General features: G+C 38.6%; 14 protein-coding genes and 2 long non-coding RNA genes across 24 annotated transcripts; 7 read left to right on the plus strand and 9 right to left on the minus strand.

The window, feature by feature from the left end:
• Window positions 1-24,213: 24,213 nt before the first annotated feature.
• On the minus strand, window positions 24,214-34,931 carry LOC117293898 (4-hydroxybenzoate polyprenyltransferase, mitochondrial-like). 3 transcript variants are annotated; one of them, XM_033776377.1, is made up of 8 exons: window positions 34,908-34,931; window positions 31,061-31,836; window positions 29,992-30,158; window positions 28,417-28,538; window positions 27,675-27,760; window positions 26,652-26,785; window positions 25,260-25,448; window positions 24,214-24,455 (listed from the first exon to the last, which is right to left on the minus strand). In XM_033776377.1, the coding sequence occupies exons 2-8, from the start codon at window positions 31,779-31,781 to the stop codon at window positions 24,282-24,284; spliced, it is 1,593 nt and encodes a 530-aa protein (XP_033632268.1). In that variant the 5' UTR covers window positions 31,782-31,836; window positions 34,908-34,931; the 3' UTR covers window positions 24,214-24,281. The 3 variants fall into 3 exon arrangements, with proteins under 3 accessions (XP_033632268.1, XP_033632266.1, XP_033632267.1); XM_033776375.1 differs by lacking the exon at window positions 34,908-34,931 and adding an exon at window positions 33,318-33,431; XM_033776376.1 differs by lacking the exon at window positions 34,908-34,931 and adding an exon at window positions 32,287-32,386.
• On the plus strand, window positions 33,707-36,710 carry LOC117293899 (glutaredoxin-like). Its single transcript, XM_033776378.1, has 3 exons — window positions 33,707-33,727; window positions 34,942-35,098; window positions 35,714-36,710. Exons 1-3 carry the CDS (start codon window positions 33,708-33,710, stop codon window positions 35,873-35,875), a joined length of 339 nt encoding a protein of 112 aa, XP_033632269.1. The 5' UTR covers window position 33,707; the 3' UTR covers window positions 35,876-36,710.
• Window positions 36,711-39,463: 2,753 nt separating this feature from the next.
• Window positions 39,464-40,587, minus strand: LOC117293649. Its single transcript, XR_004519448.1, has 2 exons — window positions 40,103-40,587; window positions 39,464-39,930 (listed from the first exon to the last, which is right to left on the minus strand). It is a non-coding gene; the product is annotated as an uncharacterized LOC117293649 (long non-coding RNA).
• A 2,524-nt stretch (window positions 40,588-43,111) lies between these two features.
• Window positions 43,112-84,399, minus strand: LOC117293826 (GRB2-associated-binding protein 1-like). Its single transcript, XM_033776280.1, has 7 exons — window positions 84,148-84,399; window positions 55,667-55,958; window positions 50,706-51,833; window positions 49,212-49,727; window positions 47,336-47,453; window positions 45,323-45,515; window positions 43,112-43,630 (listed from the first exon to the last, which is right to left on the minus strand). The coding sequence occupies exons 1-7, from the start codon at window positions 84,211-84,213 to the stop codon at window positions 43,358-43,360; spliced, it is 2,586 nt and encodes an 861-aa protein (XP_033632171.1). The 5' UTR covers window positions 84,214-84,399; the 3' UTR covers window positions 43,112-43,357.
• A 469-nt stretch (window positions 84,400-84,868) lies between these two features.
• LOC117293586 (calpain-15-like) lies at window positions 84,869-96,526 on the plus strand. The gene is made up of 13 exons (XM_033775945.1): window positions 84,869-84,875; window positions 86,091-87,670; window positions 88,272-88,486; window positions 88,961-89,144; window positions 89,461-89,605; window positions 90,269-90,344; window positions 90,707-90,832; window positions 91,395-91,547; window positions 92,472-92,630; window positions 93,423-93,634; window positions 94,440-94,594; window positions 95,467-95,645; window positions 96,332-96,526. The coding sequence occupies exons 1-13, from the start codon at window positions 84,869-84,871 to the stop codon at window positions 96,504-96,506; spliced, it is 3,366 nt and encodes a 1,121-aa protein (XP_033631836.1). The 3' UTR covers window positions 96,507-96,526.
• A 6,805-nt stretch (window positions 96,527-103,331) lies between these two features.
• Window positions 103,332-113,788, minus strand: LOC117294059 (leucine-rich repeat-containing protein 59-like). Its single transcript, XM_033776573.1, has 8 exons — window positions 113,598-113,788; window positions 112,527-112,586; window positions 111,284-111,398; window positions 110,653-110,804; window positions 109,857-109,929; window positions 106,361-106,528; window positions 105,570-105,623; window positions 103,332-104,648 (listed from the first exon to the last, which is right to left on the minus strand). Exons 1-8 carry the CDS (start codon window positions 113,685-113,687, stop codon window positions 104,461-104,463), a joined length of 900 nt encoding a protein of 299 aa, XP_033632464.1. The 5' UTR covers window positions 113,688-113,788; the 3' UTR covers window positions 103,332-104,460.
• A 420-nt stretch (window positions 113,789-114,208) lies between these two features.
• On the plus strand, window positions 114,209-116,954 carry LOC117294060 (mitochondrial import inner membrane translocase subunit TIM16-like). Its single transcript, XM_033776575.1, has 4 exons — window positions 114,209-114,370; window positions 115,397-115,484; window positions 115,904-116,112; window positions 116,534-116,954. Exons 1-4 carry the CDS (start codon window positions 114,368-114,370, stop codon window positions 116,639-116,641), a joined length of 408 nt encoding a protein of 135 aa, XP_033632466.1. The 5' UTR covers window positions 114,209-114,367; the 3' UTR covers window positions 116,642-116,954.
• Window positions 116,955-121,203: 4,249 nt separating this feature from the next.
• LOC117294058 (zinc finger protein GLIS2-like) lies at window positions 121,204-145,302 on the minus strand. Of its 3 annotated transcripts, none has more exons than XM_033776570.1 (6): window positions 144,595-145,302; window positions 133,107-133,305; window positions 126,596-126,816; window positions 125,921-126,234; window positions 124,192-124,310; window positions 121,204-122,634 (listed from the first exon to the last, which is right to left on the minus strand). In XM_033776570.1, exons 2-6 carry the CDS (start codon window positions 133,144-133,146, stop codon window positions 122,036-122,038), a joined length of 1,293 nt encoding a protein of 430 aa, XP_033632461.1. In that variant the 5' UTR covers window positions 133,147-133,305; window positions 144,595-145,302; the 3' UTR covers window positions 121,204-122,035. The 3 variants fall into 3 exon arrangements, with proteins under 3 accessions (XP_033632461.1, XP_033632462.1, XP_033632463.1); XM_033776571.1 differs by lacking the exon at window positions 144,595-145,302 and adding an exon at window positions 135,705-135,733; XM_033776572.1 differs by lacking the exons at window positions 133,107-133,305; window positions 144,595-145,302 and adding an exon at window positions 127,400-127,523.
• A 3,495-nt stretch (window positions 145,303-148,797) lies between these two features.
• On the minus strand, window positions 148,798-156,400 carry LOC117293755 (histone deacetylase complex subunit SAP30L-like). Of its 3 annotated transcripts, none has more exons than XM_033776184.1 (5): window positions 156,091-156,400; window positions 153,342-153,536; window positions 152,313-152,438; window positions 150,954-151,052; window positions 148,798-149,983 (listed from the first exon to the last, which is right to left on the minus strand). In XM_033776184.1, exons 2-5 carry the CDS (start codon window positions 153,516-153,518, stop codon window positions 149,870-149,872), a joined length of 516 nt encoding a protein of 171 aa, XP_033632075.1. In that variant the 5' UTR covers window positions 153,519-153,536; window positions 156,091-156,400; the 3' UTR covers window positions 148,798-149,869. The 3 variants fall into 3 exon arrangements, with proteins under 3 accessions (XP_033632075.1, XP_033632074.1, XP_033632073.1); XM_033776183.1 differs by having other exon boundaries at window positions 152,292-152,438; window positions 153,342-153,542; XM_033776182.1 differs by having other exon boundaries at window positions 152,292-152,438; window positions 156,091-156,399.
• Window positions 156,401-156,859: 459 nt separating this feature from the next.
• On the plus strand, window positions 156,860-170,312 carry LOC117293277 (high mobility group protein 1 homolog). 2 transcript variants are annotated; one of them, XM_033775513.1, is made up of 5 exons: window positions 156,860-157,011; window positions 165,568-165,734; window positions 166,964-167,118; window positions 168,502-168,676; window positions 169,252-170,312. In XM_033775513.1, exons 2-5 carry the CDS (start codon window positions 165,585-165,587, stop codon window positions 169,366-169,368), a joined length of 597 nt encoding a protein of 198 aa, XP_033631404.1. In that variant the 5' UTR covers window positions 156,860-157,011; window positions 165,568-165,584; the 3' UTR covers window positions 169,369-170,312. The 2 variants fall into 2 exon arrangements, with proteins under 2 accessions (XP_033631404.1, XP_033631405.1); XM_033775514.1 differs by lacking the exons at window positions 165,568-165,734; window positions 166,964-167,118; window positions 168,502-168,676; window positions 169,252-170,312 and adding exons at window positions 159,818-159,987; window positions 160,432-160,583; window positions 161,039-161,213; window positions 161,790-163,944 and having other exon boundaries at window positions 156,872-157,011.
• A 901-nt stretch (window positions 170,313-171,213) lies between these two features.
• Window positions 171,214-172,800, minus strand: LOC117293278. The gene is made up of 2 exons (XR_004519411.1): window positions 172,108-172,800; window positions 171,214-172,046 (listed from the first exon to the last, which is right to left on the minus strand). It is a non-coding gene; the product is annotated as an uncharacterized LOC117293278 (long non-coding RNA).
• A 1,926-nt stretch (window positions 172,801-174,726) lies between these two features.
• On the minus strand, window positions 174,727-183,561 carry LOC117293932 (exosome complex component RRP45-like). The gene is made up of 12 exons (XM_033776423.1): window positions 183,362-183,561; window positions 182,477-182,571; window positions 181,923-182,042; window positions 181,461-181,563; window positions 180,188-180,325; window positions 179,627-179,709; window positions 179,060-179,192; window positions 178,517-178,605; window positions 177,687-177,833; window positions 176,899-177,083; window positions 176,144-176,228; window positions 174,727-175,817 (listed from the first exon to the last, which is right to left on the minus strand). Exons 1-12 carry the CDS (start codon window positions 183,425-183,427, stop codon window positions 175,688-175,690), a joined length of 1,374 nt encoding a protein of 457 aa, XP_033632314.1. The 5' UTR covers window positions 183,428-183,561; the 3' UTR covers window positions 174,727-175,687.
• A 2,323-nt stretch (window positions 183,562-185,884) lies between these two features.
• Window positions 185,885-204,791, plus strand: LOC117293308 (transcription factor AP-4-like). Of its 2 annotated transcripts, none has more exons than XM_033775564.1 (5): window positions 185,885-186,297; window positions 196,627-196,762; window positions 197,255-197,461; window positions 199,600-199,740; window positions 201,353-204,791. In XM_033775564.1, exons 1-5 carry the CDS (start codon window positions 186,212-186,214, stop codon window positions 201,800-201,802), a joined length of 1,020 nt encoding a protein of 339 aa, XP_033631455.1. In that variant the 5' UTR covers window positions 185,885-186,211; the 3' UTR covers window positions 201,803-204,791. The 2 variants fall into 2 exon arrangements, with proteins under 2 accessions (XP_033631455.1, XP_033631456.1); XM_033775565.1 differs by lacking the exon at window positions 185,885-186,297 and adding an exon at window positions 188,175-188,422.
• Window positions 204,792-213,263: 8,472 nt separating this feature from the next.
• On the plus strand, window positions 213,264-247,316 carry LOC117293587 (histone-lysine N-methyltransferase PRDM9-like). Its single transcript, XM_033775946.1, has 8 exons — window positions 213,264-213,396; window positions 214,342-214,473; window positions 216,611-216,690; window positions 217,585-217,756; window positions 218,463-218,561; window positions 218,864-219,129; window positions 220,147-220,402; window positions 247,249-247,316. The coding sequence occupies exons 1-8, from the start codon at window positions 213,264-213,266 to the stop codon at window positions 247,314-247,316; spliced, it is 1,206 nt and encodes a 401-aa protein (XP_033631837.1).
• A 6,854-nt stretch (window positions 247,317-254,170) lies between these two features.
• On the minus strand, window positions 254,171-255,133 carry LOC117293589 (transcriptional regulatory protein AlgP-like). Its single transcript, XM_033775947.1, has 3 exons — window positions 255,015-255,133; window positions 254,433-254,830; window positions 254,171-254,394 (listed from the first exon to the last, which is right to left on the minus strand). Exons 1-3 carry the CDS (start codon window positions 255,131-255,133, stop codon window positions 254,171-254,173), a joined length of 741 nt encoding a protein of 246 aa, XP_033631838.1.
• A 6,574-nt stretch (window positions 255,134-261,707) lies between these two features.
• Window positions 261,708-263,588, plus strand: LOC117293222 (pyrokinin-1 receptor-like). The gene has a single exon (XM_033775444.1). It carries the CDS (start codon window positions 261,773-261,775, stop codon window positions 262,955-262,957), a length of 1,185 nt encoding a protein of 394 aa, XP_033631335.1. The 5' UTR covers window positions 261,708-261,772; the 3' UTR covers window positions 262,958-263,588.
• The last annotated feature ends 24,770 nt before the right edge of the window (window positions 263,589-288,358 follow it).

Consider the following 288,358-nt stretch of genomic DNA (forward strand, 5'->3'; position numbering starts at 1 on the left):
TTGGCCCCTGTTCCTTTTCAGACTTATCAGCTCCAAGTGAGGATGATAAGCCTTGCTTGCCTCTGAAAGTATTATTACACAATTTTGAACACATTCGTAACATTGAAAACAATAAACCTTTTCTAAGATAAAAGAGCTATGATGTGATTGTCAAATTTTTTGGGAAAAAACAAGGGAACAGTTTTGAAGTATGACATAAACTTTGGCTGGTAACTTGTTTGTACTCTGCACAAATGAATTTATTTCAACAAATGAATTTATTTCAAAACAATGTTTTGTTTGTTGTGTCTTTAATCGATCCTTACAATCGATTGCTTCTGTTGTTTGTGGAAGACATGATGAATGCTACTCCTTTTGCAATGAATTGCTTTATTCAAAATTTGTAATAAATTACAACATTATTAGTCAATTGATATTTGGTTGAAAAGATTTGTCTTTATGTGTAACATTTACTACCAAAAAATAAAGACAATGAACACTATTGGTAATTGTCAAGACTAGTCTTCACAGTTGGTCTCAATCTGTCGTCGAAGTTGCGAGATATTAATGAAAGAAAAAAGCACCCTTGTCGCACCATGGTCACACAAAGTTGTGTGCTTTTAGATGCTTGATTTCGAGACCTCAAATTCTAAATCTGAGGTCTCAAAATCAAATTCGTGGAAAATTACTTCTTTCTCAAAAACTTTGTCAATTCAGAAGGAGCTGTTTCTCACTATGTTTTATATAATCAACCTCTCCCCATAACTCGTAAAAATAATTATTATCTGAAAACCTGCCTTGAATACTATTCAAGAAAGGTTTTATGACAATAATATTTTTATTAATTACCAATAGTGTCCACTGCCTTTAAAATATTTTATTATAGCAGCCGTGAGCCCCGGGATTTCCATTTAAAACAAAACCAAGTTTATTATCACCAATCTAAATTTATAATAATTATTGGAACCCATATTCAAGTTATTTGAAACTTTACATCAGCAATTAATGGATTAACAAACACAACTCTCCCCAGTTGGTTATTCATGGCATTTTTGTAGCACCCCAGAGAAAAATGGAAGGGGGGCATTCTAGTTATATCACGGGACTCTATAGGTGTACTTTTCACTCTTTGTAAAGTTGTGTTGTTTGGACAATTTACTGAAATGCACTTTGTTTGTATGGTTTTTCTTGGAAACAAAGTCAAAGTCCGAAAACATAAACCTCGAAATTGAGGCCTAAAAGTTCCTTTACTAGAAAAATTCGTATGTAATTTTTTTAGAACAAGAGGGCGCTGTCTTAAAAAAAATTCGAACCAAGAGGGCGCTGTGTTCATTTATGCGCGTTTTTTGTAATCGGTGTTCCCCGGTTTTGCCTGCCCACGTTGGTTTTTAAATTTCGTCAGAAACAACGGTAAGTAAGAATTTATTCGCTAGGTTTAATGATAAGTAAGACTAAACATAGGTTGTAGATCACTTAGGTGTTGATCTGGATGTAGTGGGGCACAGTTTTAATACTCAAAATTGTAAATTAAAAACCTATTTTTGTTGTCACTATCATTCAACTCGTACCCAAAAAGTGAACTCGTACCCATTAAATTAATCTCGTACCCAAGTCAACTCGTATCGTGCGCGATGTAAACAGTCGAGTCTCTAGTAGTACGTAGTAGATAAAATGTTTGTGGTTTGACTTGCCAAGCAAAGAGTCTCCTCTCCCTTGTAAAACTAAGAAACACGTAAGGCTCCACTGGTTTGTTATTAATATTATTTTATTATTATTTAGTTGCAGTTGCACTTGACTTGTTGTATAAAATGCAAAAAGTTTGGTATTTTATTTAGGCATTTCTAGTTCTACAATACTATCAAATAGTAACAATACAATACTACTAGTCCTAGGCAATTAATTTGAATATCCGGTTAATGGCGAATAGGTTTCCTATTCGTAACCGCGAATGCCTTTTTTTTCTTAACCGGATATCCACAAAGGGCGCGAATACCTATTTATAAACCGGATAGTCCTGTAATATACAACCAAGTAACCGGATATTCTTTGATATCCAAATAAATGTCCGTGAACGTCGTGCGACAACTGATAGGAATGTTTTGTTTGAATCCTTATGAAACTTCTATTATTATTAAGACAGCATAAAACAGCATAAATTAAGTATAAACTATGCTCACCTCCGTGAAGAGTTTAAACAATGACATTTCTGACATAATTTGTTCAAAGATTATGAACGTTTTCCTTCATGTAGAGTCAATCACGATCAAAAGAAAAAGCAAATCGCCATCTTTAAATTAGATTCGGTTATTTTTATGAATGAACCGAGTGACACTCGTCTAAAACTAATATCAATCCGCCCATAAGATCTCATTCACAAACGAACAGCGTCCTCTAGCGGCAAAAAATATATATATTTAGAAAGCGCCCTCTAGCGGCAAAAAAAAAACTATTCAAATATACGGTTAATTTCGGATAGTTGGCCAGCAGTAACCGAATACCAAAATTTCACTATTAGCCCAGCACTATACAATACAAGGTACAAAAATGTGTCATAATGTAAATGTTAGGGCCATATTTTTATTAAGGGAATCAATGTGTGGTCAAGGGGTTTTCAACTAGTGCCACGTGGTTTAATCCCATCGAGGCCTGGTTCTTGATAATTTTACCGAGACAAAGTCGAGGTAAATTATCAAGAACCAGGCCTTGGCAGGTTTAAACCACTAGTTGAAAACCGATTCAACACACTTTGATTCCCATTCGTAAATACCTTTTCGGTCAAAAACATCAACACTTTTTGGTCAAAAGTGAAATTAATGCAAAAATTATAATTGTTCAATAATTTCTTTCAACGCAACACCCCTCCAGCTATGAAATTGTAAAGCCCTCCGCCGCCCTTGGGTTAACAACTCCTTATAAGGGAATGCTGTGCGCATCACGCGTATCGCCTTACGTGGCACAACTGTTTCAGCCGTTGCTCTTGACCAATAGGAATGAAGAAACTGTCTTATAAGAACAGGTGCAAGCTCGTGTGTCACGCCCATGTTTCAACACTTTTTACTGATCATAAACAAAGGTTTATACACACCCACGTGACGCGCTCTCCACCAATAGGAATAGCAAAACTGTCTGAGGTATTTATGAATATAGGTTTAGTTAGTATAATACTAGCCCTTGCGGCCTTATACTTTCGTATTATACTACAGTGACGTCCTGGATATCAGGGTCCATTTCAAGGGCAGAAAATGTTACCCGCAAGAAGCCAATAATTTCAACAGATTCACATTCCATGGCAGCATATATTTTTCTGCGGGGGGTTTTGGTCTACATATATTCTTTACAAATTCGTCATTTTCATGAAATAATGCAGCTCCCATCGTTAAGAAACTCCCATTTTTGTTTGTATTCTCTCAGTCTGCCGTGGGTACGCAAGACGCATGACGTAGGATGCGCAAATCTTGCGTTGCGTTTGCTTGTTAGCGCTGTGCAGTCTCTTGCACGCGAATGTAAACGCGTATGCACGGCAGCAGACAACACTGTGAGAAAACCAAAAAAAACGGATTTGTTTTAACGTTCAGAGCTGCATTATTTCACGAAAATTACGAATTTGTGAAGAATATATGACGACCAAAACCCACCGCAGAAAAATAGATGCCACCATGGAATGTGAATCTGTTGAAATTAGTGGCTTGTTGCAGGTAAGATTTGAGTTATGAAGCTTTGGAAATTTCCCGCCCCAGAAACGGGCCTTAATAGTTAGGACTCTGTATCTGTGTACAGAGAAAGAGTCCTATATAGGGCTAGAATAATACAAACATTTGTCCACCGGATAAGTTTCATCAAACATGTGACTGAACATTCTGTTGCGCATTCTAGAGAAAAAAAAACAGAGGTTTAAAGAAGCCCTGCCATGTGCATATTTATACCATTTTCTAATAACATTTTTTTTAAATATATTTGGATAATTTTTTTTTAACCCAATAAATAATAATATATTAATCAATATTATTATAAATATTAAAATTAAAACATTGGCTTGGTGATTCAATTACCAACGTTTATTGATACGCTTCATTATAAATGTTAAAGCCATTGGACACTTTATGAGCAGAACAAAAATTTAAAGTTCACAGATTTACAAATAACTTTACTTACAGGGTTTACAGAAGATAATGGTGTAAGACTTGAAATATTATTCCATGTAATGCTTTACTTTTTGAGAAAGCATTAGAACAATTATCAAGAAGAACAGATTTATGTTAAACACATGTCATGATACGGCGAAACGTGCGGAAACAAGGGTGGGTTTTCCCGTGATTTTTTCACGACTCCGATGACTAATTGAGCCTAAATTTTCAGAGGTGTGTTATTTTATGTATAAGTTGTGATACACGAAGTGTGGACGTTGGACAATACTGTTTATCGAAAGTGTCCAATGGCTTTGACCGAATACCAAATTTCACTATTCGCCCAGCTCTATAATATAGCATCATTATTTGTTTTCCTATTCAAAGAAAACGCCATGATACGTTGAAAACTGGACAGTGGAGGAACTCTACTCCAATTCTAGAACTTTGAGGTTTTGTTCCGCTATGGTATCCTGTAACCTCATAGACGAACATCTCTAACGGCAATAATGTTTCTGCTTTTTATGGTTCTTTTAATTTTGTTTGCGCAAATCCTTCTTCTTTTTTTTTTCTTTTTTTACGTGCCAAAATTAGGCTCTATGTGTCCTTTGAACTCTCAATGACCAAGGGGGCGACAGAAAATCCACTCTGCAATCTCAAAAATTGTAAACAAATAATTCTTACCCTAATTCAGTCCCCAACTACTCAGCTTTACCACTACACTACAAATGACGGTTGTCCCCGACTCGACGCGTCGCAAGGTCAGGACACGTGACAAATGTGCGCGTTTATTTTCCCCCAGGACAAACGTGGAGAATTATCTGCACACAGTCGTCCCGGACAGAAACAATACCCGATCCATGCTTTGTGTACAAAAACATATGTCCACGCGTCTGGGAACCACGTCTGGAAACCCCTCGCATTTTCAACCAATAATTTGACAAAATTAATTTCAGGTTAAAGAAATACACTTTCGGAACGGAAAAAAAATGAAAGTTCACAGATATACGAATAACTTACAGGGTTTACAGAAGGTAATAGTGAAAAACTTCTCTTGAAATATTATTGTAGAAATGCTTTACTTTTTGAGAAAACATTAAAACAATTATCAATTCTCGACATCGCGAATTACGGATTTATTTTTAACACATGCCATGACACAGCAAAACGCGCGGAAACAAGGGTGGGTTTTCCCGTTATTTTCTCCCTACTCCGATGACCAATTGAGCCTAAATTTGCACAGGATTGTTATTTTATAAAGTTGTGATACACGAAGTGTGGGCCTTTGGACAATATGTTTACCGAAAGTGTCCTATGGCTTTAAAAGATATTTCTTGTGTATTTTTTAATGAATAATTTCAGGTTTGTTCTGTTACTGCTGACGCATTAACTAGGAAGATCATGGAGTTTGCTGAAGAGAACAACCTTGACCTAAAGAACCAGCTTGCAGGATTCGGAAATGATGGGGCAGCCAATATGTTTGGTTGTAGAAATGGTGTGCGGCCATCACACCCTAAACAGGTAAGTTAATAACATTTTCAACTGTCGTGACTGAGAGGGTCTGTGTTGAAGCAACTGACCTCATTACGAAGAGTTCCCACGGTCAGCTCATTACCATAATGCCCGCAAAAGACGAGACATGTTTACATCACACACCACCACCACGGGGTCGGGACGCTCATTGAGCATGATAGGGTCCAAAGGTCGTGATAAGGGAAGTGCGTGATTGGACGTCAAAATTCATTTGCCTCACATCCTGTGTTGTCTGATAGGTCTGACGAAAGATATACAAATTCATGAGCTGCATACTAGCATATCCGAGAGCCCCCCCATTTTTTTCCACTAGTGGAATTTTTTTTCATGAAACACATTAAACCCGGAAGTTACAGACCCGACGAGGCTGTCGGCCTGACGGCCTCCGCATGCGGCTAGTGGTACGAGTGTGGACGACTTGTGTGCACAGTAGTCGTACGATGTGACAGTGTGTATATGGGTGGGTCATGCGGAGTGATTACACGCACCACGCACAGGGTATACGGGTGGGTTTACAGCGGCGTCTTTTCGGAGCGAATAATGCGACTGCCTTGAGCAAGGCTACTAAACAGACTATTTATTGGTTTAAATTCAGCTGCTCACAAATCGGACAGGAAATGTTTATAACATTGCTTGTATAAAGACTAGTATAAAAATTTAATCAGTGGCTCTTAGAATTCATACCATTCTTTATTCTTTGATATCTGTTTACAGGTTCATTAAGATGCTGAGAAGCAGCTGTTTCATGCACCACTGCTGTGATGAGATCACTGGCTTGCAGCCTCATCATGACTTAACACACTTCAGCATCTCTCTACTACAAGCCTCATACCTCAACTCTGTAAACTATTAAAAACTAGGATATTAAGGTAGGTTTCTTGTTCTGTTTATGAGTTGTATAAAAAAGGCCGGTTTACATACACTTTGACTTCATCATCACAACACTTAAAGGGCCAATTGTCACTCAAGCCAATTTGTCGCCAACTTTGAGGCAACTGCTGACAGTGCACACAAACAAAACACTTTGATTAAGCAAAGGGCTCTTCAAAAACATGGTCTCACTACCCCTAAGAAATTAATGTAAAAAATTAATCAGCTTTTTCTAAGCATTTTCAATAAAAAATTAATTGCTGAGAACTTTCTGCCGAGCGGGCGTACTTCTGCTGGAGGGCCAAAGCCAAAAGTGGTCATCCTGAGCTCTAAGTTTTCAAGTCTTTCTTTTGGGTGAAATAAGTATGTAGCTATGTAGAGTAATATCTAAAGTTTCAGGATTATAAAAAGAAAATGCGATATAGTCTCCTAAAATGCTAATTATGAAGTGATTTAAACGAGAAACGAGCGCTTAGAGTGCGACAGGACGGAATGATTAATTAAAACTATAATAACTTAATTAACAGATTTGTCAGTTTTGTTATTTTTGTATATAGACTAGCTGGTCATGGAGCACATGTATCTAAACCAAATACTTAAAATAACTTTTTTAATTTATGCGAATATGCAAATCTAAAGGTATCAATTCCGCCCTGTCGCATTTTTTAATCTATTAATTAATATTCAAATGCTTAACTTTGTATTTATTTGTATGAATTCTTCCAAACTATCAATGACAAGTGTGTTTGACACTTTAGGCATATTTGCTTTCAATTAATTCCTCCAATTAACTTAATGAGGCAATCCGTAGTGTTCAAAACAGGACAAAAACAAGTGCGACAGGACGGAAATAGGTGCGACAGGACGGAAAACAAGTGCGACAGGACAGAATTATTTAGTCAGTTTCCCATTTTATATTAAGTTTTTATATGGTTATTTATACACTGGCTTAAAATGGATTAAAAACATTTAATTAGACCCATTTTTATTTTGGTTATAGTTGATTAAAACCATGTGAACAAAATTCCGTCCTGTCACATTTCCGTCCTGTCGCATGTATACCATAATTAATCCTCCAGTAATTGAAAGAAAGAAACATGCAAAAATTATTCTTTTTCTGTAGGTTAGAGTATATGAGGATATACTTGATTATGCAATAAAACAATGTATTTAGTTGCATTCAATTTGATAAAAATTTAAAAGATAATTTGAATGTTTCAAACACATGTTTCTATCGATCCGTCCTGTCGCGCGAATAAATTTGTGTTACTATGGCAACAAACTAAATACTAATATTCAATTTTTTTGGGGAGCTTGCTTGGGTGATGGGTCAGTTGGTTTCTTGTCTACACACCATAAATTAATTTGTGTTTAATGGTTCTATTGTTAAATGCACTGAAAATACTACATAAAATTCTGTCCTGTCACACAAACGATAGTTTTGGCTTTGGCCCTGAAGTCCTTCTGCCAGCACATAACTGTACAATTATTAGTACGTGTTTTATATATATACAATCATGAATACTGTGATGCTTAAGTCACACACAGGTATAGGGGTGTCGGCATAGCTGTGTCAAAGATCACATCGAGTTTGTCTTGATTAGGTTTACACACCAGCCCACTCAATTGTTTAAATGCCAAACAATTAGTAGACATTGACTACATGTATTTTTAGTTCTAAGATTTTGTACCAGTGTAACTGCTCTTGAACCAGAAAGAAGAAGTTGAATGTGGAAACAATGGTATAAATTGGTGGTATCAAGTTTTCATTTTAGATTCTAACGTTTAGTAAACCACAAGGGAAACTGAGAGTGTAATAAATTGTAAATATTTGGTGTTGAACAATCAAAAATTGACTAGAGCAGGGTTTCAACCAAGCTGAGTTATCCATTGTTATGTTGGTGGTCTCCACATGTTGTCAATGTGTTTGCTCGGGGCGCCAGTTCTTGTTTCAACCCAAACTTATTTAGAATTATAAGACAATCAGCCATTTTGAACACCAGTAAGCGTGTACCTACAAAAGCAGAGACTGTGAATGTATTATTTAGAAATCATATAAACATTTTATGTTCACCAATGTCAAGTTGTTGTAACAAAAATGGTTCTGTTCAGAGTTTTCTTTTTTATAAGAGTTTTATTCCTGACAATTACAACTTGATATTTTGTGAAATCAGTATTATTCACATCGATGTGAATAATACTGATCCTCCTTCTTCAGTAAACACATCAAATAACCAACTTTGAAAATGATCTAAAATAGGTCGTTCAATTTGAATGTCAGACCTAAAAACGCTTTCATATCGGCTGATATTGATTGCGACAATCAACACACAAGCAAGAATGATTTGTAGGGTCTTCAGCCAATATTTCAGAGAGAATTAACTATCTCGAAGCTTAGTACTCTGTGAGCTTTCAGAAAGCGTGATACTATTGCTCTGCGAGAGACCACTCTCTCATGATTACTGCTCAATGAAAAATGTATTTTTATAACTGTTCCAAGGCGATTATGGTTGCCAATAAATGATCCTTACTTTTGTTTAAATACTTGTTGAGAAAACACCATAAACTGTCACAGAGAGTGTCACTGTATTTTTATCAAGATGTGATGCATCCTGTGATCTATGTTAAGCGAGGTGACTCATGAGTACCAACAGCTTCTCTATTTGTTATTTTCCTCTAGATATGGCAATGCAACTTGGAAAATGAGAAGTCTAATCCATTTCATTCTGAGCTAGAAGGACACATCAAAATTCTCACTGAGCAGCTTCAGAATGCTCTTAAAGATCATCAAGATGTCAGAGTATCAGGCAAAGGTAAGAAAACATTATTAAGTAGGATTTGAAATTTTGCATGGTGGAAATACGATATGGAAAGGTTTGCGGTAACACCATGTAATGATAATCTCTAAATGAGTTGGGGTGGTTCTGAAAAGAACCGTTGGTTTCAACTTGATGTTTCGATCCACATAGATGTTGCGGTTGTGACAGTAGTGTACTGTCATCTATGGAAAACTCACGCCACTGCACGCTCATCCAATGATATCACTGGATCTAAATAGCAAGTACATGTACCTGTCAGGGGCCAGTCTACTGCTATATTAACCGCCATCACCCCTAGAACCAGTACTCGCCACCAGAGGGCACTATCACTTACTTAACCGCTATCGCACCTTGAACCCCTATCACAGTAGCCTGAACATCTTCTGTATTTTTTTTCACTTAGAGGCTCGTGGCATCTGCTTTTGAGCCCACATACATAATCGCTTTTGACCTCGCATCGTTTCACATGGCTTTCATGGTTCTGGAGATTCGCAGTTAAATTTTATGTACATGTGTACACAAAGCCAAAAGCTGTGGAAAGGACAGGGCACCAGTCTACTCTCACAGCAGCTCCTGTGATAGCAATTACAGGAATGATGTAATGGCTTGGCACTCAGTTTAATAATAATAATAATAATAATAATAATAAGACTTGTAATGCGCACATATCCACCCTGCTGGGTGTTCAAGGCGCAACCCAAACAACAAAAACAAAGAAAAACAGACACAACAAAATTAGTCCTTGAAAACCTGTGACATAAGTAGAGATTCGAATTTTGTGGTACAAAGACAAGATCGAAGATTAAGTGGTAGAGAGTTCCAGATGCGTGGCGCAGCTGAAGAAAAAGACCTGTCACCCCATGAGTGTCTAGACTTGGTTTCAATGAGGAGAAGCATGGAACTTGATCGAAGATTCCTTGATGGAGTGTAAACTTGAAGTAGTTTGTGAGGTGATAGCAGTTTAGATAGCTGTTAATTTTTCGTGACTACACAACATGAGGGATTTACAACAATATGTTTTTTAGGGGTCAGAATGTTCAAGTCTTTTGCGTACTTGATCTTCTGGGACCAAGTTGGTCAAAACCATACTGAGTTTTATCTGTGCTCCGTTCTGTTCTTCACGTATGTTATTGATGTTTAAATCTTATATATGAAAGTAAGATTTTTGCAAAATGTGGTCTTCATTCGAGTTTTAGCAAAAATGTGGTCTTCATTCGAGTTTTCTCAGTTTCGATACATGCGAGATTTGCAGAGTCTGTTTAATTTGTCTGTTGTGGTTCCCACTATATAAACTCATTCCCAGTTTTGAACACAGATGTACGCCTTTAAATATTATGGTATGCCACACCACTGCACTTTGGATATCCCTACCCGATCGGCAGCAAGTTGCGCCACAGCACCTTGTAAAGCATTTACATGGTGCTATCAGAATTAGGTCTCATAATTCAACGTAGTCCCACATCTTGCAAGAAATACTGTATGTTATCGCGTCAGGAGCGTCACTGAGTGACGGACATGTGCGCTATATAAGAAGCCACAATTATTATTATCTTGTTTTCCACCAAATATTAAGAGGAATGTCAAAAGATGTTGAAATCCTCTTACTTAAGATTTGTTCTTATTTTCCTTGTAGCCCTCACCCTGAATGGCATTTTCGCCTTGTTTTGGCAATTTGTCATAAATTGAAACTAAAGGGACTTTAATTCATGTATTGAACATCATCTTTTAGGGTGGCACGTTTGGCTTGTACGTAAGCGCTCGCCTCTCACCAAGGTGACCCCGGTTCGATCCGGGTCGGGGCCGTTATGTGAGTTGAATTGTGCGTCGGTTCTCTGCTGTGCCACGAGGGTTTTCCAGGCTATCCGGTTTTCCTCCCTCAGGAAAAAATCAAACAGTTTCAATCTTGGCTGTGCTCCGTGGTCATAATGGGTTGATGTGGCTGGCAGCTGAATGCGCCCTTGCATGCCTGCTTCTTGAACACGTTGTAGCCACGTCCTTCGCAATTTAGCTCTAGCTAAGAGTAAGGACGATTAGCCCCCCCACCACCCAATTTATTATTATTTGAATGTTGTTGCAACCAATCCAGAAATTGTTGCAGCTGCACATGTTGATGAGGTGTTGTAAACTCTTCTTTGTATTGAGGTACAGTTAACCCACCCAACTCAACACAAAATGCCTTCTGCCCATGTAACGTCGGCATCATGCATCTTGTAGCATTTGTCTTGCCACTGGCTCCAAGTAGGGGGGAATGGCTTCCAACATGGCCCATTTACAGCAGCGTAGTCTGCCATCATAAATATACCAACAACGCCCAGCAGTTTGCTCGCCAACATTTTTTGCAGACCATCTCTTAACAAATTTCAATTTCTGCCTGGTATTATAACCAAGAAGGCTCAACCTTCACAGATGTTGGCAATTTAAAAACTGTCAATAAAACACGGCTCATTGAGTAAAAAAAAAAAGACGCAACATGGAGTTCTCCAATAACGGCGATAATTCAATCAAATATATTATAATATACATGGTTTGAAGACGAAAAAACTAAGCTTTTTAAAATTTTGAGTTTTGCACAATAAGTTATTTAGACGAGATGAAAAATTAAATTTTCATGGACATTTTCTTGCAAAGATAATAATGGAAGAAAATAAAACACCCTTGTCGCACAAGTTGTGTGCTTTCTGATGCTGATTCTGAGGTCTCAAGATCAAATTCAAATATTTAAGCGAGAAATTACTTTGTTCCCCAAAATATGTTAATTCAGAGGGAGCTGTTTTTCACAATGTTTTATATTATATAACTGATGAGAAAATAGAATTAGCTGTTGCAAACAACTTACCAACCAAATGGACCGAGAGTATAAATGCAAAAAATAGTTAATGGCCTGACGTTTCGACCCTAGCAGAGTCTTTCTCTTATATAACTGACATACAGATCCTTGTCATTTGATTGGTGGAACTTACTTCACGCAACATTCACTATTATTCCCATCCGCACCGGCGATCAAAAAGACCTATTCACCCGTGGGGAATAGCATTTCCCATACGACAGTTAGGATCATCCTTGTTCCCAATGTTTTTGAGCAGTACAGCGCCATCGCGCGCGCCCGCCGTGCCGCTGCTAAAACAAAGGAGTGCCTGTGCAAAAGGTTGTGATCCGATTGTTGCATTGTCAGTAATTTGTGTGATTCCATAATGTTATACAGATCTATATGTCAGTTATATAAAACAAATATTGAGTGGATTTAATTCGTGGAATGGAAGGAATATTATCGCTCGGTAAAATTTGGACTGTTCCATTTCACTCGGCTTCGCCTCGTGAAATGGAACAGTCCAAATTTTACCTTGCGATAATATTGCTCCCATTCCACTCTAGCCTGAGCCACTCAATATTTGTATACTATCATCAGCTCCCCATCACTCGTTACCAAGTAAGTTTTGATGCTTATAATTCTTTTGAGTAATTACCAATACTGTCCGGTACCTTCGAGGATTATAGGAAAATGCTTTTATGAATCATTTTGCATGTCTTAATAAATGGTGATTGCTATCTTTATCTTTTTCTTGTTAATTTGTTTCCATCTTCTGCAGATGCCTCATCACTGATGCCTCATCACCGATGCCTCATCACGGATGCCTAAACACCGATGCCTCATCACCGATGCCTCATCACCGATGCCTCATCGCCAATGCCTCATCACCGATGCCTCATCACCGATGCCTCATCACGGATGCCTAAACACCGATGCCTCATCACCGATGCCTCATCACCGATGCCTCATATCACCGATGCCTCATCACCGATGCCTCATCACCAATGCCTCATCACCGATGCCTCATCACCGATGCCTCATCATCGATGTCTCATCATGGATGCCTAAATACCGATGCCTCAACGATGCCTCAACGATGCCTCTACCTTTTTTGTAGTTTGTATATAGTTGTAGATTTTAGGTTATTAATTGTGTTGTAAATTGGTCACACTTTCCCTTGTGTGTAGATTTGCTCAGACTTTCCCTTGTGTTGAAAGTTTTTTGCACTTCCTCCGTGTAGTGATTTTCTAGCACTTCCAACTTGTGGTGGAACTTCCCCTTGTGTTGTGAACCAACAAGTTTACAAACTGAAACGTTGTCAAAGGCTAAGTTGGAAGAATGTTTCTCTTCTAGCACATTCATTTAGGTCATTCAATTTAGATGTGCTGATGTATGGAGTTGACAAACTTGGTTGCCATATAGTGGAGCCGGATGGGAATTTTTCCCCAGAGGGTATTAGATAGGCGGGGTTTTGCCCATCTCATACATCAGCAACAGGCATGCAATATCTGATTTGTATGGTTTTGGTTTTCTCAGCCATAGAAAAGTTTTAAAAAAACAGCCCAAAATCTTGCTGTGCCTTGATTTCTGGAAATGTCAAATCTTTTATCAAAATACAGAGTTGCATGACTGAAATAGTAGACACTTTAGTGTCTAAATTCTTAAGAGTCAATCAAAATTTGACTAAGTATTTCCTGTTGATTTAGTTAAATATTTTGTTTAGATTAGTCAACGTTTCAGGATGTGCCAGGGTGTGTCACACTTCCTTTGTGAGTTGCTAACACTTAACCTTGTGTTACTCTGAGTTGCTCACATTTCCTTTGTTTGTTGAGTAAGTTACAGACACCTCCCCTTGTGTACTCTGAGTTGCTCACACTTTCTTTGTGTAATGATAAACTGACACTTTCCCTTGTGTTACTCTGAGTTGCTCACACTTCCTTTGTGTGGCAAGAAACTGACACTTTCCCCTGTGTTACTCCCAGTTGCTCTCACTTCCCCTGTGTTACTCTGAGTTATCTTCACACTTCCTTTGTGTAGTGAGTATTTGACATTTTCCCTTGTGTTACTCTGAGTTGCTCACACTTCGTTTGTGTAGCGAGTTGACACTTTCCCTTGTGTAACTCTGAGTTGCTCACACTTCCTTTGTGTAGCAAATATCTGACACTTTTCTTTTACGTTACTATGAGTTGCTCACACTTCCTTTGTGTAATGAGTAGCTGACACTTTCCCTTGTGTTACTCTGAGTTGCTCATACTTCCTGTGTGTAGCAAGTAACTGACACTTTCCCTTGTGTTACTCTGAGTTGCTCACACTTCCTTTGTGTAATGAGTAGCTGACACTTTTCCTTGTGTTACTCTGAGTTGCTCATACTTCCTGTGTGTAGCAAGTAACTGACACTTTCCCTTGTGTTACTCTGAGTTGCTGACACTTCCTTTGTGTAGCGAGTATCTGACACTTTCCCTTACGTTACTCTGAGTTGCTCACACTTCCTTTGTGTAATGAGTAGCTGACACTTTTCCTTGTGTTACTCTGAGTTTCTCACACTTCCTCCGTTAGTGAATAACTGACACTTTCTGTTGTATTGTCATACACTTTCGCCTACTCTGATTGTTGTTTAGGCTAACACACACTTCCCCCTGTGTGCTAAGTTACTTAATTTTCCACTTTAGTTTTAAAAGATCCATCCTTTTCACACTCATAGACATATAATTCAGAAACTTACATGTCAAATTCACCATAGAAAAACCTTCCCTTGCAGATAATCAGGGCACTCTGATTGTCTTCTTGGGAAACAGTTTTACTAGTCAGAGAGCACTCTGATTGAAACTGTTTAAAGGCATTTTAAACAATTTTGTTAGCATAACTTTTGGATGAATATAATTGATACCTTCCCTTGCAAGATAATCAGGGCACTCTGATTGTTTTCTTGGGAAACAGTTTTACCAATCGGAGGCACTCTAGATTGAAACTGTTAAAAGAATTGTTTAACAAACATTTTCAGCACTTAACAGTCCGAATATTCCTTTGCAGATAATCAGGGCACTCTGGTTGTCTTCTTTGGAAAGAGTTTTACTAGTCAGAGAGCACTCTGATTGAAACTGTTCAAAGACACTTTAAATAAAACTTTGCAAAACTTTTAGATCTTGATTTGAAGAAAAAAAATACTAAAAAATCAAATCTGAATTATATGTCTTTGTGTTATTTAAGTTAAATGTACGAGTTGCTCCTACCAAAAAATGAGACAATTTAAAAGAGTGAAGCTAACAAAAAGAAATGACTTTTATTGCAAGTGAAGCCATTAACTTTGTTTCATTGACCAAACATTAAAACAAAACTGTGGAAAAATCAGTAACATTTTCAAAAAGTAATGACTTTTCTTGCAAGCAAAGCCATTAACTTTGTTTCATTGACCAAACATGAAAATGGAAAATTCAGTATCTTGCAGAGGTATGGACATTTCTATCAAAAACAACTGCATTTTGTCAGGTCTTAAGGGAAAACAACAGTGGGTTTTTTTTTTTTGGGGGGGGGGGGTCAGGTTTTTTTCAATGAAATTTTCAAGATTTAAAACATGAACTCATTGTGTAGGAGCAACTCATTCTGATGAGTTTTGTTAATGTATGTTAGGGCCTCATCCAAACCCTCTGAAAAACTCGCAGAGTTGTGCAAACACCTGTGCTTGTTGGTGGACCCCCTCGGCTGCCTGGAACAAGTGTTGGTCCTGGGGGCTTGGGTGCAATGGAAGGTATGTTCTCCGTTCAGTGAAATTCAATTTGATGTACAACTAGTGTTCTCCTTCTCTGGTGTAATGCCTTACAAAATTTCACAAGCTGGAGCGAGCATTTTTGGAAGCATGCATTCATACTAGGGCCTGAGCTGGAAGGTAGTGGTTGGTCCCTAAAACGTTCTGGTCGGCAAGATCTCTCAAGACGTCGGGATGAGGGCCCCTTATTATTTAGCCTTTTGTTGGTCACGTCATTCTTTTGTTTTTGAGTAAACAGGTTTGTACTGGGGATCTATTGAGATCATGAAAGGTGACTTGAGATGTCTTCATTTGAGCCAATGGAATCTGGACCCGGTGGGTTGATGAGGACTTCTATCCAGTTGATGATGTGAGGGCTGGAGAAACAATTTCTGCTTGGTCATGCCACTTCACACAAAAATATCTAGTAAGAACACCAATTTGATTGCCTTTTGATACCAAAGATGACATTGGATTCCTATAAATTGTAGTTGCTTTGAATTGGTTGGTTTTAGAAGTGGTCAAGGGTCAGTTTTATGTCAAGGTTCTAAGGGTCTGGGGGTGTTGCACTACACTTTCACATGTGTTTTGAATTACCCATACTTCCCCTGGTCTTATTTGCGTATTCTCTACACTTTCACCTGTTTTTTGAATTACCCATACTTCCCCTGGTGTTGCGTATTCTCTACACTTTCACATGTGTTTTGAATTACCCATACTTCCCCTGGTGTTGCGTATTCTCTACACTTTCACATGTGTTTTGAATTACCCATACTTCCCCTGGTGTGGTTTATTCTCCACACTTTCACATGTGTTTTGAATTCCCCATAAATCCCCATGTGTGGTTTATTCTTTACTTTTTCACATGTGTTTGAATAACCCATACTTCCCCTGTTGTGGGTTATTCTCAACACTTTCACATGTGTTTTGAATTACCCACACTTCCCCTGGTGTGGTTTATTATCTACACTTCACGTGTGTTTTGAATTACCCATACTTCCCCTGGTGTTGCGTATTCTCTACACTTTCACATGTGTTTTGAATTACCCATACTTCCCCTGGTGTTGCGTATTCTCTACACTTTCACATGTGTTTTGAATTACCCATACTTCCCATGGTGTGGTCTAATTATCAACATTTTCACATTTGCGACAAATTACCCATACTTCCCCTGGTGTGGTTTATTCTCTACACTTTCACATGTGTTTTGAATTACCCATAAATCCCCATGTGTGGTTTATTCTTTACTTTTTCACATGTGTTTGAATAACCCATACTTCCCCTGTTGGTGGTTATTCTCAACACTTTCACATGTGTTTTGAATTACCCACACTTCTCCTGGTGTTGCGTATTCTCTACACTTTCACATGTGTTTTGAATTACCCATACTTCCCCTGGTGTTGCGTATTCTCTACACTTTCACATGTGTTTTGAATAACCCATACTTCCCCTGGTGTGGTTTATTCTCCACACTTTCACATGTGTTTTGAATTACCCATAAATCCCCATGTGTGGTTTATTCTTTACTTTTTCACATGTGTTTGAATAACCCATACTTCCCCTGTTGTGGGTTATTCTCAACACTTTCACATGTGTTTTGAATTACCCACACTTCTCCTGGTGTTGCGTATTCTCTACACTTTCACATGTGTTTTGAATTACCCATACTTCCCCTGGTGTGGTTTATTCTCCACACTTTCACATGTGTTTTGAATTACCCATAAATCCCCTGGTGTGGTTTATTCTTTACTTTTTCACATGTGTTTGAATAACCCATACTTCCCCTGTTGTGGGTTATTCTCAACACTTTCACATGTGTTTTGAATTACCCATACTTCCCCTGGTCTTATTTGCGTATTCTCTACACTTTCACCTGTTTTTTGAATTACCCATACTTCCCCTGGTGTTGCGTATTCTCTACACTTTCACATGTGTTTTGAATTACCCATACTTCCCCTGGTGTTGCGTATTCTCTACACTTTCACATGTGTTTTGAATTACCCATACTTCCCCTGGTGTGGTTTATTCTCCACACTTTCACATGTGTTTTGAATTACCCATAAATCCCCATGTGTGGTTTATTCTTTACTTTTTCACATGTGTTTGAATAACCCATACTTCCCCTGTTGTGGGTTATTCTCAACACTTTCACATGTGTTTTGAATTACCCACACTTCCCCTGGTGTGGTTTATTATCTACACTTCACGTGTGTTTTGAATTACCCATACTTCCCCTGGTGTTGCGTATTCTCTACACTTTCACATGTGTTTTGAATTACCCATACTTCCCCTGGTGTTGCGTATTCTCTACACTTTCACGTCTTTTGAATTACCCATACTTCCCCTGGTGTTGCGTATTCTCTACACTTTCACATGTGTTTTGAATTACCCATACTTCCCCTGGTGTTGCGTATTCTCTACACTTTCACATGTCTTTTGAATTACCCATACTTCCCCTGGTGTTGCGTATTCTCTACACTTTCACATGTCTTTTGAATTACCCATACTTCCCCTGGTGTGGTTTATTCTCTACACTTTCACATGTGTTTTGAATTACCCATACTTCCCCTGGTGTGGTTTATTCTCTACACTTTCACATGTGTTTTGAATTACCCATACTTCCCATGGTGTGGTCTAATTATCTACATTTTCACATTTGCGACAAATTACCCATACTTCCCCTGGTGTGGTTTATTCTCTACACTTTCACATGTGTTTTGAATTACCCACAATTCCCCTGGTGTGGTTTATTCTCTGCACTTTCACATGTGTTTTGAATTACCCATACTTCCCCTGGTGTGGTTTATTCTCCACACTTTCACATGTGTTTTGAATTACCCATAAATCCCCATGTGTGGTTTATTCTTTACTTTTTCACATGTGTTTGAATAACCCATACTTCCCCTGTTGTGGGTTATTCTCAACACTTTCACATGTGTTTTGAATTACCCACACTTCTCCTGGTGTTGCGTATTCTCTACACTTTCACATGTGTTTTGAATAACCCATACTTCCCCTGTTGTGGGTTATTCTCAACACTTTCACATGTGTTTTGAATTACCCACACTTCTCCTGGTGTTGCGTATTCTCTACACTTTCACATGTGTTTTGAATTACCCATACTTCCCCTGGTGTTGCGTATTCTCTACACTTTCACATGTGTTTTGAATTACCCATACTTCCCCTGGTGTGGTTTATTCTCTGCACTTTCACATGTGTTTTGAATTACCCATACTTCCCCTGGTGTGGCTTATTCTCTTATTTCACATGTGTTTTGAATTACCCATACTTCCCCTGGTGTGGTTTATTCTCTGCACTTTCACATGTGTTTTGAATTACCCATACTTCCCCTGGTGTGGCTTATTCTCTTATTTCACATGTGTTTTGAATTACCCATACTTCCCCTGGTGTGGTTTATTCTCTGCACTTTCACATGTGTTTTGAATTACCCATACTTCCCCTGGTGTTGCGTATTCTCTACATTTTCACATGTGTTTTGAATTACCCATACTTCCCCTGGTGTGGTTTATTCTCTGCACTTTCACATGTGTTTTGAATTACCCATACTTCCCCTGGTGTGGTTTATTCTCTTCATTTTCACATGTGTTTTGTATTACCCATACTTCCCCTGGTGTGGTTTATTCTCTGCACTTTCACATGTGTTTTGAATTACCCATACTTCCCCTGGTGTGGTTTATTCTCTGCACTTTCACATGTGTTTTGAATTACCCATACTTCCCCTGGTGTGGTTTATTCTCTGCACTTTCACATGTGTTTTGAATTACCCATACTTCCCCTGGTGTGGCTTATTCTCTACACTTTCACATGTGTTTTGAATTACCCATACTTCTCCTGGTGTGGCTAATTCTCTTATTTCACATGTGTTTTGAATTACCCATACTTCCCCTGGTGTGGTTTATTCTCTACATTTTCACATGTGTTTTGAATTACCCATACTTCCCCTGGTGTGGTCTAATTCTCTACATTTTCACATGTGTTCTGAATTACCCATAGTTCCCCTGGTGTGGTCTAATTCTCTACATTTTCACATGTGTTTTGAATTACCAATAAATCCCAAATGTGGTTTATTCTCTAGATACTTTCACTTGTGTTTTGTATTACCCATACTTCCCCTGGTGTGGCTTATTCTCTACACTTTCACACGTGTTTTGAATTACCCATAGTTCCCCTGGTGAGGTGTAATTCTCTACATTTTCACATGTGTTTTGAATTACCCATACTTCCCCTGGTGTGGCTTATTTTCTGCTTTTTCACAAGGCTTTTAGGAAGGTACATGTTATATAAATCCAAAGTCATCTTTGTTATCATTTATTTGCAATCATGTAGGGAGAAAATTACACTATTCAGCTTACTGAAACTGTTAAATAAAATTGCGATGGTTGCGTCAATATGTCAAGCATTTTCCTCAAAGTTTCTGGTACATGCCATGTGTTTTAAACACTTGCCAACTTTGTATTCAATCAAAGTTGGCCCAAAACAAGTTCATTTGTAGTAATTTTGTTAGTTTACTACATCCGAACGTCAAATTGCAGCCCCATGAAAAGCAAGGGGGAAATTAGTGGCCATTGCAGAACTTGTTTCTCCGACCAGCACATCATCATCTGGATGGGAGTCGTCATCATCCGTCGAGTTAGGATCCCATCGGAACAAGCGTAGACATCTCTTGGCACCACCAGTGCAGCTTGGTTGCAAGACAACAATCGGTGAAATCTTTGGCCCTTGGGGGCACCAGTTCATTTAAGCAAGCAACAACTACCTTCTGCCAAGTGTTTGCGTTAAAAACACAGCGCAAAATTGCGTCTAGCTTGTGTATATTTTGTGAGACGTTACAACATTGAAGTAGACACTAGGAGTACATCTAATTGAACTTCACTGAACAGAGAACATATCAACCATTGCACTTGGGCCTTAGGTCATCACGAGTTCCAGGTGGCCGAGGTGTTTGCACAACTCTGCTTTTTTTTTGGCCAAATTTTTGAATAAAAAAAATTGAACAGAACTCTCCTTGTAACTTGTGTTTTATTTGCATCAAACCTACCGCCCCCCCCCCCCCCCCCCCAATTACAATATGGAAGGCCCACCTTATCCCGATGGAACCCAACCCCACACTATAAGGACCAATGTTAGCCCCCCTACAGTGTGGGGGTGGGTTCCATCGGGTTAAGATGGACCCTCAGGCCACCATGTTTAAATACAGTGCAATTGGGTATGTATAAAAACGCTTTTAGCTAAGTATTTTTGCGCATATGAAATTAGGTGTCAAAATAATACACACCCATTGCTGCACTGTGTTCCAATATGGCAGCCAAGTAGACAACTCAAGTAATAATGAGATATTAGTCTTTGACTTTAGGGCAACCAAAACTTAAATTGATTCACCCCTAAAAATAAGCCTTTATTTTAGTACATACAAAACAGAAATTTATAAAAAACGCAAGGCCCACCTTGTACACATTTTAAAGCAAAATTTGATAAAACCATAAGGCTAAATAATACCTTGTACACATTTTATAGCAAAATTTGATAAAGCCACATTTTCAGGCAAAATTTGATAAAACCATAAGGCTACAGCCTTGTACACATTTTCAAGTAAAATTTGATAAAACCACAAGGCTATAGCCTTGTACACATTTTCAAGCAAAATTTGATAAAACCACAAGGCCTTGTACGCATTTTCAGGCAAAATTTGATATAACCACATTTTCAGGCAAAATTTGATAAAACCACATTTTCAGGCAAAATTTGATAAAACCACAAGGCTACAGCCTTGTACACATTTTCAAGCAAAATTTGATAAAACCACAAGGCTATAGCCTTGTACACATTTTCAAGCAAAATTTGATAAAACCACAAGGCTATACAGCCTTGTACACATTTTCAGACAAAATTTGATAAAACCACAAGGCTATAGCCTTGTACACATTTTCAAGCAAAATTTGATAAAACCACAAGGCTATATAGCCTTGTACACATTTTCAGACAAAATTTGATAAAACCACATTTTCAGGCAAAATTTGATATAACCACAATAAAGCCACATTTTCAGGCAAAATTTGATAAAACCACAAGGCTATAGCCTTGTACACATTTTCAAGCAAAATTTGATAAAACCACAAGGCCTTGTACGCATTTTCAGGCAAAATTTGATATAACCACATTTTCAGGCAAAATTTGATAAAACTACAAGGCTATATAGCCTTGTACGCATTTTCAGGCAAAATTTGATAAAACCACATTTTCAGGCAAAATTTGATAAAACCACAAGGCTACATATAGCCTTGTACACATTTTCAAGCAAAATTTGATAAAACCACAAGGCTATATAAGCCTTGTACACATTTTCGAGCAAAATTTGATAAAACCACAAGGCTATATAGCCTTGTACACATTTTCAGACAAAATTTGATAAAACCACATTTTCAGGCAAAATTTGATGAAACCACAATAACGCCACATTTTCAGGCAAATTGTGATAAAACCACAAGGCTATGCCTTGTTCACATTTCCAAGCAAAATTATATAAAGGCCACATGTTCAGGCAAATTGTTATAAAACCACAAGGCTATGCCTTGTTCACATTTTCAAGCAAAATTATATAAAGCCACATTTTTAGGAAAATTTTGATAAAACCACATTTTGTGATAAAGCCACATTTTCAGGCAAAATTTGATAAAACCACAAGGCTAAAGCCACTTTATGTCACTTGGGCAGAGATAGGAGCTATGTTTTAGGAAATATTGAAATTTGAAAAATGGGGGAAAAATTGAAGAAAAAACACTATCAAGGCATGCAAGGGGTATAAAGTCCATAATTTTTATCAATTTTGGGCCATTTTTAAAGTTAAGATTTTATGCTCTAAAATGATGCAGTAAGCTCTACTTATTCCATTGCATCTTTTGGGAAATATAGTAATACAAAAAATAGGCCCCAACATATTTAAGGCTCTAAAACGATAATTTTTCTTGACGTCACAAAAAAATTGACTTTCTCATATTTATATTTAAATGAAAAACAGAAAACCACAGAAAAAAAATCACAAGGTGGTTGAGATGTCAATCACACTGGTCACTCAGCATTTTAATAGTTTTTAGTCAAAAGCCTTATGATAAAACAAGTTCTGTCTATTATTTTCGATTGTTTATCCATGATCTACTGTACATATATAATCTAACATATAATCAATCATGTACAGTTCCTATTGCCAGACATGATATTGGGTTATGTAAAACCATGAAGGAAGGAAGAGAAGGAGCTCGAACGACCCGCAAAACTGCAGAGTAACAAAAGAATACCCTGACATTGCCCGTTTGACCAGTGGAAAAAGATAGGAGACCTCCAGCTGGACGGCCGATTAACGAGCAGGATTAGATCTCTTTGTACAGAACGTGCGGTACCGCCGCTCTGCACCGTTGCCTTCGTGTTAAGTTGAATCATTGGAGACAAGAATTGTGAATATACACGTTTTCATTTACCGCTTGCGGTGTTTCACTGAAACATCATGGCATATTTTTAACATTTTTTGTGACTTTCCGGTCACTAGCGGTGGTTCAAAATTTTGGTATTAGCACACGAGGGTGGTTGGTATTCAATTGTGTTTTTCGATTTGGTGGGCACAAGTGTAAACAATTTTTATCAGGTCTCAAAAAAGTTGTTTTTTCTGTATTATATCCATGCAACATACGACACCATGGTTGAGTGCAGAACCAAGTCACACGCACAAACTCACATACGCCAGGTCGCCCATTGTCTGTTTAAGGTGTGTGGGTGATAACGAGGTGTCGTTAAACGACCGCGGTACCGCAGGTTCGACTTTTGAAGTCCCTTCGTTCGAGATCCTTCTCTTCCTTCCTCCATGGTGAAACCAAGTAGGAATGAGGGCAGGACTACTAGGCCTGACCAACATGTACATATATGGTCTTGGCTTATAGAATTTTCAGGCTAATTTATACCAATTTTAAAGATTTGTGCATGGCAAAAACAATTGGAAATCAGACTTAAAGGCACTGGACACCTTTGGTTATTGTTCAAGACCAGACTTCCCACGTGGTGTATCTCAACATAATGCATAAAACATTAAACCTGTGGACACTCGAATTTGATTTGTCATCGAAGTTGCCATGACACCCTTGACACACAAGTTGTGTGCTTTCAGATGACTTGAATTCTATCCCTTGAGGTCTCGAATTCAACTCAAATAATTTAGTGAGAAATTACATGAACTTCTTTCTTAAAAAATTACGTTACTTCAGAGGGAGCCGTTTTTTACAATGTTAATACTATCAACAGCACTCCATTGCTCGTTACCAAGTAAGTTTTTATAATGCTAAAATTATTTTGAGTAATTACCAAAAGTCTCCAGTGCCGCAAAATGAATATCATGAGTATCATGCCTGTATTTTACTGCTATTGTCTGTCTTCGTTTTACCATCGGCTGATTCAGATGCAGCTTTAGCCAAGGTGCCTGCAACAATACCTGCAAAGATGATTGCACCCAGCCTGCGATTGGAGTAGAACTTGTTCCAGCAGTCGTCAGGATTGTGAATGTCCACAGTCCACACCTGGTAGTGGAAGAAACAAACAAAAAATACTCATTCAGTAAGGACACGAAGAAAGAGGAAGTTTTGTCTGGAAGCTAATACCAGATTGACAATGAAAAAATATGGAAATTGGATGACAACTGTTCCAGGTTTACGGACTTTCTAAATCACTTTAAATAGATATCTGAGGGTCTGAGGCCAATCTCATAGAGCTGCTCAAACAGAAAATACTGCTTAAAAATGTATGCTTAGCAATAACAAGCAGGATACCAGTCAAAAATTGTTTTGGCTGGTAATCTTATTCTGGTTAGCATAACTTTTGTTGTGCTTTGCTAGTTTTTGTGCTTAAAGGCACTGTACATGTTTGGTAATTGTCATAGACCAGTGTTCTCACTTGATGTATCCCATCATAAGCATAAAATAACAAGCCTGTAAAAATATTTGCTCAATCGATCATCGAAGTTGCGAGAAAATGATGAGAGAAAAAACACCCTTGTTGGACGAATTTGTGTGCTTTCAGATAGGAATAACAGACTTCTAGCTAGAAGTCTTTTATTATTTTAGTGAGAAATTACCTCATTCTCAAAAACTATGTTACTTCAGAGGGAGTCGTTTCCCACAATGTTTTATACTATCAACAGCTCTCCAACGCTTGTTACCAAGTCAGTTTTTAAGTTCCATAGCTTTATATTAACAAGGTTCTACATAATAGGGTCTCAGAATTCATCACTGCAATAACCTATCTTTCTGAAAGTTTGTATACTCAGCGCCTTGAGTACCTTGTTTGGTAGATACGTGCGCTATATATGACTTATTATTATTTACCTGGTTGCCAATGTGAGCTGCAGTGAGCGCTACTGCTAGGTAGTAAGGCAACGTTTGTTCTGCCATGATGCCAGCTGTCGTCAGACCAGACAACATAACGGCACCAAATCCTGTCAACCAATACTTGGTGTTCTCACCCATCTTGATGGATGTAGATCTAAGACCCAATGCCATGTCGTCTCTCTTATCCTAATGGAATAGAAATGGGATCAAGATAGATGGTGAATAGTAAACAAATAGTAAGGGAATAAAAGGGTAGCAACGAGTTCTTAAACGGGCCTGTATCGCACGGCCTAGACCCTACAAGGTGCTTTTTGTTAAAAAACTTTTAAAAATACTATTAAAGAGACTTCGACAATCGAAAATTAGAGGTTTGAACACATTTTTTCAAAAACTTTGTGAAAAATCTTGTAAGTGCACGTGGGTTGTGTGTACGCGGGTTTAGAATTAGATTACACGCTGTTACTACTAGCTATTAATTGCGTTCCGCGCAATAACATGGACATACATGAGCTTGCCTGCCTGACACGTGGAAGCCAGCCAGTTACAAACAGCTCCAGCTGGTCATTATCAACCGTTTAACCCCCCCCCCCCCATACGTGACGGGCTCTCCACCATTAGGAATAGCGAAATTGCCTGGGGTATTTATGAATGAAAGTTTTTGAGTGCAATGGTGTGATTATTTTCATGAGTTGCACGAATGAAAAACACTCAATATTTGTTTTATACATGTATAACATCCAAGTAGATCTTTGTACACTCATTTTGATTGGATGGTGAAACTTTCTTGCAAAAGAACAAATTGGATGGAATTTAAAAAAATGCACGGTGAATGACGTAGCGGCCAATGGTCCCTTTATTTGCTATCATGTGATGGACAATCCTCCAGTCAATGGCAAGGATCTTCTTGGGTGTTATATAAAGACAAATCAAGTCAGAGGTGAGAGTCATTGCCGACAACAACAATCTGAAACTAGGGCAACAATTTTAAGAGGTAAGTTAAAAAGATGGCATTTCCAGCTTTTGGCAACCCCTGGGGTTTAGATTTCACAATGCTTTTAGGAACAGTGTCCTCAACACTAGAGAAGTAGATCAAAGAACAGGATTTTATTTAGACACAATAACACTGATTTTCTTCACCAGGCTGACTTAAAAAGTCATACATCAAGCTTATTTCACAGTTTAGCAGGGAGTTTTTGCTTGTGCACATGTGTACTCTATATTACTGACACTAGCCATTCTACGCTTACACAGCTAGCGCCGAAATTTGGTGCTTTATCAGAGTAAGCGGAGAATGGTGATCATAAGCGTAGAATTCGGCAGTGAGCAGAGCCATGAAGTTGGGCATAGATGAGTCCAAATGTTAGACAAGAAATATTGAGTGGTACATACCTGATGTCCATAGATGGTATCATAGACCAAAGTCCACGCCATACACGACATGTAGAGAGGCAGTACAATGCTCCAATCACATGACCCATGTACTGCTGAATAGCCAATCAGAGCTCCAAAGTTGATCGTCAAGCCTGTATCAAAACAAATTCAACAATAATTAAAGTTAGTTGTTTTCAATCAAGGAACACTTTACTTGCATCAGAGTCCAAATTGGTTTAATCGGACGACCCAACTTGACCAGGGGTGGATTTCACAAAGAGTTAAGACTAGTCTTATCTTGAGATGGGACGTGTTGCCTAACTTAGGACATGAATGACTAGCGTTATGTTTTTAATAAGGGAATAAAAGGGTAGCGACGACTTCTTAAACTGCCGTTTAAAACCGGCAGGGTCGTGGCCGTGCGATAAAGGCCCGAGCCTATAAAGGAATAGCGAAACTGTCAGAGGTATTTATGAATAACTCTTAAAGAGTCCTTAAGTTAGGACTATCTTTGTGAAATTGACCCATGCCACTTGGAGTTATGCTATATCAGAAATGGCGGCTACAAATGGCTCTAACGGCTGTTAAAGACAGTGGACACTATTGGTAATTGTCAAAGATCAGTCTTCTCAGTTGGTGTATCTCAACATATAAAATAACAAACCTGTGAAAATTTGAGCTCAATCGGTTATAGAAGTTGCGAGATAATAATGAAAGAAAAAAACACCCTTGTCACACGAAGTTGTGTGCTTTCAGATGCTTGATTTCGAGATCTCAAACATGTCAAATTCTAAATCCGAGGTCTCGAAATTGAAATTTGTGGAAAATTACCTTTCTCGAAAACTACGTTACTTCAGAGGGAGCCGTTTCTCACAATGTTTTTTACTATCAACCTCTCCCCATTACTCATAACCAAGTGAGGTTTTGTGCTAATAATTATTTGGAGTAATTACCAATAGTGTTTAAGCAATTTTTTTCTGCTTGAGCAGCTCTATGAAATTTGGCCTTGATCAACAACATGAAATATTGAAAATATCTTACCTAGAAAAGCCTGTGGCCAGTAAGTAATCCTCTTCATCAGTGGGTAGATGACGATTGGTAGAACAGCAACAAATCCAAGAGCTATACTGTATACAAAGACAGGACGATAACACATCATTTACCCCATCTCTGCCTTCAAAGTCCAAGTCAAGCAAGTGCTCCTGCCTTCCCCACACTCATCTTGCCACCCTAGTGATAAGTCCAATAATTGCCAATTTTTGGTCTTTCATGTTTCCTGTCTGTCCTTATTAGGGTTTTTCCCCTGATGCCATATGTTTTGCTTACTTCCTTACAATTATTTTTTTACATTTTACTGTTTTTATAATGTTTAATGTCAATATTTGTATTGGTCCTGTAATTAGCGCTTGCGTTGTTGGATGTTGAATAAAACAAAATTTAAATCAAATAAATAAATAATTCTATAAGCAAGTATTGATCAGAGACCGACTCTTCCAGGAACAAAATGTTTTATACGACTTGATAAATATTGCGGTGCTTAACCAGAAAAAGACTTGTAGGTCAGCAAGAGACTCTAGTATACAATACGTTCATTGATGACCAGCAAGTGTAATTCTTCAAGTAAAGATAGATTGCAGTATGCGTCATCAACCGCCATATTTGATGTATAAACAAGGGAAAAGTGCATGCATGTACGCAATGTGCGTGCACTTTTCCCTTGTTAATACATCAAAGATTTTGGTTGATGACGCATACTGCGAGAGAATGACATACATAGGCCTACCTGTATGGATTAAGAGTCAGCAATATCCCCAAGGCAACGCTGAGCTGAGCTGCTAGGAAGACTAGGGCCTGTCTAGGGCTGATGTCACCTGCAGCTATGGGTCTTGAGCGTGTCCGTTCAACCTGTAATAATAATATTGAAGTCTTATATATCGCACGTATCTACCAATCAAGGTACTCAAGGCACTGAGTACATATACAAACTTTCAGAAAAATAGGTTACTACAGTGATGTATTCTGAGACCCAACTACTTAGCACCTTGGCGCATACACTGGGATCTTTTACATGCGTTACAAAACACATGTGACCACCGGCTTTACGTCTCATTCGAAGGATGAAGCAATGGTTAGGTGTCTTGCTTAAGGACACACAAGTGTTACGGCTGGGGATTCAAACCCACACTCTGCTGATCAGAAACACCAGAGTTTTAGTTCGGTGCTGTTAACTGCTCGGCCAAAATATAATCATTTCAATAACTGTAAACTGCTATGTGTCTAAATAAAGTGGATCATTGACTAATTGGTTCGTTTACCATCGGGCCTCGAATTAACGAACGGTACCCACAAATTGCTGTGGTGCATTTTGCAAAGTTCCAATACAAATGTATATTTTTCTTCATAGAGCCGGTGCCCCTTATACCAGGTAAATTTCTGTGCCCATTCAAGGGTGGAAAGTTCAAGGTCTGTAACATAGGTATAACTGCTTCATCCTTCAGATGGAACGTCAAGCTATTGAGCCTGAGTGTTGTGGAATGTATGTAAAAGAATCCCCGTACACTTATCACTCAGCTGAAGGAGCTCGCCCGAGCGCTTTCTGGTAGGGTTGACTACAGGTTGCTCCACAGCACCTTTGTAGAAACAATTACCTCTTTGAGAAACCCTCAAGTAAGTATGATTTATTATACAGTTGTTACACACCGTGACGGGGTCCATGGCGTTTTCGTACACCCGAAGGGTGCCATTTTCTCCGAGGGTGTACAAAACCCATGGACCCTAATCACAGAGTGCAACAGTTGTTTTGTTATACCTTGGTAACATGATTATTCCTCTTCTCAAAGTTCTGCTGCAACTTCAAACATTATTTACAACGAGTATGCAGAGTTTAAAAGTTTCATAACAGACGAACAGTTGTTCAAATAAGAAACCATTCTTCACTGTTCCCTCGAGTCGGCAGATGTTTAGCTGGAAATCGACCAATGGTCTGAACGATCAAGGTAATGTACACCGGTTAACAAAACACATGTTACCCGACACGCTGTGCAGCCATGGTATGCGTTTTTGTTGCACGTCACATGATTGGTTCTCGACAAACCAAACTTCACAGTTTGTTACCAGGGTATAACAAATTTGATTGTGGGCTAACACTGGTCCCAATTTCATAGAGCTGCTAAGGCAGACAATAGCGCTTAACAATTTTCTGCAAACATAAGCAGGATACCAGTCACAGATGGTACATGTGACATATGGAACTTGGGTTGGTAACCTTATGCTGGTACAAGCACATTTTTGGTTGTGCATAGCAACTTTGTGTGCTTTAAGCAGCTCTATGAAATTGCTCCCGGGTCACAATACTTACAGATTTATCAAAGTCCTTGTCCCACAAGTCATTGACGGTACAACCCGCTCCTCTTACTACAAGGGCTCCTAGTCCGCAGAGACTAAGCATGTATAAACTAGGAAAGTGACCAGGCGCTGTAGCCAATGCAATACTCCACGCACAAGGCCAATAGCACAACCACGTCCCTGTATCGGGGGAAAAGGAAACAACCAAATTAAATTGACAATCTATTCAACGGGTTCAAAAACTGTTGCAATCATATTTGTTAATTTGTGTGTCTAGACCACAAATACAACCCAACCAAGGGCCTATTTTCCATTAACATCATGCTTTAAAGACACTTAATTAAAGGCAGTGGACACTATTGGTAATTACTCATTATAATTATTAGCATAAAACCTTACTTGGTGCAGGTAATGGGGAGAGGTTGATGGTATAAAACATTGTGAGAAACGGCTCCCTCTGAAGTGACATAGTTTTCAAGAAAAAAGTAATTTTCCACGAATTTGATTTTGAGACCTCGAGATTTAGAATTTGAGGTCTCAAAATCAAATCTCAACGCACATAACTTCGTGTGACAAGGGTGTTTTTTCTTTCATTATTATCTCGCAACTACGACGACCAATTGAGCTCAAATTTTCACAGGTTTGTTATTTTATGCATATGTTGAGATACACTAAGTGAGAAGACTGGTCTTTGACAACTACATGTACCAACAGTGTCCTGTGTCTTTAACACTACTGGTTATTACTCAAAATAATTGTTAGCATGAAAAATTACTTGGTAGCGAGCAATGGAGAGTTGTCGTTAGTGGCTCCCTCTGAAGTAACATACTTTTTGAGGGAAATCATTTCTCACTCAAATAGTATAAGACTTCAGCTAAAGCCTTTTATTATGCATCTGAAAGCACACAAAGTAATGCAACATGGGTGTTTTTTTCTTTCATTATTCTCTAGCAAACTCCATGACCAGTTGAGCAACAATTTTCACAGGTTTGTTATACTATGCATGCATGTTGGGATATACACTACATGTAAGTGAGTATACTGGTCTTTGACAATTACCAATTGCACAACACACTGCTCACCAATTGGCTTGTCGATTCTCATAAGCTTCATGTAGGGTTGGATCTTACTCGGTGCTGCATTCACCACAGATGTCATCAGGCTCATACTCCGCCTACTGCTGCGTCCCAAGATCTGACCACGCCCAATCTGACCACGCCCAAAGAGCTCGGCACATCCTTCCTGTCTCCATCCCACCACCTGACCAAAATTGTGTGGTTCCCTACGTCGAAACTGTGCTCTACAAAACTGGGCGCAGTGGTGAACACGCCGGAGTTGCTGACTTGGTCGTAGAAGAACGTTCTGAAAATGTTGGCACGACTGAGTTCTTTGAAAGTCTGAGAACGAGTCTTGAGAATATTGAGCGGGAACTGGCTTGTGATGGCAGTGTCTTGGATGTCTTGGAAGTTTTACGCTTTTATTGTCACACTCTTGAAACGGCACAAGGCTTTGACCGTCGTGCGTATGCGAGTTTGTTGGATGACATTGTCCGAAATGATGCAGGGCGGAGGGGACCTTTAAACATCTTCCCTGCTCTGTAAAACCACTCCATATATTGTTTTTTGTCACACCATGCAGTGTCTTGCTAGATGATAAAGAACGGTTCATGCATGCAAAGGAACACCACCTTTGATCGATAACCAGGTAGTTTGATTTGGATACCGTGGAAAGCACAGGGTACCTGCTGAATGATGAGAGATGCATACAACGCCCAATAACTTTTGTACAGCTGAGTAACACCATGTTGTCATCAATTGTTACTCGCGGAACAATGCTTTGTGATGAATTATTCTACTATCTGAAATAAAAAATAAACAAATTTAATCCATCATTTGATTCACATTTGTAAAATTACGAAAGGGATCATTTTTCGCACGTCGCCACCGATTTATTCGCCCTTAATTAACTCCAATTCCACTGAATTTTTTTCTTACCTGAGAAGAAGGGTTACAGCATACCAGAGAAAAAAGAGAGATTAAATTAGTACACTGGGGGAAAACGGCCCATTTTTAGCCAAAAATGCTAGCTCCTCTGTTTACAAATGGCTTAAAAGATTATCTCAAAATGAGCTCAAAAAGACTGGCTTTTTAGTCAAAATTACACCACATTGAGCCACTGGCTCAATTTTGACAAGCCAATCTTGGCTTCAACGGTGACCCAATCAGCATTTTTTATCATGGCTCATTTTGAGCCAATCTTTTGAGCCATTTGTGAACAACGGGCCATGGAGGAAGGCTTAGGGACTTACACTGCACAGCAGAGGAGCCGGTATTTATCGATCCTACTACTTGCTGTCAACTCGCCATCAACTCGCCGTTGACTCGCTTGTGCCGTCTATTCGCAGTCAACTCAACCACTACGCAGATGGCAGGTATGAATTAGTCTTGACCCAAGATGTCAGCGATCAATTAACATGACGCGCAGTACATAACACTATGCGGTACCAATTATTGACATCTTGGGCAAAGACTAATCCATATGCAGGAAAGTGCCCTCTGTTGTCAATGTAGTGCAAGCTCTGTGGAAAAGCAAGATGGCGGCCGACAGTTATGCTGCTTCAAGATATTTTTTAATGAGGAAAAAAACCTCAATTTTCACACCGAAATGTAACCTAACTTACGAAAATTCTCCTTTATTAATAATAATAGTAGGCCTAATACTTTACAGTTCTATGCCTCTTTAATAGTGGATTTTAAGTGTATATTGGAGGAGTTGACAGCGAGTTGACAGCGAGTTGACGGCACCAAGTGAGTTGACGGCACCAAGTGAGTTGACGGTAGGACAGCGATTTGACGGCAGATAGTAGGACCCATATTTATGGCTAAATAACTGGCCCAGGCAGGGTGTTTCACGTGTAATAATTATTATATTAACATACCCTAAATACCTTGGTTTGAATAACAAATGGTACGAAAAAAGTAAGAAAAAAATTTCACAAATTAACATTTACAAAAGTTTCTGGTCTCACACAAAAACAAAAACAATTTTTTTGCACCTTCAATCAATTCAATCGTCAGAGCCAAGATAGCAGTAGCATACTTCTAGAAACTGTATAAAAGGCTCCCCTGAGTAGCAGTAACACTGCATGCAGGATGAGGATGAAAACTGCCGTCAGTGCATTATGCAAGTTGCAGTTCTGCAAGCTGCAGTTGCACTGCACTCTTGCACTTTTTAGGGAAAAGTTTCCGTATGGCGCCACCACTTTTTCATTCGAGTGAAAATGAGTGAAAAAGTGGTGGCGCCATACGGAAAGTTATCCTTTTTAACTGGTGAAATTACCTTCTCGTCACCATCAGTCAGTTGGTGTTATTTAGTCCCAGAAAACCTGTCCACTTTGTCTCACTTGATCGTGGATTTTGCCGCAGTGTTTTATCTCCGGCAGCGGCTCTCCTGTCCTGCTGCATTCACACATGTTTCATGTGGCCCAATTACGGATTCCTAATTCGCCAAACTTACTTTAAAAACAAACTGCATTGCTGGCGGCGGACGCTGTATTTTGAAGGCTTAAACAAGTCAATTAACTTGTTAAAGTGCAAATTCTAGCCCGTAGTTTATTATTAAAATGTTAATAATGTTATCGAATTAAAACATGCAATCAATGCATTCTTATCTGGGCACTGTTTCTTGAACCATACTTAGAATTGTTCCCACAATGCATCGTAAAACAATATGTCAGCGCCCGTGAGAACGTAGGTGGTACATGGGGTTTGTTTGTAAACACTGACTAAAGGGGGCGGGGATGGTTGTTGTGTTGTTTATTTTAATCATAACATGGAGGGCATTTTAGTGTCCAAGAATGACTGTGAACAGAGTACTTATTCACATTGTCTTGTGTCAAGTCTGAGTGAAATTTAGGCCTACCTACCTACATTTTAATTTGATTTAAATTTACTAATTGCTTTGCATGCACATTATTATTAGTCTTGGCCCAAGACTATAGTGCTTGATATTGGAAAGTGTACTACGCACAGTTGTAAATCGCTAAAGCGCGTCCTCTACGGTATGATTTAATTTACTGGCGAGCTTGAAATCTAGACTATACTGGCAAGCTATAGTAACTTGCCAGTTGACCCATTGCCTGCGCATCACACGCTCACCATGTTGGTGGGCAATAGGTTTACGTGTAAACGCCGCATCAATTGACATGCGCACTTCAATGAATAACACGTTGACATTGACCACCAAAATGGCGCATCCAAGAGTATTCTGATGATGACGTCAGGTGAATTGGCTCGCCAGTAAATTAAATCATACCGTACGTAGAAGGCGCGCTTTAGCGATTTACAACTGCGCATAGTACACTATCCAATATCGAGCACTATAGTCTTGGGCCAAGACTAGCAGATTTGGAATCCTTGGTTGAATGTGATTGTGATGCAATGTTATAATTTGTTTTTTTGCAAAAATTTTTTTTTCTGTTTTAATAATGGCAACAAAAACTCACGTTGTAAGAAGTACAGCAGCTGTGGAAAGAACTATAAATGCTAATTATTGCATTTTGTTTTTGAGAAATGTTTTTCTTCTAAAATTTAAAAGTACTTGGCCTACTAGCAATTTCCTAATCGAGCTACGGTATTATGAAACAACTTGGCACTTTTTATCCCCACATATTTCAATTCAAGAAGTGTTGCCGCGGGAACAGTTTTGCTGCGGATCTTCGGCTTCATCCAAAAAACGCAACCACATTTGAAATGAGATTTCTACAGGTTAATTTTATTGTATTACAACTTCATTTTTATAAGATTAAAACAATTGAACGGTTCCCAAAACCAAAGGTAACATACGATGCCTTTTAAAAATCACACATGATATTGGTAGCACCTCATCCAACAAAAGTGTTTCAAGAAAACATCAAAAGAGGTCACACACCTAAATTACTCAGATTTCTTTCCCTTTTTTGTAGCTTGGTGAGAGGACTGATTGAAAGTCATCGAGTTATGATGTTCTCCAAGTCGACTTGTCCGTTCTGTCTACTAGCCAAAGACACACTGAGGGAAGCTGGCGTCAAAGACTTCAATGTGCTTGAGATTGAGTTGAGGCCTGACGCTCCTGATATACAGGTAGGTTTAAAGTACTCTTGAGCTCTTTTCGCACTGGACTTAATTTGGGTAAGGTAACCGAGCCAGTTGGTTACTTACCCATTTCAAATCCAGTGCGAACAGTCCAGGTAACTTTCCTCACAGGTAGCTATACCACGCCGCGTGGGTAGTTTAGCCTAGCAAAAGGTGCCCAGTAAGATTGACCAGGTCAGTTTAACCGAGCCGGAAAATCCAGTGACCTTTCACCATTCTGGATATGCGTCAATTATGCGTCAATTAAATCCAAATTTGTCACCAATTGAAACTTTGAAAGCTTGGAAACACTAGGTCTTTTACCAACAAGGAGTGCCTTCTGGCTGTAGGGGTAGGCACTGGAAAACAATGCAGCTGTAATGTTGATTACCCATCAAACATTCAAAGATATTGACAAATAGGTAGACTGCCAACTTAGGTTTCCGGCTGCGGCGTGTTAATCCGGAGATCATTGGGTCAAACTGCTATAGTTACATTTGTCCTTGTTCAACCACATATCTAGTTCCTCCATTTGTTTGTGTAAGACTATTACCATTCTATGACTGTTGTGTAACACTTAGATTTGATTTACCATTCATTTAATTTATTCTTTCCACATTACAGAAAGTGTTGTACAACATGACGGGGGCGTCGACAGTACCCAGTGTCTTCATCGACCAGATGCATATAGGAGGTGGATCAGACATACACAGCAAGTATGAGTCTGGAGAATTGGTGAAGTTACTACGAGAGAAAGGGTTGATCAATGGAGAGACAATGTCGTGATGTTAGGGAGAAAAACGCAAAATCGCACAACTGCCACGAAAAAGGATTTTAAAATGATTGAATACGGGTTTACAGAGCTCCTTTTAACTTGTTATCATAGTTACCATCTTTGTTAGATTTCTGTACATGTACATTGTAAGGATTAGTTCTTATGTCTGACAGAGACTAGACTATTTTTATTCAACCTCTTTTAAGTTGTATGGATTTGAATGACGAATATGTTTTCCATAACTCACCCGTCATGCCCTGGTGATTATAATAATGCACAGACTAATATCCAGTTTAGATCCATTTCATGTACCGGTTGTTTTCTACTGTTCCTGTGGATGCATTTATAATCACGTACACCCAAATCAGATGTCACTAGGCCCAAGGCATTGTGCCACCTACTCTTGGGGCTGAAACAGGGTAAACCCCTTTAAAGTCTGTAAGGATGTAGGCTTGTGTATCTTTCACTATAGGAGCCGGGCTGGTAGAGCAGAATGCAATGGTAGTCAGTGTTGCTTCGACTCAGATTTCACCCAGATACCTCTGTGCAGAGCAGACATTTCTGACTTGCCCTTCTGTGAGCAGACATGGAATTCACTTTCTGTTCAGATTTCATAATTTATACCAAAATGCAAAAGATATACTACACAGCGACTCGTGGTTTAAAATAGTCCATAGCTATCTCTTTAATCCTGCAATTATTATTCACTCAAATAATATCCATTTAATTATTTAATACAGTAAAAACCAAATTGCATGAGTTGGAAAGTACAGTGTCAGATACAGGTAAAAATCAGGGTATGTAAAATAAATTGCAATAAAAACAAAATGGCAATTTTAAATTGTACAAACTTTGCAGAATGTTATTATTTTAATATCGACAGTTATTTCTGGCAGGAAAGTGGTAGAATATATCAGCCAAGTTAGAATTATTGCCAAGTATGTCGGCAGCCAAGTCATGCTAACAACATTTATCATGTCACTATGATCAAGTGGTTAGACAACAGGACCCAATTTCAAAAAGCCTGTAAGAATAAAAACTTGCTAAGCACGGCCAAATCTTGCTCAACAGAAACTGGTTACCAGCCAACATTCAAAACGGGTTTGTATTGTTGCAACTGGTGCCCAAGTAATTTTTTTTTACCAAAGAAATTTACTAAGCAGTATTTTCTGCTTAAAGGCAGTGGACACTATTGGTAATTACTCAAAATAATTATTGGCATAAAACCTTTCTTGGTGGCGAGTAATGGGGAGAGGTTGATGGTATAAAACATTGTGAGAAACGGCTCCCTCTGAAGTGCCATAGTTTTTGAGAAAGAAGTAATTTTCCACGAATTTGATTTTCGTGACCTCAGATTTAGAACTTGAGGTCTCAAAATCAACCATCTAAACGCACACAACTTCGTTTGACAAGTGTTATTTTTCTTTCATTATTATCTCGCAACTTCGATGACCGATGGAGCTCAAATTTTCACAGGTTTGTTATTTTATGCATATGTTGAGATACACCAACTGTGAAGGCTAGTCTTTGACAATTACCAATAGTGTCCACTGCCTTTAACAGCTTTACAAATTAGGCCCAGGACTTGCAATCAAAAGGTTGTGGTTTTGAATCCTACCAAGGAAACCGTTGATTTCACAATGACTAGAATAAATAATTGTCTAGTTTTTTACTGGATCACGACAATTTCTTGATTGGGTGTTTGCAAGTAGGTGCTTATACCCCCTTGTGAGAGTTTGCTGCATTGGGAAGATCATCTTAACACACAGACAACCACAACAAAACAAGCTTATAGCTTCTACTAAGATTGGAAATTTTGAGGAAGAAAATACTTTTATTTGAGGAAGAAAATACTTTTCTACTCGAACAGCAGCAAACAAATTAGTAACACATGGTGATTTTCCCCTTTCGCATCCCTTTTTATGGTATATTTTTGTACTGATAGGCCATTGTGATGTTTAAAATTATCTGAGAATAAAATGTGTGTACTGATGAGCAAACATTCGTTGAGCAAAATATTTTGAATTGAGCTCGGGCAGCTAGAGGCAGTCACTCAGCGAGATATTCGAGTGTGAATCATTTCCATTTGCAAAAGAGGGTCTGATAATTTAAAACTAGGTGCATGACTGTCAAAAGAGACAATTCTACAATTTTATATTGGTGCAGAGTTGAGTCAGAACTGCCCACACATTTAAATAAGTTTTAGTGACTTGTTGTTAACCTCCCTCCTACCACACACACACCCACAATCACTGGTACAAACACAGACCATGGTCCAATTTATGCGCTTACGATCACCATTCTCCACTTCAAGAGCCAAATTTCTGCACTAGCTATAAAAGCGAAGAATGCTTAGTAACATGGAGTTTGCATGCACACAAGCCAAAATTTCCCGCAAACCCTCAAATTCGCTTGATGTGAGCGCAGAACTCCCTACTTCCGCAAGCGTCGATTTGCTTACGATAAGCAGAGCCACGAAATTGGGCCAAGATGACACAATTTCCTGACAACAACCCGAGCCTCTGTTCACCACACATTCATTCAATTATCAAACTTATATTATGCATTAATTTAATATTAAGGTTTGGCTTAAACGCTGGTCTCTTTTCAAAGAGACTACTGCAAGATTTAAAGCTCAGATTAGATGGATAAGATGTTTAAGACCTGGGCACAATTTCATGGAGCTGCTTAAGCACGAAAGGTAGCTCAGGACAGCAAAAACTTTGCTTACCAAAATAAGGTAACCAGCCAAAAAGCCATTTTACATGTACAATCTGTGACTGGTCTGCTAAAGTTTGCTTTGTTTAGCAGAAACTTTTTAAAGGCAGTGGACACTATTGGAAACTACTCCAAATAATTATTCGCATAAAACCTCATCTGGTAACGAGTAATGGGGAGAGGTTGATAGTATAAAACATTCTGAGAAGCGGCTCCCTCTGAAGTGACGTAGTTTTCGAGAAAGAAGTAATTTTCCACGGATTTGATTTTGAGACCTCAGATTTAGAACTTGAGGTCTCGGATCAAGCATCTGATAACAAACAACTATGTGTGACAAGGGTGTTTTTTTCTTTCTAGTTATAATCTCGCAACTCCGATGACCAATCGAACTCAAATTTCCACAGGTTTGTTATTTTATGCATATGTTGAGATACACCAAGTGAGAAGACTGGTCTTTGACAACTACCAATAGTGTCCACTGTCTTTAAGCTCTATGAAATTGGCCCTGATGCTTATAAGGAGAAGCAGTCACAATACATTAATTTCCTCTGAAGTATGAAGGTTGCCTCCTCGTTCTATCTCTATGATTAAACCCTACCACAATAGCTTAAGAAATTGTTCCATTTGAAAATTACAAGCAGATAACTGCAGATTATCAAAAAAACAAAAGAAAGGATACATTTTTTTTACATTCAAAATTAATATCAAATAATAGTACTGTACAATATACAAATTCATAAAATATATACGGATTTATGCAAAGGATTATTTATTAACATAAGTCGGTAAAACCAGCAAATAAGCAAGGTACATGTGTACATACAAATATTTATTGCTCTGATTTAGATCGTTTGCATCCAAAAAGTACATTTAATTTTTCATTTTTTTCCGTTCAAATCAAACTCTTTTTTTTTTTGACGTCGGGCAGTTTTGTTTTTTTAAGTACTGCAAAAATTTGGAGCGTTGCAGAATTAATTCAATTGGTAAATAACTTAATTCATTGTTATCAAACCGTTGATCCATATTTGATACTAGTTTTCAGTTTCTCACAGCGCTGTTTTTTTTTTTTTTTTTAATACAAAGGAAATCATCTGATCACCTTTTTAAGTTGCATGCCTGAGATAAGCTCATCCAAGTGCACATACAGGTTTCCCATCCCACTCCAACCCCAACCTGGGCCAAATTGTATCTACCCTGTAAGCACAAAAATCTGCTTAGCTCAAATAAACCTTGCTAAGCAGACACAGATAACCTGCTGCTTCACTCATCTTTTGCTTAGAAAAGAAATTCGCTGAGCAGTATTTTCAGCTTAACAACTCATTGAAAACAAGTATTAAGCACAAAACACCTGCTTAGCACTGACAACTCTTGCTTAGTGGAAACAGGTGAGCAGCAAAAATTCCATAAAGTTAACACAGTTGCATCTGCTGCCTCACTCATCTTTTGCTAAGCAGAGAAATTCGCTGAGCAGTACTTTCAGCTAAACATCTCTATGAAAACAAGAATTAAGCACAAAACACATTGGCTTAGCACTGACAACTCTTGCTTAGTATAAACAGGTTACCAGCCAAAATTCCATAAAGTTAACACAGTTGCGACAAGTGCCTCACTCATATTTTGCTTAATTAAGATATTTGCTAAGAGATTTATGAAACTCAGCCCTGAATATTCCAAGGGTAGTAAGCTTTGGAGAATAATATCCTAAAATCGCATCAGACACTTCTATAACAGATTTTCTACACATACATAGTAAAGAAACCAATTTGGATACAAAATTAGAGGCAAATATGAAAAAATAACCCGAATTGGAAAGAACATTTGTGCATAGATGGGTTTCAAACAATCTTGTTGCATTTTCTACCTCAGTGCACTGACCTTTAACATGTCACCCTGTTTAAGAACGAAATCTCGTTTGTATTAAGTTTGACCTAACAGATGTTAAAGGCAGTGGACACTATTGGTGATTACTCATAGTAATTATTAGCATAAAACCCTACTTGGTAACGAGTAATGGGGAGATGTTGATAGTAAAAACCATTGTGAGAATCGGCTCCTTCTGAAGTGACGTAGTTTTAGATTTAGAAGTAATTTTCTATGAATTTGATTTCGAGACCTCAGAATTAGATTTTGAGGTCTCGTAATCAAGCATCTGAAAGCACACAACTTTGTGTGACAAGGGTGTTTTTTCTTTCATAGTTATCTCGCAACTTCGACGACCAATTGAGCTAAAATGTTCACAGGTTTGTTATTTTATGCATCTGTTGAGATACCAATAGTGTCCGATGTCTTTAAAGCCATTGGACCCTTTCGGTACAGAAAAAAAAAAAAGTTCACAGATTTACAAATAACTTACAGGGTTTACAGAAGGTAGTGGTGAAATACTTCTCTTGAAATATTATTCCATGAAATGCTTTACTTTTTTGAGAAAACAGTAAAACAATATCAATTCTCGTTAACGAGAATTACAGATTTATTTTAAACCCATGTCATGACACGCGCGGATACAAGGGTGGGTTTTCCCGTTATTTTCTCCCAACTCCGATGACCGATTAAGCCCAAATTTTCACAGGTTTGTTATTTGATATAGAAGTTGTGATACACGAAGTGTGGGCCTTGGACAATACTGTTTACCGAAAGGCTCCAATGGCTTTAAGTGAGACCTCATTCCACTGAAAGGCACGCCCACTTCACACACACTGGCTCCAGAGACTACAAGAAAAATTCCATAATAGTTTAATTTAGCTAGTTTTTCTTTGACATTCTATCCAAGGAAAGTTCATTAATTGGACTTGACTTTTACAAAGGTATTTTTAAGATTCAATGTTTCTATCAAATCAAATAATGCTTTTGAATGATTATTTGCTTCTGAACAAAAAAATGCTTGTTTTTTGGTAAAACTGCACACAGAAACTTACGCTATTTTTGGAGCACTGTAAAACACACCATTATTCTGAGTCCATCAATAATGAATGAACAGTTGAAACTAATTTGAATACCTATTTCAAAGGCACCTACTCCCCTGTACCAGCTGGGACACAATTGCTTCAAAGAAAATAAAACCATTTGGTCAAAAGTTAGAGCAACATGTACACCAAACCATTGAGGTAGAACAGACCGACCCATTAAGCTCTGACCAATCACAACCCATTGCGCCACCAAAAGTCCTACACAATAAAGTCTGACATGGGCGTGCGCGTATGCTTGGCGCGCGCAGCAAAGTTGTGCAGAATGGCATTGGAGAGGCTCACGTGTTCTTGCTCAGACGTGCGCCATGGTGGGAGCCTAATGGATCGGCCTATTGACCAAACTGTCGTAGTAATAGGTACAGTATGCATCAACCACCCGATACATGTGTCCACTTGAGTGCACTAATTTTCACAAAAGCAATTACTGATTATCCCTAAGTAATAAAGCCGTCCATACGGCAACATTTATAATCAGTTGAAGAGCATAGAAAAAGTCACCACTAGATATTCTTTCCTGAAGTTTGTTAGCACCCACTGTAATACTTTTTTTCACACGCTACACATGTAGTTAAAACACTTTCTTTTTTTTCCTGTAAACTTTAATTTGCTTTACTCTACTCTTCCAGAAACCCTTTGGTAAGTCTCCCTACATTACGCAGTGTTTGGTCACAACAGTTCATTCACTTCTCATATCAGCCAAGATTGAAAATATACATATAGGAACATTATGAATATTTGGATGATAAAAACCAAATATCTTTTGAAGCAGTGTGTAACAAACACCAGAAGCAACACGTTTAGAATTCTGTAGTACTATACATTTAAATTCAATGCACAATGCATCACTCATACATTAATATTATAATATATCACAGTCAATTTAAAATATTATTTACAAATACTTCCTTTTTTATAATATCTATTACAATTACCCTTGATCCATCATATGTAAAACACTTACAAGATTATATTATTTTTAAAATGTTACAAGAAACTCTCAACAACTGATTATTTTGTTCCTATTTCCCGTAGAGGGTTAAAAAGTAGGATTTGAAACTTTGAATGGGGGACTATGATTAGGTGAGGTTTGCGGTAGCACCACAGCCAAGCCCAACTACCAGTTAATCTCCAAGGCAGTATTAGCAGCATCGGGTCCAGCATCCTCCTGAAGATGATCAGAGCATACTGATTGAAACATTAAGTTGACAATCATCGGCTCTACTTAAAGGCAGTGGACACTATTGGTAATTACTCAAAATAATTATTACCATAAAATCTTGCTTGGTAACGAGTAATGGGGGAAGGTTGATAGTATAAATCATTGTTAGAAACGGCTCCCTCTGAAGTAATGTAGTTTTTGAGAAAGAAGTAATTTTCCACGAATTTGATTTCGAGACCTCAGATTTAGAATTTGAGGTCTCGAAATCAAGCATCTGAAAGCACACAACTTCGTGTGACAAGGGTGTTTTTTCTTTCATTAATATCTCGCAACTTCGCAACCGATTGAGCTCAAATTTTCACAGGTTTGTTATTTTATGCATATGTTGAGATAAACTACCTGCGAAGACTAGTCTTTGACAATAACCAATTAGTGTCCAGAGTATTTAAAAGAAATTAACACATGGTGCTACCACAAGCCCCCTTATAAATCTCTTTTAGTGAGGGTACCCCGCCCCGCGATGTTTGGATCTTGAAGCTCTTCCTCCCTCTGAACGGTGACCTTCTCAGCTCCCTGGGGAGTTTACAGCCTTGGGGTAGATACAATGTAACCTTTGGTGAGTGGAGGATGACGCCCCCCCCCCCCCCCCCTTATAATTCTCTCTTAAGGGTACCCCGCCCCGTGATGCTTGGATCTTGGAGCTCCTCTTCCCTCTGATCCGTGACCTTCTTAAGGGCCATCATCCTCTGGTGGTCCAGGTCGATGTAGTCCACCTTGGGGGAGCTCGGCTTGGGAGGCCTTGGAGGAGGTTGACGAGGCTCTTCATTCTCGTGGGATAGCTCCAGGTACTCGATGTCATCACTCTGCTGGGAGAGAAGCGAGGCTGGGATTGGTGAACTGGATAAACCCTCACCCAATGGGCGCTGTGGCAAGAAGACAACAAAAATAAATATATATATTGAATTTGGTTTTCCCCTTACACCGATGTGTGTAAGCACTGTATACTCAGTACTTTCCCCTTACACCGATGTGTATTAGCACTGTATACTCAGTACTTTCCCCTTACACCGATGTGTGTTAGCACTGTATACTCAGTACTTTCCCCTTACACCGATGTGTATTAGCACTGTATACTCAGTACTTTCCCCTTACACCGATGTGTGTTAGCACTGTATACTCAGTACTTTCCCCTTACACCGATGTGTGTAAGCACTGTATACTCAGTACTTTCCCCTTACACCGATGTGTGTTAGCACTGTATACTCAGTACTTTCCCCTTACACCGATGTGTGTTAGCACTGTATACTCAGTACTTTCCCCTTACACCGATGTGTGTTAGCACTGTATACTCAGTACTTTCCCCTTACACCGATGTGTGTTAGCACTGTATACTCAGTACTTTCCCCTTACACCGATGTGTGTTAGCACTGTATACTCAGTACTTTCCCCTTACACCGATGTGTGTTAGCACTGTATACTCAGTACTTTCCCCTTACACCGATGTGTGTTAGCACTGTATACTCAGTACTTTCCCCTTACACCGATGTGTGTTAGCACTGTATACTCAGTACTTTCCCCTTACACCGATGTGTATTAGCACTGTATACTCAGTACTTTCCCCGAGTCCTGTCAAATACATTTATTGACCCCTAGTAAATGCCTCATCGCCAAAAGTGCATACTACAGCTTGGGACTGTTACTCCCAAAATGGCGCCAAAACGTTTTGTGATGCTGACGTCAGGTGAATTGGTTCAGCAATACTTTTATAATGTTTATCATTACAAATCAAATGTAACCAGAAAGCATTTAAACAAAATTAACAAAAAATTTATTTTCCCAAACGGCAAAATAAACACTTCGGTGAAAAGTTGGGACTGTCCCGACACAAAAGAAAACATGTCCTAAACAAAAAAATATTATATATATATATAGACAAGGAAATGACTAGGAATTTAAAAACATCAAACTAAATAAAGATTAAAGATAGCACTGTGTAACATTGGTTATTCCTTGGTGAGTTTTGTTGTTTATTTGATCACACAACCAACAGCCAGTTTGTGCCAATAACAGGAAGAACAAGTAGAAATGCTCAGTTTTTAGAGAAGGGTAATCAGGGCCAATTTTCATAGCTCTGCTTTACTTACTTTAATCAAAGAATCGGCACTTGCGGAAGCAGGGAATTCTGCGCATACAAATATACACTTGCACTGCTAGTGCAGAAATTTTGTAATTACACAGCAAGCGGAGAATGGTGATTGTAAGCGCAGATTTTGACGGTAAACAGAGCCATGAAATTGGGCCCGATCAGGTAAACCCAATCCACACACAAAAGTCTGTATTCTGCTCAAAGTCCAACAGTTCTCAATCAATGGACAAAACCTATGGCCATGACGTTGCAAAAGAAAGACCGTATTAAGCCGGGTTCATAGTTCATGTGAATGCAAAGCGAATTTGACGTTAATTTGTCGTCACAACTCTCCTTTTGCAGTGATATTTGCAAGCGAGTGGAGCACAGTTAAACTGCTCTGAATTTGTGACGTCAACATTCGCTTCGCATTCGCAGGAAGTATGAACCGGGCTTTATTTGCCAAACAATTGAAACACTTATCACATACTTCGAGTATAGACCCCATTGGAGTTAGATCCTTGTAGATATACGTGTCCTCATCCGGTACAGGGACTGGACGAGTTAATTGAAAATGGTCTCCTTCGGCGCTGTACATGTCATCATCGGAGGATGAGGTAGCGCTTTCACCGGTGTTGGTGCGCCCTCGGAAGGGATCCGAATCGTGGTCTAACCTGTGGTTCCTGAGAGTTGGCAAGAAGAAAGAGGGGCAAAGTTAGGTTTGAGAACAGTTTCCTTTAGCAAGACACTTAACTATTACTTTGTCCTTCGGATGGGACGTAAAACCGTTGGTCCCATGTGTTGTGTAACGCATGTAAAAGAACCCAGTGCATTTATCAAAAAGAGAAGAGGTTCGCACCGGTGTTTCTGGCTGTGGCTGCTAAATGCGCCGTAGCACCATGTAAACCCTTAAAAGGTGCTACATAATTGGGTCTCAGAATTCATCACTTTCAATAACCTCTCTTTCTGTAAAGCACCTTGAGTATCTTGTTTGTAGATCGTGCGCTTTATACATAGTTTTTGTAAGACTCCGATATTATTATTATTATTATTATTTATTTAATCCTGATAAATGAGCCAGAACTGGGTAGCGATGGAATAGTAGATTGGTTATTATGGATAAAAAGAATTAGCTCTGAAAAAAAATGAAGAAAACAAAGTTACTACTAGCATTATCTGGTTGTTTTCAGGATGTACATGAAGTTAACCTTACAGAGAACCAAAGGGATGGAAAGCAGCTAGTACCCAAAAAGGCCTTTATCAGCCATAAAATGACTGCAAGATTCAATCGACTTCTAATCAACCAAACTGTCCAAGCAAATGTCTTGCCTTGATTTCACGTCTGAGAACTGCCAGACAATTTGTTTCCACTGAACTGACCAATTCAAGAACTTTGCGGTAGTGCAGTTAATTACGATCCTATAAGCTAAAGTAGTAGTTTCAGCCAATTTTCTATACCAGGTAGTAATTAAAAAGCAGGACAGTTCTTTTCTGAACTGAGAAGTCTCACGAACATCCGATAAATCTACTCCGCGGTAGTAGAATAAAGCAATGACAGTTCTCTAAGAACAAACTCTACCTGGTAAGTAGATCCAGACATTGTGTTACCGCAAACCAAATATATATTGATACCCGCAGCATTTGAATGACAGGCTGTGGAGGGAGCGGTGCCAGTGATTCCAGTGGGGTACAATTTAAAGACAGTGGACACTATTGGTAATTGTCAAATACTAGTCTTCGCAGTTGGTGTATCTCGACACATGCATAAAATAACAAACCTGTGAAAATTTGAGCTCAATCGGTCGTCGAATTTGCGAGATAATCATGAAAGAAAAAAAACACCCTTGTCACACGAAGTTGTGTGCTTTCTGATGCTTGATTTCGAGACCTCAAATTCTATTGAGGTCTTGAAATCAAATTAGTGGAAAATTACTTCTTTCTCAAAAACTATGTCACTTCAGAGGGAGCTGTTTCTCACAATGTTTTATACCATCCATCTCTACCCATTACTCGTAATAAAGAGAGATTTTAAGATGATAAATATTTAGCGGAAATTACCAATAGTGTCCACTGCCTTTAAAGCCATTGGACCCTTTCGGTACAGGAAAAAAGTTCACAGATTTACAAATAACTTACAGGGTTTACAGAAGGTAATGGTAAAAGACTTCTCTTGAAATATTATTCCATGAAATGCTTTACTTTTTGAGAAAACATTAAAACAATTTTCAATTCTCGACAACGCGAATTATGGATTATAGTAAACACATGTCATGACATGGCGAAACGTGCGGACACAAGGGTGGGTTTTCCCGTTATTTTCTCCCGACTCCGATGACCGATTAAGCCCAAATTTTCACCGGTTTGTTATTTGATATAGAAGTTGTGATACACGAAGTGTGGGCCTTGGACAATACTGTTTACCGAAAGGGTCCAATGGCTTTAAGGAGGAGACTACAGGCAAACGCCAATGTCTAATAATGAAATACAATTTCTAGCAACTTACTCGTACTGGACCGGTCTTCTGCTGAAGCTTTTCGTTCTGGGTGATTGGACTGGTACTAGGCCCATGTCATCTGTGGTAGTGGTGGTTGCGTAGAAACTGCCTGCCATTCCGATGTTGTCTGTAGAAAGAATTAAGCAATGTCTTAGTCACTGATTAGAGATAATTCTTCAGAAACCCATGATTTATTACACTATGTACAAATACAGAAAACTTCAAATCTTTACTGTTATATTGTGGTTCATCTGTTTGTTTGTTTTTGTATTTGGTTGTGTGTATTTAATGGATGTGTATTTTTCCCCCTTTTAATTTCTTCGTCCTATTTAAAAACGTTTTTTTGTAGTTTTCAAAATGTATGTGTGCTTGGATCCAGTACTTTTTTTAAACGAATGTGCAATGTTTTTCTGTGTAAATTTGTAATATTTTTATCTTAAGTTCACTTCTGTAGTTTGTTATTAGTTGGGACCCATGGGAGATCAGTGAGTTTTTCTTACTGAATGGATTTCCCAGGATAAACAAGAAATAAATAAAATAAATAAAATAAAATGTATCCCTGTGGAGATTTGAAGAATAACTTTCCGTATCCTGCCACCACTCTTTCACTCATTTTTTACAAAAAGGGATATTATATCTCATTGAGGTAAATAATAATAATAAAAGGACATATTGTAAATCAATTAATGCAAACGCCTCAAAGCGCATACAACAGGTAGATTATTTCATATAGAAAGAAAAAGTGGTGGTGTAACACAGAAAACTTTTCCTATTTGAATTTTACTTTCCTTGGTCCCAAGTACAAATGATCCTTACCTAGACTTTGCACAACAAAATCCTAGTAGGCCATCCCTCTATTAAGAATTCCCCTTTTGAGAAGATTTGTCAACCCTGGCTTCACAACCGTGACCTAAACCTTAAGGCCTACTCTGACAACACCAGAACTTGACTTCCACTCATCTCAAACTTGCCACGGCACGTACCATCAGTCTCGACACTCCATTAGAAGAGGAAGTGATTGCTTAGTGAAATTTTAACAAACTTTCTTTAAAGGATGATGTTTGACTGCACTCCTTGGTTGGATTGGGTATTATCCAAAACGGGGTTCTCCTTTAAAGCCATTTGACACTTTCGGTAAACAGTGTCCAAAGGCCCACACTTCGTGCATCACAACTGATATAAACAAATAACAAACCTGTGAAAATTTAAGCTCAATCGGGCATCGGAGTCGGGAGAAAATAATGGGGAAAACCGACCCTTGTTTCCGCATGTTTCGCCGTGTCATGACATGTGTTTAAAATAAATCCGTAATTCTCGACAACGAGAATTGATAATTGTTTTAATGTTTTCTCGAAATGTAAAGCATTTCATGGAATAATATGTCAAGAGAAGTCGTTCACCATTACCTTCTGTAAACCCTGTAAGTTATTTGTAAATCTGTGAACTTTTTTTCTTTTTTTTCTGTGCCGAAGTATATAATGGCTTTAACAGTGATCCGCTGGCCAGTTACTTAAAACACCCAATGACCAGCCAAATTCACCACAACTGGTCAGGCTTGCTTCTTCCGTGTTGAAAAGCATCACTATTTCATATGAATTTGGACTGGTGAAGAAAGTGGCTGACCAGTGAAATGACAAATTAACTGGTCCTGCTGCGGGCCTGGAATACACAAAGACCACAGAGGCCATGGCGTCCATTGCCCCTGGTCTTGGCCTTTGTGCCCTTTCATAAGTTTCCAATAAGATTTTCCAATGGAGGTGCCCTCTGCAAAATGAAAAGTGCCTTGCCCTTTCAAGATGAAATTCCAGGCCTGCTGCTGGCTAGTTATTAACAAATTTAAGAGCAAACCCTGGTGAACTTGGACCCGAGGTGAAATTCTACTTACTCACTCCTCCTGCTCCTTCACTTAGCTTCCTATCTGGCTTTAAGCTTCTGTCTATTGGAGGTGGCCGCCCACCCGAGATCGTCTGCCGATGGAAATCACTCGGCAGCGCCCTCTTCTGTATCGGGAAATCCTTCAAATCACCCACGGCACTGCTCATTAAGGCGTAGGGTTCATTCTGGGCATCTGACGGAAGACGTCCCTCCGGCCTCAGGCCCTCGTTGGCAGACTCCATCGGCATGTAGAGGGAGTTGTCCGGGTATTGGAACACATTGGAAGAACTGCTGCTGCCACTCATCGGCATGTAGCTTGTCTGCTGCTGCTGCTGCTGCTGTTGCTGTTGCTGCTGTTGCTGATGTACAATCTGCGCGTGGCTATCCCGACTGTCATACTCTATTGTGCTGGCCCTCTGTGGCATGCCCCCTCTCATGTTGCGGTAACCGGCAGATTTGGGTGGGACAGACGAGGACGGCATGGCGACGGACGGCTTGATGGGGGACTGCTTGGTGTTGACGTACCCTGCAGAAGAACATCAGAGATATTCACAACAAATGAACTAATGACGACCTATCTTTCAGCTTTATAGCTTTAATGCAAAGTGCTCATTGCAAATAGTGTAAGACAATTAGTTTATTGTTTTATAACCAGTTAAGTCTTTTTCAATTTTCAAATGATTTGGACAGTTTACTTTTTAGGTCCTTGCTAACTCTTTTGAAGGGCCAAATTCCATGGCTATGCTTACTGCCAAATTTTGCACTGACAATCACCATTCCCTGCTAACTGTGCAAGCACAGAATTTCTACGCAAAACTGAGTAACAAGGAGTACACACGCGCACAAGCAAAAATTCCCGCTAAGCCATAAAACACACTTAGCGTAAGCACGGAATTCCCTGCTTCTGTAAGGCCAATTCTTTGTTTACGGTAAGCAGAGCCATGAAGCATAATCAGGATGTTTATGTAAAGGATGATCATCCACCTACACCCGGTTGAACAGAAAGCATCCCAGAAGGAGATGAAATGTATCATGACAATGCAGTTTAATCTGTCATTACGATATTGGCTGGTATGGGGCATGTTCAAGCCACAAGGGTGCATTTGGAAGCCAGCCACATCAACCCATATTTAATAGACCACAGCCAGAGATTGATAGTGTTCAATTTTTCTAGAATGATTTGGGACAGTAAGGGTTGGCAGGAACATGAATGTGTTTAACCATTACAGATAAAACAGATGTTAAATTTGCAGTAGCTGTAGCTACTGGGCAATCTCGGTAGTCTAGTTGGTAAGACACTGCTCTAGAATTGCAAGGGTCATGGGTTCGAATCCCACCTGAGTAATATACATGTGATGGTTTTTCACAGAACTCGGGAAAGTACTGAGTATACAGGGCTAACACACATCGGTAAAAACCAAAATTAAAATACAGATAAATAAAACATCTGGACCAAGACCAGTAACTGTTGTCGAAATCAAAGTTACCGAACAGCAAACCTTACCTATAGGAATCTTGCTATCCAGCCACTGATGTCCAGAAGGCGGCGTCGTCTTTACATCGTTCCAGTTCGTGATGGCAACTGGGGGTGTGTCATACACCGGAGCAACATGTTGGAGCCTGCTCTCCAGATCAACAGGCGAGAGTACCTTAGAAGATTGGGGCGGGAGTTGATTATACAAAGAGTCATCAAAACTTGGAGGCGGTGTTACTGGCATGGTCTTTAAGTGATTGGGCTTGTGCGGTCGGGGAGGCGTGGCCACGGGTTGGGACTCGGTCACTGATTGTCTCTTCGGGGGTCTCGGCGGAGGTGCGGCTGTTTTCTGAGCAGATCCATTTACTGGAGAACTATAAAGATCTGTGGCGCTCCGAACACTTGACGATGGCGAGGGAAGTACATCGTACAGGTCCGGAGCGGCATCAGTTGCCCCGACTGAGTTGCGGAACGAGATTTTCTGGAAGTCCTGGGCGAGTCTGTCTGTGGATTGGCTCATCTCCTTGTCCTGGTTCCTGATGAGTTTATGCATCCCTGGTGGGATGTCGTACAGACCACCAGATTCATGCGGGGGCGGTGTATCATACAAATCTTGCGGGGTCTCGTTCAACCGATACGCTTCATCTGGGGAGAAGCTTCTGTTCAATTCCATACTCTGCTGTCCGGGAACAGGCTTGAAAATATCCTCCTGGTTCTTTAAGGACGACTCTCTACGCATTAGAGCTGGGGGTATGTCATATGTGGGTTGCATGTTCGTCGAGGAATTATTCCTCCGTAACACTGGTGGGACATCGTAGTTCTCCGAAGGATCACAATCCCGCTGGGAGGGCGGCAAGGGGGCCATCTCACTTGGAATGCTACTGCCATTGCTGCCCGAGCTCTCCGGCCTGCCCGTCGGGATATCAATCTGAAATAGCTCCTGGCTCTTTCTGTCATTATCCCAGCCACCATTTGCAGGGACACTCTGTGAGTGGAAATGGCCATCTCCAGTGCTACATTCATCTAGAGGAATGTAGGATTCACCCGTCTCTGTGGTGTTGATGGGAGCAGACGCAGGGACACCATTGGGGTATCTGTTACTTGTTGAGTTCTGGGTAACATTGACAGGCTGGCTGGGCTGATAAGGTGTGTTCTCTTCTGAGAATTGAGGACAAAGCGAAAGGGATATCAACAAATCATTTTTTAATGTTCAATTGTAAGGGGACTACAGAGAAGTTGATCAACTCCTTTAAGGAGGAATGTCATTATCAAAGCATGCCTGGGGTTGTTCATGTACATAGAATGAACTCTAACCACATTACTGCACCATCATGTACAGTAAGCATTTCCATCACATCAAAACACAATGGTGGTGGCGCTGTTCTTGATGTGACCACCAGTGCTTTTGTGTGCAGTAACTGGGTGAGAGTTCATCATTTCATGTACACACAGCCACAGGCTTGCATCTGACTGATATTTAAGTAAGTTGTTTATGTGCACATCATCACATAAGCTGGCCTATAAAATCCACATTAGGATGTCCATACCCCTTGGGGGTGGGGGGGGGCACAGATTTTTTTTTTTTTAATACCTACGTGAAATAGTCAATAAGTCAAAGATGATTATGTTCAATGTGCTGTAGCCCATAAATCCATAATGACCATGCATTTCTTTAAAGTAGCCTTAAATATAAAATTGGGTCTTTTTTGTGAAAAATATGTTGTTTTTGAATGAGTTTCTGCCTTATTTACAACCAAAAAAGCCTCTGTCTAACCACAACCTTGACACTTTGTTTTTGTTTTGAACTGCAGTGAATTTTGGCCCGAAGTAAACCTTCGTTGTCAACATCCTTAGCCAGCTTGTCCTAGTCATCGCTGGCGTACTCTGCAAGTGAAATAGTTCCCACAGGAAGGGACCATCATTTCCTGGACCAATGTCAAAACAACTGCATCCCAGGATCAAGCAAAAGCAGAGATTAAAAACAATTACTGTGACAAACAAGTTTTGTCTACATGTATGTGTCAGGAGTTCCGCGCATGTACAATGGTATTTGTGATAGTGTCAAAACAATTTTGTTTCATAACCAGTTACTTGAATGTGATGACCTTAATACTCTCGGACGGCTACTCAGATCAATCTGACAATCCTTTTGTTTCATACTTTGTCAAGATGGTCTTGGGGTCGTCCGAGAGTGTCAGGGTTATCCTGTTTCTTTATATTACGTGTTTATGTCCCTTATACTGTATATTTTATCAATTTTTTTATCTTCTCCATTTTTGGAGGATTTGAGGAAATAAAATAAATGCACATGACATTTTAGTTCAAAGCATTACTTTGTTTTCAATAGCCTTTCTAAGCAGTCGACCTACATAAGTAGAGTTCTCCTTCGACAGTTGGTCCACTGGCCAAATGCCAGTTAAAACACCGGCTGACCAGTCAAACTTCACTCCGAGTGGTCCAACTGGCCATTTCAGTGTTGAAAAGCATCCATATTTAATATAAAGTATGGACAACTCGTGAAAAAGGTTGTGGACAAGTGAAATGACAAGCTAAATGGTCCTGCTGGCCAGTCACTAAAAAAGTTAAGGGGAGATCCTGACTAGCCGAGTAAGAAGAAATGATATTTGGTTTGCGATAACACCATGTGTGTATCTACTTGCCAGGTAGAGTTTGTTCTTAGAGAACTGTCTTGCTTTATTCTACTGCCGCGGAGTAGATAATCGGAGGTTCGGGAGACTTCTCAGTTCTGAAAAGAACTGTCCTGCTTTTTAACTATTACCAGGGCGGATGGTATAGAACAAAGCAAGACAGTTCTCTAAGAACAAACTCTACCTGGCAAGTAGATACACACATGGTGTTACCGCAAACCAAATATACATTGATACCTCACAATGCAATGCCTCAAATCCTATATAAGAAGAAGTAGCTTTCTAGAGTGCAATAAACACCTGAGTGATGGAAAATGGATGTTGTGTAACCATGGAGGAAGAACTTCCTCCACGGTGTAACCAAGCTGTACAAAGTTGCACTCCTTGATGGAAGCTACTCAAGCAAATCTTCAGAGGTGTATTACGTAGCAGGGCGGGCCTGTATGCTTCGTTTTTGAAAGGGCAAGGGCACCAAGGCATTTTGTTCTTGGTAAAGGGCACCCTATGATGAAATTGCAAATTTGTACTGGAGCATTTTAATGGCGCCAACGCAATGACCAGGGGTCACGGAGGCAATCGTCTTCGTTGCCTCTGTGAAGTATCAGGCCTGCAGGCACCAAGGCATTTTATTCTTGGTGAAGGACACCCTATGATGAATTGAAATTGCAAATTTGTACTGGAGCATTTTAAGGGCACCAAGGCAATGACACGGAGGCAATCGCCTTCGTTGCCTCTGTGAAGTATCAGGCCTGCAAGGGGTGGGGGTGGAAGACAATCAATGTCTCATCTAAATATGATGTAAAGACATCCCATCCTCCACTTCCACCCCCAACACAGTCACAGTAAAACACAGGGATGTGACAGGCTGTTGAGAAAAAAACCTGAAATCTGAGAGTAAAGCACGGAAACATGCAAGCTTGAAAACATGCTAGCATGAAGCCAAATATTATCATTTATCTTTGTGGTTTTAAAAAGCCCTACTCTGCAATCTGGGGCGTTATTATATGGTTTTATCTTCAATTTTTTTATGAGTTTGATCTTTTAAAACATATTTGTTTGTTTTTTTTTAGGGAAAAAATAAAGGGGAATTCCAGGTGATAACAGAGAAATCACATCCCCGAAAACAATAACTCTCTGTATTTCCTCTTTTACAGGGTTGTAAGTTTATACATTTTTGTTTTCAATAAAAATTGAACTTTGATTTTCAATTATTTCTATTGACCAATCAACACCCAATTAAATTTTTTGTTTTAAATGTTTAACCTTTGTGTTCTGAATGGTCCCTTACATGCACATGGTAATAAAGTGACAAAAATGACAATGTAGTAAAGTATCAGAGGAGTGTATGAAATTAATAAATTACCATCAGACTGGAATTCAAAACCACTTTAATTAAGTAGATGACAACATGTAGTGTTCACAAGTTATAAATTACTTCCTCAAACTTCGCAATCACGAAAAACAAGCTGACAAAGGTTTAATGGATATAATCAATTAAAGGAATTGATGCACGAACGTTTAATTTATTTTCAAATAATACCAATTAATTTCATGTTTAAAAAGAAAAATAAGAGCTCTCGACAATTGGTTAAGATGAATAAGAAAGTAGGGCTGGGGTGGGGAAGGGGTGGTGGATGGGGCTACGGAAGGGGGGGGGGGAGATGTTTTCAACCAATGAAAATTGAATTAGTGTCATGGCCGTGGTTAAGTCCTCAGGGTTTGGGTTTGGGTTTGATAGCTATACTATATTTATAAAACCCCTTACCAATATTCTGCCTTTTCATTGGTTTAGAGCGCGTCACATGATATGTGTTAGTTTTACTAGACGACGGCTGTGTGATAGTGCATCGGTTTGCTGTGCGCTAGTCCGAAGACTATCACACGGCGTGCAGTACCCAGATGTCCGTTGCATGTGCGAGGATGATAAATTGATAGTCTGTAACCATTTCGAATTATATGACACTACATGCAGCACAAGAACAGTTTCCGCAATCTACATTCGCGTCGTCCGTCGATTGTAGCATTCAGGTATAACTTAAGAGTACCATGTTTAGAAATGTTTGGGGTATTATAAATTCGCCTCAGGAAAATAGAATGCTGCTGGGATCACCTCGGGAGTTATAGTTTTAACCATTGCATGAGTAAAAGCAGTCAATATTTGTATAATAGCTTCTCTTCACCCAGAGGTATAAATGGGTACCTGTACCTGCGAGAGGTTGATATTGTGTTTGATAAACCCTTTGGGCCCCAGAATCAATGGTACGTTAAATTTTACACTTAATATTGTACATTCTGGAATCCAAATCCAACATACATTCTGGAATCCAAATTCATTGTACATACCTTGTCCCTCCAACTGGAAGCCACAGGCCACGCAGATCTCCCTCACCCAACGAATCATCTCCACCTCTGTGTTGGTAACGAGGAAGTACTTTCTCTTGGGGGTCACGATGTCGAAGATGAAGTTCTTGGCCAGCGACCTCCTAGATTCAAAGGTCAAGCCCTGGTCCACCTGTTCACAGGAATTCAGGTCAATGGTCCCCTTGGGCTTGGCCGAGTTCTGGTCTTTGTAGTACTGTAGGTAGACAGCGTTGGGTGGGCTGCGCTTTAGGACAAACCACCTCCTCTGCCATCTCTGTAAAAAAAAAATTCACAAAATTGACTTAAAGAAGTTATCTGGTTGGGATCACTCTAAACCTAATGGCAACAACCATCTTTGGTTAGGAGACTACAGCAGCGGTGGGTGGCTGCGGTTCAGGACAAACCAGCCTTTATGCCATCTCTGTAAAGTGGGTTAACAATAAAAATTCAGACTTAAAAGGGAAGGTATATGTTTGGTAATCACTCTAGAAATTAGTGTTTGATAGTATTTTGAAAAACATTTCACTTGTATTAGAGAAATTATAGGCCCTATGGTTATTTTAAAAGATAACAGCTTTAATGCCCCAAAATTTGAATCTGAGAACCACGTAATGCTTCTCAGATTGTTTATTTCTACTTCTAGGGATTATTCTTCCTGCGTGGTCATCTTCGTTCTGAATTTTGGCGTGACAACCTTTTGAAATGAAATGTACGTGTACATGTACATGTATGAACAATCGAACGGTTCCAAAAAACAAAGGATTTGCCTTTAAAGCCATTGGACACTTTCGGTTAACAGTTATGTCCAAGGCCCACACTTTGTGTATCACAACTTCTATATATAAAATAACAAACCTGTGAAAATTTAGGCTCAATCGGTCATCGGAGTCGGGAGAATATAAAGGGAAAACTCACCCTTGTTTCCGCACATTTCGCCGTGTCATGACATGTGTTTAAAATAAATCTATAATTCTCGATATCGAGAGTTGATATTGTTTTTTTGTTTCCTCAAGAAGTAAAGCATTTCTTGGAATAATATTTCAAGAGAAGTCTGTCACCATTACCTTCTGTAAACCCTGTAAGTTATTTGTAGATCTGTGAACTTTTTTTTTTTTTTCTGTACCAAAAGTGTCCAATGGCTTTAAAAACAAAACGTGAAACAAAATACAGCCGGAGGTGAGAATGTGAGCTCAACATCAACCTCTGTTCCCATGTGAGTCGGCTGGCTTGAGTAGAGTAGGTTTTTACAGAATATTTAATACATGGTACGTGACAAAGGTGTAGATTTAGCGACTTGTAAGGGACACACAGTATTGAACATACATAAGGAGGCGGATTGTTGATGGAAACCACAGCCTGCTTGCTGAAGTCACTGTCAAAACAAAAGTGCAGACTAACACAAAATGCAGATTTATGCACGACCTGTAGTATGTTCCACTGAGAGAAAGTCTGTCTGCCAAGGATAAATCACACACCAGAAAAGCTGAGACAGGTCTGCCTCATTGTTCTTACAATTGCCCGATTGTTCAGACAGTAATTCCTTTATGTGTTAGAACATTCTTTAGAAGCTTGGCTTTCCATTAACATTGATTTAACAAGAGGAAATTAAAAAAATTCTACAAAATTCTTGGAAATATAAATACCCATAGAAAATTGTTTAAAAATTATAGTTAATTTTTTTATTTCATTTTTTTATTTTTACATTAAATAAGAATGTCAGTTGAGCAAAATTCACAACTGTTTATCAGTAACTGGAAGCACAGGTCAAGTCTGGTTTTTACTGTTAATTTATTGAATACTTTACTTCATAGGCCTATAGGATGTAACCTACTATATATTAAAGGCAGTGGTAACTGTTTTAATGACTCAAAATAACTATTAAGCATAAAACTTTACTTGGTAATGAGTAATGGGGAGCTGTTACATTGTGAGAAACGGCTCCCACTGAAGTAAGGTAGTTTTCGAGAAACAAGTAATTTTCCACGAATTTGATTTCGAGACCATGGAATTACATTTTGAGGTCTCGAAATCAAGCATCTGAAAGCACACAACTTCATCTGACAATTTTTTTTTTTTTTTCACTATTATCTCGCAACTTAGACGATGTTGAGATACACCAAGTGAGAAGACTGGTCTTTGGCAATTACCAATAGTGTCAAGTGTCTTTAATGGAAAATTTCTACTTTTTAACAGTACAATTTTTGTAGCCATGAAACATGTTAAACTAAAGTTTTTGAAGAAACAGAATGGAGCACACGTTCAAGTCAATATTACTGAAATGTTCAGTGCATGTAAAACATAATAAAAGAAAACTGTGGTGGTAACAGGAAAACCACAACCACCTTTGCAAAACTCATTTTCTATGGCAAAACCAACTACACACAAATCAGATTTACAATAGCCTGGTGTTTACACTATCAATTTAAATAATGTTGTACTACTTTCGATAACCATCCGTGGTTAAAACGAAAGGTCTTGCCACTACATTGTAGGCACTGGATGGTACAGGTACAACTGGTAAAACCATTGACATGATTGAAGTACTCCCTGAAATTGAATTTGCAGGCCTCAAAATTGTAAAATTTTCTTTTTTGATTGAGTTTTTTAGAGAACTTTCCTACGCACTGACCACTATTTTCATTAGTAATGAGCTGGCATTTACAATAGAACGCCTAATTCCCCATGTGTTTTTTTTTTACCATGTGAATGCATGTGGAAAAAATTACGTGGTAATATTGTTAATATTATTTATTTGGCCATTGATATTTGAAATAAAGAAAACCACACACAGACAGTCAAATTAAGATTCTGTGAGTGTGAGTGTCTTAACTCTATAGTGTGAGACAAGGAACATCATCTGTTAAAAGTGCACTCACAGGGTAAAAAGGACAGCCAATTAAACTACACTGCTGATAAATCTCCCTTTAAAGCAGTGATAACAATCTTCCACTGAAGAGCGCTAAGTGAAACAGAAACCATGATCCATTGTCTCGATTGACAATATTTCTCAATACACAACTTGGCAGCTGCTATCAAAATAAATAGGAACCTGCTCAGTATACAAAACTTTTTTTGTTATAAGTTTTTCAATTTCTTATGGCGGTTTCAAAAAGGACCACCCCAAAAAGAGGAAATCAGTGATGAAGCAGCAGAGGGGTCAAACTAAGAGGATGCAACTTTTGTTTCACATATCTAGTGTAAGAGCACCGAACGCAAGCTCTGATGCTTCTGTTCAGCAGAGTGTGGGTTCGAATCCCAGTCGTGACACTTGTGTCCCTGAGCAAGACACTTTACTATAATTGCTTCTCTCCACCCAGGGGTAAATGGGTACCTGTGAGGGCAGAGATGGTTCTTGTGATTGGTTTAGCCGAGAAGCGCATACATTGCGCACAGGCTGTATACTCCCAAGGGAGCTGAGATGGTTTAAGGATGATTTAAGGCCCAGTGACCAGGGGTAATAGTGTCGGAAGCGCTTTGAGACACCCCTCGGCCATGAAAAGCGCTATATAAAAACGGTAAATTATTATTATCATTATTGCTTGAGACCGCAAACATTAGCCTACAGGCTATACATAGCTCAGTTGGTAGAGCGTTGGTGCGTTAATCCCGAGGTTGCAGGCTCAAGTTCTGCTCTGGTCAGCTTTTCTCTGTTTAAAACACTAAATGTCAGTTTTACCCAGTCAATTTCCCTTAAAAATGTTGACAACTTTGGACAACCCTTTAAACTTCATCTAAAGGAAAACAGTACAATCGTCACAGTACAACTTGCAATGGTTAATGTTGACACTGTCTACAGACAATATGATTTACAAATGGAGTCATTTGTCTTTTTTATCAAAGAACACATCTTCAAAACAGCTGTGAATATGTACAAAGCACTTTCAAACACACACTCAAAACACATTTACAGACTCACTTGATCTCAGCATGCCCAACCAAAGTGGCCACTGCTGGGAGTCAAAGCATTTAATAATACTTTAAAATAATCGCACATGTGCAAGTGACAAGGGTTTCTTAGTAGCTGGACCCAGAATGCTGGACTTCACTACATGTACCTCCCAACATTCAGACTTTCAACTCTACAGTCAAAAATGTCTCTTATAAAATAGCAGAGCAAAGTGTTACCAATGTCAGTTTCTACTAAAAACAAGTCATGATTTGTTATATTCAATAGACCGTATTGAATAACCCTACTTTGCAATGAAAAGTCGCCATCTTGTAGGGCAAACCATATGCGACTCCAAACGCGGACATCATTGAAGCACGCAGCACGCAACATTCCCGGTTTGATTTCTACGGCACATGCACGCACACACGCATGCACAGACGCCATCTTGTAGGTCAGATATTTGAACATTGACGTCATATCAAATATGATATATATTGGCATTCAGTTGGTAAGCAGTTTGCAACGGCTGATTCTATTTTCTCAAAATATGTTCAGTCTAAATTTTGCTTGCCGAAAATCGTTACCTATATTTTCATTTTGAGGCTCCTGATCAATACATTGTTCCTCTCTGGGACTACTGCACTTTATAAATACTTCAAGTATTATTATTATTTTAAGAGTGACTGTACTGTACATTGTGGTTCTTAGAAAGAAACAGAAATTGTCAATGGGTGCTGCAGTGGGCCTACATGTAGTTCAACACCCAGGCTTTAGTTACAGATACACACATTACACACATTTTGGGAGCCCTGCGCCTTCATTCATGGACAGGGTTTCAACTTACAGGTTGTATACAAAAAATGTATTAGTAGTTTAGTACATCCAGACAGTATTTATGGAAACTCAAGACAGAAGCCTTATTTTCCCCAAAACAACCCTCGAAACAGTAAGAGGAAATGCAAACAGGTACTGTCAACCTTTAACCAGACCATCATGAGCTTGGAGTATTTTTATTTGTTTGCAACACGTATTTTCAGCAATGACAGGATACAGAAACCAGCCAAAATTGCTTAGTCATGATAATAAGGATTGAATTTAGTTAAATCTACACAACACTGGGCCACATCTCAGGCTGCAAGACCAAATGTTTTTTCCCCTGCTTTCAATATATTTGCCTGACTTTTAGGTGGCAGTTTGAAGTAATCTCTAAAATAGAATGTAAAGCCTGTAAGCATACAGTTAAGAAAATTAACACAAAATATGTCCTGTGTTTGTTCTGTGTAATGCCAAATTTGATAATTTCTGTAAAAAGTTGTTGTTTGTGAAAAAGAATTCTCATTCAGTGCCTATGCCCTGTCTGGACTTGACGCCAACAACATTTGAAAACAGAATTCATGATGTGCAGAGAACGTTCACAATGAAAAGGTTAAATATACAGTCACATAAAAACCTTAGATGTGACTTTCACTTTTCTAATCATATCAAGAATCTTGCCCTGATCTTGAGGGAACTACAGTTTTTAATGGGGAATCCCAGAATAATGTGCAATACCAGAGATGGAAATTGTAGCACACGCTCTGAATCAACTTTCACAGGCTGGCTGGCATTGCAGGAATTATTTCCTTGCAATTAATTGCTCAGCAAGTTTAGCTGCCCAAAAAAACCTGCTGATTAAAGGTAGCAGGGAACTAGTTTAGTATGAAGTATGACATGGGCATATTAAATAAAGCTGTTTCATGCAAGAAGAAAATACTGATTAGCAAATTTCTTTGCTAAGCAAGAAATGGTAAATGTTTTGGTAATTTGGCTGATAACCTAATTTTGCTAAGCAAGAGTATTCTTTTCTTAGCAATTTTGCTTTGTGCTTGCAGGCTAAATGAAATTTGGCCGTGTTCATTTATGTATGCACATTGTACTGTTTAATGTACACAGCTGCACATTATATGTACACATGTACATGTACCTTACCTTGAAACTCTTGGTTCTGGTTTTGTTCTACCTCCATGGTTTTACCAAACACAGTATGAATACAGCATGCCATAGATCCATGTTAAATATTATCAAACATAGAACTGAACTCTGTGTACTCCTATACACCATGTGAACCACAGAAGAAAGGACAAGAGATGTTCCCTCTTAAAACGGATAGCTAGCTTGATGAACTCATAGCTTGATGAATTGATGGCAGGGTGGATCCACTTCACTGAAGGCACAGATTCCTCCGGAGTATCATACAGTGTACAAATGAATAGTAGAGGATCCACGATGACAGTAGAGCAGGAAATTGAGTCATTTGTTGACAGGGCCCATCTCTCCCTAATCAGGCAGCCCATAATGGAGACAAACTCATCATTTACAAACTGTGCTGTTTTACGGATAAACAACTTAGGCTAGGCTTGGGAGCTGAACCTGTTAGTGTTAGCCCACTATGGATTTACCTGACAACAAACTTTCCTTTCTTGAAAATGTTATTCACAGAAGCTTTCCAAGATGAATGATTTACATCCAAGGGGGTTGAACTTTCCAGCTGTCAATTTCACAAAGAGTAAGGACTTGTCTTATCTCGAGTAGGATTAATCTTAAGGTCTGCATGCTACAGTGCAGGGTTGGGACTCTTCCTAAGTCCTAAGACTAGTCTTAAGTCAGGAAGAGTTTTGTGAAATCGACGGCATGATCTTAATCCCCCCACAAAAGGCAATTATTATTTTCAATCCCCAACAATTAGTTTAACATTTTTGCTTCTTTTCTGGAAAGTTGCTGACTTTTGCTTCTTTTACAGAATAAAAAATTACCCAACAAAATCACATTCAGATTAACCATGTACAACTCTATGATAGGGTCATGTTTTCAGGCCTGATACTTCACGGAGGCAATTGCCTCCGTTGCCCCTTGCCATTGCCTTGGTGCCCTTAAAATGCTCCATTTTACAATTTCCTCATAAGGTGCCCTCTGCCAAAGAGAAAATGCCTTGGTGCACTCGCCCTTTCAAAAAAGAAGCATACAGCCCTGTGTTTTAAGCTAGCACGAAACCCATAGACCATTTACAGCAAGCAGGCTGGCCAAATCCCAATGTAAGAAGAATCTGTGAAGATGTAAACAGTGTACGATTGTACATGCAAATGTAGGACGATTCAATTTCGAACGACACAACCAGACCGCGATAGGAAAGCAAAATACAAGCAAGATTATCACTGCCAGAGACCTAGGAGCTGAGGAAGCACTGGATTCCAGGAGAAAATGAAAGATAAAGAAGGTGGCGATCAGGTCCTAATGCAACAAACATTGACATGTGTAACAGCCAGTTCTTTTCAGAATCACCACAACTCAGTATTGCGTCCAAGGTACAGTGTAACACCACAGAAACCCTAACCAGACAGTCACAACAACCTCAAGAAATTACCACAGCTCACTTGTCAACCCGAAATTGATGATTCCAAGAAAACAAAAAGGCCAATCAAATTTCATTTCAACAAGAAGACAACCTTGAGGGAAATGGTAAAAGTCTTTTAATGAGCTTGTCAAATCTTGTGTGCACCTGCCAGCCCATCTTTCATCTACCATCTCCATAATCTGGTACATTAGATATCATGTGGAATAGCTATGAGCCAATTGTCACTCACATTTATTGCCTGGCGTCATCTCTTGCCAACATTGTTTGATTTGATATTTCGACAAGCTTAAAGGGACAAAGCCAACATTTGAACATAATTGTTTTTTTAGTTAAATAAAAATTTAAATTGCACTGCCATCGTGACGCTCTGCTTGTGGCTGGACATGGAAACATTAAAGGGAAGATACACGTTTGGTAATTACTCAAAACAAATATTAACTTTAAAATTTACTTGGTAACGAGCATTGGAGAGCTGTTGATAGTATAAAACATTGTGGGAAAGGACTCCCTCTGAAGTATTGCAGTTTTTTTAAAAAGAGGTAATTTCCCACTAAAATAATAAAAGACTATTCCTATCCAAAACCACACAAATTCGTCCAAGCAAGGGTGTTATTTCTTTCATCATTTTCTCGCAACTTCGATGACCAATTGCGCCCAAATTTGCACAGGCTTGTTATTTTATGATAAATTACACCAAGTGAGAACACTGGCCTTTGACAATTACCAAACGAGTACAGTGCCTTTAACTCTCAACCAGTTTCCACACTTGTGTCCGTTTTAAAATCTACCTACATGTCAAAAACAGAATGGGCACCCTCATTGTTAGTGCAGCAGTGAAGTGCTGTAACTCGGTGAATGTTCAGAGTTTATCATCTGGCCACAGACTCATTTGTGCTCACAATGATAGTGCTCGTCCAGTGTAAAATTTGAACCCTAAAAGCGCACATTTTGTTGCGCAGGCTGTATACTCCCCAGGGAGCTGAGATAGTTTAAGGAATTTCATATATAAAGACCCAGTGACCAGGGGTTGGAAGCGCTTTGAGACACCCTTGGGTGTGAAAAGCGCTATATAAAAACTGGTTGTTAATATTATTTACAAGTTTCTGACAGACTTAAGTATTTTCAAATGAAGGTATACATGTACATGTACTATAATAATTCAAAATGAAAGTGCTCTTTGCAAAGACAAATGACCTTCTCCTGTCATTGATGAAATTCCAGGCCTGGTAGATCACAGTATTACTTCTACACCCTCTGCAAAGGTCTGTGAAAACATGACAGCAACCATTTCTAATATGCAACATGAAGTTCTGCTTACAGTTACACAGCCTAAACTCATTTCCCCATTTCCTCAAATTATGGCCAATCCAATTGGAAGCATTGCATTATTATCATTATAGTAACTTGGGAATGATACAATAGACCTTTTCGCAAATACTGGGGCGCGCGCGTAAAGCTTGGAATGAGGTGCATTGTGGTCTAGCTGGTATCCAAATTTGATCCATATCTATCCCACAATGCACCTCATTCAACAGTCTGCGCTTGCGCATTGGTATTTGCGATAAGGTCTATGTACATGTACTTTTAGAGTAAGGCAGATTTATTTTCTTAGTAAAGGGCACCTAAAGAGAGAAAATATACTTTGATTTCTGATGAACAATTTTATCGGCACCAAGGCAATTAGAAGCAGATGCCTCCTCCATGATATAACCATATAAACCATGTTCAAAATGTTTGTTCGGTTATTTGATTACATCCTATTATTTTCTTAAAAATACCTCATAACCCGGGCCGAATTTCAGAGAGCTTCTGAAATAAAGCACAAAAAGCTGCTACTTGTGTATAATGTAGCAGAACTAAATAATACTGAAATAAGGCTACCAGCCAAAATATCATCACATGCACAATATTCGACTGATATCCTGCTTATTTCATAGAGCTGTAAAAAGGGAGCTCCATGTTTCTACTCAGCAAAAACATTTTAAGAAAAATTGTCTGAGCAGATTCAGCAGAAGCTCTACACAAAAGTTGTGAACTTGAAGTATTAGTAACCAGTCAGTGTGCACTACACAAGGAAAACCTTTGTGGATATAATAAACATGACACGTTCAACAGTCTAGTCTGACCATCTGACACAGAACGTGATGTAAATGTTCAAGCAGGAAAGTTGTTAGCCCTGATATAGGACGTCTGTGCCTATGCAGTGGAGTAGTCCTTATCATCGACTAGAAAGTTCACTTGATAATGTAGTATTTTTCGATGAGTTCCCTAAGTGGATAAACAGCAGGTTGGAATTCTTCATGTATAGCTTCCCCATGGGACTAGGTAATGGCAAATGATATCACAAGGCCATGGACATAACCAGATTAACGCATTCTAGAAAGAAAGAAAAAAGGCTTGTATATGTTTTAAGATAATCTCAATCATCATAAAAATCAGGAATCAAGCTCTTGAGCAGTTAAAAATAAAAATTTATGAATAGTTACAATTGCATTTATGGACAAATATTACGGCTTAGTTAGTGAGAAACTTCATTTTGGAGGAACCAGTAATTGGTACAATTATACATTTTACATACCAGTCAACTGCACCTGAAGCTATCTGTCTAAGATTGACGACGAAACTTCTAAATCCATTCCCAACGACATTCACAGGAAAAATCCACGTCCATCTACCAGATCAAAAAATGATTGGCAAGAATACAGCGTCCAACAAAAGCGTTTCCATACATGGTTGTGAGAGTCACTGCAATGCTGCAACGATCACTAAGTCACCGTAAAAACAAACTACAAGACTAACACATTCAGATTTACAATGTAGTCAGAAAAACAACTGGAAACGGAGCTTGGCAGTTCATCATACAGATCCAGATCACACTTCCCTGGATGGCACGCTAAAAACGAAACCTGGCCGAGCTATCACTATCAGCGCCGTTTCACTACAAACACATGCTCAGAGCACAATGTACACTACATGTGTGTGTGAATCTGTCCTATCCTACATGTGGACTTGTAGCCAAATGTGTGGAGTGGTCTGCGCTGAGCAGAGTATAAACGATCTGTAAACATCACTTGTTTTGATTGCACGCTGCTGACCTACTTGGAACCTTTTTCTTGTATTAGTTCCCTCATGGCTTAATAACTCATCACCCACTGCCTGCAGTCAACAGCAAGCCTGCCCTCTTGTGGTGTGAGGAACATCAATCATTGTTAAATGACGTCTTTACTTTTTTTAAAGAGTGCACACAGCTTCTCAACTACTCAAAATATTTGTTCTGATTCTACATTCAGACTTGAGCCTCCTTAAACACAGGGAAGGATTAACGTATTAGTAATCACTCTTAAATTAATGGCAATCAAAACTTTCGGTTAGATGCCTTGGTACAGCAGCTTTTCGATGGTAGTAATAATCGTTCTTCATTTCTGTTTAGTGAGCATATTATACGAAATGTGTACTTGAAAAGACAATGTGATCTACATGTATGAAGGAAGAATGTTGCTGGTGACTTTCTCTTTGGCAAAATTTCTAGTTGAAATAAAGAGTCTCAGAGGCAAAGCACAAGGGCCAGTTTGAAGAAACTGCTTACAGAAATTTACTAAGCACAAAAAGAAGCTTCCAACTGAAAAGCGAATACCTACTGTTTTTGATTGGTTACCAGCCAACAGCACCAATCATGTGACAATAATGCTCTAAAAATACTGTCCTTTGCTTCTCAGATGAGACCAATTAAAACAAAAAAATCATAATATAAATGCCACATTAACATCAAGTAAACTTGATCGACACCATTCCAAGGTTCTCGTTTTTATTTTAATTCAGTGGTTTCGGGAAACCTTGCAAAACTTGAGTCTGTAATGCCCCACAGGGAGAAACACTGCTGGCTCTGAATTTGATCCAAACAAACATACTGCACTAATGCATCTTTAATGAAGCAACTGCTGACCCAGATTAATCTGCTGGGATAAACAATTCTAGGAAGAAATCTTCATTCCCGAGGGACCTCCATATTTAGTAAAAAGTTTGGGGAAACCAACAAGACCGATTAAAACACACGCTGACAATTTTTCCAAGAAAATTAATTCCGTTTCAAACACTAGACCGAAGATTGTAATATGATCAATTAAATCTATAAATGCAGTGTGAAGAAATTTAAAGCTGTTTTCTAGTAGTTGAGTTAAGGATTATTACAGATAGGTTCCAGGAAGACCAATTCTTGATCTTCCCAAACTGCGAACAAAAATATATAAAATAAAGAGTTCTGAAGAACAAATTACTAGAGTTGTGTCTAAAAGTTCTGATTGTTTCTCATGTAACAAACTTCCAGAGAAGTGGGTACTTTTATGGTTGTATTTTTATTTCCAAGAAGAGAATGAAATTTATAGGGTGCATGCTGAACAGTTCAACTACTACTAGTAAATGCAATTAACATGGTCTGAATGTCCGCGACAAACAGAATTCCTGCGCCTTGAACACCCAGCAGGGTGGAAACATGCGCATTACAAGTCTTATTATTATTATTATTATTATTATATTATTATTATTAGATTGTCTCACAACTTTCGCCTATTGACCTGATATGCTAGCTTGTGTGTCCAGAGAAATCTACCCTTTAAAAAGTCGCTGGACACATTTGGTGATTTTCAATGACCAGTATTCTCACTTGGTGTATCCCAAAATGTTTGCATAAAATTAAAATCTGTGAAAATTTTGACGTAATTGTTTATCGAAGTTGCATGAGAATAATGAAAGAAAAAACACCCTTGTTGCACAAAATTCCAAGTAACAACCAACACTGTCGTCCAGTGCCTTAAAGGTGTTTATAAACATTTTGACAACCGCCTTCATTTCTTTGCCGCAAGGAAAGGTTACACATGTATGTCTGCGGCCTGTATAGATTATCAAGACATTACCAGACATGTGTACAATAGGAGACTTTCCAACACTAGGCGGCAGCAGACATACCGGGTAAATTTCCATTGTTTACGTAGTTCTGAACATGCGCATAATTCTGAGAACAATGGATTTACCCGGTAAGTCTGCTGCCCTCTATCGTCCCAGAAAGTCTCCCATTGTTGTTTGGTGTACATGTTATTAGTTGGCAGTCAGGCCAGACCATGATAGTGAAACAGTTAAATGTTTAGCACATCTGTGCATTACATTACATAAGAAATGTATAATGCCTACAAAGTCTCTGGTTATCTCATGCAAGCATTGTTGACCCCAAATTCAACTGTCTTTGCAATCTGTTTGTGCCAGGCATTCAAATGACGGTTGAAAAAAAAATGGAAGCATGTTCTGGAAAATTTGTGTTGTAATCTGAACTTTGCAAACATCATTCCACAAATTTCTGTGTTTATTAGTGAGAGAGCAAAGGTTAGCTACATGTACATTGTGAGCGACTTTGATAACAAGTAATGCAACTATAATTTGTTTTCTTCCTTTAGGTTTTTCATCAGAATCCAGTCCTAAGTTTACTGGCCCGATGCTAAAATGCGTTTCAGGGCAGTGTTAACTTCCAGCCCTGCCCACATTAGGTGTCTCCATTGATTTCACTATTTTCAAGAAGAGCATCATTTTGCCACAAGTTGTCAACTTTGACAACATGTGTGCATCTGCAATATGCAAATTATGCAGAGCTGCATATTTGCGACCTTTTAAAAAAAAAAGGAACATTACAGATTTGGTTTTGTTTACAAAACAGCTGCTAGCAGGGTAAGCACTTTATGTAATCCACCATACATACACAAACTGACAAACCTGTAGTGACAAACCATCGGCCATCTGGGTCATGAGAAAATAGTGAAAACCGAGAAAATAGTGAAAAACCGAATACACATTTGGCATGACAGTGGTGCAAACAAAAACATGAATAAAACGCAAAGTTATATCATTTATCATCAAGTATGACATTTCAGGCAGAAATATTTCAAGGGAGGTTTTCTACTATCATCATCATTAGGCCGTGTAAGTTTGATGTAAATCTTTGATCTTCACAATTTTGTTTCCTCACCAATTCTGAAACGTTCCTTTAAAAGAAATTGCTCCTTACATACAACTTCTTTAAATAGGATTCTGTGAAACTTAGTACATGCTTGCCATTTTTTTCCCACACGCACCCTTGGCTTTGATTGCAGTCTTAAAATGTGACGTGTGAACACGTTACCTAACCCTGACGAAAAATGTGCCAAGCATGTGCCAACAGCGCGTGTGTGCGTGTTGTAAATATTGTGCATTGGAAAAAAGTACATGCATGCTGAAACCAGTGTTGACTTATGGTATTTGAATGGCTGACTCCACTACACATATGCAGATGCTCATTCCAATGAGCTACCATGGGGGACAACTTAATGCAGAGCAAAATAATGTACAATGTAGGTGTTGTATTTTTAAAAGACACTGGACATAATTTGGTAAATTTGTCAAAGACCAGTCTTCTCACCTTGTGTGCATGAAGGAACTCAACATTCGTATGCATAAAATAACAAACCTGCGAAAATTGGTCATTGAAGTTGCGAGATAATAATGAAAGAAAAAACACCCTTGTCACTTGAAGCTGTGTGCCTTTCAGAGGTTTGATTTCGAGACCTCACAATCTAATTCTGAGGTCTCAAAATCAAATTCAAATATTTTAGTGGAAAATTACCTCTTTCTCCAAAACTACATTACTTCCGAAGGTGGACACTGTTGGTAATTGTCAAAGACTAGCCTTCACAGTTGGTGTATCTCAACATATGCCTAAAATAACAAACCTGTGAAAATTTGAGCTCAATTGGTAATCAAACTTGCAAGATACAAGTATTCAGAGGAAGCTGTTTCTCACAATTTTGTATACTATCAACAGCTCCCCATTACTGGTTACCAAGTATTGGTTTTATGCTAATAATAAATTAGAGTAATTACCAATAGTGTCCACTGCCTTTAATACTTTACCTGCCAACTCAACTGTAACACCAGTTGATCATCCAAGCAGGCATAATATTTAAAGGCAGTGGACACTGTTGGTAATTGTCAAAGACTAGCCTTCACAGTTGGTGTATCTCAACATTATATGCATAAAATAACAAACCTGTGAAAATTTGAGCTCAATCGGTCAGCGAACTTGCGAGATAACAATGAAAGAAAAAAACACCTTTAATCCTTGTGAAAAAAAATTAGGAACATTTGATACAGGTACAAGGGCTGATCTGCATGTGGTGTAGACTCTAAAAGTTTTTTTACATTAAAGGCACTGGACACTATTGGTAATTACTCAAAATAATTATTGGCATAAAACCTTACTTGGTTACAAGTAATGGGGAGAGGTTGATGGTATAAAACATTGTGAGACACGGCTCCCTCTGAAGTGCCATAGTTTTAGAGAAAGACGTAATATTCCACGAATTTGATTTCAAGACCTCAGATTTAGAACTTGAGGTCTCGAAATCAACCATCTAAACGCACACAACTTCGTGTGACAAGGGTGTTTTTTCTTTCATTATTATCTCGCAAGTTCGATGACCGATTGAGCTAAAATTTTCACAGGTTTGTTATTTTATTGCTTATGTTGAGATACACCAACTGTGAAGGCTAGTCTTTGACAAATTACCAATAGTGTCCACTGCCTTTAAAGGTAATTACTCAAAATAATTGTTAGCATAAAACCTTACTTGCCAGTAATGTTTTTGTGCTCACAGCTAGGCTTTATGAATTTGGGCCCTGACCATGTCCCAGCTTTGGTGGGAGGAAACATCACATGATACTTTCATTGTTTTACTGCAAGACGCATGACTCACACTGTTTCCTAGTGTTATTATTGTTCGTCTCCTAATAGTTTGAAGTTTGTCACTATTTCCTCAATGTGTTTATTTCTACAGACTATTATTGGACAACTTTACATTACAATGCAAAAAACTACATGCACCCATTAGTAAGTACACTGTAGTGGGTCTGTCTACACTATTGGGTACAACTGATAACTTTATACGGGTAAGGTTCACCAAGGGATACATGGGAAAGATAGCTAAAAACAAGTGCCTCATCTCAGTTTTCTGGTAAATACATAGTACAATCCATCTTATATCGTTTTGGGTTTTCTTCGAAGAAAAAAAAAAAAACCCAAAGCAAACAAAATCAAAAATAATATAACAGAGTTTAAACTTGTTTAACTTACGTTCCTAGCCCCAAAAATTCCTCTTGGTTCAAATCTATTAAAAACTTTGATGAAGAAATAGATAGCAGGGAAAGGCGTTTTGTAACAGAAAACTGTCCCCGGATAAAACATTCTGACCATGTTCCCGTTATGCCAACCATGGTCCAAATTAATTGGGATGTTTTTAAAGCAGAAAATATTGCTTTCAAATGATTCTCCTAAGCAAAACTAAGCAGGATACCAGTCATAGATGGTAAATGTGACATAGGAGTTTGGCTGGTAACCTTATTCTGGTTAACATTATTTTGTTGTGCTGTAACTCATTATGTACTTAAAACAACTCTATGAAGTTTGCTGCCCTACCAAATACTTCTATTCTCTTTGCCGCAATGAAGGATTCAAAAGGACTGAGACAAAAATTTGCTTTTCACTGGGTCAGGTAGTCCAATCTTATCCGAGTGTAAGTTCGAACGTGTTGATGTGTGGTGACATAAAACATCTATAGGAGAGGAGAATATTATTAGAGGTGTGAGGTCAATAGGAGACTTTCCAACGCTAGGCGGCAGCAGACATACCGGGTAAATTTCCATTGTTTACGTAGTTCTGAACATGCGCATAATTCTGAGAACAATGGATTTACCCGGTAAGTCTGCTGCCCTCTATCGTCCCAGAAAGTCTCCCATTGTGTACGCTCCATGGTACTTGGCAGCTTTATAAAACTGAGCTCAGGTAGATAAGCCTTATTGATCAAGTTACATGCTGCCCTCTATTGTCTTAATATAGTTAGTAAATGACTCATTTTTCATTTTCCATTGTACACGGTATTAAAACAAACCCAAGCTACTGTTTGTAGTCTGTAGGCAAAATACACAGACAGTAGAAACAATAATATATTGTGAAAAAGTTAAGTACCCTTGAAGTGAACGGAAATTGAAAACTACAGGAAGTGGACTAGAGACTGAAAAAACCCACAAATTTTCTCTGTGCAGAGTGAACTTCAACTGTCAAATGAATGGATTAGTACTACTTAAATCTGACTTTGAAAATTCTTTTTATTTTGGGGAAGGGCGGAAGGGGGGGGGGGCAAGAGAGGGGGATGAATGAGAATGAAAACTAGCGTCATAGTGTACACTGAATGCTTACTTTATTTTCTTATTGGAAGAGAAAAAAGAACCATTGTTCTGCTTCATTTTAAAAATGTGTCTAACACTCTTTAAACTCTGAAAAAAATGCAATAGAAAGTGAATATAACGGAACACAACTACTTGGTATTTTTCTATCGTTTTTCAGAAGTGCATCGTACTATTTATTGTTTTGTCAAACTTTTCGCTAACCTTACCTACACTTACATTATTCTTTGAAGTGTAGGCCTATCACTGACAAAGTAAATCTATAAATAGCTACCAGGCCTGTATGCTTCGTTTTTGAAAAGGCAAGGGCACCAAGGCATTTTCTCTTTGGCAAAGGGCACCCTATGAGGAAATTGTAAATTTCTACTGGAGCATTTCAAGGGCACCAAGGCAATGGCAAGGGGCAATGGAGGCAATCGCCTCCGTTGCCTCCGTTAAGTATCAGGCCTGAGCTACTTGTGTAGTCTTTACAAAACATTTTATTGTAGCTTTAAAATAGGGTCAGGTCATCGAACAGCAAATATTGTCAGCTGATTCACAAACCGGTAAACATTAAACCAGGAAGTCAAAGTTAGCCTACATTGATGATATTAGGGTGCAAGTCTGGTCCTTTCCTTTGCCTGAGCTATAATAAAAATGATTACATCTACCAAAACCTCCAGGGGTTTCCCAATTAAATCCCACTTAGTGTCTGGGATCCATGGGACCATTTAAGTATGTAACCAACCACTGGACATCAATTTGCGGTAAATCCGATCAGGGAGTTGCTATGTCCTGGAACATGTTTGTGTTGGTACAAAGTACAAAAACAATTGCCATTGTTTGGGCTCATTGTTGAGTGGCATTATTTAGATTGATGTCATGGGGGCCGTTTTAATCTCTCCTACTTCCTTTCCTTTCCTTCCTTTTTTATGAAATTATTTTACACCCCCATAATATTGGACAGAGAACCATAATTTAAACTTGAAGTTTGTTTTGCAAAAACATTCTAAAAAAAATAGAAACATTAAAAAAAGTAAGAAAAGCCACATGCTTTTTGCAAAAATGTATTCAACAAATGGAGTGGATTAGTGAGTTGGGCAACTTCTTTTTGTTTTCCAAATCAAAGTTTAAAAACATTGGTCAAGTTTCTGAATGGCAACCAACAAAGAACGCTTCGTTTACACATTTCGTTTTGTGGGGGGGAAAAAACTTGTTCATACTTCTTCAAAATTAACTTTGTTACTAACTTTACTTCCATTTTCTATTTTCATTGTGTAGGAAGGTGAAGTAGGCTACATGTAAGGTTGTGAGGTATTTTTGCTATTTTATCAGGAATCTTTCTCACATTACACTTCAACAGTTTGCTCTTTGGTGATACTGTATGGTAAAAACAAATTCTTTTGTTGTTGTTTCACATTTTGTATTGTCTGGGCTTAACAAATAGGGGATTTTTTCCCTACATAATGCCTATTGCCTATGACATGAGTAATAATGTATTTTCAGTTACTTTTAAACAATTTATTCACAATAAATTTTGGTTGAGATTGGGAGTTAGTTTGGGGTATATAGGCCTACCGTGTCGGCTGTAGTTTACTCTGCAAAGTCTGACTTGTTTACATACTCACCATATCTTACATGCAATTTGACTATCAAATGGCAACCATATCAGTACAAGGGTAAATTATTGTGCAGGTATGGTATTACACAACTATACAATTAATTACTTCACAGTGTTCAGCTTCCCTAAGCTGTGGTCCTCTGGCCAAATGCTAATTAAAATGCCTGTGGACAAGTCAAAGGTGACTGTACAATTAGTGGTCTGTCTGGCTAGTTCAGTGTTGAAAAGTATATTATATCTATTTCCTTATGGACAAGTGAAAAAGCTGATGACTGCGGCAGTTAAACTTGGTCCTGCTGGGAAGTCATTGAAAAAGTTAAGGGAAAACTGGGCACTTCAGACAAAATCATTTCCAAGGAAGCCAAACTACCAAGTAGTAGGCTTTCGGATAAAAATATTTTGTATTGACCCAATTCACCCGACGTCATCATCAGAATAATCTTGGATGCGCCATTTTGGTGGTCAATGTCAATGTGTGTTATTCAGAGAAGTGCCCATTTTAGACGATGCGGCGTAAACCTATTGACCACCAACATGGTGAGCACGGGATCAGTCGCCGCGTGTGATGCGTGCAAGGGGTCAATAGTACTGCTTCATGTACACATACTATACAAAATGTATAGTAGGTGTCATGATATGAAAATACCCATCAACTTATATAGTCCAGTAATTTAGCTCTGGGTTTGACCAGGTAATTTTTATACACATTTTTTTGAAGATGCAATACTGTAAACACGAGCCCAAATAATTCAGCAACGAGGTCTTGTATTTCTAGTAAAATAGAAAGTGCTGCACTGCAAGACCTGATGTTCCACTTCAAAAGTAATACAATTTCCTCGGCGCCCTCATCCCTTCAAGGGCATTCATCCCTTTCAAGAATGAAGCATTCGAAGCAGAGATTTCATTTTAATATTCAAGACGGGTCTCCACACAGATGACAATAAAAAAGATGTGCACCATTACATCCTCAGTCCCTAGTGTGCACTTAATGCAAGATGCAAGAGAGTGTCATTGAACCTCTCCACTGATTTGCATGCATGATTTTATGAGTCACATCATCTCAATATGTAAGAAATTACCTTTATTGCCTCCATACTGCACACGTAAAGTGCTATTCTCTGCTTGCTCTGTGCTACAAAAAGTCGCAATTAACAGTGGAACACACTGTACAGCTTGAAAGTTGAATACTTCAGGCCAAAAGAAATTTGAACACTAACCTTGTATTTTTTTTTTTTTAAATAAACAAAGGTATGGCTTGTCAGGTTAAGCCTGAAATAATTTGTATAGTCGATTAATTTTGTCTTAACATCTATAGACCTACATGTTCATGTACATGTAGGTACTTACAAACCTTAAATCCTGTGTTTTGCCTGGGCGGTTGGCTTGTCATTTTTCTCATGTATCAACTAAATGGTCTACATTTGGGCGGGTGTGGGGGGCGGGGTGGCGCTAATGTATAGATCTTTCAATTCATATTTTTTAAATCCAATATTTGGGATGTAAATTTTGTGGTTTAAGCTGAAGGGCAGAGACTATGTAGGGTGTGTAATTTCCTCCATTTGTCCTTCATACATGATCATATCATATTCTTTATACATTGTAGACCCTATAGCATACACATACACATAATTATCCATTTTTTTAAGGAATACAAAATTTTGTTTCCATTTTATCTGTTTGTGAAATGAAGTGCACACAAAAAAGTGATTACCAGAAACACGCTAAAATTTAATTTTGGTTTTTTTTCTCTCGATTATTATCCAATAACTATTTATTTAGAATTATCATAATGCTAATAATAATATACGGTAAATCACTGGTAAAAATAAAAACTAAGGTAAATCATTTGTAAAAACTACAAATAGTAATTTTATCACTTAAATTGTCTTGCAGTGTGAAGATTTAGTTGTCATTTTTGAGAAAAAGTAATAAATCTTGCATGTGTGTGTAGATTTTAGTCAGCATTTTTTAGAAAAACTAATCAATTACAATGAACTTCATATAGAGACACCTGTCATCGATGAGTACACAGTGGTGTCCCACGTGTCGTGTTTGACAAGCATTGATCATGGCAAAATGCCAAACTCATTATCATAATGTGACTGGCTACGAGGCAGCGTGGCTTATTACACGCTTATTCTAGACATGTGCGGTTTTACTCGAGTTTAATTGATGCAAATTAATGGCACTGTCATGACTGCGTTTACCGGTTACTGAATGCTAACTGCCAACACGCAGTTAGGATGTCATGTGTTCAGTTCATGTACGTACACCCCCACCCACCTACACATTGTGTACATTCATCAGTTCAAGATAACAACATGGCACTGTACCCGGATGCACTTGTATTTCTAGTAAAATAGAAAGTGCTGCACTGCAAGACCTGATGTTCCACAAAAAGGGTGCAATTCTCCCAAGCTGTTATTACATTTAAACCAGCAGCCAATAATCTTTAGGTGCACCATTGACAATTTCTATGATTATCCAGTATGGGCAAAGTGTATCCCCACTCCCAATGTTCCCATGGTTACTTTAACTATGCTTAATATACACACTACATGTATTAGTTTCCTTTAGTTCAGAAGACATGCATACCCCCCCCCCCCAAATGTTCCCCTATGGGTACTTTAACCATGCTTAATATACACACTAGTTTAATACAAAAGACGTTACCCCCCTCCCCCCCCAAAAAAAAAATAATAATAATAATAATAATACAAAAAATAATCATAAAAATGTTTCCATGGATACTTTTGTTGTGCTTATTATAGTATACACACTAGTTTCCTTTAGTTCAGTAGACATGCGTACCCCCCCCCCCCCCAAATGTTACCAGGTATACTTTAACCATGCTTAAAAAACACACTAGTTTCCTTTAGTTCAGAAGACATGCATACCCCCCCTAATGTTTCCATGGATGTTTTTGTTGTGCTTATTATAGTATACACACTAGTTTCCTTTAGTTCAGTAGACATGCGTACCCCCCCCCAAATGTTCCCATATGTATACTTTAACCATGCTTAAAAAACGCACTAGTTTCCTTTAGTTCAGAAGACATGCATACCCCCCACCCTAATGTTTCCATGGATACTTTAACCATGCTTAATATGTACGCACTAGTTTCCTTTAGTATACAGAAGACATGCACCTCCACCTCCTCCTCAACCCCCCCCCCCTTTAAAGGATTGCTGAGATTCCAAGCACAGGATGAGGACATATTTTAGGGGGTTGGGTTGTACATCATGCTCAATATCGAGCAATACAAAACACATTAAAACAAGACCTGAAATTTTAGAGAAAAAAAACTACCTACACATGTAAAAACCTAACAACAATTGAGCTGCTTTAACTTGAAGAAAAAAACTAAGAAAATATTTATATTATATGGGTCAAGTATTCTTCAATAAAATCAGTGGCCTCAGGCCTGCAGTGTAAATTTTGCTACACATGATACGTGTAAATACAATACTTTGATAAGAAGATAAAGCGGAGTAACTAATATTAATAAAATACAAAAATAGTTAACAAAATTTCTTGAGGCTGCATACATCCTACACTTTCCACAAAAAAAGGTCCAAAGTTGTATTTTTTACACAATCTGTCAGAAATTAGTCCTACATAATAGCTACATACACTATCCACAAGAAATTAGTATTTCTAACATTATTTCTTACCCTATCCACCCATATTTACCCATTTAATGGGTAACTCATCCTATCCACCCATGTCAACATAAAATTAGTCCCCTCGAGAAATTATCCTATAGAAATTAGCTGCAAGTGGTGGCGGACAAGTATGATTTTGTTCAACAAAAATAATCAAGCAAAACTATAATGCTACAGATTGTAGGACTTTTAAAACCAAGAAAAACGCCCAGTAGAAAACATTTTAAAGACCTTGTTTCAAAATTCAATTCAGCCTGCTCCGGCCAAACATCCAAAACAGTTTGTCCAAAATGCAGTTTTGAAAATCCTGCAGAGAACCCTGTAATATGCTGTCCCATGGATGGCCATGTACAAGTTGTACTCCTGTGCATTTAAATACACAGTACAGGCAGGCCTTGACCTCTGTTTATAAAGGAGGCTAAACAGCTTCCCCTCCTGAACTTATCTTGATGCAGAAAATGTACTCTCTCATTGAGCCTCAGGTCACCCATTAACCCATTAGCAAATGATCAAGCAGTCTGCTGGTGATCAAACTATGGTTAGTGTCCATGTAAACAAACAATACCTCAATCATTGGAGTTGATTCCTGGTCAAGATGTGTCCTAAGGCAAGGCATTTAACCATAATTGCTTCCCTTCACCCAGGCGTACAAATGGAAACTTGCATGGGCTTGGATAGTATTGTGTTGGAGTTAAAGGAACAAGTTGCCTTGGATCGGTCGACTTGGTCCTTGAAAAGCGTCCTGTCACAGTTTATTATAAAATCGGTATGGTTACAAAGGTAAAAGTAGAATACAATGATCTACACAAATGTCCCTCGAAATAGCGTGGTTTTCTTTTTACCTCGTCCAGTAACACGGTCGGCCATTTATGGGAGTCAAATTTTTGACTCCCACAAATGTCCGACCGTGTTAGTTCACGACATATAATGAAAACCGTGCAATTTTGAGTGATACTTGTGTGGATAATTATATTCTACTTTGTAAACATCTTTCTAAACAATATGCATTTCATAACAAACGGTTTCAAACGCTTTTTATAGACCAACTCGTCCGATCCAAGGCAACGTGTTCCTTTAAATGTAAAGTTGCTTGAGGTTGTGTGTTTCCCAGGGAGATTGGATAGTTGGAGGAATGGCCTCAGCATAGAGAATGAGTCTCAGTAAGTGTACAATCAGCCCTGTTGGTCGGGTGTGTTCTGTACTCGTAAAATAACTCAGTGCACTTATCGTAAAGGGAAGGAGTTCCTGGCTTGAACCGCATCATATTTGCGCCACTACACCTTGTAAACTATTACATGGTGCTATAAAAGAATGTCTACTTCAAACCATAGCTCTACATTTCATGCAGTACAAAACATTGAGCGATTTGATTCGCCCCTAGGGGTGTGATAAAGTGATATCAAAATAACCCATATTTATTATTGTCAATAATTGGCTGTCTGACTGCCTTTTCAACCTGGTACAAACCAAGATGTATAATTACGAAGTGAAGTTTCATTACATACATGTAGCAAGTCATACTTAATTCTCTGAATACAAGCTGTTTCTAGAGTCATGCCAGTGTGTCACGTGTTTGTGTAATATGAAAGTTCCCACAGTAGAGCTGTCTGGCTGTCATTGACTGACCATGAATGACTATGTGATTGTGATAGGAAATGAATTAACAAGCTCAATTACATGGAACTGCAGAACAATTACAGTCAAATCAACTTTGATTGCTTTCGTTCCAACTATTGTACCACGGAGGTAGATTGTACACATTAATGACACATCAGTTTAAAAAAACACAGCCGTTAGGAATTCAATGATACTTTAGGAAACTCAGGAAGGGGGGGGGGCAGATCTTGGGTAGTCAGAGGTTGAGGAGAGATATGATTCAATCATGTCTGGAACTTGGCTTTCATCGCCCTTGTGTTTTGTATAGGCCTATAATTTTTATAATTTACACAATTCATATTTCTGTGGTTTTAATAAAATTGTTTTTTTTTTTTAACAAGAAGGGATGCCTTGCACCCTAGTTCCACCAAATCAAACAGAATAATCATACTTGGTTTTTCCATTACAGAGAATGTAAGTTTTGTTTTTATGAATATTCATAAGACCCATTTCGATTGCGCAATACAAGCAGATCATGATTTGTAGTATATGAAACTTTGCATGGTGGAAGTATGATTAGGTGAGGTTTGCAAAGTTACTGGTATGTTTAAAGGCAGTGGACACTATTGATAATTACTCAAAATAATTATTAGCATAAAACCTTTCTTGGTGACGAGTAATGAGGAGAGGTTGATGGTATAAAATATTGTGAGAAACGGCTCCCTCTGAAGTGCCATAGTTTTCAAGAAAGAAGTAATTTTCTACAAATTTGATTTCAATACCTCAAGTTTAGAACTTGAGGTCTCGAAATCAACCATCTAAACGCACACAACTTCATGTGACAAGGGTGTTTTTTCTTTCATTATTATCTCACAAGTTCGATGACCGACTGAGCTCAAATTTTCACAGGTTTGTTATTTTATGCATATGTTGAGATACCACCAACTGTGAAGGCTAGTCTTTGAAAACTACCAATAGTGTCCACTGCCTTTAAAAGCATGAATTTTAACCCGAAACCCAATAGCAGTGTCGACACCCTATGTTTGTCATCCCTATGTGCCAACACAGCTATTGTATTTTCCTATCCTAACCCTAACCTCCAGCCCTAAACTCTAACCCCAACTTTAACCCCTGATGTGTGTACAGTAGATCACGAGGTGTTTTCGGGATATAAGGTTGTTAACTTAAACTGTCAAAACAAAGAGCAGTCACTGATACCTATTATTTTTAAAACACCGATGAAAATGAATGTGTTTTTACAAAAATAAAAACATCACAAGTAATCTATACAGTAAACTCTCTTACCAAAAGTGATCAAATTTTTGTTTAAGTTATTTTCAAAACTCACCCAAAACTATGCAAAATCCTAAACACACAAAAAAACAAGCGGTTTCAACAATTGCAGTTACAGGGAGTGCATTTTGGGGGAAACCCTACAAGACCAATGGGGCAAAAAATGTCAGACCAGAAATCTTTTTACGAGACAAGATCCAAAATGAGGGAAAATTCCTACACACATTTAGGTTAATCCTTTTTTTATTTCAAAAAGTGCGAAGACATAAAAAGAGAAGATTGATTGCATTTGTCTTTATGATGGGTTAAAGTACATCATTATGTCACAATTACAGAGTAGAATTGAAACAGAAGGCCTATCAGACTCAAAGTCAACATTTGAACAAACTTGTTGAGGTATTTTGCTTCAATGGTAATTAATTGTTTTATTTTTTTTTAACAAGACCGCTGGACTTGTCTTGTCAAAGGTTTAATGGCTGCTCCACACCAAAACTACTGACCTCGGGCCTGTGGTCCAGTGTTCATCTGTTGATCAGAAGCAAGCCTGTGGCTGTACATTGTGTGTTTATAAAACCTGTTTTTAAAACCTTTTAGCTACTTTTTAAAGAAACTTTTATATTGGATCATGTATACATGTACATACCAGTGCAATTCAACCCATCGGCTGTCATACTGTACATTCCTTTTTTAGGTGTTCGGGCCAACAGCTCGGAACACCTCTTACTTTTGTTTGTTTTTAAATATTTTTTATTGATACTTCTTCTTCTTCTTCTTCTTCTTCTGTACGCCCCTTGTCCCCAAACAGAAACATCTTTCCAAAGATCGTATGAACTTGAAACTTCACACATAGTTAGATATGTACTAGGACAAGAAACCGTTGAAGTTAGGTCATGATGACGTCATCCGTTCTTGAGTTATGAAAATTCAAAGTTTATTATTTCAAAAAATCATAACTCTTGATCTACATAATGGATTCTTGCGCCTCACAGACATGACCCCATTTTGACCTTGTCTTCCGGTTCAAAATTGAGGTTGAAATATTCCACCATTGGTCGTGCGTAAGATTTTACACGTACAACACGTGTTGAGTCACGCTTCAGTGCTCATCCATAGAGCGCAATGCTTCGCGTATAATAGTCTTCGTTCAAGGCAATTTCAACATACAGTTCCCTTACGATTACTTAGTCTGTTCTGTACAGTTGTCAATATTTCATAAGTTCATATTTCCTCAACCACAGAAGCTATTTTGACAATCTATACGTCATATTGAAGGGCTTTACGTACTTTACAAAAACGGATATGCTGGTGACCTTCTCGTGACCTTTTGACCTGTCTAAACCGGCACTACCTGTAATATACTTTGAAAAGGCGTCATGTAATGGCTTTTGGGTTGATACATACACCTTTTGATGCTTTACCATTACAGAATACAACTCTGGCAAAGGTCTGGTTTTAAAAAATAATACCGATTATGTCACCACATGTAAGAGCGCCCTCTAGCGGCAGATTAAAAACATCTCAACATATACTTCTACTATGTCTGTGGTAGAGTTTTTGATAATTGTTTCAAAATTGGTATGATACGTCATCTCCCTCACAATAGCAACTTATATGTGGAGTCTTAGCTTGATGACGTCAAGATGCGGGGTGTTCTCACTGTTGTGAAATAACACCTGCACCAACCTTAGTAGGATGGCAATCCTCGATGTATGCAATGAAGAAGATGTAATTGTAAAGGGCCAGTCACACTGCACATCGATAACGAAAAAAACGATTTTAACGATCACGTTGACAAAGCACGCCCTCGATTGGTTGTAGTGCTGGGCGAATAGTGAAATTTTGTTATTCGGATACCGCTGGCCAACTATCCAAATTTAACCGGATATTCGAATAATTTTTTCGCCCCTAGAGGGCGCTATTAAAAAAAACATTTTTTGTTTGCCGTTAGAGGGCGCTGTTCATTTGTGAATGAGATCTTATGGGCGGATTGATATTAGTTTTAGACACTGTCGCTCGGTTCATTCATAAAAATGACCAGTTCTAATTTAAAGATGGCGATTTGCTTTTACTTTTGATCGTGATTGACTCTACGTGAAGGAAAACTTTTGTAATCTTTAAACAAATTACGTCAGAAATTTCATTGTTTTAACTCTTCACGTAGGTGAGCATAGTTAAATATTTAATTTATGCTGTTTTATGCTGTCTTAATAGAAGTTTCATCAGGATTCAGACAAAACATTCATATCAGTTGTCGCCCGACGTCCGCGGATATTCGGATATTAAAGAATATCCGGTTACTTGGTTGTAATTACAGAACTATCCGGTTAATAAATAGGTATTCGCACCCATTGCGGATATCCGGTTAAGAAAAAAAAGGCATTCGCGGTTACGGATAGGAAAACCTATTCGCCATTAACCGGATATTCGAATAATTCGCCCAGGCCTAATTGGTGTGGATCAATTCAACCAGTAGAATGCGTTCTCTTTGCGTCAAGATTCGTTATCGTTTTCGTTATCGCTGCAGTGTGACTGGCCCTTAACCCTGGAGTCAAATAGTACAAGTGAGACTCTTCCGTTGCACTATGCACCGGCCGACTGACGTTCTACCATGGCTAGAATAAGGCTATAATTTTGAAAGAGATTTTGTTTGCTTGGCAGTACCAATAAAAATGTGCTTCAGTGAAGTTATTATGAGTCGTTTAAATCTATCTTTCACTTTCAATTCAAAGTTGGCAGTGACGACGGAACTTTAAGTTTTTTCATTCTTGTTGATCCTCCCAGTGGCCAGTACCTCCCATCCCTCGCTCCCAAATCCCAAGGGCCTTGCCTCAGCCCGTCTCACTTAAAACCAGCAGGCCTAGAATTAATAACACAGAGGCCACATAGGCCATTGCTTCTGTTGCCCTGGTCTTTGCCTTGGTGCCCCTTCTACCAGTTAGGCCATAGACTTTTTAATGGAAGTGCTGTTTACAAAATGAAAATGGCCTTGCCCCCTCAAAAGATGAAATTCCAGGCCTGGACTACTTTCCTACAATTACAAATCCATGCTCAATTAGTACAAAAATACAACACAGTAATTTGTAATAGACCTTATGCACATGACGTCATTTCAGTACGGCGCCCCCGCATTGAGGTCAAAAGGAGGTTGTTCATTGGCCAATCTATGTGCGTTTCAATTGTTTAGTCACCGTTTGACCTCAAAGATGGCAACTGGATAACGTCAATGCATAAGGTCTATTAATTTAAACAACAAAATTCACAGTCACACACACAAGTTCAACGTTGCTTAAAATGAAGCCATTTGTTCTCGAATTCAATCAGGAGAGTAGGTCTTCACTTCAACTTTCAAAGTTCAGGTGGCCGGGGGATACTTCTAGAAACTTTTAGTTGCGATAACGTAACCCTCCTCCCGACGGCCGCCAACCCTCCTAGCTCCCGACGGCCGCCAACCCTCCTCCCGAGGAGGGTTACGTTATCGCAACTAAGAAACTATACTAAGGCTCACGGGGAGCCTTATTATTAATATTATAGTTTCTAGAAGTAGCCAGGGAGATTCAAGAAGAGAAAGGATGGGTAAAATAAAAACATCGATAAAAGTGAAAGTATCCGGGGAAAAAAAACAATAACCGGAAGTACACATCTTTCCTCTGGCGCACTGAGTGGATGCATTGATTATTTTTTTTTTTGCAATTAGATTTTTGGTACCAACGGAATGCGAGGAAAATCCCAAGAGAATAGGAATGACAGTGTTTTTTTTTTAACTTTACTTACCGCACGATTTATTTTCCTTTCGGGTGGAGATTTCGTCAGGAATCCTGTGAATATCACTTCCTCCATGATCACAACACTTGTTCCTTGTGATAGACTACAGAGCAGTGTATTCAAAACTGGAAGTATAAATCACGCTCTAACACACGGAAATCATTTTGGCTCAAAGGTGATTTTAATGTGATTGCCGACCAAAACGCACGCATACAAGTTTACTAGCACAATCTTTCCGCATCCCACTACACCAGCGGTCATCCTTATGTCATTGGTATCCGGTATTTGCAGTACAATAGAGCGGGAACTTAGTGGTTACCAGCCATCACGGATGACAGTGGAAATGATCCGTGTTTATGAGGAAATCGCATCAACACACGTTTTGTATTATCTACGGTGGCCTCAAGAGAACAACGTCCATTGTCAGATTTGTTGAGACAATTAAGTATATTTAATTAGTATTAGCTATGATTTATGCATCATACTTGTTTTCAGCTCATTATTTGAAAAATAATAACAAAAACCTAAGAAAAAAATGGCGATAGCCCATATTTGGAATGTAATTATGTTTGCATTACTAATGGGCAATCCCCTTTAAAAGTTACCCAACACGGGCGTTCCCCTTTAAGAACTTGACCCATTTAATAATTACGAACGTTGGTGGCGCTAGGCAGTTGTTGATGTTTCATCAACACAATACCGATCTGTGCATGTCATGTGTGTGATCGCCATGGATGGTACGATTTCACTGCTGAAAAACGATCAATGGTAAGTTTTTATAGTTTTCTAATAAATGGTCATATACCGTATACAGTGGTAATTGATACATCAGGAAGTAGGCTGTAGGGAAAAGTTTCCGTATGGCGCCACCACTTTTTCATTCGAAATAAAATAATATAGTATCTAATTTACCTGATTGATATATCCCTTTTTGTAAAAATTAGTGAAAAAGTGGTGGCGCCATACGGAAAGTTATCCGGCTGTAGATCTAAATGTTCATCAAGGCAAGTTTATAATTAAAAAGTAGATCTCTCTTATATTTATAAATTCGTTATTTTTTATTGTGAAATCATTATTTAATTTATGCGGTGATGGGTGCGGGATGCTTGAATTTGAAATCCGGGTTGAATCATACATAGACCTCCATTAATATTTGAACACACAGAGGTTGACATTTCCATGATCTGGGTTGTTCTGTCTGATTCTGAGGTGAAGGGAAGTGATTCTCGGGCTTGGGGGTCTTTATTTTTAACAAAGAATTTGATATACTAAAAGCGCCTTCACCCATGCCCAATTCCAAGGGCAGGGTAAACTTAAAAGTGCATACAAACATGACAAGCAATACAAGCTACATGTAAGAAGGAATGCAGGGATGAAAGGTAGTTTTTACTTTTAGTTTTAGTTATTTCTTTCTGAAAATTCAAAAATGGACATAAGTTCCTCAGAGGTTGTTTTAGATTGTTCCTAAAAAATGTTGGCTATGGTAAAACTTAGTATGTGCCGGCAATATCCGCTAATCTGTGTCGAGAAAGTTGCAAAAAACACATTTTTTTTATGGTCAACACCTTGTATTTTTTTAAAGGCTAACTTAAATAGCCAACATTTGTTTTGAATCAAATTAATATTTGAAGTTCAGATTCTATTCACTTCCTGATATAAATTTATATTCACAAATTATTCTTCTTATTCATTAGTCCAGCCATCTTGTGGAGGATATTGTGTGCGCGATGTGAAGCAATTAGAGAAAGATGTCTTGCTCAAGAATAAAATCTGTCATGACAGGGATGAGAACCCACACCCGGAACTTGAGTTTGGTGCGCTAAGCCCCTTGGCTAGGCCATACTACTTAAATTAAACTAAAATAAAATGTTGTCATTACTCATAGATCATCATTTTCAATGTTTTGTTGTAGATTCCACTGCATCATCTGCACAGGAGCCTTTGATGCTAAGTACTCAAGATGGCCACCAATGAAAATCCCTCCCAGGCTGAAGGTATCGTCATCGACAACGACTCTACCTCGTCTCCAGGCTCTAGTCCGGATATCATTGACTTGGATTCACCAGGATCCTCAACGGATTCCTTCTCAGCAAGTGACGCTTCACTGTGGGCCTGCAAACGTTGCACCCTCCTTAACCCTCCAGAAGCTCCCGTGTGTGCTGCTTGTGATGCACGCCGCTTTGCGTCCTCCCCATCAGCAGCAGTTGAGTTAATGGAGACGGACAAAAGTGTCACTCCAAAGATTTCCCAGAGGGAGCGGAGCAGCACCCCTGTAGAAACAGCCGTCCAGAATCAAGATGCTGAGCAAGAAAGTCCAAAACCACAAGCATCCAACAGAAACTCTTTTATTGACTCAGCAAAGCAAGGTATCGGACAATTCTTATCTAATGTAATGTCTGTTATGAAACCAACCTCTCCAGAGCCTATTACTCACTCAGCAGATGAAGTAAAGGCTGCTGTCAAAGAACCCAAAAATAAGCCCATTACAGAGATTCCTCAACCGTCTAATCAAGAAGATATATGGTCCTGCAAGCTCTGTACCTATCTTAATCCAGATGAGTTTGAGATATGCCAGATGTGTCAGTGCCCAAGCGGAAATGAACGAGTTGTACGAAAGAAAACTTCAAATACTGACGCTGACTATTTTCAGTTTCCACAATCAGCACATGATCTCTCAGGTGAGCCCAGCAAGACTCCATCATCCAGCAACACAGTGGTGTCTGGTCAGGGTGCCAGACAAGGAAGCCTAAAGGCTTCAAATTCAAAGGATGGAGACAGTACAGATTCTCCTAGTTCTGCTGCAGAGCCCATGGAACAGGAGGCAATTGATCTGACTGACTCTAAAAGATTGAACTCAGAAATGTGTACATCATGTGGGATTAAGTCTAAAAAATCTTCAGGCCTATGTGAACAATGTGGAAACTATCTGGGTAGCCAAAGTGGATCAGCTGATGCATCTGTAAGTGTAAAAGCAAAAGGGCCAGCAAGTGGACCGTCCAAGGCTTCAGACTCGGGTAAGCTATCGCCTAAAATGCCTGGTAAGGAGCGATCAACACGTGTTGCTCTCAGACGCAAACGCTGGACCTGTGCGAAATGCACCCTGGTTAACGATGACGTCCATGACCAATGCAAGGCGTGTGGAGAGGCTAAGGTTGCGGCGATGACACTACACAGAGAGAACATTCTCAGCCAGTTCATTCCTCGGGAGAACGAGTGGGCCTGTCCGCAGTGCACCTTTGCAAACCCGGTCGTCCTCAAGTCCTGCTCGATCTGCGGGACGTGGCGACTGAAGGAACCTGGAACGCAGAGTGAACACTGGCTGTGTCCCCAGTGCACCCTGGAGAACTCGTTGCAGTTAACCCATTGCAGTGTTTGTGGCGAAAAGAAAACGGAAGTAGAGAAAGGGGCAGTGGAGGTGATTAGGGACGGCCGGATGAAGCGACAAAAGAGTGTGATGTCGGCTTCCAGAAGGAAGGAAGATGAAGAGAATGCAAGGGAACAGTTTCAAAGAATCAGCCTTTTTTGTAAACATGTAAGTGAGAAAAAATGCTAATTTGGGGAAGAACATAGACAAATTGACTAGAGGGAGATTTCAACCATCGAACTACATTCTATGGATTAATGTGCCCACGCTCTAACAATCAAAACTTCTACCACCTGACCTCGGAAGATTTCGAATAAAAAATTGGTTATAACTTTACAACAAAATCGATTTGTGTAAAGCAATGTATACTTAGTACATTCCTGAGTCCGGTGTAGAAAACAAGTACATGCATATCACTTGGGTGGGATTTGAACCCAATAGTTCTAGTGATAGTTCAAATCCAAAATATTAGCAGTGGGCACCTCGGCATTCTTTCACTAAATTTGCGTCAAGGATAAACATTATGAAATGGGTAAAACACAAATGGTGTTAAATTATCCCCAATGCAAATTGAGCATCTATTAATAAAATTAGTTTGACAAAATTGAACATATTAACAAAATTTGTTTGACAAAATTGAACATAAATGTTAATAACAATTGTTTTAAGACAAAATTGAACATCTAATATTTAAATTTGTTTGACCACAATTGTTTATTTACTTTTGTGTTGGGTTTGAACTTGTATTTCTTTTTTATTTTCTTACCAGAACACTATGCAGTTTGTTGACGATTCCTTCCCACCGGCGCAGAGATCTCTCTCCTTTAAGCCCAGTGAGCCCGGACTCCACACCAAAGCCTCTCAGTGGCTCAGACCAGACCGCATCACATTCTCAAGCTCGGAGACGGTAGATTCGGTCAAGTGGGAGGTTTTCCGCACCCCACTTCCATCTGACATCTCACAGGGTGTCTTGGGAAACTGCTGGTAAGTTCACAAAATGGGAAAAGTCTGGAGGCAGGTCGAAACGTGTCAGCCCTGTATAAACCACTACTTTGCCAGAATGCATGTGGCGTGTCATGGCCAAGTGATTAAGAGCACCGAACTAAAAGTCTGGTGTTTCTGATCAGCAGAGTGTGGGTGTGAGACCCGGTCGTTACACTGTCCCTTTTAAAACAAGAAATACAATTGATTAGAACACAGTTATCCTAAACACAAAGTCTTGAGCATGAAATCCAAGGTTTTAAGAATAGTAACTTCCAAGTCAGAATCTTAAAAATGCAACTTTAGAAATGAAATTCACAAGAAAAACAGGATTATTACGATTGTCAAAGTATTCTACTAATTAAACAAGATCCATTATAAAGGTGACGCAGGCAAAATTTAGAACATCAAGTATAAATGTAATAAAAACTTGTGATGGGAGAACAAAAAATGTAAGTTTTTTTTGCTCTTGACTAGGTTTCTAAGTGCTTTAGCTGTCATTGTTGAGCGACCCGAGATCTTGGAGCATATCATGATTTCCAAGACGGTGAACAACGAGGGCGCTTATCAGATCCGACTGTGCCGAGATGGACTATGGGAAACAGTTCTTATTGATGACTTGTTTCCATGCGATGAAAGGGGCAGACTCGTCTTCTCAAAGGTAACAAACATTCATAAATTTACAACCCCAGGTTTGCCTGTAAACGTGGCAGGAGCCAAAAGTAATTCCAGATCCCTTTTTGAAATAAAACCAGTTAGAGATATGGAGATTGTAGAGTGTTATGGTCGAGTGGTTTAAAGCATCAAAATTCAAGTTCTGGTGGTTAAGTCATTGGAGTGTCGGTTTGGGTCCTGGTCGTGGCACTTGTAATACTTTACTATAATTGCTTCTCTCCACCCAGGGGTATAAATGAGTACCTGTCAGGGTAGAGGTTGATATTATGTATAAAGCTTTTCTTTTGTTCTTTTTCTTCCAGGCTAAAAGGAAACAGCTTTGGGTTCCATTGATTGAGAAAGCCCTTGCCAAGATGAGTGGGTGCTACGAGGCACTTGTAGCTGGTAGGTGCTTAGAGGGACTGGCCACACTGACTGGTGCACCCTGTGAGAGTCTACAACTACACGGTAGTGTACCTCGATTATTATACCTGTTTTATTATTCTATATTTTTGGTAATGTTACCAAAGATGCCTCATGAGTGAACAAACCTGTAAACTAGGGTGCTTGTTATGTGAACCAGAAACACCAGGGTTAACCCCTACTCTTACAAGTTAAGAGAGTTATTTTACGTTCACTAACAGTTCTTGTAATCTAGACCTACAACAAAATGTCACAGCGGAAGACATAGCAATTCTTTCAAAATGTCTTGTTCAAGGACACAAGTGCCTTGACCGACTGACTCGAACCCAAACTCTGCTGAACAGAATACAAGCTTGAGTCTGGTATGCTTAATCACACAGCCACTACATACCTTTAGGACTCGTCCAAAGTTTCAACATTTTTAGAACCCCAACCATAGTAATATTTAATCAACCTTGTTTTATGTACAAGTTTTTTATTTTCATTTATTTTTATTAATTCATAACCATCGTTATTGAGGGTAACCCATACAGGTCAGCTGATCATTCAGGGCCTAATATAACAATTCAAAATATCACAAGGTATAAAAAACAAAAGGGGAAATTGCTATCACAGCTCTGATATGTATAACACTTTTTGTTCAACTTTATGATCTACATTCAGTATTGTGTTTTGATGAACTGTTTTTTAAATACATTTTGTTGACAGCCAGCAGTGCAGTACGGGGTGAAGTCATAGACAAGGACCTGGTTTGGGCCAAGCTGCTTAGCTCTAAAGAGGCTGGGTAAGTCTCCATTATAGACCCCGATATATATACCCCTTGCATAGCGCACTCACGCATCTACCCTGTCGGCCATTTTGGGAGTAAAAAATGTACAAAGACTTGCACAACAGGTTTGACTCCCTAAGTGATGGAAGCTGCTCAGCTCTAAGGAGGCTGGGTGAGTCTCAATACGAGATGGTGGAGCTGAGAAGAAATGTGTTCAATACACATTGTTATACCTCAGTAACAAAATGTGAAGTTCGATTGGTCGAGAACCAATCATGTGCCGTACTTACTTGTTAGCAGCTAGTTAGTATTAGTAATAACAAACAAAGCAGTTAGCGCCGTCTCTTGATTAATACTTTTGTGCTGATTATCTTTAGGTTCTTGATGGGTGCCTCGTGTGGTGGCGGAAACATGAAGGTTGATTCTGAGCTGTACCAGAATGTTGGACTCAGACCCCGCCATTCCTACTCGGTTCTGGATGTTCAAGACATCTGTAGTAACAGGTGGGTAAAAAGGGAATAATTTTTTTTAAAGTCCATCGTTGATAAGCCTTTGCGACCAGTGTGACTAGTTTCAAAATCCCGACTATTGATTGCTTAGTTGAGTCGTGACTGCCGTTAACCAACTACTCGAGTATACTCGGTTAATCTTGCCGCCACGACTACTACAAAATAAATAGTCACAACTTCCTGCTCGGTGAACCAATTGTGTCGCTCATGACTGTTTATGAAAACATAAGTAACTTACGAAACACAATCAGACTTCACTGACACAATCCTTCAATCTTTTCAGTGTGAATTTTACTATATTGCGCCTGGGCCACAGTATGCCACATCTTGGGAATACAAAATTAGACACCGCCAAGTCAAAGTTGCAACTATTTGAAGAGTGACTAGTCAAGTAGTACATTTCACTAGTTGCCCAGGCTTATTCGTTAATACATTTTTTTGTCCCTATACGTCTGGAAAGCACTGATTATACAGGGCCACACATCGGCTGAGGGTAAAAAAACGCACAAAATAAATTCCTACATTGTTTAATCGCTGGTGTTTTTTCATTCAACAGATTAATTCGTCTTCGCAACCCGTGGGGGCGCTATTCATGGCGTGGGGACTGGTCAGATGATTGGCCCAAGTGGCCTCCGGACATGAGGGAGGCATTAATGGCCCATGGTGCCGGGGAAGGTGTATTCTGGATGTCACTCAAAGATATGATGAGGTAAGTTTTATTGACGGCCAGCAGGGGCATTAGCATGAGTTTAAAGGAACACGTTGCCTTGGATCGGTCGAGTTGAAAAGCATTTGTAACCGTTTTTTATAAAATGCATATGGGTAGAAAGATGTTGTAAAAGTAGAATACGACGATCCACACAAACATGCCTCGAAATTGCGTGGTTTTCCTTTTACCTCGTCAACTAACACGGTCGGCCATTTATGGGAGTCAAATTTTTGACTCTCATAAATGGCCGACCGTGTTAGTTCGCACAGTAGAAGGAAAACCACCCAATTTCAAGGCAAACTTGTGTGGATCATTGTATTCTACTTATAAAACATCTTTCCATCCATATGCATTTTATAAAAAATGGTTTCAAACGCTTTTTGTTTTACTGCCAACTCGTCCGATCCTAGGCAACTCGTCCGATCCTGTGGTTTTCACTACAGTTCCTAGACGGGCCTGTAATTGACAAGCTCAGGGACCAATTTAATAGAGCTGCTTAAGCACACACAAAAATTGCTAAGCATAATAAAATTTTGCTTATCAGAGTAAGGTTACCAGCAAAATTACCATATCACATGTACAATTTATGACTGGTATGCTGCTCGCTTCTGCCTTTGGTAAGCAATATTGTCTGCTAAAGCAGCTCTATGAAATAGTGCCCTGGTTTTTATGGGCTCTCTACACTTCCATTTTAGAGTGCTTTTTCGTTTGTTGTTTTGTTTTGCTTTGTATTGTATAAATAGATTTACTTATTGTTTCCTTGTAGTCGTTATCTCTATGTTTATGTTTTATGAGTTTGGAATGGAAAGTGAATTGAATCGAACTGAATCAAAATTGAATTGAAGTGGCCGTCCACGGCCTTGTGATGTAAGGTGATATCCCATACAAAATACCAAAACATTTAAACACTAACTTTCTGCTTAGATTCTTTGACTGTGTGGATATTTGCAAACTCCACTCCAACTGGGCAGAGGTCCGGGTCGAGGGAGTTTTACCCAACTATGCCGGGGGTCCAATGAAGGTGACAATGCTGACGGTTGACAAGCCGACAGAGATTGACTTCACTCTCAATCAGACATGGAGGTAATAATAATAATAGTTATTTTTTTTAATGCAAGTCGCCAGACACACAAGGCCTGAAGGCCATTTCAAGGTGTGGGCTACATAATGTTCTTTATACATGTGTATTTGTTTATTTATTGTTCTGTGTATTGGTTTTCTACAGGGCCCCCAGGGAGAACAGTGTTTTTACACTATAAGGGCTACCCTGTATAAATAATACTTAATAATAATAATAATAATAATAATAATAATACAAAGTATTGTTAATAATAATAATAATACCCAACTTAAGGGTGCTAAAGGTGCACAAAAGAGAACCCTCACAGAGAGAAGAAAGAGGAAAGTAAGACAGAAAACAATTACAAAAAGACCATAATGTTTAAGTAAGTTTGCAAACTAATCTTAAAAGTTTCAACATCATCCTAATAAAAGGCGCTCATGGTGAATTACCTGCCAATATTGAGGCTTATACATATGAATATACTCTGGTCACTCGACCATTTGTTTCATTCATTAAACCATCTCAGCTCCCTGGAGACTATACAACCTGTGCTGCCAAGTATGCAGCGCACCAAGCTAAGTCAATCACTTGAAACATCTCTACCCATTTACTCCTGAAGGATGACAAGAAATGATACGAAAGTATCTTGCTCATGGACACAAGTGTCATGACCGGGATTCGAACCCACACCCTGTTGACTTGGCCACCAGAACTTGAGTCTACTGGGCTGCTGACAACGACACCACTTCTTTTTTCACCAAAAATGATTCATTCAAACTTTTGTTTAACAATATTTTGTATGTCATTCACAGGAGATTAGAGAAGTCCTCCCGAAACCCCCTTGACCTCACAATTGTCGTCCTGAGAGCATGCGGTATGACGACCTCTGGCATGTCAAAGGTCGTGACTTACTGCAAGAGGCAGCTGAGGGCGTTTGTCGGCTGTAGTGCATTCTTTGAGCCTGGTTTGTACGTAGTGGTGTGTATGGCGTTCAATCACTGGAGTACGGGTGTGAATATGAGTGGTACGTTATGCTTCATTGTTTTGCAAGTTAATGTCGTTCATAATTCTGCTGCTGTCCAACTTGTCAATATTGTGGCATCCATCCTTGATTATAATACTCATTGTTAGTCTTCAACTGTATGCTTAATTGTCATTGTCGACATGACAATAAATGTCCATTGTTTTTCTGCTTGTTGTCATGTGGTGAATGCATCTAAATAGTGCACAGTCAACCATACTACTGTGTGACCGATCAGAATCAACATGTGTGGTTTTGAATGGTAGATTTACTTTGCCTGCCTGAAATGTGAAATCATGTTGTGAGTGCATCTACACAGTCACAGTCAACCCTCTTACTGTCTGACCATTCAGAATCATTCACTTTGGTTATAGAATGAACTATGCCAGCCTGCAATATGATATCATGTTGTGGCATTCACAGTACACAGTCAACCCTTCTACTGTCTGACCATTCAGAATCATTCACTTTGGTTATAGAATGAACTATGCCAGCCTGCAATATGATATCATGTTGTGGCATTCACAGTACACAGTCAACCCTTCTACTGTCCGACCATTCAGAATCATTCACTTTGGTTATAGAATGAACTATGCCAGCCTGCAATATGATATGTTGTGGCATTCACAGTACACAGTCAACCCTTCCACTGTCTGACCATTCAATATCACAATCCACTGTTGTTTTAAATGATAGATATACTATGCCAGCCTGCAATGATATCATGTGGTGCACTCTTAACACAGACCCTCATCCAAACACTCATTTGACCTATTAAACAATGTTTGATAACTTTTATTTGGACTAGGTCTACGGAGTCCCACAGGAGCCAAAGACCATCCTCCCTATGCCCTGACTCTACACAGCTCCCATCCAGTCAGTGTCAGTCAGATCAAACCAACCCAGCACGCCATTGCAGATGCTCTCATCATGCTGGCTGTACAAAAAGGCAAACGACATGAGGTACTAGACTTATTTTGTTTTGGGGGTTGTTGTTTTGTTCGTTTATTTGTTTGTTAGTTAGTTTGTTTGTCTTTTGTTTCTTGGGGAATTCCCCAAACAAAAAAGCTAAATTCACTAGCTTCTGGCCCGGTATCCAGTGTCCAATTTTAGCCCTGTTTAGGGTGTTAAAAGAGTATGTAATGTTGACCTCTGAACTCGTGCATGCTGGTGTTTAAAAGTGTGTCTTACACTTGAGTGGTCAAACAAATGGTAAAAAGCGGTAGTTATCGTTTGGTGCTCGATATATAGTGGTCTTGGATGAGATCGATGGGGCAGAGCAACTTCTCAGATAGCCAAAGGATAAATTCACAATATTTCCTTATGAAATAAAGAATAGCTCTTTATCAGCATGGTAAAGGGCTATTCTATGGAATAACAATATTGAATGCTAATAATCATTTTGCAAATAGGAACCAGGCTATGTTGTTCTTCCAGCCCATAGAGTTATACATAAGAACTAGAGGGCGCACGAGTGATGCTTCGTGCACAAACGCCATGGGACCGCAAGATGACAAGCGCGTCATTCTGCACACGCGTTGAATATGAAATACACGTTTGAGGTTTTTTTTATTGAACGCTCACGCGATGCTGTTTGTTCAACTTACAAAATGGCTGCACAAACACACGCTGTGAGATGCCAGTTTTGTCAACTTAGAAAATGGCCGCCTGCGCGCATGCCGGAGTGCGTATATAGGCCAATGCGCCCTCTAGTTCTTATATATAACTCTATGTTCCAGCCTCAGTTGGGTAACATTGATATTATCGGGGGAAAAAAACAAGATGGCTGCACCATGATAAAGGTCTGTAAACTGACATTTGATAATCCTTTGCAGGGTCGGGAAGGTGTGACGTGTTACAACCTAGACCATGGATGGTCAGGTTTCATCATCGTGGTAGAGAACAGACACTCTGACTACAGTCTGCATATGAAGTGTGACTGTAATGGGAGCTTTAATGTAGTGTCTACTAGAGGTAGTCTGATAACTGTAGACTGTATACCACCGCTACACAGGTCAGTTTCAGCAAATACTAACTAGTTCCTATATAGCGCATTCCACAATAGCGTCTCAATGCACTTTATTACATCAATGTCTACAAGGCATTTATATATCATCAATAAATCAAGAACGCAGGAGGTAAGATTTGGTTTTAATAATTGTCAGTGTTTTGACGATGGCTATAGAAATCTACTCTGATGCAGTAGAGAAGTCTCTACTCCGGGGTAGTAGAATATATACGTGTAGCAAGACAAGTTCTCAAAAGAACTACTCAACAAGTAGATATACAGATGGTGTTACTGCAAACCAAATATCCATTCATAAATACAGTTTCTCCATTCTGATTGGTCGAGAGGGCATCACGAGGGGTTGTTCACCACACATTGATTCCCTTATTGATACCTCACCATGCAATGCCTCACATCCATACATTTATTTAGTGCCACTAGATCAAGAAGACTCCAATCTAATGATTGGGTATAAATAATTGTTGATACCCTTGTTGATCAGATTCTCTGATCGGGAAAGTGAGTGAAATCCAGGTATTGGGAGCAAAATGAGAAAAGGTGTGAGTTGATGCAGACTTGAGAAGCTTGACAGAGTTGGGTTTCATGAGGCAAGTCAGATGCTGAGCAAGGATTGCGCAAAAAGGTCAATGCTTCTTATTAAAATCATTCATGGATCCTTCTTTATCTTTCAGACAAGTTTTGACCGTCCTGACCCAAGTGGTGGAGTCCAGCTATACCATCTGCCATCTGACGACCCACCGTCTGTCCCTGAAGAAAGACCTCCAGGACTGGGGCCCTCGTAGGGCGAGTCATGTCCCAGAAATCACACCAGACATCATGGGACTGCACCAGCCGCGTCCCATTTAGAGTCTGTGCGTCCGATTGAAGATGGTCAGTCTATAGGACTGCAGAAAGACCTCCAGGACTGGGGCCCTCGTAGAGCGAGTCATGTCCCAGAAATCACACCAGACATTATGGGACTGCACCAGCCGCGTCCCATTTAGAGTCTGTGCGTCCCGGTATGTACTACCGTCCCGGTATGTACTACCGTCCCGGTATGTACTACCGTCCCGGTATGTACTACCGTCCCGGTATGTACTACCGTCCCGGTATGTACTACCGTCCCGGTATGTACTACCGTCCCGGTATGTACTACCGTCCCGGTATGTACTACCGTCCCGGTATGTACTACCGTCCCGGTATGTACTACCGTCCCGGTATGTACTACCGTCCCGGTATGTACTACCGTCCCGGTATGTACTACCGTCCCGGTATGTACTACCGTCCCGGTATGTACTACCGTCCCGGTATGTACTACCGTCCCGGTATGTACTACCGTCCCGGTATGTACTACCGTCCCGGTATGTACTACCGTCCCGGTATGTACTACCGTCCCGGTATGTACTACCGTCCCGGTATGTACTACCGTCCCGGTATGTACTACCGTCCCGGTATGTACTACCGTCCCGGTATGTACTACCGTCCCGGTATGTACTACCGTCCCGGTATGTACTACCGTCCCGGTATGTACTACCATCCCGGTATGTATGTAGTTTTAGGTTAGTGCAGGCTACTAACCCCAGTTGTTGTTAAAGGTAATTGTACAATGTACATTGGTTTGAGTTTTGGTTTCCAGTTACATAACATTACTGACTCTAGTTTATGGTTTACAGGAACGTTACAGAATTGGTATAAAAACAAAAATCGTGAAGATCACAGATTTACATAAAACTTACACGGTCTAATGATGATGATAGTAGAAAACATCCCTTGAAATATTTCTGTCTGAAATGTCATATTTGATGAGAAATAAATAATCAAATTTCGCGTTTGGGGTTTATCGCTCATAGGTAGCGTTTTATTCATTTTTGTTTTGGCATCGATGCAATGCAAAGTTTGTAATTGGTTTTTCACTATTTTCTCGTGACCCAGATGGCCGATCGATCTCAAACTTCTACAGGTTTGTCAGTTTATGTATATTGTGGATTACATAGAGTGCTTACACTGCCAGCAACTTTTTTGCTAGCAAAACCAATTCTGTAATGTTCCTTTAAAAAACATGAACATTAGTGACCCTAGTTGTGGTTTAAGAATACATTTCTTTTACTGACCCTCTATAGTTGTGGTTTAAGTTACATACACCCTAGTTGCGGTTTAAGCTGTGGTTCAAGTTTCATGTATGTTACAGACCCCAGTTGCAGTTTAAATTCTTTGTATACTGATGCTCATGTAGTGTTTGAATGTTATGTAGTGTGTTGTGGTGTGGTGTGGTGTGGTGTGGTGTGTAATGATTGTAGTGATGTGTATAATGTGTCCATATCTTTTCACATTGTGTTGTGTGCCCTCCTCATTGTGACACTGTGTATATTTCTTGCAATAAAGCTGCCGTTTTCACTGCACATAAATAATTTGTTCAGTGAGAAGATAAGTTTCATAAAATTAACATTTACTCAAGGAGATAACTTTATAAATAACAAAATTATATTCTGCTATTCTATTCAAAGCCTTTTTTATATTAAAAGTTTAAGCTATGTATTTCCAATACCCGGGGCTGGGCCCAATGCGCCTTATTTTTGACTGCATGAGGGCACTATAAATAGTATTCTTATCACTTCTGGGGGTATACACGTTTCGCCCTGTACAGATTAATAGGTGTTCTGTCACTTTTGTTTTGCCGTAGTTTCAATTTGCTTCAGAGGTAGATTATAACGGCTCCTTTAAAAGTCTTATTGTCCATGATGGATTAGATGTCTGTGGTGGTAATGTGTTCCAATCTTTAATAACTGTTTTGGGTATGATTGAATATACAATGTAACCCCGGAAGTGATTGAGAGCGCCCTCACGCAGTCAAAAATATGGCCCATTTCATAGAGCTATTTAAGCAGACATTGTTGCTTATTGTTTACTTGGCAGAAATGAGCAGGAGCCCAGTCACAAATTGTACATGTGACTTGGTAACTTGGCTGGTAACCTTAAAGGGAGTTCTATCAAATTCCTTGCATGATTGGTTGATGAACCACTTGGTTTCAAAGTTCAAACTTGTTGAAACATCGAAGTTGAAACACAAGATGCACATAGGGCATGGCTGCTATTGCGAACTGAACTATGGGAGATTACTCGATAGAAATAGGCAGTTTTTGATCAGCTTATCATGTTGCAACACAAGTAGTGAGCACTTTCATACATCCCTAGAGTACGAGTGTTATGTCCGTAGGGGCTACATAAGAACCCAGTAGTTATAGGTTTAACGATAATTTTAGGGGGCTAATCATCCTTACTCGCAGCTAAGAGCTGAATTGCGAAGGACGCGGCTACAACGTGTTCGAGAAGCAGGCATGCAAGGGCGCCTTTGGCTGCCAGCCACATCAACCCAATATGACCACCGATCACAGCCAAGATCGAAAGTGTTTGATTTTTCCCGAGGGAGGAAAACCGGATAGTCTGGAAAACCCTCGTGGCACAGCAGAGAACCAACGCACAACTCAACTCACATGGCCCTGGCAAGGAATCGAAGCCAACTATGCCACCCTTAATGATAACGTAACACCAGTTGGGCAAAATTTTATAAATTATAAGTGACCGAAAAAGAAGGTGTTAAAGTCTTTCTCAGGTTTTCTTTGTTGATTTAATTAATATAATTTACTTACATGTATGTCCTGCATACATTTCTTGATAATTGTTACAGATATAAACCGTTAAACTGAAGTAGTTAAATAAGTAGAAATGCACGCGCATACAACTCAATAAAATTATGGTTGGGACCAACTTGATTTTGGGAGTGCAAATTCCTGCAAGACTTGCAGTCCAGTCCAAAATGATTAACATTGCACAATCCTGTAAGTTTTGTTTAAATGGAACCAGTAAAATAAGAATTACTGAATACTGAATCATGATTGAACAGGGTAGGTTAATCACTTTGTGGTCAACCTTCTTTACAGCAGCTGAGCAGTTACACGTCTTGGAAATATTTTTGTATCCTGCCACCACTTCACTCATTTTTACTGAAAAGCAATATCTTATTTGAGTAAATTAGATACCAATCTATTTCACAAAGAATGAAAAAGTTATGGCATGATACAGAAATGTTTCCCAATTGTCTCAACTCCCTTAATAGCAACTGCTTAATAGTGCCTTAGTGTTAACATGTGTCGTGTTTGTATATAATTTTGCCACACAAAAGTGAATTTTCTCACCTAGTAATATTAACTTCTAAATTCCACATTTTGTTATAATTAATCAGAAAGTATTTTATAATACTTACTTATCCAGGGCTTGAAGCAGCAAAAGTTGAAATTTTTTTGTTTATCCCTCCATGAGTTTTGAGTGGCTGGTCTTCAGGGATCCCACTGGTTCTCAGGTAATTTACAGGGTTGTAGATGCATCATCTCTGTGCACCAGTGAGGTGTACACCAGTGAATAGTAGTCCAAAATAATGTGCTTTTGTCATATACAAAGTACCAGGAGAAGGTTGTACATGTATTATGTAATTGTACCATAGAAATACAACCCAGATAATGCTGTGTGTGAAGTTATGTGTGCAAAACTATTTTTTTAGTCAATTCAAGCATGCCGCCATTTTATGTAGGCATTTTATGTAGGCTACAATTGTAGATGTTTGGTAAATTTCAGCTTTATTCCCATTGGTTGAGCTGGTTTAATTTTGCCATAAAGCCTTGTCACATAGTATATATCTATACTCCATGTCCACAAACTCGCTGTTCGATCTCAAATCTATCTCAAATTTAATTGTTATATTTAATTGATTTGTTTTATCCTTTTCTAAATGAAGAAGGCATTTTTTAACATTGGTTTAAAAGGTATTTTGTTGTTTTGCACGAACATTTAATTTAAAGGTTTTTTGGTGAATAGTGTATGCAAACTAATCAACTAAAGAAATTATAATTAAGAATTTGTTTCATTGTATCAGGCTAACCTTGTTCCCAGGGATGATCAATCTCGCTGTGTCATGTTTTCCCAAACATTGGTATTGGTTTATTAAAATATGCCAATATATGGCACATTTTATTTAGGCATTTGGTTGCTCCACTTAATGGCATGCCCCAGTATGCTAGCCCACAATAGAGACATCAAGTCATTGTCCCCTCCCATTCTTTTTTGATCTTGCGACATGTCTAAATGTATGCAGTTTAGGGTGACCGTGTAACAAAAAATACAACTCACTTGAAGTGAAATTGCGCCAGAAGACTTGCTTTTGAAATGCCAGTAAATGTCCTACAAGGGGTTAAAAGAGATTTTATGAGCGTGTGCGCAGAGCAGTCACTTAGGAGTAAATCTGAGCTTTTTTTCAGCACCCCTACCAGGGGTTAGTGACGAGAGACATCAATACAGTGCGCTGCCCATGGTAGCGAGGCTGTGGTCAAACAAATGTAAACATGTAGCTTTATTAAAGAAATATTGGACAGTTTTTCATATATATTTATACGATTTATATAAATTTTTGTTAAAATTTCTAACTATAACAGGTGTTTTGGGAAATATTTTTTTTGGTGAATTATGGATTAATCAAAACGCTATTAAACAGCGTTCAATTTTTTTATCACGGTGAAATACAAGAGGAGTATTTATTGTCAGAATCATTTTAAATTGTCGCATCAAAGTGCAAATGTTGTATCATAAAATAAAGTCCACTGTGATGTATATGAGACCAAGAGGGCAAAGAAACCCATTGTTCTCGTTAGCAAAATGGTGCTGATCTAGACCTTTCAATTGCAACGTCACAGCCCGAGCTTTTAACAACCGAGGTTGGAAGACTATGGAAAGCCATAAACAAAACAATTGAATAAGTGTTGAGTAAGTGTTGAACTTGTTGGAAACAAAGCAACCAATCATGTGAGGTGTACTCATGTGCCAGGTATGACCTTTTTCTATTCATTGTGGAAGTATGGCCTTAATATACTGCACACTATTGGTAATTGTCAAAGACCAGTATTCTCACTTGGTGTAGCTCAACATATGCATCAAATAACAAACCTGTGAACATTTCAGCTCAATTGGTCGTCGAAGTTGCGAGATAATAATTAACGAAAAAAACACCCTTGTCACACGAAGTTGTGTGCTCCCAGATGCTTGATTTCGAGACCTCAAAATCTAATTCTGAGATCTCGAAATCAAGTTTCTTGAAATCTACGTTACTTCAGAGGGAGCCGTTTCTCACAATGTTTTTATACTATCAACGGCTCCCCATTACTGGTTACAAAGTAAGGCTTTATGCTAATCATTATTTTGTTTTGAATAACTACTAATAGTGTCCACTGCCTTTAAGTTGTGACCATATTCAAATCCAACAGCTTGACCTTGGGCTAAGGCTAACAGGCCTGTATGCTTCGTTTTTGAAAGGGGCAAGGGCACCGGGGCATTTTCTCCTCGGTAAAGGGCACCCTATGAGGAATTTGTAAATTTCTACTATACATGTAGCATGTCAGGGGCAACAAGGCAATGACCAGGTGGCATGGAGGCAATCGCCGTTGATGCCTATGTGAAGTATTAGGCCTGGGCGCTAAGGCTTCGAAAAACTGTGATGGTATGACCTTTTGACAAGTCTTTTTTAGCTGTGACCATTTTCAAAACCACGGCTTGAGCTTAGACTTTAGGCTAAAGCTTTGTCAGTTTAAGTTCAGGACTTCAGACATGTAGGATGGAATAAGAGTTATGACATTTAGCACTGAAGAGACAAGAACACGTATATATTATATATATATAAGCTATGGATATTTTTCCAGAAATAATTGCAAATTAATTGTGAAAAACAGCAACGTTTAACATTTTAAAAGGATGCAATGGGTGTATTAAATATATAAATTTACAACTGTTGATCTTTGTGAACGTCTGTTTGTTTCTTTCTACACCATTGAGTGTCGAGTCCTCCAGTTTAACAACAAAAATTGATGATTGAGGCCAAGCATGACGTTCTTCTTTGATATTTACAGATATTGTTTTATTTACCCTCAGAAGCTTCAGCCAAATTCACAGAGTTGCTCATGTCAGTTGATTTTGGAGGATTGAAGCTTTTCCCATAATGGATTGTCTGAGATCAAGGGTTTACGTTCATGAAATAAAACAATCAACACACATTTTTTGATTTATAAAATATATTCTTCTTTCTTCTGAAAACATCTCAAAATTATCGACACATTCACACAATAATAGTCCTTGGTAAATAATGGAAGATTTCCTTATCCTGCCACCACTTTTTCCACTCATTTGCACTTAAAGGAATATCTCCATTGAGTCAATGGGAGACTTTTGGGACGCTTGGTGGCAGCAGACTTACCAGGTAAAATCCATTATTCTCAGTCATGTGTGCACGCTCAGAACTACGTAAACAATGGAAATTTACCTGGTAAGTCTGCTGCCACCTAGCGTCCAAAAGTCTCCCATTAGATAATAATTTATTATCTGAAAAAAAGTCGCATCCCCTTAAGGTGATCCCCTGGCTGCCGCTTCCCAGGTTGTATCACAATTTGGAAGTGACCCCTGGCTACACGGCAGTTAACGGTTGTATGGTTCAGACTGGCACCCCTGAACAAAGATATTGACAAAATAGGGAGACCGCCAAGGTGCCAATATATGGCTAGATAGCTCAGTTGGTAGAGCGCAGGCACGTTAATCCGGAGGTCGTTGGTTTGAAATCCCACTATAGTCAATTCTTTGTTCAACCCCACAAATCAAACTAATTTAATTTCTTACAAACAAAATCCTGGTGGCAGGATACGGACATTTCTGTCAATAATATACTGCCTTTAAGTCCGACTACAAATCCTTGATATTATGTACCAATTGGAAGAGACAATTTTGGTGGTAGGGAAGAGACAAATCTATTTTGTTTTTAACAGTAATTCTTTGGGCAGTTTATGGCTGCAGTAAATCATTGCCAGTTGGGGAAATGAAATGAAATTTTTGGTTTTTGTACATGAAATTGTTATCAATTTAATGCAGTTAATTTTACCCAAATTTAACAAGAATTAATAACCAAATTATGAAAAGTGAGAAATTACTTTGCTCCTGAGAAAAAAAAAATCAAGAAAAAAAATGTTCCTTCACAAGAAAAGCTAGTCAATGTTAACAACCTGAACTGAAGAAAATTACTTGAAGCAATGCACAGCAGCGGAGTTGAACAGAAAATCTTTCCTTTAAATACATCAATTTGAGAAGCATCATCTTTCCTTTAAAAGGAATTTGAGATCATGTGCTTGAGGCAATCAATCCTCAGTAAACAAATCTGTATCTTATTTTTACTGTTTTTTTTATAATTCTTTTCATTTCATGCTATTAAGTCTGGTTGTGAAGACCAGGAAAATAAACTTAGCCAAGAACCCCACTGAGAGAAGACAAGGACGGAAGTTAAAGTTTTAGATGTGGGAGAGTAAACCCTCACCATTCGATTTTGCCAAGTAATTTGTTGGTGCTTCGAAGTTGCTTCCCCCTCATTTTTTTCACGAAAAGAAAAACAACAATTTTAAAGATGATGCTTACTCGAAACGAATAAGCGTAAACATTTCTGAACAAAATTGTTACATGCAATAGTTTGTAATTGGCTGCTTATTATGGTTCAGAGTATCAAATGAAATTTGATAACTTCCTCGGCTAAAAGAAAAGGACACACTTTCAATATTTTCAAAAAGTCAGGTGATGCAAAATTGAAATCAAATTCAACTTTGCCTTTTGATGAAGAGCAGATATTTTGTAAATTTGCAGCAAGAACCTGAATAAAGTTACACCCACTTAATTGTCCGATTTAACCCTGATTGTTGTGACAATTGGTGTCAAATTGCAGAGATGTTTTAAAACGAGAAATGAAGTCTTAACTTGTGATTCTTGCTCTTAACTGTTGCGTCCATTCAGTGGCTGTGCCGACAGCTTCTCTTAACCCCCTGTGAATGTCAATGCAATGCTGGTTGGACTTGTCACTCTCGCAGTAGAAGTAGACTCCGAGACAGACGGCAATGAGGGTGATAAACAGAGTGAGAAGGACCACAAGGCAAGAAGATCCTGTGGGTCGGCGATGGAAAATAGATTTTAAATGTGGAATGCAGAAAGATTCATAGCGCTGCTTAAAGCCATTATACACTTTCAGAACAGAAAAAAAAAAAAATAATTCACAGATTTACAAATAACTTACAGGGTTTACAGAAGGTAATGGTGCAAGACTTCTCTTGAAATATTTTTCCACGAAATGCTTTACTTTTTGAGAAAAGATTAAAACAATTATCAATTCTCGATAGCGAGAATTAAGGATTTATTTTAAACACTTGTCATGACACGGCGAAAAGTGCGGAAACAAGGGTGGGTTTTTTTCCCTTTTATTTTCTCCGGACTCCGATGACCGATTGAGCCTAAATTTTCACAGGTTTGTTATTTTATATATAAGTTGTGATACACGAAGTGTGGGCCTTTTGACAATACTGTTTACCGAAAGTGTCCAATGGCTTTAAGCAGAATATTGCCTAACAATTTGCTGCAAGTAAATGGGTTTTATCCAACCACCCACTCAAAATTTCGGTTAAAATGGGTTCATAATATAATCTATACACTGAAGGACAAGGTAGTGCCTCAAATGAACCAGATATTTGACATCAAAGGTCCCCAACATCAGCAGTTTTCAATGGCTTTTCCTGCATCAGGAATGAAATTCATCTTGGCTGGCCAGCTGGGTGCATTTTCTACTCTTTTTCATTTATTAATATATTTATAATTGTTCAAAACAAAACACCTGAATTTCGACTTTCAGTTATTTCCTTTGAACCACCCACCCACAAACAAAAAATAAGAACTCTATGAAGTTGGACCCAGGTTACAAGAGGGTAAAAAAAATGATACTATTTTACTTCCTGATTTTATTATTTCCCCAGAATCAAACAAAATCAATGCTGATGATGCATATTAAATCTCCAAATGTCAACTTTAACTTACCTGATTTAGTTTGAGCTGGTTTGTGTTGCACACCATTGGCCTTTTGTTGGGAAGCTGTCACAAAAAGAATAGAGAATATTAAATCTTTATTGACATGGTTCTGACCTTAACCAATAGCAGACAACGCCATCAAACACAAGCTTGTAACAGTATCATTCATTTGAAAAGAGAGGCAGAATGTTTTCACTAATTTAAGACACTGGACACTATTGGTAATTGTCAAAGACCAGTCTTCTCCCTTGGTGTATCTCAACATATGCATCAAATAACAACCCTGTGAAAACTTGAGCTCAATTGGTCCTCGAAGTTGCGAGATAATAATGAAAGAAAAAACAGCCCGGTCACACAAAGTTGTGTGCTTTCGGATGCTTCATTTCGTGACCCCAAATTCTAAATCTGAGGTCTGGAAATTAAATTCGTGGAAAATTACTTCTTTCTCGAAAACTACGTCACTTCAGAGGGAGCCGTTTCTCACAATGCTTTATACTATCAACCTCTCCCCATTACTCGATACCAAGTGAGGTTTTATGCTAATAACTATTTCCAGGAATTACCAATAGTGTCCACTGTCTATAAAGAGATCGCACTCCTTTCACAAAACATAATGGCCTGACGTTTGGACCCTAGCAAAACCTTTCTGGAAGGCTAATAAAGAAAAAGACTCTGCAAGGGTCAATTAACTATGTTTTGTTAATATAATGGGTATAAATGGCAGAAAGGTAAGTACCAATATCATTATGGTGTCACAAAGTAATTAAAACGCATTTGGTGAGTAAATTTTTGCAACCAACCCTTTGCCATCTTCCTTTCTTTCTTCTCTTCCCTCCTCTTACTGGCCGCCATGGCTGCCTCGTACTCTTCCGTCTTCTGTTGTCTCTCAAGTTGTTTCTGGAGTTGTTTCTCTTTCCTCAGAGCTTCTAACTTCTTCTCTCGGTCTGCTTGTTTGGCTGCAGCTCTCTCTTTATAAACAAATAAAAAGGCAAGAGTGAAATATGGAAAAAACGTAGCACTTTCAGGGCTAAAATTTATGGCATGGGTATTGGTGTTCCAATCATCAATTCAACTCAACTCAATATTTTATTAGTCATGTTTAAAAGTACATGAAATTCCTTTTCCTGGTGTGAAAAGTATATATAAAAATACTTGAACCACAAGGCACACAACTCTAAATATTTACAATGAAAAAAAAAAGGATTACCAGGCCTTCATTTTAATAAATCCGAGGAGAGCTGTAAATTGCTCTCCTTAATTCAAGAAAATGAATTGAGGAGAGCGTTTTGCTCTCGCTAACAAAACCCAAGTTTAATGAACACGTACTCAAGAAAATGAACACAAAGTTCACCAGTTGTTTAACTTTTTCTTACTCAATTTAATGAGTTTACTTTAATCATGAAACAACTTTTTTGCAATCAAAATGAATGTTTCGATAAATTAAATAGACCCCACAATTATGTATATCCCCCAGGCACCCCCCCCCCCCTAAAAATAAAAAGTTTGGTTATCCGCTGTTAATGTTGCCACCCTTTGAGAAAAAAAAGAATAGGCCTAAGTACAAAATATGGCAGAGAATGAAATTGTCTTAACTTTATAGTAACTGCTTTTGTGAATTTGCCTAAAGATAACAGAAAAACTGTCAAAAAAAAAATTGTGTCCGCTATTTTTCAATTATTTTGTTATTTCTTGGGGCTTGTTTAATACTGTAGTTGTCTGTAGCTCTCTCCAGAGCAAAGAAACATTCTTGTCTGTGGCTGTGCACATCGGCACCGTAGTGTGTACATGTACGTCAGCGTAATCCGTATTGGTATTATGAAGCAGTGTGGGGAACCACCGACTGCTGCCGATCGTCGATCGCGCCACAAAACGACCGCGACTGATTAGCCTGCCTTGGTACGGCCAGCTTCACATACTGCACACAGGGCCGACCACGGGCCATACTTTTGTACACTTGTACTGGACATGCAGTACATAATTATTATACACAGTGCAAACTTATCCATATGCATGAGCTACAACACCATGTGTGCTTGTGATTGGTCTGGAAAAATATCTGCATACAATGGGTAGTACGTGGGATCTTCCATATGCATCAGTACGCGATTATGTGACTTGTGATTGGACCGGCGTTGCAAGCGCCAAGAATGAAGGACGCGCGCTGGCAGTAGTTGTTGCAATGGCGCTATTTAAAATGTACGAGGGGTTTGAGGGCTGGGCTCGAGAGCTGGGCGGGCGGGACTTGAATTGGAGCCAAAAATATCCTTTGGGTTGGGGGGGGGGGCATACAATTACTTGCGGGTGCGTTCGATTAGATTTCCCGGGTCGACCCAGATCTGACCATCCCCAGTGCGTATGATTAGCTTTGACGTCAAAGCTGTGTGGGCCCGAGTGAGACCCAAGTTCATGACGTAACGGCGAAAACTTTCTCAATGGCCACCATTTTGTGTGTAATTCAGCGGGACATTTTTTATGAAGTTTGACACACATTTTCGCCATTAAAACAGCGTTTTTGTGAGCAACAAGTATTTATTATTCGAATCAGTGTACCTTTTTATCACTGTGGGGGTTGTAAAAGTGTTTAAAGTTGCAGGTATATCTTGAGATTAATTATTTGACGATGTTTTCATGAATCCACGAAAAGTATCGGACGAAATGCACAAAATGGGAGTAGTTCCGGTCGGCTGTCCCTTGGCGTTCTATCTAGTGCTTGTCCACGAATTCTTTTATCCTGCTTGATTTTGTCGATATATGTCCGACAAACCTTACACCAAATTTTGGTTACCATGACCCGGTCATTTATTGGTGCCGTCTCGTAACCATAACTTTCCAAATTCCACCTCAAGAATGTTGATAATTGAACACTTGACATCTTGATGTCATAATCCAGCATAAGCAAACAAAATTTTCACGTCGAGCAGCATGGGGCTCTTACTGTAGTTTACTGTGCATGATCCCAGTTCCTTTCAATTGTTTTTACTCCAAAATGCGTTTGTCCAGCCAGGTGGCCGGAGATCCCCCCCCCCCCTTTACAGCATACTTTTATCATGACAAAATACTTAACCAATCATGAGCGTGTATTTGCGGTACCACTCTTTAGTGTAAGAGCCCGCCCACCAGTGTGGAATTCTATAGGCCCCACACAGATACGTCTGTGTGACCGGCTGCGGTAAACATCAAGCACGTGCGCGCAAAACACAACCAGTGTGGAATCGCTCACATTCGTCTGTGTGACCGGCTGCGGTAATCATCAAGCACGCGCGCACGCAAACACAGTCAGAGCAGACTATAATAGGACTCGTTTGCCACTGCCAACTCGCAACATTCAAGTGGCAGCAGGCTTATAAACTCCGAGATTCAAGCGGCTTATTTTAATCAACAATTAGGGTATTGAAAAAACATGCTCTTGTTAAATTTGTAAGGAGCGCTTTTTTTTGCTCTCCTTGGAAAACATTAAGGAGCGCGAGCGCGATCGCGCTCCTTTAAAATTATGGTCTGGATTACAAAATTACAATCAGAGAGAGAAGGCTGATAGCGGTCATGTGAAAGCTTTACAGTTACAAAATTGATGGGGAACATTTGCGGTAAAGCTTCGCTCGGCCCCAGCGGGCAGTCTATCCAGGACCGCCGGGATGGGCTAATCGCTTGCACAGATTCTTGTTCAGGAAGCACATCACGCGTACAGTGCATAGAAATATGGTGCAGTGTGAGTGTGATGCATGATGGGACTGCGCATTATTAAACCAATGTGCGTGCATGATACGTTTGCCCATCCCAGCGCCTTTGGTTAAAGCAAGGCGCTGGGGACGAGTGAACGTTAAAGCTTGCCGTTTGTTGGTAACCACAGGGGTTGGTACCAGCTGTTACCTCACTAAACAAGGATGGACTCAATGTTTCTTATAAAAATACTGACTCAGTAAGTTCTTTTTTCTTTATTGATAATTTGGCCTACAAATTGAGAAAATGGCCTATAAATTTGGCCTATAAATTGAATTTGTTTATTTCTTTTCTTAAACAGTTACTACATGTGTGTAATATAAATTCTGCAGAGGGTCCATTGATGAGTTTTAAAGTCTGTGTGGCACCAAAGAGCAAGTTCGAGCGAGGGACTATCGTTGACTATTTTTGACCATTGAGTGATTTTGCCTGGTACCCAGGATGTATTGCCTGCATAGGTCACCATGGAAACTTGACTAGTGGTTGACAAATGGTCACTGCTCGAATTTGCCCAAGGCTAAGACCAGGGAAACTAACGCAATGGCCTCTTGGCATTCCAAGTCTGCAGACCAAACTTACTTTTATCTTTTTCAACTTTCTTCTGTTTCTGGAGTTCAATGTCTCTCTGTATGGCACTCATATAAGCCACCACCTGTGAAAGGATCAAGATAAATTACTTATAAATGATCTACCAAAAGCCGTTTTGTGTGAGGGGTTACAAGACAAAAGCATTCAAGATGAAAATAACTCAGGGGAGCTGAAAGTAGGAACTGATATTCCTCTTGACCTATCCCTTAGGCACAGCTTTAACATAAGTCATTTACTCACTGAATGAGGCAGGGAAATATCACTGCATGAATGTAGAACCTAGAAATCATTATATAACTTTTGATGTAATTATTTTCTGGAGGGCAAAATTATCTTTAGATTGATGCACACATGCTTTTATTTCCTTTACCTGCATCATGGAAGCTTTCATAATGCAAATGACAGGCAGCCTCAAACTGTCAAGTGAGTAAATGGTTGCCCAGTGAGCAGAGGGCTGGGCGATTATTATTATTATTTATTTATTTTATTTTTTTTTTTGGGGGGGGGTCCAGTGTATTACTTGCCATCTAGTGAGCAAATGGCAGGGAGTCTTTGGGCGATCAAGTGAGTAAATGTCCAGACAGTTTTGGGTGGTCCAGTGAGTTAAAGGCAGGGCGGTTTTGGACAGCCCAGTAAATAAATAACCGGGCAGACTTCGGCGGTCCAGTGAGTCAATGGTCGCCCAGTGACCAAATGGCCAAGTGGTTTTATTTGGTCCAGTGAGTAAATGGCAATCCTGCAAGTAAGTGGCCTCAAATCGGTTGGATTGATATTCTTGTTAACATACCCTTTTGGCACATTCTTTGCACTGTTTATCATCTAAGCAGTCCCCAGCAATCTTCTTAAGTCCGCTGTCGAGATTCTCATTATCCTTAAGGTCCAGCCATTTCAGATTCCGAAGATTGGCAAAGCTGACTGGGAGATGCTCTAACTGGTTACCTAGACAATTGAAACAAAAATAGAATAAGGGGAAATTTAAACAAACTCATCCTACTTGGCAGTTTTACCAGGAGTTAATCTCAATGAATCCAAGTGAATTGGTTTATATGGAAAGGTTTGCAGTGACACCATGTAATGACTATCTCTAATGAGTTGGGGTGGTTCTGAAAAGAACCGTTCGTTTTAGTCCTAGTCGTTTCAACTCGACACTTCGATCAGTATGCTCTGATCGTCTTCTGGAGAAAGCTGGACTCTGATGGTGCATGCTGCTTTGTCCTTGCGGCATCAGGTTGGAGTCTCGGCAACGTTTAAACAAGGTATAATTAAAAAATACATACCTGAAGATTACCCAAATTCAAAGTTTGATATTTCATCCCCCAAAACGCGGAAGCAGGATTAGCTGTTGCAAACTGCTTACCAACCAAAAAGCTCTAGTAAAAACTGAACCAAAGATAAAGTTTAAAAAAACTCCTTCTTACCAAGAAGATCGAGGCGCTGAAGGTTGCGAAAGTCACCAAAGTTCTCAGGGAGGGAAGTCAGGTGATTTTTACTCAGGTCAAGCTTCACTATGCGAGTCAGCGTAGAAAAATTGTCCTGTGGCAATGCAACAGGGATAAATAGGTCAATGCATGATAAAGAAAAAATGTGTGAAATTTGAAATTTGTTGTGAAATCACGGATATGTGAGAGTTGGGTAAAAACCTGAACTTCTCCACATCAAGCACAAGATGTAACAACCATGATAAGGTCAAATTGACCCTCAGGAACCAATCAGAGTCGTTCATATCATAATGAAAATAATTTTACTTTTTTCCATGTTGGTAAACATTTGTATACAAGTATAATTACTGTACTTTATGTAATGGCTGAATAAATAATAATAACAATTGTCTGTATATTCTAATGGAATAAGAAACTGTCACTTTATTTTCATGACAAATACTCAAATCTCACTTAATGCAAATTACTATTATTGTTATCATGTACTAATGGTTTATTTTCTTTTGAATAAAAAAAACCTTACAAATTTAAGAAAATAGAAATTAACAATAAATGGGTTAAATCAATACACACACACACACACACAAAAGCTTTTTTAAGAAAATAAAATTATGCATAATCTGGTAAAAGCAAGCATCAAATACAAACACACAAAAGCATAGTTAAGAGAATAGAGATTATCAATAAACAGGCAAAGGCATACAGGCAAAGGCAAATTGAGTCAAAAGTTCAGGGTTGTGCCATGAGAGCCAGTCACATCACACAATGTTATTTCGTCATGTTTGTGCCTCGAATTGTGGACACTTTAAACCGTGAACCGCTTGGTAGGTAGGCCTAAAGGGCAGACAATTTCACCCAACCTTTAAGGCGTTGTGTACAGTAAGCCTCTGTGCAACTTCAGGGGTACGGGTGGATTTCACAAAACTCTTCCTAACTTAAGACTAATCTTAGGACTTAGGACGAGTCCCAATCCTGCACTGTAGCATGCAGACCTTAAGATTAATCCTAAGTTAGGACAAGTCACTCGTCCTAACTCGAGATAAGACGAGTCCTAACTCTTTGTGAAATCGACCAACCTGTAGTCTAATCTTAGTTTAGGACTGATAACCGGTCCTAAAGTACTAGCCTAGTACTCCTAGGAATATATCTGTGAAAACGTCCCCTTGCCTACTTTAATTTTGACCACCATCTATTGTCATTGATCAACACGACTATTACTTACTGGGAGACTTGTAAGCTGGTTGCATGAGAGGTCCAAACATGTTGCCTTCGGTAATGCTGCCTGCAAGAAAGATGGTTTAGAAATGTTGGCGACAGTTATTTCTTGTGATTGGGGTTGTAGCATTTAATAGAAGTGGAGTAAAAGTCAAAATCCTCTTTCCAATCTTAAGGATTTGTTAACGTGTTCCATTCTGCATCTTTTTTTTTTGAAAAAAGTACTTGACAAACACAAGACCATTTCAGAAATTTCTAAACTTTGTCAAATTTTGTCAAATTACATTTACAACAAAACGAGCACACAGATTTTCAAAATAATGTCTCTCTACACTTGCGGAAAAAAAAAAAGGCAAACAAAAAATATAGCATCCCCGCCCGCTTCCTTTTTAGAGGTTACTTTTTTTCTTGTTTTCATAACGCCAAGATACATTTTATTTCACCAAGGACAGGTTCTCAATCTCAGATTAAAAAGAATATTTTTTTTAAATATCCCAGCCGGTTGTCTTTAAAAAATATAATGGACGACCATTTTTGCATTTAAAGGCAAAGCTATTTCTTATAAAATCAATTTTTTTTCATTTTGACAACTTATTGTTTTATTATTTTTTTTATTGTAAAGCAGAAATGCTGCTTAGCAAATATTTTTGATAATTGACCCCCAAAATCAGTGGGGCAGGTATTACCTCAGTCTCTAAGTTGCAATGCAACATAAACATTAGACCCAGTAACTGGGGCGCTGTATTCCTTTTTCAAAATTTTGACATTTTCTGTCGTTACTGGGTCTACGTAAACATTCCATTGGCTTTTATTTTAGCAGGGACCCGTTCAGAACGGCGTTCTGTCTGTACTTTTTTATCAAGTTTGTGCGCTTAGTTACACCATGCTTACAGTCAAATTCAAAGTAACTTTTTAATTAGTTAACAGACACTAAGCCTTAATGACATTATGATACAATCAACATGATCAATTAAAAATTACAAAACAATAAAACAAACAATTTAACAAAAATACAAAATACAATCAATACAAGAAAATTGTATTTATAATTATATTTTTACTTATTCAAAAAACATACCAAGTCCTTAACAGGTACTTTAGTAAGGTCACTCAGGCTCAAGTCCAGCTCGTTGCCATCTAAATGGTCTCTCAGTGAGTCTTTCTTCATGTTTTCCAGAAAAGTTAACGCAAATTTAAGGCGGATGAATAAAAAGTTAGCACACACAGCTGTGTTTTGATGATACGGGGAAATTTTATCAACGTTGCACCTCTCTAGAGAGTCGGTACTCTATTTATCTGAAGGGTTTAATATGCGTTTGGAAAGACTAGGTACCAGACATTAAGTAGACCGTACCATTGTTTCTTAAACTATGGGGAAGGAAATAATAAATAAAAAAAGGATTATGCGCTTACAATTAAAATTTGATTTTAAATCATATTCAACTTTTGTTTAAAAATATTACGTTTTTTGATATTTTATTTATATTTTTTTATACTTGTATAACTACGCTTTTTTTTAGGAGTTGATGTAAATATTTTTACCTTTTAATAAAATGAACCCTTCTTTCAATTCTTTGTGAAAGTGAGCGTTTCATTGGTTAAAACTTAACACAATTCTTACAATTACCCAATAAAAAGTATTGTACCAAAAAGGCACCGGCAGCTGATGATGTAATTGTATAGTTAGGTTTCCAGCATGACGATATAGAGAGACAACGTGAACAAAATGCTTATACCTCAAATTAACAATTATTTCTAATCTGGAGTTGATTTTGTAGTTATAGTCATGCTGTGAGGATGTGCATAGGTGTTTGTTAGTGAAAAAGTATCAATTATTAATAATAAACCATGGTAAGTATGACAACATTGCATTTCTTTTTTTTGAGTGTTAAGTGAATTGTTAATAGAGAAATGTGCAGCATCTTATTCGTGATAAAACAAAAATTACGCTGCCACAGTCAAAATGATAGTCCATGAATTTGAATAGTCACAGTCAAAACGGACACTGTGTAACACAATTTCTTGTCACACGAAAATCGACACCTCATATGACCAACTTTAACTTAGATTTTAAGTTAAAATTAAATATAATTTGTAGACATTTTGTTGGGTGTGACTGATTGATAGTGATTGGTCGATCTAGCAATAGCATTCTGCTCTTCTCTGTCTGGCTGGGCGATCTATTATATTTTTTATTTCTATCTCGCTGTGCTATGCTATTTTGGCATGTTTGTTTGGACTTGGTCTTGGACTTGAAGTATCTTAATCTTCTATTTCTAAAAACTCAAATTTCTAATGACTTGTTTGTTGTATTTGTAAATGTAATTGTATAAATTATAATAATAATGTATTGTTCGCATAGCTATCAATCGAAGTTGTTTGTGCAGCGGGGTTGACTAAAAAAGTAGTGCAGGAATGGTTGTGTGCGATTGTTTGATCGGTGCGTACGTGCAGGAATTCTATCCCTTATATAGCTGCTCACTCCATGGACCATAGCCTGCGTGTGTGCTCAGAACAAAAAGTTGCTTACTTAATACTACTACACAGTTGGTTGATTGCTCAAACATTCGTGTCAATCGGTCGCCCAGACCATGCCCAGACTGACCAATTACACCCAACACGAACAGATGGTTTATGAAAATTAACTGTCCTTATTTTAAATGAATACATGGAAATACAGTTCCAGTGATGGCTTAGCAAGTTCAGAGTTGACTACTGACCTGAGGCGGTAATCACATGACTTTAGTATTGAGGCATAATTCAATAGTTCAATAGATTTACTGAGTGCCTAAGTAATGTTTTTAAGTGAATGGAGGAAATATAACTGTCGCTGACATGACAATGAACGTTCATCACACACTCCTGTTCTCTCCACAGGCTGCCAGGTACCTCGCACAGATCATAGTCCTAGGTGGACAGGTAGTGGGTAGAGCCTTCACAAGGGCCCTCCGTCAAGAATTCCAAGGTAGAGTATTTCAATATCGGACTTCTTAGAGTAGACAAAGCAAACTTACATGGTATAAAAATGGTTATGACAGACCTGATACTTCAGGGAGGCACCAAAGGCAATTGCCTCCTGATCCCCTGGCCATCCCTTGGTGCCCTTGAAAAGCTCCAGTAGAAATTAAAAATAGCCGCATAGGGTGCCTTTTACCTATTAAAAGAAAATGCCTTGGTGCCCTTGCCCTTCCAAAAACGAAGCATACAACAGACATGGATGGTTGGAAAACTTTCTTCAAAACAACTTTTGCTTGAAACGCTTTAGGTTTTGAGAAATTAGTCAAACAATTAGTTTGTGTCAAATATTGAACCAATATGAAAATTGTTATAGCTCAACAAATGATATCACAATTATTTTACTCGTCCATTTTTCTCTGTTTTCAGCGAGTCAACAAGCAGCGAAGCGCGCTGGAGGAGGCAAGGAGGGCGCAAAGTCTGCAGCCAAGGACAACCTCTCCGGGATCACCTTACAAGAATCTATGCAGATACTCAACATCTCCAAGTTAGACGCTCCGACTGTTGAGAAAAACTTTGAGCATTTATTCAAAGTGAACGACAAGAGTAAAGGGGGCTCGTTCTACCTGCAATCAAAGGTACATACTGTCTTGATTATATGTCTAAGGTTTTAGCCAGGGGTTGGTAGAAGGGTGTCAAAATTGTGCTAGAAATTGTTTACTTGTGTAAACGACAGCTAAAACAGGGTGTCCAAATTTAAAACAGGGTATTCAAAAAACACCCAGACACCCCTCTGGTAAACACTATGGGTGTGTCTGTGCGGCAGTTGGAATCATTGGCGTAACCGATGCTAAGGATTCTAACTGCTTCTAGCCATTTTGCTAGCTCGGTGGTCTAGTGGTAAGACACCTACTCTAGCAATGCCCTGAGGAATTTGCCTGTGGATGTTTTTTACAGAACTCGGGGAAAGTACCGAGTATACAGTGCTTATTACACTTCGCTTTATGAATAAAAAAACAAATTATAAATTTGCATTCCTTTGTTTTTTTAATTGTTCAGGTGATTCGAGCAAAGGAGAGACTCGACCAAGAATTAGCACCAAAGAAGAACATTGACAGTGGTGCAGCGCAACAAGACACAAAAGAAGCACCGCCACCGCCCACGTGACACGCCGCATCACTCCAGACATTTTTTATCTGTACAAATAAACTGTTAATCGCAAATGGTCTTGACTTCACTGGTAGATTTGTGGCTGGAATGGAGACTAATTGAGTAGAATGGATTTCTTGGCTCTATAGTGGGTATTTGGAAGTCTGGATTGGAGCAACCGGAGTTGTACCAGCACAAAGCTTCAAGAGCTAATTATTAGTGAATGATTTAGTCTTGAAAGTTAACACCTACCCTCCTTTGTTAAAGGCAGTGGACACTATTGGTAATTACTCAAAATAATTATTAGCATAAAACCTTTCTTGGTGACAAGTAATGGGGAGAGGTTGGTGGTATAAAACATTGTTAGAAACAGCTCCCTCTGAAGTGCCATAGTTTTGGAGAAAGAAGTAATTTTCCACGAATTTGATTTAGAGACCTCAAGTTTAGAACTTGAGGTATCGAAATCAACCATCTAAACGCACACAACTTCTGGTGACAAGGGTGTTTTTTTCTTTCATTATTATCTCGCAAGTTCGATGACCGATAGAGCTCAAATTTTCACAGGTTTGTTATTTTATGCATATGTTGAGATACACCAACTGTGAAGGCTAGTCTTTGACAATTACCAATAGTGTCCACTGCCTTTAATACTAAAAACTGGTTTTGAATTAGTTGGCAGGCTTGATGCTTTGTTCTTGAGAGGGCAAGGCAGTGTTTCTTAGTAACAGTTATCTCTTTTAGGGTAAATTAAATTTAATCACTTCAAGGGGAATAGAGGCGATTGCCTCCATTCCTAGTGCCTGGATTTGTAATAAGCCTAATGACATGAAAGTTTGTACCCCACCTTGGGAAAGTTTTGTCACAATTTTCCCCACAAGAGGGCGCTAGCATCAACGATCCGCTTTCACCACATGTGGCTTCTTTTGGAGTGGTTCAGGTAGTGAGAGCAGATCGTGAATGATGGCTCCCTCTCGTTGGGGAGAAGGAAACATGAGCAAACTTGAAAGTACAAAACCAAAATGCAATATACTAATAGTGTGAAAGTATCAAGAGTTTTGCATGTGTTCTTTTTTTTTTGACATTCTATCTGCTGTAATTTCACAAGGCAATATGTAATTTTACCGAACAAAATGGTTTGTTTGAAATAAAGGGGTACAAATGAGATACACATAATTTGAAATGTTTTGTATCTTTGTTTTGCTTCGGAAATTGGGGTGGCTGTATAAGAAAAATTTATCATTTAACCTATGTTTTACCGCATTAAGAAATGTCTACATCATAATTACAGTTTAATCTTATTTTAATTGCCTGTATTGTATGTAGTTTTCGTGCATCAATGATGAAATACATAAACATAATAACAACAAAAAGGAAAAAACACCAACATTTGTTTACTTGTTTTTCATCCCATGAAATTGGTCCACATTTGCCCTTGTGCGATCTAAAACACGGTGAATTAACAGTTTCATTTTTAAGTCAAATCACAAATCAGTTTTCTTGATAAAATTTAATCATCTTTATTTGATCTACAATATAAATAGTTGAAATACAACACAAAGTAAAAATATGTACGTTGAAACAAAAACTCCACTCTCGGAACTTTGGTTCATTCAATTTTGAACTTTAACTAGCTGGTTGTCGCATCCAAAGTTTTCATGGGTCGGCCCTCTGATGTGACGGCAGGTGCACGCACACAGTAAGTGGGTTGGAGTTCATAATTCCACGTACAGCCCTGTGGCTAGCCTTGTCCAAGGGTCTTTACGCAAGCACCGACGCAATATATGAAGTAAAATCTTGTTTAAAGTTGAAGACACATCTGGTTTATCAAGAATAGAGTACTAGTATTTAACAATTTTAATTCATGTATAAAAAAAATACCACTTGGAAAAAACAAATGTATGTACAAGGAAACCCATGAAATTCCCCTTTTAAAAAATGGTGCCCGTCAGTCTTATTATTAGCTTGCAAAACACCCTCATCCAGCAGTTGTAAACAAACCCATACTATTCAAAGGAAGAAAGGTATATGTTTGTCTCTCACACAATTACACAATAATTACCAATCATCACTTACAAGTCATACAATAAATAACATTCATGTTTCATAAGAGTGTACACTAACTGGCAAGTAGTGGTGATAAAATATAAAAAATTAACCTACAATTGGAGCTCTGTATCAGATCCAAGTCTATAATCATTTTTATAATCGTATAAAGAAACAATAAACAAAGGGAACTAACCAGGTATATTATTTCAAATAGTTTTAGGTTGCAAGGAAACAAATCTTACTAGAGCAGGAAGTGTCGTGGCCGAGCGGTTAAGAGCACCGAAATCAAACTCTGGTGTTTCTGATCAGCTGAGTGTGGGTTCGAATCCCCAGCCATGACATTTGTGTCCTTAAGCAAGACACTAAGCCGTTGGTCCCATGTGTTGTGTAACGCTTGTAAAAGAACCCAGTGCATGCACTTAGCGAAAAGAGAAGGGGTCGGCCCCGGTGTTCCTGGCTGTGGCTGCTGTATGCCCCGTAGCATCTTGTAAACCATTACATGGTGTAAGGATTAGGTCTCAAAATCTTCGTCCCCCTCGATCCCCTTGCAGTAAAAAAAAATAACCAGTGCTTTGTATCCTTTGGAAAAAGGCGTGTTAAAAAAACATTTATTATAATTATTGATATTATTAATTTTAACCTGCAAGTATAGACTTGACAACCTGAGTCATCTACAGGCATAATATTCGGTCCCTAGGAACATACTTTGGCTGACCTAAATAATAATTTAGGAGGCTAATCATCCTTACTCGCAGCTAAGAGCTGCGAAGGGCGCGACTCCAACAAGTTCAGGAAGCAGGCATGCAAGGGCGCCCTTTGACTTGCCCTTTTTGGGTTCTAACAAAGATTAATTGAATTGAATTGAAATGAATTTAATTGAAAACCACGGAGCACTGCCAGAGATCGAAGGTGTTTGATTTTTCCCGAGGGAGGGAAAACGGATGGTCTGGAGAACCCTGGTGGCACAGCAGAGAACCAACGCACAACTCAACTCACATACAGCCCTGGTGGGGTATCGAACCAGGGTCACCTTGGGTGAGAGGCGAGTGCTTTACGCACAAGCCGACCAGGCCAACCAAATGAATGCAAACATCTGAAAACGGACTAAAGTGGGAAGAGCATCATACATGCATCTAGCCATCATGTTGGCAGTCTCCCTATTTTGTCATTTCATAATGTAAGTAGGATTTCAAACTTTGCATGGTGGAAAAACGATATTTCGTTATTGCGTTACCGCAAACCTTTCTATTTCATAAATGTTCATAGATCCAGACAGATTTGCATAACATTGGTAAGATTGAACAAATAAAAGTTCATAGACTTAGACTTACAAAGATAGTCATGGTAGAACAATTCCCTTGATACTTGTTTGCCTAAAATGTGACAGCTCGAGCTGCCCCCCCCCCTCCCCCACCCACCCCAACCTCTGATCAAGTAACTGCATGAACCGGTACCTGACTACCTAAGTATCTTCAAGACGATTGTGACAATTGCATAGAAAAGTGTATCAATGCAGTGTTTCAACTACAATAATCACATAAAAAGAACTGGTCTTCGTACTAGTGAATGGGTGCGTTCGATTAGCTTCCCTGGGTCGACCTCGGTCTGCCCCCGGTATGTTCGAATAGCTTTGACGTCATTCCAGGGGCTCACCCGGGTCAGCCCCAGGTGAGCACCGCAGGGTCGACCCAGTGAAGCTAATCGAACGCACCCAGTATCTTTGTTCGAGGGTGCCAGTCGCTAGCCATATAACCGTTAGTTATCATGTAGCCAGACGTCTCACCCAAGTTTATGATACAACCTGGGAAGCGGCAGCCAGGGGATCAGTTTAAGGGGGTGCAACTTTTTCATATAAATATCCATTCAATTCAATTTCCAAAGTGGTTTATTACTTAATTTTAAACAAAAGTGGGAAAACCCAGTCACAATCTGCGTACCTCTGTACGAGACATTTTATCCCTTGTACATCTACACAATAACAATTAATATTTCTCTGATTTGTGAAAGTGTACTATGATTACATAAAAACTATAAAATTTAAGACAAATTCTAATAAATAACAGTACTCAAGTTTGTTTCTATATACATGAGAAAAATACATTATGTTTTGTCTTCAAATACAAAAATGTCCATGTGGTGAAAAAGAAAATTTTTCCCAATTTAACGGAACACTAAATACAATATCTGTACAAACTTACAGAATCAAAATGTTTACTTTTTATTTATTTAAAGACACTGGATATTATTGGTAATTGCTCATAATAGTTGTTAGCATACAAACTTAGTTGTAAGCAATCAATGGAGAGATGTTGATGGTATAAAACATTGTGAGAAACGGCTCCCTCTGAAGTACTGTCATTTTCGAGAAAGAAGTTATTTTCACTAAAATATTTGAATTTGACTTCAAGACCTCAGAAATTGATTTTGAGGTCTCGAAACCAAGCATCTGAAAGCACACAACTTCGTGTGACAAGGGTGTTTTTTCTTCCATTATTACCTTAGCAACTTCGACGACCAATCGAGTTCAAATTTTCACAGATTTGTTGCTTTATGTTGAGATACACCAAGTGAGAAGACTGGTTTATGACAATTACCAAAGGTGTCCAGTGAGTTAAATGGTATAAGAAGTCTGCAATACAACTAATCCCATCAATTGCTGTTTTTCCTCTGGAATACGGGCGCAAGAACTCAAAATGCAAAGATCAAACTTTAAAAAGGTCAAAGGTCAAATTTGAGAATCAAAGTTTCAAATTTCAAGTCAACAATTTCACTGACCAGACAGAAACTGAATCTATTCTTGAGGCAAAGTGCAAACAATAACGATTGCTCGTATGTTTATAAATGAGTGATGCTTTCTGCTTTGCATGCAGTGGATAAGAACAAAACGACGTACACTGGGTACACCACCGGACCCAAGCTCTGGTCTTATCAGCAGCTGAATGTGGGTTCAAATCCCAGTCATCAAACTTGTGCCCTTGAGCAAGGCACTTATTAACCATAATTGCTCTGTCAAAAGTTGGGATGCTACGTCCTTGGTGACTGTGAAAGGGGTAGCCTTGTTTCAGCCCCCGGAGCAGGTGGCAACGTGCCCTTGGTGTCATTTGATTAGGGTGGCAGCCCTCACCTTGGAGTGGCCGTCCTGCCTCGTGAAGTCAGGCATTTTTTCATAAAATGACTTAAAGTGTGTTTTATAAATACGAGTAGTATTATGACAAGAAAATGGTGATCTACATACATTACCACCACATTTATAAGGATTTTGAAAATAGGGACCTAAACAAAGCTGGTCCCATCAGAGGAAGACTCAATATCATACATTTTTCTTAGTTTCTAAAAGAATTCGCAAGAAAAGTACCAATTTCACATCTAACTGCTTTCACTTTTGCATTCCATCGACACATCATGTATCGACAGCCCGTCTTGATTCAAGCCAAACCTCTGCGACCTTTCCCCGTCCTTGGTGGTCTCATTGTTATGCAAACTGGCCATGGAGAATGTCGCCGAGGTATTCCCGGAAAAGTCCGACAGGTGTCCCGGGAGCGTGACATAGCTGTAGTGAGGTTGCAGCGACGGGGAGTGTACAAGGATCGGGTAAACGATCACCCCCTCAGGTAGCCCTGATACGTTACTCGTTGGGGGCGACTGTGTCAGACCTGGGATGATCGGGATGGGGGAGGGCGAGGGCTTCGACGGTGAGATGCGTGGGCTGGGCCTGGCTGGCGGTGGGGATGTCGTGGATGGCTTCTGCGATATGTAATGATTAAGGTGGTCACGGTTGGCGTAATGCCCAAACGTCTTGACGTGCTTCCGTAGGGAGCTGGGGTCTGTGTAACGCTTATCGCAGCCGGCGACTTTACAGAAGTAGGGCTTCTCCTCTAGGTGGGTGCGTGTGTGCTTGAAGCGATCACTGGAGTTCGAGTACCGCTTGTTACAGCCGGCAACGGGACACACATACGGCCTTTCACCTGAAAAGATGAATGCAGGATATTTACACAATTTCAACTTGAATTCCTTCACATGCAAGTAAATATTATTGAATCCATTAACAAAATCTACTCCGCGGTAGTACAACACAGTTCTCTAAAGAACAAAATCTACCTGGCAAGTAGAAACACACATGGTGTTACCGCAAACCAAATATATATTGATACCTCACCATGCAATGCCTCAAATCCCATAAACCTACAGTATAAAGTAGAAACTAATTTAAGGGTGTTATAAACTACCAGGCATAATACTTCATGGAGGCAACGAAAGGCGGTTGCCTCCATGCACTCAAGTCATTGCCTTGGTGCCCTTGAAATGCTACAGTAGAAATTTACAATTTCCTCATAGGGTGCCCTTTACCAAGAGAAAATGCCTTGGTGCCCTTGCCCTTTCAAAAATGAATCATACAGGCCTGAACTTCATACCATTCTTAATGCAACATACTACAAAATATTGTGGCTGATATTAATGTGGCTTGTTTTAAAAGGATTGAAGGAAGTTTGGGTTACTGTGGAAACTAAAAAGATAACATACATGTAGTATTAGGTAATAACCCAATGTTACACAGGTTAAACACCATAATATCAGAAGTTGGTGAGCACCTCAAGATCTCAAAAAAATAATTAATCCAAAACAATACTTACAGAAGAAGAAATAAACTGACATAAAAAAACAAACCAGATTCCATTAAAAAAAAATATATAAAAAACTGTACCAGGATCAAAACTATCAGTAACCCGCACAAAGAGATTCACAAATAATATTTCAAATACAAATAAATGAAACAAATTAAATAAACATTGCAAATCAAAAGTTGATAAAAAAACAGCAAACTTCACAAAGTATCAGATTTTGTCTTCCATAGAGCTGTGTACAAAATAGTGCCTGCAGGAAGTCCATGCTTGGTGGGTCTTTTGCAAAACATGTGATGTCACAGGTCACAACATCTTTTATGAAATGGCATTCCACCTCGCCCCCTTCAGAGCTACCCACACCCCAAATGAGCACACAAAAGACCCAAGGTTATTTCATTTATCAACTTTTACATCAATGCTTCATTTTCAGGGACAAAAGGTCTCTTGCTCTACAGCAGAAATTATTGAAGTCAGGCTTCAGAAAAGGCAGAGTAGATTCATTTGTTAAAAGCATTGCTTGCTCCAACAAAACTTAAAAGCACTGCATTAAACAAATCTGTTTTATAACGGAATCAAATTTTTAAAGGAGTAATACATGATTGAAAAAAAACATTGGGAAAACTTGTTTAGTTTAAAATACCTCTTTTTAAAAACTTAATACCAGTGCCAATGGGAGAATTTCGAGGCGCTGGCGGGGCCAGACATAATAGTTTTTTTTTGACAACTCCGAGCATGCGCACACATGCAGAGTATTGCGCACGAAGGTCTGAGAATGCGCTATACGGGCGAAAGCTGTGAAAAAGGACCGTCCAAACCGTCCTGGACCCAATTTCATAGAGCTGCTTCAGCAGAAAAAAATACTTAATAACGAGGTTACATTTCAGAAGCTTAACAACCTACCTGTATGTGATCTGTTGTGTATCTTGAGGTTTTCTAACCTGGAGAAGGACTTGTGACATATTGGACACTGATGTGGTTTTTCGTTTGTATGCGTTCTGACATGGATCAACATCTTATACCTAGAAAAACAATCAGGGTCAACAAATATTTCAAAAAATGCAAATGCCCGTAATTTTATTTAAGAAAGCTTATGAAGTTCATAAGAGAAATATTTCCTTCTGGAATGAAGTCATATTCAAGACAGCTGTATCTGAGCAACTTTAAAATAAGCACAGCAGTAATCCCTGTAACTAATATGTGTAGTGTGATTTTTTAGTGAGACAGGTTAGTTTTATTGTACACATCCACATTTATATAATAATAATAATAATATAGGATTTGAGGCATTGCATGGTGAGTATCTACTTGCCAGGTAGAGTTGTTCTTAGGGAACTGTCTTGCTTTATTCTACTCCCGCGGAGTAGACAAAGGGAGGTTCGGGAGACTTCTCAGTTCTCAAAAGAACTGTCCTATTTTAACCTGCTTTAAACTGTCTCCTGATGATGACTAGAGCAAGCTAGTCGAAACATTGAGACCAATTCAGAACTGACTCCGCGGCAGTACAGTTAATTACGATCCTATAAGCTAAAGTAGTAGTCCAGTCTAATTTCTATACCATCCGCCCTGGTAATAGTTAAAAGCAAGACAGTTCTTTTCAGAACTGAGAAGTCTCCCGAACCTCCGTTTATCTACTCCGCGGCAGTAGAATAAAGCAAGACAGATCTCAGAGAACAAACTCTACCTGGCAAGTAGATACACACATGGTGTTACCGCAAACCAAATATACAATAATAATAATAATAATAATAAATTTATAACGCGCACATATCTGTCTCAATAGAGACACCCAAGGTACACAAAAAAGGGTTAAAACGATCGCTCAGTCCCAAAAACCAAAGTCATATTTTGCAAAACCAAAAGTAAACTTTGCCTTTAGAGGGTTTTGATACCTTTTGCAGATCAAGGTTTTGGCCATCAAATGAATCCCTACTCAATGTGAATGAACATGTAATATTGTTTAGTTTCAGCCTCATTTGTCGTCAAGTTTTTTAGAAAAAAGTGAAAATCCCAAAGCAATGTTTTCAGGAGAGTCACGTAAATCCATTGTACATGCTAAAATAATTTAATCTCACTGAGACAAAAGTTGTGTTTTTCATGAATTTTTGTTTACTCATTTCTCAAAAACTACAGTACCTCATCAAGTAGTATTTTAAGGGAAGCTTTATACCACCATTATCTTTAAACCGTGTCAGTTACTGTAAATCTGTCGAACTTTGTGTTTTGTGTCGTACAAAAAGTACCCAAACCCTTGAAAGGGAAGGTAAGCGTTTGGTAATTGTCAAAGACCACTATTCTCGTTTGGTGTATCCAAACATACATGTAAGCATAAAGTACAAGCCTGTGAAAATTTGAGCAAAATTTGTCATCGAAGTTGCGAGAAAATGATGACAGAAAAAACACCATCGTTGGACGGATTTGTATGCTTTCAGATAGGAATAAAAGAGTTCTGGCTACAAGTCTTTTATTATTTGAGTGATAAATTACCTCTTTCTCTATGAAAAGGATCCATTTCTCACAATGTTTTTGACTATCAACAGCTCTCCAATGCTCGTTACCAAGTAAGTTTTCAAATTAATATTTGTTTTGAGTAGTTACCAAACGTATACCTTCCGTTTAAGGATGTACTAACCTTGCATTGAAGCCTTTTCCTTTCCGACTACACCCTTCCCATTTGCAGCAGTACTCTCCTTCCACCAGAAGCACATGCCTCTCATTGACATGATTCACTAGATCCTCCATCTCAACAAACTTCTGTCCGCACGTGTTCCACTTGCAGGAGTGGCGGGCGAGGTGGGTCTCGTTTGGGCGTAGGTTGCTCTCTAGGGGTACCGTGACGGCGTTGAAGGGGTGTGGGTTGTCCCGGTCATCTACGGGGAATATGGAGCTGTACTGCGACTGTTGCGATGCCGAGGAGTTGTTGATGTGGTGCGTGGAGGTATTAAACTGTGTTGGTTTTTAAATTGGGAGAAAATCAAAAAGGCTTGCATGAACTTAAAATTTCAAAAGATCTCACAGTTTAGATCTCAGGCCTGTAAGTTCAGCTTTGAGAGAGGGCAAGGCGCCGTTTTCATTTTGCAAAGAGCAGTTTCCATTTGAAAAATGTTTGTAACAAACCATTTGACAGACAATGGAAACTCTCTATAACCAAGCTGTAACTTGTGACTAAGCAAGTCATTGTTGTAACTGGTGCCCCAACTATTTTTTGCTTAGCATAGAAATTTGCTAAGCAGTATTTTCTGCTGAACAACTTAATGACATTGGGCCCAGGTATCGGGGGAAGGAAATAAGGGGAAGAGAAGCTTACTTGAGCGATGGCATTATTAACGGAATCCCCGCTGCTGTTGGGCACACCATGGCTGCTGCTGATGCTAGCTCCGAGGAGAGAGTGAGTGTCCAGCACCAGGGAGCCATCGATTGAGAGATCCAGAGGTTTGGTCGTCATTGTCCTGGTCCCAGTCAGTAGGGCACTGGCGTCGTTTACGTTCAGATGAACGTTGATCAGATCCCTGATGGTTGACGAAGATGCTGCAGATAAATAAAAAATAAAAAATTAATAATATTAAAAATGGAAACTTTTAAAGTGTTGGTATCCACCACAAGCGGCACTCATGGCACTGCTGTAATAAAACTAAAAAAACAACGAGCAAATGACAGTAGCATCACATTATTAGAAAGTAGGGTTCAAAAAATGCTTCTGTGTGCATGCTGATAGGAACAACTTTTAATTGAACTCCAGAGCAACATGCAAGAACTCAAGAAAGGTCTGTCATTTTCGACGCCAAAACCAAAACCAAAACCTCAAATGGGCTATTCTTCTTTCTGATCGCAACCATGTTCTCCCAATGCCAGGCCTGGGAGGTCACAGAGGCCATGGCTTCCAATGCCCTGGTCTTGGCCTTGGTTCCCCTTCAAGAGTCTCCCATAGACTTTAAGATTTTCCAATGGAAGTGCCCTTTTCCAAATGAAAATGGCCTTGCCCTCTCAGAGATGAAATTCGAGGCCTGCAAATGCGGTTACAAATTTGCCTGATAAGGGTAAAACATTTCTCAACAACATCTGCCTTTACAGAATAATCACAGTTTGTGAGATACCAGGAAAAAATGTTTACTCTTTCACAAAATGTGGTGACCTGGTGCGACAATGTTTCAGAAAATCCGCTGGCTCCACCTCAGGAAAAAAACGGTGTGGCGTTTAAATATAGCAGAGACAATCTTGCACCAACATCACACCAACGTGACCACACAGACAGTCAAATGGTGTCAATAACTAAACCATAATAACATATTTAGATTTCATCAAACAGATCGATGCACAGAGACTTGCGTGTAGAGAGGAGGTGAAGGTTCTTTTTGCAACAACCAATCCCAAGGCTGGTCGTGACCCAACAAAAAATTGGGTATTACAAAAGGAGCGCTTTGAACAGTTCACTACTACGCTTCAACGATTTCTTTCCTATTGATATTTCTTACCTCCTGGCACCACATCCCCCCCCCCCCCCCGTTTTTGATGCATGGTAGTTGAAGGGGTGTTCCTTGTGTACCGATCCCCCTGGAAAAGTTTGCCAGCGGGGGCAGTCAACGAGGTCTCCTGTATACCCAACTTTTTAAAGGGAAATGGTACGCTCTTCGTTTTGTCTACAAACCCCACCTTATCTTGTTGGGCCACCGCAAAATAAATGTTTCTTTTTGTTTGCTTCTCTTCTTTTTGAGGCCCATCCTGCAAGCAATGAATATTAATTGCGCGTACAGCTATTATACACCCTCTTAATTTTTTGAAAGCCTTCTTTTTTTATATAGGATTTGAGGCATTGCATGGTGAGGTATCAATGTATTTGAAAGCCTTCTTTTTTTATATAGGATTTGAGGCATTGCATGGTGAGGTATCAATGTATATTTGGTTTGACGATGATTAGATCAAGCTAGTCGAAACGTTGAGACCAATTCAGAATTGACTCCACGGCAGTACAGTTAATTATCCTATAAGCTAAAGTAGTAGTCCAGTCTAATTTCTATACCATCCGCCCTGGTAATAGTTAAAAGCAGGACAGTTCTTTTCAGAACTGAGAAGTCTCCCGAACCTTCTTTTTTATGTTGTATTTTTTTTTTTTTTTTTTCATGCTCAAGATTTTAAAACAATCCCAGCCCTATCTCGTTGGGACCCCCACTGTCGGTCCCCGTTCAATTCAATGGTGGTTCTCATTGGACAGTCTACACTGCAGCTGGGGTTACCAAGATTGATTGGGGAGCGAGGAAAGGGGAGGGTATGTTTAGTTTCAATTGTGTCTTGACTTGATAAATATTTTAGATCGGGAGGATCTGTGTGGTCTTCATAAGGTCATCATAGAGCTGTATGAACAGGGGATGCCTTGGTGTCCTTGCCCTTTCTTAAAACAAAGCATAGGCCTGGTGACCAACTGAACAAATTTTGTATTATAAAAGCAGTGCTTTTAACAGTGCACTACTACACTTCAACGATTGTATTTATGGTATTGGTATTTTTTACCTCCCGGCCACACCACCTGCTTTTTCCGGATGGTATTTGAAGGGACTCCAGCCCAATTCATAAAACCTTTTCAATTGAACTTGTAGTTTATTAAGGTCCAGACTAATTTATTATTTTTTGCTGTGAACAATCACTGAACAGCTTTTAGAAATGTACAATGAAAGACTACAACAAAATGAATACTTTTGTCTCATTCTACAATGCGTCTCTTACCAGGTGCATCTTTTTGGCCCATTAGAGTGGAATTGCCCATATGTACAACAGTCATTGATGTTTTGAGTTTTGGGGTTTTTTTTCTGTTTGTTTGTTTGTTAGTTTATTGGGGCGTTTACTTGTTTGTTAGGTTTTTTTTCTTTTTTTTTTTTCTTTTTTTTTTTTTTGTCGGGGCGTTTGTTTGTTTGTTTGTTTGTTTAACTTCCATTCATATAACAACAAATGTACTAAACTTTTGATTACATTTACAAATAAATAAATAAAGTTATAAAAACTAGTACAAATGGGGGTTGCAACCAGTACTAGAGCATTCAAGCTGTTGTAGAATGCTGCACTGGGTTTTTAGAAACAAACATGGTTTAATGTAAAACATGCACTGCGAATCACACAAACTTGTTATCAATGAGATGTCACACAAAAACACATTCAAGGCTGTCTATTTTAAAAATAGACAGCCTTGAATGTGTTTTTGGGTTAAAAATTTTTTAACCCAAAATTCAAATTCTCTCTTTATTTTGTCACAGTTTTTGTTCTTTTGATAAATGCAGGGGGGGCAAATAAAAGTTCGGGTTTTTGGTTTAAACTATTTTTGGAACTTTGATCAATGAGCTGTCACAAACACAGTCAAGGATGTCTATTTTTAACCCAAAATTATTCCCTCTCATTCTCTCTTTGTATCAGTTGTTCTTTTGATAAAATGCAGGGGGCAAACTGAAAATTTAGAAACTATTTTTTAGCTTATTGAAAGGGAAAGTCTGTCTACCCTTTTGTTATCAAATTGTTTGGCCATAACAACAGCTTGCGGCAGATTGTATAATCACTGAAGTGTGAAAAAGTGCCTGCAAAAGGCCCCATTTTATACAAACTCCGTTGTCTCCTTGAAGACGTTGTTTTACAGCAAAATAAGTAATATAAAAGTTCTAACATATTGAATTTCCTTTCATATAATCAAAAAATCATTGATATCATTCAATAAATGTCAAAGTTATTTGTCCTTCTTTTGTTATTGTGATCTGTAATCACAAACAATTTCCTGTACACATGGCGCTCGGTAGGTGTTTGACATTTTGGTTCGTTCAACTCTAACTTGAAGAGATTTCATACACCCTATATTTGTATGTTACCACAGTTGTATATAGATTCAATCTTTTTCTTTCTACTGGTGGTAAGCTTGGGTATGCAAAGTAAACATTGAAAAAACAACAGCTTTATCACAAATGACCTCCAAATGAGGAAGTAATCACATTTCAAAAAAAAAAAAATGAATATACAATTTTTCAACAAAGAACCCTTTTACAAAAAGAATTCCTCTGTTATAATCCAAAAATGTGATATTAGACTGTCCATAAACATTCATTGCCTTTTCATACAATGCTTACCATTAGGCTACATTATGGTTTAAAAAATGGTTCTTTTAAACTGCTGTGGGTGGAACAAAGCGGTTTGTCACTGTCAACTCAACACTGGCTCTATTTACATGCAGCACCCAGTGAGGGGTTGGGCCCCATGACCTTTGACACCATGGCCTGAGGGTAAGGTGGGCTTTCTTGACCTCTGACCTGAAGGAGGTTGTCAACCTGACTACACAGCGCATCAAACTGATTGATCATAATAGGCAAGGAATTGGCATCTTGCACTCTCAAGTCCTCCATTTCCAAAATCATGTTTTAAAATGGGGTCTTAAAGAGGGTATAAAATGAAAGTGAACTTCTCCGTTAAAAATCAAATCATGAAGGGTGAGGCAACTAGCCACAGCTGAAACTTTCACATGAGACCTATAGGCCTATTGTATGTTACTTGAAATTTTTTTCACCAATAAATTAGCATTATGTTGACAAAACCTAATCTATGACTTGGACCCTACCTTTAGAATAGGTTAGGAGGGATACCAGGCAGTTTGAGAATATCATATAACCAGGGGCCAATTTCATACAGCTGCTTAAGCAAAAAAAATGCTTGAAAGCACGAAAATAGCTCGCATATTTTACACATGTTACTGGCCAAAATGTCATGCCACATACATTGCTTGTGACTGGTATTTAGCTGTTGTTTACTTAGCATAACAATTGAGTGGAGTCTTGGCCGGTGATCTGATTTTACTTGGCAAGGATTTTTTTGCTTAAGCAAAATTTTGTGCTTAAGCAGCAGCTCTATGAAATTGGGCCCTGGTTTCTCATAAAGACACTGGACACTATTGTTAATTTGTCAAAGACCAGTCTTCTCACTTGGTGTATCTCAACATATAAATGCAAAAAATAAAAAACCTGTGAAAATTTGAACTGAATTGGTCGTCGATGTTGCAAGATAATAGTGGAAGAAAAAACAACCTTGTGACACAAAGTTGTGTGCTTTCAGATGCTTGATTTTCGGGACCTCAAAATCTAATTCTAAGGTCTCAAAATCAAATTTGTGGAAAATTACTTCTTCTTAAAAACTACGTTACTTCTAAGGGAGCGGTTTCTCACAATGTTTTTTACTATCAACAGCTCTCCATTGCTTGTTACAAGTAAGTTTTGATGAATACCTTGAGAAAATAAGTTTTTATGCTGACAATTATTTTGAGTAATAACCAACAGTGTTCATTCCTTTAACATCCCTGAACCTACCCTGAAACACGGTTCAAGAATAGATACGAAGCGACGTAAAGTACATGTGACTCACAAGAAGGACATTTTATTTGTTGTAATATTTCTATGGATTAAAAGACACTATTGGTAATTGTTAAAGACTAGCCTTAACAGTGGGTGTATCTCAACATATGCATAGAATAACAAACCTGTGAAAATTTGAGCTCAATCGATCATCCAACTTGCGGGATAATAATGAAAGAAAAAAACACCCATGTCACACGATGTTGTGTGCGTTTAGATGGTTGATTTCGAGACCTCAAGTTCTAAATCTGAGGTCTCAAAATCAAATTCATGGAAAATTACTTATTTCTCGAAAACTATGGTACTTCAGAGGGAGCCGTTTCTCAAAATGTTTTATACCATCAACCTCTACCCATTACTCATCCCCAAGAAAGTTTTATGCTCATAATTATTTTGAGTAATAACCAATAGTGTCCACTGCCTTTAAGGGCAGCATGGTGGAAATAAACCATAGAGCTATATATATTGACTAGAGCGCTAACACCCCGTTATACACGCACTAAGGTTTTGAAGCCGTGTGGGCGCATCCATGTTTATGTACAAACCAATACAAAAGCTTGAAATTTTGTATGGCAATTGTACGGCTATTTGCATGATGGTGCGTTTGTTCTTTTTTGTGTGTTATCGAAGCAAAACATTCAGCAAATGTGTACGCACAATCTGCTGATGAGCGTACAAAACTGCGAGCATCATGGCGCGTATACTTTTTTTAGAACGTCAATCACTGAGTCGAAGTTACGGTTTTCGTAGCGCAGACGTGCGCGCATGGGCAGTTGCGTACGAAAGCGAACACGCAGAATGTAAAAAATTGCAGCAATGTGTGTTCTCTTAAAATTAAAATCGTTCCGTAGTCACGCAACACATCAAACATGTCTGCGCCCAGGGTGGCTTCAAAACGCAGAGCAAGTTAGCGCTCTAGTCAATATATATAGCTCTATGAAATAAACCCATATATTTCCTGTGGGTATCGTGAGTTATTTCGAGGCCTGACATTGCCTTGGTACTCAGTGAACGATTTCCCTGTACTTCAATGTACTTCAAAAATCAGGATTTGCTACTCAATTATAAGCAATAAAATAGGTGTGCACAAAGTAAGCTCAGTCTAATCGTCTCCTGACGATGACTGGAGTAAGCTAGTCCAAACGTTTGACCAATCAATAACTCACTCCGCGGTAGTGAAGTTAATAATTCTACTTTAAGTATTCTACCTTCAGCCCAGGTAGTGGTTAAAAAAGCAGAGCAGTTCTTTTCAGAACTGAGAAGTTTACCGAATTCCGAAAAATCTACTCCACCATTGTAGAATATCAAGCAAGACAGTTCTCTAAGAACAAAATCTACCTGGCAAGTAGATACACACATGGTGATTACTGCAACCAAAATATATAACCAAAATTTTTTCCTATGCAAAATTGCTGGACGAATTCGTTCCCTGGCACACCAAAAACTTACAGGATGTTGCAGGAGTGTTTAGAGCAGTAGGGGCCGTCATACTCTGATAATGTCTGATGACTGTAGACGCATGGGCGATACCACGTTCCTGGGCTGCACTTTTGGGTCAGGGAGGACAGGGTGGCGTAGCTGACTCGCAGGCATGAAGATTATCCAGTCTTGGTAGCTTAGAAGGTGGACTGGGCCCACAAAGTTCCATCTGGAAATTATAAGAGGAAAAGCACAATAATTGTGAATAAAAGAATTGCTAATTGTCTATGTTTGCCAATAGCTAACCCCTACTGCGGTGACAACTATTCCCAGGGGTATACCCATTTGCCGGGGCAGACTGGGGGCAGACCGGGGGTTAAAGCGTTCATAGTGTGTGCCGGCCGCTTTTCTCCAGGACAACCCTGGGGAATAGAGCGGTGTGAACAGGGTTTTAAAGGAAGGGGATTAAAGTGAGAATTTAATGAATTTTTCAACAATTCCTTTTTTTTTTAAACAGAGACACAGCAAGAATTCACAATGAAGTACTTCAGAGAAAAGTGGCCTAATACAATAGGGTAAAAGGTATGCAACCCCCCCCCCAGATGTTACTATACTTTATACCCATTTATATCCTCTTGCACAGAAGTACCCCCTAAAAGTAAAATCCTCTCAAGAGTTCCTGAGATTCTGAGGTTTTGAATGCCCCATATCAAGCATCAAATGAAAAGGACCCATGGACAGACAGTGGGGCTCCTGAAGGTCCGGTCCCACTGCAGCGATAACAAGAACGATAAAGACGCAAAGAAAAAGCATTCGATTGGTTGAATCGCTCCGCACAGAATACGCCCACCCTTATTAAACCAATCGTGGGCGTGTATTGATCACGTTTTCGTTCTCGTTCTCGAGGCCTTTAATATCAAGTTTTTGTTTTTTCAAAACTTTAAAAGACTATTATTAAGCTTGGAGATATGGTCGGTTAAGTTGCCCAACCGTTGTTGTTTCTCTATTGTTCCCTTAAATATCTAAAGTATTCCTCAACTTGGAAAGAGAAAACCTTGGGTGTAGCATTGTTCCATTTCTACCATTCTTTGTTTAAAAAGGACCCCACAGGGCCACCCTTGTGTCAGTCAGCCCACTAGTGTTAGGTGGGACATAGGAGTTTCTGTCCCTACTCTATTGGTGGACATTTTGCCCATATTATATAGGATAGTCAAATCAATGAGGTAGAATAAGAACCATGGTCAAATGATGGAGGAAGAAAGAAAGACACGTTAAAATAGTAAAGTGTGTACAATGTTCATTTGGTGTGCATAATTACAATGAAATAGACCTTTGGACGGTTTCTCAGATTGTTAAAGGAACATTTTGCCTTGGATCAGTCGAGTTGGTCATTGAAAAGCGTTCTGTAACCGTTTGTTATATGGTTAGAAAGATGTTGTAAAAGTAGAATACAGTGATCTACACAAATATGCCTCAAAATTGCGTGGTTTTCTTTTTACCTCGTCCACTAACACGGTCGGCCATCCATAAATGGCCGACCGTGATAGTTTGCGACGTAAAAGGAAAACCGTGCCAATTTGAGTGATACTTGTGTGGATCATTATATTCTACTTTTAAAACATCTTTCATAACCATGTATTTTATAACAAACGGTTTCAAATGCATTTTATAGCCCAACTCGTCCGTTCCAAGGCAACGTGTTCCTTTAACCAATTATACAGAAAAATTTCCAAAATGCAGTACCCACAGTTGCAGTAAACAAATCATGACATCATCTCAATACAGGGTAGAAGACAAGGTTGCCCTACCACATGCCACTTTTTTTACAGGCCTAAACAATAGCCCACGCACCCACATCAATTGCCCTTGTTTCCTGTGCTTTTGCTGTACTGCCCTGTGCAAGGTGCCTGTTCATACATTATTCTCACAGAGGTGTTCCTTCCCAGAGGGAAATTTCTGTGCCCCTTCAAGAGTGAAGTTAAAGGCTCAAGAGTGAATTTAAAGGCCCAAGAGTGAAGTTAAAGGCCCAAGAGTGAAGTTAAAGGCCCAAGAGTGAAGTTAAAGGCCCAAGAGTGAAGTTAAAGGCCCAAGAGTGAAGTTAAAGGCCCAAGAGTGAAGTTAAAGGCTCAAGAGTGAAGTTAAAGGCTCAAGTTTAGCATTTGTTTAAATACTACCCTTCCTCTTAGGTACATTTTCATTTAATTTCCCTACTACGAAATTATTCTGGTCTGAGGACTTGTGCAAGTCTAAGACAGGTGGGACTTTTGATGACACCCCCCTGAGTGGCCCCACACAGGGCTAGGGGATTTGTTTCTTTACAAATGATTTGTGCCTACTCCTACCACCACTAGCCACTTCAGCTGATTATTTATGATTTGTGGAATCGGTTTTTCAAGCATACTCTCTGGGCTGAAGCCAGAAGTAGTTCTAATCCCTGACTAAGGTTTTTTTTTTTCAGTCGAGTCTAGAAGTTTTCAATAAACACAAATAAAATATATCCAAATTCTGGAACATGCAACACAATGTTTGAATCTAGCAACATACATTTTGTGTGGCATTTCGCTGTGCTACATAATCATTGTGTATACTGCAGATAATGCTGTATACACAACAACCCTTTGAGGTTACCATCCCATATCTCAATAAATTGACCACCTTCCTCCATACATCAGAGCTGTACAACCCTACTTTGGGGGTGAGGCCCTTCATGGCTTTTTGATTTGACCAGTCCATGACTTTGCAAACTGAATCCATGGGTGGTCTAGTTCAGTGGTGCCTGTTGAGCTTCTTAGAAAGTTTGTTTGCCTGAAGCATGGAGCTGAAGGAACCAACAACAGTGGTTTATGGACTAGGCTGTTGGTCTTGATGTGTATTATGGGAGTATCCCAGCACTGAGCATTGCTCCCACCACATAAATCTCCAGGCCTCCCCCATGAGGGATGTCCTTAAAATTAAATGATCATGAGGACATGGACATGACAAAAGAACACACTATGGTATGGTATGGTATGCATTAGACTTGAATCAAGCATGAATCAGTCCTCCCCCATGTATTTATTATGTATCATTAATTTTTTGCTTAAAATCTCAGGAACTCTTTAAAGGCACTAGACACTATTGGTACTTGTCAAAGACCACTCTTCTCACTTGGTGCATCCATCATCTCAACATATGCATAAAATAGCAAACCTGTGAAAATTTGAGCTCAATTGGTTGTCGAAGTTGCAAAATAATAATGAAAGAAAAAAACACCCTAGTCACGCGAAGTTGTGTGCTTTCAGATGCTTGATTTCAAGACCTCAAATTCTAAATCTGAGGTCTTGAAATCAAATTCGTGGAGAATTACTTCTTTCTTGAAAACTACATCACTTCAGAGGGAGCCGTTTCTCACAATGTTTTATACTATCAACCTCTCCCCATTACTCATAACCAAGAAAGGTTTTATGCTAATAGGCCTAATTATTTTGAGTAACTACCAATAGTGTCCACCGCCTTTAACAGAATATTTCAGGGAGGGGAGGTTCTTATTGTACAAACAGATTTGGAGGGGGATACACTCTGCCCCTATCTGGCATGGTATACTGGTTTTGGTTTAGGTTTTTTTCAGTTTCAAGCCATTGGGCCCTTCCGCTGCTCGCTTGAGCCTTAAAGGGTGTATCTTTTTGTAGGACAAAAAACACAATGTCCACAGATTTACACTAAACTTACACAGTTTAAAGATAATGATAGTAGAAAGCTTCCCTGAAAATATTATGTGCTGAGGTGCTGTAGTTTTGGGGAAATGAGTAAAACAATGACATGAAAATAATTTTGGTCTCATGAGCCGAAAATAATTTCAAGCATTTAGTAATGTATTTTCATGACATTGTTTTACTCATTTCTCAAAAACTACAGCACCTCAGCACATAATATTTTGAAAAAGTACCCAAATCCTTTAAAATACACTCTGAAAGTGGAACTAAATTTACATGTGTAGGCCTAGAAGGCACAATATAAAGCAATTTAATTTCTGTCATTTTGGAATGTGTAGGCAGAGGGACTAATGAGCCATTTTAAATGTTTTACCTTGATGATTTATGTGAATTTCATCTAAATTCCCCCCCAAAAAAAAAAAAACTCTTAAGGGTACTGAGTATACAGTGCTTAAAATAAATATCAATGCAAAGGTAAAAATAAATATTCTTTATCCCTGATGCGAAAATAACATCTATTTTTAAATATTAAAAGATTATTGTATTTTTGTCCAGCAACTTTACACTTGAAAGTTCACCTACCTCCCATGGGAAAGTACTTTTGCACATTTTGTTAAAGTGACATTACTTACTATATTGATTGATGTGTTCTCGTTTAACAAATTAGAACAGCCCTCCTCTGAAAACTTGCAGCCATTATTAGCAATTGTAAAGACTAGGATCCACACTTTTTTTCATGTTCACATTCCATGAAATAACAAACCTGTGAAAGTTTACGCTCGATTTGCCGTCCACATCACACAGACGATGAAAAACACTGCCAATGTTTTCAAACATCAGATTTTTTGTACTTGAATAGACAGATCAATACTAATTCCGTTTGACTCGTTTCTCAAAAACTATAAAATTTCTGGCAAAAATATTTCAAGGGAAGTTTCCCACCATTGTTACCATCATACCAATGAAGGTGCAAATCTGTGAACTAATATGTTTCCGCATACCAATTGTATTATATAAATTTGTCTAGATATATAAACTTTGTTTGGTCTTTTACAAAGCCTTTTTACACCAGTTGAAAAATCTAAACCCCATGGGACTGGTAACAAGTCTACCTCCATCTAAACCACATGGGACTGGTACAAGTCTATGTCCAGACCATGTGTGTGCTGTACTGGCACATACCCCCTGGACGGCCACCCCATGAGGTACTTTCCATTGACTTGCACACAGTTTCTTTGTGTGCTAGGTATGACCTTAGCCAGGGATAAAATTAACAAGCCTGAGAGAGAGAGGACCCCCTGGACAGTGTTGAGGCAGTCATTAAGGCTGTGGTTGGTGAACAACCAGACTATTTCTGTCCATAGTGCATGCAAACATGTGATGGCAATTTTCCCCCCAAACTGAGAATTTTTAGATTGGTGGGGGCCTGTGTGAAAATGTTTTTTAAATTTACAACAACCAAAAAACACTTCCTGGCTTGCCCTGACCATGCCCTGACTTGGCAGCGCAGATCCCGTGGGAACTTTTGAGTTGTGATAGTTTATTTGTTCATGAGTTAATTCTGTCATTAATTAGTTTTGCGCCCGAGCCTTTTCTATAAAACTATTGAATCACTATTGTGAATGTTCACGTACAGCTTGAACATTACATAGGTTTAAATTTTAAAATTCCTCACTTGAACAATTTGCAGAACTCTTTTTTTATGGGTACTAAACAACCCAGAGAATTTGTTCGCTTGGTACTTAAAATACACATCGTTTCATTCTATTCATTCAAAAACTTATATTGTGATCATCTGATTGTTTCAATTAAGTGAGCCGATACTTAAGTGGGAAATGTTTCCTTAAATTTTTGACCTGTGGATTAATAATATTAATTACTATTCATAAATACCCCAGACAGTTTCTCTACTTTCTTGGTGGAGAGTGCATAATGTGGGGGTGTTTAAACGGTTGATAATGACCAGCTGGAGCTGTTTATAACCATGTGTCGGGCGCGCAAGATTATCATGCGGAACGCGAAATTCATAGCTATTAGTAACAGCGCGTAATCTTTTTGTAAGCGCGCACGCGTACACACAACCCCTGCACATCAAAAAGAGTCTTCAAAAAGTTTTTTTTTTAATATTTCAAACCTCAAATTTTCAATTGTCAAAGTGTCTCTAATTGGGTTTTTTAACGTTTTTTTCTACAAAAGGGCTCGAGCCTTTATCACACAGCAAAGACCCTGCCAGTTATAAACGACAGTTTAATAACTCGTCGCCACCCTTTATTCCCTTATTTATAGTTTGAAAAACAACAACAAAGTTGAGGTGATGGGCTTTCGTCAATTTGCGATTTAAATCTTGCAAGGAGCAACGGAGGCAATCGCCTCCGTTGCCTCCGTGAAGTATCCGGCCTGTTAATTATTTATACCTCCATGATTATTGCAACAAGATTCTAGTGTTAAGTTATTATTATTATTATTATTATTATTTTATTCGCCATAACAGTACAAAACAAAATACATTGACAACATTATACCCCAAGATGGGCAAGGGACAACAAAAGCAAATACATACTATGATCCGTAGATCTGTTGCCCCACATCTGGGGTACACAATAAAATTAATATAGATTTAACATAATATATTACACAAAGCAATAATAAAAGCAGAAAATTAAAAACCAATAGAAAATGATAAATATATATTAAGAATAAAAAATAAATTAAATTAAATTAAATTAAAAATAAATAAATAAGTAAAAATAACAGATGGGGTAAAGATAAATAATAAAGGGAAATAAATAAACAAATAAAACCTAAACTTGTAGATAAATTAAAACGACTTAAAATATTGCACAAGTGATTGGGCTAAAGCTACTATTCAGTAGATTCATGAGATGACAGACAGAAAATCTAAGTGATTTGAGAAAGCTGTGGAAGGGCAAGAGCAGTAGTGAATTACGAATGTTTTCTGGCAAACTAGACCAAAGTCTGGGAAAAAGATGAGGAGCAGATAAGTGCAGAGCATCGGTTCTAGCATACAGGTGTTTGAAGGTGAGAACATTAGGATATCTATGGTTGACAGAAATGATGTCTGCCACATCACAGTGAATAAGGTTAAACTTACACTTAATGATAAAATACAAAACAGAAAAATTACGACGAATTGACAGAGACGACCAGTTGAGGGACTTAAGTCTATCGGGGTAGGACATCTCACCCATCCTCTGCCCAAGAATAAACCGAGTAGCACGTTTTTGTACCCGTTCGAGGGCCTGAGTCTGGAGAGATGTATGAGGGAGCCAAGCTGGCATGCCATATTCTAAAATTGGGAGAACTAGGGATTTATAAAGACAGAACTTAGCTGAAACAGAAAAATTGAAAGCAATGGTCTTAATGAGGCCCAATGTTCTATTGGCACTTGAAACAACATTTTTAACATGGTTATTCCAAGAGAGCTGAGCATTCAGAGTGACTCCAAGGTATTTGACAGAGGATGTGGGTTGCACAGGAAAACCTGCAAGAGTGTAAACAGGGGGGTCGAGAGAGTGTTTACGGGAAATATGCATGATTTTGGACTTTGTAGGGTTGAACGTCATACCATTGGAAACACTCCAAGTGCTTAGCTCATCGAGGTCATGCTGGAGGGAACTTACATCTAAACAGGAACGGATTGGACGATAAATTAATACATCATCAGCGAAAAGAACACAGTTAGAACTGAGGTTGTAAGATATATCATTGATGAATAAATTGAATAACAGAGGCCCAAGAACACTTCCTTGAGGAACACCAGAGCTAACTACGGACCATGAGGAGTTCATACCAACAAATGTGACTCTTTGTTGACGATCAACCAGAAAATCTTTTATCCAGCTCCAGAGAGATCCACGGATGTTAAAGTTACTGGCAAGTTTACGAACAAGTATATGGTGGGGCATACGATCAAAGGCTTTGCTCATATCCAAGAAAACTGAATAGTTGAAAATTTGCATGCAAATAACTGTAATTATAAATGATATTGTATCGAAAACACACTACGAAAAACATCTGCGCAGAAATTTGTGTTGATCATTTTTTCATACCATGATTATTTGTAGAATGTAGACTGCAGAATATAGATGTAAATGGGCCATTACTAACATTTTATTTCTAAACAAAGTGTCTTCACTCAAGCTTGTCCACGGAGTGTTTCTATGAGGGTATTAACATGTCTGGCCCGCAGGAAAAAAATTGGAAATTGTATGGAATAAAAGCTGGATGGTCTAGACAGTACGGGGTTTATTGTACTTTCCAGACTGTTTAAAAAAAATAATAATAATAATACGCCCCTAATTCATTTCCAAAAGAAAACCAAATTAAAAAAACAGACATGTAGGAATAATATCACTTCTGGAACATGTACGCCTTGTTGCTTATGAACCCTGACTGAACTAGATTCTCAAAAAGTTTACCATCTATAAAGAGCTTTGATCGACAAATTTGAAATGATTACAACATACGTTTCCAATTGTGGTTATAAATTGTTTTAAGAAACAGGACACTAATAGTGTACTATTGGTAATTGTCAAAGACTTGTCTTCTCATTCTCACTTGGTGTATCTCAAAGTATGCATACAATAATAGGGGGCCTAGAACCGGTGAAAATTTTAGCTCAATTCGTCGTCGAACTTGCAAGATAATAATGAAAGAAAAAACACCCTTGTCACCTTGAGTTGTGTGCTTTTAGATGCTTGATTTCGAGACCTCAAAATCTATAATCTGAGGTCTCGAAATCTGGAAAATTACTTCTTTCTCAAAAACTATGTTACTTCAGAGGGAGTCGTTTCTCACATTGTTTTATACCGACAACGACCAAGGAATTTTTGTGCTATTAATAATTATTTTGAGTAATTACCAATAGTGTCCACTGCCTTATAACTTTCAGTCTTACCTCTGATTGGAAGTACGCCTTGCAGTCTCAATATTCAGTAGAGGAAACACAAATTTAGGAATCTGGTTTTATTTTATACTGTACGGCCTATTAGGTGCAATATTTCACACTGTTTTTAGGCATTCATCCAATTTTGTAACATGTATCATAAACTTAAATCAATTTGCAGACAAGAGAAAGAAAAAAAATGTTTCTTTCAAGATCATATTATGAAAAACTGCAAGAAAAACAGAATTCACATTTTCATCATTTATATCTGTTTTGTTTTATTAGGCCTGGTATTGTGTTCTTGTCCTTGCAAGGCAGTGTTTCATAAGGAACCAATGGGCCATCCGTGGCTACACAAAATAAAAGTTTCTACTAGATAGACTGCTTCAAGCTTCTATGCGTCATTGCCTCTATATGCTGTTTCAGGCCAGTAGCAAGTCATGACTTAGTGGTCTTGCGCACCGGGCTACAGCTCTAGTAATAATAATAATAATAATAATAAGACTTGTAATGCGCACATATCCACCCTGCTGGGTGTTCAAGGCGCAGTAAACCAAAACAAAACAAAAACAAAACACAACACAAAGAAAAACAGACACAACAAAATTAGTCATTGAAAACCTGTGACATAAGATAAGTTTTGAGAAGAGACTTGAATTTTGCGGTACAAAGACAAGATCGAAGATTAAGTGGTAGAGAGTTCCAGATGCGTGGCGCGGCTAAGAGAAAAAGACCTGTCACCCCTTGAGTGTCGAGACTTGGGTTCAATGAGGAGAAGCATGGAACTTGATCGAAGATTCCTTGATGGAGTGTAAACTTGAAGCAGTTCAGAAATATAGTGGGGAGCCTTGCCATTTAGAGCTTTGTGGACAATGAGCATCAGCTTGAAGATGATTCGTTGAGAGATAGGGAGCCAGTGTAGTTGTTTCAGAATGGGGGTGATAGAACAGGATTTTCTAGACAGTGTCACAATGCGGGCAGCAGTATTTTGGAGCCGTTGAAGTCGGGAAATCTGGTTGTTAGGAAGACTGTACAGAAGAGCATTGCCGTTGTCAAGACGAGAAGTAACAAATGCGTGAATGACCTTTTCAGTGGCACTTTTGTCCGAGTACTTGCGAATCTTACCTATATTCCTGATGTGATATGATGATAAACGAACAATGTTGTTGATATGTGGCTGAAGTGTCATCGATGAATCAAAAATAACCCCTAAGTTCCGAGCTTCAGCGAGGGAGCTATCCGAGCATCACCGATGGAGATTATGGCACTGAAACCTTAGTTAACTGTTGACGTGACCCAAATAAAAGGAACTCTGTAACATAATTCCAAACATATCACTGTATAACCCCCACCCCCCCCCCCACACCACCCCCAACAAAAATAATAATAAATGATAATATTTAAACAACATTAGGGCTGTGGGAAACACAGCAGGTTTGGAAAGCAAGAAAAAGAAAATGAATTTTAGGTATTTATCAGGCCTGAAAATTAGAATATTTTACACAATATTTTTTGTTGTTTCTGGTTATGTTTGAAAACAATGATAGTTCCTATAAAGTACAGTACACATCCGCCAGTTGTTCCGAATGTTCTTTGAACTAATGCATGCAAGTGTTGTGTTATTTTAACATCATAGATAACCGAGAACGTGATTCATTTCAAGATTTTATAATGCAATGCCCATCCACAACTCCCAGATATGCAATTATCTTTTTGAAATCCAGGGGGGTCCTCTCCCTTGATAATATTATTAGATAAGAACCAAACACCAACAATCCACCACGCCATAACATCTTTGTTACTTATTCACAGGGTATTCTGTTTTATGACCTCCAAATGGTGGAATGGGTGGTCTCTTTGAAGTTTGATCAAATAATAGTAGAATCGAGACTGATTGAATTATGGGGGGAAGACTGCTTCAAGACATATTTTATGACAGGTTTCTTGTCTGGGTTTCTAAGGTCATATCCATATCTGGCAGCTATGACTCTGGCTGGATCACCACAAAATTACCAATGTCATAGCCGTAGCCGCCAATTTGGCTACGATCTAACTAACATTGAGAATGAATCCTAGACAGTGATGAGGCCTACAGGAGCATTCACTTCAAACTTGTGAAAAGGGGGAAAACACGATTCATTGTTTTTACGAAGAGTAAATCAATTCCCCTCCTCTTGTTTCCAAGACACAACCTACCCCCATGGAAATGTTAATAATGTTATCAAACTTTGTGGTTTTAATCATGGACTCTTTTGGATAAAAACAAAAGAAAAGCAATTGAGGTTTTTGGTTTAAAGGTTTTTGTTTTTTTCTCATAAGAAAAAGACGCAGATCCCCACATCCCTGTGAAACTGGAAGACTAGTACCGCAGTGTTCTCCAAGATGTAAACAAAGCATGGGCACCAGTAGCCCAGGTTGGACTCCTCCGTTGCATGCAATGCAGTCGTTGCAATAATGTAGTACCCCTCCAACCGACGACGAACCCTCCGTCCTCCCGACGACGAACCCTCCGGCTTTGCCGTCCGGAGGAAGGTTATGTTATCGCAACTAGAATGCAGTGGCACTAACTGACATCCTACCACTCCAGCCAGGGCTAGTACTAGTAGTAGTAGTAGTATGTGCCCTATAAGATGCAATCTTTTTGCACAAGTTTGTTTTGATGGATTTTGAAGGAAAAGTTGCGGAATCCAAAGTTGCTTTAAAATGCATAATTTTTAGTTTTCCAAAGAAAAAGTCAAGCTTTCAAATATAATTTGTACAGAAAAAATGTGGTTTTAAAAGTAATGAATGAATTAAGAAAATATCCTAAGTTATAAGAAGCAGAGGTGAGGAGAGAAGGCAAAATAAAAAGTAAACAATGTTTGAACAAACTTCGAAAAATAATAATTTGACAATAATCAGCTAGGATTAACATACTTACATGCTTTTTTAAATCTTGTGTTTTGTCCCAAGTGACAGTGCAGTACATGCAGCAATGGGAAAAATGACAACACGGAAGCTCAAGTCGACAAAGTGTTGTTTCGTTGCTTCCCACTTCATTCAAATCAATCAATCACAAAGTTCAATTTAGCTCTTCCCGCATCCTGGTGAATGAGAAAGAAAAAACTAACCCTAACCTAAGAATCAACTATTAATATGACAGAGCAGAAGAAGGAAGTTCATCCGGCTAGGTGCACCAGCAGAGGGGGAGATTATTGTGGGGGCGAGTCGTACACCGACCTGTCCCGCAGGCCTCTCGTCTGCTTCCGAGTAGGGACGCCTTGAGACTTCGACTAGTCGCCCCGCGTCTTCAACACGACTGGGCCGGGCCGTGGTGAATTTGCCGTGACGAGGACCGCCTCAGTTTTTGATGGTTTTTGTGAGTCAGTCACTTTGTTGGTATTCGCATAATTATTCTCTACTAAAAATTAAGAAGAACGTCTTTCCACTGACACTTCCGTTGTACCCTTTCACGTTCAAACCAGACTCAGTCAGGAGGAGAAAATACCACATGTCAGTGAGTCTAACTTTAGAAAGTTGGAGACATTTCCGAAACACAAACTTGAGCTCCCGGCATCGTCTTCAAATACACTTCTGCAGCAGACGACCATTTCGTGCTCTCCCGATCCCGCTGACCACACCACCAACCACGTACCCACCAGCGTTGCTGCACTTGATTTGTTGACATATTCGGTGCATTTTAATCGATTCTTGAAAAACCTGACATTGTCCAATCGACTTCTAATTAAAACTTTCAATGCTTTACTTTTTGAATGATCTATTTGGCAGTGGGTATTAATGACTGAATGACTCACTGAAATATGGTGGTTTAACAGATTCAAAGAGAATCTTCAACGTATTTCTCAGCGCATAAAATTGGTGTTTTACACATAATGAATCGATAAAAAGCAAATCCGACTGCGGCGGTTTTTCAGTGGTACCGAAAATGCAAACTTGTAGCGGGAAATATGAACCGGGAACCCTTCGATATCATTGCTATACTGGGTATTAATGACGTCCGGGTACCTGCCCAGCGGTGCAAAAGTTTTCTGCATTCCGTAGATTGTGAATGCTGCCCTCTACCGACGGGAAAATGCTGTGGCGCTTTATTTATTCTTTAGGAAAAATAGGTTTGCCGGTTAGTTGGAGAAAGCAAAAAGTTTAAAGGCTAAAAACAAATTCTTATAAAATAAAATGAGCAGTAACATAAAATAAGCAAAACAAGAGGCGTTCAGTCTATTTAAAGGATTCGGGTACTTTATCAAAATGTCCACAGATTTACATTAAACTTACAGGGTTTCAAGATATAATGAGTGGAAAGCTTCCCTTCAAATAATGTTAACTAAGGTTGTGTAGTTTTTGAGAAATGAGTAAAACAGGTCACAAAATAATTTTGGTCTCATGAGACCAAAATTATTTTAGCATGTAAATTCTCCTTAACAAGTTGTAATAATTATACCAAAACCATGGCATCTGGTTAATACGTTTTTACATGCTAAAACTGGGACGAAAATTATTATTTTTACTCGGTTCTAAAAAACTACAGCACCTCAGTAAGTAAAATTTCAAGGGAAGCTTTCTACTATCATAATCTTCTAACTGTGTAAGTTTACTGTAAATCTGTGGACATCGTGTTTTTGTAAGGAAAAAGTAAACTTAAGACTTTTCCTGGCTATTAATAAAAATGATGACATTCATATTATTGTTCTTTTGAGACCAGGGAGGGGGGGGGGGGGGGGTAAATATAACCATTAAAAACAAACGAAGACCAACTTTTGTTTTGTGCAATAATTCAAGGTTCTGCCAAATTTAGAATGTACAGTTTCCCTGAAGCTGATGATCTCCCACAGAGCTTTGAGGCTGATTTTAAGATCTGTATCAATCTTAATTGCTAAGCAATTAAAAATCACTATGGTGATATTGGAATAATAATCTACCCAGACATTTCTACAAGTATTGTTTCTGCTGCCATGAAAGACTTAAAATAGAGAAAATAATTTATTTAGTACGGTCAGATTTAAATCTTTGAGAGGTTAGCTGTTGTCAGCACAAGGCACAATATCAATTGGGTCTGGAAATAACAAGTAGGACGATTTATTTTACTGTCTGACTTACATATCTTAGATAGGCTCAATCAGATTAAAGTAGGGATGCCTAGAGTGTATTGTCGAAATTGTAGAAAAATTCATGATAAATCTTCAAAACTGGATAGCATTACCCCCCCCCCCCACCCCCGGGAGGTGAAACTTGCTAAAGAAACAACAGGAAATTCTAAGGTTTCTATACAGACTATTATTTTACATCACCACTAATTAGAAGTCTACATAGATGTGCTAATCATAAAGAACACTGTTCTGAAGAAGTTCTGCGTGTAATGAGTACATTCTGAAGTTCCATGCAAAGTCAGTCCCCTGTACGTGATAGCACCTCCAGGCGACTGTACAGTCCAGATCCAAAGAAATCTCACTTCTGCTTTAGTAGGATTTGAACCTTTGCATGGTGGAAATACGATATGGAAAGGTTCGCAGTAACACCATAATGACTATCTGTAATGATTTGGGGTGTCACTCTCGGTTCTTTTCAGAACCACCCCAACTCATTGAGAGATAGTCATTACATGGTGTTACCGCAAACCTTTCCATATCACTTCTGCTTTGTTTTTCTGTATTTAAATAACATTCCTGTTAACAAAGTAATTGGCCAGTCCCAGCTATTTTTTGCAATAATTGATCCTAATAAGTTGTTCATCTCAATAATGGCAAAGTTTGCCTCTTTCAAGAATATTAGTCTCCACAAAATCTTGATGAATCACAGGTTTGATTTTATTTTTGTGTATGTGTGTATAAAAAGCCATAGGCGTAGTTGACCTTTACCCAGACATCTACATTTCCAAAAATATTGTTTAGAAATCTTATCTAGAATGAAGTTCTTGAATGTACAGGCTACCATTCAGTGGATCTACAGACTCACTTTAGTGGTTTCTTACTTGAAATTACCACAAAATATACACTGCAGGTTTGGGTGTCATTCTTCTCTTGATGGCCAGTTCACACATCAAGACAATTTGCAGAGTTATCTATGGAAATACCAAACTCTGATTTTAGAAACAAAGTTATCACACCACTAGTCTTTCTCCATATCATATCACCACTCAGTGTAAAAACACTGTTCTGGAACACTCCCAACTCTTCGTGTAAGACTGTGGTCGAGTCTCTGTGTTTTTGTTTTCCTTGCCTAAGTCCATCTCGGGTCTGAAACCAATTTTGAGTACCAGACCAGCCTTGACTGCTCCAGCAATGTATGGTTAAAATAATATGCATACAGCTCACACACAACCAGAACATGATTTACAAAAAAACATTACATTCATCACCAAAGTACTTAAATATTTTTTCATCTTTTATTACCATCTTCATGAAAGAAAAGTAAAACAACTGCCATAGACCCCTTGCATAGTTATGACGTCACATTCTCAAATAGCGCCCTCATTGAGGCAGATCATTAGGCGAGCTGAGATGCATAAAAATGTGCGCATGACCTCAACCTACCAGAATGTGGCGCGCCAATGCAAGGGATCTATTGACTTGTGTGGCAGCTATTAATGTCATACCACAACATAAATTACAGATAAATTAAACCTGTGCTGCTACAGAAACTCATTATGCACAATAGTAAACTCAACAGTCAGGCCTCTGATTGCTCCTGAGAAAATAATTATGATGATGAGAATGGAATATGGAAATTTAATCTACTTCTCTTTCGAAGAAAAGCATTTTTAACATGTCTGCCTTTGTATGAGAGACGATGTGAGAGACTCCATGGCATTACATGGGTTGATAAATAACTCAAAAGAGGTGTACATGTTTGAGAGAATTTAATATTTCACCCATTGTTTTTGTTTGTTTTTAGTTTAAATCAAAACACTCTTTGGGCTTGTTTTTTTCCCCAGCATTCTGATAATAAACAAATTTCTTTATGAAATCAATGGTAACTGCTCTATTTTCTGACGACCCTATGTTTAAACCTTGTGTTTTACACGCTAGGGTCAGGATTAGGATGGGGAAAATAAACAAGGGTGTCGGAACATAGGGGTGTTGAAACAGAGCGGTGTAACCAAATCAACCAGCCTTTAAGTTTGCCTGTATGTGTGTGCATTTGTCTTAAGCTGCTTAAATTCTGGTTTTGTTACCAACAATTACATGTATATTCACCATAAGAAAAGGACACGCTTTTGTTTTTTACTCCTCCTAAAGAATGAGGGGTTGCTCATCTAACATCTTTAAATCAAGATCATTTCAGTTACAACGCTTATTTACATTTTTCTATACAGCTGAAATTGGATACATAACAAATTGTCAGCGTCCTTTTCCTGCACTGTTGCAGAGTTTGACTTAATTTGTCACAGAATGCGAGTGAGAACAGTGTCTGTCAAGTCAAAACATGCAGTTGGCCAGTGCATACCTTCATCACTTTGGCTTGCTGTTAAACACATTAGCTTGTAGCTGGCAACAAAATGACATAAGTTAAAACAATGGGGCACCAGTAATCAAAGAAGGAATTACAGCAAAATAGTACAGAGAATATCTTTTTATCATCACTATAATACAAGGACCAACATTCACACCTAACTGCAGTACCCAGAGTCTTTGATTTTAGCCTTGTGCCAGTAAACTTACGACTGGATAAGTTCGACGCTCTTGTGTTCGAATGTTGATATTCATTCTGATAAATAACTTTCAATTGAGTATTGAAGAAAACTTATCCATAATAAAAATGAGTTAAATGTTCTCTTAGTGCTTGTTCACATTAAAACAGTTCAAATTTTAAACTGTGTATTTTTTTCTTCTCATTTCAACTCTGAAGACAGATTGAGTTAAAAAAAATTCCACAGGTCTGTCTAATGTATAGGTTGGGTCACTAATAGTGTGAATACTGGTCTTGGGCAATCACCGATGTTGTCTGAATGCAAATCGTGTCCAATAAACATACATGTAGCTAAGCAGTTTGAAGAAGGCGTCCATCGTTATGTGTAACTGACTAACAAAGTATTTGGTCCTTTGCAGTGCATGTAAACTTTCACAACTTGTGTGTTGACATCCACCAGTCATTGCATTAATCCTCTCAGTGAAGATTATAAAAACAAGTATCATTTGCGTCAAGCTACAAGTTCTTCATCAAACCAGTGTTTGTTCCATCCAAGGCAGCATCTGCACCAACTACAGGTCCGATTTGTGATCAAATCTGCTCTTGTGATTTTTCACCATGTAGATGAAGTAAGTTAGAGCCTCCTTCTCGATGACCGGGAGCGTCTTGAAGTGCCTAGCAACCGTCTGGACATTGGAAACAGGAAAAAAGACACGCTAGTTAATGAAAATGATTCTAATTAGTGACTAATTTAGGGTAAACTAATCTCTTGACATGTGAAATGACTTGCACCCTAGACGATCTTGTGAAAAGTCTCAACAAAACATCAGAAGACTTGAAACATGTATTTTCTATAAAAATGCAGGCTATTTTCAAATAATATTTTCATTCTCAAGTAATGCATAAACATCAATCACCTGAAAACAAAAAGTGGTCATCATGTATGCTGACCTCTTGTAGTGAATTCTCAATTAATGGCCAGCATTATCAATAAAAAAATTATTTTATTGTCAAAGTGCCAGTTGATACAGTATAATTCAAAAACACTCAATTTATTAAAAGGTTTAATTAATCATTAATTCCTTAAAATTCCTTTTCATTTTAATTGTAACTTGTTTAATTTAATAGACACAGATATATTTACCGAGGATAAAATAACAAATTATTATTCTTACTAGACCTTCACCGATGAGTGAAAAAGCAGTGGAGGAAGTGATTTCATGTGGCAATTTTGCAAAATATTCAGACTTAACTTGTTAAGTGCACAGTGAAGGAACATTGAGTACCGAATTGGTGAGGGGGAAACATGAATTATGAATTTTTGAGTATCATCTTAGTACTTGGAAACCATGAATTCAGCTTTAGTTCTTCCTAGCTGAAGCCAAGTATTAAAAGCACGCTGTAAAAATAACTGACGGAGCCTAAACCAGAGACATGCAGGTCTCGAAATAACCCATGGCACGCACAGCAATTGCCATGGTGCACTGTGCGTTTGCTGGGGTCTACTTTGCAAAGTTTCAATACAAATATACAATTTCCGCATTAAAGCGCCCCTTACCAGAGGAAAATTGCTGTGCCCCTCCCTTCAAGAGTGAGGTTCAAGGCCTGGACATGGTTTTTGAAAAGGACCGCAAGAATGATAAGTTTTCCACTCACCTCGGCAAGCTGGGCTTTATTCAGACCAGGTTTAGTCTGAAGCTTGTAGTGGCGTTTATATCTCCTCAATGTGTTCACTTGTAGCTGAAACAAATCCACCTTACAAGACACAAACAAGTTTAAAAGTGTTAGTTCAAGAAACAATACTTGTTTAAAATTGATAAAGCATTATGGCTTCAAGTTTATCCCTATTCATAGCAGGCTTGGAATTTTATTCTTTACTATAGACTTAAAATTTTACACAGTCTTTTAAAGGTCTATGTACTTTTTGTAGGACAAAAAAAACACAATGTCCACAGACTTACAGTTTAAAGATAATGATAGCAGAAAGCTTCCCTGAAAATATTACTTGCTCAGGTGCTGTATTTTTTAAGAAATGAGTAAAACAATGTCATGAAAATAATTTTCGTCTCAGTGATCATAAAACGAAAATTATTTTAGCATGTAAAAACGTATTTTTATGACATTATTTTACTCATTTCTCAAAAACTACAGCACCTCAGCAACTAATATTTTAAGGTATGCTTTCTACTAACATTATCTTCAAACGGTGTAAGTTAAATGTAAATCTGTGAACATTGTGTTTTGTTACAAAAAGTACCCAATTCCTTTAATAACAGCGAACCATTTTAGACCAAAGTAGTCCAGACAAGACCAGTGAGCATTAGTCGCCATGGCCTCCCTTAGCCTTGGTGTAATTCCGGGCCCACTGTAGTTATTGCTGTGTAGGCAGGTGTCACCAATGGAAAGTCTCAACAAGATAACTCGGATGATGTTTAGCAAATATCCCCCACAAGGTTTTGAGGAATTGAGAGTACAAGGTAACTTTCAGAGAAAACAGTTTGTGTTTTGTCAGGAATTCCACCAATGCTTACTTCAGGCTTATTTCACTTTGTATCAAATAAGCAATGGTGATGATGTTGCAAAACTTCAAACTAACCTAAGTGCTATTATTTTAGAAGATGCAACTGGTTGAGTTGCCCATTGGTTAATCACTGGCCAACGACCAAAACAATTATTGGTTAAGACCGCCAAAATGCACCCCTGGTTGGCTCAGTGGTTTCTGTCCCCACCTTCTACCTCTGTGTGGACCCCAGCTCGATACCGGACTCGAGCATTGCATATGTTGAGTTTTTCAGTCCCCACCCGGCAACATGAGTTTTCCCTATAGGGGTAGTCCTCCCAGAACTGAAACTGAAATTTCTTCACTGTCTTCTTGCAACACGCTGGTGTGATGTTTCCATAAGGGTGCTTTGAAAACTATATAAATCAGATTCAGATAAACTAAACTTTTGTCTTAAGATTTGAGAGGAACTAATCTACAAGTCGGTGAATTACCATCAGCCGGCTGCTACGTACTTCGGGCATGTCAACGTCCCGATCGGGTGAAGTGCCTGCGTCTTCATCGCTGTCTCGTTTCTTGCGTTTATTACGCACACTCTGTATCACGCCTTTATGGTAGTCACAAATGTAAATGTGTCTGACCTACAAACGGCAAAAAGAAAATGTTGGAAACAACATCAATTGTTTACAGGGCTTGAATTGGGGGGAAAATTCACAAGACCACAGGACTTGTAGCTCAAAATCTTGATTGAACTGGCATATTATTTATATGTCTAGACCAAATTTAGAAAACAAATTTCAAAGAATACTAAGATTTCAAAGAATACTACGGGTGATACACCAGGATTGAAAGATATTTGTGAGACTCAAACTTACAATTGAAAAAAATGTTGAATTGAAACAAACAAGACCACTGGACTTGTCTGATCATTTGGAAACAGAATGAAATACAAAAAGAGACAATAACTAAGAAAAACAAAAACACTTGACTAAAAGAAATAAAATCATCTAGAAACAAAAATCAAAGAAACTTAGAAATGCTTGAGAATCTCATTCTGGATTTAGAAACAATGAAAGGTTCAGTGATGAGACTGTTCCTGGTTTCAGGAGAAAGATTAGAAAACATTTTAGGAAAATAAACCATTAAGGCCTGTATGCTTTAATTTTGAAAGGGAAAGGGCACCAAGGCATTTTCTCCTTGGTAAAGGGCACCCTATGACTATGAGAAAATTGTACACTTGTACTGTGAGCATTTCAAGGGCACCAAGGCAATGACCAAAGGGCATGGAGGCAATCGCCTTTGTTGCCTCTAGAAGTATACTATACCATGCGGATGCCATGCCATTGTATTTGAACTCATCTGTACAGGCTGGCTTTACCATGATAACATGTGAAGTAAATTAATCACGATGTCAAGAATTACCAGTAAGTGAATTTAAAAAGCTACCACATTAAGTCATTAGACAGCTTGACATGTCTAGCTCCATCAAAGTATACCCTCAGCTTCAGCACCCTCTAAGAAAGTGGATCCATTTAAAAACTTACACTGTGATCAATGTTAAGCTTGAGTTTTCGTTGTTGCACCGTCTTGGCAATGCGTTTACTATAGCAGGCATTCCCTGCAGGTCTTGAGCACCGGTTACCGTCGTCTACCAGGCAACATATCTGTCCGTGACCAGAGTCACGACTGTCCTCTTCCGTGCTGAACCCGTTCATTTTCATTGAGAGTCAAGATCAAATCTGTAACTAAACAAAAAATCTTGTCAATTACAAATGATCAATACCTCATGACTGTCCTCTTCCGTGCTGTACCTGTTCATTTTCATTGAGAGTCGAGATCAAATCTGTAACTAAACAAAAAATCTTGTAAATTACAAATGATCATTACATTCATGCAAATGTCATCATGGGAGTAAGCTTATCCTTTTTACAGCTCCGTGGAAAAGTCAGTGATAACTGTCTTCACACGACTTAAAGGCAGTGGACACGATTGGTAATTGTCAAATACTAGCCTTCACAGTTGGTGTATCTCAACATATGCATAAAATAACAAACCTGTGAAAATTTGAGCTCAATCGGTCATCGAAGTTGCGAGATAATTATAATGAAAGAAAAAACACCCTTGTCACACGAAGTTGTGTGCGTTTAGATGGTTGATTTTGCGACCTCAAGTTCTAAATCTGAGGTCTCGAAATCAAATTCGTGGAAAATTACTTCTTTCTCGAAAATACTGGCACTTCAGAGGGAGCCGTTTCTCAAAATGTTTTATACCATCAACCTCTCACCATTACTCGTCACCAAGAAAGGTTTTATGCCAATAATTATTTTGAGTAATTACCAATAGTGTCCACTGCCTTTAACTCTTGTGCCATTTCTGTTCTCAATGATACTGCTGCTGCAGCAAGGCAGCTGCTCTCACGACTGTGGCCCTTATTATTGACACAGGCAAAAGACTGGAGCCACAAACCATTACACTAACACCTCGCAACAAACAACAACTTACAAGTCTTCATAACGATGTCAGTCATTTCGTACCCAAGTCACTTCGTACCCAAGTCACTTCGTACCCAAGTCACTTCATACCCAAGTCATTTCATACCAAACTTGTCTGACTCTGACATAAGTTGCCGGCCTTCACTATTTTCTTTCATGTGGATGGACATCGACACTGATTATATTTCAGGGTAATTAAAAACGACTTGCAGAAAGATCAGATGTTCCTCACCAAACACTAAAACAGTGTCCAGTTAATATTATTATTATTGCTGAATTAATGTTCTTCACTTTGACGCGATTTTCTCATGGAGTCATGGGCTTCTTTTTATTACTTGTCCGACGGAGACTGGCCCGCATAGAGGGCATATTTTACACAAGCTTTTCCACCATTAAATTACTACATTTGCTATTTTAAAATCTCCCCTATAAAGCGAACTTTTTATTTACTGATAACCAGTGCTGATAACAAAAAAGAATCCCAAACTTTGGTTTCAAATTGTTTCCTTCGTCTTAACAACTGTGCCCAATGGGTTATGAAGTGACTTGGGTAGGAATTAACTTGGGTATGAAGTGGCTTTGGTACGAAGTGGCTTGGGTACGAAGTGACTTGGGTATGAAGTGACTTGGGTATGAAGTGACTGACATTCAGACATTCCTTCATAAGAGCAGTAAGTTTGTTGGAGATACTGTGTATTGGAGGTGTGGCAGATATTGCAACGTCCTCAAAATAATCAAAATACATTCATAATGTAATCTACATGTAGACACTGTTAGTGTTAGTAATTACTAAAAATAATTATTAGCATTAAACCTTTCTTGGTAACGAGTAATGGGGAGCTGTTAATAGTATAAAATACACTGTGAGAAACGGCTCCCTCTGAAGTGGAGTACTTTTTTTCAAGAAAGAAGTAATTTTCCACGAATTGATTTCGAGACCTGATTTAGAATTTGAGGTCTCAAAATCAAGCATCTGACAGCACACAACTTTGTGTAACAAGGGTGTTTTTTCTTAAATGTTTTATTATCATGCAACTTTTATGACCGATTGAGCTAAATTTTCACAGGTTTGTTATTTTATGTATACTTAGTCTTTGACAATTACCAATTTAGTGTCCAGCAGTGTCTTTAAGTGATTGTTTGTTGCACTGGCATTATAGACCAATGAAACAAATAATTGATGAAAATAACACTTTTTTTTTCTGAATGCAAATCGTATTTTTGCCCCTTTTGACAAAATAAAAAAAGTGTAAATATTGAGAGGGTAAAGAATTTTTTTTTTGCATCAAGAAAAAATTTATCAAAATGTAAAAATAATTTAATATAAAATTTTTATATTAGAACTATAAATATAATTGTTCCTGTATAATTTAGTAATGCAACAAAAGTCTAGAGTTGATGGCTCTACATGTACCAATGAAAGTAGAAATTGCAAGCTGAATTGCAATTGTTGTTTGGTTGTTGTTTTACACTTGGGCTACATCAGCACAATCCGCACGTACCCGGGCCCATCGATATTTTGGTGAGGAGTTAGGACTCCTGTCCTAAAATCAGATGTGTTTCTGTGTCAATGAATAGTGAAAATAGTCAGCATGCACCATCCCATTTTGTATGCAATTTCAATGTATGTTTTTTTAAATAAAGTTTTTATTTATAAGATCTTGGTAAGTAAGTGATAATAATGATGAGATAGAACATGTACAATTACTGTTATGTTGTAAATAACTGTTGTTGTAAAGTCTCCCCCTCCCCAACCCCGCAGGTCAGTGCTTGTTTGTTGGCAAGCGCCATACATACTCACCAGAATTCTCCCTCTAAAGCGCTTGATCATCGATCACACACACAAGCCACACTCTCTATGTTGCTCCTACGGTTTATTTCCCTATGCGCTGCATGCATCCACCATCCCCATGCGTCACACATGCAAGCTTTTTTGTATAGGATTTATATGAACACTACACAACAAACAACAACCGGCAGTACAATGCATTATACAGCATGTACAGCGACGTGTGCAAAAAGGTGCTTGCGTGTAGAAAATCCATGCCCTAACGCTGAACGTTGAATGCCAATCTACTACATGAATAATCAGTGGGGAACGCACACAAACAATGTGTGTCAACTTCCGGATTTAAAGCCCTCCCCCACTTTTTTTTTAGTGACGTAGAAAACATTATCAACCAATCACGATTTGAAAAAAAATTACTGACGTTTTTTGTTGAATAATAATTAGTGAATAAAATAGTCATTAGAATTCACCTAGATAAGTGTTTACAGTTGGTAAGCATTTGTGTTCGTAAAAATAAGTAAAAACAATCAAAATTTCTTGTAAAAGATTCTGTCCAAAAAATAACAAAATGAAATGAAATAACTCACAAAACAGCTGTAAATCATCTGGTCAGCTCATTTACATAAGTAATTTGGCGCTTATTGGGTCACATGACTTTTGTGGTTGCGCACTCAGATCATAGCCCACGAGTTCACTATTAAGAGTTTTCATTGGATGAAGCTTCGTTCCAACTTCGAACTGTCCAATCACAGAGCGGCATTTTTTACCTTGGGCTGCTGCAGGCCTTTGCATAAGTAGCGTGGGTATAGGGAATTTGTACAGGCAGCCCGCGTTGTGCATTGATTGTATGTGTATATGCATTATACACACGTATGCTACATAGCGTCTCCAGTGTACAGCCAGCCAAGAAAATTTACAAATAGTTTGGATAAGGTAAGTTAAATTTCCTTCTGTGGTCAGAAAAAAACATTGAACATTTTAGCAAATATTTTTCTGCACTAAGTGAATATATGTTCTACGAATTGCACTTGTTTGTGTATCGAAAAACTACTGGCAAACTGATGCATTTTAGGTCCGAAAATCTGCTTTTGGGTTGTTTTTTCGTGCGTATCATGAGACTTGCATTGTCACAACGATTAACAATCAGCAGCCGCAAATGCTAAAATGAAAAACCTTTTTTCTCAAAAACCCGTCGTCACATTTTCTTTAAAACTGTGTAGTCAAACAAATTATGTGTATTTGATCGTGAGTGAAAATTTGAATTATTTTGGTCGAGCTGAATTTTAGTTACGGCTTTTTGTTTCCTGTGACCCCTTTCGTTCTCGTTACCCCAACGCCATGTTGTTAGTGCACAACTCTACCATCATTTTCACCACGAAAAGTTCCCGTACTGCTCAATGTACACTCCACTTTTGGCATACAAACCTATGGGACGATTCCAAAAATGTTTCAATCTTCAAGATAAAGATATGATTTTTCGATTTATGTCAATAGTTCACCCCAAAGTGGTATTTGAAGGGGACTTTCATTCATGAAAAGGTATGTGGTTGTTTTGGGTGTCGTTTTTCGGGCTTTGTTTGACCTCGATTTAACTGCCATTTTGTAGCATTGCTCGACTACAACTCGCATACCCACACCGCTGTATATTGTCCCCATACTCAACGCTTTCGTATACAAACCCAATAGGATATGCACTAAATTGATCCTGAACCCAGCGCGGACACTTTAAACATAGATTTATGGACATGGTTGTGTCTGAAAGTTTGTCAAGACGGTGTTTTTGGACACGTTAGAATTCAGCTTTGTGGCGGGTGGGGTCGCTGAGAGATTTCCTCCATGTTTTTTCGACGTCAAAAATGCAAAGTCTGCGCTGAGGGGACAAACATGTTTTGCATGTCGCTGGGCCCATTGCTCAGTCGCACGTGTTCGTTGTATGGTTAATACTAACGAATGCTTGTACTGTCTCAATACAAAACCACCATGGACATTGAAGGGCTATTTTAGTGGATTTTTTGTTGGGATTTGTTTCGTTTTTAAGGTGATTTCGGGAACTTGTTTTTGACTCTTCGGTAGCGTGGTTGCACGTGTCTAATTTGCATAAAGTGTATGGTTAGTCATGTTGGGTTAGTCAATATGGTTTTTTTTCTTTGTACATTTTCAAAGATTTTTGTCAGTGGCTCTAAACGGGTATTCCTCTAAACAAATGATGGCTCAGTGATTTCAGAATAAATGAGTGGTTGCTTATGGGGCTTGGACAACATAAATATGAAATTGTCTCATTATGATTTTGTGCTTTCTTGCTTTCACATTATTGACATTGTTGTTTTGCACAAATTTACTAACGTTAACGTTAACAGAAGTTTTGAAAAAAACAGAAAATTATGCCTTTATTGTAATATTTCACTCAATCATGAATTAGTTTAAAGGCTATATTTTGATATATGTCACTTTTTGAATATTTAATTGCCTTCTATGATTTTTTTCTTCTCTCTAATTCATTTCTTTGTTATGGAACATACTCTTTTTAAATTAAAAAGTGGTTGCAGTTTTCATGCTAGATAGATGCCACCTCGGTTAGGGGGGAATTGACAACATTAATCCAAGATAACGAAGGATGATAAAAACAAGTATTTTAAAGAAAATAGTTTATTGCATGAGCAATTGAGCTTTGAACTGTTAACTTATTTTTTTTTTCAAGGACATTAAAAAGCCCTTCAATGCATGGTGTTTAAAAAATTAACTTTTACATGCTGCGATTTGCTTTTTCAAGCAAAGCTTACTTAATTTGATGACCCTTTTTTAAGGACTTCTCTGTGTAATCTTTTGAAAACTCTGCGTGCATCATAAACAGTTGGCTTCTTACATTGAGTGCTAGGGGTTTCGACTGCGCGTGCATTTCAGTGGCACTGATCGGCAGGGAAGCCCATTGGTGGACGGACCAAGCAACCACAGTAGGATGGCACCTCTAGCTGAAACTGTAACCACTCACATTTTGTTCTGATTTCAAGTAGTTATGTTTAGACTTAGGTGTTCAAGCTTATTTTATCCTACGGAATTGATTCCAATAGCCATGAACTCGGTGCCAATTTCATAGAGCTGCTTTAAAGCACAAAGAGTAGCTAAGCACAGCAACATTATGCTTACCAGATTAAGGTTACCAGTGAAGATAACTGGTCACACTGGTAATGTGCTAACTAAGAACTGCTGAGCAGGAAATTGTCTGCTTGAACAACTTTGAAATTGGGCTGATGATTGGACTAAAAGTGGCCTAAAAAACTTGTTTTAAAAAACCTAGTGTATTACTAACCCCTTGTTGCACCAGAGAGAAGAGTAAAAGTAAAAAGTACAAATGAAATATTTTAGATTAGGTTTACTGTAAGTAATTTATGAAAATGTGAGTGAGGATTATTTGCAAGGTAACATCTCAAAAGTTAAAAGCTTTTTTCAGAAAACCTGTAACTAATTAATTTAAAATTTGAATTAATTTTTTATTTGTTTACATTTTTCTTGTTATTGTTAGCTTCACACTTGAGTTATTTTAACATATACTTTTTCATGACGTTTTTACTAATTTAGATTAGGGTACGGTGTACATTGTGTAAATGAGGGTTTGTTGGTAGAGTGTAGAATACTTAAACTTCTGATAGTTGCACAGGTAAATCAAATTTAATTGAATCAGTTTACCTGCACTCTTTCAAATTTTAAAAATTTCTGTCTTGTTTATGATTTTTCCATCCAGTTGAACAAGAATCTACAGAAATAAAGCCAACCATGGTTCGAAAAGACCCCAACAAGCCAAAGGGGCGTATGTCCTCATATGCCTTCTTTGTGAAGTACTGCAGAGAGGAAGTAAAGGATGAGTCGGTTGACTTTGCAGAATTCTCCAAGAGTTGTTCTCTCAGATGGAAGGTATGTATTCCCTGGACATTTTGTTTTTAGCTTGGATTGTATGGAACTTCAAGAGCAGTTTCACAGGCCTGAAATTTCATCTTTGAGAGGGCAAGGCCATTTGCATTTTGCAAAGGGTGCTTCCATTCGAAATTTTTGAAGGGGCACCAAGGCCAAGAGACACCAGATGATGATTTTTAACTCTTTGTTTTTTTGTAGTTGTTTATTTATAAATTACCTTGCATTCGTTGTTTACTAATGTTTATTCGGATCTTATTGGTTTTGTTTATTGGTTAGAAGTGCAGAAACTGACAGTTTATTAGTCAAAGACCTTGAGATGAGTTTTCTGATGTTTATTTGTGGCTCAACAGTTCAATCATTGAGATAAGTTTTAGTCAGGGACTCTTTGTTGCAATTAGATGTTTTGACTTATATTGAAATGTTTCTCAATTTGTTTTTTCTCAGGGTATGGATGATGGAGCCAGGAAGAAGTTTCTCGAGTGTGCTGAATCTGACAGGCAGAGATACGAGCGTGAGATGGCTCGCTACGTTCCCCCAAAGGGCCAGAAGAAGAAGGGACGCCGCAAGAAGGACCCCAATGCACCAAAACGTAACCTGTAAGTTGAGTGTGTTTTTTTCTATTTTACATGATATCCCCTTTTAAGAAAAATTGAATAAAAAACCAATAAGACTCGGCACTAATGATGTCAGTTTTGCTCTAAGTACATGGCTGTCAAACATTCCATCACTTGTGCGATCACTGCATCATCATAGTTGAGACGCATGAGTAAACATAAATAACACTTGGACTTGTTGAAATTTGCCTGCTATCCAGGTACTTGGATATCATTTTTTTCACAACAGTGCAGAGGGCAATTTCTATTCGTACTGTCTGTGTAGCCTAGCATTTGTGCTTTTATTCTTGAGAAGGGATAAATCATCCCCCGAAAAGATGAATTTTGCTAATTAAGTAAGAAATTTATATAGAAAATATCAAACATTTAATTAAAAAAAATTCACTTGTTCAACCGCCTTTATAATGTAGTCCCTTTTGATGTTTTTTTCCTGTCAGGTCGGCGTTTTTCATATTCAGTAATGAAGAGAGACCCAAAATCAAGGCCACAAATCCCAAACTGGGAATTGGTGATATTGCTAAGATTCTGTCTGGTCAGTGGAAGACGCTCCAGCCCCCACAGAAGTCCAGGTACGACATTGCTGCTGTTGCTGACAAAGAAAGATACCTCAAGGTATTTATTGATTTTATTTTTTCCATAGTCTAGCTTAAACCAATAAATAGTTATGTTTCAACTTTTATTCATTGAAATATTATTTTTTTGTTAATTTTGATTATGACTATTGTTATTATATATTTTTGTTAGGGGTGGAGGGGGGGGACAAATTCACGCCAGTGACATTTTCCTTTAACTTAAAGAAGAGCCAGATACATTGCTTTCTTGAGAGATTGCATGATAGTGTACTTTTCTAAATCAAACAATTCAAATGTCTTGTGATTTCTCTTCAAGATACAGGAAGTGAGAAACATTCCAAACACATGATCACAAATATCTTAACCCATGACACCCCTGCTTCTTTAATCAGTCTTATTTCAACTGTAAGGTTAAGTTAAACATTTTGCAGCATTTTCCAAGTAACTTTTTCAATAAATGATTTGTGTTACTTATCCATTTCTTCAGTTGGTAATGACTCAATTTTCCCCTACTGAGATCTGTACAGTGATTTTCTTTGCCACTTTGAAACCTTACAAAAAAGGAATAAAGAAAGTCTATGCAAAATTTTCATGAATTTTGTTTTTGTCATTTCAGGCAATGAGGATCTACAAAGAAACTGCCGCCAAGGTAAAACCCAAGTCCTCTTCGAGTTCCTCCTCTTCATCCTCAAGCTCCAGCTCAAGTAGCTCAAGCTCCAGTGATGAGGAGTAAATGAAAAGTCGTCAACCGGAGAGCGTCCACTATCAGGGAAATCTGAAAAAAAGTTTCCCCCGTTCCCCTCCCCCTCAAAATGTATCAAAGTTTGTCCCTTTTACTCGGAATGGATTTTAAAATAATTAATAATGGTTACTATCATTCAAATGTCTCAAACTAAAACAAAAAGAGACTAGGAATATTGAAATACCTATATGGGGGAGGAGGGTACTGACTGGAAAAAGAACGGGTTAAAAAGTTACCTTGACAATTGTTAAGCATGGTCGTTTTAAAGTATCTGTCGTGTAAAAATAATTTGAAATAACTTGTAAAAAGGGCCCCAAACTGATAGTTTTTCCTTTCATGTGTAAAAGGTTGGTCACCATTTTGTTCTTAAAATGTTGCTTTCTATTTTAGCTGCTACATATGCGTGACTCGTTAAAAGGTGCTGTCACAGTGTGCTTTCCCTGAATAAATGTGTTGTTTCATGTGACCTTTGACCAGACCCAGGCTAGAGATATCTGTGTAAAAACCGAGCCTTTGCCTTCCTAATTTGAATCACAGTCGAGCAACAGTAAGAGTTGACATTTGTATAGTGAAAGTGCAACAGATAGCCCCTTTACCCTAATTGTTAATTGAAAATCTTAAAAGAGTTATTTTTTTTACCATAGATTTTCACATTACTTCGTTTTACGTTTGTGGACCTGTAAGTTATCTTCACCCTTTTAAAGATATGTACAATTATGCTGAAGTAGGCCAGTGTGTAAGTTTTACATGAATGCACTCAGTGCCCCGTGAAGGAAGGCAACCAATAGTTTGGCAACACACGGCCCATTAATTTGTGGGACACTGTATGTGAAAAAGAGCCATTTATGAAATGTGTTTAGATACAAAATACCTCATTTTTACTTCATCATCAGAATATGCAGTTTTGCGGGTGAAAACTGAAGAGTTTAATTATACAGTACGTAAGGCAGCATAATTTGATGCTAGTTAGTGTTGATAATGGTTAGTAATGCTTACCAAATTGTTAAAGTTTGCCTCTTAAGTCTTATCTAAATTGTGTTTAAAATGATTGTGTTTACAATGATTGTGTTTACAATGATTAGGTTGATTCGGGTTCCAGACTATCAATGGCTTAATGACATAGCACCTGTTTGAAGGCCCTCATTGGTGGATCCAATCAATTAACTGTGATCAAAGGGTGACCATAACCAGTTTCTTTTAGTTGTAAATTTATCATAGCTGTTTATTGATGATTTTTTGAAGACGTTTGATAGTACATGTATATGAACAAGTTTTTTTAACATTTCAAATGTCGGGACCTGAAGATGAGCTATGTGAGCTTTAAGTTTCCGAATATTGTTAATCAAGATCTGAAGAAGACGACCAAAGTAGTTCCTTATCGTTCAACTTTGATTCAAAAAAGCGCATTAAACATTTTTATTTAGTTTTAAATGAGAATTTCTTTGAAAATATTTGGAATCTGAACCACCCAAGATGTCATGTGAATGTGAGTTTCAGACTAAAATGCCACTTCATCACACTTCCTTGTTTGGATTTGTAAAACAAAAAATCAACAATACGTCTTTGCCTTGGGACCAGAAAGAACTTAAGAGACGCAAATTCCTTTTGTAAAACCAACTCGGTCTTTATGTGTTTTGAAATCCTTTCTGCTCTGGGCCAACATGTGTTCCAAATGGTGCTCGAGTAAAAGTAGTGACCAAATTCATCATGGAGTTCTACAAGGATTACGAACATGGAAAGACGGACTTGAGCTATGAAGTTTTGAAGTTTCTGCATTAACATGATTGAAGAGAGACGTTTGCAAAATGACCTGTTGATGATCAATCAAACTTAATACATGTATGTTCTGTGATAATGAAATTTGTCAACGAAATTTTCCAATGTGGTTTAGTTTAAGCTAAGAGCTGGTCTTGAATTCTTTTGTTGCACTCACTGTGAATAATATATTGTTCAGCTACACTAGTTCATATGTGTGTGTTTGTTTTGGAAAGGATTGAGTTTGGAAATTAAAGCTTATGTTTTTATCGAAGTCTGAAATGTCTGAGTGTTAACTTTTTTTTTACTGTGTGTTGTTTTCTGCTTACCTTTTTTTCAACATTAAGCAGGGGAATCTGCTGCTTCAAAAAAATATACAAAGTAAGCTTTTTGTGAAGCTATCTTGACAAAAAAATAAATGAAGCTGTATACTGTACATGTACATGTACATGAACTTCATAGTTGGAACAGTACCTCCAGGAAAGACTTTTCAAAAAAATAATGAGATCTGATGAGTACATGTACACTGTACTTCTATTTCACAATGAAACAATTTAATGATCAAAAGAAAACATATACAATGTACATGTGCTTGTGCACATGATGTCTTTTGGGGTAGGGCGCCCTCGTCTAAAGGTCATTCCAAGGTTGCTTATTAGCCCATCTTGTGTGCGTCCCAAACAAAGATGTGCATTTTCCATTTTTTTTTTTTACATCATTTCAAGATGGCAGTGTGATTATGTCGGTCAATGCATGAGGTCCATATAGAAGTTTTAAGTCAAAAATTGCGATGAACAAAGAAATATAGTATGCGTGAAACTTGTCAAAGAGCAAACAAAGTTTTGGGTGAATAAATGCATGTTTTTATTTTGATGTACATTTAGCAAGGCTCTACTGACTCTTTTTAAGCCATTTATTTCACCTTATGGCGGGCATGGCAACTTTCATTTTGTTAAAAGCGATTCCATTGGAAATCTTGAAATTTATGTGAAGACTTTTGAAGGGGTGTCGCATGCAATTATGTCCTCTATGCAATACTATCCGGAGTACATTATTGCATATGCAATAATGTCCGCCGGACAGTTTTGCATATGCAATCGTGTCCGCCCGGACGCTGCTGCATAATGCAATTGTGTCCGCCCGGACACATTTGCATATGCAGTTGTGTCCGCCCCCGTGCAAAACCGTCCTTGCAGTAAATTAAACGCCCTTGGTCGACGGAACACGTTTGCCATTTTTTTACAAGCTAAGTGCATGTCATGAATGACATGGGAAATGTTCGACCGTTGGGTATTCGCTGCAATCATAAAATACGTGAAACTTCATGCTGAACGTAGGTTCATTGCATGCACGCTCGCTTACGCGCGCACATACAGTCATGTACATGTCCACTGAACGGTTTTTGCATAGCCCCGAACATGATTGCATATATGCAAAAGTGTCCGGGGCGGACAGTATTGCATCTGACAGGGGCACTGAAATCGAAGTAAATACCGGGGCAACAGACATGGCCTCTGTGTAGTTAAAGGCCTCGACCCAATTGCATGGCAAAATAACTGGCGCCTACGAAAGCTTGGAATAATGCACTTTACTTCAAGCCTATTTCAAGGTTTAGCAGTGAATATTTGCTTGCGTGCGTATTCAAGTTACTTGGCATTCTTCACTCGCACAGCTAGCGCAGAAATTCAGCGCTTGCACAGTGAGCGGGGGAATGGTGATTGTATGCGGGAATTTGGCAGTAGGCAGAAATTGAAATTGGAATTGGGCCCAGTTATGATTGCAGATTACCAAAGACTTGTTGTCAAATGAACTCTGGCCATGGATTGTTCCTGACTATCTAAAGAAGGTGCAAATCAATGTGTAAATATAATCAATATTTTTCTTGTTTCAATTACAGATTCCTGAGATCCAACCATGGTCAGGAAAGACCCCAACAAGCCCAAGGGGCGTATGTCCTCCTATGCCTTCTTTGTACAGTTTTGCCGTGAGGAGCACAAAGATCGCCACCCCGGACAGTCTGTGAACTTCACTCAGTTCTCCAAGCAATGCTCAGAGAGATGGAAGGTTAGTATTTAAATCAGTATTTGTTTTCCATCAGGTATAATAAGTTTCTATTGACTGTTTTGTAATAAGTGCAGTGTTGTAGCTAGACCAATCTTTGTAGTGGGCTCTATAAATAAAAATTTAGTGCACCAAGGGCAAGCGCTTGCAACAAAAATATTCAAGCTTGAATATGGGGCCGTCATTGCTGAAGTTGGGGAAATCTGTCACCAGGCAGCACAGTGTATTTTGCCAAGAGTGCTGGGCAAAATTTGTTAGTGCTTACCGCCCACCGATGACTACAACACTGAATAAGTGTCCAGGGGCTGATTTCACAAAGAGCTAAGATCGATCGTAACTTCAAATCAATCTTAGTTGCTATTAGTAAAGTGTGATGTCACAATACAAATCTGTATGGTCGTACTGACATGTTGTCTTACGAGGAACTAAATTGCATGCTTTGTGAAATCGAGTCATATGCAAGACACTTTGCTTCCTACTTCGGAAGAAACTGGCTAGTGTAATGAATATAAAAATACTCAGATATGCTTATCACTATGATAAGACGATTAGCGGGGCTTGGCCTGGTGTTTCTGGCTCACCGCAGCAAATTGTAAACCATTAAAAGGTGCTACATGTTATTGGTCTCATAATTCAAGTGCATTGAGTACCTTTATGGGCAAAGGATTCGAGGTAAAATCCAAGACCAAGTAATCATGGCATGCTGACATAATGTAGTACAGAATTCTAAAACCTGGCATATTTAACTTCCGTTTGGCGTCCATCTTGGTAACTCGATTTGAGTTTTTAACTTCTCGGGTTTCCAAGATGCAAAAACAGAAAATATTGACCAAATTCACCTGACGTCATCGGAATAATCTTGGATGCGCCATTTTGGTGGTCAACGTCACTGCGTTGTTCAGTGGAGTGCGCATTTTTGGTGACGCAGCGTTTTCATGTAAACCTATTGACCCCCAATATGGTGAGCATGGCACAGTCGCCACTTGTGACATGCAGGCAAGGCGTCAATTCTTAAACATTTGCTTTTGCATAAAATATGGGCAATTTATTCATGAGATTTTTAGAAAACATTTCAGATGACAGATGACTGTTCCATTTGTCGACTGTATTTTCTGGGGGTAAACAATTTAAACATAGGCCTACTTGAAATACGGCAATTGAATCGAGCGAATTGTTATTTATTATTTGAAATGTACATGTAAACGGTTGTGCTGATGTGTTTTTACCAACAGACCATGGATGAGTCTGAAAAGAAGAGGTTTCTGGAATGCGCTGATCATGACAAGCTGAGGTACGAGCGCGAGATGGCCCGCTATGAGCCACCAAAGGGCCAGAAGAAGAAGGGACGCCGTAAGAGAAAGGACCCCAACGCACCTAAGCGTAACTTGTAAGTGGCTCTACCACACTGTACGTGTAATTAACATCCCTATTTATGTCTGAAGTATCCATGTATTCCATGCTTGTTGTCACGTGGGCCTTCTTTCTTTTAGAAGGGATTTTCTATATGCATATTATTTTGGACTTCCCTTTCCATAATTTTTCTTGAGTCATGTGTATCATCACTACTGTGATCTAAATGAAATAGTGGTATACATACAAATGCCTTTGATATTGTATTGTATTGTATTGTATTGTATTGTATTGTATTGTATTGTATTGTATTGTATTGTATTGTATTGTATTATATTGTATAATTCAGCCCAATGAGTCTGAAACCTTAGTCTAAAGTTAACATCTCTTAGAAATCAGTAACTGTTACTTGGCAGATAATCAACCACAAGCAAGTTCTAAGCAACATCACAGGATACATTTGAATTGTACCTTTTCCCCCTGCTTTTCTCAAATTGCCTTGTTCTTCTAAAAGTGTACCAGGATAGAGGATTGAAGGCTACTGCAGTCAACACTTTTTGTAAAGAGGTTCTGCTTATAAAAAATACATTCTGGAGTCTTATTACTTCTTTGTGTTTCATCGTTTTGCTGTCCTATCAAATAACAACTTTCCTGTTACAAAGAGGAACTTTAGCCAGTTCCAGTGATCTTGTTACGAGAGTTGACTGTATTATTTTTAAAAACCATAATAGAGAAAGTAGATTTTCTATTCCATGTACAGTATATTCACTGACTGGCTAATGCTCAGTAAGATCACAGCAGTGGTAATTTACAAGTGTTTGGAAAGGACCTGTTTGCTGACCTCTATTGTCAGAAACACATCTCACTGGAAGATGTAGTGATAGGCCATGTCCATGTCTTTATTTCCAAAGTAGTTTGTATTGCTCCATTCAACTTTGCTTAGTCGGTAAAGTTTGACACACATCGTAAAATTAATCTTCGCTTTTTGTGAAATTAATGGCAGGCCTATATTTTCTGCAATAATGACAGTGTCATGACACATTGATTTCTTCACATCTTTCTTCCCCATCTCCACAGGTCTGCATTTTTCTTGTACAGTAATAAGGATAGATACACATTTAAAGCTTAGAGATTAAGTTTAAAACTTATTGTAAAATTTCTCTTAGCTTTTTGTGAAATTAACGCCGGGCCTATTAAATAGTTTTCTCTGTGTGCAAGACACACTCATTGATTTTGCATTTTTTTTTCTGTACAGTAATGAGGATAAATCCAAAGTCAAAGCTCTGCGATTAAGTTAAAAACATCTCGTAAAATTAACCATATCTTTTTGTGAAGTTAACTCCAGGCCTATTTAATAGTTTTCTTTGTGTGCAAGAATCAATCATTGATTTATTCATATCTTTCTTCCCCATCTCCCCAGGTCTGCATTTTTCCTGTACAGTAATGAGGAACGATCCAAAGTTAAAGCCGTTAACCCAGAATGGGGAATCGGCAAGATCGCTCAAGTGCTGGCCGAACAGTGGAGGAATGTCACTCCGGCCCAGAGAGCCAAGTTTGACAAGGCAGCCGTCCAGGATAAGGAAAGATACATGAAGGTGAGTTAATGACACTGGACACTATTGGTAATTGTCAAAGACCAGTCTTCTCACTTGGTGAATCTCAACATTTGCCTAAAATAACAAACCTGTGAAAATTTGAGCTCAATTGGTCGTCGAAGTTGCGAGATAATAATGAAAGAAAAAACACCCTTGTCACATGAAGTTTTGTGCTTTCAGATGCTTGATTTCAAGACCTCAAAATCTAATTCTGAGGTCTCAACCAATCGAGGGCATGCATTGTTACTTTTTTCGTTCTCGTTATCGGGCCTGTGTGACCTGCCGTCAATTTTACCAAACTCTTCCTAACTTAGGATTAATCTTAGGACTTAGGACGGGTTCAGTTCCATATCCAAATACGTAGGACGCATTGAACCCATCCTAAGTTAGGACTAGTAACTCGTCCTAACTCGGGTTAGAATTAGTCCTACCATTTCTTGAAATCGGCTGCAGGTCTTTAGGTTGAGGATATCTGGTTTACAGTTTAAACCTCTCCTGATGCATTCTGAATCTTGTGTAAACCAGTAAAGTGCATTTTTTAATTGATGACGTTTTATTTGTAATTTTTTTTCCAGGCGATGGCCGAGTACAAGGCCAAGACTAAGATCAAGAAGAAGTCTTCTTCAAGCTCTTCCTCTTCCTCCTCATCCAGCTCCAGCTCAAGTAGCTCAAGCTCCAGTGATGAGGAGTAGATCTCGCTCCTCCTGCATCACCGCTCTGAAGATCTCTCAATTATTTTCTTATCTGCAAAATGGGAAGGAGGGGGGGGCAGCATTCTTTGCCAAGGCGTAACAAAATTGATAACCAGAGCCCAATCTTATAAAGCTGTTAAGGAGAAATTTCTGCTTGGCAAAATCCCTTGATTAGCAAGAAGTGAGTGGGTTACCAGTCTTACCAATGGTAAACGTACAATAATTTGGCTGGTCACCTATTTTTACTAAGCAAGAGTTTTGGGTGCTTGGTGCTTGGCAAGTTTTTTGTGCTTACAGGTTTTTTTTTAAATTGGGGCCAGTTGTTGACGAAACACCGACAGGATTTTGAGGGCCAGTAAATCAACCATGGATCATTGAAGAAGTGTAATCATGTATTGTGAAAGTTAAACCTCTGTCACTTTGCACTTCATGTAGGTTTAATTAGCAGTTTGGGGATTTTGTTAAAACCTACAATGCAACACTCCCATGGTGGCTTACATAAATTTGAGCTCATAGTTTGTGAATACCCCCCCTCCCTCCCTTAAAAAAAAAGATAACATAAACAAAAAAGCAGATAAGGAAGTGATTGGAAGATAGAGAATTGAGTCTGTTGTACTGAGGGGAAAACACCTTATAAAACCTACTACTTGTAAATTGTACAACTTTCCGAACATCTGTGTGTAGCACAATAAAACAGTCTTGTGACTCGCTTTTTTCTTTCTTTCTTTTTTGCCGTCTTGTATAGCAGATAAGGAAGTGATTGGAAGATAGTGGTGCACAGTTTGATTTTTGAGGGGGGAACACTTTATGAAACCTACTACTTGTAAATTGTACAACTCTCTATTAAACATTTCTTTGTGTGTAGCTCACTATAGACCTTTATCATGGTGCAGCCATCTTGAATTTATCCCATTGATATCAATGTTACCAAACCGAGGCTGGAAGAACAAAATAGTCTGGTTCCTTTTTGCAAAATGATTACGAGCATTCATTATTGTTATTTGATACAAGGTACATGACCAAGATGGAGGCAGTATGATAAAGGTCTATACAGTCTTGTGGCTTTGCTTTTTTCAATTTGTCTAGAGCGAGGGGAAAAATGAGGAGATAATTATCTGAACAGGTTTGTACAATCACGTAGAAGGAAAAACAGTTCCCCTGTGCTCCATTAATTTGACTGTATTTTTTAAAACTCATTATTCCAGTGTTCTTGTGAATTTAAAGAAAGTTGTTGACTCGGTGCTTTGTTGAAATTCTCGTACCCTCCTTCTCAATCATCCCCCTGCCAAAAAAAACACCCTAAAATTAAAACTTTAAAAATGAAAACAGTAACAGTTCGGTGTTGTGACTATCAAAGAATTATTTGCAGATGTTATCGAGGTCCTCGTCGTATTGATTAAAGTTCAAGTAATTGCATTTTATGAGTATACATCTTACCGCAGATGGATCAATTACTGTGTAAAAACTGCTATTTAATATTTTATTATTATTTGTTTTTTCTTCCTTTTTTTGTAAGCACACGCCAAGTGTTCTGGGTCGGAGACCATCACTGGCCACGTCGTCCCTTCCAATCTTGAATCCTCGTAATTATTTTAAAGCATAAATTTGCAAGGGCGTTCTTTTAGTTTATAAATTCCTTTCATGTTTTTGAGTGATGAGAGGATATGTTCCCCAGTTAATCAAAATTGTAAAGACTGCTGGCGTTGATTTTTATTTCTGAGGGACCAACTTTGTTTGAATGAGAATGGTCAACTTTCAAAATGGAGGTCTATTTTTTAAAGAAAGTAAAGAATAAAGTTTTAAAAATTCTTGGGTGGGTTGTGTTTATGTTAACTAGACTCTTGCTTTGTGAGATTTTAAATGTTCTAAAAAAAAAAGCTTGTAAAATTGCTTAAATGATGTTTAAATGCGGAATAAGTTCCACAGAATTTGGGACAAAAATGACTGGTCCCAACTCACCTTTTACATCTCTTATTTCACCTAAGACACTTTGCCAACTGTTGGTTTTTGGCCTAGTTTAAAAATATTTCCTTTTCCTGTGTAGTTATGGTGCTGTTTCCCAAGTGGGACTGCCCTTTTCCGATTCACATTCTGATTTTCTAAATCAAGTGCCCTTTACTTTAGGTGGCCTTATACACATTCATAACAGAGTCTTTTGACAGTAGGGTTTTTTCCCAAATTCTGTGGAACATCTCTGCACTCTTTTACTAGGTGCCTATAGTCAAAAAGGACCATACCAGTCTGATATTCTGTAGGGAAGAAGTGAAAATAATATTTTCAGAAGTATAAGTAACCATGTGAAGACAGTGAGCTTACTCACCATGTTGACCTCTCATTGGTAACTTATGTAGTGAAATCGCTCACCATGTCGACCCATCTTTGAAATCTTCTAGGGTGAAGCACAAACATCAATGATATTGCTCACCATGTCGACCTGTTATTGGTAGCTTCTGTGGTGAAGCACAAACATCAATGATATTGCTCACAATGTGGACCTGTTATTGGTAGCTTCTGTGGTGAAGCACAAACATCAATGATATTGCTCACAATGTCGACCTGTTATTGGTAGCTTCTGTGGTGAAGCACAAACATCAATGATATTGCTCACAATGTCGACCTGTTATTGGTAGCTTCTGTGGTGAAGCACAAACATCAATGATATTGCTCACCATGTCGACCTGTTATTGGTAGCTTCTGTGGTGAAGCACAAACATCAATGCTATTGCTCACCATGTCGACAACATCAATGAAGTCTTTCACCATGTCAGTTAATTGTTATTGATAACTTCTATGGTGAAGCACAAACATCAATGAAACTACTCACCATGTTGACCTGTCATTGGTTACTTCTATAAAGATGCACAATCATCCGTGCGACTTTCATCTGTTGTTGAACTTAATCACTACTTGTTATATTTGCTTATCTTTCGAGAAAAACACCTAAAATTGCAGACTTCTCCAGATGTATGGTCCAGCCAAATTCTTGTTTAATTGCCTGTGTGTATTATACGCTGTTTGTCATGGCTCAGTTGTGTACTATCCTAGATGCTGCTGCTTTAACATAGCTGATGTGTTGTTTGTTTTTTTAGAGAAAAACCTGGTCACATTAGGGATGAATGCAGAATGAATCAAGCAGTCACTCAGGGCTCAGTCTTTTGTTATCGAATTCCACCTGGGGGGGGGGGAACCCCTTCTGGTTTTACACTTGAGGTTTTTACCAAGGAAGTAAAAATCCCGAGTTAACCCTGATTTTGAATTTTGCATTCTTCCCTGTATTCTTTTGTCTTCTGCACTTTTCAATATTTACTTGGATCAGCAACTCCATTGTTTTCATTAATTCTAACTGAGATTGGAACTGTTATTTCATATAAATAGCTTTGAAGATAATAGAATTTGAAATGCTGTAGATTAAAAATGTTGACTTGAGTTATAAACAGACGATAGTTAATCTGATTCATTCATTTTGTGTATGTATTTGAACCCTTATCCATATGGGTGCCCCCCCCCCCCCCCCCCCCCACAAAATAGGAGAAAACAGCAGTGTTAGAGATCTCGAGGCCGGCCTCGGCCTCGAGTGCTGTGACTCGGTCTCGAGTGCTGTGACTCGGTCTTGGCCTCTGAGACCCATGACTTGGACTCGGTCTTGGCCTCGAAGGTCATGGACTCGACTACAACACTGGAAAACAGAGCGTCAGTCTCATTAATATTTTCTAGCCCCTCAAAATATTCTATTCTAGACAGACTTGAGAGCCCAATAAGTTTTGCCCAATTGTGACGCGTGTTTGTCGACTTCCAACGTGAGGTATCTTGGATGACATAGGACTGAAATACATGTTCATTTGTAAATAGTCGTATTCCCCGAGAGGAGTAGGGACATTTTTCAAGATTGATGCTCAGATGATTGGAAAGTTACACCAGTAAATGGGTGTTTTTACTTGGAGCGAGAATAACTTCACAGGCCCTGGGACTCCAATATCAACTTGAGCAGAGTGTAAAAGCTCAAGAATCAATGAATAATTTCCCTTCTAAGTATTTTTCATGTATTTTTTAATGTTCAGCATTTTGCACTGTATGCTATGGTAGTTCATCATTCAGTGGAGTGCACCCCTATGCCCACTTACATCATAGAGCAAGGACGGTCCGTGCTCTATGCTTGCATACAGGTAATCTTTACCCTCCATTTCAAACATGTTTGGACTCTGATAAGATTGGAATGCCACCTGTGATAAGCATTTGTGATTTGGACTTACCAGCTCTTAAAATCCCTCCTGTAATTTTGGGAAAAGGCCCTTTCACACTAAAAAAAAGTTGCAGCAATGGTAACTGTAGGCTTGTAACTTTTTCGCTAAGCAAATGTTGTGCTTAACAATATTTTTGTGCCATCAGGCTTTATGAAAATGGGCCCAGGATACAAGGGATATGGTCTTGCACCTTGTATCCATCATAGTGTTATCATAATGTTGGCATACAGGAAATCCGACCAAAATCGCCAGATGTTGTATAATGACAAGGGTCTGTCTCATAATGAAACATAGTTCATTTCAAGACCAATTGACAGATATTCTTGCAGCTCTTCAGTCTTTCCTGTGTGTTTAGCAGGAAAGTCTGTCCTGAGCCAATATGGCTCAACTGGCCGGTATTTATATCCAGTTTCCCTGGCATTAAAGGAACAAGTTTTCTTGGATCGGAGGAGTTGGTCTATAAAAAGCATTTGTAACCGTTTGTTATAAAATGCATATCGTTGGAAAGAAAGAATACAACAATCCTCACAAATTTGCCTCGAAATAGTGTGGTTTTCCTTTTACTTTGCAAACATACACGGTCGGCCGTTTATGGGAGCCAAAAATTTGACTCCCATAAATGGCCGACCGCGTTAGTCGACGAGGTAAAAGGAAAACCGTGCAATTTCGAGGCATGTTTGTGTGGACCATTGTATTCTACTTTTGCAACTTCTTTCTACCCATATGCATTATATAACAAACGGTTTCAAACACTTTTCAAAGACCAACTCGACCGATCCAAGGCAATGTGTTCCTTTAAACGTCTGAGAATATTTCTATTCCCCCTGGACAGGATGCATGTCCATCGCAGGTTACTCCCCAGCTCTCGTTGGTACCCATTTGTACTCCGAGGTGAAGAGAACCAATTATGATAAAGTGCCTTACTCAAGGACAAAAGCGTCGTGACTGACCGGGCAAGGATTAAAACCCACATTCTGTGTATAGCACTGCCTTGTACTATATGCCTTGCTTTCTAAGCTGAAAAGTAAACAGTCGACTCTCATTATAACAAAGATCGTTGTTACTGGCCAATTTGTAAGAGGAGAGAAACACAAAGAAACACAAAGCATAAATCAGATTCAGTACTTCAGAATGTCATCTTTATTATAAGAACCTCTTTATACAAGTTGGGGTTGACTGTACTTTTTGTTGAAGAAGTTGTGACTATAACAGACTCTTGAAACAATAATTTGCAGTTAAAGCATACACTCAGATCAAAGCTGACTTCCAAACTTTGATTTCAGTCAAGTCACAACTTGAACTTAGACAAAGGTCGTTTGAAGGGCTGTTGTAACCAATACGGGTACTGATTAATAGGACTGATTTCATCAGCCCTGCCTCGTGTGACATGGCTTATAGATTTTGGTAACCAATTCATTACTAAGCTTTTCAAGACCATTAGTTCTTGTTTGGCGGAGTTCAGCTCAGTAATGGCAATGCAAGAATCAAGTACCCAGAATGCACCGTTGCCATCGAAACATAAAATGTTGTTTATTGTAATAATGTATCATTGAGATGATGAAATGGCTTGTGGAACAAACAGAGAATGTGTGTACACCCTTCACATAGGTTTTTGGTAGGCAATAACTTAAAGGAGAGGTATATGTTTGGTAATCACTCTTAAAATTAATGCCAATGAAAACTTACTTAAGTTAGAAGTATAGCAACTTTTGATAAAGCAATGTAAAGAATTTTGAGAATCATTTCACTTTGAAGTATTGAGATATGGAAAAAAATATCAGTCTTAGGTCAGATTGTGTGATCTAGTTACAGATTATTCTTCCTTTGTGGTCATAATTGCTCCGGATTTTTGACGATATCTCAAAAACCAACCATTTTTTGAAATGAAATTTTCACAACTTAGTTTTGTCGTGTATATCTATATTTACACAGGATTAACACAATCAACTGGTTCCAAAAACCAAAGGTATACTTTTCCTTTAAAAAGTAAACAACCCAACTGCTTTTGAGCATTCGGTTCTGACATGAGAAGAATATATCTGCATTTCTTATTAATTTGGAAGATGATTCAAGCAAAATCACTTTGTTTTCTTTCCTTTCCGTTTGGTTTTCTTTTTTGACGATGGTTCTCTCGTTGTCACACTCTTTGGATTTGTGGCTTTGAGGGCAACAGAAAGATCCAGATCAGCTGATGGATCTGCGGCTTTTCTGAAGAAAAAATAAATAAAAAATGTGTATGATAAAGCGCATTTGATTAGCATCCCCGGGCCGACCTAGGTCTGACCCCAGGGCGTTCTAGTAGCTTTGCCGCAATTCGTCTGAACCAAGCAGCAGGCTTGTAGAGCGGGTTACCAGGTGCATGATGTCACAACCGAAAATTTGTCACACATCCCCAATTCACGTGAGGTTTTGGACATTCAAAATTGACTTGAAAGTAGTTCCGGGCGGGCGTCCAAAAATGCATTGATGCCTTGGGCAGAGTTAGTGGGTTGTTTTTTAGGTAAATCTAATTCCTTGAACAATGAAGGTATTACCTTGTGTTTAGGTTGCTAATGTCTGCTTCGTTGAGCGTTACAGTCGCTTCTTCTTCACTACTGTCACTATGGCACTCCTCCACAGCTGAAAGACAAACATCCAGCGAGTTTTGTCTCTATTCAAATCTCATCCCTAACTAATCAGGTTGGCTTAGTGGTTTCTTTCCCTGCCTTTCACCTCTTTGGACCCAGGTTTGAATCCCACCTCAGACTGTAGCCTTGCATATGGATTAGGTTTTCAGTCCCTACCTGATTGTGTGGGTTTCCCCTAATTTGGGGTTTTCCTCCAACATCTATAACTGAGCATTTCTTCTTCTTTCCTATTCATCCTGTTATTGGCACTTATTGTGCTGTTGGATGTGTGATCAAATAAATAAAATATTCAGTCTGGTGCCTTGACCATGGAGTATTTGGATTGCAAACACATGGATTGGGAACACTTCCATCAGTTCCATCAGCATACAGACATATGCCCCTTTTCAAAACCATGGGATCAATGGGATGAGTTTAGTCTGTGGTGGCTGATCAATTTTTTTGAAAACGTGCAAGTTTGGTAAGGGGCTTCAAACAGGCAACATAACCCAAAGTCGCAGTCAAAGTCGGAGCAGGAGGCAGGGTTTTAAACAATCAACAACCAAGGCTTTGGCCTTTGATTGGTCTGCTACCAGAATTGGCACAGGGTCTGATTCCTCTTATATAAGTCCCGGACTTCAAATTAAATTTTAGATATTCAAAACAAATTTTCAAATCAGTACCTCTCTTTTTAGACTCTTTGCTTTCTTGTTCTTCCTCTTCCTCCATGACATCAAACTCTTTAACATCCTCATCCCCAATATCATCCTCCTCCACCTCATCTTCATCCCCTGGTATGAGCCACGTGCTTGCTGACCCTTCTCCGATTCCTCCAAAACCAGAATCCAGAACTTTGGGTTTGGTGTCACTATTTGGAGACTTGTTAAGGCATTGGAATAATTTGCTGTTGTAATTGGTCATTGAACTCTTCAAGGATTGATTTTTCAATCTTAATCTTCTTTTTGAAAAAGGTGATGTCAGTACCAATTGTCTTAAGAATCGATGATTTCTTTTAAAAATCAAAATGAAAATGGGTCTTGTACATTCTCGTTTAAATTTCAACAACTTAAATTTCAACAACCCAAATTTCAACAAAGGTGTTCCAATTTCATAGAGCTGACTTAAGCACAAAAAGTAGCTAAGCATTAAAAGATGCTGCTTATCAGAATAATGTTACCAGCTAACATACTACGACGGTATCCTGCTCATTTTTGCTTAGCAGAAGTAGGTACCTGATACATTATGACAGTATGAAAATACATTAAAAACTGCCGCCACTTGGTAATAAAAGTGCAGACATTCAAGAGTGCAAGCTCCTTAAAGTTTATCATGCAGTCAGTGCCTGGCTGGGAACATATTTGAAGAATATGTAAATACCGGTAAAAAGGATGGTGCGCAAGCATCGCCAACTATATTATGATTTTAAACCCAAATTTGAGCTCTGCCAAAAGGCTTAAAATGCAAAGGATACGGAACCTGAACTGGTTCTGATCTGTCTATGACATCCTGTGCAGTCTCCATTGACTCTGATGTATCGACGGGCTCAGGTTTGGCTACAGATGTAGTTATTCTCCTCTGAGGAAGGGATTCTGCAAAACCAAACTTCCGTCCCTCTGACCTAAAAAATTGTAAAAGCCCAATTTCATATCATTAAAGACACTGGACACTCTTGGTCAAAGACCAGTCTTCTCACTTGGTGTATCTCAACATTTCCATAAAATAACAAACCTGTGAAAATTTTAGCTCAATGCGTCGTCGAAGCCGCAAGATAATAATGAAAGAAAATACACCCTTGTCACACGAAGTTGTGTGCTTTTACATGATTGATTTCGAGACCTCAAATTCTAAATCTGATGTTTCGAAATCCAATTCATGGAAAATTACTTCTTTCTCAGAAAACTACGGCACTTCAGAGTGAGCCGTTTCTCACAATGTTTTTTACTACCAACCTCTCCCCATTACTTGTTACCAAGCAAGGTTTTATGCTAATAATTATTTTGAGTAATTACCAATAGTGTCCATGGCCCTTAAAGGACAAAAGGTTTGCCCACCTCTTCTCATCATATACTGCCAAAATGGCATCTCCTTAGCAAAGTTCAGAGGACGCACTGTAATGTTATTGAATGCATGTAAAAACTTTCATTTTACGTGACGCTTGTAATCTGTTGGTCCTACACTTTAGTAGGACAATTGCAGCATGATGTGCTTGCTATCAACAAATTGGAATGCTTGCTCAAGTCTCACTCTTAAGTCCGAGTCATATAAATTTGTACAATTTGTATAATTTGTGTCACAACTCACCGTGCTCTGGCGTCATTACTCAAGGCCTTCTTAATGAGTTCTGTAATCTCACCAACCTTGATGACAGCAATCTGGGAACATCGCAAAATCTGAAAGGAGAGACAGTCACTTATATCACTAGAAATACAATAGTAGTAATAATGTGTTGTCTGAATCGGGCCAACCCAGTTGCGAAGGCGGGTCACTTGAAACTTGTTTGATCTGATGAAGGTGCGATATCGTTGTGGGGGTAGATGTTTTGATAGGGTTTGCCCTTAACTTTTTTAGTGACTGGTCAGCAGGACCAGTTATTTTATCATTTCACTAGTCTACTAGGTTTTTTTCAAATTAGGGATGCTTTTCTACTAGCTAGCCAAACCACTTGGAGAAAATATTCTCAGGTGTTTTAACTGATGGACCACTGTTAAGGGACTATGACCATGCCAGAAACATGATGCATGACCATGTTTGCCTTGCCAGTTTCCTTCCATTGTGCATCATCCAATGAGATGTGAGCCCGCCTTGCATGGGTCTAAACACTTGGTACTTGTTGGTAAACTTCACCTGGTCCTTCAGTAGAAGCATCCCTCCTGTCATCTGGACTGTGCATAGTTCCCTGTGGGCATTCATTGACACTACCATGTTGCCTTCCATCACCAACTCTTCTTTGTACATCGGATCCACCAGAAGATACTTCCTAAAATAAAAATGATACAAAGCTTAAAGTTTGATTCCCATCAAAGGCACCGGCGGATTTGTTTTCTGCATGACCCAAAAAAACACAGCATTTATAGCCCACTTTTTATTTATTTTTATTTGTATGCATGTTCGTGTTAAAAAAAGGCTGAAAGCCACTCTTGGTATGGGGTTACAATAAGACAAATTATTTAAAGAAAAAAAGAACTCAGGGGAGCTGCAAGTAGGAATTGATATTCCTCTTAAAACGGTCTTCAAACTTGCAGGTTCCAATACGCATGATTGGCGCGCAACGGATTATGGGTGTATTTCCCGAGGCAAGCAATGCAGACAAATATTAGGGTTTTTTTTAAAGAGGGATTATACAAACTAACAAAAATCAAGGGTTTCTTTTCACAAGTAAATTTTATAAGTCGCAATTAATTCAATCATTACCCCTGTTCGTAGAAAGCGAATGTGGTACAAAGTGGCATGTGATGCACACTCAATGGCACTGGATCTCTGTCCTCTGGTAGATGCTGAAATATATAAGTTCATAACATTAATCAAATTCTCATTTCACGATTGACTTTCAATTTTGTTTAAAAGTATGCAAGTTTGCCAATATTTTGACTAACAACCGTTTTAGACAGGCGCTCCAGAGTCACGCCGAACCAAATGGATTAGAAGCGACTGTAGTCGTTCTGAACGAGTGCAACAGTCAATCTTTCATCCAGTTGGTCATAACTGTTGCAGACGTCAAACTTTTCAGGTACTTATGGTTTGGTGCGACTCTGTCTAAAACCGGGGTTAGTTCTCACAATTGTGCACCAAATAGCTAATGGACTGACATTTCAATCCAAGCATTCTTGAAGGCTCTTGAAGGCTCTTGATATTAGCCTTCGACACAGAATCTGCTACGATCAGAACGTCAGGCCATTAACTTTTTTTGCATTTATACCATAAGTCCTTTTGGTTGGTAAGCAGTTTGCAATAACTTATTCTATGTTCTCTTACAATTGTGACTGCTTCTCCAACGACTGAAACATCTGGCCTCCTGAAGTGAGACAGGGCAGTTATTGCTGCGACACTAGCGCAGTCTAAGATGCTACCATCGTGGTTCAAGACATGAACATCCACACGGATCTGCCAAACCTGGAGGGAAAAAAGAAGAAGATGAGTTTGAGGAAAACCAATGAGCTGGTTTGGCAAAATTAATATTATTTCAACAGCTTTATTACTAAGTTTACGTTGACGTTGGTTTACTCAGCAGAATCCACAAGTTTAAACGTAAAGCTAAGGGTGGTTGATTGGTGTTCAAGCAGTAGGAATACAAATGACTCCAGGCTAACAAAATGGGCCTGAAGAAAAAGTTGCTAAACGTGTACATAAATGAACCGTGGCTATACAACTGTGCAAGACATCAGACAGGGTGGTGCAAGTAAAAACAGCTTCCACTGCTCAAAGGCTAGCAGCTACTTGCACTGCATCTCTTTGGAACTACCTCCATCTTACAATCTAGACTTTTTTAGAGGAATATCCACTCCTACCTTCAGCTCCCCCGAGTTATTCAAGCAAAATATTTGCTTGTAGAGATATTAATCAAATAAAAAGAAATACAAGACATATGAAGTCGTTTTCTGTCTCAATACTTTTCAGGGTTATACCCTGTGCAGTCATTTAAAAAAAACATTTTGTCTCGTTTGACTCTTTAAGCCTGTTTAATGTTGTAAAGCGCCTCGGGTTGGTTTAGTGGAAGTGTCATGGCCGAGCTGGTGTTTCTGATCAGCAGAGTATGGGTTCGAATCCCCAGCCGCGACACTTGTGTCCCTAAACAAGACACTTAACCATTGCTTCGTCCTTCGGATAGGACATAAAGTCGTTGGTCCCATGTGTTGTGTAGCATGTAAAAGAACCCAGTGTACTTATCGAAAAGAGAAGGGGTTCGCCCCACTGTTCCTGGCTGTGGCTGCTTAATGCGCCGTAGCACCTTGCAAACCTTTATAAGGAGCTAATGTGTTGGGTCTCAGAATTCATTACTGCAATAACCTATCATTCTGAAGTTTGTATATACTCCGCGCCTTGAACACCTTGTTTGGTAGGTACGTGCGCTATATAAGACTTTGATATTATTATTATTATTATTATTATTATTATTATTATTATTATTAGCGTGAGGCGGCTTTATAAATCTAATTATTGTAATACTTAAATCACTGGCCTCGGACCTGCTGTCCAGTGTTTACTTTGAGCCCTGTTGGGGAGAATCATGGTTGATGGTTACACACACCTTTTCCCCAGCTACAATGCAGAGAGACTCTAAATCCACAGCTCTGGACTCCTTAAGACATTTCTCCAATAACCGATTCAGCTCAACTCCGTACTCCGATAACCTTTACAAAACAAACAGCAATGTTACAATGTTGGAGAGTAAATAGAATTAGCTGTTGCAAACAAATAGCCAACCAAATGGACCGATGATAAAAATGCAAAAAGTAGTTAACGGCCTGACGTTTTGACCCTAGCAGAGTCTTTCTCTAGCCTTCGAGAAAGACTCTGCTAGGGTCGAAATCGTCAGGCCAATGTTAGAGAGATACAAAACTTTAAAACAGGCTACATGGTGGTATTGGAAACCACACCCCCTGAATTCAACATGTAGAACAAAGTATTTGTTTGTTTATTTTTGGATAGTGTAGGCTATTACAATTCTGACATTTTTTGGTGGTGAAATGCACATAATTTTGACATTTACCGTCCTGCCTCGAAGCTGGGTGAAGCCATCGGTGAGAGTTCAAGATTTAGATAGAGTTGTCCTTCTGTTGGTCTGGCATTCTTAGGTTCCACAGCCTTGCATGACGCTTGAGCCAACACTCTACAAGAGGTCATTCACAAAGAAAGGTTATAACTGTTGGTCTTATTATCATATCCCGTGCCTGTGGGCATTCTAAACAAGCTCTTTTGAAGTTTGGCCGAAACATTCTGAAGTGAAACAAGACCCTCTTAATGATTTTTACTTGTGGTTTCAAAAGCCATGAATCGATGGAGTACTCAATTTTTTATATTTTTGTTGTGAATCTAATCTGAATTGTCCACCCCCCCCTCCCCTTAAAAAAAAACCCCAAACCCATGATTTTGGCTTTTAAACAAATTAATATCTACTGCGATTTGCAATTCCCAGCAAGTCATTCATGCATATCAACTCAATATCAACCCAATACCCAGGCTTGTGCTGGGGAGAACATCGACTTCTAATAAGGTTTGAGACAGGAGTCTGGAGATGCTTCCTAGAAGAGACTCTTTACCTACCTCGTCTGTCCAAGATGTACCTCACAGCTACCTCTCTCTATACCAAATACGATCTTGATGTTTCTGTAGTCATATGTGTCACGACCATCTAATCTCTGAAGTATTTCAAAACAAACAAATAAATAAATGTAGTTAAAATTAAATGTTGGGATAATATGGGGGAGAAAATTGGTGGACAACGCAACAATGCCCTCCAAGTCTCACTACACTAACTAAAAACAACCTCTTTGTGTTTGTTTGTAAGTTTTTGGCCTGCTTATCTATAATTAAAGTGGATAACTTTCCGTATGGCGCCACCACTTTTTTCACTCATTTTTACAAAAAGGGATATATCAATCAGGTAAATTAGATACTATATTATTTTATTTCGAATGAAAAAGTGGTGGCGCCATACGGAAACTTTTCCATTAAAAAGGGATATATCAATCAGGTAAATTAGATACTATATTATTTTATTTCGAATGAAAAAGTGGTGGCGCCATACGGAAACTTTTGCATTAAAGTTATCAGGCACGGCAGTTTATTGATTCCATTACCCATATTAGAATAGATTAATTTTCTAACCCTGCTGCTCTCTGCTATTGGGAGAGGAAAAATCATTCAATCAATGAACAATCAGGATAGCATCAGTAGCATTTGGCCGGGCCTAACATAGCAGTGCACCGTCTATGACCCTATCTATAGACATGATTGGTAAACATGCCATTTGTTGTTAACTAACCATCAACCATTGAATGTGTTCATGGCGGCATGGTGTAGTGTTTTATTAACTTTTATCACGAAATTGGTTAAACGCTTTTTTACCGCGACCAATTCGATGGATTTAATAATAACTAAACTAGAGTAGACATCGGCTGTTCATTGAATGTGATATTAAGTTTTTACCTTTCCTGACTTGATGGCATCTATAATAAAGTCCCGTTCAACGTTTGACAGCGGCGTCTCCTTCATCGTTGATCACTTTATTTAGTTGAGAAAATAGAAAAACAAAACATCAAAACAGTCCACTTCGCACTGCTGTCCACATGTTGCTGATTAGCTGACGGCTGTTGTATTACCACTAAAATATTTTAATCAAATAGCCGTCAACTTTATTGCTAGCGTTGTTTTGCGCCCGACGCGCGGTGGTGGTACGGTCAACTCTCGAGCCCCCCCCCCCCCCCCCCCCCCCCTCCACAAAAAACACACTTTGAAATTGTTCAATGAACTTGCATCATAGTTGTATGATTCTTACATTTTTAGAAGTATACCTTCAGCTGATAATAAATACCGTTCTCAGTACCATTTCAAAAATTTATTGAAATATTCTATACAGCCATACATTATAATCCATGGCCCGGGGAAAGGTTTGAATGGAAAATAAAAGGCTATATTCAAGAAGAATTCAAAGCACCAACACTTTCCTCTTGGTTTTTAAGTCAAAGTTATGATAGTTTCGCCCAAAAGAGCAAGGACGAGAATTTTGACATCAGCCTCTCCTGAGGGAAACTAAGCATTCTTTATTTTTCGAAAAGGCTGGGGCTAGAGATACCGGCCACCCCCCCTATAGACGATGTGACCTCTGACGTCACACGAAAACCATAACATGATTCGCGCGCATACCGCCGGGCAAAACCTTTGTGTTTTGGGCACCCAGAATCTGTCAGTCACAGTCACAGCATACCTCTCCATGGCCGGTGTCGCATGCAATTATGTCCTCTATGCAATACTATCCGGAGGACACTATTGCATATGCAATAATGTCTGCCGGACTGTACTGCATATGCAATCGTGTACGCCCGGACGCTGCTGCATAATAATGCAATTTTGTCTGCCCGGACACTTTTGCATATGCAGTTGTGTGCGCCCCGTGCAAAACCGTCCTTGCAGTAAATTAAACGCCCTTGGTCGACAGAACACGTTCACCATTTTTTTTTACAAGCTATAGAGCGCATAGTCATGATTGACATGGGGAATGTTCGGCCATTAGGTATTCGCTGCAATAAAAATACGTGAATATTCATATGCTGCGTAGGTTCAGTGATGCACGCTCGCTTACGCGCGTTCAATAGTACATGTCCACTGGATTGTTTTTGCGTAGCCCCAAACACGATTGCATATGCAAAAATGTCCGGAGCGGACAGTTGCATGGCAGACACAATTGCATCTGACACCGGTCACATACATAAGGACAAAACTTGGTGGATACCCCCCTCCCCCCCCCCCCCCCCCCATGGCCCAATATTATTGGTCCATGGGGGAGGCATAATTGGTATGTAGCATTAATAACTAATAATTTAATTTTGTCTTTACAAGTAGATTATGCCGCCGCAACCCTCCCGACCCAGAGGATGGGGCGCGGTTTAGGTGGTGGTGGGGGGGGGGGGCGTCGGGGCAGGGGCGTCGGGGGGGGGGGGGGGGGCAGACATACGGGATCACGGCAATGGTCCCTGCTGCGAAGGCATTCTAAAAGTATTAGGCCTTTCCGCCCATGATGGTTGATGCATGGAGGAAGGTTGATGTATTCAAAATGTGAAAGTAAAAATACTTTGGTATGTGCTATGGTATGTGCTTTGTCGTCATTCACTGCTTTTTAGTGTTTATTGTGCATGCTCAAACGGAACCCCATCACAAAAGTTTATACGCTCTGATACATTTGAGGTATTCGTGGGAAAAGGATAAAGTGGCCTGGGACATGGGAACAGGTGCCAAATGATTTAATTTTGAAATGGATACCTTGCAAGTCCGAACAATTATTTTGAAAAGTAACATGCTCACAAAAAAAGAAGGTATGGTAACTTTAAAAGTCAGTTCTTATAAAGTGCAGTCAGTAGTAGTAGATAAACACAAGCCGAGCCCCCACACACAAGCTATGAATGAAAAAATGGGCACAACGAAACCGTCAGGTTGGCAAGGCTGATGAATAGACACACAGGAAACCCGCGAAAAGAAATCAGCCAATGACATTGCCCACTGGACATTACTCATGCTGTAATACTTCGTTTTTAGATTTGATTGACAGTTATGCGATGAGAATGGTTCTGATTGGATGATTTCACATACCATTCATCGAAGTCGAACATTCCATGTGGTAGGGAGAATTTAGAAAAATATGAAATATGATCCATAGTTTGCATATAAAAAACGACATTGAAGGTGTCATACACTTACTCATTATAATAATAATGTTTGCTTTTACACATGGTTACCGTTTTATTTGTAATTTCTTGCTAAACAGTTTTTGTTTGTGGATTTTAGAATTTGTATTTATAGTAGATTCTTCTATAAAGTGACTACGGAATTTGACACAGCTGTTGACACTGTAAACTGCATAGGCTGGCCGCGCCATGCCAACCTGTCAGCTGATTATAGCCGAGTTATTCATGTTTCATCCGCCACAAACGCTGTAGTCCGCCGAAACAACAGTTTTGCAGATGTGATTTCGGACAATTTGTCTTACTTTTATGTGGCGATTTGATTCATAACAATCAAGAGAACACATTTTGTCCAAACTGGACTTTTACAGATTTCATAGGTGACTGAAAAGGAGAAAACACACGTTGGCGGTTGGATATATCGTAACCTTGAGCGTATCGCAGCTGACTGTGTATCACCAGCTGTTTCCCGCCACGATAATAAACCACGCATACTCTCTAAACCACGCCGGGTTCATCTGAGACAAAATAATAACACTGTGTTTTTCCTCCAAATATCGCACAATTTTCCTTGGAAAATATCGCTGATCTGTGGGAAAATATGGCGTATTATATGCGCAAGATGGAGAAAGAATTTTCAGAGATGAGCGGTGCTATGCCAGGTCCGATTTCGTCGCCAGTTGGAGGGTATGTTATTTAAATCCCGTTTTGTCTTTGTCAAAAAAAGCTTATTCTCATCCGCCACGTGATTGACTATTTACGTTTGTAAATAAATGAAAGTTTGAATCATTTTTTGCCATATAAATGATGAAATTAGTTGTTTTCTGATATTTGTCTTTAATGATTAATACATGATAGGTGTGTTTAGATACATTTTGTTGGGGAAATTGTATTCATTGATGCATTTATTTGGGACAGTTTGTTTAGGGTTTTCCCCACGTGCGCGCAACCAACCCAACGTTGTTGCGCACGTTGTAATCAGTTGTATTGTACTACGACGACCACACACACGTAACAACGCTCGCATTATGTCTCGATTGTGTGCGATTATGAATGGATTTTTACCGGAAAATGCTACCCACATCATCAGTAAGGATTAAAGAGTTGTATACTTCTGTTTTATTTGATCTGAAATCAGCTGTTTTTAAAGTAGAAGAGATTTAAAGTCCTATGTCATATTCCTGTGTAAGCCGGGCTGCCACGCCTTTTGCCAGTCTGCTGCCCACACACACACATGATTCCCCCGAGAAAAAAAACTCAAGTCATTCTCCCTTCCTCCATACTTTCTCGATGTTGTTCACTGTTTTTTTTTCAAACCTCTCTCCCGAACCCATCTTAATTTACAAACTGTGTACATCCAGTGTGTATTTGATATGCTACTATCATTTTGTAGAGTAATTTGTTTTTGTTGTGAACGCAAATGAGTATTATTTTTTGCGGTTTTTTACGACCACACGTGTGTCACTCTGCACGTAGGCGTGAAGCAAATTTTTACAGTCGCAGCATGTTTTGTAGCATAGCGGGTATGTTGACTGCCATGCCTTGGCGAGGGGCTGCTGGCTGTCGTTGTTGCGTGGGTGTAGTATGCAAATGACACCGGACCTGGATTATCGGACCGGCTGAAGAGGATGTTTTATGTGCCCGTTATATTCAGGATCTTAGACAATTCTGGGCTCAGCTGATGCGGCAGTTTCTTAGTTGAATAGTGGTTCGATTTAGAGAGAGGCGTCCAAGCTGAACCACTTGATAATCTTATTATGAAGGTATACAATGACTCAAGATTTGTAAAGGAGTGTGGAATGTCAGCACATGGTTTGGGAATTGTGCGCGGACAATGCTTGCATTCTTCATGGTTCTAAACATAGAACACACTTTTCTGGTATACCTTTTTCTTTGGGATGGATGTGGACCTTATTCTTGTATGTTTAATCTTGGTGGATGGAGGAACCATGCTGATTATATAATCAAACCATTGAGCTTTGTTTATAATAATCAAACCATTTCACTATGGAAATCCAAATGAATTTAATGCTGAAATATTATTTCCTTGGAGTATTATTTTCCCATTTTTCTTCAAATTTCTAACCAGTGGAAAATTATGTTTTATTTCTGTAAGATGCATAGTTGCGATAACGCAACCCTCTTCCCGACACGTTAACGCAACTATATAACTTAAAGATGCACAGCACACAATCAAAAAATGCGAAGCGGGTTGATAAAATGTGTTTGATTTGAGAAATATTGAGAGAAATATCGAGAGAAATAAATAAAATTTCTCTTGGAATTAATGTTGCTAGTTCGAACAAACATGTAGAAGTTGATCTGAAGTTGAATCGAACATCATACGATTATTTTAATATAGGATTATGTATAAACTGGGTGATAATTAAACCTCATTTAAAGTCTCAGATCAGCATTCAGATCATTGGTCAAACCAATACATGTGGAGGGGGTGATCAGCAAACAGGACTTTACACACCGAGCAAACCCACGCACCATATGGCAACTGAAACCAATACAGAATGTGTAAACGTTCAAACTGTGTGGATACTTGGAACTTACCTAGAGGCAGAGTGGATCAAGCCAGACGCTGTCTGTCTGGCCTGGAACAGTCTGACTCTTGGGTCATGTAATGTTAAAATGGCTCAGTTTCCATAACATATGGTGTAATGCTGCAATATTCTAAAAGTCTGTGTGATTTTAATGCTTATCAAGTTTCTCAGTCAAGCAAGAGTGTTGATTTTGGGGGGTTTGCCGCTACCCTGGTTTTACAGAGCCCGTCTACTGGTCATGTGTGAAACGAAATAACCAGGTACCTTTGTTTTTGTTTTTTTCTTCACAATCCGAGGAACTGTTTATATTACATTCATTTTTTTATTTTAATACAAAAATACAAACATTTAAGCTCTTGGATTTTTAAAGAATAAACTCACAAATTTAAAATCACTTGAACTTGATGTGTACAGATTTTTTTCGTATTTCAATTTCAGTAGATTAAAATAATAATTTTTAAATAATGTTCAAACAGTAATAATAAAAATTACTCATGTGTTACTTTTATTATTTATGTACGTTTATTTATTTATTTATAACATTGTGTTCATATCTCAAACCACTTAAATTAAGTGTAAAGTTGACTATAGATAATTACGGTGCATATTGAAATTAAAAAAAAATAATTTTCCTTCAAGACAAAATCCCCCAACAGACATTGATGACACATTTTAAGATGCGGATGCTCAGTCGGGGAATGGCTAAGCCTTAACAAAGTCAAATTTCCTCCGTGGGGAAATCGAGAATTACTTTGAATGACTGTGCAACTTTGAAGAGTTACATATTTCAAGGTGGTGCTGGGGCGTGGGAAGGGGAGCGTGGGAGGGGGCATGGGAGGGGGCGTGGGAGGGGGGCAATGGTGTCAAAGACCTTTAACAAATAACATTGTGTCCTTATAAGGCCTTGCGTCATTCCTGTTTAGGGCACTTTGTTTCCTTAACATTTTGTAAAGGACAACTGAGTGGGGGAGTTTAAGATTTATAGTGAAACATTGCTTGGGGCATGTGTCAACCAAATCAAAGACCCTTTACATCTGCAGTCGCGACGCCATCACTGAGGTTTAAAAAATGGAAATGTGCATGCGTTCCACCAAGTCTTGGCCAATGATGGGTCATCCCTTGACCTCAGTGAGGGGGTGAGGGTGCTGTTTGAGCTTTTGACGCAAGGAATATATGACTGCAGGCATGGAGTGTGTCTTTTTGACAGTCCATGAAACATCAAGCACGAATACTTTTTGAAATGGAAAATATAAATATTTGTGTTTTTAAACATTCTTACAAACGGTTGTTTTTTAGTGTTTCGGAAAAGACTAAGAAGTTGGACTAAAATTAATTTGATGTGTCAGTGCAAAAAAGTTGTATCTCGTAAAATAGTATTTACGCTAACAGCCAGTTTGAAGTTTTATAAGGTCATATCTCGCTGAAAATGACCTGGATGTATGTACACTCATAACCAATAGAATGCTGCACGCAAAGATACAAACAAATTTGCTCTTTGAATATTGTTCCACAACCAAGATACATTACCACGGTGTTGCATTGATGCAACAAATTTATTCCCTTCATCATTGGGCATGGGGTTTAATCCCTTTGCCATTATGGGTTGATTATAAGTCTTTGATTTGGTGTGGAAAGAAGTTCACAGTTGTCAGTTCCTAAAATCTCTGTTAATTGTGTGTCAGTGTAGAATAAAATAAAAACAATGGGAATTTATTTACATTGCAAAACATGCAGAACTGTATTGTGTAAAAGAGAAATTTGTTCCAATGCAAATTATTTTAAGAATGATTTTCAAAATTTTTAGTCTTTAATTCTTGTCACAAGATAAAGGCTCGCACCAATTGAATATTTTGAAGTAAATTGTTTGAGTTAATGGTTTGACCTGAGTAAGACAAGTTGGCCGAATCAGCTGCCAGCCATTTTTGTATCCGATATCAAAGAGAAATTTCAGAGAAGCAGAGAGTATTAGTGCAGACAAAATAATACATGAATCATGTATAGCATTTTAAATACACTTTTATGTGTATGTGTAATAATACATTTATGTACATGTACATATCACACTGTATACATGATGAGAAGGGAGGAAAAAAGTGCTGCCCAACAAAGCCTTTGGCACAGTGCCAAGCATGGCACTGTGCCAAGTCACTTGGTCTGGGGTGTGGGATCTTCCATGTTGTGCGGGAGGGGAGGTCAGTTCTCGATAATGAAAGCGACTGAAAGGTGTCGGTTCCGGATTCAATTATCGCTAGAGTCAAGAAAAAAAATATTGAGTTTCAAAACAAGAAGAAAAAACGTATTTTTAGGTGCGAAGTATATTACTATTTCTGTTAAATAATTAACAGTTGCTCTTCTATTTGGCTAGGTCTCTCAATTTAGGGAACTTGGAATTGTTGACGTGACGTTTGGCAGAGTGCACAACGTTTGTTAACAAACAGACTGTTCAGGAATCAGAACAATGCTTTAAATTGGACACTTTTGTAAAATTTTTAATGTACATATAAAAAAAAAGGAGGAGATTTTTAAAAAGGAAGCGGGTGGGGACACTAAACAAGTTTCTTTTTTACTCAGCCTTATAGACAGGCCTAAATAAAAAAATTTCAGCTGTTCAGCAGTATTTTAATTTGAACTGTGTCCATGTATTGTATGTAAACACCAGAATAAGTGATAAATAAATAACAAACTGAGAGGGGTTTTCCCTCAAATGTACTCAGCCTGCGCCATGTTGATGTTTCGCCCTATATAAATTAAGTGGGTTGTGTTAAAATAGGGAAGTGAAACAATTGAACAGGATTACTGATTATGGTGCTGAGCTCCAGCCGTCGATTTCACAAAGAGTTAGCACTCCTCTTATCTCGAGTCGAGTAAGGACTCTGCATGCTACAGTGTAGGGTTGGGACTCGTCCTAAGTCATAAGATTAATCCTAAGTTAGGAAGAGTTTTGTGAAATCGACGGCAGTGTGATTAAAGACATGGACACTATTGGTAATTATCAAAGACCAATCTCTCACTTGGTGTATCTCAAGAACGCATATAAAATAACAAACCTATGAAAATTTTAGCTCAGTTGGTGTCGAACTTGCGAGATAATAATGACCGAAAAAACATCCTTGTCAATGTCACACAGAGTTGTGTGCTTCAAGATGCTTGATTTTGGGACCTCAAAATCGAATTCTGAGGTCTCAAAATCAAATTCGTGGAAAATTACTTCTTTCTTGAAATATTTTATACCATCAACAGCTCTCCATTATTCGTTACCAAGTAAGGGTCTAAGCTAATAGTTATTTTGAGTAATTACCAATAGTGTCCAGTGCCTTTAAAACTTTTGCAGTCAATGTTATTGTTACAAACACATTCTTACAGGTTTAAGTATTTATTAATATTTTGGTTGTGTGTTCTAAAACTTTGTCGCAAGTTTACGTTACCAAGTGAAGGGGAACTGACTGGGTAAATTTGTACATCATTTTGAGTTTAACAAAGAAAAATTAGCCAGAGCGGGATTAGAACCAACAACCCCTGTATGGACCATGCTGGTGCTCTTGCAACATAGCTATTTGTCTGGACTAGCATTGTATTTTCAAAATCATGTGAACAAATAAAATATTTACTTTGTATAGGGTGTGCATAAGTATTTTAGGGGAAAAACAGTAATTTTTAATTTATGCAAATTATGCATATTTCCCCTGCTTACTTTTTTCTACTTTTGGGATATGTTGCTTTAGAGGGTTTCAGGAGACACTTGCAAAAAAAATAGTTTCTGTTGCAATTTTGTCTAGGTCAAGCCATATTTTGGCTTGGATTGACTAGACAGGGATAACCCAAGTTTACGACACAACCTCATAAGTTTTTGATTCATACATGTAAGGATCACTTTAATTAATAATTACAACAGGATGAATTTCTCTAATTTATCATCATCTCTAAATCCTCAAACTTTCTTTTTAAATTTCAAGAAGGCAATTTGAATCAAAACCCAAGCTGCTCTATTCTCTTATGACAGCCAACAAAATACTTCATGTTATTTGTCAGTGCGTATGTTGAGATACTCACCCCTCTTTCATGAATGGAATAACCTTATGAATTATTAATAAGCCAGTCAGGGTAAGCAGGTGTTTCTGAGGTTGCCAAGAAGGCTTTGTACTGTGGTGGTTGACTTCGGGAATCAGCTGGCCTTAATTTCTCATTTTGCAAATTGTCTGATGGTGAACATTATCTGGTTCAGGTTTTATGAATATTCAGACGGGGCTCTTTGTTTTGTTTGTTTCTATTTTCCCTTTTTTTTCCTTCTGTCTGTCAATAAACGTGTTACCGTGGTTGGTGTTGTATTGATTTTGCTAATGATGGTGGTGTGGAGCGGGTGGGGGTTGGAGGGGGGGGGGGGGTGTTTTACATAAACAAAAAAATCTGTCCACAGTAGTGGAGTGCAAGTTTCAGTGTATGAGTAATGCTTTAAGAACTATGCGGTCGTTCCAAAGGAACAAAGGGAAAAATGATAACAAATCACTAGTAGCAAGACAAAGATATTAATCTGTTTAAAAAGTAACAAGCATTTACAGTTATCATGTGAGATACCAACTTTGGGTGGTTACAGAAAAAGAAACCTTCTGTTTCAAATTTTATCTGACATGAATGATTAGAGTTAAAGGCAGTGGACACTAATTGGTAATTGTCAAAGACTAGCCTTCACAGTTAGTGTATCTCAACATCAGCATAAAATAACAAACCTGTGAAAATTTCAGCTCAATCGGTCATCGAAGTTGCGAGATAATAATGAAAGAAGAAAACACTCTTGTCACACGAAGTTGTGTGCGTTTATATGGTTGATTTCGAGACCTCAAGTTCTAAACTTGAGGTCTCGAAATCAAATTCGTGGAAAATTACTTCTTTCTCCAAAACTATGGCCTGTCAGAGGGAGCTGTTTCTCACAATAATGTTTTATACCACCAACCTCTCCCCATTACTTGTCACCAAGAGAGGTTTTATGCTAATAATTATTTTGAGTAATTACCAATAGTGACCACTGCCTTTAAAATGTAATAATTTTATATCTTTCAACAAGTGTGCAGTCCAGATAAGGGCACCAAGGCCAAGACCAGGGGCAACGGAGGCCATGCGACCATCTTACAGTCTAATAAAATCCTAAATATTAAAATTAAAGAAAGGGCAGGTGTGGGGTGGTGGGTTGACGAATGTATTGATTTCCTTTTTGACTCAAGAGACTAGACCCAGTGGTTTATGTCTCATCTCAATGGACTGTGTTAGGGGGGATTTCCTGATGTTAGCAGGTTCTTAGAGTTTTTTAATGGGTTTGCTTGGTTCTACCGTAATAGACTGTGGTTGACAATAGAGGAAACGTAGCCAGTGCTTAGCGTGGGAAGTCGTCGTGATGGATGGGGCTGTGGAGCAGCTGGCTTTTTGTTTTTGAACCGACCGGCAACGGTCATGACTTTGTGGTTTTGGCATGGTGGTTTGTTGTTAAACTATCTGTCTATTTTCTTCTTCTTTAGTAATGTGATTCATTGAATTGGTAATTATCTTGTCTTTGATTTGGAATGGAAAGGTTTTTTTTCCCGACACATTTGCGAATTTCAAAATTTCCAATTCTGTACCAAAATTTGCAAGGTAGGCCAAAGCACGCTGTTTTAAAAAGAATTCTGTGCAATCTGTAGCATTCTCAGTGGTTGAATACAGTACAATAAGGGTGAGATTACATGTACCAGACTTTTTCAGTGTACATCACTATGCAAAATGTAATTCCAACATTTTGCTTGTTGAATATTACATGCACTAGTACATCATCTGCTGGAGGGCAGTGTACAATATGTAAACAAACATTGCGTAATGTGTGCATCATTTTATTGTGCCAGATTATTGTTCAGGAAAACCAGGTATGCACATAAAGTTTTTTCCAAGGGCGACTCGTAAAGATTAAAGAATGTTCAATTCTTTGGCTTTTGTGAAGTTGTTTCACTTTGTGAAAACCTATTGTGCAAACTCTAGTTATTTATAAAGTGAAACTAGTCGTTTCAGCCTTCTCTAACAAAAGAAAAAAAAGAAGGTTTTTTGGCATAGCATTTAGACTTTTACCATAGTCTGTGAATGTGTAACTAATGAATGAGAGCAACGGCATTTCCATTTTGCAAAAATTGCACTTCCATTAGAAAATCCTAAAGTCTATTACACCAGGAAAGTGTCAAGTATTCACAAGGAAGAGATATCTTCACTTATCTGCCCCCTTCCCTAATACATATTATCAATAACAAGTTGTTCAACTGCAGGAGTCACTGTGTTATGTCCCATCCAGCTGCTAAAGCCCCTTTCACATGAGAGCACTTAAGCAAGGGTCCCTTGCTAAATTGGTGCATGGTTGTAAAAACTGCACAACATGTTCCTCATAACTTGAAAGGACAGCAATTGTTTACACTGTCCAAGTTGCAAGTTCTCTTGCAAAATATTGTCAAACATTGCTGCGTTTTACAACCATGATAAAAATAAGCAAGGGACCCCAGTTAAACTTATATGCTGTGTGAAAAGCACTTAATTCGAATCAGCTGGCGGAGGTAGCTATGTGGGACAACAAGAGTAACGTTATCAACGCCTTATCAGGTGGTTCCCAAGTCAGCCGTGTATTTTTCGTGTTGACTCTGTGTACACAGTAGTATCTGTACTAGAATACAAAGCGGAAATGGTGCACTGTGCCTAGCGATAAAAAACGCATTCACGAGGAACTTTGATAAAAGAAAAAAATACACTGATAAACATACCAGCCAGTGAACCAGAAACTAGGTAGGGGGTCATGTTATGGTGGGATTACTGTTTTCTCCGACTGTGTATTGCCCGCCGATCAAGGTACATTTGCGTGGGTGTGTGTTTATATACATTGGCACGGATTATACTGCCTTGTACATTGTGGAGTGCATGCTCGGTAATAAAGTTTGCTCGCACCTTTGACCTCTCTCAGACATTTTTCTTTTCCTCATAGAGCTATTTTTAGATCTGTAAAGTCTGTTGTCGTTTATAATACTTCTACTTTGCTGTTAGTGGGTTCGTGGGATAAATTGATTGCGATTTGTTAACAGGCTTTTTGCCAAAATAGATGGACAAGGAGACCTGTATGCTTTGTTTTGAAAAGGCAAGGGCAAGGTCGAAATTGTAATATTTCAACTGAGTATTTCAAGAGCACATAGGCAATGACCAGGCAAATGCCTCTGTGAAAAGTATCAGGACTGACAGGGTTTTAGAATGGAGTAGTTCCTTGCCAAGAGGTTTAAAAAAATGTGTACAGGTGTATGTGTTTGAGTTTAATTGTTTTTCTTCGGGGATGGTTGATTAGTTGGGTGTTGCTTGTGTGGCAATGTCTGACCGAATCAAAACACACACATCACAAGCTGCGACATTATTGGCCCATTGCCACAATGGTTGGATGTTATCCAGTTTTGGGTAATAAAACTTGTTTAAGTCAAACACCAGATGCATTTCAGTATGATGCAACTCTCAGAAGATAGATAAGTCTGAAAATAACCATCATTTCCCAATTCATAACACTTTTACAATATCAGCAGCTCTCCAGTGCTCTTTTAGGAGTCTTTTATGGCCATTTATGTTTGGAGTAATAACCAAATGTATACCTCCCTCTAAGCGCTGTATCTCATTGGTTGAAATGTTGTCATGCATTATTCATGAGCATTTGTAAAGCTGTAGTTTTCCACAGGAAATTGTACAGAGCTGTGATCATCCTGTTCAACATACTTACTAAAGATTGATAACCAACAAAACATTTTGATTGGTTGATACAAATGTTTTAGAGAAAAGAGGGCAGTATTCCTGTCCCAACCTATATTGACATTGTCTGTTTTATAATGTTCAAGCCATATAGGTACATGTTGTATCTCTTCTAATGTTTCATTAAAAAAAATGGAAACAAACCAACCTTAAAATAACTTTTTGAAAAGTACTTCTTGTTCTGATTGTACATATATATGTGTATATCATATCCTAATCATGTACATCAAGGTGCGATTCGGTCAAGCGATTTGGTGCATAGAAAAATACAAGATAAAAGACAGGAGAAAGGAAAAGGAATATTTTAAAGATAGTGAATTTGTAAACACTGTGTTCCTTATCTTTGAATAACCACCTGTTTGTTTTCTCATCTCATTGATGTATTTAATTGATTCATCAAGCTTGGTAAATTGTGAATTTCGTTTTTGTTATTTTGAAAGTTAAGTTTGTGTCGCTGCCTCCCTTTACGTGTGTGTACTGTTATAGTTAACACAGTGTTAGCGGAGCGGCTAAGTGTTAGCGGAGCGACGCAAGGGTCCTCTCTGTTACAAACTGTAGATTTCACTCTTCTCAATGGTACCATTTGCCTAACCATAAAAACCAAACTGACATTTTAAAAGCTTGTTTTTTGTTGTTATTTTTACCAAACTGTCTATATTTTTGCTTAATTTTCTCCCAACAGTCAGAAGGAGCAGGACAAACGCATCCGCCGTGAGATCGCCAACAGCAACGAGCGACGGCGAATGCAGAGCATCAATTCTGGATTCCAGTCCCTTCGCACTCTCCTTCCGAACCATGATGGCGAGAAACTCAGCAAGGTAAGGATCAAAGCCGAAGTTAAATTATAACAAAAGGTAGTTCAAATTTATCATAGCACCATGGACAGGCCTCGAAATAGCCCCTGCCACCCACAGCTATGGCCGTGGTGCCCTGTGCATATGCCGTGGTGCTCTCTGCAAAGTTCCAATACAAATTTACAATTTCCCTCATGGAAGGGACAGGGGAAAATTGCTGTGCCCCTTCAAGAACAAAATTTAAGGCCTGCAGGAACGGTTTACAAGATGAAACAATGGTAAACCCACAGCTGTATGTCAGTAACGCACATAATATTATGTCAATGAGCAACCCGAGGGCCCTACTAAACTGACATCATGTTCTGGATCCAAATAGTAAACACAGAAATACAGATAAAAAAAAATCAAGGGTGTATGAAATTTACATTATTTTTAGGAATTCATTGGAGAAAAACCCAAACAGATATTGTGTTATTTAGTAGTTAGTTTAACTGTTCGCTTTTTCTTGGTTACTAGGCGGCCATCTTGCAGCAGACGTCTGACTTCATCTATCGCCTGGAGCAGGAGAAGACACAGCTGCTCAACCAGGTGATCCAATTCAAGCGCATCATGCGCAAATACGACAAGGAGGATTCCGAGTCGCCCTCGCCCAAACGACGGAAGCGCCAAGACAGCATGATGGATGAAGGAATCGGCAGCCCGGAAAACTTTGAAGACACAAATGTAAGAAAGGGATTTAATTACAGACCAGTGATTCCTTAGGATTGTTTTTCCAATTTCAGGTTTTTTCCCCAACAGATATCTCTTTTGTGATCAATTTTCTTATAGAGAAAAAGACAGACCAGTTGTGTTTAAATCTTTAAGTGTCCAGCCGTCGATTTCACCAAACTCTTCCTAACTTAGTCCATTAATCTTAGGACTTTGGACGAGTCCCAGCCTTGCACTGTAACATGTACACCTGTAATCCTAAAGTTAGGACGAAATACTCATCCTAACTCGAGTTAGGATTAATCCTCGCGTCTCGTGAAATCTAATCAACCATTGTTGTTGTAAATCATCGAAAAGCTGTACTCAAGTTAAGGGCCAGGATATCTGTGGACTTAAAGATAAGACTACCTTTTTGATTAGTTAATTAATAAAGACAGACTATATGAAGTCTAGGCACTGTCCCCATATTAGATCAAAGGTAATGTTTCTCAGAAACAAAACTGAATGTTTTCCTTTTCGAAACCATGAAAGCACTTTTCCTTGAAAATGTAAATAATGCAAATTTGCACCAGAGGAAAGTGAAAGCAACTGAAAATTGGTCTAGGATATTCAGGGTCAGAGGTCACTTTAAAGCCAGGTACTCTCAGTGGGTTGGTTTCAATGTTTTTTCCTGGAATGTGACTCTCCTATTAAAACTTTATTGGACCTTGATTTCCTCAAAGTGGATTGCAGACTTTTTAATGAGCATTCTACCTCTATATGGTATCAGGAATGGACATTATGTTGGATACATTGAAAGATACATTGAAAGGACCATGAATTTTAACCAAGGTTATCATGTCATCTGACCTGCCTCGATCCTTCTTCCATTATGCATACTTTGCTCCCCCTCCCTAAATAAAAAGTTTTTGTTATTTTATGCAATCACGCCATATTGAATGTACAAAATGGTGGTACAATATGCAAAACATAAAATAAGTATACCAATTAGGCACAAATAATAATGCATACTTATGCATTTGTTTGAGACTTTTCTCCAATTTGCACCGTGCAAGTTGCCTCAGAGGCCATAATGGTCGCTTCAAAAGTTTTCCATAAACTTAAATATGAGATAGCAGACTTTCAGGACTGTATGCTTTGTTTTTGAAATCTGGCCCTCTATGAGAAAATTGTAAATTTCTACTGGAGCATTTTAAGGGCACCAAGGCAATAACCAGGGGGCACGGAGGCAATCGTCTTCAGTGCCTCCGTGAAGTATCAGTCCTGGTATTCCATTTGCAAAACGAAAAAGGCCTTGCCCTCGCAAAGTTATTATTATTCCAGACCTGTGTGTTACATGTATGTTGCACCAGGTGCCACAATGCAGATATAAGATTAAATGAATCATATCTTGTGCTCGACATGGATCATTAGTTATCGCTCTTGTTGTACATGTAGGTCACAAACTGTTATTGAGGCAGCATATGGTTGAATACTGCTTCAACCATATGGATCGGGCCAGCGCTAATAGTACGAATAAATAATAATAATGGAAACATGTAACATATTTGGGCGATCAAAATACTTGTTTGTAAATAGTAGAGCTCTGCCAACTCTGCCTGATATTGAAGACAGTTCCCTGACGGCAAACCAAACTTTCCATAATCTGATTCAAATTTAAAGATCTTCCTGATTATGGAAACTTGTTCCTAATCAAAATTGCGTGCTTAGCTTAATAAAATGGCTGGATAAAAAACAAAAAATGCTATCCAGATTTCATCCACGCAATCATGGAAAATAAATTTGATTCGGACAAAATCTTCCTGATTGCAAGATCCACGTAGCCGGCTCTTCTATTGTGATGATTCAGAATGAGACCTGTTTTGTCATGCTCCGTGCTAAAACCTACAGGTACTTTCTTCTTCTAAGAATAACAAAAATAAATTGCCATTCGTAACTAATTTACTTTGTGGGTGAAATCTTGATAGATTGGTTTATCTAGGCACATTGGAATTTGCTAAGCATTCAATCTGGATTAGCACAATACAAAAATCGACATACTTTAATTGTATCCCTTAAAAAAAAATTGCCCTATAAAAAGTTATCCCAATTATTTTTTGGTTTTTCATCTCGTTCATTCTGTTTTTAATTCTCTCTCCTCCCCCTCCCCTCAGGTGGATGAGCTAAAACGGGAACTTGTAGACCTTCGTTGCCAGTTAGACAGAGAGAGAAGGTATCGGATGCTTCTGGAGGAACAGAACAGGTCCCTCGAGTCCCAGCTGTATCCAGAGAAATTAAAAGAGCTTGCTCAACAGGTAGGTTTTCTTTACAGGTGTCTTTCCTGACTGTGCTCAGCCGATAGACAAATGTTTGTAGATGTGGTTGTTACCAGGGGCCAATTTTATAGAGCTGCTTTAGCAAAAACTTGCTTAAGCACGAAAATAGCTCGCTTATTTTACACATGTTACTGGCCAAAATTTCATGCCATATACATTGCTTATGACTAGTATTTAGCTGTTATTTACTTAGCATAACAACTGAGTGGAGTCTTGGCCGGTAATCTGATTTTACTAAGCAATGAATTTTTTGCTTAAGCAAAATTTTGTGCTTAAGCAGCTCTATGAAATGGGGCCCAGGCCTTGAACTTTATTCCTGGGAGCTGAGAGGACAAGGCCATTTTCATTTTGCAAAGGGCACTGCTATTGGGAAATCTTTTATTCAATGGGGCACCAAGACCATGACCAGGGCCCAATTTCATAGAGCTGCTAAGCACAACAATTTGCTTAGCATGAAATTTCTTCCTTGATAAAAACAGGATTACCAACAAAAATTTCCATTTGTTGCATATTGCTTTCTACTGGTATTCAGCTGATGTTTGCTCATCCTGAAAATCATGTGGAAATTTGGTTGGTAATCCTGTTTTTATTGAGGCAGAAACTTCATGCTAGGCAAATGTTTGTGCTTAGCAGCTCTATGAAATTGGGCCCAGGGCAACCAAGGCTGTGACCTCTGTGTAATTCCAGGCCTGTTTTTTGGGATGATCATTGGGGTTCTATACTGTTAGGTACCAATATCTGCTTACAGAGTATGGAGTGTCGTGGCCAAGCGGTCAAGTGCTCTGGCCTCAGGCTCCAGTGTGTTGTCAGAGTGTTGGTTGCAGTTCCCAGTCACGGCGCTTGTGTCCTTTAGCAAGACACTTGACCATTATGGCTCGGATTGGTAATAAAGTTGTAGTTTCGGTGTTGTGTATAATGCTTTCAGCAAGCTCATTTACTGTTTATAAGAAAAGAGGACTGCCCAGGTGTTTTTGGCACGGTCTGGCATTATACACCACATCACCTTGTATCTCTTTTAGGTTGTTTCGATCAGGGTTGTTCATACTTTCCACTTGTTCCAATAAATTCGACACCAGGAGTATCACATACTGTACGAATTTCCTAGGAAATTCCCAGGACAAATGGCAAACTCTGGCGAACTCCTGGGAAATAGCATTTTCCGGGAAAACTAGTTACCCCTGCATGGGAGTACAATGTAGGTTTAAGCTAGAACAAGCTAGGGTTACCTGTAACCCAGGGGTTTGCATGCCAAGTGCTCATTCTTCCCATGAAAATTGCATGTGAAACGGACAGAGGGTGGCTGTGGGATTAAACTCCCAAGGATATTAATGGGTTTTATTTCCTGGTTATCAGCTCTGTCATGTGAAAAGCGTGCTAGTAGTAAACAAATAGATACAAATATCCCAGATACCATGTCAGGTCAGGTTTTGTGTTCTGCCAGTAAACATGTAACCCTTTATCCATGAAATAAAGCAGTGGTGGAAATTCCTGGCGGCTCTCGGCCAAGAAATTGCCCTATGCCCTATCTGTGTTTTTGTTTTTTATCGTGCCCAAAATATTGTTAAACGAAAGAATTGTGTCTTTTTCATAGATAAAAATCCAAGAACAGAGGGCTTACGAAGAGCGTAAGATCATGGAACAGCCACCACCGCCACCGGCACCGCGGCCCGTCATAATGCAGTACCAACTCACCCCGCCCCCATCTCACATCATCAGCCCGGCCACCACGCTTACGACGTCGAGGCAAAACCTGGAGACCATCGTGCAAGCCATCCGCCACCTGGAGGGAGACAAGACAACGCCGGGCAACACGCCCCAGCAGACGCCCAGCCATACCCCTACCCCAGAGGATGAGGCGCGGAAGGTGCGGGAAGACGAGGAGACGTTAAGCGGTGATGAGGACACTTACCGTAAGGAGCACAACGAGTGTTCGGTCATTGTCTCAGACACGGAGAGCCATCTTAATCTGAACAGAGTAACTGTAGAACTTCTCCATCCGATTGACAGGCTTAAAACACGGCCCAGCATCATTGTGTCGTGATGAGGATACTTGTGCTTTTATTTTTGGGTATTTATTCTTAAAAACTATTAAAACCAAAACAAAACCTAGTTTAATAGCTAGTTTGGTTTTTAACTAGTACCTGGTAAAGTATAGTAATGTGTAGTGGATGGATATTTATTGACAAGTCACGTTTGTAGTGATTAGATTAGATCAGATTAGATTAACTAGATATCAAATTGTAATTTTCTATCGTCGGTTGAGGGGAGACATTGTCACTCCTTTTGTGTTGTTGTCGTCTTGGTAACGTTGTGATTTCAGATGTTTTCTTGCTGCACAGTTACCAGCAAGTTTACCCTGTACTACTGTACATACAATGTTTGTACAAAAGTACTTCATGTACCAGGCCTGGACCAATTTGCTCAGTCAAAAGAAACTTAATTGTGTGTTTCTAAACCTTTCTAAATGTTCTCAGTTATTCAATGTCAATGAACACAGATATAAACACCGGCCTGATGAGCAATCTTAGATCGGGACAGACTCTTTTTTTTGGTCACTGCATTTTTATTCAAATGCAAATCACGATATCTGCTGTGCATGCTAGCGTTGTGCAAGGTGCTTATTTTCCTTAACAGCTAAAACTTTCGCCCCTAATACCTGCGTAGGTTCTACACTGTCGCCTCTCATCATAACCGTTCTCCTTCATTTTCTGCCCCCAAAACGAAATGAATCACAGAATGTTCTTGATGAAACAGGATGGATTGACTTAGTCATAAATCTGTCCGGTAGTTTTTTTGCCGGCATGGACATTGTTTGGCATGTAGGCGTACATACTGGTACTAGTGGAAGGCGGTGGAAATGATGCGGCACTTTCTACTAGCAGCAGTCGATCGAGCTGCTCTGGGAATCTTTAACATAGAAAAGTCAAGTTCAGACAGGTGCCACGCATGATTCACTCGCGTCTAGAAGGGCATTCAACCCTGGATGGTTATCTTCAAGAAAAATGATGGCAATTCTGTCATTTTCAACTCAAAAATCTCTCTCTTTTTCTCTCCCTGAAACAAAGGATGTTTATTTTTTTTTCATTACAAGCCACTGTCTAAACCACTATCGTTGCAAGTGTTGTACCTTTTCTTTTAATGTTTAGTCTTGGAACTGGTGTTTTTGTTGCGGATAATTTGAATATTTCAAATTATCTGTGTTGTGGCTACTATTTCCAAGTGTTAAAAGGATTCTGAAAAAATAATACGCGACAGAATTTTAGATTTATTTCCGTCATGCATTCATTTCACACATGTACGAGTAGTGTTGTAAACGCCTCTTCATGGAACCTGGAAGGTATTGTAAACAAGTATTAAGGTTTCAATACAAAGGCGGAAATAAACATACACTGTTGGTTTTGCCAGAACTATTCTACCATCACCACCACCAGCCAGTATCCATCGAAAGAGCAAGGGTTAGAGTCAGGTGACTGTGAGAATGTGAACAAATGGGTCGAGTCAAAGGTCAGTAGTACAGTCAACGCTGAATCACATTCTCCAGTCTAGACTGGCTGTTAATCACGAACGAGACAGCTTGGTTGCCTCGGTGGTGCAGGTGGGGGGTAATGTTGCCTGGACCCTTGCCAAGTTTGGGATACAGTCATCATGTGGGAAGTTGGACTCAATCTAGCATCAGATCCTCAACGGGGACTGGGAGGGGGAAAGGGGGTGTTGGGTGCGTAGTAAAGCAAATATATTCATTGACTCGGACAGAGCGGATGATTATCATAGCCACCACCACAGTGAAGTGGAGAGGCACTTAAAGCAGGAAGTTAAGTCACTTTACTTTCATGGGGGGGGGGGGACCGGGGCGTTCTACATACACGTACTCCCCTTTGACTGGTTGCCAAGGTCTACCACCACCAACGCTATCAGCTGGTTGGTTTGTGGGGTTCCCTTGGATCACATGCGTCTTTAGGGTTGGCGCTGTGCCAATCAGGTCTTGGTGTGGATGGTGGGTAGGATAGGACACAATGGCACTGGGTCAGGCAAACTGTTTATATCATGTAGAGGGGGGGGGGGGGATTTCATTGATGTGGAATGCAGGCTTCTAGGTAGGCTGTAGGTGTCACTGCATGTCTGAAGCAGATCGTTTCTGTTTTCATGGACAATTGTTTGTAACTGATAAGCCTTGCTCTCGCCTAACACGCATTTCTGTGTTTCAGCCAGACTTTGAGGGGAAAAAGTGGATAAAAGTTTGCTTTGTTTGAAATGTGGTGTCAGAGTTGCCCACTTTGTGACTGCTACTCTCTTATAACATGGGAATGAATCACATTAAAAAAAGCGTTCAAACTTGTATCTCAAAGACTACTACCATATACCACCTCTGGCTGAAGCTACTCTCAGAATATTGATTTTCATACTTAGAATTATAATTTTTGTTGTGCCACAGTTAAGATTCCTTGATAGTAAATGTATAAGAAAAGGTACAATATTGTGAATGTTGGTGAAAACAACCGAATACTCAACCTATATGTTAATACCTTGTGTATTGGCGTAAAAACAACTGAGTTGAAGCCCAATTTCGCTGAGCCGCTGAAGCAGAAAGTGTCTTAACCGTTTTCTGAGCTGGATACCATTCACATGGCTTTTAACATTTCTTTTGTGCTTTTAAAGCATCTTAACTTTTTTTTTCCCCGCTTTCTTGATGGGAAAACTTGTTATTTCGCTTTTACTTTAGGCCTCTTTTTGAAGGCAACAAATCTATGGGAGCAAGTTGATTTTACCATTGGAAAAAAATTAAGCTTCACAATAGGGCCCCTTAACTGGGTGGTAAAATGTACGTTTTTGATTGTAGTATATGCTTGGTGAATGTGTTTAGTGTTGTCTAGTCTTATGAAACATGTAAAGTATTTGTAGCTGAGTAGTCTGGTGTAGCCAGCAGATTTACGTAGGGTACAACTCTGATGTTGAACTGTCAAAAGAAGAAAAAGAAAACAAAAACAAGAAAAAAAAACTTAAAATATTTATTGAGAAAAAAATTATGAGTAAAAACTATGTGACAAAATGTGTATTTTTTTATACCAAAACATTTTTTATTTGAATAATGACTTTTGATACTTAAATTATTTATTTTCCTCCTCGACCAGCCCAAAATTTTACAAAAATACCATGAGATGGTTTTATGGGTGCATAGTTACCGTAATTTAAAATAGAAAACCCTTCAAAAAATATATGGGAAAATTTCCTTCAAAACCCTTACCAAAGAAAACTCTCTCCCCCTGTTGTCTTGTCAAAATGTCGTTTTTGCCCATTGAATTCGGGCATACATGTCTCACGCCAGTTTCTTAGAAATTGTTGACCATAGTCGTGACATTTCTTTGAAATTCAAATCTTTAAAAGACTTGTATTTTAGAACCCATTGGCAAAAGAAAATCAGTTAAATGCCTGCTTTATGAAAATTGATATTTTTACGGACATCTGTTTTTAAAACAAATGCCCATAAAAATGTTTTTTTTTTTTTTAAATGATTGAAAATATTTGTGTTCAAAACATTGCAGGTTTTAAACATTCCTTAAACTGTTCTAACCCTGAACTATGTGTTTTTAAGTCTTGACAAACAAATTGTCAGCAGTATTGTGGAGAAGATTTCTCAAACAAAAGGTTCTGACAATCAAAACCACAAATCGACACCCAGTGTCTGCCTTTCTTTGTGGATACAGCTGTATGCACCATGTTTGTCAAGGACTGGTTCTTAGAGGCATTTTCCTCCGTGCCCATAGTCATTGCCTTGGTGCCTTTTGAAATATTCAAGTAGTAATGTTAGCCTTCTTCATAGAGATGCCCTTTGTTATGGGAAATCTGCTTTATCCTAACATGAAAGTAGGTCCAGGCTTCCCCCTCGAATCGTACTCCCAAGTCGCATCAGAGTCAACTAGATGGTTGAGTAAAGCCGGTTCATAGTTCCTGCAAATGCGATATGAAGTGAATTGTTGACGTCACAAATTCGCAAAGGATAATTCGCAGGAGTTGACCTGTGCACAACTCCTGCGAATCAGCCATGTGATGTCAAAATTTGTATTGCATTCGCATGAAGAGTGAACCAGTGCCCCAGAATTATTTGGGAAGTAGTCAGACAGTTCGGAGTTGTCAAAAGGAAAACAAAAATCACATTTTAGTATCCTTGTATTAGCACAATTCTCTTATGTAATCTGCTGGTTACTTATATTATCTAAAGATACACCAAGAAAAGGGCCAGGTATACCCTCTTGAACCTGTGATAGTTTTTTTTCTTTTCAGAAATCCGAAAACGTGAAACTTGAAGTTCTTGTTGGGAATTGCCACAAAACCTTCAGAGGTTGATAAGTCAAGTCCAAATTTCACAGAGAAATGGCTGTTTGCAAGAAATGAAAAGATTCAAAATATAAAATTATCGTTGCCTTTGGGAAAAGGATAGTTCAAAAACCATGTTTTTGTTTGTTCCACCTGAATAAGTGAATACATATTTTTTTTTTTAATGAAAAGATCATTTACACTATTGAAGGTTTTTTTTTTGAGAACCAATATTTACATATCTTTGAACAGTTCTGTACCTGGCCACAATAAAAAGTACAGAAGTAACAAATGGAAAATATGCATATTGATTTGACATTGGTTTTGATTAAACATGGTTTGTTCTGAACAATGGCAACGTAAATTAAATTTTTGAACCAAACTTTTTGTTTTGTTGTGTGTTGAAAAATATTTGAATCCACCTTCTTTAGAATGAAATGGCCATCTGGGACGTGACGTAATAATCTTAAAAGGTTGGGATTGGTCAGTAGTTTGTGCAATGTAGGTTTGGTGTTTTAAAGAAAGAGTTTCAAGACCAGAAAAGAGTAACTTCATTTTGAAGTTTTTAAAGTATGAAAGGTAGTTGATCTATAGTGTTTTGAATGTAATTTGCATATAAATTTGCATATTTATGAACGAGCAGCTGCCTGTAATACCTCAGTCCTCCAATATGAAATCACTATTAACTTAAATTTGTAATACATTATAATATAAAGTAAACCAAAATGAAAACAATTTAAAAAGGCGAATGAGAATTGTAAATAATATTAAAATGTTTCCAAGAACAAGAATGACCAAATATTTGAAATGGTAAATTATGAATAATTAACAACAGAGAATGTTTACGTGGGTTCACACTTAATTGTGAAGTTTACAGTTTTAAAATTTGTCGTTTTCTTGCTCTCCTCATAAGAAATGGAATATTTTCCATGTAAAACATTACACATGAAAAAGAAAAGAAACCTTGTATAAAAACAATAAGTTAACCTATAACTATACTTATACTAAAAAAATATATTTAATTTGTTTCCCGCATGTTATCCAGTTCTGTATACGTAATGACTACCTGTTACTCCAGAATAATCAACCAATGTGAATGATATTTCACTGTACTTTACATTATAGATTTGGACATTGACTGCCATTTTGTCAGTCACAAAAGTATATGTTTAGTGATTTATATTTTCTTGTTTAAGATAGTGTTAACTTTGGAATCTAGTAAAGATCTAGTTGAATTGTTTATGTTTTATTCCAAGTGTGTGTTAAGCATTGTATACTCAGTACTTTCCCGAGTCCTCCTGGTTTCCTGAGTATATAGTGCTTAGGACACATGGGTACGCCAACAAACACAAAGTGTAAAACAAACAAAAAAATCTTTTACCCGATGCAAATTTAACATCTGTTAAATCATCTGTTTTTTTTAAATGATCTTCATTAGGTTTTGACTGCTTCATGTTTTGTTCTTGTTTTTTAAAAGATGTTTTTCGTAGCAAATTCAATGCAGAAAACCAATTTGAAACTGAAGTGCTTTATTGGATGTTTAATGGAAAAAAATACTAAAGTAGACATGAAATTGAGCAATTAACAATGCAGTTGCGATGTGGTCAATGCAACAGTGTGATTGGCACCCTCCCGTGACAAAAAACGGGCGGGGTGTTTATCCACTGGAACCCAAACAGAAATGCAAATTAATGTAGCTTTGAGGTGTTGTTTTTTTGTTTGAAGTAGAAATTATTTACAATTTTTTGTTCTCCTTCCACCCCAAAAAAAAAAAATCTGAGCAGAATAACTCAGCTAACCCAGAATCCTGGGCTGTACAACAACCAGAAACCGTAATCCCAAGTGTATATTGGGGTGTGTCTCCCCGGTGGGAATATTTATCTCCCGATGCGGGTATATTTAGCCCAAATGGGTATATGAGGGGTCCTTAAAGGCAGTGGACACTATTGGTAATAATAATTATTGGCATAGAACCTTACTTGGTGGCGAGTAATGGAGAGAGGTTGATAGTATAAAACATTGTGAGAAGCGACTCCCTCTGAAGTGGCATAGTTTTCGAGAAAGAAGTAATTTTCCACGAATTCGATTTCGAGACCTCAGATTTAGAACTTGAGGTCTCGAAATCAACCATCTAAACACACACAACTTCGTGTGACAAGAGTGTTTTTTTCCGTTCATTGTTATCTCGCAAGTTGGATGACCAATTGAGCTCAAATTTTCACAGGTTTCTTATTTTATGCATATGTTGAGATACACCAAGTGAGAAGACTGGTTGTTGACAATTACCAATAGTGTCCAGTGTCTTTAATTGGGGGGAAACTTTGATGATAATGTTACCTGCTGTTCTTGTCACATATATGTATTAGTATTTCCCTCAGTTTTGTTTTGTTTTTTGTTTAACCCCAAAAATGTAATATTTTGATTTATTTCCAAGAAGTGAATTAGTAATGTGTGAAATTAATTTTGAATGATTATGATACTACCTCATTGGATGAACCTGACTCTAATATAAAATTGCTTTATTTACCGTTATTCATAAAAAGAAACTGAAGTTATGAGATGAATTTCAATAAGATTTTTTTGTCAAAAACGTCAACTTAAACTTCTATTCTTTTTGTTTGGAATTGTAACATGTTTAATGTACTTGTATAGTAACTGATATTGTGAAATTCTAATGTGTATCTCTGTGTACCCATATCTAAGCGCAATTATTACAAGTGAGCAGATAAATCTAAAACTCAGATTTCAAATTGCCAGATTTTCAAAACCTAGTGGTTTGTACTTGTTATTATTTTGTAGATTATTAGAATTGTATACAAAACAACCTGTATGAAGGAACTATGTCATAAATATTGAAGAGATTTAAGTTGTATTTTATTTATGGCATGTGATGCCTTCATTGTCGATATTGTAAATAGATAAACAGATCTGGGTTAGATTTCATGACGCTACTTATCGCAGAAAGCTGTGCTTACAACATGTTATGTTAATACTGGTAGCAAGTGCAGAATTTCACATTAGTAGCGCCATGAAATTTAGCCCAGCCCCCTCATCAACAAGCAGGAACAAGAATAGTCTGTCATCCGGTTTCAATTTGAAAGGCTTGTGACTTGTTGGAATTTCCCCCCGGATTTCAATGGAGACCTTGGAGTAATAACAGGAACAATTTACATCGTTTTCATGTTGACATTGACCACATGGATCAGTTATTAGGAGACAAAATAACAGATATGCCCAATTTCATAGAGCTGCTGAGGCAGAACAAAACAATGCTTAACACAAATTTCTGCTGAGCAGAAATGAGCAGGTTACCCACCAGCAATTGCACATGTGACATGGTAGTGTGGTTATCATGGTAATCATGATTTGTTTGTGCTAAGCAGCTCCATGAAATTGAACCCTGTTATTCTTTTAGGATTAATTTTCCTCAGACGCCCATGTCTGAATTGTGTTTTAAAACAATTCACCTGCTTCATTTTAATTGTATAGATTTCAAACTAAACACTTTAAACTGGTAAAATATCACTACATTGTCATCCCAAAACTAGACCTATAATCACTATACCTCTCAAGTAAGTTAATAAAACTTTGCTGTTTATCCAACATTTCCTGTCTTCTTTATAGTTTTCTTGGAGTCTTCTGATTTCCCCCTCTTTTTTTCTTGGTATTTTTTTACTGAGATCCCTATCTTTATTGTTTACATTGCTCTCAAAGTTTCGATAGAAAAATAGTTAAACTTTGTTGTTTCCTTTGGTTTTTCAGGGTTTTTTTCTTGGCTTTTGGAGGTTCGTTTTGTCGTTTGTGTATTTCATCATTGAAAACTTGCATTGAAAATTGATGAAATCTATATGCCCCCCCCCCCCCCTCCATGCAGTGTTTGGTTTGAAATAGAGCAAGGGTTTGAGTGTACACAAACAAAGGTGTGAATAGAAGCATATTATTGCTCCAATATAGAGGGCGCTCTTAGGTTTTTGTGAGACATTTTGTGGATAATGTGATGTTACATGTCTGACAAGCTTAGTCCAATCTCAGAGAAACTTGGACGTTTACTGTACTCATTAACAGACTGGATCCAATCCAATCCACCGGAGAGTTTTGCCTGAGATACTGTCAAGAAAACAATGGTAGCATTTTTGTTGTAATCATCAATTTAACTTACAATATTTTTCCTGCTAGACTCGGTTTTGGTTTCATTGATAATATTATATTTTCCCCCCAAATGAACAAACAAAGAAACGCACAAAATAAACAAACGCATCCAACTAACAAAAACTCAAACACCACCGTGAACAAACGAACAAGATGACAAGATGCATTTCAATCATTGGGCTTTTGTGTATTGTCAACCACTGTGTGTGGCGAATGAGTACATTGAGGGCGCTATTACAACTTACTGGTTCTTGATTTTCATTTTTACCGTCAAGCCATGTGGCGGGAGGAGGATTCACTGGGGTTGCTTGTTATCGAAAGCAAAACGAGAATTTAAAACTAAAAAAACAACATACCCAACAAGCACGTACCCACATAAAGATAAACAAACAAGCAAACAAACAAACAAACAAACAAACAAACAAACAAACCTTGTTTGATCAACAATGATTCTTCTTATAGGCATACCGAATAAATTAGACCACCTGGTCACATGAAAATGTTAAACACCTGTCAAAATATGTGCCCCCAACCCAATATGCGAGCAGACGATAACTTCCCTCAAACATTATAACGGTCATTTCAATCAACCGAAGTCTTTCATACGGGCAATTAAAAAATAACTGACTCCAACTGCACGCCTTAAAACATCATGCTGATGCGCGCGCATCCCAAAACTTTTTAGTGTGAATTTTTTTGGCGTTCGCGCGCGTACGCATTTTAGGTTACCGACCGGTTGGTGTCTGTCATGTCTGTGTGTGTGTGTCGTGTGGGTCGTACTTCCTTCTGAGAGAAAACTGTAAGTTGACATTCAATTGTATTCTTCTTTAATGCCTCTCCGGCATATCTTCTTCAAACATGATTCATGTATTATGACAGAAGGTCTCACTAAGACAGAGTGAGCATTTAGTAAATTAGTTTACCTTTTTATTACCACGTATTTTTTTTAATTTTTTTTTTTTAAAGACAGTGACTCACTGACAGTCAGACTCAGTAGGCCTACCGTCCCATCATCACTTGTTTTGATTGATGACTTTCTGGCTTGCTGAGTATTCATTAATCATGTTAACATGGTTGTAGACCTTATAATTAGGGATATTATTTTACTTCTACTTGGTTTCAAACATGTGAAATAAGTGGTGCGGTGTTTGTTAATCATGATTGTTATGTTCATTGTTTGGTTAGGGCTTTAGGCCTAGCTAGTACTAGTAGTAGTTGGTTTTTCATGCTTTTTGTTGTGCTAGTGGGAGTATCAGCATGGTGGAGTGTAATATGCTGTAGAGGACAGGTAGAGGTAGACATATCGTACTACTTCGTAGCGTCATATGTTATCAACCCTCATCATATATAAAGTTTCCTGTCGTAGGTTATGCTCAAAGTCAAACATTTAATTTATAAAATGATGAGTTTTTGGTATAATGCATTATTATGCCAACAATTAAATGAGTCTAAGAAACATCATCCAACCTCTAAGTCTACGACTAAATTTCAAAACAAAATTATCATCTGCTAGATTGAGTTTCATTCTCCTTCAGTCACTAGATAGATCACGAGATGTGGTTGCTATTTGGGTCCTATTGGTCATGACGGTGTGCCAATATGGGGGGAAAATAAAAAAATAATATTAAGAAGTAAATATTTTTTTAATTTTTTTTATTTATTAATTGCAGACAGTAATAAATTTGAGAAACATAATAAATAATATGTTTACATTAGAGAGAAAATATAACATATTGGTTTCTTACTCCTGAAACCAAACATTGCTGGTCTGAAATGGGGAGTGTTTGTGCTTCAAGGGGGCTGGGGTGTTTTACTGTCATGCCTTGCGATCCCAGGTCGAAATTCCAGTTGAACCTAGTTAAACTGGGTTTAACTGGAACTAGTTGAAACCAGTTGATAAACTAGTTAAACACAGTTAAAACCAGTTGGTTTAATATGGAAAATGGACAGAGACCAACTGGTTTATAATTTCAACCTAGTTGAACACAGTTAAACCTAGTCCAAACCAGTTGGTTAATATGGAAAATGGACGAGTTTGATCACTATCCAGTTGAACCAGTTGACCCCAGTTAACTAGGTTCAACTGGAATTTTGACCTGGGATATCTCCGTATTCGACTAACCGAGTAGCCATATATGTCTTGGGACAAAAATGTAATTAGATTTGTTTAATAGTTATTAAATGAGCTTTTTTATTTATTTTGCACGCCATAATAGCTTCTGAATATTCAATACCAAACAATGAAAGGTTTGAAAACATATGATGTCGCTCCAATGTCGTACATGCATCGGCACTGTAAATAGTGGATTATCTCTCGCAACAGAAAAACAACATTTTAAAGATTTCAACACACAGCGAAGTGTTACTGTCATTGTAAAAAAGTTGTTATAAATTCTCGTAGTTTTTTATTGTGATCAAATTTTTCTGTTATCCTACTGAAAACACACGACACCATACATGGTCATCATGGTTACCCCAACCCAACATGCCAACATGCCCAAGGCTTCCAACCAAGCGTATAGAGCCCTTATTAATTTAATTTTTAATGATTAAATAATTTTTGTGCGGTATGGCCAAAGGCACCAAAGTTGACTCCAGCCAGGCCCGAAATAAATAAAAAAAAATAAAAAACATTTTCCATGTTCGATCTTTGCAACAGTTACCCACCAATTTTTGTACATCATACACAACAAGTTATATTTGAAACAAATGGTGTAAACAACTTGAAATTGGTTGGTAGCAGCTTTGTAAAAGCATGCTTAAACTAATTACAAAACATCAATGGCCCCATTTCTGAGGGACCTTTACCAAAAAGTCTTTACCAAAAACATGTTCATTATACCCAGAAATTGAATTTCAGCCAAATCTGAGAGGTTACTTTTCCCCATTTTCATAATATTTGTTGACTTGACTCGGAATGACCCAAATGTTTTTCTTTCTACTTTTAACTTTTACAGGACATACGAGAATACATCAAAGGAGCTTAGCTTTTGAAAATCCAGTTGAAGTTTTTTGCCAAACCGGTTGCAGTCGTTGTCAAGATGGCCAGGCCAAAGAGACCAGATGATGGCATTGAACAGTTCTTCTCTTCCAGTGAATTTCAAGAAATGTCAGACTATGAAAAGCTGAGGCTGAGAAATATGAAAGCCAATTATGAGATGATGGTTGAAATTGGTAAGTGGTCAGCATAACTGATGAAGGAAATGAATGAGGGTTAGAATAACTGTTGAAGCAAACCAATATTTATATAAAATATAAACCATTTAGCACCAGCTGGATGCAAAAATGAGAATCTTTCAGCCACTTCAATTACATACTACAAAGTCTGTCATGCCTATAATTACATTTAGGCTACACCATGGGCCATTGCCTCACCATGTTGCCCTAATATTGACCTAGGGATTCTTTCAAAAGGCCACTATAGACTTGTTCAGCGATTTCTCAATGGAAGTGCCCTTGCAAAAACAAAATGGCCTTGCCCTTCCAAAGATGACATTCCAGAACTGGTCTGCCTCACCCCTAGTGCATCCATAAAGCAACCAGATTAACCCATGAACAGCAAATGGCTTTTTCAAAGATCTCAACAAGTGCTTATCACTTTTAAGAAAACTACACTCAAAATAAAAAAAAACACCAGCTGATTGTCATTGCCCTCATCCTTTTTTTGAAAAGCCCTCATCCTTTTTTGTTACATTATAATAAAAAAAACAGAATTTTTTTGTATTTTGGGATAATTCTCTCAGGGATTGATTTAATTTGTCCCCTCTTTAGACTTCTAAATGTATGTTCTACAGAATCCAGCAATTTTGAGCCTGGCCTTTCCTTATAGACCCTCATAATGCTCCCCTTCCCTCCCCTAACCCCCCACCCCAACACAAAAAAAAACGGAAACCAACAACCAAATGACCAAACAAACTAAAAAAACAGGATAGTCAATTATTGGTGAGTCTATTTTTTACTCTGCATTTTTTATGTAGAGAGTTAGTTTATTGGATAACTTGGGTTTAATGTAAAAAAATATCTTTCTGTTAATCAGAGTTCATTATTTAAAAAAGGAGGAGACAATCACAACATAGCTAACAGATTTATTGTTTTGTCAAATCCTCATTTTTATTTCAGGTTTGACAGTACCCAAACCGGAGTTTATGAATGGTCCATTTCGTAAGAGAAAACCTAAGTTTGTAGAGAGTGACAGTGATGATGAAGAGTGGAAACCTGGATCTTCTGCAGATAAAACAAACAGAAAAACAGGTTAGTTAGTTTTTTTCATTTCGCGAGAAAACACGCCTGTGATTTCTTTCAAAAACTATTGGTTCACACTTTAAAGGCACTGAAACACCTTTGGTAATTGTCAAAGACCAGTATTCTCACTTAGTGTATCCCTACATAATGCATAACAAAACAAACATGTGAAAATTTGGGCTGCATTGGTCGTCGAAGTTGAAAGAAAAACCCTTGTTTGCGCAATATTGTGTGCTTTCAAGTTGATAGTATAAAACACTGTGAGAAATGGCTCCCTCTGAAGTAACATAGTTTTTTGAGAAAGAGGCAACTGCACACTCAAATAACAAAAGACTTGAAGTTATTTGAGTGTGAAATAAGGCCGAACAAAAGAATAGTTGTGTTTCCTATTACACTGTGCGGGAGAATAGGGTAGGTAGGTAGGCAATAACTTTTTTTTTTGCTTAAAGTTTTTATGGCTCTGAAAATTAGGGTAGGCTAATGTTCCGATATTTTTTTTATTTTGCGCACTCAATTGAAAAACTGACCGTGTCAAATTTGTTATGTAAATATCAATAGTCCCTACATGCAGTACTGTCTATTCACTGATTTGTGAATACATGTATCCATACTCCATAGAGTAAGGACAGAGTATCTGACTTAATTAACACCAGTTGAAATTGGATGGTTTGAGTACAAATACAAACACAAGAACATGTAACCATTCTTTCAAGAACAAATAACAACATGTTTTTATTGCAGTTTTTATGTAAAAGTAAATGAATAAATATAAATATGTGAGGTTTGTGGAGACACCATGCTAGATCCCTTGCAGCAATGCGAAGACTCCCCCTGTCCCCAGCTGTGCCGCCATGATGCTGCAGCGAAAAACACTATTTATTTTTACATGCGGTGCCGTGACACACACAGTACACGGCATGCACAAACACACACCGCACGTACACACATAGTACATGTTTGGTTTAGATGTACATGTTTATGTATATGTACATACTCATGTACAGCACATGCATGCAACGAAAGGAGTTGAGAAGTCTCGATCGATTGCGTCTCGGTGGGGCACCATGCTTGTGTTGACCCTTGTCAAACATTTTCAAAAACACTTTCCTCATTTATATTAATGTATTCTTAAGTCATAAAAACAAAATTGCAAGAAATAACTTTTCAGAAATTGCAATGCTTGACCCCCAACTTTATCTGCAAATAAACGGAGTGACAAAATTTCTGAAAACACCCCTGCACTCCTTTTTCGACGAGCCCAAGTACGTCACAGAACCGCGCAAAAAAAGTAATCACGCAAGTTCAAAATTCCAATGCGCAATGTTGGAAATGTGCACATTCTCGCAGGTAAAATGTTTTAATTTGCGTAGGCACGTCTTCAATTGCGCAAGTGTTGCAAGCACACTTCTAGAATATATAAACACAACAACTGAATTTGTCGAGAAGGTCCTGGTGCGTGTGGTGTGTGTGTGTGTGGACGGACGAAATCATAACGATCCGAAGGACGGGACGCCACGCGGCGTGCCGGTGGGTACGTACGATTGAAGTGACCAAGGTACGAAATGACAAAGGTTCAAAGTGTCTGACAATCTTGCTTGGATGAATAAAAAATATAGGAAAAAACATAGAAACATACCAGGACGAAGTGCACAAAAATGAGGTTTAGGGTCGGCACCATAATATTTTATTTTATACGTTTTTTTTAAATAAAAAGATACAGGGTCGGCGTGATTTTCTAGGGACGGTCGGGTAACCGGAAACACAACAATTATTTTGTTCAGCCTAACCTCTTTCTCAAAGAACTATGTCACTTATTTTGAGTAATTAGCCTACCAAGTGTCCAGTGACTTTAATCCAAATTTATATTTTTTTCTTCAGCTTTGCCTATTGGTGAGCGTTTTGTTGTGTGGCAGGACTTTGCACTAGGCCATTATTGTTATTACAGATAGTACTCCTGATTTTCTGTTCTAATCTCCCCAATGGCCTTTGCTCTAACTGTCTTAAAACATTAAATGTGGGCAGAAACATTTCAAACTTTTATTTGAACTAAGACATTTTTTACATCTGCCTGGTTAAAAAGGAATTGTTTTTTTTCTCAAACATTTAACATCTTGAACAAATTTTGTCTTTTCTTTCTTTGTTGCAGTTTATAAGAGAAAAAAGACATTCACAGTTCCACTTAAAGGTACCCAACAACATTCTACTTCAGTGAACATGCTGGCAAAGGTATTGTACATTATTTCTAAAAGAAATAGGTACAGCAGATAAAGGCAATTATTTAGGAACGATGATTAGCATTGAGCAATACTTTTTGGTACAAATTATACAACATTTTTGTGTGTTCCGGCTTGTTTGGAGTTAACAGTGACAAGTGCGTTTTGTACTGCTGCCTATTTTGAGACCCAGTCAGTAACTGTACTGCCACATCATTATCAAAGACAGGCGCAGGCAGTGATTTGGTACACACCCTGCAACAGAACAAGTTGGATTTAACAAAAGTTTCATGGTGAATGGAATGAAATGAGGTCACATGCAATGGTACATTTATTTGCTACCAAGCGACAGGAAATCCTCCAATCAAGTGGCAAGGATCTGCTGAGTTTTATATAAAATAAATTATCTTACACGGGGAAGAAGTACTTAGGCCCACCAGTTTCAACTCATTCTTAAATATTTTAATATTTTAAAATCATGAAAAGTAAAAAATTTATGCATTTTACAACTTCTTGGTTAGTCATGTGGGAAAAAGTTCTAACATCTAGTAGAACCATGCATGCACATCCATACAATTGTATGTTTAGATAGGGAAACTCTTGATAGTCGAGTGATAATCAACAACGTCTTGCACCAATGTCTACTTCTTGGTTAAAATGGTTAAATCTACGCTGATGAAGTAAAAACAAACAAAAACTAAACACCCATGCCTGTTGGGTATTATTAAATCTTCTTTCTTTTTGACTATTAGTTTGAATGTTTGCATTTGAATATGGGAAATGTCTAAATTAAGATCCCAATGATATTGAAGCATCTCGTGTTTTTATTAAAAAAGAAAAGAACAAAGTTTCATTTCAATTTTGATTAAATCAAACATTTGTAAATTTGATGTGTTCCTTGTTTTAGACTTCCGAATCCATTTGCACCTCATCACCAGAGCAGGAGGCAAAGCAACGAGAAGGTGAAGACAATTTTGATTTCCTTGGCCGTGTCACAATCAGTGATTCTGGAAAGCTCATTCCATGCGAAACTCAAACTCCGGAATCTCCAAAAAGACAACCAGCTAAAAGGAAAAGAGGTACTCCCTTATGTAACTATAAAGAGATTTATTTACATGCCTCGAGTCAAAACTAGTTAATTTGTTACTAATTATCTTTGGTTAAAAACTGTTTATTCAAAGGTGCTCAGCAAGAGAACACAAAACAGACATGAATAACAAATTTTACATTTCTTTCATCAGTCATGCATTTTTTCCAGCCAGTATAAGCCAATGTTATGTTCAGTGTACTGCCATAGAAATAAAACAAACAAAAAACACTCAAGAAGTTGAGCCCCTTCCTCTTTTTTTTGTTATACGGAAGTTTTATTAAAATTAGGACATTCCCCAAGGAAAAAGACAATTCATCAAACAGTGCAGAAAGGAAAAATCTGAATAGGCCAGTGACCTAAAAGGTTTGCAAATGGTGTTTAAAAGTAAATGTTGCAGAATAAATCAGCTTGACTTAGAGCCAGCGACAAATTTAAACTTAGAATGGTACTTTGAGAAAGATAGCCAGTTGAGTACAAATGAGTATTTTAGCAAAACTTTGCATTTTTTCTTTTAAATTTTATCAATCAGTCTAACATTACCCAATTTACATAAAAACCTTTTTTAACTTTTGCCCGTTTGAGGAGACCAATAATAATAATAAATATGTAATCTATATATTTATGCAAATTGTAATAAAAAAATAAAAAAACCAAGTTGGTCAAAAATTCTTTTTCCATTTTCCATTTCTTACCAGCTATCACTTCACAGAGGCAAGAAGAGCGGTATCCACATCGTGCAGCAGCCAAGAAATGCTACAAGGACTTGGATGGACCAAACGATGACAGTTTTGTGTGTATGTGATTATACTTCTTGAGTTAAAACTGTAACTTTCTTTTAAAAATCCCATAGAACCCGGGGGAAAGACCCATCCATTTTGACAACACAAATTAGCATGCGATCATAACAAATGGTTGATTAACTTTCTTCAGTTTGTTTGTATTCTTTCAACAAATTGTTGGGGTTGTTAAAAAGGTGTGAATTTGTCTATTTAAAAAGCTGCTTTGTTTATGGGGTTGGTTAAGAATTTTTTTAATAAAGAATAAATGGGATAGACAACTTGTATGAGATAAATTACATTTGTTTTTTGGAAAACAGATTGTGAAGACTGCCATGAGCTCTATGAGAATAGCTGTCCTCAACACCCTCTGACTGTCATCGAAAACACCCCAGTCTCTAAGGGATGCAGAGATCATGCTAAGCGAAGCCTTCCAGATGGACTCATTGTCAAGGAAGCTGGTATCAAGAATGCTGGCTTAGGTGTTTGGGCTGAGAAGGCTTTCCCTAAAGGAGTGAGGTTTGGACATTATGGAGGTGAAATTGTTGGGGAAGAGGAAGGCAGAGAAAGTGGCTATGCTTGGGAGGTAAGTGATCTGTAAGACTTTGAAAAGCCTTTCCATTTAACTGGCCTTACTTCTTTTTTGAACAGTGTAATACCATAATGAAAGTTTCTTTCTTCAAAGCCCCAAACGACCATCGTTTTTGGTGCCAGTTGTCTGTTCCAAAGGTGGCATGCGATATGAGGACAAACATTTAAATGATCACACTCATTGCGCTCCTGTGCCCCTCGAGATCGCACTGTTGTTCATTTATCAGTTCACTGGTGCTCTGTCAGTGTCCCATTTGGTTAAAGTAATTGTGTTAGGTTACCACGGATCGCATTCCGGCCGGTCATTTTTATTTATGTGACTTCTCAGCATCCTGACTCCAGAGGTGAATTTATCCCAGAGCATTTTGTGGTAACAGCAAGTAGAGGAAAAGCCCAATTCAAGGCTTTCTTGATCAGACACTTCTTGGTAATAGCATGAAAAGTTTGAGGAAAGCAACCTTAAATAATTTGCACCATAATTTTGTTTGAAATCTGGAACAAACAAACAACTTTTCTTAACTGGGTGATGACATGTACAGCTTAAAAGTTTGGAGAAAGGAAAATTCCATGGTTTTTGCATGCATGCTTTTATTGTGCAATCGCCCGGGACCTTGGTAATCATTGATTTTATTTTTTAACCAAACAGGGTTGCGATTTGGAGGAGGTCTTAATCCAGGTTGTTTATATTGCAATAGATTCAACACAAATTTGTCATTTTATTACACCAGTGTGATTTTCTTTCAACTGATCATCGTTTAGAAAGCTTGTGTGAATTGGACTCAAGTCTACCAATGAATAATTATCCATAGCAATACTTTGTGGTAGTTTGACATTATGACCCTAATGAACTCAATGTTTTGAACGCTTCAATGATCTCCTTTTCTTAACAGAAGAGTTTAATAAAAACAGCAGACCACAAATAAAACCATCTGCTTGCAAACCTGGACAGTTCGATAATGGTTTGTTAAATTTTGTTTGCATAACGAAAAACATATGTTCATTTCATCAATAGATCTTTGATCACAACGGTAAAAGCCATTACATTGACGGCAAGAACCCCAGCAAAGGAAATTGGATGCGGTATGTCAACTGTGCATGCAATGAGGCAGAACAGAACCTGGTTGCCTACCAGTACTGTGGTCAGATCTACTATAGAAGTTTTAAGACGATCTCACCAGGCCAGGAGCTTCTAGTTTTCTATGGTGAAGAATACGCCTCTGAGCTTGGGATTGTGATGACAGACAATGATGACAAACATTTTGCCAAAAGTGAGTGTAAAATATCCCTAATGGTTAAAATAACCCTTCCCCAAAAGCAACCATTGTATTAGAAATATTGTTTTTATTTTGCTCAACTTCTTTATTGAATGTTATTGACGTTTTGAAAGAACATTCTGAATGTGGCAAACCCTACTTAAATGAACTTGGCTTGCATTAAATGCATTGGACACTATTGGTACAGTAGTTACTCAAAATAATCGTCAGCATAAAAACTTACTTGGCAACGAGCAACGGCGAAGCTGTTGATCGTAATCGGCGAGCTGTTGATCGTATAAAAACATTGTGAGAAACGGCTCCCTTTGAAGCACTGTAGTTTTTGAGAAAGAGGAAATTTCTCACTCAAATATTAAAAGACTTCAGACTTGAAGCCTTTTATTAGCAGGCATGCAACTCTTCCGCGTTTCCGCGGAATTCCGCGTTTTTAAAAAACTGATTAGCGCTAAGAAAAACATTCCGCGGTTAGCGCGATCTTAAGACAATTTACAACAATGCATCGTAACGCATGGTCTGGCCTCTGCCGCGGCACGCAATCCATTCTAAATCCCACATTAAGCAATGCATACGTTTACACACTGCGTGCGGTCATTAATAGCCGTGTGTACGGTCGAAAAATCTGGAACAGTGGAACGCACCCCATGGCGCAGGCGAGTTGTGTGCTAAACCAAGTTATTATACAGCCTTGAAATGAGTCTAAGGTCATGTCTTCGTCTGGTCCCGCTATTTTGCAATAGTATACACGTATTGTACATGTATGTATATGTGTGTGAGTTAGTTACCAAACATACATGTATACAGCTGCTGTGTGCGAGTCTCACATTGCGCTACGAAACAGTCGCATCTTCAAACGTCCGTCAAAATGACATCCAAAAGAAAAGATATTTTAGAGCGGGACCGAGTGGTACCTGGCCAAATTAAAGCCATAGATAAAGGAGTAAAAAATACCTGGAAGTGGTTCTGGTTGGAAAAATAAGACGTAGACGGTAAACTGCTCTCCGAAACCGTCCGGAAAGTGGACAAGCCAGGAATGGCATATTGTGTGATGTGCAAGACGGCAGCGGGAACAAGTGGCTCTCACCGAACATTGTAAGGCGGCAAAGCATCGGGAGTTGATTAAGTTGAGGAAAACTAACTATTGTTTCCCAGGTAGTTATGAAATTTGCATACAATTATTATTCCCCCCCCAAAAAAATAAATAAAAAATAAATCTGATTTTTTTTTTTTTTTTTTTTTTTTTTGGGGGGGGGGAAATAATAATTTTATGCAAATTTCATAATTACCTGGGAAACAATAGTTAGTTTTCCTCAACTTAATCAACTCCCGATGCTTTGCCACCTTAGAATTACGGTGCATACATAGGCAAGGTGTTTTTCCATGTTATTTTAGTTGTATAAAACACTTCACTTTGTCTTTGTCATACATGCTAAGATTGATCCTAAGAGCATAAAAAACCTCAACACTTTTTAGGGTACCATTGTGGGTCTCGAAAAGTTTCCTCTTTTTTTCTCATCGGGCAGTTGCATGCCTGTATTAGGCATCTGAAAGCACAAAAATGTGTGCAACAGTGGTGTTTTTCCCTTTATTATTCTCTTGCAACTTCGATGACCAATGAGTCAAAGTTTTCACAGATTGTTATTTTATGCAAGTGATGGATACACAAAGTGAGAACACTGGTTTTTTACAATTACCAAAGGTGTCCAGTGCTTTTAATGTAGTTTATGCCCTAATAAGGGCAAGATCTTATTTTTTTAAATTGCTTACAAAACTGCAAGAGTTTGATATTTCTGAAAAGAAAGCTAAAATTTATTTTGTTTGGCCTGAATAAATAATTAACTGGAGACAGATTGTATACTTTGGAGAATGTTTAAAGAGCGGAAGACCTACTTGATCAGTTGCTTTCAATGTTTCCTAAAATTTCAGCGTATTGTTATACAGTTTTATTACAAAAAGGAACCAATAAGTGAAAGTAGGCTTGAATCATTGATTAATTCTGATTGGTTGATCCGAAGCAGTAAGAGTGTGATATAAACGTATTGCACAGCCCCATAGAGCTATCTTATTATATTGGGTGGCACGGTTGGCTTGTGCGTAAAGCGCTCGCCTCTCACCAAGGTGACCCCGGTTCGATTCCCGGTCGGGGCCATATGTGAGTTGAGTTGTGCGTTGGTTCTCTGCTGTGCCACGAGGGTTTCCCAGACTATCCGGTTTTCCTCCCTCAGGAAAAAATCAAACACTTTCGATCTTGGCTGTGCTCCGTGGTCATAATGGGTTGATGTGGCTGGCAGCTGAATGCGCCCTTGCATGCCTGCTTCTCAAACACGTTGTAGCCGCGTCCTTCGCAATTCAGCTCTTAGCTGCGAGTAAGGACGATTAGCCCCCCAAATTATTATTATTATTATTATTATTATAGCTCTTGCACAGCCTTTTTCACACCCTGCGTCTTGTGTAATCTAACTGCACGTGCTTGAAGATTATCAAAGAAATCCTGATACCTTAAAAAGAAGATGGAAAAGACAAGACGAACAAAAATAGGTAATATAGTTATTTATTTAACCTTTGTTTTCTTTTTTTTCTTTGATATAGCTGACCTGCACCCATGTACTCGATGTAACAAGATTTTTACAGATTTTAAGTATCTAGCTGGGCACATGAAGCACACCCATGGATCATCTACTGAGTGGTACAACTATCTGAAGTCAACAAAACACTCTTTTAACATCACAGCATGTAATCGAAAAGTAGCTTCTCAAGTACAGAGTTCATTCAGAAGCATGAAAGTACCGTTTGGACGCAACACAAATACAAAGTGCATGAAAATAAGCTCAAATGTAACTGAATGTAACTTGATGAATGACTTGGAAGCTCATGGATTATCACACATTAACAAAGATTGTGAGAAAAGGGCAAGTAAGAGTTTAGGAAAGGGACATAAATGTTTAAATAGATCGCCACAACCAGGGAATGTTGACTTCAGAAGGGAACAAGGAAAGAGCAAGTCTAAACTACCTTGCGAAAGAGATGGTTTAAGAACTGCCAGCGAAAATCGCAAGAGCAGGAAAAGTAACTCATTTTTTTTGAAAATAGATACAAAAACAAAACAGTGCCCTAAATACAACACCATATGTGAAAATGGATTTATGCAGGGTAGTACCAACAAAGAATGTGAAAAAAATACACAGAGTGGTAAATTGAAAAAACATGAAAGAACTCACACAGGAGAGAAACCATTCACATGTAACCAGTGTGACTACAGATGTACAGAGAGTGGTAAATTGAAAACACATCAAAGAACTCACACAGGAGAGAAACCATTCGCTTGTAACCAGTGTGAGTACAGATGTACAGTCAGGAGTAGCTTGAAAAAACATGAAAGAACTCACACAGGAGAGAAACCATTCACATGTAACCAGTGTGACTACAGATGTACAGAGAGTGGTAAATTGAAAACACATCAAAGAACTCACACAGGAGAGAAACCATTCGCTTGTAACCAGTGTGAGTACAGATGTACAGTCAGGAGTAGCTTGAAAACCCATCAAAGAACTCACACAGGAGAAAAACCATTCGCTTGTTACCAGTGTGAGTACAGATGTAAAAGTAGTGGTGTCTTGAAAACCCATCAAAGAACTCACACAGGAGAGAAACCATTCGCTTGTAACCAGTGTGAGTACAGATGTACACAGAGTGGTAAATTGAAAAGACATCAAAGAACTCACACAGGAGAGAAACCATTCGCTTGTAACCAGTGTGAATACAGATGTACACAGGGGGGTACCTTGAAAAAACATCAAAGAACTCACAGCAGGAGTTAAGTCATCCCTCTGATGAGTGTTGCATGTGCAATGAGCATGTACATTTGTAGTGAAATATAATTATTATTATAACGATTATGATTTTTATTGTACAGAAATAAATGTATTTTCTATTTCTACCCTGCAGTCTATCACATTTTTTTCAAATAAGGCTTATGCCTATGCAAAGACAGTGTCGGGTTGCAGATGCAATTTTTTCTTATGTGAATTAAAGGAACACGTTGCCTTGGATCGGATGAGTTGGTCTTTGAAAAGTGTTTGAAACCGTTTGTTATAAAATGCATATGATTAAAAGGATATTTTAAAAGTAGAATATAATGATCCACACAAGTAACACTCGTTGCGTGGTTTTCCTTTTACACCATCGACTAATAACACGGTCGGCCATTTATGGAAGTCAATTGACTCCCATAAATGGCCGACCGTGTTAGTTCGTAAAGTAAAAGGAAAACCAAGCAATTGCGAGGCAAGTTTGTGTGAATCATGGTATTCTACTTTTAAATCATCTTCCTAATAATATGCATTTTATAACAAAATGTTACAAACGCTTTTTAAAGACCAACTCGACCGATCCAAGGCAACGTGTTCCTTTAAATACAGTATTGATTAATGAACTTAAATGAAGTGATTCGGGAACAGAAACACTAAATTTAATTGTTTTTATAAACCAAATTATTTATATTTAAAAAAGAAACTACCATTCGAAATAGTTGTTTTACTCCAGAAAAGGAAAAACTGTTCCTTTTATTTATTGCAAAATTACTTGCAGTACTACTGCTGTGCAAATATACAAAGGGTGATAGTTAAATTTTCTTATAAATTTAAGGCGTCTACACTTTGGTATTCAAAAGCAGTGAACACTACTGGTAATTACTCAAAATTATTGTTGGCATAATTAACAAGTGAGAAGACTGATCTTTGACAATTTATGTAATGTCCAGTTTCTTTAATTCAAACTATTCGCCAAAGTTTAAAACATTAGCTTTAAAGACAGTGGACACTATTGGTAATTGTCAAAGACCATACTTCTCACTTGGTGTATCTTATTATATACATGAATTTACAAACATGTGAAAATTTGAGCTCAATCGGTCTACGAAGATGCGAGACAATAATGAAAGAAAAAACACCCTTGTCACACGAAGTTGTGTGCTTTCAGATGCTTGATTTCGAGACCTCAAGTTCTATCTCGAAATCAAATTCGTGGAAAATTACTTCTTTCTCGAAAACTATCGCACTTCAGAGGGAGCCGTTTCTCACAATGTTTTATACTATCAACCTCTCCCCTTTACTCGTCACCAAGTAAGGTTTTATGCCAATTATTATTTTGAGTAATTACCAATAGTATCCACTGCCTTTAATGGTTCGACGTTATCCTAAACTTGTTTTTGTTCATTTTGTAATAAATAATGTTTTGTTGTTCATGTTAAAAAAAAGTGTCCCCCTTTTTTTCTTCTTTTTTTTCAGCATTTTAAAGGGTGGTAATTATTATTTCAGCTGTCACTAGAAAACACAAACTCGTTGTGTCACGTGTCCTTTTGCCTCTTTGTCTGTCTGTCTATCTGGTTGTAATTGTTTTCTTGACTGTCTGGCTGTTTTTAACAAGCTCATGCTTTGCTTACCAAAACTGCGCCGTACTCAATGTATTTATTTATGTTTACTGTTACTTTTGTTTTGCTTTACTCCACTAATGTATAGCTGCCGACGTTGTTCTTTTATAAAGAGTATGGAAATAAATATGTTTTTGAATTGAATTTGAAAAAAAATAAAACAAAATAATTGTAAAACCCCAATTTGATGCCTCGGTTAAATTTTCTCCTTTTGTAAAGAATGTTTTATTAATGTTCTATTTTGTTTTAAATTGTAAATTCATAATACAATTCGGTCGTTTGACCGCGAATTTGGGAACTCTTTGGCTCTACATAACCCAACATTCACCCAGGTTCCTGGTGTAGGTGGTAATTATTGTTTTATGTAAACCACAATAATTGCCACTGTCGAAGTGTTTTTCAATTGGGAATTGTTCTAAATCGGTTTTTAAAAAACTGTGACAGTTTTAGCTCAATTGCATCGAAGTTGCGAGATAATAATTAATGAAAAAACACCCTTGTCACACGAAGTTGTGTGCTTTCAGATGGTTGATTTCGAGACCTCAAATCTGAGGTCTGGAAATCAAGTTCGTTGAAAAATACATCTTTCTCGAAAACTACACTACTTCAGATGGAGCAGTTTCTCACAAGGTTATATACTATCAACCTCTCCCCATTATTCATTACCAAGTAAGGTTTTATGCTATTAATTATTCTGAGTAATTACCAATAGTATCCAGCGCTCTAAAAATGGACATAAAAAACATCCCCCCCAAAAAAAAAAAATAAACAAAAAAACAACAACAATATTTTTTAAAAAAGAAAACAAATTGTAATTCATAAATACCTCAGACAGTTTCGCTATTCCTATTGGTGGAGAGCGCGTCAAGTTGGTGTGGTTAAACCTTTGTTTATGACCAGTCAAAAGTGTTGAAACATGGGCGTGACACGCGAGCTTGCACCTGTTCTTATAAGACAGTTTCTTCAATCATTAGTCGAGAGCAATGTGCCGCCGCGACGCGCACAGCATTATAAGGAGTTGTTTACCCGAGGGTCTTTCCATTCAAGCTGGAGGGGTGTTGTGATGAAAGAAATCTTGAACAATATAATAATTTGCATTTATTTTTCTTGTTGACCAAAAAGAGTTGATGTTTTTGACCGAAAAGGTATTTATGAATGGAATTCAAAGTGTGTTGAATCGGTTTAAACTAGTGGTTTAAACCCGCCGAGGCCTGGTTCTTGATAATTTACCTCGACTTCGTCTCGGTAAAACTATCAAGAACCAGGCGTCGTTAATTGGGGTTAAACCAATAGTTGAAAATCTCTTCACCACACATTGATTCCCTTGTTTAAAACTGCCAATTCCTGTCCTCGGTTTTCAACTAGTGGTTTAAACCCGCCAGGCCTGGTTCTTGATAATTTACCTCGACTTCGTCTCGGTAAAATTATCAAGAACCAAACCTCGTTGGGATTAAACCACCTAGGTGAACATCTCTTCACCACACATTGATTCCCTTATTTAAAACTGCCAATTCCTGTCCTCGGTAGGAAACTAAATATAATCCGCAATATTTTATAATGCTTTGTCCCTTCTTTGTAGTCCTGCCCAGGCAATATTTGTTAGTCTCATCTCTAGAAAGAATTGGCAGTGTAGACCCCCCTCGCTCGCAGCGGTGTAAACAAAAAACATATTTGGCGGCTGGGATGGTGCTGATCCTATACTCGCTCGGATCATTGATAAGCCCGGTGTGGGATGTGCCCCTCGCCCATGCATTTTGAGGTAAAGGAGAGGACAGTAGGGCCGAACTTCTTTTAATGATTAAGCAAAATGCCTATTAACGCAATTCCAGGATTAAGAAACAGGTGACTCTGTGTTTTTTTAAAACAAATTGTTTGGCGTAAATAGATCGTACGATCGAGGAGAGCATTTTTTTAGTTAAAAAAAAAGAAAAGAAATCCGAGCATCAGAGCAAACGATTTTGGGCGCTTAAAACACCTGGAAGTCTTGAGTGTACTGTTAAAACTTCATTGTGCAATAGGAATGTCATGGTCTTTTCTTTAGTCAACGCATGCTGTTCGGGACTAAAAGATGGCTGCCGCCTTGTTATGGATTTTAAAATTTCGCTATAGGAAGGATTTTGTGTGTGAAGGAATACCTGGCGTTGAGAGGAATAATGTTGGATTGGAAATGATGCCAAGACAGTAGAGGTTCCAAGTTAGCATGAGCTGGTGAGGCTGAGTTGTCTACCTCCACCAATGGCAAACAACGACTAGGATGAAGGTAAGGTTTGACTTCTTACTCTTACATTTACTTTTATTGTATAACTTGTAGTGCATCCGCATCTTCAACAACAACAAACACAATGTTTTTGAAGATTTTCAATATTCCTGGGTCGTCTTCGGCGGCTAATGATAACATTACCAAGTTTCTCGTAAATTCGTGGGCATTGGCAGCAGTGTGGTGCGAATGCTTACTATAGATAAACGCAATATCCATGTTGTACGGATTCCTTCAACGACCTACTGCAGTATACGTGAAGTTCAATATTTTTGGGACAGTGTTGAATTACTAGTAGCCTGGGGTTCAAGAGTTGTCATTATGGGACATGCTGAATTACTATAGCTAGTAGGGTTTCATGACAACTCTACAACCCAAACTTAAGTAAATTTTAACACTTCCATCCCTCGAGCAAGGGATCCCATTTTGGGTTGCAACGCCCCCTTGATTTCCTACGTTTTAAAGCTGTTTTCATAATATTTCTCGATGGCGTTTTGCAATTTCGTCCACGATTTAAAACAAAATCTGAGTGTCAGTGTTTACAATGTCCAGGTATTGTCTGTGTTTATTCTTCATTTTCATATGAAGCTCTAATTTGCTCGCTTGATCATTAGTTTAGTTGTATAACGTTGTTTTCATCTTGACGTGGCGTCAAAAGGTGGCGTGTTGGCAGAGTTTTTATTGTCATGTGTGGCCTCATCATCCAACTCACTGACCCTTGTTAATTGACATCCCCTCTTGGACAGGTGGAACACACACTGGTCAGCCCATTACATGAGCAGACAGTGTGCACGATGTGGTTAAAGCCATTGGACACTTTCGGTACAGAAAAAAATAAATAAAAACATACACAGATTTACAAATAACTTACAGGGTTTACAGAAGGTAATGGTGAAAGAATTCTCTTGAAATAATAATCCATGAAATGCTTTACTTTTGAGAAAACATTAAAACAGTATCAATTCTCCATATCGAGAATTACGGATTTATTTTAAAGGCAGTGGACACTATTGGTAATTACTCAAAATAATTATTAGCATTTAAACCTCACTCGGTAAAGAGTAATGGGGAGAGATTGATGGTATAAAACATTGTGAGAGTAGTTTTTGAGAAAGAAGTAATTTTCAACGAATTTGATTTCGAGACCTCAGATTTAGAACTTGAGGTCTCGAAATCAACCATCTAAACGCACACAACTTCGTGTGACAAGAGTGTTTTTTCTTTCATTATTGTCTAGCAAGTTCGATGACCAATTGAGCTCAAATTTTCACAGGTTTGTTATTTTATGCTTATGTTGAGTTACACACCAACTGTGAAGGCTAGTCTTCACAATTACCAAAAGTGTCCACTGCCTTTAATAACAGGCTGGTAGGCAGGAAATATTTAGAGGGACAGCTTTTATCTACGGGCGTCTGAAACACAAAATATTAACAAATAAACAACAAGGTGTGATGCGCCACCCTCTACTATCAATGCTTCAAAACAGCCGCTCATTTTGATAACACCCCTTAGTTATAATAACAAAGGTCGCCTTGGAATCTGCAATAGCGCCCTTTTTGGTTACAAAGTGTAGGCGGAATCTGTTCTTGTGATTGTGAGATGTGTGTCACCGTGCACATGGTGTGTTTGTCTACATATATCATTACTATACCCGATCATCACACTTTGGTGCATCCATATTCTGCATCCTCATTTTTGTGGATACAAAAAATGGGACGTCGCTAAAAAAAAATTTAAGTAAATAATGAGCATGCGGTCCTTGATTTACATGTTTGGACAAAAATGATGTGAGCACACCCTATTGAAGTACTAGGAAGTAATTTTAAGGAAGTTCAACCGTAATAAAAAGCTGTTTCAATTTTTGTTACGGACAAGGCAATCTTTATTACAAATATGATTACATGATGTAAGTTTGAAGTCAGAGTAAATTCTTGCTCGAACGTCCCGTTGTACGAACTTGTATTGGTGCATATCTGTTTGTTGTTCCTCTCCTTCTCCGGGGCGCACCATCCTCATAATGATGCTCAAGGTGACTGGCTAGTCCGATGCCCTTCCGGAGAGCATTTTTTTTCGTAGTATAAAATTGCCATCCACAAAAAATAAATGTCCCTGATTATGTTTTGAATGATTCCCTTTTTTAATCGATTTAGAATGACAAAAATGTCCCATCGGAAAGCACTACACAATGGCAATTCTAATATAAAGAAAAAAAAACAAAGGAAACGAATTGACGGAATAGTTCCACTGTGGGTAAAAGTCTATTGGAAAGGGGTAAACTGCAAGGTCGAGATATCGCAGAGGCGTTTTAAAGTACCCTGGTCACCGGTCACCTATAATGGCATGATGCGTGCAATGCACGCATGAGGGCATCTTCAATGGTCACTCCTGAAGTGACGCCATACATGGGGGCGGGAAGAGGGCAGTTTAGTAGTCCGAATCAGGATCGGTTTGATCATCAAGGGGAAAAACAAGAAGGTCAGATTCAAGCCCACTGATCGAAAAGTTCACGACCATTAACTGTAGGATAAAATCTCTGGACTACAGACAACCAACAAAATCCGTCTGAAAAACCTTCAAAGTCGAAAAATTTGCTTCAAATCAAAGGTCAGATCAAACCTCAGGGCCAAATTTCATAGAGATGCTTAAGCAGAAAATATTGCCTAACAATTGTCTGCTAAGCAGAAATAGCAGGATACCAGTTACAAATTGTACGTGCGGCATCATCTGGTAGTTTAGCTGGTAACCTTCTTCTGGTAAGCACAATTTTGTTGTGCTTATGTCATTTTGTTATTTCTGATTTAATAGGAAATGAAATAGGGCTCTAATTCTGAACCAGTCGTCGATTACCATACTCTTCATTTAACATAGGATTAATCTTAGGACTGTGGACGAGTTAAGTTACGTTACCATAGCCGTAAGGACGCATTGAACCCATCATCTAAATTTTTGTAATTAATTATGTGTTTTTTAAATGTAATGTTCCTTGTTTTTTTATAAGTACCAAATTTGAACATTTTCAGTTCACACAGGGAAAACAATTAATTTTTTACTTTTTACTTGTAATCTGTGATGAAATAAATAAATTGAATTTATTTGAATTTAATCATAAGTTACTCGTCCTAACTCCAAATATGATTAACCCGAGCGTTTCGTCAAATCGGCTGCAGATATGATTCTGCGTCAATTTGACCCATTTCTGTTTTTGTTAACATACTTGATCCTTTCGAGGTCGAACTGTTGAATACGTGAGTCACACAGTAAGATGATAATGCTAAAGCGATGTGGCGGTAAGCAGAACCATGGAATTTGGCCAATCTATTTTGATTCCCAAAATGGCAGTCAATGGTGTGACGTCGGTGGAAGGGGGTTTATTTCAGTGTATCATTTATTGTCTGTGCGTAACCCATCTGCGGTAAAATCACAGTTCGAGGACACCTATTTCAATCGATGACATAGATCGCTGTTATGATAGTTTTTTGTAATACACCGAAAGCTTTCAATAATAGGCCTAGGCCTACCCTGTAATTTAAAACTTGCACTCATAAAACTTAGAGAGACGTAATTGAACCCTCTCGTGCCAAAGGTTGGCTATTACACAATTTATGATCCTCTGCTGTACGTATTGGCGTTTATTTTGTCTTCTTTCAGAATTAATGCAGCGGGAGCGAAATTCGAAAGGAAAAATAGCACGTTGGGAGTTCAAATTAAAACCCCGATCGCGCAAAGGGTGCACAACGAAAGAAAAAACTTACTACAATGCATGATTGACACTGGCTGTAATCGAAAATGTTTCAGCGTGTTATCGTTTCCCGCCAAAAATCACGTGCGCATATGCCTATATACTCATCAAAACTTTGCGTGCGGAAAAAGTCTGTCTTGAAACCTACCAAAAGGCTCTTCATTTCCCTCATTGTAAGCGGTTAAGTATGCACATAATCGTATTGATAGTCTGCTATGAAGAATAACAGTTCGATTTATATTCTTCTTGACGCAGGTAAGAGTAGATTTATCGCAATCCTATCCCAGCAATAATGGTACCTCCACCCCCACAAGGGAACTCCGTAATGCTCTGTATCGCCTAAACATGAATAATTTACATTTTTTCTGACACCGGGGACCGAGAAAGTGATGGATTTTTCTCAAATTTCCTCCCATGTGTGAACACCTGACCCGATTAAATTCAAATGCAGAGTTTGTACTTAGCATGTACGAACACATAATTATGGGTTACCAAGAAGGGATCCGACTCTATAATTAAAGGCACTGGACACCTTCTGTAATATTGTCAGAGACCAGTCTTCTCACTTGGTGTATCCCAACATGAGAGGACAGAAAACAAACCTGTGAAATTTGAATTCAATTGTTCGTATAAGTTGCGAGAGAATAAGGCAGAAAAAACACCCTTGTCGTACAAGTTGTGGGTTTCAGATGATGCTTAATTTCGAGACCTCAGTTGAGGTCTTGAAATCAATTCGAATATTTGAGTGAGAAATTACCTTTTTCTCAAAAACTACGTTACTTCAGAGGGAGCTGTTTATCACAATGTGTTATACTATCAACAGCTCTCCATGTCATTATCGAGTAAGTTTTTATGCTTACAATTATTTTGAGTAGCTACCAATAATGTCCAGTACCTTTAAAGGTGTAGTCTCTCCAACGTGCGGAGCAAAACAGGAAATGCTTTCAGTTCGAACCCACGGTCTATATTTTTCCTCACTTTGGGGGGAAATGGACCGGAACTGGAAATTATTGCTTAGAATATAAAATATAATCATGACATACAAACGTGAAATTAGATAGCAGTCACGACTGCGGATTTCTACTAATAGAGAATTGTTGTCGGTCGAAATGCGGACGAGTTGCAAAGGTAACCCAACACATAATGTTGTTTTAAATAAAAATAAACAATTGAATAACATTTTGTATTACCCCAATGCGAATTAAACTGCTGTAACTAGAATGATAAAATAATAGACTTAATTTGCATAAAATATTTAATTTGTTTAATTTGCATCGGGGATAAAGCATATTAATTACCCATAACCCCGATGGGTGTAAGCATTGTTCACTCAGTACCAGGGCCCAATTTCATAGAGCTGCTAAGCACACAAATTTGCTTAGCATGAAATTTCTTTCTTGATAAAAACATGCTTACCAACCAAATTTTCATTTATTGCATATTGTTACTGGTATTCAGCTGTTGTTTGCTTATCCTGAAAATCACATGAAAATTTGGTTGGTAATCCTGGGTTTTTTTTGCTTAGCAAATTTTTGTGCTTAGCTGCTCTATGAAATTGGGCCCATTTGCTCAGTACTTTACCGAGGCCTTGAAAAAAAAAAAACTATAGGCTTACTCGAATTTTATTATGTAATATAACAAAACAAAAACAGAACACTGATAAATTGTTGACAAATTGATTCCGGGGTAGTAGTGCCTCAGGCCGTGTCCGAAACGGCGACTTCGGCTACAGCTACGGCTAGATCGCGCGCGTCTGCCTATTCTTCAACACTGGTAGACGCGCTGATCTAGACGTAGCTGTAGCCGAAGTCGTCGTTTCGGACACGGCCTCATTATGTTCTGGGATTATTAGTAAAACGATGAGTGTTATTATTAACAGGGCCCAATTTCATGGCTCTGCTTACCGTAAGCACGGAATCGGCGCTTACGGAAGCAGGGAATTATGTGCTTACGGCAAGCGTATTTCACGGGTTAGCGGCGAATTAATTGGGCTTCTGCGCGTGCGTACTCCACGTTACTAGGCATTCTACGCTTACAAGGCTAGCGCAGAAATTCGGCGCTGGCACGTAAGCGGGGAATCGTGATCGTAAGCGCAGATTCGGCGGTAAGCAGAGCCATGAAATTGGGCCCAGAGCAGCAAATTATTTAACGGACAGAATGGCGCGCGTGTCTCCTTGCGGTCCCGTCGCGTTTGTGCAAGAAGCATCACCAGTGCGCCCTCTAGTTCTTATTTATAACTCTATGGTTGATTGCGACCAAACATTTATTATTTATAACCATCCGGTCCAGTTAGTCTGGTGAAATGCCAAACAGTGAAAATCGGTGTCGGGTGAGGCCATACTTCATATTAATTGAATGTTTAAACGGTTTGCATAATTTACTATGGACCTTCAATAATTTGTATGTTTTCTTGAGTCACCTTTTCTGGCTGGCCTAGATTGTTTTTTGACGTCCTTGTGTTTTAGTTTTTTTTTACTGTAACTAATTGATTTTTTAACCGACCTTGCCTTACAGTCTATTAATTTTGTTAGCATATACTTTGTAACCTTTATTGTCTCGTATACACTTTGCTATATATTTTGTTTATTATATATGAATGAACGTATGTAATTTCTGGGCACTTTTTTTTTAAAATTATATATAAATGAATGTATGTAATTTCTGGGCACATTTGAAAAACAGTGTTTCACTGCAAGATTTCTCCAGGATACAAAGTAAATAAATAAATAAATTAATTAATTAATAAACAACGGTTCATTTACACTACACATAATAGGGGCACCGCACTTGGTTGAACAACCTTGGAACACCGTGACTTAAGCCCTTTTCACACGACGGCAATTTTGCAAGGGTCCCTTGCTTAATTTTAACATGGTTGCAAAACTGCACCTCGTGTAAAAGGACGATGATGTTCATACTATTCATAAAGAATGGCAAAGTTGAGGTTTCACTTGGGATCTTGGACAGTCCTAACATTTTGTTGCCCCTTTACACAGAGTGCAGTTTGTAAAATTTCACACTATGCTCTAATTAAGCAATGTGCTCTGATAAACTGCTATCATGTGAAAAGGTCTTTATCTCAGAAAAAAATTCCAACAGAGATAACCTATTTTATTTAATATTTCCATTCCTTAATTGACACATGTTACGAAGGTAAACTCAGTTCATCGGCTCAGTGCAGAATGTCATTAACTACTTTTTCATATTCATATAATTATCAAAAGTTCATTAAAGGCAGTGGACACTATTGGTAATTACTCAAAATAATTATTAGCATAAAACCTTACTCGGTAGTGAGTATAAATGAGGAGAGGTTGGTAGTATAAAACATTGTGAGAAACGGCTCCCTCTGAAGTGGAGTAGTTTTCGAGAAAGAAGTAATTTTCCACGAATTTGATTTCGAGACCTCAAGTAGAATTCGAGGTCTCGAAATCAAGCATCTGAAAGCACACTTACTGCTTGTGACAAGTGTTTTCTTCTTTCATAGTTAACTCGCAACTCCGACGACCAATCGAGCTCAAATTTTCACAGGTTTGTTATTTTATGCATATGTTGAGATACAGCAAGTGAGAAGACTGGTCTTTGACAATTACCAATAGTGTCCACTACCTTTAAATGAGAAACGCGTAATTTTTTATTTTAATATATTAAATCATGAATCAAATCTTTACTGAGAAGATGAATAAGTAAAATAAAAATCATAAAATCTCATGTTAACAAACAGCTACAAAAATACAGGCAATATAAAAAAAAACAATCGTAAACATACAAGAGTAAGTATTTAAAACAACCAATAATTATTAAAAACAGTTGAGATGTCATTAGACTCAGATGTCAAGTACAAAACCCACAGTCTCATATACGTCCTCTTTATTGTATATGCAAGACTTGAGATGAAAGTGCTAATTCCTTCGGGGCTCACAAGGAGGAGTGGATGTGTAATGTTGTCTTAACCTCTACTTTTTATATTTTCTCTCACGCAGAGAGACAATTTTAATGTCCTGTTGGCTGACATTTAATTATCTTGACATTCAATTATCTTGGTTGACATTTAATTATCTTTAATTCATAAGCCATCATAAAAATAATAATAAATAATAATAAAACTTGTAATGCGCACATAATAATTATCCACCCTGCTGGGCGCAGTAAAACCAAAAACAAAACAAAAACAAGACATGATCCCCTATGGGCAAAATGTTGCTTTGGGTTTAGAGTATTATGTCATACAACAACTTGTTGGTTATACACGTAGTGCTTTGTGCCAAGTTTGATAACGAGAGGGCACGGGCACGTTCATCTTACGGCGAGAATGTAAGGATATTTCAAACACAAAAGGCCCGAAGGCCTCTTCAAGGTGTGGGATACAAACTATTTTTTTTTCCAGGGGCCGTTGCCACCTACTCCTGGGTGCCAAACAGGGTTTTAAGTGCACTACATTTTACGCCAGCGTTAGCTGTAAAATAAGGTGTCCTCATTAGCTAAAGCGCTAAACTTCATTCCAAGGGGAGGTCAATCTGGTCGCGCCATTTCCTCCCAGCATGCCTTGCTGGCTCACAACGTGACGAAAGGTATCGATTCGAAGATGGATTGCAACGTCTTCTACGACCAGGGCCCAATTTTGTAGCGCTGCTAAACGGTAAGCAAATGTGCGTGCTTACTGTAGCAGATTCACAAGTTAGCAGACAAATTGGGCGGACATATTGCGTGTATACAATGGATTTGCATTGTGACGTCTTTTATTTTGCTTACGTTTAGCAGAGCTATAAAATAGAAATTGCACAGTAAGCACAAAATCGGCCGCTAAGCAGGGCAATGAAATTGGGGCCATTGTGTCTACGACCATCTTTGAAGTAAAACAATGGAAACATACGCGTGTACGCGCGCTGCGCACGACTATCAGCCAATGACAGCCTTTCACGCGTGCACGTCATCAAAGATGGCGACCAAAGCAAGGGGTCTTTTGACCTCCATTAATATTTTATGAAGATCAATGATCTAGACCAGCATACCAGCATTACGACTAACGCATGTGTAAAATGTATCTGCAAAGTAAACAAATAGGACACAGCTGTATGAGTCGAATTTAGGTTAATATCGAAAAGTTAATTCATAACAACGGTCAAGTATTTGGTGAAAATAGGTTAATTTTGTTGCGAGAGATAACACACTTGTCGATGAGTAGATTTCCCATGGTTGTCAATGGCAGGCTTCATTTCGGAGGGAAAAACAACCGAGTACCCGCGGCAAAAGAGATAAAGACTTCGTGCTCGGTAATATTTTCAGAGGCTAGAATTAGATGAAAGTAATTAGGGTTTTTAACATTCGGCCTGCAGATGCTGCTGTAATTTGTGGTTTAATCCTCACTGCGTTAAAGACACTGGACACGTTAGGTAATTGTCAAAGACCAGTTATCTCACTTGTTGTATCCCAATATATGCATCAAACACAGACCTGTGAAAATTTGGACTCAATATTGGTCTTCGAAGTTGCGAGAGAATAATGGAAGAAAAAACACCTTTGTCGCACAAGCTGTGTGCTTTGAGATGTCTCTTATTCAGTTCAAATATTTTAATGAGAAATTACTTCTTTCAAAAAAAAACCTACTACTTCAGAGGGAGCCCTTTCTCACATTATTTTATTCTATCAAAAGCTCTCCATTGCTTGTTATACCAAGTAAGTTTTTATGATAACAATTATTTTGAGTAATTACCAATAGCGTCCAGTGCCTTTAGGTGCATACTCTCATTATTCAACAGACAATGATTTAGCTTTCGGGCTGACGACTCTCCCATAGTAAAGACTGTCATTCAAGAGTGTTTCCAGGGTCCCTTAATATGGATTCAAGAATTAATCATGTATGTTTTCTAAATATTGTAAAACTTGTTTTCTCTCCAATTTCATGTTAATGTGAGAAGTTTGTTGATTGTTGGGGGGGAAGGAGATGGAGCTTGGTGGTGCAAAGCTTTGTATGTTGTTTGTTTGTTAGAATTCCAGTCATACATGTATACATCTGTTGTTTGTTTGTTTGATTTCAATTCATACATGTATACATCCGTTCTACTTAAACAAAAGGTTAATTATATGGTGTTTTAATAAATGCAGTTGAATAAATAAGCATATGAATAAGTAGATAAGAGTTTGAGTATGAATAGGGTGCCATCAAGAGAAAGACCAGTCTTCTGTTATCGGAGCACCCAAAAAATTGCTTTCAACAAAAGTGATGTGAAGAAACTATAAATAAATATTCATAAATACCTCGGACAGCTTCGCTATTACGTGGGGGTGTTTAAACCTTTTATACTGACCAGTGTTTATAACCGGTTGTAAGCGGATACTCTTCGCTAGTCTTGGTGCAAGACGTTTCTTGGTAAGGGCGATGCGGGCGCTGTCGATGAGCTGGCCGCGTTGCGTGTGAAAGGAAAACGAGAACGTGTTGCACGGGCTCGGGCCTTTATTACACGGCAACGACCCTGCCTGTTTTAAACGGCCGTGAAATAACTCGTCGCTACACTTTTATTTTCTTATTTAAAGCTGCTCAAACAATGTCTAAAATTCCACTCATTTGACAGATACTCAATGCAACCCTCTCAAACCAGGTTTTCAAGAATTGCTGTATCAACTCTTTCATTCACGACACCTTAATAGAAAAATTCCACTTTGAAAAACAACATCTTCGAATCGTTTCTCGATGATCGAGGCTGTACAGATTGAATGAAACAAATATCGTCATAAATCCCGGACACACGAGGCGGTCTTGTTACAGAAACCCGTTAAACCAAGCTCCTAATTTTCGATTTGGACGGCGAATGTATTTAAGAATTGCAATACGAAGTCAGTATTATAGATTTACAGTTTATACTTACACGAAGTCCATCGACTTAAATAAGGTGATGTTTCACACATCGCTTGTCTTCGTGTTCTTCCCCATCTGTGGTCCAATTGAAAGAAGGGATATAAAGAAGCTCTCTCCAAAGAACCTGGCTGTCAAGTGATTGATTCATTGTCAGAAAGGCGGATTTAAACTGACGTATTCAACTAACGCGACACACATGCCTATTGAGACACCTAATACTTTAAAGTTTGCAATTTCTTTTTGTTTTTTCGCTGTGAAACTTTAAAGGGACAATCTTCAATCGGATTGGGTTCTTTGAATTTTGTTTTGAAAAGAATAATTGGAAAGGTGTCTTAAAGAATATAATGCAACATTGCAATATTGTACCGTTTTGGGGGGTTATTTCATGAATACAGTCCGCTATTTTTGAAGAGTTATTTTTTACTCATGCAAAATGGCGGACCGTTTGTTCATAGTTGGTTGTATATCTCAAGAGGATTTTATAGTATAATCATTACTCACTAATCACAACACTGTATATGTGTGTGTGTGTGTCTGGATAACTCTTTTAAAATGCTAATTATTTAAATTAACTACTGTCTTGTCTTATTGTTTATTGTTATGTTTGTCATTGGCGTGTCCAAGTCCTTGTCTGTCACAGGGAAATGTACAAAAGCAGTATACAACCAGCCTTGTTTGTTTCCGTGCAGTGTAGGCCAGCAAGTTAATTACACTCGATACTATCCTTTACATTGCTATACCGTATTAATTATGTGCATCCATCACTTCATGATTAAAAATGCTCATTGTTATTTGTTCTCAACTATATGTTTAATATTGTCATTGTCAACATGCACATTAAAATGTGCATTGAAACACCATAAAGGGTCTGTGTACTTTTTCCACAATGTCCACAATGCGAGTAGAAAGCTTCGCCCTTAAAATATTACTTGCTGAGGCGCTATGTAATTTTTAAGAAATGAGTAAAACAATTATTTTAGTCTCAGTTTTAGCATTTAAAAACGTATTACCCAGTAATGGTATTTTACCATAACATACCATAACTGGTTAATACGTTTTTAAATGCTAAAATAATGTTCGTCTCACTGACGACTGAGACGAAAATTATTTTCGTGACATTGTTTTAATTTCTCAAAAACTGCAGCACCTCAGCAAGTAATATTTTAACTGAAGCTTTCTATCATCATTATCTTCAAACTGAGTAAGTTTAATGTAAATCTGTTGACATTATGTTTTGTGCTAAAAAAGTATCCAAATCCTTTAACTTGCCAAATTTATTACGTGTATGGGTCAGTCAACAGTTACCTGTAGTCTACGTCTAGTGGCTTCGGGATGCTGTTGTTTTCATTGCTTTTGCGGGGGTGGGGAGGGGTTGGTCATGCTGAAGAAAATGTTCTATTTATAGACATGGCTTAGGCTAAAGTGACTTTTAGGCCTATTTATATTTCTCGCGGGGGTTGACAAGGGTTTGGGAAGTCATCTGTCGAGGAACGTTGTAGTTTAAGACGGCTGTTTCGTCGGCTTTTTGAGTTCCCATTTGAAAAATCAATTGTGGTAGAAGTTGAATAGTTGTTTGCACTCTTGTAGGGGATATCTCAGCTAAGTCAAGTGTGCATTTCTCACTATATTCAGTAACAATTAACCCAAGTAATACAGTAGCATGAGATAACAAATGTATTTTGTGCACAATGATTCAATAGAAATCAGCAGATAATGACAACATTTAGGTGTAAGGTGAAGCAGAACGCTTTTGTACCATAACCTATGGCAGACAGGAACCGTGACAGCAAAGGACAAACAAAGCAGACAAGATAATAATGAGACAAGGCAAACACAACTTACAAGTTACACCTATATGCTTGTTAGTTTATGAATAAGAGTCAAGCAAATTATAGGCTAAGTTTTTTTTAGTAACAAACACAGATAGAGAAATGAAGATTTAAAGGCAGTGGACACTATTGGTAATTACTCAATATAATTATTAGCATAAAACCTTTCTTGGTGACGAGTAATGGGGAGAGGTTGATGGTATAAAACATTGTGAGAAACGGCTCCCTCTGAAGTGCCATAGTTTTCGAGAAAGAAGTAATTTCCCACGAATTTGATTTCGAGACCTCAGATTTAGAACTTGAGGTCTTGAAATCAACCATCTAAACGCACACAAATTCGTGTGACAAGGGTGTTTTTTTCTTTTATTATTATCTCACAAGTTCGATGACCGATTGAGCTCAAATTTTCACAGGTTAGTTATTTTATGCATATGTTGAGATACACCGACTGTGAAGGCTAGTCTTTGACAATTACCAATAGTGTCCACTGGCTTTAAGAGCATCATTTAAACTATTCCTGGACCAGTGTGAGATGCTTTGATGGACATGATTGTTTTCGGAGGCATGCAATGATTATGTTTTTAGAATGCACAGAATAATGTTTTCATAATTTACCAATCCACTCAATACTGTGCCGACCAGATTGAAATCCCACTCTGTTTGCGTTTGTCACACAAACCAGGATTATAGTTCATCCTTTATCGGGGGTGGGTTCATAATGTATATGATTATGAAGAAGACAAACATATAAAAACAAGCCATCAAACCATGTTTGTGGTCACAACATTGAATGATCCGTTTATGTTGTTGTCTAGGAGCCTAAAACAACACGTGGGAGGGACTTTTAAGTGACCTTCTTTGGTAGGAGTTCTGTCGGTGCCCCCCCCCCCTAGATTCGGTTCCCCATGTGGCAAACTGTGTACAATTCTTCTGATACTAGCACCCGTCCTTTAAACCATGCTCCTCCAGCCATGTTAATTTCCCCTGGGACACCGTCTCGTCCAAAATATATTTTCTTTCGTCCAAGCTGACGGACCAGCTGCCGGGCCGGGCTGTCTGGATCGCGGGTTCATAACCCATCACCCGTGCCCTTGCTACTCTTGGCCCCTATATATTGGCGTCGTAGCCCAACAGGGGCGTAGTTATACACAACCAAATGTACGAATACAAAGTTGTGCATTCAATCATTCTGTTGTTAAGGTATGGACAACCGACAAGCCTCTAAATGCCATAGACATTCCGCTCAAATATTTTCTGAAACTGTCAAGTTTCCTGTTCAAATTTACTTCCGTGATAAATAGATATTTCCGCAGCACCCCCTTGGGCCGAATCAAGGCAAGTAAAGACTTGATAGATTGGTTGCAATACGCGTCATTGGCCGCCATCTTTGATGTATTTTACACGTGGAAAGTGCACGCGTGTACGCGCTGCGCGTGAATCGCGTGCACTTTTCACGAGTAAAATACATCAAAGACGGCGGTCAATGACGCGTATTGCAACCCATCAATTAAAAGTCGACTTTTTGTGAATGGATTGTGACTTATAGTTAGAAATGCAGCTGTTTCACGATGTCATGTTGAATAACTTTTAGATTTTTGTGTTATCAGATACTTTCAATGGAGTATCATTGTGGTATCACTTTCAGATTATACTTTACCAAGAATGTTTCAACTAAATACCATGACGGCTGAAAAAGGATCCAAAACGCATTGAGTAGAAGGAACGTATGTAACCAAACTGCTGCAATGCAGCAAAAACTAGGAGACAGTTCACTGACATGACTTGCACCTCTTTGTAAACATTCCAAGTCAGATTAATTTCATTCTGATAAGGCATATTGCCTGATTTGTTTTGTCCCCAATCAGCTTTCTTACATTATAACATAGTCTTGCTGAGTTGCATCTCATGGAGTTGAGTCGGCTTGGGGCGCAATGTATGTGTAATAATTTGGAAGCCAGCGGCGCTAAAAGTCTGGTGACGCCACAAAACATCACACATACGCATTCTCTGCATTCATTGCAACACTGGGCATAGTCTACTCCAAGACAGCGACATCGAAGGTGTTCCTTTCATTGTGAAAGGGCATTGTCACAACAAGACCATAAGGCAACTTTTACAGGCAACTTGGAGGCCTCATGTGCATGCTGGCAGGTTACAGCGCCACTTTGGTTCCATGAGTAATTTAGTATAGCATTGTCGTAATTATGATCCCTCGAAAAACAAAAGGAAACAAAATCAAATGTATGCCTGTTCTTCTTGGATATCGTCTGGATTTGGTTGCCCGTAAAATACAGGGGTCGATTTTTCACAAAGAGTTGAGACTAGTCCTAACTTATAGGACTAGTTACAAACTAATCGGACAAGTAACCCAACCTAACTCAAGATTAAAGACTGTCTTAAGTCTTTTAATATCTACCTCAGGTGTGACATGTCACTTTATAGACTGTGCAAGTTTCATGAGTAAAGATCCATTGCATAAACCGCCATCACAGTCAGTGCTCATGATTTTCAGTGCAGTCTAACGTCATTGAGCTGAGGCGTTAGCGTCTTCTTTAAATTACGTCAAGCCTTAGTGTTACGCCCTGGTAACCATCGCAATTAGCGCATACATAGTCTTATCAAAACACTCTAACATTATTATGAAGATGTTTACAATTCAATGTTGAAGTTTTTATTGGGAAAAATGATTTATAACTAAGTACCTCTGGACGTCTCTAAACTCACCTGAACCGTAAAAGAACGTATACACATCTTGAAAGACGTTTTATGACTACACCTTGACAGGCGGGAACGCGTTTAATTGGATCTTAAACACCTGCTGAATATTGAAACTGTCAGATATATTGCTCAGTGTTACTGTTATCAAATTTTCAACTCTGAACCACCCAAGGGAAACTAACTAGGTAGATTTTAAGTGAAATGTGATTGAACAAAGACAAATTGACAAGAGCGGGATTTGAATCAAGGACCTCCGGATTAGCGTATCGGCGCTCTAAATGTCACGTGGTGTCAGTTTCGCTCTGAGTGAGTGAAAGTCAATCTGCGTCACTCTTTCAAAGTGAAATTCAAACGAGTTTCACTCTAAATCTAGGTACCGTCTTGCACTCTAAAAAAAGTTGTTCGACATTTATCATGGCTTTTTGCAAGAGTTAACGAGTGCTGTTGTTTCACTTTTTTACATGAGCCATACGAAAACAACCATTATGTTGGTTGTCAGTGTGTCTCGCCATTTTGTAAATAATCTTCGGGGTGGCAGTCAGAAACCATACAACCGTTAACTGCAGTGTTGACAGGGATCACACCTACCCCACCAAATTTATAAAAGGAGAATTTCTTATTGGAAATGGTGATAGTTCCCCCAATCATTTATAGTAATGGAATTTCTCGTGTGTATCTTTGAGAAGTTTAAAGCATGTTAAAGCTACAAACTCGAAGTACTGAGAACAGATAACTTTTCTTCAATTTTACAGTCTCAAACATTTGACTTGATGTCAGTTAAAAGTTTTACTGCATATAAAGATAGTTCAGTTCAGCACAACATTTATTTTCAATTCCTTAATCAATATAAATACAGTGTTTACAAAGTGTTACACAATATACTGGAAATTGGGGGTAACAACCAAGTATCAACACAGCTTGTGTTTGGGAGTGCCCATACAAAGAAAAGATCCAATACATATACAATATAGACAATACTGCTGTGCTTTTTTATATGCCCTCTCTTGTCTTAAAGGCAGTGGACACTATTGGTAATTACTCAAAATAATTATTGTCATAAAACCTTTCTTGATTACGAGTAATGGGGAGAGGTTGATGGTATAAAACATTGTGAGAAACGGCTCCCTCTGAAGTGCCATAGTTTTCGAGAAAGAAGTAATTTTCCACGAATTTGATTTCGAGACCTCAGATTTAGAACTTGAGGTCTCGAAATCAAGTATCTAAACGCACACAACTTCGTGTGACAAGGGTTTTCTTTCTTTCATTATTATCTCGCAACTTCGATGACCGATTGAGCTCAAATTTTCACAGGTTTGTTATTTTATGCATATGTTGAGATACACCAACTGTGAAGGCTAGTCTTTGACAATTACCAATAGTGTCCACTGGCTTTAATGTATTTTGGGGGATTTAGGAGATATACGCCTTTTGGCGATAGTTATTTTTTTTAAACTTTTATGCTCTCCTGGCAACCCCACTGTTGTTTTACTTTGATTTCTTAAATATTTTTAATGTATGAACATGTTCTTGTAAAATGTGATTGCCCGAATAAATATTATTATTGTATTGTATATAAGCATTTGTATATAAGCATGGGTGTGTACTTCAAAAAAGTGTAAATGTTTTTGCATACTTTGGTGTTATTTTAACAACCATGGTATTAACTTCGACTCTCTTTTCGGTATATGTATGTCACAACACTCGTGGTGTCGATTTTAACACTCCATTTTTCAGTGTGGATTATCCAGAACTTGAGTATTTGACTTTCGTTTATGACTGTCTTTTAGACAAACACAAGGTTACTAATAGGGGACTTTTAGGACACTAGGTGGAAGCAGACTTTCCATGTAAACTCCATTGTTCTCGGTAATGTGCGCATGCTCAGAACTACGTAAACAATGGCAATTTACCTGGTAAGTTTGCTGCCACCTAGCGTTCCAAAGTCTCCCATTGGTATCAATATACCTGTAGCATGACTGTATGTTGTAAGCATGACGTCATCCAACCGTAAACCACGCCTTTCACTTTTGGCTTCGCCAATTCCGTTGCTCACTCATTGAAGTGCCCCCTAGTATTTACTTTAATCCATGCCTTGTATGCCCTATATCTTACCAAAGACTCGAGTTTTCTTCGAAATTGTCACATTTTGCATTGACCACTTACATGAGCCCCGATTGTCCCTGGAGTGCAAGATGAACTAGTTTTTGCGTATTATTATGCACAGACACTTAAAGTAACACCCCTCCGCTGGCACCCATTCTCATTTGGGAGCAGATCAACCAATTCTTGGCAAGTGGTTGCCCTACAAAATAATACAATCTATGTGGTAATTTAAAAAAATACAGTAACATTTTTGCAATCTTGAGAGTGCTATCAAGGACAAAAAAAGAGATTTTTTTTCATAAAGAGAGGGGGAGGGGCGACCGGTATGGGGACGGTGAGAGGGGTTTGGAAGATAACACGCTGTACCCTGCGCCCAGGTTGATATGTATCTACCAACTCGTCCTCTGAAATAAAGTTCATGGATTAAGTGATAAAGGCAGTGTACACTGTTGGTAATTACTCAAAATAATTACTAGCATAAAACTCTACTAGGTAACGAGTAATGGAGAGCTGTTGGTAGTATACAACATTGTGAGAAACAGCTCCCTCTGAAGTGACGTAGTTTTCGAGAAAGAATTAATTTGAGGTCTCGAAATCAAGCATCTGAAAGCACACAACTTCGTGTGACAAGGGTGTTTTTTCTTTCATTATTATCTCGCAAGTTCGATGACCGATTGAGCTCAAATTTTAACAGGTTTGTTATTTTATGCATATGTTGAGATACACCAACTGTGAAGGCTATAATTATAGTCTTTGACAATATTACCAATAGTGTCCAGTGCTTTTAATGTTAGCATAAAAACTTACTTAAATTGTGCATAGAGCAAGTTGCTTGCTCTATTATTCATGGTAACGAGCAATGGAGAGCGGTTGATTTGATAGTATAAAACATCGTGAGAAATGGCTCCATCTGAAGTAGGCCTTAATGTAGTTTTTGAGAAAGAAGCAATTTCTCACTCAATTATTTCAGATGAACAAGAGACCTCAGCTGAGATCTCGAATTCAAAGCATCTAAAAGCACACAACTTGTGCGATAAGCCTGTTTTTTTTTTTTTTTTTTTTTTTTTTTTTTTTTTTTCTTGCTTCTTCGATTACCAATTTGGATTTAAACAAATTACATATTTGTTATTTGTATACATTTGTTGGAATATGCCTACACCAAAAGTGAGAATCTGGTCTTAGACAATTACCAATAGTGTCCACTGACTTTAAGACACACACGAGACTGCTGAGTCACGAACACTTCTCACAATAGTAGGAAACACACAATAAGATGGACGAACAAACAGACAGGTGTATACATATACAAGAAACATCGGTCCTCAAGAAGACGATCACCTTCTTCAACTGAAATGCCCAAGGGTATCCAGCGGAAAGATCTCCTTGTAGAATCATTCCTTGTCTTGTCTCCCCTTACCCCTTAATCTTTTGAAGAAATCCCCGGGAGTTAGGACTAAAACCCTTGCAAATGAACCCGCTGAGGGGGGCTTACTACGGGATGATACATTAAATTAAACGGTGGCTCTCTCTGGTCTTGATGGATAGGGGTAGCATTTTCCTTGATCAAACAGGTATCTCGGGTTCGGAATAACACACACACACACACAATATTCAAAATTCAGCGTAAAAAGGATAGAAATATAAAATAATTGCTTTTGTAGCTCCAGGTTATCTATGGGCCTATCCGTACAACAACTGCACCCTCTAACTAAACTACACTTCCCCTTTATGCAGGAGAACAGCTAATTCTCTACTCACGCGTGAATATTTTTTATAGAAGGGAGAATACTAGTGCCCGCTGGGGAAAAATCTTATAGTCATGTTTGATTTTTTTTTTAACAAACTGTGTTTAGTTAATACTGATGACAAACAAGATTTGTTGTTAAATACTTATTTTTGTTTTCCCCCTGTAGGTGTTGAGAAGGACTGCAGATACGAACGGTCTGAATGGATGTTTCCGATGCTGAGGGCAACACGTTAACGCATAGCGGCATGCAACATCCTACCAATTTCAAGTAGATTCAAATCAAATTGGAAAGTGGATTTGTGTTTTGGAGCGTGACCCCACCTGGAGGATAAGTTACTTTCTGATTGGGACGTAGAATGTGATCCAGTCATTAAAGTGGACTCGACAAAGGCATCGTCCATCAGAAGGAAAGTGGAAGACTAAAGATCCATGCAAGGTTCGTACTTCGTGTTATCTTCCTTTAGACCCCGTGCGTTGGCCGACATCTTTGATGAAATGTGCACCCACGAAGAGTTTTTATTGGCTGAGAGTCGTGCTCAGTCCGTACACGCGTGCACTTTTCCATTTGCTCTGAATCAAAGATGGTGGTCGGTGACGTCATGTCCAATGCATCTATTCGTGGTAAAGAAACCATGCATTTAGATGATGTGCACATAGCGTCATCAACCGCCATATTTGATGATAAAAGTGCACTCGTAACACTTGATACTGGGTAGGCCCAAAAGAAAAAAGTTTGGAGAAAGGAAAATCCTAGTTATCAAACAAGTTTGGAGAAAGGAAAATCCTAGTTATCGCATTATTCGCTGACTTGCAAATTGTAATGTGCTCACTATTAGTGCCTCACAATCGAAAGGTCTCAGAGCCCCAAAGGCGACGTTGTACAATAGTATCTAAGTACATTTTTATGAATAAAATATAGGCCCTAAACATGCGCCGGAGATATCGAGTTTAAAAATAAATGAAGAGAGAAAAAAAAGGGGAAACATAAAAACACCAAACGGCAATTATGCTTGTGTGCCGAAGGCTGCCCAATTTCGTTCCCGAATTTCGCTTAAAGTCCAATCCGCAACGGTGATACCAGAATAGAAAACACCATAGCTTGTCCATCTATGTAAATTACAACTGTTTTTGTCGATTCAATCGGAGTTACAGGATTGTAGGCTTTCGGCAATCTTTATTATACTAGGCATTAAAGGGACAATGCAAAATAATCCGAAGGTCATGAATCAAAAAAACAAATTCGGCGTGAGAGAAATGTAATTTCATTAGACCGTGAGTAGTTAAGTCTTGTGTTTGTATTTAGCTGTTATCATCCACTGGTAATTTAATTTAACTGTGTGGATTTTGTTGCTATCCTTTTGGGAGTAAAACATACTACATTATGATATTAGCTCGGTATCAAGTGCCAATCATGTGTGAATCCTGTTGGGTATTTGTGTTTGGAAAAGCAAAATGGCTCGAACTGGCAAAGTGTCAAAACATGACAGACCTTACCAACGTATACATAGACTTTTCCCCCCCAACTGAGTGAACAATATGGATCTGTAGTCTGGAAACTATTATAGGAAGACTGTTCATTTCGATTTGTAATTTAAAATCTCGACGACTGTTAATAAATAGTCTTCATATAGAACCAATAATAATTTATTCTTAGTAATGGCAGGACTTATTGAAATACCGACCATGATGCTTAACACATCAACACTATCAACACGAGTCTTGCGAGCTTTAATATAACCATGGAGGTAGAAATGATATAACAGGCTAGACCCATTTATTGTTTTGTATCGCAAATACTGGGTACGTGCGCGCAAGGCGTGGAATGAGGTGCATGCTGTTCTAGCGATCAAGTTTAATCGTAAGCTAGACCAGCATGACTGGGAGACTTTGAGGCGCTAGGTGGCAGCAGACTTACCAGGTAAATTTTCATTGTTTACGTAGTTCTGAGCATGCGCACATTATCGAAAACAATGGATTTTACGCGATAAGTCGATATTATTATTATATTATTATTATTATTATTATTACCCACTCCAGAAGCAGGGCGCCTGGGGCTGACCCGAAAAAAAAAAATTGCGACCCGGGTGAGCTCCCTGGAATGACGTCAAAGCTATTCGAAAGTACCGGGGGCAGATCGGGGTCGACCCAGGGAAGCTAGTTGAACTCTATGGTCGAACGCATCCATTATAAGCTTCAACAGCGACCTCACTGAGGTCAAAAGATGTCCAATATTGACTGAGACATGGCACAGTGCGGTCATGCATGCACATTTAAATTGTTTTACCTCATTTTGATCTGACCGTCAGCAGCCGCCACTGTTGTCGCCGTTTTTTGACCGGTCAATAAAATAGACGCATCCGAGTGAAACACCGACCACGCACGATTCAAGCAATATTATTCATTAGTTGTATGCGAATAAAGTAAAGTGCTGAAAGGTTTATAACTTTATTTAAATCTAATCACAATGCGTTATACTGACCCCATAGTTCAAAAGTGAATCGGTGATACTTTGTATTTGTAAAGGGACTTCGCTTAGTTTGGTGGCGCTAACATGTGAACTACCCTGTGGATCTTTTAGATAGGGAACATTATTACTTTCCATAAAAATAGGACGAGTCCCATAACGGGAGACATTCTCTCCACGTGGGACTGATTGTACAGTATCTTGGGGAGGTAGTGCTTTCTGCTCTACCGGCTAGGCTTCGAATTGAAGATACCCCAAGCCTACATTCGTATGGACTGTGAAAGGGGTAACCCTGTTTCAGCCCTATGAGTAGGTGGCAATGGCCTCTGGAAAAAAATAATTGTAGCCCACACCTTGAAGTGGCCTTCGGCCTTGTGTGTCAGGCGACTTGCATTACCAAAACAAAATCTTTGAAAAATGACGTTTGCAGTGTTATACTTCTACGAGTATGCTATTTTTGAAGGCGACGTGAAAGGACCATAAACGCTCTCAAACACTTGTTATTTGTTCCTCGACTACTTCTGATGCACTCACTTTACAAGGTCGATCATTTGCTTGATTAATGTTATTCTCGGTGTACTAGATGAACCGTGTCCCGTCCCCCCCCCCCCCCCCCCCACTCGTCTGTCTCCTCGGCTCTTGCCCTTGATGGAACACTTTGATCAAGTTACGCTCATTCATCGTCCCTTCCCACTCAACAAAAGAAACCATTTTAATTTGGATGTATGTCTCTAGACGTCGGTTAGCAGAGCTTCAAAATTAACCTTCAGATGATTGATCGGAATGATTAGAAAATCAAATTGAGTTCAGATGAACTAATTGACTAACTAAACATGTTGAAAGATGTATACAGATCCATGGTGCATGCATGCATGCCGCCACTTCCCTGCTCATCATACCATAGAGAAATTATATACGGCCCTTTGCGAAACCACGGCTTCGGCTCTTGATTCGGCTCAGGCTATATAGCTTGGCCCCGCGGTTGTTTTGACGATTGCGCGTGCTTTTTGTACGCGCCCAGCCCCAGGGCTTCAGACGAGAGGACAGAGCCTGAAGCCGAATCCCGTTTCGAAGCTGCCTATAGTATATACCAATATTGGTAACTGTTGGTGTTCAGCTTTTGTCTGGAACCTCTTGCCACCTGTGTTTCCTCCAGCTAAGAGAGAAATATTCTCTCTCGCAATACTTGTCCTTAAAATGATCACTGTTTCTTTTAGTTTTAATCGTCATAAAATTAAAAGCTACATATATAAGGAATGTTATAAGAAGTTTAATGGTGACGGATACAAAACCCCAAGCTTTGATTGTAATATATAATTAAGAGGTATACCAATTCCTCTCTTTAACTCTGCGTCGAGGATGAGAGCTTTAAAGTCACATGGAAGTGGTATTTTGTCAAAATAAAGCTTTTGTCAATAAGCTTTTGTAAATTAACTAAGGTAAAAAAAAAAATAGTTTCCGTTATATTTTAAAATTTGAAAAAGTCACACCCGAGAGGGCGATGTTCGTGACGTCAATCGAGGCGCGATGAATCGCATGCAGTGCCAACACAAGATAGTGACGCTTGGCGCAAGCTAAAACATGCCCTCAAAGTTGAAACAATTCCACGTTAGGCAAATGCTCCTTTAGGTTCGTTACGTTTTTCAGGTACCTTCTTCGACTCCCTCACTAGCTGGAAAAAATTATTGGGATGGCGTCATGTTTCAGAAAAAACCTTTCTCTTCATGTCAAAATGTCTAGTGTATTCCTGATTCTCGAAGCACGACGGCTCGAAGTGTTTGCTGCACAGGGCTGGAAAAGACGTCGGACCGGACCACTTTGCAACCTTACATCATCTTTTAATTAGCTGTTTTGCTGCATAAAGCAGCAATACACCTGGTCGACATTGCCGGAAAAATGCAAGAAAAAACTTTTTCGAAACGTACAAACTTACGACTAGGACTTGAATGTACTTGCACGTACGTGTGTTCGATGTTCGATCGAGGCAACGTCTTCCTCGATTGACGTCACAAAAGGGGTAGGCGGAGTTAAGGTCTACTCCACCTTATCACTCATCAGGCTGCTTCATGACATGGTTGACTGCGTTTAAAATTTTACAATCCGTTTAACTAAATCGCTAAATTAACGCTTGAAAAGCTACAGACACTCAGTCTTTACTGCAAGTTTATTGACTTGTATTACATACAAATATAAATTAACAAATGCTGGAACCGCTTGAACTAAACTGCTTTAAAGGCACTGGAAACTATATATTATTCAATATAATTGTTAGCATAAAACCTTACTTGGCAACGAGCAAGGGAGAGCTGTTGATAGTATAAAACATTGTGAGAAACGGCTCCCTCTGAAGTAACGCAGTTTTGAGAAATAGGCAATTTCTCACTCAAATAATAAAATCCTTCAGCTGATGCCCTTTTTTATGCATCTGAATGCAAACAAATTTGAGAAACAATGATGTTGTTTCTTGTATTATTCTCTTGCAACTTCGATGAGTAATTTCTTTGGGAGATTTGTTATTTGATGCAGGGATACACCAAGTAAAAATAAAAGTGTCCAGTGCCTTTAACGACACTAGACTCCTCGTTCATCACAACAAACATGAACAATCCTTGTAAAAATGTCGGAGTTTCCAAAGCATTTGAAATCTTATTTATAGCTTCAAAAGTAGAACAATGATTTCAGAAAAGTTCGACTGAACCACTTCATTTGTCATTCATGTCTGACCAAAGTATCCGATTGACGATTTATGTGGACAAAATAGAGGGACATCGAAAAAAAATTTGGCTCGCATTCTGAGAATGATTTACCTTCTTTATTGTTTTGTCCCCTTGTTGGTACCTTTACCATTTGTATAGCAAGTTGTTTGGACATGGCATAAATCTCTATTAACACCGTAAATGTATGTAATATAATTTGCCTGTATAAGTTTCAGCTTCATATGTCGCCAAGTTTTTTGAGAGAAAGGGAAAATCGCCGAGCAATGTTTGCAGTAGAGTCGTGTAAATCCGTTGTATTTTGCTTAATCATTTTCGTTTCACGAGACGAAATTTACATTCGTGTAATTGTTTTGCTCGTTTCTAACTAAAGATACAGCATGCTTACCAGGTATTTTAAGGGAAGCTTTATACCATCATAATCTTTAAACTGTGTTAAAGTTTTATGTGAATCTGTGGACATTTATATTTTGTGCCGTACAAAAGGTACCCGAACACTTAAAGAAAAGAGAAGAGGTTGATAAAGGTTTTAGGGTATAGAGTTTCAGTGTGATAACGGTAAGGGTGGTTAGCGTTAGAGTAAAGTTTAGGGTAGACTGGTCCCTTGTCTTTATCTACAAGGATAAAGCCAGGCACTGGTTTTACAGGCGCAATAATTTCACTAGATACACTGATTCCCATTGATAAACGTGCAATGAAGTAAATTGTTCATGATATCTGTTTTTGGTTGGTTTAGGGTGATGTTTGTTATAGCTGCACTTTTGGTCGTCTGCAGCATGCGTCATGCATAGTATCTGTATTACCCGATATTCTACAATGGGCTGTACCACACTCCAGAGGGGTGTCAACAACAGGAGTCTGTGGTGGGCAGCTGCCAGCGTCCTTTGTGTACACAATCGGTATATCATTGTCAATGGTAGATGTAACAAAATTGATAACTTGATTAACTATAACAAAATCGAAATCTTAATTAATTTCACAAACAAATATTGTAACCAAGGCACGACCTGCTCTGATTCCTGAACAACGCAACTCGATAAAAAAGGAGCATTGCGAAAGTGCAACAACAAAACCATTGTCCCAATGAAAACGCACGTACGCATGTTACTAATACGTCACACAGGTGCGTTGGGACAAAAGAGGATTCTCGCTTGTTGAGGGGCTATTTAATATATAAAGTGTATCCATTTGCTTGATTTTTGACTGTATTCTTTTTTGAACGAACGACAAATATTTTTTCATCGATTTATTTTAAGGCTCCTATACCGTCTTTTTATTCATCTTTCAGTGCCTCATGAAATAGGATACCAAGAGCCAAGCGACCGTTATTTTAATCTTTTGAACAATTTTGAGGGATGTGCAATCAAAACCGATAGTCTACAGACTCACTCTATACAATTACTGGATCGATTTTCAGGTATATATGACATAAAAGACATTGAATACATAATATTGAGCGTGGTCGAGTGCCTTAACGAAAAGCACATGGTAACTTATGGAAAGGATAATCCGTATCTATTGAGACGCATGGCCAAAGGAAACGAAATGGGATAGTTGACTTTGGTAAATCTCAACTTGGTTGGTCTGTCTTGTGTTATCTGTGGGTGTTGATAAAATAGTTTGAAAGGTAAACACCTATCCAGTTTGTGATGTCTTGTTATTATTATTTTATAACTCCCTTCTCCAAAGAATTCCCTTGTGGGGTCCAGGTTAAAGAATTCCCTTATTTGGTATACTGCTCCATTGTGAAGTAGTCACCACAAGGGCACTTGCGTATAAGCTCACAATTGATGTACTTTGTGTGATTATTATCCTGTTTTAACATACAGTCAATGCGTCACACGCGTGAGTATCTGCTGCACAGACATTGTTTAAGCTACATCTGGCTCAAGAGCTGGTTACAAAGCTGGTTACAGAGCTGGTTCCAAAGCTGGCCTCAGAGCTGGTTCCAAAGCTGGTTCAAGAGCTGGTTCAAGAGCTGGTTCAAGAGCTGGTAAAATAGCTTGCTCCAAAGCTGGTTCAGGGGGTAGTTCCAGAGCTTTCTCCGGAGCTGGCTCAATGGCTAGTTCCAGAGCTTGTCTCAGCGCTGGTCTCAGAGCTGGTCTCAGAGCTGGTTCCAGAGCTGGTTCTCGAGCTGGTGACAGAGCTGGTCTCAGAGCAACATGTTCTAACAGCTGGCTCCAGAGCTAGTTCCAGAGATGGTTCCCGAGCTGGTTCCCGAGCTGGTTCCAGAGCTGGTTTCAGAGCTGGTTCCAGAGCGTGTCTTGGAGCCACATGGTCTCAGAGCTGGTTCCAGAGCTGGTTTCAGAGCTTGTCTCAGAGCTGGTTCAGGAGCTGGCTCAAGAGCTGGCTCAAGAGCTGATTCAAGACATGGTAACAGAGCTTGTTCCAGCGCTGGCTCAATGGCTAGTTCCAGAGCTTGTCTCAGAGCTGGTTCCAGAGCTGGTTCCAGAGTAGAGCTGGTGCCAGAGCTGGTTCCAGAGTAGAGCTGGTGCCAGAGCTGGTTCCATAGTAGAGCTGGTGCCAGAGCTGGTGTCAGAGTAGAGCTGGTGCCAGAGCTGGTTCCAGAGCTGGTTCCAGAGTAGAGCTGGTGCCAGAGCTGGTGCCAGAGCTGGTTTCAGAGCTGGTCTCAGAGCTGGTTCCAGAGCTGGTGCCGAGGTTGTTCCCGAGCTGGTTCCCGAGCTGGTTCCCGAGCTGGTCCCCGAGCTGGTCTCAGAGCTGGTCTCAGAGCTGGTTCCAGAGCAACATGGTCACATAGCTGGTTCCTGAGCTGGTTCCAGAGCTGTTTCAAGAGCTGGTTCCAAAGATGGTTTAAGAGTTAGTTCCAGAGCTGGTTCCCAGAGCTGGTTCTCGAGCTGGTTCCAGAGCAACATGATCACAGAGCTGGTTCCAAAGCTGGTTCAAGAGCTGGTTCCAAAGCTGGTCTCAGAGTTGGTTCCAGAGCTGGTCTCAGAGCTAGTTCCAAAGCTGGTTACAGAGTTGGTTCCAGAGCTGGTCTCAGAGCTAGTTCCAAACCTGGTTCAAGAGCTGGTTCCAAAGCTGGTCTCAGAGCTAGTTCCAAAGCTGGTTCAAGAGCTGGTTCCAAAGCTGGTCTCAGAGCTGGTTCCAAAGCAACATGGTCTCACAGCTGGTTCCAAAGCTGGTCTCAGAGCTGGTTCCAGAGCTGGTACAATTAGGTGGTCCCCGGAGCAGTCTATCACATCGGGAGTTGTAGCTGCAAACATAGCACTCAAAACAGTCAATATTTGACATTTTTCCACATTCAGGTGCAGCAATTCAATAAGCTGGATGTCTTATTTGAAACGAAAAACAAATCCAAATTGAGTAGGCCTAGGTCCAGAAGTTACAAACCATGCCCAATGATTAGAACTTTAGTTTTGCTCTTTGCGATGTTGTTGTGTCAAAAACAACCAAACGTAATTAAGATTAGATTTCGAAAACAACCAAACGTAATCGAGCAACTTTGCGTGTCTCAGTACAGATTATGTTTAATTACATTAATGCTCTTGTCGATCTCTCGCCATGCACCCAAACAGCGTGACCGTTTCAAAAGCTTTGATGGGCTCGTCACGCACATTGCCAGTTTCAAGCCAATTTCACCAAAAATTATGTTAAGATCTTCGTCCAATGATGTACGCTCCTCTTCGTTTAATAGTCATGTTCCGCCCTGTTGAGATCCACAACCTTTCTGCCTCTCGAAGCTGCATTATTTTTCTGCATTGTTATCAATACAATACAAAACCTCAATACTGTAGATACCAAAACACACAAAAAGCCTGCAAACTTGCTAGTTTTTGACCCAACATCTCAAGTTATCAAGTTTGGAAGTAGGCCCACTCGGTTGTATTTTGTGTTTTCTCCTGAATCACACAACCATGTTTATTCGTAATGGACCAACATTGTAGTTTCTCCCCAATGTATGGCGTACTTGATTACTTTTAGACTGATATGGATTGACCAAATATTATTTTACTAAAAGTGTTAAAGGCAGTGGACACTATTGGTAATTACTCTTGGGGACGAGCAATGGGGAGAGGTTGATGGTATAAAACATTGTGAGAAACGGTTCCCTCTAAAGTGCCATGGTTTTCGAGAAAGAAGTAATTTTCCACGAATTTGATTTCGAGACCTCAAGTTTAGAACTTGAGGTATCGAAATCAACCATCTAAACGCACACAACTTCCTGTGACAAGGGTGTTTTTTCTTTCATTATTATCTCGCAAGTTCGATGACCGATTATTATTATTATTATTATTGTCACAGCTTCCTGTTTTACGACGCCGTTATTTTTCGAAGCGACGAATTAGCCCTGAAGCCAAAAATTCTAAATAAAGCTGAGTTATTTAGTCATGTTGAAAACTTACAGCATTTTTGTTCAATTTTGCGAGTGCGTTTTGATAAGCAGTTAATTCATACTACTTCTATTTTCCACACCAAAATCACTCTCCAAAACGTGCCCGCAGAGTACTGTGTATAAACCAACGGAAGATTTATCACTACACCAACGATAAATAAGCAGTTTTGTCACTTTGTAAAACGCCATTGCGTAACCACGCCTAGTTTTGACATCATGCCCATATGCAGCGAATGAAAATCAGAGATTTGTCACTACATGATAATATGAAGAAAAAGAAAGGAAAACAATTCGTCGATTGTATGCATATTGGGTCCTGAAACTTGGTGAAAATATCAACAGCATAACAAAAATAATTTAGAAATAAAAAAAAGTTTGTTTAACTTGACGATTTTTTTATACAAAAGAAACCATGTCGGTTAAGTCACAGTGGAATCTGTTGATCTATTCAACACATTATGTCATCGGTGTGCTTTCTTCATCGTATTATGTGGATATAAAAAGACAAGACCAGCTGTTCGAAATATCAAAAGGAATTATTCCTGGGCGTTATATTACTGCGTTAATCCCACTGAGCCTTTTCACTGTCGAAGCAAAACTTTGCCGAAACCTTTATCATGTATTAATTAAAAGTACGACCACAGGTTGTTTAAATGTTCTTCACACTTGAACGCAATTCCCAGGTCCGTAATCCTCAAGATTTCTTGATTGCCTTTCTCAAATGTGCCGTGACGTCAATCAACAGAGATATTGCTAATAAGTTCTGCATATATAGGTTTAAACATTCCACATAATATTCCTAGTGATTGGGTTACATCGACGGTAGATTACTGGTGAGCCACGGCAGCATTCGTGGTCCGGTGGGATTCCTTGGACTTTTTTTGGTTGTATACTTTAGCCGGATCATGCACGCCGTGGATACGCAGCGGATCACGGCGTCATCTCAGCCTTTAGGCAAGGTCGACGCGAAGACCCTGTTCTACCCTACTGGCGACAGATCTCGATACTTCTCGCGAGACTCCGTGCGAGAGGGGATGCTATTCAAGCTTGATTGTATCACCCGGCAACAAGATTGTCAACAAAACAGCTTCAAGAACGGCCATTGAAAAGAAATCATAACCCGAAGGCTGTTAAAGCATTGTTCCCCAACCAAAAAGAAAAGGACCGGCCAAATTTAATTCGAAAGTATAGAGACTGAAATATCCTCCATGGTATTTGACAAGAAAAAAAGAATGAATTGCGCTGCAATTCATTTATAAGGTGACTTCGGTGTTATTGGTAACGTTCGTGCTAACAAAGAGATACACTCTATAAATATATATAAAAAAATATACCCATAAAATACATTATTCAAAGAGAAGTTTCAAACTATACACACGGTCAATGAACTCGCCCCGTCCGTTCTAGCTACGATTTTGCTTTAGAAGATGCCCGTAGATAGCCACCAAGTCAACCCGAAGCAATGTTTTACGGCGTATTGAACAGATGAGGCTTTTTGAGCGGACACGTTGAAGCAGTTTTTAGTGATCTCACAAAAATCATCGGGGTTCATGGACATTAAATCCATTACATGCTTTACAGGTCAAGCAATATCCGTTAATAGTGTGTGGCGCCACCTCGCACCACCCTAGTACACATTGAATTGTCATCTCCTTGTCTTATCGTCCCACGATCCGGAGCGTTGGGTCCGGGAAGAAGTCACGTGGCTTCTGGATCTGGATAATACTGAATACAATCGCATGTAAAATTATATCACGGAAAGGAGCATTTGCATATACTGTGTAGTGCTCTAAAGTTCTAAAGATGAGCCCCCCCCCCCCCTTGGTAATTTGGAAATATTTAAGTTGCCCGGGTAGGTTTTGAAGGTATCGTTATCGATTTGGCACTTTTAAATCTGATAAATCTGTAGTGAGCTCCCCCTTGGTAATTTGGAAGTATTTAAGTTAACCGGGTAGGTTTTGATGGTGTCATGGGCGATTTGGCACCTCTAAATCTGATATTACTGATAGTTCTTGGGTATAATGAGTTGAGAATTTTTATTTTTTTTTGAGTAGGATCTGAAACTTTGCATGGTGAAAACACGACATAAAAAAGGTTTGCGTTAGGACCTTGTAATGATAATCTCTAAATGAGTTTGTATGGGCTGGAATGAGGGAGTAGATGTGTTTTTTCGAAGATTGCCTGGTAGTGAGGCTGGATGTCACCAATGGTTAATGTCTTTGTATGTAATATTATTGGAAATAGATTCCATGTGTTCCTTGAAGAATAAGCATAGCCTGGCTTTATACGCCGCTGTTCTGGAGCGGGTCCCAGACTAATTTCTTGAGCATATTAAAAATGCTTGACACACTAGATGAGTAGAAATAGTCTCTTACGATGAACCTACTCTCTTAAAAGAGTGAAAAATCACTCTTTCAAGAGCCATATGAAGGTCGACTCTTTTTTTCGAGTGGTCTTCCACTCTTTTTGATTTAAGTTTGCATCCTTTTGGGTGATTTTTCATTCTGTTCCGGAGTGAAACCCCTCTAAAAGAGTGAAATTATAACCACTCTTTTTAAAGAGCCATATGAGGGACAACTCGAAATGTAAAGAGTGGTGTTTTTCACTCTTTTACACTTAGAGATTAGCAGCACGTCTCTGCACCTTAAGACTCTCGACACTATTGTTTACTATCAAACCAGTCTTCTCACTTATAGTGTATCTGTAACGCATGCATAGAATAATCAACATGTGAAAATTTGAGCTGAATTGGTCGTTGAAGTTGTCAGATGGGACACCTTTGTCACACGAAGTCATGTGCTTTCAGATGCTTGATTTCGGGAACTCAAAATCTAATTTTGAGGTCTCGAAATCAAATTCCTGGAAAATTACTTCTTTCTCGAAAACTACGTTACTTCAGAGGGAGCCGTTTCTCACAATGTTTTATACTATCAACCCCTCCCCATTACTCGTTACCAAGTAAGGTTCTATGCCAATAATTATTTTGTGTATTACCAATAGTGTCCACTGCCTTAAGTAATCAATGGTGGTCTTCGTTACCACACTACTGTGCTATATTTATCCAATCTTATGTTTCACGCAGTCAGCCATGGGGTTTATTGCATCCATCCGCGTTCGTGCACCACACTATGTTTCCCCAGGACTCTGCACACTCTGGTTTATAGTTTCATCGGTTATTGGACGTCATGTTGGAACTGTGGGATGATAAAATGTCATGGCTCATAGCAGCTAATGACTTATGACCACAATCGGCACCGCAAAAGGCGGCATTTCCTGACTTGTTACGATATCATAACGCAAGGTCTTGCACTATGTGCGATTGCTCGTTACTGATGACCAAAAGAATCTTCTTTTGACGTTATACCGCCGCGGTATTGCGTTACTTTTGCTTATATATTATTATTTGTTAGTATTGATAACCAACAGCGGATAACCGCCACTAACAGGCATAGTTACAACAAAATGGATGAAACTATGTACAGTTATTTCGACGGTGGGTTGTACCTCAGAAATGGATTGTTTACATGTTATGGACCAATATTTATTCTAATTCGTTTTGTATATGGATGCGAGAGCTTTTTCTATAATATGGAAAAGAATAGTAAAATAAACAATTTTAAATATGAAATATGAAAGTAAAATATTTAAAATAAATGAATGAAAAATAAACCAAAGTAACAAAACAGTAAAATTTGTAGGCATGACGTCACGAGAAACACACAAATGTGCATTATTCGCCCCACGTACCAAAAGCCAAAAGTCAACCAGTTTGTAAATGCCTGCAGTATTTCTTGAATTTAAAGGCAGTGGACACTATTGGTAATTACTCAAAATAATTATTAACATAAAACCTTTCTTGGTGACGAGTAATGGGGAGAGGTTGATGGTATAAAACATTGTGAGAAACGGCTCCCTCGGAAGTGCCATAGTTTTTGAGAAAGAAGTAATTTTCCACGAATTTGATTTCGAGACATATATTTAGAACTTGAGGTCTCGAAATCAACCATCTAAACACACACAATTTCGTGTGACAAGAGTGTTTTTTCTTTCATTTCATATCTCGCAACTTCGATGACCGATAAAGCTAAAATTTTCACAGGTTAGTTATTTTATGCATATGTTGAGATACACCAACTGTGAAGGCTAGTCTTTGACAATTACCAATAGTGTCCACTGCCTTTAACATGTACCAACAAAATGCAACATTCCTCCACATGCCAAGAGCATCAAGTCTAAAATCAACTAATTGTCACGTATAAATGCCTGCAGTATTTCTTTAATTCAACATATACATCGTATATGCGTTGTAAGCAATAGTGCGGTCTTGAAAGGAATTCTCATATTTCTGTAATCATAAAAAACGCCAAGTCAGCATCGAAAATCTGATTAGTATTCATAAACTTGATGAATCAGCAACATCTGGCAGATTGTCCCCAAATTCCTGTTTTTAAAGATTTTGTCAAACAGCCGCTTTTAAAAATATTCCTCACTTTGATATTCCCCTGGCGAGTACAAAATATTGGAAAACATCAGACTCTTTACAATTATGTAAAGCTTTAGGTAAACAGCACACAAGCAAATAAAATCAGAATCAGAATTCCTTTCATATTTTTGCAAAGCTCAGAACCCAAGGCTCCAAGGTAATTTGTATTTATATAAAGCTCTATTCTGCAAATCCACTGCCTCGGATTTGTTAAAGTAATATTGTGAATTATGCATTACAATCATGACTGAAATAGAAAAAAAAGAAGAAGAGATTAGGGGCATATCATTTGTGTCCCCTCCCGTGTCCCAGGGACTGGACTTAATGCCTAATCGCCCACTCACATTTTAAGAACTTTTTTTTTGTCAAACGAGTGTTTTAAAAAGATTATATTCTCCCTGGTGTACATGCAATTACGAAGACCACCAACCACTGTTTTATTTCCAGTCATGCAACGGTCGTCGTCTGTGATATTTACGACACAGGTGTACAGACGTCACGCACGCAGTGATATTGTCCGCCAATAAAAGACCGCGGCGTTCGCGACAACCCTTCGAAAAAATAAAAAACTGGCAACCGGTGTGCGAGCCACTCGAACAGGTTTGCGCTGCACTATAAAAACTATCCACACACGAATCGCCAGTTCACTACTCTCGTTCGTTCGTCAGTAGCGCCATGGATACCATATCGGAAGGTTCTCCGAGCTGTAATATTAGTCTCAACGTGAGTGAGTCGGATGCCGTGCACCACGAGTACGGCTCCACGGAGCGGATACTCGTCACCATAGTCATGCCGTGTATTCTAACGTTTGGCCTGGCCGGAAACGTGGGGTTCCTCTTCGTCTTGTGGCGTGTAACGTGGATGCGAACCACGCTGAACTTCTATCTCACACATCTTGCCATTGCGGACATCCTTTTTCTCTCTATCTCAGTTATGTCCAAAGTCATCGGGTACTGTGTCTCACCTCTTGCTTTAGATAAGTACTTCATGGGTGTTACCGGCTGCATTACCGTCCATCTACTCCTTGATATCTCCTATTTTGCGTCTGTGATCTTGATCACTCTGGTGACTTTGGAGAGATACTATGCCACATGTCAACCGCACCTCCACCGGGAGCACAGCACACGACCCCGGGCGATTCGCTTCGTGGCGATAGTATGGCTGTGCTCGTTCGTTCTCGCCTGCACGCTCATCCCGGGTAGTACCACCTTCTTCACAGTCTGCCTTACGTGGCCGGAACATGTGGAGAAATACGCAAACTATCCGGAGATCATGGGCTTGTGTTTTGGGGCGGCTGACTGGGTCGGCGACTTTGCCGATGCCGTTCATTCTGTGCCTTTCGCGATAGCGATGCTTGTCAATATTGTGTTTTTTAGTAGGATCATCGCCGCCCTGAACAGTATGGTTGCCAGAGCACAACGCTCCGGATTTAGTGACCGCAGTCAACACATCCGGGATCGGGTAAGTCGGATGCTCGTCATCAACGGGGTTATATTTTTCCTTTGCCTCGCACCTTTCCAAATCACCACGCTGTCCTATATATTCACCCCCGAAGCAAAACATGGGGACTTCGTCTGGACGCAAGTCACCCGGGTGCTCGTGTTCATCAACTCGGCTGTTAACCCTATTGTCTACAACGTCACCAATCCACGCTATCGTAAGGCTTTCGGACAGGCCTTCAGCATCAAGTGTGCCGGCCGAGGACATAACCACCTCAAGAACTACCTCACCAATAGGGCCTCCAGTATGGAAATGAACGTTCGTGGCAACACCAACAACACACGGGCTACGTGTAACTCCAACGCACTCAACTCGTCAACGCAACAGGTGGGGGCAAAACCAACGGTCAGTAGTTTTTGAACCGTCAAAATGGACCACGTGGATGTTGGAACAAGTCACTATACAGCTAAAGTATTTTGTATAATACATAATTCAGAAGATCGATGTCTATTTTGGGATTGCAGTTTAGCGAGACAGTGTACATTGCGGAAAAGGATTTATATTTTGATGAGGGACACAAGAAATCTTCTTTGAAAATCTTAAAGTCACTATTTATACTATTGGACCACTAATCTTTTCAGCTGCATCGCCCGTGGCTGAACTATTCTTTAGCGGATATAAATACTCCAGTTTTCTTTTGAAGAGACGGACACATTATTCATGCAATCAAAGTGTCGTTGAGACATTATTTTAAGCATTGTTTAAAAGGGCTTAGCTGTGCAATGTGGTATTTGATTACTTGGAAACAAAGTTTGGTTCCCCGGAAATCACTCTTCGTGTCGCGGTTTCGTTGAAGGGTAAACACAAACTACAGGTTTTGCAACTTGCAAGAGCATTTTGACTTAAGCGAACAACGTGATGACGGACGAGACAATGGTATTCCTTTATACCCAAACGAAATTGTTGTTTAAAGGGTGTGGGTACTTTTTGTAACACAAAACACAGTGTACATAGATTTACATTAAACTTACACAGTTTGAAGATAATGGTGGCAGAAAGCTTTCCGTAAAATATTACTTGCTGAGGTGCTGTAAGTTTTGAGAAACGAGTAAAACAATGTCAGGGAAATAATTTTCGTATCAGGAGACGAACGACATTATTTTAGAATAAACGTATTATTCAGTTCCAATATTTAAACACAAACACTGGTAAAAACGTTGTCTCACTGAGACGTAAAAATATTATTTTCGTGACATTGTTTTAATCATTTCTCAAAAACCCCATCACCTCAGCAAGTAATAATTTTTAAGGGAAGCGTTCTATCATAAAACCGTGTGTAACGTTTATTGTAAATCTGTAGACATTATTGTTTCGTGTCCTGCAAAATGTACCCAAACTCGTTTGAAAGAATGCGTTACTTATGCAGGACCGTTACATTATTGACCAATTAGTGGAATGTTTTACGGGAATCTGTTTTTACGCGCAGTGACGTTTAATTACGAAAACCAATAACCCTACACCTACCCTTAACCCTAACCCTAAACTTAACCCTAACCCTAAACCCTGACCTTAACCCTAACCCTAATCCGTTTAGTTACGAAACCCTAGTTACGAAACACTCGACAAACAACTCGGACCGAATTCAAAAAATAAATAAAAAAAGAAGAAGTATATAATTACCTTTACGGACACTGTTGACCTGTGAAGTGAATGGTGATTTTCCCCCGTGGGGAAAACGTTGCAAGGACGCTTGCTCGACTGTATTATGATCGCGATCACGTCATCGAGCTGAAATTATATAGGTGCGATACTTTTACGAGGAGAGTGGGAGCCTGTATAATTATGCCTGACCTCCGTAATCGCAATATGGATTATAAGTGTGAGTAACAAGTGGAGGTTGTTTTCTGCTCATCAAATTATTTAATCAAACTATTTAACTCTTTTGTGAAACATGTGACATGAAGATTATCTTAAAGGGAATGTAGACGTTTGATAATTACTCAAAACAAATATTAACTTCAAAAATGACTTGGTAACGAGCGTTGGAAAGCTGTCGATAGTATAAAACATTTGTGGGAAACGACTCCCTCTGAAGTAACGTAGTTTTTTGATAAAAGAGGTGATTTCTCAATAAAATAATAAAAGACTTAAGTTCTAGCTAGAAGTCTTTTATTTTTATCTGAAAGCACACAAATACGTCCAACAAGGGTGTTTTTTTCTTTCATCATTTTCTCGCAACTTCGACGACCAATTGAGCCCCAAATTTCACAGGTTTGTTATTTTAAGCATATGATGGGATACACCAAGTGAGAACACTGGTCTTTGACAATTACCAAACGTGTACAGTGCCTTTAAAGAATGCAGATTTTCAAAAAAAACAAACCCAAAAACCTTATAGTATTCCGACAGAGTTTTTTCAGAATTTTTTTTTTTTTTAATATCACAGCAAAAATCAATTAATTAGCTGTTCCGACCTACCGTCGGAACAGGTATTGTTTCTGTCGAGATTTTAATTTTTTTTTCTTATTCTCTGTTTCCGCCTAAAACCCACAGCAATTGCTCACTTTTTTTGTTTAAGCCTAATCTCCTAGACCATAACTTCAAAAGAGTGAAATCAAATACCAAATTGAAGCTTCGAACATAAGCTTTACTCTAAATGTAAACAAAATTAAAAATCTTAATTAATTAGCCACGTAATCTTCATTTGAATATAACTGGATGCAGTCGCTTCCATGTTATTGTTAAATATTCTCTTTGGTAAATGCCATACAGTATGTACCTATCATGTACCTAATGTTTTTCCCTCGTTAAAATGTAATTATTTATTAATCATCCCTTTGGATAAACTCAGGGTACATTTGTTTACAATTAGTTCCGGATGAAAGAACAGGTGGTTTGCTAATTAATGAAAATCTTTCTGAAATACACAACTATGGACTATAACTGAACTCAACCTATTGCAACGTTACATAAAAAAACATGTTTTGGTTATAACACAACGAAATAACTGTCCTGACTTTTGTTAAATGCTCGTGAATCGAGTTAGACCCGGACGAAAAACTATTACGCAAAACATACATATAGTTTGAACCTTTTGTTGGATACAAGGACGGTCCGTTTACAGTATCAATTATTTTACCATCTTTCAAAGATGAGTGTTTTTTTTTACGATTTTTAAACCTCAGCCCCTTTTCCGGACAGTTTGTTTTAGACATAATGTTCTAAATCTTTTATAAAGTCACTGGGCACTTTTGGTAACTATCGAAGACGAATATTCTCCCTCTGTGTATCCCAAAATGTGCATATCATAAGAAATCTGTAATTTGTATTGCTCTTTTGGCCAAATTGTCAGAGACAAAACACCCTTGTCGCACAAATTTGTCTGCTTTCAGATGGCTGAGAAAGGCCCCGGGCCTGAAGTCTTTCTTATATATTATAACTAGAAACCATCTCTTTCTCAAAAACTACGTTACTTCAGAATAGTCATTTAACAATCAACAGCTCTCCCTTGCTCGTTACCAAGTTAATAGTTTTTATGCTAATGCACATTTTGAGTAATTACCAAACGTGTCCAGTGTCGTTACGTCGGCGTAATGACATGCATATTGTATTAACTGTATATATTACGAGCAAAATGCAAACCTTATACTGAATGAGTAATGTAAACCGATTTAAACTTTGAATATTATGTATAAAAATATGAGATTATATTGCACCTCGTGCGTAAGATTTGTTCCACGCAAACTCTGAGTGCGTCTTTTTATCAGTTGGACTGTGTTTTTCAGACCCTGGTTTGATTTCGTGTACATAAGCATAAGTTTATTTGCTGACTGGGTGTAGATTTCATCAGCATAACATTGTTTCAAAACCGCTGCTACATGCCAGTAATAATGTTTTGAGATATTGGGGACAGAATGCTATGACACTATTAGGTCTGGGTTAATTTGTTCTGTATTACACCCAAATCAAACCGTGCTCTCTCACCCATTGTGTCCGCCATACCTCAACAAGGCTATAGAGAGGTTCGCAAACGTACTGATAAGGATACAAATACAGATTCGATTACCGCATCCGTTTCACGTTGGATGCAGATCTGTCAGATGTTGTTTCGCAATCATATAGTCATGTGTCAGATAGACCAAGGTATACACGCACGATGTTTCGTGAGCAAAACAAATCCAAACTCGTTTTGTGTGTATCCTTTGGATGATTTGACTGAATAGCGTTTTGGTTTAACTGTTCGTTTTTGGACCCCCACGTTAATACCATGTCTTGAAGAAAGTTGCCAGCGAACACGGCAAAATAGAGACGGCGCTGTTTATACTGTATTTGTTCCGGTATGTTGCCCACAGATGATGAACACATTTTTTTCTTTGTCATGCATGACCCAGGAAACATGTTTCTAATCTAGACCAAAAATGCAACTAAATTCAGCAAAACCGTGTCTGTCTGTTCTTGACGTACTTACAATATACGGAAGAACCGGTTACGCGTTTATTGTGAACACACACAGAGTTGACGTACCCTTTTCATATTCTGTATCCGTAGCCTTGCTTTACCTCTTTTATTTGCAAAGACATAATGCGCACATGGTTGTTGTAAGTCAATTGTAAAATCTCCTCGATGTCTGTAGGTTATGACAATACACTTATTTACGCGTGTTTTGTTATTGGAGTAAACACACAAAATGCTTACCGTCAAAACAGCATTTTCCGGAATCCGACCCATGTAGCCTGTCTTGTGGACACGCGTCAAAGCAAAATACACTTTCCCCCACTAACTTGTTGATCGGGAGATGCCATTATCATAGACTTTATCGCAAATACGCGGTATGCGCAAGTTGGTAGTGCTAACACTGAAACATTGGTCATCGGTTGTATTTTCGCGTGTTCGGTTGAGCGCGGTAACGAGTCACCGGTAACCGACTTGTTTAGTCGGTTAGGCTTTGGTTGGGGTCGCCAAAACACAATCTATTCACGCGCGTCGCGTGATTTTGACACACGTACGCACCAGCCGACACAGCTCTTTATTTGTGTCACTTTACAAGAGCTTTAGTACGCCGTATAACCACCTTTTTCTGGTTCCATGACCAAATTTTAGTACATATTAATGATACGGTATCAAGCTATACACCTTTCAGATTCAGATTGGGTGTGCAAATTTTGTTAACAACTGATGAATCTTTATGATTGCAATGGTGAGAATATTATTCAGATGAAAGGTGGAATGGTTCTATTCAAAGGAGGAGCCGAGTTGAATGGAACAATCTGTCACAAATCAAAATATTCGCACTATTGCAGGAAATTCAATGTTCGTTTTGGATAACATCCAAGTAGATATTTGTCATTTTGAGTGGTGGACAAAACTCTCATAACAACGCGTATCAATAAAAAGTGTGACATTACACCCATTTCTTTTGATGTGTTACCCACCGTGTGTTACGTACCGTGCATTAGACAAAAATCGAATGGAACAAAACAAGTGCACGACGAATGAAGCGAAAAATGCACGGTGAATAACGTACCGTGCAATAGTACGTTTACTTGTTATTACGTGACGGGCAATCCTCCAATCACGGCAAGGATCCGCTGGGATTTTATATAAAACGGACTATCAGACAACACTAACGAGATGACAGAACAGTAATGAAGGCCCGGTGACGCCTCTCTTAATGTTTATGCATGACGTCATAATTCGTACTCAAAATGAGGCTAAGGGCGAGCGTCCCCCATCACTTGCAGTGGCTGCGCCTATCGCCTCGTTTTGAGTTAGCATTGTGAAAAGAACGCATTCTATTGGTTGAATTGCTCAGTGCTCAATTGCGCACGCTTTTTATTCAACCAATCGAGAGCGTGCATTGCAAACGTTCTCGTTTTCGTTCTCGTTTTCGTTCTCGTTTCGTTCTCGTTTTCGTTCTCGTTTTCGAGGCCTTTGTAACCGGGCCTTAAAGCTCTTTAAATCGACAAATTATTATATAGTGGTTCTATATAACTGTATTTAACCAGCCCATGCACCCTTATTTTTATCACAGATATTGGACTGAGATTTCCCGATGGTATGAAAAGTAAAGTTAAAATAAATTTTTAAGGACGAGTCTGTATTATGGTACCTTTGTAGCACACAAAAACTTATTTTCAAACCATATTCGTTCTTGACAACGGAGATAAAAATATGTTCCATTATTTTTTAATATTCAGATTTTAATTTCGGAGTGTAGACTTAGATATTAACTTAAAGTATTTATGTCTCATAAAATATGTATCACGTCCCACAGTACCATTTAAGTACCAGTTATGCTCTGTATTATTCAAGTTACAATATTGGTGAACATCAAAATAATCCCCCTTGGTTATCTTGTTCAAATATTTGTTTCTTTAACGGTAGAGGACCAAGTGTCTTTAAAGGCAGTGGACACTATTGGTAATTGTCAAAGACTAGCCTTCACAGTTGGTGTATCTCAACATATGCATAAAATAACTAACCTGTGAAAATTTGAGCTCAATCGGTCATCGAAGTTGCGAGATAATGTTTAGATGGTTGATTTCGAGACCTCAAGTTCTAAATCTGAGGTCTCGAAATCAAATTCGTGGAAAATTACTTCTTTCTCGAAAACTATGGCACTTCGGAGGGAGCCGTTTCTCACAATGTTTTATACCATCAACCTCTCCCCATTACTCGTCACCAAGAAAGGTTTTATGTCAATAATTGTTTTGAGTTATTACCAATAGTGTCCACTGCCTTTAAGTTTATCCTTTTGTGTGTCCTTTGATTTTTGGTACATCTGTTTGGACATCGTTTACAATCGGGCGTTCAATTATCATGGGATGGTCGGTCCCCTTTTGTCTTGGTCACCTATAAGTGCGGACGAGTACAGCAGCGCATGATGTGGTTTTAAGGTAGATGACAATCTCCTTTTATCTTTTTCTTTTTAAGATTTACAAAAATTGCAGCTGAAACGAAACGTCGAGACCAAACCGGCTCTGACCTTCCTTAATGGTTACAAAATAACAAAACATATTTTAGCAGACCACTCGTGATCAGTATACCCCATTTAGTAGGAGCTCCAAAAATAAGTATGCAAAAGCATTTTTGTTAAACCCTAACCAATTGCAATATGTAGGGTCTTACAGTTATATGAGCGAACGATATCTAAATTGTGCATAATAGCCCCCAATTGGTTTACCGTGTGTTCCAATACTGTAGATTGATTCCCGAGAGATTTGCCGATGATCGACGAGATTACCCATTTGATTATTGGAGCGTGAGACATTAACTTTTTTCCCTATTGACATGGGAGTTAAACGGGCACACTTTGCGTTGTTTTACTGCAACATGCTGCGTCCTTAAAGGTCTAACACACTCTTCAAAATCCCGGGTCACAATTATTGACATGGATTCCGGGTCTCATGGGGCCCGGCTTATTTCAAAGAGCTGGTTAAGCACACACAAGTTATGCCTACCAGAATAGGGTTACCAGCCAAACTACAAAGTCACATGTAATTATTGTCACTGGTATCCTGCTTATTTTCTGCTTAAGCAGCTCTTTGAAGTTGGGCCATGGATCATGCCGACCCGGAAACTGGTTTTAAATAAGAGGATCTCCATCGGATTCCGTGTAAGTCATCCTTAGTCGTCCTAAGTTAGGACGGGTTCAATGCATGCTAAACGTCTATCGTTACGGAGCTTAACTCGTCCTAAGTCCTGAGATTGATCCTAAATTAGGAAGAGTTTGGTAAAATCGACGGTAGGTCGTACTGACCCACTTAGAGATAGGGCGAGACTCTCTGCCTAGAATCCGGATAAATTCCGACCTTGTTTTTTGGGGTGAGTTAAATTCAAACTCACTCTCTCAAGTAGTTGCAAACAAACACGCCACCCACACGACAACGACAACCTAGGCCTCATCAATCGCATGACTCTACTTGCCGCGGATTTCTGCACTTTTACGGCCCACACAATATACGCGCTCTACTGGTTGTTGTTATATAATATGCGAAAATATTTTGCTGTATAAGCGGTGCCATGAAATTGAGACCCGATAGGTAAAAAAAAGAAGAGAAACAACGGTTTTATATTTTGAGCTGGTTCACGTATTGTTTTGACAGGCGATTGAAATAAGTACTTTGTCATTCTGACGAGTCACTTTTTGTTATTGTGTCAACTTTGGCAATATTATTTTAGAGGGGAAGAGTGAATTTTATAACCAGTGAACTTTCAGAATGATATCAAGGAGCCCCCAAATGATTATTTCCAAATCCTGTACTTGGGTCATTCCACCAGTTATATACGAAGAAACGCTGTAACACGCAGCACTGCGTTTGCTAATCCCGATTATAATTCACACAGCGTGAAAGTATAAGTTGTCGCCCGTCGGGTGATATCTATTTTGTGTACAAGTGAGTTGGGATTCGTAAATCCCACTGGATACTTGGCTCGATTCCAAATTCTTCTGTTAACATTTTAGGCATGCATTGTTGCAACAAAATAACGCAGTCAAGTCGCCACAGTTTTATATAATGAACACTCACTGCCTTAAAACATAATTATTTGATGTAGCACTTGACTTTAATGTAGCCCCAACTCTGTATATAAAATGTAGTCCAGGCTCAACATTCAAATGTAACCCAAATGCGGCACCAGCATAGTGCCCAGGATAAAAATGTTGCCCGATTCAGCACCAACATGTTGCCCAATTCGACACCAACATGTTGCCCTATTATTCGGCATCAACATGTTGCCCGGAATCTAACTGTAGCCAAACTCAGTGCCAAAATGTATAGTCCGTGCTCAAAATGTAGTCCCAACTTTGTGTCAAGATGTAGCCTGGGACCTAAATGTAGCCCCAACTTTGTTTTTAAAATGTAACCATATACCTTTAGTGTATAGACCCTCTACCAAAGAGTATCTCGGGATTAAATGTAGCCCAAGTCTGTACACAAAATGTAGCCCGTGGCCCTGCATGTAGCCCCAATTATGTACCCCCCTCAATTTTTTCTTTCAACCGAAGTAACGGTATGAAGATATGCCGACATCAAGTTGTTCATACGCATTGCTTGTTCAGGAACTCGATGGCTGCAATATATTTAGATTGCTAATATAGTTGTATTTGATAACCTGAAGCAAAATTAATCTGGAAACCACACAGACGGTACGTGGATTATGGAATTAAGGCTTGTTAGCCATATTGGCCCGTGTGGAGCTAGTTTTTGCGTTTCTGAAGTGGCTCAATCAAATTGGGCACTGTGCCTTGTAGAGGTGTTATTAGCTTTTTATTGAAATGTACATGTGCTTCGCATTTCTGTAAATTTTGACTTTTGAAGTTCGCTTATAGACCATGTGAACCTTGTTTACAACAAGTGTGACCTTGTACATTCTTGAAGTATTCTGGCAGGCACTGTACTACACTGGTCCTATGGGAGAGTTGACATTTTGTGTCATAATTTCCACGTAAATCCAAGAGTTATGAAAGTAAAAGCTGGACAAGTTTTGAGATGTGCCCCCTTTCATCATATCAAAAGTTGATAAGAATTAGACAGTGCAATCTCCATGAAATATAAGATTTTAAGTTTTCTTCCATTGAGCTGTGTACAAATCATGCCTGCAGGAAGTCCAGGCTCTGTGGCTCTTTTGTAAACATGTGATGTCACAGGTCACATCGTCTATTGGATCCAATACGACAAGTGACAGCTTCAGCTATTACATATCATTGGTATTGCTCTTTCGAAGCTCCGGCTTAGGCTATGGTTTATGCTCTGGCTTAGGCTCCAGATTAAGCTTTGTCAGATATGAAAACATGCGAGGCTTCAAACAGCGGACGGAAAGCCGGAGCCTCAGCCGAAACCACGTTTTCGAAAAGGCCGCCTCTGGAACCGAACACAAACACTACAATCTGCAATTTAGAAACACAGCTTTACAAAGATAGCCCACAAAATTATAAGCCTGTAACTTTACAGTCAGCCTTACTCTATGCATAAAGTAGGGAGGTTTAGCTGTACGTCACGTGAGCAAAAACGTAAATGTCAACGTCAGAAAAGTGTGTCGTTTCTCGGTGACGTCACCGTTTTGGGCTTATTGCATGCTCACGTATGGCGTCTGCCCGTACGTACATCAAAAAACGTAACTTCACGTATGCTTAAAACGTGAGATTTTTAAAACAAAGATGTTCTCACGTTCAAGTTCCCGTTTTTGCTATTGTGCAGATAAACCTCCCTATATAGTATCAGTGTTTGGCAACCTTGAGCGCTCACAATTTGACCCCATTACGGCCTCAGACTCTCACAATTAATGTTTATTGAATTTAGTTTCCTATTTCTCCTCTCCACACGCCGACTTTTTATCAACGAAGGTCAAGGGAATGCTGCGCTCCTTTTGTCCCATATAAGACAATCTTGATAGCAAGCCTCAGTCTCACCAAGCCGCTAGTAGATTGAGTCACTACTATAAAAGAAAGTAGAGGGTGAGGGAGAGAGAGTAAAAGACCTCTACGTGCCGTAGAGCAGTTCTTACTGATTGATCTTACAAATCCCTTTGATGAAAGGATTTATTTTGTAAAGTCAGGATATTCATTTTTCTTCTTGTGAGTTTCTTCTTCTGAGTTGCATACAAAGTGTTGGCAACGGCATAAATTATTCTGTAAATTATAGACAAGGTCTATGGTGTCAAATGTTGAGTGTGCCATATACGGTTGAGCAAATACTACATTTATTAAAACTGTGCAGGGACCATGAGAATGTGATAGGTTATGCCAATGGACACTTCTCAGTGATTTCGAACCGATGTTTGAACTGTTACAGATTTTCTCTACGAACGAAGCGTTCGGTACTTACCACTGCTCACTGTTTTCAAAATGGTGACCACTCATCCATTTTTCCATGTTGTTTCAACAATAATCGTGAACACAAAAACACACACATAATACCCTACCTGAATGGAACTCGATACACACACACACACCGTCAGTTAATTATACAACAGTGTAATTCTTAAAATCAATTAGCAAATTTTGCCCAAACCATTTCCGTCAATCAAATCACACAAACACACGTGTACTTTACTTGAGTGACGTCGCTCCACACAACGTCAATTACTTATATACCACAAAGTATTCTTGAAAGAATTAGTCATTTGCCAAAACTACTGTACAGACATAATCAGGTCAATAACTGTTCGCAAAATTGAACCGAATTTATAATGTCATCAAAATTTAATTGTGAAGATCAGACTGTCGGGTGGCCCGGAAGCCTAGTTCCGACTGACAGGCATGTTTGTTAAGCAGCCCATTGATTGTACGCAATATTGGTTTGGTTATGTGCAAACATGTTGTATAAGGTCACTTAAAGGCACTAGACACTTTATGGTACTCAAAATAATAAAAACTGAATTGGTAACGAGCAATGGACAATGTGAGAATTTATTTTGAGGAAGAGGTAATTTCTCACTCAAATATTACACTCCCTCAACTGAAGCTTTTTACCATGCATCTGAAAGCACACAAATTTGTGCAACAAGCGTTTTTTACTTTCATTATTCTCTTGCGAATTCGATGCCCAATAATATTGAGCTCAAATTTCCACAGGTTTGTTATTTTATCCATGTGTTGGGAAACACCAAGTGGGAATACTGGTTAACTTTGACAATTACCAATCGTGTTCAGTGCCTTTAAAGAATTTTTGCAAAGACTGTACATTATTTATGTGGCAGTCCATCGGTTCAGAAATCCAACGTCTCCGCATTTTACATCGATGATTTGTTGCGCTGTTTAGTTATTCGAATTGTTTAATGAAGCATTTTTTTGCTGACAGCCGATGGAACGTTCCTGTTTTCGAGAGAGAGTCACAATACTCACTACGTCATGAACAAACTTCATATTTTTTTTTCTTCATACTGACATATATTAATATCATTGATTTTCCATGTGTTGTAAATATTGATATTAGGCTTTACTATTACTATGTGTTTGTGATGACAATTTAAATTAAAATGTACGATAGAAAAGCATTGGTTTATTCAAAATATTTTGGTTCACCTTGACGGGGGTGCCGTGTGTAAGGAGTTTATTTTTGATTTTTTTTTTCAGGCAGCTATTATTGTGCATCTCAGTATGGTATCCATATACGACAGTGACACTCAACGGACTTCTATATAATAATTGCAGAATAGACCCCTTGTAATGACTTGTACAGTCCAATCCATACGCGCCGTCCATGCACTGTTGCAGCACCTACCCACATGGGCTAATAAAACAAATCGGTCTTTCTACAGATCCCGTAAATGACGTCACACGCTCAAACAACGCCCTCACTGAGGTCAATGGAGAGCTGCTGTCATACAATCTATTCCGATGTTTGAACTCATTTGACCTCGTTTTGCATATGGGTATATAATAGATCAACGTTGCAACGGGAACTATTTTTTGTTTTGTTCTGAAAGAATAAACGGGACGACCAATGTGAGTTTTTCAAGAGGATAGGGTGGGGCACAAACAAATCATATGATAAATCATGTGACTGCTTTCCACCAATGAAATTTGACAATAATACCACATGACAACTTAATTTTTCGTGGGTGCTTTTGATTGGTGGTACACTGCCCCCCCCCCCCCCCCCATAATGCACTTAGTTTTGGGGTAAAGCTTCATTTTTGGTTCTGTTTATTCAATATTATAATAATAATAATAATAATAATAAAAAAAACAAAAAAACATTGTGGGCTTTTTTTTTGGGGGGGGGGGGTGAGCTGGGGATACAATCGGACTGTTTCCAGGATATACTTTTTTCAAAAGGACCAAAGTTTTCAGGAAATATCTTCATTATTATTCAGTGCGCTGAAAGTACGTGCAGTCGTTGAACCTGTGGACAGTAAAACGAGAATCACGAAGAATCAATGATGAAGTCTCAATCTGTACCAGGCTGAAGGAATCTGGTTTCAGTAACTGGCAAAAATATGATATCAAAATGTAAAATAAACCGCAGAAAATGTGTGAAAAACAAGCTCTCTCCAATGACAATACTTTATTTAAAGCCCACACCTTAGGACATACATATATGCTATAAATAGTACACTAACTGACCTTTAAGACGGGGACACTTGGCCGAATATCAATATCAGAGAACCGTTTTACCATGAAAAATACGTCTTCGGTCCAAAGAAAAAAAAATGAGGGGAACCATGGCGCTATTCGATAGCCGCGTCTGTGATTTTGGTGGAAATTTGATTCGGAGCGGGGGAAACAAATCGCGCGTCTGCAGAAAATCAATTTCGCGGGTAATGGCAGATTATACGGCGTACTATGTCACCAGGTGCAAAAATAACTTGTTGAACATGATGCTGGCATCAAGGGCTCTTATAGTACGACAAGACGTGCTTGGTGTTGGGGGGGGGGGGGGATGAGCACCGGGCAGTCCGCCGCCGACTGGCAATCGTTACCGTCTCATAACTACCTGTTACGCGTAAACTCGAATGTTGTTGAGAAAGGGTGAGATGAAGTGGACTCTGAAGCGAAGGCTTCGTACTATATTTCAGCTTGAGATGTCTTGTGTCATTAATAATTTATAAAGAAGGAGAATAATTGTCTTGAAGCATCTTATTTAAAAACATTGAGCACGGGTAAAAACGAAAGCCCGGGGCAACTAGAGCTTGGAGTGACGGTGCCACTGCCATTTTTACGAAAGGCCTTCTTTTGTTGACAATGATTTCATTAATAATTATTGGTGCAAGTACGAATTGTGTGGGCGCACCTTCAGACATTTACGTAAAACAAATACATTTTAAAGAACTCTGTAATATGAGTCAGTGCTTAGAATTTCTCTGAATTATGGTTGACATAAAAGCTATCTTCGTAACGAGCAATGGAGAGCTTTTGATAAATATTTAAAAAAAAAAATCCCTCTGAAGTAACGTAGTTTTTGAGAAGGATGTAATTTATCTCTCGAATTATTTAAGACCTGAAGCATTTTATTAGGCATCTGAAAGCACACACTTTTATCAATAAAGGGTGTTTTTTCTGTTGTCATTTTCTTTTGAAACTTCATTTCAACTTCGATGACCAATTGGGTGAAAATTTTCTGCTTATGTTGGGATACACCAAGTGTGAATACTGTTCTTTGACATGCACCAAACGTATCCAGTGCCTTAAATATTTGAGTGAAAAATTACTTACTTTATCAAAAATTAATTTAGTAATTACGTAAGGTTCCAGTGCCTTTAAATACATGGACACTGTTGGTAATTTCAAAGACCAGTCTTCTCACTATGTGAATATCAAGTTCTCAAAATATTCACAAAATAACAAACCTGTGAAAATTTGAGCTCAATTGGTCGTTGAAGTTGCGAGATAACTATGAAAAAAAACCTTGTCACACGAAGTTGTGTGCTTTTTAGATGTTTGATTTCGATACCTCAAAATCTAATTCTGAGGTCTCGAAATCAAAACCGTGAAAAATTACTCCTTTCTCGAAAACTACGTCACATCTGAGGGAGCTGTTTCTCACAATGTTTGATACTATCAACCTCTCCCATGACTCGTTACCAAGTAAGGTTTTATGCTAATAATTATTTGGAGTAATTATCAATAGTGTCCACTGCCTTTAAAGTAAGTATAGGAACTAGTGCTTTTACCCCTTTAACATCAGATTGACAGATCACGCCACGAAGCGTCCCGCACTCAGAAATGCATAGATAGACGATTCAATCCGATATCTTCAGGGAATAACATTTTGCTAGCGACCCATTTGAGAAACATTTCGGGAGGCAAACAACAAAACGGAAAGCATTATATGGAACACAGAAATTGGTCGACTGTTTATCTCTAGAGGGGAGAGATTGTATGTGTGAATTATGTAGGCCTACATCCGAAACGTGGATTATTCTGGAAGGCGTGTGCTAAAGAGCAACATTGTAGTGCAGCATTTTTTCATTTCCCCCTTTTTTTTTATTGCTGGGGAAAAGTTCATGGCTATGGGTGGCTATTGGGAATGGAGTTAAATTATTCAATATTTATGTCATAGGGCCTACTTCTCTTCTCGACATATCACCTATGCCTATATAAGCAAAGCAATAACCACAGAGGAGGAGGGAAACCAAAATAAAGAGATTATGTGGCTCTCAGATTGAGACGAGACTTGTAGACAGCCTAGACACAGATGAATATACGTACAAGGATACAAGACCAACAGGAGACAAGAAAACATAGCAAAACATACTGGGTTGCTGAGATCAATTTTTAGGCCTATATACATGGCACAGCTTTAAAGGCAGTGAACACTATTGGTGATTACTCCAAAAAATTATCAGCATAAAACCTCACTTGGTAACAAGCAATGGGGAGAGGTTGATAGCATAAAACATTCTGAGAAACGGCTCCCTCTGAAGTGAGGTAGTTTTCGAAAAAGAAGTAATTTTCCACGAACTTGATTATGAGACCTCAGATTTAGAGATTTGAGGTCGCGAAATCAAGTGTATGAAAGCACACACACTTTCGTGTGAAAAGGGTAACTTTTTCATTCATAGTTATCTCGCAACTCCGACGACCCATCGAGCTCAAAGTTTGTTATTTGATGCATATGTTGAGATACACCAAGTGAGAAGACTGGCCTTTGTCAATTACCGATAGTACCACTAGTGTCCAGTGTTTGTATGGCAACCGAAATGTAAACCTTGCCCGGAACATCCCTGTTTGTATAACAAGCCAGCTGCTAATTTCATAAGAAATGATATATATTTGTATGCACTATGTCTCAAGAACTAAACTTTATGTTCATTCAAATCCTGACCTTCGACCTCATTTTATGATTAGCAAATCCGTGTTTAGAGGTGGGTTGTTTCGAATTAACATAATAGTGAATGTGAATGTCGCTATACCCACATACTGCAGTGAACGGGTGTGAAGAAGTTTCACTCAAAGCATTGAATATCTGCTGGCACACACTCGGAGTTTGAATATACTCCAAAAAAGAATCGGACAATATAGAAATTAATATTAAGATGATTTGTCAGTATAACTTTGGTGTAATGTTGCTTTGTGACATCACACTTCGCACTTAAAGCCATTGGACACTTTCGGTATAACCATAATGTCCAAGGGCCACACTTCGTGTATCACAACTTCTATATAAAATAACAAACCTGTGAAAATTTAGGCTCAATCGGTCATCGGAGTCGGGAGAAACGGGAAAACCCACCCTTGTTTCCGCCCGTTTCGCTGTGTCATGACATGTGTTTAAAATAAATCCGTAATTCTCGCTATCGAGAATTGATATTGTTTTAATGTTTTCTCGAAAAGTAAAGCATTTCATGGAATAATATTTCAAGAGAAGTCTTTCAACATTACCATTAAGTTATTTGTAAATCGGTGAACTTTTATTTTTTGTTCTGTTTCAAAAGTGTATAATGGCTTTAAGATCAATCTTACGATATATCTTAGAGATGTAGAACAAGGCGCCATTCAAACAGCATTATTAATACATGTAGGTCTACTGCATCTCAGCTCTTCGGAACTCCTTGCCTGATGCGTTTAGAGGCTTTTGCATTAGGCGCTTTACAAATGTCTTATTATTATTATTATATGTTCTTATCTGACCTTAAGCTCCCCTGAGTTATTTTCATCTTAAGTATTTGTTCTTGTAGCCCCGTCTCAAGAATGACTTTTACAGCCTTGTTTGAGGAGAACTTGCATTGAAAACACGAGAGGTAGTAGGGACTTTTCGTTTTCGACGACGGATGGTTCTGCGACGGTAAAGATGACATTTGGCGTCATCTGCGCATGCGTCGGCTTTTGAGGACGGTCGTCACTCAATTTCTACGACAGTACTTGGGATGAATCTTCGTTGTGCTGAAAACGACAACGTTTAGCTGAACAACCGTCGCAGAACCATCCGTCGCCGAAAACGAAAAGTCCCTAGTGTAAATCTTATGACGACATGTACCGAAGTGTAAACCTGTGACCTAAGTGTAGCCTTCGCGACATTTAGGGTAAAGGATTGGCCATTATCGTACACGAAACTAGATAGACGAAGTGTTAATTGTTACTATATATTGAGAACCCCAATTCATTGAAACTGTTAAATAACCAATGGGGGAAATAGTTCAAGTCGGCTCGTACATTCTGTCCACGAGTCTAAACTTTCTCGTCCATTCTTCTTAACTGAATTAAAGTCTCAGATGTTTGGGCTTGGAGAATTTATGTACTATTTATAGGTTTGATAAATCAGTTCCTATAATCAATCAGTCTAGCAACCGGTATCTTTTAAAATCCATGTCTTTTCTTGTCTTCTCAGAATTCAAGCAACCAATTTCAGAGAATACTTTTTTTCTAGGAACTAGCTGTTTGACTCAGCTGGTGCCCCGTGAGTTGACTGAACCCGAGCCCGACAACCCCCTCCCACCCCTCTAACCACCGCCATGTCAAAGTTTGTGTTTCAAAGCGACCCGTGGGCACTTATATATTGACCAGGGCCCAATTTCATAGAGCTGCTTAAGCACAAAACTTTGCTTAAGCAAAACATTCCTTGCTTAGTAAAATCAGACTACCGGCCAAGACTCCCCTAATTGTTATGCTATATAAGTAAACAACAGCTAAATACCAGTCACAAGCAATATATATGGCATGACATTTTGGCCAGTAACATGTGTAAAACAAGCGAGCTATTTTCGTGCTTAAGCAAATGTTTTGCTTAAGGAGCTCTATAAAATTGGCCTTAGAGTCTCTCCAAAGCTTCCTTTCAGCAGAATTAGATTCCTTTTCAATCTAAGCTCAGCTTAGTCTTAAAACGATTGAAAGCATGAGTTAAGCAAATGCAATTAAAAACAGTCAAGTCTTTGTCTGCCACAGGGAAAATCTTAAAAGCATTCTATGCTTCACATTTCCCATGCATTATTGGTAATAACGTTGACAGTCTAAGTACTATCTTAAATTTGTAATATTGATATTTCAGTCGCTCCATCTAGTCTGTTTGTAATGCTTTATTGAATTTGATATACACTTGTTTGTTGTTGTCAATAATTGAAGAAAACAATTTGTACACTATTATAGATTTTTGAAAGCTATGCATAGACTCTTTAAAGATGGATTGTGAACGACGTATTCGTAAAAGAATTTTTTCCCCAGAAATGTAGACTGAGAAGCAAAACAATGGCAGAAAAACATATACATTTCATGTATGTGACTGCAAATTTCTGTCATTCTAAAGTACGATAGAACTCCAAGGCATCCAACCATAATATGCATTCCTTGAATTTCCAATTATAACTATATAATTTCGAAAAGCCTTTCGGTGAATAATCCCTCCTTAGTTATGATTTATTCTAGATACTGGCTCAGAAAAAGATGAGTTTGAAGTAATTAAATGTCACTAGTGGTTTCGACGTCGTGATGTTTTGTAGATTTCTCGCGATGTGACGCGGCAAGACTCAAATCAAGGGGAAAGATAAGATGTTCGGCAGCTGTGGCCGCGAGGAGGCTCCCTCCGCCGGATACTCAATCCCAAGACAATTTTAGGCTCCACTCTTGCTAGGATAGTTTGGTCTTTCTCTTGACGAAATTGTGTCCCCCTCTAGAGTAGCTTTCGGGGAAGACTGTCTTAATCCTAAAATTGTCCCCCCTGTGGATGGTTGGCACGGGGTAAAAAAAACCTGAAAATCCTTGACATTTCAAAATGGCCTTTCAGAGAGGTCACTATACCTTATCCTTGATCTTATTAAAGATTTTATTCACGTTGTAAGCATCTTTTTTTAATAGAATCCCTGACAAGCAAAACACAGGGGGAAGCCATGGCGGTGGAATCGGTTAATTTATACTCCTTTGTTTTTGAGAACGGCAGTCATGTCTGCATGCAGTATGGACGTCTAGAGATGTTACAGAAATAGATTGTGTCTAGAAAGTGGCCTCTTGTCGTTCCACGAATCTACGCGAAGGCGTGTAATTGTGGGCCGTGTGGAAGAGGTCCATCACCATGCAGCATTTTGCAGTTTATATTTCAGTGTATTCTTTCTATAGTTGCGTAATTTTTGAAAACTTATTTGGTTTGAAGGTGGTCTTTTTTGTACGGTCTCATCATCGTCATCATCCTTCGCCCTTGGACGGATAGTAGAAGCAGCAAGTAAGTTGTCATGGATTGGAGTAGGTAACAAAAGTGCGTCCTGCCTTTTCGTGGTTGACACAAAGCTGTGTGGCCAATTTCATAGAGCTGCTTAAAGACCTGTTTGAACGAAAATGTCAAGTCGCTAACTTTGCTGAATTTCACTTAAATTTTTTTCAATGAATCAGGAGATCGAGTCATATGATTTTAATATAAACAGATTGTAATTGTGTAAAACAACAATTGAATGCCCTTAACCAGCGCTTTTCTTAAAGATTTGCGAAAAGCCCCGTTACGTGATCACTCTCAAAACGTCATAGTTGGAGCTCCAATTTGTAAAGCCGCTTTGTTGCAGCGTGTAGGTATAACAAAGCAAACTCCCATACATGACGTCAGCGGCATTGTCCTTTCGAAAGGTATAGAGAGTAAAGGGAAGAGTTACAGTAGAACAACACAAGAAATGAAGTGATTTTTTAATACATTTAATAAAAATACATTTCATAGCATTTCATTAAAGAAAAATTTGATAAAAAATGAAGGGAAAAGGAGTATGAAACTGGTAGGTAGAAAAACTCAACTTTTTGGCAATGCAATGTCTTCGTGTGAAAACAAAGAACAGGTTCAAATGGCAGCGGTTGTACATTGATTTATCTTCATTTCAATGTGTGCAGAAGTAAAGATTGAACTTCTCGGTAAATGTAAAGGTCTACGAAAATCTAAGAGGCATACGATCAACAATAGTGATTGTTGGATGAGGCGGGAGAATGGTCAAACAAACGGAGACAAATTACAAACATTTAAATTGTTTACTTTTGGCTGTGTGCTTCGTTAGCGTTTAGAACGAACCTATATGGTCGTAAAAGGCCACGAGGGTGACTTTTCATTAAGGGTAGTGATTTGAAGTGTAATCATGCTACAACACAAATCACCTGGGCCCAACTCATTTCAAGGCTCTGCTTACCGAAAGCAAAACATCAGCGCTGTTCACGGTTTAGCAGGGAAATTTGGCCTGTCTGCGTGCGTACCCCACACTAGGAGTTGTAGCTGCACGTTACACCCACAAATACGCGAACGTGAACGTGAACGTCAACAAATTGTGTCGTTTCAAGGTGACGTCACCACTTTGGGCTTATTTCATACTCACGTATGGCGTCTTCACGTACGTACCTGACGTGAAAATGGTAACTTCACGTATGCTAAAAACGTGAGATTTTAACGACACAATTTTCTGACGTTCACGTTTACGTATTTGCTAGCGTACGTGCAGCTAAACCTCCATATTATAGGCATTCTACTTTTACACAGCTAGCACAGACATTCAAGTGGAGAATGGTCATCGTGAGCACAGAATTCGGCGGTAAGCAGAGCCGTGAAATCGGGCGAGGAATTGGTTACCGAAGTTGAACAAATCTTCATCAAGTCTCACGAGGTTTGTGAGGTCGATAGAGTCCCCTTTCAAGGGTCACTTTTCCCGGAGGCCCGGTGTCTACCAAAATCTCCGAGAGAAACAAAAAATGGAACGTATGTCACGACGGAGAGGTGGGTCGGGGGAGGGCAAACAACCGGTCCACACGCTGAGGATCTCCGGTCGCACTGGGACTAGTTTTAGCTTTTGAACAGCTTAATTTAATCATGGGTTCTATTTTCGTGATCGTTGCTCGGGAATCAGCGGGCACACTGGAGCATCAAGAAAAAGAAAAAAAATCGTAACTGAATAGTGTGTGTTTTTCTTGTTTGAGTGAGTGACAGATTAATTATGGATAGCAATAATGGTTCGTGCCTTGACGAATCCCTTTTTTTTTTTTTCCCAAGTTGGGGATTGCTATATATTTTTTTTGCTTAAAAAGGAAGTTGGGAATTTAAAATTTTATTAAATTTTTTTCTGAGTCACGGTCTAGTAAAATTTAAGTGCATTTAGGTTAATTTTTAATTGACGCACAATGTTACCTTCAGAATAATGTGAATCGTGCGTCAAGTGTTTCGAGTCTAGGGTATCGGTATCGAAAAAAGGGGGAAAAAAAACCCCCAAAAACACTTTGGACAAGGTTTAAAGTGTAATAAACAAAAATTGTAAAACAGATAAATTAACCCGACAAAACATTTTCACATACAGATCGGGTTTGTGGGATCGTGCATTTATTGTCCACATTGTCCCTTTTCTAAACAACTTCCTTGTGTGGTCCTTTTTTTCTTCTTTTGAGTTTGCCTTGTGGGGTCCATTGTTTATATTGAGATTGCCTTGTGGGTCCATTCTTCCTATTGAGCTTGCATTATCGGTCCATTGTTCCTATTGAGTTTGCCCTGGTGAGTCCATTCTTCATATTGAGTTTGCCTTATTGGTCCATTGTTCCTATTGAGTTTGCCCTGGTGAGTCCATTCTTCATATTGAGTTTGCATTATCGGTCCATTGTTCCTATTGAGTTTGCCTTATTGGTCCATTGTTCCTATTGAGTTTGCCTTATTGGTCCATTGTTCCTATTGAGTTTGCCTTGGTGAGTCCATTCTTCCTATTGAGTTTGCATTATCGGTCCATTGTTCCTATTGAATTTGCCCTGGTGAGTCCATTCTTCATATTGAGTTTGCATTATCGGTCCATTGTTCCTATTGAGTTTGCCCTGGTGAGTCCATTCTTCATATTGAGTTTGCCTTATTGGTCCATTGTTCCTATTGAGTTTGCCCTGGTGAGTCCATTCTTCATATTGAGTTTGCATTATCGGTCCATTGTTCCTATTGAGTTTGCCCTGGTGAGTCCATTCTTCATATTGAGTTTGCCTTATTGGTCCATTGTTCCTATTGAGTTTGCCCTGGTGAGTCCATTCTTCATATTGAGTTTGCCTTATTGGTCCATTGTTCCTATTGAGTTTGCCCTGGTGAGTCCATTCTTCATATTGAGTTTGCCTTATTGGTCCATTGTTCCTATTGAGTTTGCCCTGGTGAGTCCATTCTTCATATTGAGTTTGCATTATTGGTCCATTGTTCCTATTGAGTTTGCCCTGGTGAGTCCATTCTTCATATTGAGTTTGCCTTATTGGTCCATTGTTCCTATTGAGTTTGCCCTGGTGAGTCCATTCTTCATATTGAGTTTGCCTTATTGGTCCATTCTTCCTATTGAGTTTGTTTTATTGGTCCATTGTTCCTATTGAGCTTGCCTTGTGGGTCCATTCTTCATAATGAGTTTTGCCTTGCGGGGTCCATTCTTCCTATTGAGTTTGTCTTTTTGGTCCATTCTTCCAATTGAGTTTGCCTTGTGGGGTTCATTGTTCCTATTGAAATTCCCTTAGTGAGTCCATTCTTCCTAATGAGTTTTGCCTTGTGGGGTCCATTTTGATGTTGTTGTCAGGACCCCACAAGTTCCAGTTGAAGTCACACCATCTTTTGGGTTGTCAGGTTTTTCGGAGTGGTATTTTCCCTCGCATTCAACCACTTGGATCCTGGTTTTAATCCCACCGGGCACTATGGGAATTGTGTCTTCAGTTCCTATCTCGACTGCGTCGGCCTTCCTTTAAACAATTTTACGGGTTTTCTTCCCACATCTAAAATTGGACTAGTCTTCCTTGGTTCTTGGTAGTGATTGTATTCGTATTTTTTGTGACTTGGAGTCCTTGGCTACATAACCAGAATAAATGAAAAGACAAATGAAATTAAATCCTACATGTATCGATGATGGAACAATGGAAAATGAATTGGCCAATGAGCAACCTTCTTGTGACCTTTGCATCAAGTTGTTTCTGTCTTGATTTTTTATCCTGGGATTAGCAATAATGCCAAAATACTTCTTGTCTTTGTGGCCAATCATGCTCCTGTATCTTTTCTTCTAACTCTCTATCTTGTGCTAGGTTTCTCTTTTAATGGTTAATGTACACATCCCGAATTGAAACGTCTCGTGTTTTTAATAAAGGAATGAAAGAGTAGCCGACGAGGTCTTTAAACGGCCATTTGAAACCGGCAGGGTCGTGGTTAATATGCGAAAGAGAACCGAGCTGAAGGTGAGGACCTTTGTTTTACAGACCTTAGAAGACTTCAAAGGCAGAACTTCTGAAGGGCGTGTTACAGTTACATCTTCTTTCATCCTTCAACTGAAGGCAAAATAATAGAATTGATGTTATAGTATAGCCTTCTCTTTGCTCTGATAGTCTTCAGATGAAATTACATTCTGATCAGACAATCTTTTCAGAGAAAACCAATAAAAGAACACCGATCGAAACCTTGAGTTTTGATACCCCACTGATTCTCCGCTAAACCATTGTACAACTCATCACGGAGAGACTCTTTTCTGGTCAATGCAATTAAGTTAAATTGAATTCATCAAATTTATTTCCAAATTGAAAAAAAAAAATGACAAACTAATTAAGTTCAACTTTTAAGTCAAAGACAGTCAAAAACAGATGAAAAAAAAATCATTATTGAAAATTAACTGGAAAAAAAAAATGTAATGAAAACGGAGCAAACCAATATTGTCACATCAAGCCAGAAAGGCTTGTTTTAAAATGCCTGACAACTACAAAACAAAATCAACAAACAAACAAACATTATTAATATAAATTGGAGAGGTAGGACACACATCGATTCATGCACGTGATGCCACCCCCTTCTTTTACGAACTAATCTAAAACTTCCAGAAGCCAAATGTTAACGGATCAAATATTCAAACAAATAAAATGTGTTCATGAATCTGCAAACCATTTGTTTAACCATCTGCTTCCATTTTTATCAATATTATGTTTACCTTGTGATGCCACATTATTCAGCTTTGTGCTGCCAGTTGATTTTCAACAAAAATGAATGAATGAAAAATATCGGATCACTCAATTTCAATCTCAACTCTTGATGTCTTATTGAAGATGCGTTTTTGGTAAACAACGAGCTTATACGGTCTATATGGGACTTTAGGCTTTACACGGTGAGGTATCAGTATGTATTTAAAGCCATTAAACACTATGGGAAAGAACAAAAAAAAAATTCACAGATTAAAAAAATAACTTACAGGGCTTACATAAGGTGATGGTGAAAGACTTCTCTTGAAATTATATACCTTGAAATGCTCTACTTTTTGAGAAAACATTAAAACAATTATAAATTCTCGATATCGAGAATAACGAATTTAAACACATTTTGACACGTGCGGAGACAAGGGTGGGTTTTCCCGTTATTTTCTCCCGACTCCGATGACCGATTGAGCCTAATTTTTCACAGGTTTGTTATTTTATATATAAGTTGTGATACACGAAGTGTGGGCCTTTGGACAATACTGTTTACCGAAAGTGTCCAATGGCTGTGATTTGCGGTAACACCATGTTACATCCTACTGCGCCTAACATTTTACAGCATAGCTTATACGGCCTACTACGATGAACTGCTACTAACACAAACACTTGGAGATATCTTCGGACCCTGTGTCATTCCCAGTTAATTAACCTTTATATTTTATTTATAGAAGTATTTCACGAATTTCGATCCTGTTAATGCAAACAACCTTGTGTGGTACATTAATGAGGTGTTGTCATCGCATTACAACCAAATCACAATTGATACCATAATATGGTGCTAAAATAGCATAAATTAATGCCAAAACGATTACAGTGAATCGCAATTGTAACACCATATGACATTAATTTGGATGTGTCAACATCCATTATACGGTGATTCTCCGCTATTTTGCACATCCTACCTGGAATGCACTCATCACTATATCTCCACCATAGAATGTGACTCTGTATAAAGTGTATCAATATTTATGCCCAATATTGTGCGCTACTTGTGTCCATGGTTTTCAAACATGTTTTTAAGGAAATGTTGCATTCATGGTAAATATTTTCAAGTTATTGTGTACAGCGTAGTGAGCCAGACTCGGATTCTGTTAAAGTTTTATGACTGACTGGTCTGACTAAGATTACAAGACATAACGATTACAACAATACAAGACATAAAGATAATGTACGTAAGAAAAAACCTCATGATTTTGTCACCGAGTGGGTCCTGTTGAATAAATCTTAAACAATGACAAAATTCAATAAAAAGAACTCCTAATGGCAACGGTGTATACTGCCTTGAACAATACCGCAAAACATATCATATCACGAAGCAACACTTCTAAAAATGCTGAAGACCCGTTTTAGACACCAACCATGTCCGCAGCAACACTACCCTGACTCGTCAGGACAACAACTCCGGTTGGAGAACGACCATTTTGGAAACGACGCTGCAAAACTTCTCAGGACCGTCCTATAGTTAACCATATTATTATAGGACTCCTATACTAAACTTCGTAGCGTCGCGGCTGTATACTTGACAATAGGGACTTTTCGTTTTCGACGACGGATGGTTCTGCGACGGGTAAGATGACATTTGGCGTCATCTGCGCATGCGTCGGCTTTGAGGACGGTCTTCCCTCAATTTCTACGACAGTACTTTGGATGAACCTTCGTTGTGCTGAAAACGACAACGTTTAGCTGAACAACCGTCGCAGAACCATCCGTCGTCGAAAACGAAAAGTCCCTAAATAACGGGGTAACGCGTGACACTTGCTCCACCAATCAAACGACCCGGGTCTGTGTTTTGCGTTTCACCAATACTTTCCACGGATACATTCTGTCATAATTAGGGGAATTTGAGATCAGGACGGTCTAGTCATAATCAAATTAAATTGTCAATATGTGCAAGTTAACATTTGTGACCCATAATATTTATGGTACGATATATTATCATCTTTGAGTATGGCAGTACACTACATTAATACTATTTTGTTGAA

This window comes from Asterias rubens, chromosome 8, assembly GCF_902459465.1.
Source record: "Asterias rubens chromosome 8, eAstRub1.3, whole genome shotgun sequence".
Lineage (NCBI taxonomy): Eukaryota > Metazoa > Echinodermata > Asteroidea > Forcipulatida > Asteriidae > Asterias > Asterias rubens.

Coding starts and splice junctions, on each gene's coding strand:
- LOC117293898 (XM_033776377.1), bottom strand. CDS start 31,781: ATGGTGTTACTCAGCTGTACAAAAGTTATTGGGCGTTGTATGCATCTC. Junction 30,159..31,060: donor GAGAATCGACAAGCCAATTG/GTGAGCAGTGTG, acceptor CCCCCGATACAG/GGACGTGGTTGTGCTATTGG. Junction 27,761..28,416: donor CTGACTCTTAATCCATACAG/GTAGGCCTATGT, acceptor CTTTGTATACAG/TATAGCTCTTGGATTTGTTG.
- LOC117293899 (XM_033776378.1), top strand. CDS start 33,708: ATGTCAGCGCCCGTGAGAAC. Junction 33,728..34,941: donor ATGTCAGCGCCCGTGAGAAC/GTAGGTGGTACA, acceptor CCTTTTTTGTAG/CTTGGTGAGAGGACTGATTG. Junction 35,099..35,713: donor CTGACGCTCCTGATATACAG/GTAGGTTTAAAG, acceptor TCCACATTACAG/AAAGTGTTGTACAACATGAC.
- LOC117293826 (XM_033776280.1), bottom strand. CDS start 84,213: ATGGAGGAAGTGATATTCACAGGATTCCTGACGAAATCTCCACCCGAA. Junction 55,959..84,147: donor AAAGGAAAATAAATCGTGCG/GTAAGTAAAGTT, acceptor TTTTTTTTACAG/AGATGGCAGAGGAGGTGGTT. Junction 49,728..50,705: donor GGATAGCAAGATTCCTATAG/GTAAGGTTTGCT, acceptor GTTCTTCTGCAG/GGTACGTCAACACCAAGCAG.
- LOC117293586 (XM_033775945.1), top strand. Junction 88,487..88,960: donor GGTGTCTTGGGAAACTGCTG/GTAAGTTCACAA, acceptor GCTCTTGACTAG/GTTTCTAAGTGCTTTAGCTG. Junction 94,595..95,466: donor AAAAAGGCAAACGACATGAG/GTACTAGACTTA, acceptor AATCCTTTGCAG/GGTCGGGAAGGTGTGACGTG.
- LOC117294059 (XM_033776573.1), bottom strand. CDS start 113,687: ATGAAGAAAGACTCACTGAGAGACCATTTAGATGGCAACGAGCTGGAC. Junction 109,930..110,652: donor GCAAAGAATGTGCCAAAAGG/GTATGTTAACAA, acceptor ATCCTTTCACAG/GTGGTGGCTTATATGAGTGC. Junction 106,529..109,856: donor GAAAGTTGAAAAAGATAAAA/GTAAGTTTGGTC, acceptor TTGTTTATAAAG/AGAGAGCTGCAGCCAAACAA.
- LOC117294060 (XM_033776575.1), top strand. Junction 115,485..115,903: donor CCTCCGTCAAGAATTCCAAG/GTAGAGTATTTC, acceptor CTCTGTTTTCAG/CGAGTCAACAAGCAGCGAAG. Junction 116,113..116,533: donor CGTTCTACCTGCAATCAAAG/GTACATACTGTC, acceptor TTAATTGTTCAG/GTGATTCGAGCAAAGGAGAG.
- LOC117294058 (XM_033776570.1), bottom strand. CDS start 133,146: ATGACGGCCCCTACTGCTCTAAACACTCCTGCAACATCCT. Junction 126,817..133,106: donor AAACACTCCTGCAACATCCT/GTAAGTTTTTGG, acceptor ATTTATCTGCAG/CATCTTCGTCAACCATCAGG. Junction 124,311..125,920: donor GGAAAAGGCTTCAATGCAAG/GTTAGTACATCC, acceptor TTGTTTTTCTAG/GTATAAGATGTTGATCCATG.
- LOC117293755 (XM_033776183.1), bottom strand. CDS start 153,518: ATGAAAATGAACGGGTTCAGCACGGAAGAGGACAGTCGTGACTCTGGT. Junction 151,053..152,291: donor TACGTAGCAGCCGGCTGATG/GTAATTCACCGA, acceptor GTGTCTTGTAAG/GTGGATTTGTTTCAGCTACA. Junction 149,984..150,953: donor ATAAAGCCCAGCTTGCCGAG/GTGAGTGGAAAA, acceptor TCCAATGTCCAG/ACGGTTGCTAGGCACTTCAA.
- LOC117293277 (XM_033775513.1), top strand. CDS start 165,585: ATGGTCAGGAAAGACCCCAACAAGCCCAAGGGGCGTATGTCCTCCTAT. Junction 165,735..166,963: donor AATGCTCAGAGAGATGGAAG/GTTAGTATTTAA, acceptor TTTTACCAACAG/ACCATGGATGAGTCTGAAAA. Junction 167,119..168,501: donor AACGCACCTAAGCGTAACTT/GTAAGTGGCTCT, acceptor CCATCTCCCCAG/GTCTGCATTTTTCCTGTACA.
- LOC117293932 (XM_033776423.1), bottom strand. CDS start 183,427: ATGAAGGAGACGCCGCTGTCAAACGTTGAACGGGACTTTATTATAGAT. Junction 177,084..177,686: donor TCAGAACCAGTTCAGGTTCC/GTATCCTTTGCA, acceptor GTCTCCAAATAG/TGACACCAAACCCAAAGTTC. Junction 175,818..176,143: donor ATTAGCAACCTAAACACAAG/GTAATACCTTCA, acceptor TTTTTTCTTCAG/AAAAGCCGCAGATCCATCAG.
- LOC117293308 (XM_033775564.1), top strand. CDS start 186,212: ATGGCGTATTATATGCGCAAGATGGAGAAAGAATTTTCAGAGATGAGC. Junction 196,763..197,254: donor ATGGCGAGAAACTCAGCAAG/GTAAGGATCAAA, acceptor CTTGGTTACTAG/GCGGCCATCTTGCAGCAGAC. Junction 199,741..201,352: donor TAAAAGAGCTTGCTCAACAG/GTAGGTTTTCTT, acceptor TCTTTTTCATAG/ATAAAAATCCAAGAACAGAG.
- LOC117293587 (XM_033775946.1), top strand. CDS start 213,264: ATGGCCAGGCCAAAGAGACCAGATGATGGCATTGAACAGTTCTTCTCT. Junction 214,474..216,610: donor TAAAACAAACAGAAAAACAG/GTTAGTTAGTTT, acceptor TCTTTGTTGCAG/TTTATAAGAGAAAAAAGACA. Junction 216,691..217,584: donor CAGTGAACATGCTGGCAAAG/GTATTGTACATT, acceptor TCCTTGTTTTAG/ACTTCCGAATCCATTTGCAC.
- LOC117293589 (XM_033775947.1), bottom strand. CDS start 255,133: ATGTTGCTCTGGAACCAGCTCGAGAACCAGCTCTGGGAACCAGCTCTG. Junction 254,831..255,014: donor CCAGCTCAGGAACCAGCTAT/GTGACCATGTTG, acceptor CTCTGGAACCAG/CTCTGGAACCAGCTCTGGCA. Junction 254,395..254,432: donor AACTAGCTCTGGAGCCAGCT/GTTAGAACATGT, acceptor CTCTGTCACCAG/CTCGAGAACCAGCTCTGGAA.
- LOC117293222 (XM_033775444.1), top strand. CDS start 261,773: ATGGATACCATATCGGAAGGTTCTCCGAGCTGTAATATTAGTCTCAAC.